General features: G+C 42.8%; 6 protein-coding genes and 1 long non-coding RNA gene across 11 annotated transcripts; 4 read left to right on the top strand and 3 right to left on the bottom strand.

Moving 5' to 3' along the window:
- Window positions 1-87,278: 87,278 nt before the first annotated feature.
- Window positions 87,279-125,551, top strand: AGR3 (anterior gradient 3, protein disulphide isomerase family member). 2 transcript variants are annotated; one of them, XM_081833989.1, is made up of 8 exons: window positions 87,279-87,434; window positions 115,928-116,063; window positions 116,819-116,882; window positions 119,335-119,387; window positions 120,308-120,384; window positions 120,495-120,558; window positions 122,064-122,147; window positions 123,985-125,551. In XM_081833989.1, exons 2-8 carry the CDS (start codon window positions 115,961-115,963, stop codon window positions 124,032-124,034), a joined length of 495 nt encoding a protein of 164 aa, XP_081690115.1. In that variant the 5' UTR covers window positions 87,279-87,434; window positions 115,928-115,960; the 3' UTR covers window positions 124,035-125,551. The 2 variants fall into 2 exon arrangements, with proteins under 2 accessions (XP_081690115.1, XP_081690116.1); XM_081833990.1 differs by lacking the exon at window positions 87,279-87,434 and adding an exon at window positions 113,736-113,834.
- A 21,979-nt stretch (window positions 125,552-147,530) lies between these two features.
- AGR2 (anterior gradient 2, protein disulphide isomerase family member) lies at window positions 147,531-158,175 on the top strand. The gene is made up of 8 exons (XM_081834700.1): window positions 147,531-147,604; window positions 151,090-151,233; window positions 152,875-152,938; window positions 153,140-153,192; window positions 154,041-154,114; window positions 154,919-154,982; window positions 157,021-157,104; window positions 157,864-158,175. Exons 2-8 carry the CDS (start codon window positions 151,098-151,100, stop codon window positions 157,911-157,913), a joined length of 525 nt encoding a protein of 174 aa, XP_081690826.1. The 5' UTR covers window positions 147,531-147,604; window positions 151,090-151,097; the 3' UTR covers window positions 157,914-158,175.
- Window positions 158,176-164,297: 6,122 nt separating this feature from the next.
- TSPAN13 (tetraspanin 13) lies at window positions 164,298-182,109 on the bottom strand. Its single transcript, XM_081833946.1, has 6 exons — window positions 181,838-182,109; window positions 172,378-172,545; window positions 169,967-170,047; window positions 166,865-166,978; window positions 166,383-166,493; window positions 164,298-165,691 (listed from the first exon to the last, which is right to left on the bottom strand). The coding sequence occupies exons 1-6, from the start codon at window positions 181,898-181,900 to the stop codon at window positions 165,617-165,619; spliced, it is 612 nt and encodes a 203-aa protein (XP_081690072.1). The 5' UTR covers window positions 181,901-182,109; the 3' UTR covers window positions 164,298-165,616.
- Window position 182,110: 1 nt separating this feature from the next.
- LOC309325730 lies at window positions 182,111-198,954 on the top strand. Its single transcript, XR_014149927.1, has 4 exons — window positions 182,111-182,212; window positions 186,842-186,968; window positions 193,460-193,519; window positions 197,692-198,954. It is a non-coding gene; the product is annotated as an uncharacterized lncRNA (long non-coding RNA).
- Window positions 197,112-249,462, bottom strand: BZW2 (basic leucine zipper and W2 domains 2). Of its 2 annotated transcripts, none has more exons than XM_081882269.1 (12): window positions 249,314-249,462; window positions 228,030-228,094; window positions 226,844-227,020; window positions 225,289-225,392; window positions 224,770-224,835; window positions 217,417-217,552; window positions 213,792-213,901; window positions 211,393-211,563; window positions 209,661-209,807; window positions 209,030-209,168; window positions 202,901-203,023; window positions 197,112-197,555 (listed from the first exon to the last, which is right to left on the bottom strand). In XM_081882269.1, exons 1-12 carry the CDS (start codon window positions 249,433-249,435, stop codon window positions 197,518-197,520), a joined length of 1,398 nt encoding a protein of 465 aa, XP_081738395.1. In that variant the 5' UTR covers window positions 249,436-249,462; the 3' UTR covers window positions 197,112-197,517. The 2 variants fall into 2 exon arrangements, with proteins under 2 accessions (XP_081738395.1, XP_081738396.1); XM_081882270.1 differs by lacking the exon at window positions 249,314-249,462 and adding an exon at window positions 230,132-230,207.
- A 346-nt stretch (window positions 249,463-249,808) lies between these two features.
- On the top strand, window positions 249,809-267,093 carry ANKMY2 (ankyrin repeat and MYND domain containing 2). Its single transcript, XM_081882261.1, has 10 exons — window positions 249,809-250,035; window positions 252,959-253,023; window positions 257,090-257,228; window positions 259,174-259,272; window positions 260,749-260,909; window positions 262,105-262,319; window positions 264,137-264,272; window positions 265,064-265,192; window positions 265,526-265,667; window positions 266,419-267,093. The coding sequence occupies exons 1-10, from the start codon at window positions 249,918-249,920 to the stop codon at window positions 266,640-266,642; spliced, it is 1,428 nt and encodes a 475-aa protein (XP_081738387.1). The 5' UTR covers window positions 249,809-249,917; the 3' UTR covers window positions 266,643-267,093.
- Window positions 267,094-268,622: 1,529 nt separating this feature from the next.
- Window positions 268,623-286,972, bottom strand: LRRC72 (leucine rich repeat containing 72). Of its 3 annotated transcripts, none has more exons than XM_081833877.1 (9): window positions 286,801-286,971; window positions 285,185-285,258; window positions 281,931-282,000; window positions 279,164-279,245; window positions 277,813-277,926; window positions 272,962-273,051; window positions 271,590-271,673; window positions 270,551-270,578; window positions 268,623-268,803 (listed from the first exon to the last, which is right to left on the bottom strand). In XM_081833877.1, the coding sequence occupies exons 1-9, from the start codon at window positions 286,879-286,881 to the stop codon at window positions 268,638-268,640; spliced, it is 789 nt and encodes a 262-aa protein (XP_081690003.1). In that variant the 5' UTR covers window positions 286,882-286,971; the 3' UTR covers window positions 268,623-268,637. The 3 variants fall into 3 exon arrangements, with proteins under 3 accessions (XP_081690003.1, XP_081690002.1, XP_081690004.1); XM_081833876.1 differs by having other exon boundaries at window positions 271,590-271,748; window positions 286,801-286,968; XM_081833878.1 differs by lacking the exon at window positions 271,590-271,673 and having other exon boundaries at window positions 286,801-286,972.
- Between the last annotated feature and the right edge of the window lie 1,386 nt (window positions 286,973-288,358).

The raw sequence follows: 288,358 nt of genomic DNA, 5'->3' as shown, positions 1-288,358 counted from the left end.
ACTGCTGCCAGCAGCATAATGAGATCCTCTTTTCCCTTCTCCATTCTGGGTTACTGGAAAGGGGGATTTCTTCCTTCCTCCGGTCCCTCCCACTCCTCCAAGTTCACATAGGGACAAGGCATCTATCTTTCCAGCCTTTATAATCAGCACTTGATTTGCTCAAAGCATATGGGCTTCAGAAAAGGCCCTTGCTGCAAATCAGAAGCAGGCCTTCCATGTGGGCACAGTATTAGCAACATTCCCATGACACCTCATCAAACAAACTCAAGTCCTCTGGAGGAAAAGTTTAGATTAACGTTTCAAAAGCGGCAGTACAGTAATGTGCTCTTGGAAAGTAGCGTTTCATGCGAGTCCTCTTCCCTCCCTCTCAAGTTAAAAAAAAAACAGAGGCAACATCCCCGCAAAACTGTGGTCCGCACAACAGACAGAGTTTCATATCTTTCATCTCTTATTCTTTTCTTTCACTTTCATGCAGTCAGGTTATTGTGTTGTGGTTGTTGCTTTTTTGCACATTATTGTTTTATTTCCAGAGCACTTTTTACTTTTCTCACTGCAAGCCACTGTTTCAGAGACAATCTGTTTTCTGAGCAAAGGGGTTTGGTTTTGTGCCTGGGGGTGTGTGTGTGTGTGTGTGTGTGTGTGTGTGTGTAAAATGCTGTCCCCCCCCCCTAGATGGCACATGAATTGCTAATGTCATTGCAGTGTGCATTAAATCTTTCAGAGGGCAAACAGATGCTTTATTTATTTCATCAGTTGATATGTAATTGGCTTAATTACAGTCATCTCTAAAGGTTGTGCAATAAGCTTAGCAAGCAGCATAGAGATATAATCAATTAAATACTAACTATAAAAGTAGAAATGGCTTATGTCTGCTGAAATAAAAGGGCCGCTAGATGCTGGAAGTTCAACAGCTTCTAAGCGAAGAAAACAAGACCAGCAGATCTGATCATGGATGTCTCACGCCATTTCTTGTTTGGTCCTCTATCGTTTGTAATGTAATTAGCAATCAGTAGAACAACCCTCTGCCTACTCAGTCCAGGCAGAACCACTAAAACTGGCATTGCTATGTCAAATTCTTTCTTTCTTCTCTAATGCTTATAGCATCACTAACTCCAGCTTCTATCAATCTGGTGTCTAGCTAGGGTGCATGAGAGTTGTAGTCCAAAATACCCAGAGGGCACTAAGTTGGTGAGGGTTGGCTTTCTCCATGTTACGGCATCATCACATTGGGTGTTTCTCAGTTCTACTTCATTAGCTGTCACCGGCAGGGAAAAAGAAACATGCAGAATGATAGCCACTTTTATGCATGTGCCATGCATCGGAGGGGGTAGGACTACATTCTGCCAGGCCCATCCCCCAAATTAACCCTCACCCTGCCAAATGCTGAGGTCTTAATGAAAATTGTCTCCCTGTAGCTTCTGGTGCCAATGGAAAATTCTCTCCCACTGTGAACAGAAGCTTCTGGTACAGTTTTCATGGGACCCACGGAGAGGGCGAAGGCAGGAGTCTATCACCACCACTGCAGTGCACCAAGACGTAATTGCCTCCCCACTCCTCCATGCCTGCTATTTAAATTAAAGAATTGGGCACATTGACTGCAATCACACAATGAATGTCACATCTAGTTTGGCTCTAAGCAAACCCTATGGAAGGCTCTATCTGGAGACGGGCATTAGTGGATAATACCGTGTTATATAAATTGCTGTGCAGAACCACACTATTAATTTTGCTTCCCACTGATTATGCATTTGAATTGCCACAGCAGCTGTAAAGGACCCTAGGGGGGGAATCAGGCTAAGAACAGCTGGATCAGAATGTCAGTTCATTTCCCTAACTTCTTGGAGATGAAACATAAAGTCTATTGAATAAGCCAAACAGAAGACAGGGGTCTTTTGCATGGCCATTTGCCAGCGCATCGACATCCTTTTGCTCTCCTCAACAATCCAGTTGCTGGGAGCCAAGATGCAATGGCCAAAGTTTGCACTTTGCTGATCTGCATTCATGCAAATATCCTTATTAGCGTTTGGTACCTGCAAGAGACATCATAATCATCACAATCATCATCATCATCATCATGTGGCCCAACCTGTTAAGCCTGTTCCTGCATCAATATTGCAGGAAGTGGCTGTAATAACAGGAGGAATGTGCGAAAGAACAGGAGACTCCACTAAACATTCTTCATAACATTGTGACTCTGGTTGCTTGACTTCTGGGACCATTTCCAGGAAACTACAGCCTGAAGAAATAGTACAAATGGTGACTATGAAGCCCACGAAATTAGGAATGAATCTGGCACAGAAGTTAGTCATTTTAAGGGAAAAGGCCAACTGGGAACTGCTCTGTAGACCTGGCAGCTGATGAATAGCCCCTATGTGTGGGGAGGAATGATACCTTTGGCAAAGAGATGAAACAAACTGCATTAGAAACTTCTAAATTAAATGTTTTCAGGGCAGAGCATGATCATGCAGCGGGTAACAGAAATGGATCTATGGAAAATGTATAACATGTGATAGTCAAGACTAGGCTGATGTAGCCGAGTGGATCATGGTATGTCCCACAAAGGCGGCTGAAGAAAAGAAACCAGGAATGCCAGTTAGCAGGGCCATTAAAAATGCCCAAAGACAACTCTGCAAAATCAACGCAGCTGCGAGGACAAAGAATGGGCTTAAACACAGACAGGTCTCATTTTATTTTGTGGATGGAGGCATTTTGCACAGCACATGGGACACTGACCCTGCACCACAGCTGGTCTTCCAACTCAGAGGTAGCCAATGTGGGGCCCAGATGCATATCCAGTCGTCAGGGATGATGGGAGTTGTAATCCAACAACATATGGAGGGCACAATATAGGCTAAATCTTTCCCTGCCCTTGATCTCAAGCAAGAGATTCAGGCAGTACACTATATTGGAAGACAGAGTAATCTGTGTGTTTATTGTACAGAACACATACCATATTTTTCTGTGTATAAGACGCCCCCATGTATAAGACAACCCCAATTTTTTTGAACCCCAAATTAAGAAATCAACTTGTTGAGCTTTTGGGGGAGGTCACCATCACCAGTTGCTCACCCAGCCAGTCACCACCACTGCCAATCACCCACCCCCCTCTGCGTTCACAATCCATGTATAACACAACCCCCAATTTCTGCCTTAAATGTTGGCAAGAAACATCGTCTTATACACGGAAAAATACGGTAGGTTTTGAATGTATATTATAGGCGCTGGAATACTTCATGAATTGTACCCACTTGTTTTGCACACAAAGAGGAACAAAGGCTTAATATATCATTATAACAGTCAAATATGAATTCATGTAGCACAGTTATTTTCATCAAAACAGCACATACGGACATTTTACTACAAGACCCACCTTTCAAGATGTGGACATTATCATTATTTGACATATATACAGTGGTACCTTGTGTTACAGACGCTTCAGGTTACATGTTTTCGGGTTGCGCACCGTGCCGAACCCGGAAGTACCGGAACAGGTTATTTCCGGGTTTTGGTGCTCGTGCATGTGCAGAAGCACTAAATCTCGCTTTGCGCATGCACACAAGTGCTGAACCGCAACCCACGGGTTGCGAACTCTGCGGGTTGCGAACGTGCCTCCCGCACGGATCACATTCGCAACCCAAGTTTCCACTGTACCACTGTCCTGACAATAAGTTGCTCTATTTGTCAATCTGATTAGGAAAGTGATAGAAATGTACCAAGAAAAGAAACACTTCCCCCTCTTTGTATGTCTCTTCAATATGGCTGTCAGGTGCATGGCAGAATGGTCCTGCTGCCTTTCAAAGGGGCAAAATCTGCTTGAAGTTCATTTTCCTACACATCACTTGATCTTAGCCAAAAGGCTGGGAAACGAAGTTCATTTTCCTGTGTTACTGTGGCCTATGAATTCCTGCACTATTTAAATCCCGAAGCTCCCCTATTCACACCTTGCTTGCTATTGGTTCTGCTCTGGAAGGCCGTAACCTTCATTTTTAACATTTCCTCAGCCCCCATGCTCAACAGTTCTTGTGGGGCTCGGGGCTGGCTGCTAGTCTAAGGGTCAAACTAGGTGAAATGTCATTTGTGCAATTAGCCACTCTGCGAATGACTTCTAAAAGCTCAATGGCCAGTGGAGGGATGCAGTCTGTATTGGCACCCTGGTGCCAAGTATGCAGCCTTAAGCCTTGGCTCTCCAGTGCAAATAGCAGGTACTTGATGTGGATTGGGGCAAAAGGTTAAACCCAGGGTCCCAAACCCTCCAACATTTCACTGATGGAAATAGGGATGTCCTATTAAATAATAATAATAATAATAATAATAATAATAATAATAATAATAATAAATTATTTATACCCCACAAATCTGACTGAGTTGCCCTAGCCACTCTGGGCAGCTTCCAACATATACTGTATAAAACATAATAAAACATTAAACATTAAAAAAACCTTCCCTGTGCAGGGCTGCCTTCAGACGTTTTCTAAAGGTTGTAGAGTTATTTATCTTCTTGCTTCGGGGGTATCATAAGTCCATACCGTCCAACATTTTGTCCGAAGATAACAGGGGAGTCCTAAGGAAAAGTGGGACATTCTGGGATCAAATCAGAAACCGGGACAGCTTCTGCAAATCTGGAGGGCTGTCCCTGGACACTTAGGGGTCCTGGGGTCCTGATCCAGTTTTGTACCCACACCTACAATGCACTTGAAATAGCCACCACTCATTGTATAAATGGTGTCTCATCAATTTTGGCCCTAAGACTGGACCAAAAGCGACAGTGCCTGTGAGCATCAGCAGTTTCTAAACAGTGACTCAGGGAAGATGATACATGCATATGTGGCAATGTGGAACTCCAGGCAGAAGTAGAACCATCACCCCAAGTATTTAGCATGGCATAGTGGTTAGTGTGTCGAGTTAGGGAGAAGTGGGGAGAACCAGGTTCAAGGCTCCACTCAGCTATGAAGCTCGGTAGCTGACCTTTTACGAAAGGACAAGAGGCAGTACTGCAGCCCTCAGCCAATACTGCAAATTCTTCCTCCATCCTTAGCCAACTTAGCTGAGGACAAATCAAAGGTGACATGCATCCCCAACTGCAGCTCCTGCAAAGGGATGAACTTCCTAAGCCATTTGCCTCGCAAGAAAACTACCATGAATGCACTACCAGCCAGCAAGGGGAGGGAGTGTGTGGGTGTAGGAGGAAGTTCTGGTCTTGTTGCCAGCCACAGCTGGGCAGGCACTGAGTCTGTGCTATCCATTAATCATTATTAGGAACTGAGTGAAATGTGCTATTATTTTCAAATCTCTTTTCAAGCTAAACCCTCAAGATTGCATCATTTGTTTAATTTCTAATTAATGTTTAAGAAATAAAACAACACTATTTTTTCAATACAGTTTTATAAATGCCATGTGTATAGTATGCCATGTGGTCAAACTACACATCATTTTAAAACTTGTGGACCCATTCCACCCCCCCCCCTTTTGAAACTAGTAGCTGGGAGTGGGGATCAGAATTGCAGCATGCAGTCAGTGGGTTAACTCTTCCCAGTGTGGTGTAGTGGTTAAGAGCGGTAGACTCATAATCTGGGGAACTGGGTTCACGTCTTTGCTCCTCCACATACAGCTGCTGGGTGACCTTGGGCCGGTCACACTTCTCTGAAGTCTCTCAGCCTCACTCACCTCACAGAGTGTTTGTTGTGGGGGAGGAAGGGAAAGGAGAATGTTAGCCACTTTGAGACTCCTTCAGGTAGTGATAAAGCGGGATATCAAATCCAAACTCCTCCTCCTCCTCCTCCTCCTCCTCCTCCTCCTCCTCCTCCTCCTCCTCTTCTTCTTCTTCTTCTTCTTCTTCCCTCCTGCACTTTGATCCCAACAAAATTTCTCCCCCGCCCTGCTTCCATTTGCAAGTGTAGGGAAGGTGCTATTGGCGAACGTTACACACTTACTGTTAAGTGTAGATTGACCCACAGTATTTGATGTTGATGACGATCCTTAATGGTTTCATGTATATAGCCTTGTTTAGGCACAGCAATAAAACATAAAGCACCATAAAAAAATACAAATAATCATGAAAGTGTCTGGATAATAAACAGTTTCAAAGCCACAAAATGGTCTTCAAGGGATGCCTGAAAGTCAGTACTGATGATGCCTGCCAAATCTCTGCTGGAAGAGCACAGCATGGAACTAGTAACCCTAAATGCACAGCATCTAGTGGAAGCTACTTGGGTCTCTGTAACACAGGGGATAACTAACAGTGGTCCTCTGGACGATCTCATGGTAAACACATTGGGGGCAGAAGTGGAATAGCACACACTAGCCCCATGCCAACATCCTCATCTCCATTAGCTGCAACCCCAATACTTTGGGCATTGAATGGACCTAGCTAAATGCAGTTAGAATGTTCTATGATCACTCATGGTTCCTGGTGATGGGAGGATTCAAAGTACACAGTCATCCAAATACACAAAGATTACTCCTTCAGACATGTACGTAGGTCAGGGTAGAGGCAGCAGGACTGGGCATATTGGAGGTAGGGCTACCCACTCCTCCCATCGCCTGAACTGGGTTTATGCAGCCGAGTGGTCAAGCCAATAAAATGGTCATGATTTTTCATAACGGGACATGGTGGACTACTAACATTTGCCAGAATTTTGCCTTTCCTGGTATTATTAAGCATTCTAAAATCAGCAATCTAAAACCAGTTTTCTCAAGAAGATGGTGTTGCAGCCGAATGTAAAGCAGACTGGGGTGTAGGTGTGCTTATGTCATAATTATGAAGCACATAGAATGAGACAATCATACAGACAGGAGATTGATGAATGGAGAGATTTTGTGATAAGAGCCAGCCTGCGTGGTTAGGTTGACTAATATTGTAAGTGTGAGAGAGAGTGCAAGCAACCAGAGAATTTATTCATCGAACAATGGAGCAATTTCATCATGCCCTGGCGCAATGAGATGTGGGATGATGTTCAACCACACAGCCTGTTGGAAACAATATAGTAATGCTCACTCAAATGAAATACTGATGTATTTTATTCTTTCTCATATATATGTGTGTATACATAAACACACACATACATGTACATAAGTGCGTAAAATGTATTTGTTTAAGTTTATGTGTCTGAAATATCTAAGATCAATTCTTGCATGCCTGTTATAATCCATATAAAGCTTTTAAAGAGGAATAAGTGAATGCAGAGAGGAAGTGGTTGTCTTCTGTCAGGGACCGTGCTGAGGAAGGCTGTACTGAGGAGGAATGGTGGGAGCCTCCCCCTCCCCTCCCCCTCCCCCTCCCCCTGATCCAGATCCTGAATCTTCCCAGGAGCAGGGAAGTAGTATAGATTTGGAACAGTGGTTTGCAGTGGGACATAGTTCAGAAGACAGAAGCTGGGGGAAAATGGATGGGGAACACCTAGGAGAAGAAACACTGGGAGGGTTAACAGATTCACTGTCTCTGGAAAGCATTCATCCACTCTCCCCAAGGTCAAGAAGAGCTGAGAAAGTGGCAGAACAGAAAGCACACAAAGCACAAAGGTGACAAGCTCATATTACAAGATGGAGCAGTGATGTGGATTAATAGGGACGTAAGGGGGTGGGATTCTTAATTGGGAGCACCGCCATTTCTAGGAGATGTGTTCTTTGTTCTCTCGCTGTGATTATTAAAGTTTGAAACTGGTAAGAAGACCCCTTTTCCTTTGTTCTGCTTATCTACTACCACAGAGGGAGGAAGCTGATTCCCTGAAGCCTGACATCTTCTAATTTATAGAATTAAAGGTAAAGGGGCCCCTGACCATTAGGTCCAGTCGTGGCCGACTCTGGGGTTGCGGTGCTCATCTCGCTTTATTGGCCAAGGGAGCCGGCATACAGCTTCTGGGTCATGTGGCTAACATGACTAAGCTGCTTCTGGCGAACCAGAGCAGCGCACAGAAACGCCGTTTACCTTCCCGCCGGAGCAGTACCTATTTATCTACTTGCACTTTGACGTGCTTTCAAACTGCTAGGTTGGCAGGAGCAGGGACCGAGCAACGGGAGGTCACCCCGTCGCGGGGATTCAAACCACCAACCTTCTGATCGGCAAGTCTTAGACTCTGTGGTTTAACCCACAGCGCCACCTGAGTCCCAAATTTATAGAATTAGAATAATATAAATTCCTCTTGGGAAAAGGTTCTAAATATTTTTTTAGAGGGCATGGACATCTTCTAATAATAGAATACATTGTTCTAGAGTAGGCCTGTCTAACAGGTCGATCACGATCTACTGGTCAATTGCAGGGTGTCCCTGGTCAATCCTGGTTGCTCTTGTGATCCTGATAGATTTAGCGAAAAGAAAAGAAAAGCTTCCCCAAAAAAGCTCAACAACTTTGGGTAGATCACTACCTTTTTTTTATAGTGGGAGTAGATCACAGTCTTGGACACCCCTGTTCTAGAGCATGGCAGTCTGGACCCAGTGCAGACCAAAAGGCACTTAAAGAGTGGGCAGGACTGAGAAGACAAAGGTATAGAGGGCATGGACTGGAAAGCACTTTGGAACTCAAAGTGGTACAAATCAGCACCTGCACATGTGAGGGAATGTTCCTAAAAAAAACGACACTGATGACATCATCTCTCTCATATTACTTCCAATACATCACCAAACTGTTGGAGAGGTTGTGGGAAGGAAGGGACTTTTGGTGGTGATGTCCACAGATTTATTCTATAATGAAATTTATCAGGAGTTGGCGAAGGTGTTTAAAATATATTCTAATTTCTCCTGAGTTAGCCCTACAAAATATGTGGACAGAAATACACCAAAAGGACACCAAAAGGATTTTAAAAATAAATAAATTTCATGGATGTTGCCAACTGTCAGGATTTCTATAGCACAACAGTGGAAAGGGTTTTCAAAAATCTGCCTATATCCTTATGGTATAAAAAAAATCTGGAATTGCAGAGAAAGATAACACATAAGTTACAGATCTCTAAGGGACATTTCTGTTCAGTATGGTGGAATTTTATGTCATATACAGTCGTTTATTTTCAGATTTACAGGTCTATCTCCCCAAATCCCCTAGAGAAAAACAGAGAAAATATCTTAAAAGAATCCAGCTAGTGAACCTTCAAACTGTGTGGTCTTGGATTCCTATCTGGCCCATATCAGAACTGACTAAATTATTTCCTATGTATCACATGTCTTTGCATTAGTTTGCAGCTGTGCTTGATCTCTTTTTTTATCACACCTCTAGTTTGTTGGGATTTATTTCCCTTTTTGCACCACTTGCATGAGCACAGAATTAAGGATCTGGGAGAAATTAGGTTTGGTTCACATTGCCCTGCAAATTTGCGCTTCTGGAAACAATAGATGAACTGAAAAGCAGCTATCCTTCAAACACCACACTTCTCCTGAATATGATGCAGTTCTTAATCGAAATATATGTGTGCCAACATGCATATTAAAGGAAAGTGTGCACAATATCACATCTTTTAGAGAACATGTGGCAAGCAAAATTTCAGAATGGAAAAATGAGAAACTGAGATTGACAGATTGGTCCATCGCTACATAGCACACAAAGGACAACAAAGTATAATGTTCAGACAAGCTGGCAGTAGGTCCCCCATCGTCACCTTTTCCCATTATTTATTTACTTACTCAATTTATATGCTGCCCTGACTTCTGAAGGAGCCCAGTCCTTTCATTAAAACTACTGTCCAAGTCCTCTACTTCTCACTCAGCTTATTTCTCACACAAAAATCTAGCAGTCTGGTAGAAAATGAGGACAGGAAGCTGCCAGATCAAGTTACGTAGCTCAGCATTGTCTGTTTCAAACCAACCGTACCTCTCTGACATCTCAGACCGGGGCCTTTTTGGACCCACCTGGAGATGTCAGGGAATGCAAACCAAGTGTTTTCGCACTGTGCTATAGACTGGAGAAGAGAGAATACTTTGTTCAAATGTCTGGTATGCAGTGATCATTTAGCTGCAGGATGTATTGATTTTGTAATCAAGCCAAGGGACCGAATGCCTCCAAAATTATGTTTGCATACATTCTTTTGTTAAATTGATCCCCTTTATGCCATAATGGGTGGGACGTGGGTGGCGCTGTGGGTTAAAACACAGAGCCTAGGACTTGCCGATCAGAAGGTCGGCAGTTCGAATCCCCACGACGGGTGAGCTCCTGTTGCTCGGTCCCTGCTCCTGCCAACCTAGCAGTTTGAAAGCACGTCAAAGTGCAAGTAGATAAATAGGTACTGCTCCGGCGGGAAGGTAAACGGCATTTCTGTGCGTTGCTCTGGTTCGCCAGAAGCGGCTTAGTCATGCTGGCCACATGACCCGGAAGCTGTATGCCGACTCCCTCGGCCAATAAAGCGAGATGAGCGCCGCAACCCCAGAGTCGGCCACGACTGGGCCTAATGGTCAGGGGTCCCTTTACCTTTACCTATGCCATAAAGGGCATATGGGGCTTTCATAGCTTCAATGTACAAAGTGTGCAAGCCCTGACTGCTAACCGTTGGGGCTCACAAAGCTCTGTGTGTGATGTTTTGCAAGCCCCAATGATCAGCGGATCAAAGGTGTGGACAAAACTCAGGTCCCCTCATCTCATTGTGATGTCAGGTGGTACCACCAGACTGTCAAACTGTCAAACTCAGCCCCTGGGGGTGGAGGAGATCAGGATTTTGCCCACCCTTGCCTTACAGACAAAGACATAGGCATAAACAAGTGGTCCAAGTGTGGTGGAAGTGGTATAAAATTTTGCTGCATTCTAAGACATTCCTTCTTAGGGCTAAAGATGTGTGTTCAAATGACTTTCACCTCACTGTAGAATGCCAGTCTCTTTTCATCCTGTATTCAGGAAACAGGGAAAGAAAAGGAGAATGCACAGGCAAGGATTTCTATAGTAAAAAGCATTGCCTTCATTTTTTCCCTCCTTATCTGATATTTATCCCCTTCATTGCTTTTACATACTGCAGGGCAGAAACCAAAGGAAACAAATAAGAATGATTACAGCCGACTTTTGCTAGTAGCTAAAATCAGGATTGTTGATGCATGCAGACAGGTCAAATACTGTTGTGATTTCGAATCAGCTTCTCCTGCTTTATTTCCATATTTTGAAAGCTCCCTTTAGGTTATGGCTGAAAACAAGAGGGAATCTATCTTCACTCTGGAACACGGGGAGGGCTCTCCTCACGAAACAAGAGCAGCATTCTGCCGGTGGGCTTGCCAGAGGGTACAACGTGACTGAGAGGATGAACTGCCCTCGCTTGCCCTCACTATCAAGACAAAATACCTTTGTTTTGATGTACCCTTCATGAGACACAGAGGGATTGCACATCTTGAACGACCAGTTATTCCCATTCTCCTGCTCCTACTTATGATAATGTTAGCTAAGATATAGAGCGGCATCAGCCCACCAAAATTGCTGGTCATTCCTTTGCTGCGTCATCCCAGTATCGAGAGAGGACAAGCCACCATCACACAGCCTTCCCCTCTGACTGTTGCCCATGGTAAAAACACAAGCAGATACCTGATGGATGTGTCTATCTTCTTCAGGATCCTATTGTTCTGGACCAATCAGACTGCTGCCTTTTGGATCCTATTCTACTCAGTACATAACATACAGTTACTGCCTAGTGAACGTGAGCACGTTCTTAATCACGGACATAGTTGATTTCATTACAACTGAAGACCAACATATCATGCAAATGGGATGATTTTACTACATCATCACCATTATGCAAAACTGTGCAAGGAGGATTCCCCATGCCAACTTGGCCTCTTGTTTCTGTCATTCACACTTCCCATCATGAAGATTTCTGTTTAGAACCGCCAATATATTTGTTAACTTTATTTAGCAGAATTTGTACACCACATAGGGGTAACGACACGTAGACATGGCCAATGAGCACGTACGTTTATCCAGTACATACTATTTCTACAGACAAAAGTTTCTCGGTATGCATTGTCTTATGCAGTGTGCGCTGGATAAAACAGGATTATCTTATGCATGATTCTATCAGCATGTGAAACGAAAGATAGCGAGATCAAGAAGGCTCACAATACAATGTGCAGTTCCAGGAATACATCAGACTTTGTGTGAGTTTATCTTCAGGAAATGGAATCGTATTAATCTACTTTGGTTAAGAGGTTGAGGGCTCTCTTTATCTTTTTTAATAAACCAATTACATATTAACTTCATTTGATTTAGCAGAAAAAGGGAAACAGTCTCTATATTATTGATAAAACAGAAAAAAATGAGCAAGCTATTCTGAGCAAATTAACCCTGTTTTTAAGATGACACTTACTTTGACACACGAGAACGCAACCCTGCTTCATTTTGGTGTCCTCCTGATTGTTCTGCTGCACAGAGCCTTGGATGTCTGCCCCCAAGCCTTGAGGCCCACAGTTCTATGGCACAGATGTGGAAGGGCACCAGACATGTGTTAATCTGGTGATCCAATCAACACCAGTGCACCATGCCCAATCCTGGCCAGGGCACTAAAATCCATTGGATTTCAGTCAAGGTTCCATTTTCCTCAGTAGCAACCCAGAAGAGTACACGATAAAAACCACAGAATCCTGGCTGTAATTGAAACAAATGGCTCTGTTTAATAACACACAAAGCTTAATAGTATTATTAAATGATATAGAATGGAATTATGAATGATATGAAACTTGAATGGATCACCAGGTTAACAACAAAAGGATGTCAGGTGTCATATGTGGCTAGAACAAGTCACTTGAAAGATCTCCCACTGCTTTGGATGTCCTTGGACCCAACTGCAAATTGACCTAAAAAAGAACAGCAAGGCAACAGCAGGCTTATCCACATTTATCTTTTCCCCTGCTCTGTCCATGCACAGATCTGCAGTGCACTTTAATAATAATAAATAATAATGTTATTATTTATACCCCGCCCATCTGGCTGGGTTTCCCCAGTCACTCGAAAGCCACTTTAAAGTGAGAGCATGTTTGTTTGTTTGTTTGTTTGTTTTGCCCCAGAGTTTCCCCCTCGGAAACCCCCTCGAAAATCAGAGCAAATGTCTATTTGGGTTTCCGCAGATTGACGTTTGCTCTGATGGAGCACTGAAGAACGAGTTTTGCAGGGAAAGCTCCAGGGTGAAAGAAACGGTGCTCGGATACTGAGTTTTAAAGTGTGCTGTGTGCCTGGAAAGAGAAGAGGAAAGATAGGTGTAGATAAGCCCTGAATTGTCCCCAGAGGGGACAAAAGTCTCCCAGGTCTATTTCATCAACAGAGAACCTTGCTAAAACAGAAGGTTTCCTTCTAATACAGAATCTTCTTCTAGCTTACCCCAAATAATCATAATAAACTCCAGTGTTCTATATTTATATACTGAATCTTCATTTTTAATTTGCCATAAAAGTACTTTAAACATCAATGTAGATCCCAAATTGGTAGCACAGAGACATGGTGCTAGAGTTATACACCATTCATCTTAAAGTAATAAATTGGAATGAGTTACTTTTGAACTTTTTGCTGATTTTTTTTGTTATTGCTTGACATTGTTCATTGTAGATTGTATTATAAATGGAAATAAAATATTAAAAAACAGAGCTGTAAAAATATGAGTTGTAATAGCACTGGTGACATACAGGAAGCTTCTAGATCTGTTTTTAACCACAGAAATGCTGCCATTCTGTTAACTCTTTTGCCTCTGAACCACTTAACAGGTGTGTCTAGGAAATCCACTTGTCGACTATGTGCAGAGTGCCTTGCCAGATTCCTGACCTTCTGCACCTTGAAGAAGGATCGGTTGAGCCCACCACATTCTAAATACAGCTGCGGAAGTAAAAAAAAGAAAGAAAATGGAACTGCCAGGTCCTGATTTAGATGCCCTAGACAAACAGGGAATAACTGTCAACAGTCCTTTCTGCCCCCACCCCCAGGTCAAGCTCAAATACTTGTTTAATCAAATAATTGTAAGACATCTTCTTCTTCTGAATTATCCTATCTTCCAGTTTGGATGATACGTGTTTAATAATAACATTAAGCTGGTGACTACAGGAGCACACATTCTATAAATAATAGCTCCTCCCAAACACCCTATTTTTAGACGTCATTACATCTAAGACTGGTGGCATTCAGGCTGCTTTGGAATACAATTCTGCTTCAGCATCAGATATCATGCCATCCTAACAGCCACTTGGCATTCATGCAAAAATAACGGCAGCAAGATCGCTCCTTTGATTCATTTGGGTGTGCGAAGTGCAGAGGAATTCCTCTGCAGCTTGCATTTCTTGCTTCACACCCCAAATAACAATAATAAAAAATAATTATTTATTGAATTTATATACCGCCCTATACCCGGAGGTCTCAGAGCGGTTCACAGAAAAAAAATAAAAATATAAAACCACAAAATACATAATCAAAATATAAACAACAACCCAATAACACCCCCCAAGCCACATTTTAAAAGGGCATAGGATGTCAATCAAATCAATCAAAGGCCTGGTTAAAGAGGAACGTTTTTGCCTGGTGCCTAAAGGTATATAATGAAGGTTCCCTGGGGATAGCATTCCACAGGGAGCCACTGCAGAGAAGGCCTGTTCTCATGTTGCCACCCTCTGGACTTCTTGAGGAGGAGGTACATGAAGAAGGGTCTCAGAAGATGATCTCAGGGTCCAGGTAGGTTCATATGGAAAGAGGCAGTCCTTGGGGTATTGTGGTCCTGAGTCGTTTAAGGCTTTATAGCACTTTGAATTGGGTCCAGAAGCTCATTGGTAGCCAGTGCAGTTGGGCTAGGAACGGTATAATATGCTCAAACCATCCTGCTCTGGTGAGCAACCTGGCTGCTGAATTCTGCGCTAGCTAAAGTTTCCAAACCATATTCAGAGGTAGCCCTACATATAATGCATTGTAGTAATCAAACCTTGAGGTTACCAGAGCATAGACAACAGTAGTTAGGCTATCCCTGTCCAGATAGAGGCATAGCTGGGCCACCAGCCGAAGCTGATGGAAGGCACTCTGGGCCGCTGAGGCCACCTGAGCCTCGAGCGACAGCAAAGGATCCAGGAGTACCCCCAAGCTATGAACCTGCTCCTTCAGAGGAAGTGTAACCCCATAAAGAGCAGCTGATCTCCCACCCATCCGGTCCAGGGAACCACCCACTAACAGTGCCTCAGTCTTAATCTGGATTGAGTTTCAGTTTGTTGGCTCTCATCCAGCCCATTACCAAGGCCAGACACGGTCCAGCACTTCCACTGCTTCATCTGCAGATGTAAAGGAGAAACAGAGCTGAGTGTCATCAGCATACTGCTGACAATATACTCCAAACCTCCGGATAACTCCACCCAGTGGTTTCATGTATATGTTAAACAACATAGGGGATTGAGTCCTGCAGAACCCCACATTGAAGGTTCCATGGGGCTGAAAATCATTCCCCAAGCAACACTATCTGGAAACGACCATCCAAGTAGGACTGGAAACACCCCAAAGCGGTGCCACCCACCCCTAGTTCGGACATTCGCTGCAGAAGGATACCATGGTCGATGGTATCAAAAGCCACTAAGAGATTGAGGAAAATTAACAGGGACATGTTTCCCTTGTCTTTCTCTTGACAGAGGTAATCATACAGGGTGACCAAAGCAGTTTCTGTGCCAAAACTGGGCCTAAATCCCAACTGAAATGGATCCACAAAATCAGTTTTTTCCAAAAGAGTCTGGATCTGGTCTGTGACCACTCACTCCAGAACCTTGCTCAGGAAAGGGAGATTAATTTCTAGGGTTTTAGAGTGTACCACCCCCACCCAAACTTATAAGAGAGGATTAGGACAACAGTCAGGGACAGAAACTTAGTGACACAGAGAGATGGCACAGGTTAAGGGAACGGCTACCAGGAAGTAATTCAGCACTGAAAGTTTAGAGCACAGGAGCCAACTCCTAGGGGCCCAAGTCCCTTGGCCTCCCCCCCCCCAAATTGAGGGGGTTGGACCACCCCAGAGTTAATGGGCATTGCCATTCAAATGGTGTGCGTGTGTGTGTGTGCGCGCGCATGTGCACAGTGTGTCATGTGATCAATCTTGCATGGCGGGCCTTACCTCTCCCCAATATTTTATTCATGTTGGCACCCCTGGTATAAAGAGAGCACAGGAGGGTCAGAGAGAGTTAGAAGCTAAAAAAGGTTGCTTAAAGGAAGTTCCTTGTTTTATAGTATTTCTGTCTGATCCCTAATGAAAGCCAGTGTAGTGTAGTAGTTAAGAGCGGTGTACTCGTAATCTGGGGAACTGGGTTCGCGTCTCCGCTCCTCCACATGCAGCTGCTGGGTGACCTTGGGCTAGTCACACTTCTCTGAAGTCTCTCAGCCCTACTCACCTCATAGAGTGTTTGTTGTGGGGGAGGAAGGGAAAGGAGAATGCTAGCCACTTTGAGACTCCTTCGGGTAGTGATAAAGCGGGATATCAAATCCAAACTCCTCTTCTTCTCTTCTTCTAATGATAATTAACAGCACATGAAACAGTGCATGTGTCCCAAATGCACAGAGCTCCTACGTATGAACAGAGGTTTGTGCAATGGATATGGAGCCACATTTAGCTGCCAAAATGGATATGCTATACATACAAGTTACACATGGATAGGTCTACAGTAATTCCCACCTAAACTTAATAAAACTGAGCCCATAGCATTTACTGGTTTAGAACCTGCATATCTGTAAATAACAGAGCATGCATTTCAACATGGCTCTCATCGTAACAGAACTGCTGTTTCATTTCTAGTGAATCTAAATTTCCGTTTGCGGAGAAAATATTGGCTTTTCTGTTATCTCTCATTTGCAAACAAAGTTAACTTTTTTTCTGAAATCACAGCACATGATCACCATCCGTAACGACCAATGATAACTGAAGGCAAGAGCGTGCCAAGAAAAAAAGTGAAGGCCAGGGTAAAGCTGCTGGCTGAAAAGCAAAAATGTTTCCAGAATAAGAAGAGTTCTGCAGGCTTAAACATTTTTATTTGGAAGGAAGAACAGGAGTGGAGGTGATGCCAAATGTGAGTTTGCCAAAAACTGCAGCCTTTCATCCAGGTTCCCCCTCTCCTTCCCACAACATTTAGTTCCTGAAAATCATGTTGTGATGATGTTTCTCCTTATCTTCCTAGAACAGCCCATAATGTCTAGCGGGATGAGGGAAGCAAAGGCCAACATTGTGCATCCCAGGGGCTAACTTTTACAGGAAGAGAGGGAACTGGATGGTGGGTTGTCACTTGTGCTGGGACCACATCTAGTTTTTCCCTCCCGCCTTGTACTTTTTAGTGGAACTTACTTCCAAGTCAAACTGCTTAGGACTGCATTTCTTAACCTACATGACAATGTACAAAAGGAAATCCTTCAACTTTTTACAAGCAACAAAAAGCTTCCCACTAAACAACTGTTGGCAGGATTGATGCCACTATTAGGCAGGACCAGTCCAAGCAATTTTGCTGCCTGAGGCAAGGGCAAGATGGTATCCCCATTTAAGATCAGAAGCTGACTAGATTTATTTTGAGTTTGAGTTTTATTTTGACACTGGTGATAGAGTAAGTGTCAACTACCAGTCTTGCTGGCTTTATACATGGAATGAGAGAAGGTGCCATCTTGTCCTTCACCACAGGCAGAAAAATGCCTTGCGCTGGCCTTGACTGCTTCCAATAGTGCACAATGATGCAGACGGCTAAATAAAAGCATGATGTCTTCCATCTGCTGCTGACATCTGTGAGAAAGAAGAAGTGTCTGTTCTTGAAGAAGTTTCTTTTCCCTATATAATTCCAAATCCCCAGTCCAAAAAAAAAAAAAAATAGCATTGCTTTTCTTCTTGCTCCATAGCAAAATAAGCAGAAGCACTGAAATATGTTGTGAAATACCAGGAAGGAACTTGTATGAGATAGTATTTCACAAGTTGATGGAAACAGCAAAAGGGGAACTTGGTATTGGTTAAATTAAAATGCAGTGGTACCTCGGGTTAAGAACTTAATTCGTTCCAGAGGTCCATTCTTAACCTGAAATGGTTCTTAACCTGAGGCGTGCTTTTGCTAATGGGGGCTTCTGCTGCCGCTGCGCCACTGGCACGCGATTTACGTTCTTATCCTGGGGCAATGTTCTTAACCTGGAGCAACCACTTCCTGGTTAGCGGAGTTTGTAACCCGAAGCGTCTGTAACCCGAGGTACCACTGTACATTAGATCATTCTACTATAGGGAGCTAGGCGAGTGTGGTGGCCAAGTGAAGATTTTCTCTGTAGAAAAATCAGATTTAAATCACCATTGAGCCAAAAAGCTCATTGGCTGATTTTGGACAATCACTATGTATCAGTCCAGAGTACAGTGGTACCTCGGGTTACATACGCTTCAGGTTACAGACTCCGCTAACCCAGAAATAGTACCTCGGGTTAAGAACTTTGCTTCAGGATGAGAACAGAAATTGCGTGGCGGTGCTGCGGCAGCGGGAGGCCCCATTAGCTAAAGTGGTGCTTCAGGTTAAGTACAGTTTCAGGTTAAGAACGGACCTCCAGAATGAATTAAGTACTTAACCCGAGGTACCACTGTACCTCCGAGGGTTGCTGTGAGGAATGTCCCACATGACTTTTTGTCATTTTGTTTCTTCCTATTATTCCCCTTCATATCCAGCCTTTCGGTTTGGTGCTTCAGCACACCATATAATGTCAGAAATTAGTCACAGACCCCTAAAGCAATTGCTTCTCATGAGTAAGCAGACTCTACTAACTAGGTAATGTCTGACACAATATCTCGTACCTAAACCATTGTGACAAGATCCAGCCGTTTCTTGAAAAAACAAAGGAGGATGTTCCATCCCGGGGGGGGGGGGGAACTGTGACCGTAATTGTGTTATATTAAAACAAAGGTCTCAGAGAACCTGTGGGCTTTACCTGCTAAGTACACTCAGATTTCACACTACTGTACTTCTAACTGTTATATGAAAGCAGCAATTGATATGAAGAGGCAAAAACTGGTTTGGAGATGAAATAGCAAAACACTGTCTCTGTTGATGATTCAGAGCTAAGGTTTGCAACATGCACCACATGATGCTCTAAACAAAACCCTTGGCACACACTAAGGCTCCAGCCGCTCCCATTTTTTACAAGGTATTTTTGGTTTTGTGCTACCTGCTTCTTCTTTTCTTTTTTTCTTCTGGTCTGTGTTTCATTCGGCTTGGAGTTTCTGCGTTTTCACTATTGTTTGTGGCAGTGCTGGTCTGAGGGCAATCACTATTTTCCTGTGAAATCTGTATTATTTTGTACCCCTCCCCCACAAAAAAGTTTCCTAAATTTCCAAATATGCTCCTGGGCCCCCAACAGTTGTTTGGCTTAAAGCCTTAAAAACGCAAATGACTACAAACAAACCTGGAGAACTCAGAGTAGAACTCTCTTAATGACTCATGACTGATTCATACAGTGTGTCACTTCCCCTTAGCTTGTTGCCAAAAGAATGTTTCCTACCGCATCTTTACTATTATATGGCCACCCTGTTATTGACTTCATAACTCCATTCCAGCTGGAGAGACCAGAGCAGGAGAAAGGAAAAAAAGTCAGATAGCACTACACATTTGTTTAGGAAAATGTGGATGTCAGAAGCTGCTTTATACTGAGCCAGATCATTGATCTATCTAGCCCAACTTTGTCTACATTGGCTAGCAGTGACTTTCCAGGGTTTCAAACAGGGGCCTTTCCTCATCCTCCCTGGAGATGCTGAGCAACATGCAGAGCACATGCCCTACCACTGAGCTATGAACCTCATCCCCATCCCATGTTTTAAGTTTGGACATCTCTTTGCAGCCATGACAATGCTATCATCTGGGCTGGGAGAAAGGGGGTCGACCGTGAATTCTGCTTTTTCCTTGCCACATCTTTGGTTCATTGAGTTTTTGCTCCTCGCACTGGTGGGATTTCCCCAGCCACAACTTCCCACTGGTAAAGGCTTTTGCTATGCTGGCATAGATATTTTTCTGATTGTAACAAAGGAAGACTGAGAAGCAAGCTAATCAGGATAGGCTTGCTGTGTTGCGCACTTCTAAGAGAGCGAGTTAAGCAGATGCTTAGACTTCTCTCTTTGAAATCAGCTGGACTTCAAAGTGCTCAGCTTCATCTGGACTGTGACCAGTGACTCTCTTCATCAGATGGGGCTTAACTTTGGAATGTTTGCTGTCTCCATTCCATGGATTAGAGCACAGAGTATTTTTGATATTTGTGTAACTGGGTAGAAAGGCAGACGGACAGATATTACCTAGTATTAGTAAAGTTGTTGCATCCATGAAGCAAACTCAGGGATAGGGAACCAGTGGCTTTCCAGGGGTTGTTGGACTCCTGCTCCTGTCAGCTGTAGCCTTCATGGCTGAGGGGAGTTCTTGTCCAACAACATATGCCAGGTCACAGTTTCACCACCCCTGGAAGAAACTATGTACATTAGCACAATCAAAATCAGAGATATGTGAAAGGTTCAGAAGGATGTTTCCTTATTTTAGGAAAATCTCAGGCCTTGAAGTCTAATGAGAGAAATTGTATATATTTTTCATATTCCAGTGTCTATATCTGCAGTTCTATATCCTTGAACCCCCTAGTTATTTAGGAAATATACCGGTAATTCATTTTTTTAAACTTTAAAAGCCTGAATAAAGTAATTCTTTTCCTTTTAAAAAAGCCCTTGACTCATAAGCAAATGAAGTTTTTACTCAGCACCAAATGCTTCCTAAATTGTCAGATTGTATAGACCAGGGGTCGCCAATCTTTAGGGGACAGTAGGCACATTTGGAAGTTTGAGTACCTGTCACAAAATGGCTGCTTTGAGGGTGACATAGCACAAAATGGCAGCCACATTTATGAGCATGAAAACAGAGGGGACCACAAAAAGTACCGATATGCCCTCGTTCACATGCACATGCATTTTTATGTAGATTGGAGCCCTTTTTGGTCCACCTTTCTTTAGTAATGCATTTTCTCTGTGTGTTCTCCCTCTCTCTGTGTGTGTGTGTATGATGTACAGTTGGCACCCTCATATGTTTACCAAATCCAACCTAGTTCTCTAACCATGATTTATTTGGGATTGGCAAACCATAATCTATCACACCACCATCCCCAGCTGGTTTGTGCACCCCGAAACTTGAAAACATAGCAAATTAAAGGTTGCCTGAAAAATATCTCAATTTCGACCTTTTACAAAAGTCTGCCCTTGATTCCTAAACAAATCACAACCCAAAATTAAAAGTGTGCCTGCTTATTTTTAAAGGCTAACCCATCAGCAAAACTATTTTCTTTCTACGTAGCCTGCATTATCACAGTCCAGATACAGGCCAAAGAGTATTTTCTTCTCAACAGCTGTTGCTGGCTGCTATGTTGCCTTGTATCTTGACATTCAGTGTCTCCACTTCCCACATGATTTGCCAGGGTTTCACATCAACACATAAGCCTCCATGCACATTTATCATGCAACACTGAATATCAATCAGTAGTACCATTCAGCTGTGAGAGATTCTATTACTATCACTCTCTGAAATATGCATTAATGCTAACTGCCATTCTGAATAGCTCGGGTAGACTTTCCACTAGGAGAGGGAGTGGGGAGTGGGAAGCCACTTTGTAAAAGGGTGACATACTGCATAAATATCTTGCATATGTTTTGCATTGCTGCACCACTTTCAGCCTTTACACAAAATAAGGCAACTGAGGGGAGCGTCATTCATACACACAGCATGATCTCCCCAATATTAACTATGATTCATATAGGGAACCTTTTCAGAATAACTGGTCAAAGTTAAGTATATTGGGTTGGATGCCGACAAAGCCAGTTGCACTCAGTGCCTATTGAAATCAACAGAATGGCACCTCATTGTGGTGTCCCAAGAGCATGGTCTGAAGGCACATAAATCCCCCACCTTGCTGAGGCTAAGCAGATCTGGATCTAATCAGTGCCTGAATAGGAACCCTGTGAGCACTGCGTCAATTGCGGGGGGAGGGGGCGGTATTCTTTTACCAGGATCAATCCTAATGGAGTTATCAGCCAGCAAATGGGTTGGCTGATTCAGGCTACATACCCAAGGCCCATGCCAAATCTGACTTACATCTGTAATCAATAGAGTTGTGGCCATTTCTATCCCAAGTTGGGTGTCATGTTTTTCCTACTGCATACACATGGTTAAGCCCCTCCCTCAGTAACCACTCGCCTCCTGTGCTTTGGCCCATTTCGCCCATGTTCATTTCTCATGGCCTTCGGTCATTTCACATTAGTTCCTTTTAGTTTTCCTGCAGAACTTAGTTGATTTCAAGATAGGTTCTTGAGGAAGTTTTCTTTCATTTTCCCAGGGCAATGAAACCCTCCAGCAAGCAGACATTACTGTAGGATTTAGGGAAGATTAAACTTTTACTAGCCTGCCAAAAAGGAATAATTAAAGTAACCAGGGTCTGCTTATGTAAACAGCTGTCACTTCACTTTAACTGGGGCTTTTGCCTTTTACCAGTGTCAAACAGAATAAGCTTTCACAAGACTCGGCTTTCAAGAGGCTCTCCTAAGCAACATTATCTCTTAAGAAACATTATCTTTTCTGAAGTGTTAATAGAACATGCTGAGCTACTGCAGAGTGGACATCATCCAGGATGTGATTCTAAAAGGGTTGGGATTGTTATAGTACACGTACACACACACACACACACACACACACACACACACAGAGCACAGAAAATGTAGTAGCTCTGTTGCCAAAAGGTTCTAACCTCAGCAAATGTCTTTGCTTCCTTCCTGCATGGATAAGTTGGGTTTCAACTTTCATAAACACACATCAAGCTGCTTTATAATGAATCAGATCATGGATGCATCTAGCCCAGAACTTCCTACTCTTACTGCCAATGGGTCTCCAGCGTCTCAGGTGAGGTGCTCTTGCACAGCTCTGGTACCTGAGATGCTTTTAACTGGAGATTCCTGTGAACCTGGGACCTTCTGTATGCAAATCAGGTGCTCCTCAGGAGAAGAAAAGGCTAAGGAGCAAACCTGACATACCTATGGAGTGGAGTCCCTATTACAGTTGGCTGGCATCTTGTACGCTTCCTTCCGGCAACTCCTGCAGCCAAGCTGGTCCCAAATGTATTGCTCTGATTTCCTTTGGACCACATCAGGGATGCTGAGAGGGAGGGTCTTGTTGTCCGCCCAAGACCTCTATATACACTGCCCAGTCTTGTACCCCAGAGAGGTCATTTCGGTGCTGCTAATGGAGCAAAACAACACAGTTTGACTTCGTCCCCAGAGGCGCACTCCATTGTCTTTTGAGAATGACCGCTCCCCACTTAAAACGGGGGGCGCCTTTTGCGTGGACGTGTGCAGCCCTGGATCTGGAGTGGCCCCATCAGCATAGGCTTTGCCTTCCCTCAGGTGGGATACCTGGAGGTCCCCGCCTACCCCAGTGAGTTGTCCAATCCCACCTGGGCGAAGCGTTGCCAGGGAAACCAGGCCAGGTAAGGGGAGGGATTACCTGCCCACACAATAGAGGGTGGATCTTAATTGGTAATCCTCACTTGGCTCCAGAGCTTCTCCCACCCTACCCACCCTCAGTTAATGTCTTCTTTTGCAGGTTAACCTGTCTCCACAGGTATGCGGGCGCTGCTACGATAAGGTCGCTGTTAAAGGGCCGGAAAGGAATTTCCCTGCATTGGCAGGTTTCGCCTTTCCCGTAGCAAAACGTCACAACTTTGGCGGTATCAGGCCTTGGGCGGAATCCTTTAGTCCATCTTCCTCTTTGCGGCGGCGATACCAGGGTTCCCCGTTAAAGGGGTTTTTGAAGGGAGGCTTTGGCCGTACGCCGAAAGGTCGTCATTGCTCTCCCCTGCGGCGGCGTAACGGGGGCGGCTATCTCTGCTTGAACATATGTTCTCCAGAGCCGGCCCATCCCCCCCCCACACTGGACAACCCTGATGCTCCCTAGGTCCCCGGCTGGGGACTAGGGAGGGAGAACGCCCAATGCCTGAGCCAAGGTCTACCCACATTTGAAATTTAATAAAGTTGTGGCCAATTTAATCCCATAGCACGTTGTCTAGAGTCGTTATTCCACATGACGGGGGGGACCACTCGGGATCTGGGGATTCCGCCTGTCCACGCAATGATAGATGCCAGCACACAGCACACACAATACTGCAAAATTGTGCTCAAGCATTTGTGCTTAAGCCGCCTTCCTAAGAATTCTTGCAGACAAGCATCTAGGAAGATGAAGCTTGCCATTTTGTAACAAGCAACTGGCTTATCCAGTTCATCACCCCATCTGCAAATGGAATTGGTAGCAAATAGCCTAGAGGAAGCTTGATGAGTGGTTTTGAGAAAGCCAGAACTTTCTAATCTATACAGAACTAGAGGAAGGGTTTTTAATTTATCTAGTTCCCAGTTCTTGCTTTCTCTCAATGCTTGCAGGTAGCTAGATGAACAGCAGAAGAGAAAGCAATTCTGCCACACATTTCAAAACATGTTGAGAATCAGTAGAGATGCAAAGTCTATCCCAATGGCTGGAGATGGCGACAGCACTAAAATAATAATAATGGTTGCTGATCCAGAGAGAGAGAGAGAGAGAGAGAGAGAGGAAAGGAAAGGAAAACCATTTTCTCAGCATTAATTTGCCTTTCCCCTAGAATTACTTGGGAATTGTTTGTCTAAACCTTGTGGGTGACATTGAGTAGAACCTAAGGAGATTTTTATTTTTGCTCCAGGGCAAGGTCAGATGGTGGAGGAGTGTTAGCTTTTTCCTTTTCAGTTCTGCTCACAAAGTGTGTTCTGTCACTCCAGATGCTGCTCAGAGCAAATTGTGCAGACATGTCTATTGGGCTCATTCTGAGGTTACGTCCTGTTGTGTCGTTGCTTTTTAAATGCTCAGACAGCTGAGCTCAAAACAATAGTGTTACCTTATGACCCAGTGCTATAAGAGGCTGCAAAAGCCAGTAAGTCTATATAGGACCTGCCTGCAAACACTCTTGAGGCATTGCACTGGGAGTGCCAGCTAGCCAGTTGCATCAGCGCTGCTTTAGCTTTGCCAGTAGCCTCACAGCTGCTATGCATCATGGTTTTATAAGAATGAATATCATGCTTAATGGATATATGTGACTGGATTGTTCCAGGAGCGCAGGGCAGAATGGTTCTGGTATTCTGGAGGCAGCCATTGTGGTGCCTTCCATAAACTCCAGTCAGCTTAGCTAATGGCCAGGGATGATGAGAGTTGTAGTATTTTGACTCCCATGAAGCTAACTGTAACCGGATTTTAAACAGACAGCAGCAGCAGAAAATCACATTTCCTTACTTGTGTGGCATCAGCTATTTTATCAGAAGCCGTTTTATTTGTTCCCCTATGAAAAATTTCACTGCATGCCACTGCTTCTGATAAGGGTGCTTGGTACCAAAATGACATCACGAATGTAATGCTTGGTTGTTTATATGACCCTCGTTTGCAGGCATTTGATGAATTGCCAAAATATACTGTAGTCCTTCATTGAGCACCAAACCTGGCTCCTGCGTGGCGCAGAAGGGCAAAGACGAGTCTGGAGATCAGGTCTCTTGATTGCTCAGATCAGTGAAGAATTTTGACGCAGAAGCTTTTATAAGGCTCAAATGCTATTAGATGACCAACTGATATGGGTTACCTCCTTGAAGCTCTACTTTGACCAGAGTAAGGTGGTGGGACAAATGTTAAATCCCCAGTTGCCACCTCTCAGATCATGGCAGTTTTGGGATCCTATCATTCTATGACCTGGGTTTTGCAACCCAGCTCCCAGAGATGATCCCCCCTTTCTTTTTAAAGAGAAATGCCAAAGTTTATACCTGCCTGGAACTTATGCTTTCCAACATGGAAGTCTTCTTTCCTAATGTCAGATGTAAGGAATTGGCTATGGTTATTCAGCGTGAGATAAACTTCTGCATATGGTTGGAGGGCTTCCATGCTTCCCTTTGTTGTTACTTCGTATGTCTCAAGGCTAAGGGAGGTGCACTATACCAAGTTAGATCTTAAGTCCATTTAGCTCAATATTGTCTTTACTGGCTAATGGTAGATCTCTGGGTTTTCAGATGGGGCTCATTTTCAACCGTAATGGAGGATGTAATGGGCTCATTTGCATACAAAGTGTATGCTCAACTGCTGCATCTGTTCCCCAGTAATAAAGATTTCCCAGTAATTGAGGTTATTGTATATCCCACCTTTCCAACCAAATGTTCAAAGCAACTCACAGCAAAGCAATAAAAATAACCCCAAAAAGTGAAAATCTGCCAATTCCAATATTCAAATGGTTTTCCAATGGGAGGACTTCCAAATACCTGCGACTTCACTGAGGTTTCTTGCAGGTTACCGCTTTCTGCAATGTATTTCAGAGAGAAGACTGGTTCTTGGGGAGGGAATTAGCAAAACAGCTAATTGGTCAATGACATAATAGTAGTGGTTAGCTGAAAAACAAGAATGTCCTCTTCAGTCATGATCAGTGGGGATTTTTTAAAAATTGTTTTTTATTAAAGATTTTCTGGGGTTACAAAAGTACATACACCATCTCTAAAGCAACTCAGTGTTGAATGCACTGGAGGGCTGGTGGTTGACTAGTGACGGTCTGCCAATGACTCATTCTGGAGGAACAAGTAGAGAAAGCATCAATGAAAAGCAAGACTGGAGAACCTTCTTCAGCCCCAGGATCATATTCATTCATGTCTAACCTTCTGGGGGCCACTTACAGGTTATGGGTGGGGCTAAAGCCAAAAAGCTGGTGGGACCAAAACAGAAGTGGGAAGGGCACTCCATACACCCACTCTCACATGAACATATCCATTCATACATATCCACCCATCCCGCTGGTGTAAATGGAAAGATTTTCCCCAAAACCTAACAGCTGAAGGGGTTGGCATCAGACAAGGGAAGACCGGGAGGAAAATGTGTGGGGCAGAGAAGGCCCTTTGGAATACATGAAGACCTCTGGAGGTTCCCTATACAGTGGTACCTCAGTTTTTGAACATAATCTGTTCCGGAAGATCGTTTGAGTTCCGAAACATTCAAAAACCGAAAACTCAATACGGAAGCCTCAAAACGTATGGAAAACTCAAACAGGAAGCCTCCTTGGAAGTTTGACTTCTGAGGCATGTTCAAAAATGGAAGCATTTATTTCTTGGTTTATGGCATTAAGTTCCAAAATGTTTGTCAACGGAGATGTTCGAAAACCGATGTACCACTGTATCTGATGTAAAGAAATGTATATAAATTCTGGGTGCGATTCATTTCTCAGAAAATGATGGTATATGTCAAGCACATTTATTTGGGTAGCCATCACTGTGAAAAACAAACACATTCAATTTACTAAGAACAGGAACTGTTGGAGGAAAGCAGTTACGGTATATTTAAAGAACAATCTACCAAGATGTTCCCCTGCACATTCTCCATTGAACTGATTGGAAGCTCTACAAGAGCACTGCCCCATGCCCTCCAATATTTTCATCCCCCCAATTGGCACTCTGAGACATGTCAGAAGAATCTGGAAGGTGTTTTGGTACAAACCTAATGATTATTGACAGAATGAGTGTCTTTTGGTTCGGTGATCTGGCGCGAGGATTTTCGCCAGAGCACCAGTCCAGAAAATTCCAGGATGTAAACAGAAGCCAGGAATGGCTTCTGTGATTCTGGGATTTCCCACTTAAAATGGGTCAGTTGTGGGGTTTGCTGTCCTGGTATATACTGCCATGATCTAATGTGAAAATGATGCTCTCACCAGGGATTTTTTTTTCCAGCCGGAGCTCAGTTCCAGCACCTCTCAGGTGGGCACTATTGCCATTCGAAGAGAACAAGGGCAAAGTTCATTGAGAATGGCACCTCTTTTTCCGGAAGAATAGCACTGGGAGAACACCATCCTAAAAGGGGCATTCCATGCTCTCACAAGGGATGGAAGACTTCTCCTAAAATGATGTCTCCCAATTCGCACACGTGCATCATCTAAGGACAAAGGAAGGGTGTTCCTTTTGTTTCAGAGCTATCATTTTATTCACATGCAGATTTAATAAATTGCCTGATTGTAGGGATTTACACCCCATCCTTCAATCCGACTGGCAGGGTGACTTACAAAATGCAAAACTCAATTAAATAAGTTTAAAACATAACACACACACAGCCCTCCAACCCCCATGAGCCTCAGTCAGCATGGGCAATGGTCAGGGATGATGGGAGTTGTAGTTCAGTGACATCTGGAGGCCACCATGTTGGCTGCCCATGGTTTACATCTGAAATTACAAATAGCACATTGATGAGAACTTCATTTTCACTCGTTTTGGAAAACCAATATTATGTATTATGACTTAACATATTTCACAAGGATTGCTGTTAACAGTCAAGGAAATACCATACCCCGCCCCCCTCCCGACCAGAACCTGCTGATTCTACCATTAAAGTGAGTAATTTACCCTTAAAAAATATAAATGACATATTTATTCAACATCCTCAAAGTGGTTAAGGAAGAAGAGTTTGAAGAAGAGTTTGGATTTGATATCCCGCTTTATCACTACCCGAAGGAGTCTCAAAGCGGCCAATATTCTCCTTTCCCTTCCTCCCCCACAACAAACACTCTGTGAGGTGAGTGAGGCTGAGAGACTTCAGAGAAGTGTGACTAGCCCAAGATCACACAGCAGCTGCATGTGGAGGAGCGGAGATGCGAACCCGGTTCACCAGATTTCGAGTCTATCGCTCTTAACCACTACACCACACTGGCTCTCAAGGACAGGACTCTGCTAAATGGTTCCAATTAGAAACCAGCCAAATAAGCATAACTGTGAAAAATATATATGGGGGTGGGGGGGTATTTACATTGACTGGATGAGTCACAGTGAATTAGAAAAAAAGACTGGCAGCTGGTTGTATATGAAAGTCTACTTTGAAACTCTTTCCTATTTCGCTCAACCAGAATCCAACCAGAGGTCAAATCGGCAAGTGTGCTTTCCCATTAAACTGAAGTGCAGTCAAGTTAAGAGCTTAGAAGGTTGGATTTTAAATGTTTGCTGTGGTTAGAAAAAAAGCAATCCTTTGAATGTCAGATGAATAAGAAATAAGTGTGTGTGTGTACAAGGGGCAAAAGAATTTAGCAAACTCAATAACAGGATTTGGAAATAATATTTAATAAGGGGCTATGAATAAGGTTTGAGTCTGCAAGACAGAAGAGGGAATCAGACATTTAAACATGAAAACCTCAAGGCAATTTGAAGATGACCAGTACTGCATCTATGATGGGTGTGGTTTTGGTTTTTTAATCCATTTCTTTTTCAGAGATCTGTTTAAATTCTTACACTGAACTGATTGATCCACAACACATTTCAAGATGCAGATGCCCACTGAGAGAGAGCATCTCAGCTCTACACATTTATATAATTTGTGGAAGCAAATGAAAATATCTGGAAAGGCATCAACACTATAGGAAAACACTTGAGGCCTGGTTCTGCTATCATTTACACACATGTATTCCATTGACTTCCAGTTCCATTACATATGTATAAATGGAGAGCAGATGCTAAAGAAAGTATCATAATTTTGACAGTCATGGTATCTGGTCAACACTGGGGTACGTCTAGAGGCTTTTTGTGGGGAAGGGGGTTGTTGCTGTTACCGATATTAGTTTTGTGCATCTTTATTTTAGATCTTACTAAGATTTATGCAGAACATGATTAATTTGGTTGTGCGCTTTTTGACGTTTCATTTATAGTTTATTATGAATACTTTTATTGTTTGTAATTATGTAATTGTTTTTCGTGTTGTAAGCTGCATTGAGCATGGTTTTAACTATGGAAAGGCGGCATGCAAAGAAAATGATGTATTCAAGACAACAAAAGATTGTCCCAGTCAGCTACTTCAGACTCATTTTCCATGTAAATTTTTTGCTCAGTTTTTGAGGCAGGAGTGGAGCTATTGAGCAGTCAGCTATTGGCTGTTGTAATACCTCAATGATGCATTGCAGGGGGGTTGACAAGTTGATCCTCGGGGTCCCTTCTAACTGTGCTAACTATGATTCTATTACTGTTATATGATTGTTAGCATGAGTAAGGCAGATTTTATGCTATATCACAATATGAGGGTTGTACAGAAGAATGTTCTGGGGCAGGACGTTCTGTAATTGTCCATGAATGTCCACTTTTGGGAGAGATATTGGGACTTCTCTGGGGTGACACAAGTTTTTGCACACTTCCTAGAAAGAAGTGACCTAGAGCTCTGTTGGAAAAGAATAGAGACAAAGGGGATAAAGTTTGAGAGAAGAGAGAGTTGAGCCGGGATCTGCTAGCTAACAATATCTGGAGGTACTGGTGTGATTTGGGACAGTGGATTTCTTCCTTTGTAGGACCACTTGTGTGCTGTCTGTTTCCATTAATGCTCAACTTGTTGCCAATATTACATAAGAATACAAGAAGAGCTCCAGGCTGATGGCTCATCTAGTCCAACATCCTGTTCTTACAGTGGCCAACCTCATGACTGTGAGGTGCCTACAAACAGGACCTGCCTGTGAGGGCTGGAGGGTGTGGAAGAAGAACATAGTGTGGTTAATTGGATAATCTTAATAGATGGTCCTGGTTGCGGGCAGGCTCTCCACCTGGTTCCCCCCACCCTGGCGTGGGTGGAGCTATCGCCCTCACGCTGGGGTGGCACCACAAAAATCCAGGGCTATTGCCCAATCAAGTCAAGGGTGATAGTGGGGGAAAGTATAAAAGCAGCAGCGCGACGTGTGCCAGGCTCCTGCTTCGCGCTGTCAAACACCCGCCCACCCTCCCTTTACTTTAGATCCTTTGGCCTTGCTTTGGACTTTGGTTGGTTGCCCGGCTTGAGTCAGGGGCCGGGTAGAAATTTTTTCCATTTGGCAAATTGGCACAGGCCCCTTGGTTTTTGCCTACCTCTTAGCAATCGTCACAACTTTGTAAGGTTAGGCGGTTAGGCATTGGCTTATGGTGAATGGGGGAGGGGAGGTCGGCCATCACCTGCCCCTCCAGTTTCAAGGGTATTCCATTAAAGGAAGCCGGGGCCTGGATCCTGTCCAAAGTCTGCTTGAAGGGTGAGGGCCATGCCAGGCCTCTGGGAACACCAGGGGAGATGCAGCCGGGTTCCCCCGAAGCAATTTCCCTTTGGGTGGTTTACCCTTACAGACTTCCCGCAAAGGGGGCAGGAGTCAGATATAGTCTTGCCAATGCCTAAGCCAATACCGCTCTCATTCCTGTAATCAATAAAGTTGTGGCCAAATTTTTGCCTAAGAACTTTAAAGAAAATATCCGTGTCTGTGTCAATTTATTTATCCTACCATGCAAGTAGCCATTGATAGCCTTACCCTCCAAAGTGCCATTCCATCAGCCAAAAGCCAGCCCAGGTAAGCACTGCCCTTGAAAATTCTCAGTGCTCAGGAAATTGCAGAGCATGTAAAAGCACACAGAATGGAAATAAGAGGCTTGCTTTCTGAGACTTTTCTGAAATGAATATCTCAGAAGTCAGTGCCATAATAATATTCATTTTCAGGGTGGCTTACTTATATTAAAAAAAACCCCACCCCCACACAATTTATTTCCTGATTTGACTTTCATCCTGACGGAAACTCCCTTTGTCAGCCACATTGCAGCCATTTCTTTGATTATCAGTTTTGATAAAGATGAACACAGATGTTAACTGAAATGCTCTTGGTTGGGTGTCATTTTGTGCTGGAGAGCTTACAAAATGGGAAAACATCTTATTAAGAAAACATGGTGGTGGTATTTTTACATTTCACAAGTATACTGGGAGGGTAAAACATATCAAACTCTATGAAACAAGAAAGACTACAGAGTATGGTGTGGTTTGGAGTGAAAATTATAAGCAACTTCATTTCGTTCAACAGAAGAAAGAATCTTGGCTTCCAAGCTCATAGCCTCATTTTCTAAATTTAAATTCCCTTTAGTTTATGGTAAATGTTAAATACTTACATTTATAGTGGGAAGGAACAGGGCAAGGAACTCATTCTTGCTATTGCTAATAATTTACTATTTATTCTTACAAAGTTTCATCCCACTAGAAATCCCATTGTTTCCAATGGGCTTTCTCTCAGGTAAATGTTTCCTGGAGAGCAAAGTTCTGATATCGTTATGGCCAGTGCTTTTCCCCCCTAAAAAAAATATTTAGCGGTACTCTCATTTTGACTCAAGAAAATCACCATTTTATAGTTCAAATCAGGGAAAATAAATACAGTAAATGGACAAAAGTACAAAGATTCACAAAATGTTTAGGGGTATGCGTACCCCTGCATACCCCCAGAAAAAAGCACTGATTATGGCTCCATCTGCACTATTCATTTAAACCTGAATCACACTACTTTTAACAGCCCTGGCTTCTCCTGAGGACTCCCAGATACAGTGATACCTCAGGTTACAAACACCTTGGGTTACAGACGCCACTAACCCGGTAGTACCACCTCGGGTTAAGAACATTACCTCAGGATGAGAACAGAAATCACATGGTGGCAGAGGGAGGCCCCATTAGCTAAAGCGGTACCTCAGGTTAAGAACGGACCTCCGGAACGAATTAAGTTCGTAACCAGAGGTACCACTGTAGTGTAGTTTGTTAAGGAGAAAGTTGTTAAGAGACTTGTATTCCCCACATGGAGCTACAGTTCTCAGAGTGGCTGAACAGTCAGTCCCTCTGTCCAGGGAACCCCCTTTTCTTTTTAAATTATGTCTTGTGGTGAATCATCCCCTACTCAGAAGCAAAAAGCTAGCAACTCCACCACACCTCCTCCTTTCCCCTATCTCTAGTTACATGCCACTGCCAGAGGGTGATGCTTGGCGAATGTTATTCAACCCCATGAAGTCCTCAGTGTGGGGTTCCTCAGGGTTCACCTGCAAGTCTTGCAAAGCAACATAAGACTCAATGCATTCAAGCAAACACCTGCATATCCCATTTAAATCAGTGTTAAAAGTCAGTCATGACCTAAGTGCCATTAATTTTCAATGGGAACTAATTGCAATCAGCTTGGCCTGGCCCTCACCCACCATGACCTACGCTGAACTGCATAGATTGATGTAGAATTTCAAGATGTCAAAAATCCAGTCTTCAAGAGGTATCATTGAAACGATGCTTTCTCCCCTGAAAAAAGAGAGAGATCCATATGGCTGCATGGAAAACATCTAATTTCAGAGAACATAGAACAGAGCACATCTCTAGGGCGAGCCAGCTATAGGAAATAGGAAACAAACAAATAACACAAGAGATGAGTGATTCAGAGTCACTGACTCTTTTGTTTAAAAAAAAGAAAAAGAAAAAGCTTCATTGATCTCCCTGACATAAACCATCATCTCATGCCAAGGGGAAGTGCCAAAAACAATAACAAAATTGAGCAGGCATTTAGCGAGAAAACATAAAAGCATTTTCCAAGGGAATGTCATACAAATGTACACATTCGCATCGCTGTTCTGCCTAAGCCTCAGCGACCTTTGGAAAGTCACTTTAGGATCTTCTGAAGGGAGAGCCTTTGCCAAAGTTACGTTACTTGGGGTTATACAGTATGTTGCTAATGTTTGCCCCCTGAAGAGGAAAGCGATGTCTCCAGCAAGATGTCTCTTTGATGTGAGCATTGCTGTTCCAAGCTGAGCTTGCCAGCTTTTGGTGCAGAAAGATGACATCTAACACTTGCTTGTCAATATGACAACCTCAGCACAATGAAGGAACTGAGAGGTCGTGCCCCCAATGGGTCTGGGACCGAGCTGAACTTTAGAGAATGACTGAATCAATGCCGTAAGACGAAACAGAAGTGCAAGTGTGTGAAAGATAAAAAAAGATTTTTTTTAATGTGGCCATGTGCCTTACCACATGACTTGAGATGAAGAAGTTCGCAGAATCAGTTTCTTGAACAAAGGCCATTTCTATTCCTTCCTTTTTGAAAGCACTTTACATTATTTAATTAGCCAGCTTTTCATCTCATGCTTCTTTTTGTGTGCGTATTGTAATATATGTAAATGAAAAAGTAACCACAACTGAGCCAATGGGAAATTACATGCTAGTTTTGATCAGGATGGGAGTTGGGTGCCTATTTGACCACATTCTATTTCCATTCACAGTCATCAAAAACAGAAAGAGTCTGGCAATGGCTAGCCTTGCTCTGGTAAGCCTCCCGCTAGACTACTGCAGTGCATTGTACATAGGGCTGCCTTTGATGACTGTTCAAAAAAGATAGTTAATCCAAAATGCAGCTCTTAGGTTTGTAACTGGCCAATGGGGGAATAGAACATATTACTCCAGTGCTGAAAGAATTGCACTGTTGCTGGTTCAGGTTCAAGCACAATTCAAAGTGCCCCAAGCTTACCATTGAAGTTTTAAAGCATGACTTGAAACCAGGTCCCACCAGCAACATACCAGCAGGATCTTGTGTTGTGCTGTGCTCTGGAGGCATTCTTTACAGTGACCCTACAGAATATTATAGGACCTTGATAAAGAGAGACCAGCTATTCTCTGTGGCAGGCACACCAAGGACAGAGTTTCTTTATAATGGCCAGATTGTTCTGTTGCTCCAAGTCCTTCAGACGCTGTCCAGTTAGCCTTTTTGCTTTAATAAAGCCCATTGTGAGAAGCTGATGTGTTGCTATGGCCGTTGGCTAATGCGAATAAAGTCTATCTACCTACCTACCTACCTATCTCTATCATCTATCTATCTATCTATCTATCTATCTATCTATCTATCTATCATCTATCTATCATCTATCTATCTATCTATCTATCTATCTATCTATCTATCTATCTATATCTATCTATCATCTATCATCTATATCTATCTATCATCTCTGTGGTAGGCACCCGACATCTATGGAACTCTCTTTCCTCAGATGTTTGTCTTTTCTGCACCAGGCATAGACTTAATCTTTTGTAACATGGCGCCATGTGCAAGGCCAAAATTTGGTGCCCCTCCCCCAATGGATCTTCTCAGATATGTATCTTCTCAATTTTGTGCCCCCTCGGCTTGGCACCCTGTGTGGTGGAACCGCTGCTCGTGACCCTAAATCCAGAGCTGATTTATTTATCTTCCCCAGACTTTTTAACATCCAGTATGATCTAAGCACCAGCTTGGCATTGCATTTTGAGGCCCCCCCCCCCCCGTGCTTCTCAAATTAGCTTCTCTTCGGCTTTCTGGTTTAAGAGATTAAAGTTGATATGCTGTGGATTTTGCTGTGCACTTCTCCTGTGGAAAAATGAAACAACTTACACTCTGATTAAAGGAAATAACAGGAACCCTAGATCAGCTCGTGTGTTCTTTTTTCCTCCTTTATTTTTTAGACAATAAAAACTTGTTCACTTTTGGTTTGCATTAACTACTGGTCATTTTCCACTCACAAATTATTTTTCAGCACAGGTCTGATTCAGAGCAAGTAGAATGTGACATTTCTGCCCATAGCTTAATTTTTTGATACTTTAATAGAATAAGAAAGCTCCGGATAGGATTTATTTGTGGTTCCCAAAGTGGAAGGCTGGTTGGCAAACTGAATATCCTCAAATTGACTTTTGGCAAACCGAAGATCTTCAGTTCACATCAAAATGGCAGACTTCCTTGGGTTACGAACATTCAAATAGCAGATAAATGGAGCAGAACCTCCATGATATACACTTCATTTATGCTCAGGACCTTGAGCATTGTTCTAGTGTTAGCCTAGTTCTCACAAACCACAGATAAGGTGTTAATGCTGTGTGTGGATTGTACCATTTTAGACTATGGCCCCATCTTCTCACTATATTTAAATTAGAATCATGCCACCTTAAACAGTCATGGTTTCCCCCAAAGAATCCTGGGAACTTTAGATTATTAAATTTTCTGAGAGTTGTTAGGACACCCCTATTCCCTTCAGAGTTCCCTGGTAAGAGGGATTGGCGGTTAAATCTGCTTCTGCCTGGGGTAGATCTTGAACTCATAGGTTCCCTTCTCCAGGTCACCAGAGACCCTTCCTCTAATAGCAGGAGGTCTGAATCTTGGGCCATGACACCAGTGGAGGAATGGCTCTTGCTAATGAAGAGAATATACTCTATCTATCTATCTATCTATCTATCATCGTCTATCATCTATCTATCATCTATCTATATACCCCACTTTTCTTTTCTTTTTAAAGACACCAGAGTGGCTCAGAGTAAGAACAACACTTCCATTTTTCTTTCTTTCAACAAGGCAAGTTCATCTCCATTTCACAATATATAATGGGAAGAATAGAGGAAGTGGACATACTAGACAGCAGAGCAGCAACATTGTCTGTCCAGGAATCTTCCCCTTCTCAAGTGATCAGAAGGCGTGATTAAAAAGAAGAAAGATTTTATCCACTATTGATGATTATGTTAGAAATTCCTAGAGGTAAACAGTAAAAGTCATGTATGAAATATTATAATAACAACAACAATATCTTCAAAGAAAGACAGTGGTTAGAATTTAGAGTATTCTTGTTAATATTGAAAGGAATGATATCTAATGCAAGAGAAGAGGCCTTATTTCATATGTGAGTTCTGGAAGACCTGTTCCCTGCCTTGCAGACCTTTTCCCACCTGGCCTTGACTGACTCCAGCTACAAAAACTGAGGATTATGGTTTTCTGTTGGTGGTGGGGTTGTTGCTGCTATCAATATTAATTTTTTGTATCTTACTTTAGATCTCATGCATATACTGAGGTACCGTGTGTAAATAAAATGAATGCATTATGTAAGGGCGGACTTGCTTTACAAAAAAACTGTGCACATTAGGCAAAGTTTCACACAAAAGTGCCAATCCACCAATGTGGAATTGATGTGGAGAACAGAAGTTAAGACTGGAAAAATGAGAAACTGTGGGAAACAGAAATGGTCAGTTATGTGTCGGAATTCAAGCCTATATCAGTAGTAACTGGCAACTCTCCAGGCACCCGGCTTGATCTCCTGTTGACCTCCCTGTCTGCATTCCCCAGCAAGATCCAGGCAAGGTCGCGATAGGCAATTCTTCTCAGCGTGAGAAGAACACCCCCCCTCTTTCTTGCCCGCCCCCCGACAGGGGAAAGAGATAGACAGAAACGTATTTACATGCCTTTATTTCTGTCTTTGCAGCGTTACAAAAAACATGACTGCTCTCTTCAAGCTCCAGCAGTCGAGTGACAAACACTTCCTGTACTTCCTGTACAGGAACAAAAGGAAGAGCTCATATTACACTCTGAGCTAATTCCGGTGCTTCGCACTGTGAATTGACTGTCCCTCTGTTTCCCATGGACAGTCCCAACATTCCCATCATGTTTTGTTTTCAAGCTAGCAGTTGGCAGCTGCATTGCATCCATATCATAACATATGCCCATCCCCAGTTTAGATGAGTGGTGATATGGGGAGGAGGACAAACCCTGGTATATATATATATATTTGAATGCCCTGTTCCTTCCATCTTAAGCTTTGCTTTCAGGGCAGCCAGACCCACTGCAATGAACAATACCAATGAGGTCCACTTCCCCACCATCTTAATCTCCACCCCCTCCCTGAGACAAATTAAGGAAGGGTTAAGGAATGCTTTTGATAACGTAGATAACGTAGACACATGATGTCCCACCTTTTATGCTCATAATGAATTACCTTGTCTTTTTTATCGCTTAATTTTTAATCATTTTATGCCACTATATTGGTGAAACACTGCTCATTTGTCCCTATGTAACATTCTACCTTTTTTCCCTGCCTTCAAACTCCGCCTCCCCTCCAATGGTATTGGAGGGGCAGTGTTCACGGAGGGAGGAAGAATTAAAATGTGACACCAGAGGGCGGAGCAAAGCAACCAGCCACCAGCAGCAGGGAAAGAAACAGCATTTTGGAAAATGGTGTGGCTGGACATTACTTACATTTGACGGGAAAAGTCCTAGATAAAAACGGTTTTAATTCACAAGTATGCCCTGTGACATTTTAGAACGACATATCTAATATTGTTCTGACAGGGCGAAATAACATTCGACAGGTCAGTGTAGATCCTGCCCAAGAGCCAAAGGGTTTTATTTTCTCTTCTGGAAGTCCGTCAAAAGCTGCATATCTATATATAAATTAGCCTTGGCATATTGTATGCAAATCTGTGTCCCCCAAGCCTTTTAAGTTCTTTCCAGTGCACATTTAGAGATGCTGATGATCAAGACAGGTCTGCTTTTGTAAATGATCCATCCATTAGAAGTAAATCAAACTTTTTCTCATGCGCTGAGGCTGTGAACTCTGCATATCTTGTGCTTGTTGTCGGTTTGGCGTGGGGCTTTCTGTACATGATCGACTGAAGTGGTTCTTTCCCTTTCCACAACTCCCAATTGTGTCTTAAAGTTAACTGGGTAACATTACACTTGCAGTGACTCAGAGCGTAAGCAAAGGTCTATTTGCTTTTCGAGAAAATGTGCAGCAGGGAAAAAAAGACAATTATTTCAGACCACACACAGCCTCAGCATCTCTCTGTTATGTATACCTGGCATTGAAATCAACTCAAATCGTGGCTGAATCCATTTGCTGCACTGCATTTGAAGGTTGTTTAAAATACGTAATTGAAACAGTCATGCTGAGAAACATGGTTTTTATCTCTTGTAAAATAAAATAAAAAAATCATACCCAAAGACATCTGGCTGCAATGTCATGTGTATCTGTTTAATTCTGATACACAACTCTCTGCTCCTCGTTGGCTAGTGGAAAAGAGTGGAATTCACCTTCAACACAGAGCAAAGCATAGCTAGAAAGGGTCTTTCAGAGGGAGGGCTTCTTGATTGCATAACTACAGCTTGAACAACAAGTAACTCTAGGAAGCTCTCGTGGACAGGGTGGGGTTTTCCCCTCTGACCTCAGAGTTAGAGAACTGCAGGTTAGTCAAGGTCATTGATCAGAAACACAGCATTTGCTCTGCACACAGAAGGCAGCAGGTTCAATCTTCAGCATCACTCACCAGGGAGGGTTGGAAATGTTCCCTGCTGGAAATCCTAGATTTCCCTGGGTCAGCAACCTTTTTCAGCCGTGGGCCAGTCCACTATCCCTCAGACCATGTGGTGGGCTGAACTATATTTTTTGGGGGGAAATGAACGAATTCCTATGCCCCACAAATCACCAAGAGATGCATTTTAAATAAAAGCACACATTCTACTCACGTAAAAACACCAGGCACGCCCCACAAATAACCCAGAGATGCATTTTAAATAAAAGGACACATTCTACTCATGTAAAACACGCTGATTCCCGGACCATCTGCGGGCCGGATTGAGAAGGCGATTGGGCTGCATCCGGCCCCCGGGCCTTCGGTTGCCTACCCCTGTCCTAGATAGCCACCGCTGCCAGTCATTGCAGACAATATTGAGTTAGCCGAACCAATGGTCTGACATGGTATAAGGCAGCTACATTCCTGTGTTCCATCATAATTCTGCCCCCCTCTGCCAGCTGTTTGCTCCAAGGCAAGAAGATGGATGATGTCCTCCTTTGCCTCCATCAACCCTTCAGAGCAGATGGGGGCGGGGAGTAGAAATTGCAAATTCCTGTTGCAATACCTTTGTTGGATTCCATCCTACATTTATAGGGTCTCTAATATGGTGCCTGAGGTCACCATGCTGCAGCTTTTTGATAATTCCCAAGACCCTTTGCCTCTCCCTAGATTTCTTTTAAATTAGATATTTTCCATTGATTCTGGAGCAGATTGTTTTCTTCTTTTTGTCTGTGTTTTATTTGTATTTTGGGGGGTCTGCAGCCGCTTTGCCAGTTTTGGGGATGTTCTGAGCTTCGCCAGTTTTTCTTCTGTGAAAGGGTTCTTTTGTAGTACCCACAACAGTTTCTTAGATAGAAAGGTTGGGAACCCCTGCTTTATTTTATTTCCCCAAAATTTCATAGCACTCAACATATAAATACCAAAATGGTGCACAATTTGAAAACCTAAAACCCAGTATAGCACATACAAAATAAAATGCAAGATAAACAGTGAACGGTAATCATCAGTGTAGACACATGCAGAGGGACTAACTAGGCTGTGTAGTGAGATTAGAAGAAGAAGAAGAAGAAGAAGAGTTTGGATTTGATATCCCGCCTTTCACTCCCTTTAAGGAGTCTCAAAGCGGCTAACATTCTCCTTTCCCTTCCTCCCCCACAACAAACACTCTGTGAGGTGAGTGGGGCTGAGAGACTTCACATAAGTGTGACTAGTCCAAGGTCACCCAGTAGCTGCATGTGGAGGAGCGGAGACGCGAACCCGGTTCCCCAGATTACAAGACTACTGCTCTTAACCACTACACCACACTGGCTCTCTTTTAGATTAGTCTTGATCAAGCACCTAAAACATAATACAGTAGGCATTTCCCAAATGTCCAAAGGCAGAGATTTTCATAGAGTTGGTACAGCATGCTGAAGGCCCAGTGATTATGGAGGAGACCTCGGGAACAATGCCATAGTAAAAAATGCAACTCTTGAAGACCACAGTGACTGGAGAAGTGGGAAGGAAGAAGGAAGAAGGAAGAAGATGGTCCCTCAAGTAGGCTAGTCCTAAGTAGCAGCAACGTTATTTGCCCATGAAAAATGCATCTTTTTAAAAATTGTATTTTGATGTAGTAATAATCATAAATAAATCAGAATAAAAATGTGCACCTCACCACCGAGACCATTCCATTGTAACTACCCAACCTCCCAAAATGTCAACACCTCTTGTGATGGTTTGACCCCTTTCCATTTTAACAGTATGAATTCTACAAACACCCTCCACATCTCCTCAAAATCATTTCTCCTGCATATTCCCCATCTTACCTTAATGGCACATATTAATTTATCATTAATAGCTATATCCCACACCTCTTTATACCATTCTTCCATTTTATATTCTGCTTGCCCCTTCCACTTCCTAGTTATAATATTGCGTGCAGCTGTCAATGAATTTGTGAGCAAGTCCTTCGTAGCCTGTGAACCTTCCACCCCATCGTAAATTGATAACAATGATACCTCTGAAAAATGTATCTTGATAAGGTCACCTGAGGTGAAGCATATGGAACTTATAGTTGCTGGGGTTTTTTATATAAAAAAAAATCACGTGCAGTATATAAAGTATACAGAATGTTTTACACCACCAGTGGCTTTGAAATTGGTTTTCCCTTTAAAAAACCAACCCCCCCCCACAACGGTAGAAATTAACTTTGTTGTAGCAGTGAATGTACATAATGTTAAACAGCATTCATCTATATAGCATTTTTAAACACACATAGACATATAAAACCTGGGTTTTGCCCTTCAAGTTGTGCCTTTGAGGATACAAATTGAATTTCCTGATTGCAAATGGCAAACTCTGCTATTACATACTTTGTGATTTCAGAAAGCATCTGTCATCACACAAAGACAAATACATTTCTCAAAGAAACATCTGGTGCTTTTTAAAACAAGCCTCAGGCCAGGTCTGTGCAATGAATGAAGTATGTACTATAGATAGAGTGTTATTTAGTGCTGCCTTTCATTTAATCAACTGTGCGTGGAATTTTTGCATTGAGTTAACTATCTCTGAAATATTGGCTCTCAAGAGATTCTTGATAATATAGATATAAATATATTAAGATGATGCCTTTAGGATGACAACCCTTTCAGCAAAAGGCAAGGCAAGTATTTTTACTTTAGGAATTAGAAGACCATTCAGCCAAGCATTCAAACCCCAGCTAATGCAATATTCTCAGTATCAAATCTGAAACACAAAACCATTAGCCCCAGCTGGCATAAGAGATGTTCCCACCCTGTACATACAGCTGTCCTCTTACCCTGTTACCAAAAGAATGGAATTTGATATAACATGCCTGTCATTTTCTAACCTGTCACTGGTGTGGGATCTTTACTACTGGGCCACCTGCTCTCTTTCAGACCATCTCTGTGATGTTCTCATCCCCCCCCCCGCCCCACAATATTCCCATTTTAGGAAGAGTTGGTGGCCTCCATAAATGGTGCAGCTGAGCTGCGGGAAGGAATAGACTTCCAAAAGGCTTGTGCACGATTCACAAAATGTATAAGGGAACTGGATAAGATCCAAGTGAAATAAGCAATGCAGAGTGATGAGAGAAATGCAATGCCATGCTTAAATAGGAGCCAAATGAACATAGTACAACATCTTTCCAAATGTCATCAGGTGGTTTGGCTTAACTCCATATTGGCTTACAGAGTCTCAGGCTACCCAGTGTTTCAAATGTGAACCTTAACATTTGGGTTTTGGCTTCGAAATATGCTGGAAATATTTGTTTCACCCTATAAAGTGGTACCTCGGTTTTTGAACAGCTTAGTTTACGAACAACTTGGAACCCAAACGCTGCAAAACCGGAAGTAGGTGTTCCAGTTTTCAAACTTTTTTCAGAAGCAGAACATGCTCCGTTTTGAGTTCCCTTGTGTTTCCTGTTGCGCTGCTAATTTGTGTCTCCCCCCCCCAATTGTAATTCAAGCCTTCCATTTCTGACTGCAGTTCTAAGGTGATATTTGGAGCTTATATCTGGTGCTTTCTTTTTGCTATTTATATTGCGTTTTTTGTTTTGAGGCTTTTTCAGTTAGTTTGTTTTTGTGACTGTGTTGATCCCAGTTCAGCTACTGATTGATTGATTGATTGATTGTGTGACTGCAGAAATGGATAAAAGCCCCCCATCCAAACAATGACTATCATCAGTGCAGGTAAGATTTTTTTTTAAATTTTAATTTTTATAATCTACAATACTGTTTTATTTATTTTATTTTATAGTACAGTACATTGATTATTGCTTTCATTTTATGGATCAGTGGTCTCATTAAATAGTAAAATTCATATTAAATTGCTGTTTTAGGGGTTGTTTTTTAAAAGTCTGGAACAGATTAATCCATTTTGCATTACTTTCTATGGGAAAGTGCACCTTGGTTTTGGAACACTTTGGTTTTGGAACAAACTTCCAGAACAGATTAAGTTTGAGAACTAAGGTACCACTGTAACTGCAATCTGCATGTTAAATAAGATGATAAAAAGAATGTAGAGTTAGTTGGTACTCAAGAGTGCTTAGGAATATTTGACATTAATAAGAAATGGCTTTGGGCTTGAAAACTTGGTTGGCTGGCTGACCAAACAGCATGCAAGGAGTAGAAGAAGGAGCAGGCCTGTTCACTTTCCTCTTGCCAAAGTTATTTTCCTGTTCTGTGTGTGGAAAAGAAAGTGTGGCATAAATTGTTAATTGTTTGACATGTGGGGAAGGGCAGAAGCTCATCAGCAGAGCATCTGCTTTGCATACAGAAGTTTCCAGGTAAAATCCAGGTGCTGGTAGGCTGTGAACCTATACACATGTACCTGGGAGTAAGTCCCATTGATTTCAATGTGGGCATTCAATGCAAGATAAGGGCAAGGTTTTAAAAAGCTTAAAGAATAGCTGAGGTTCTTTAAAAGAGAGAGAGTTGAGCAGGTAAGTGTAGGTAGGACTGCAGCCTCATTTAAGCCTGGTGATTTCAATGACTCTACTCTGAGTATGAATTAGTCAGATAAAATCCATCGCCATCTTCCACACAGAGGATAGAAGGTACAAACAGATGGTGGGAGGAAGATATTATATGTCCAAGTGACACTGAAGCCACTTTCCTCTCCTTGTTTCTCTCCCACAGGTCTCATTCAACGTCATTGTGGCCACCATGTGACAATGATCAAAGCTGGTTGGTTTCTATAACTCCCTTCTCACCTAGGGTTGCCATATTTCAAAAAGCAAAAATCCGGACACAAAAGCTGTTGAGCTTATTTGGACAAAGTTGCTGAACTTTTTTTTTGCAAAATCTCAAGAAATAAAATGGATTTTTAAAAAGCTATTTTAATGAAATTCCCTAACATCTACACTTCTGACATGGACTGCCACATGTCAGGCTTTTCCTGGATATTTCAGCAATTTCTGCCACAACACTGCTTTTTGTTGTTGTTTAGTCGTTTAGCCATGTATGACTCTTCGTGACCCCATGGACCAGAGCACACCAGGCACTCCTGTCTTCCACTGCCCCCCACAGTTTGGTCAAACTCATGTGGGTAGCTTCGAGAACACTGTTCAACCATCTCGTCCTCTGTTGTCCCCTTCTCCTTGTGCCCTCCATCTTTCCCAACATCAGGGTCTTCTCCAGGGAGTCTTCTCTTCTCATGAGGTGGCCAAAGTATTGGAGCCTCAGCTTCAGGACCTGTCCTTCCAGTGACCACTTAGGGCTGATTTCCTTCAGAATAGATACGTTTGATCTTCTTGCTGTCCATGGGACTCTCAAGAGTCTCCTCCAGGACCATAATTCAAAAGCATCCATTCTTCTGCGATCAGCCTTTTTTATGATCCAGCTCTCACTTCTATACATCACTACTGGGAAAACCATAGCTTTAACTATATGCACCTTTGTCGGCAAGTTATGTCTCTGCTTTCCAAGATGGGCCTAATACTGGCTATGTCCGGGAAATTTTAACCAGTGGTGGCTGGTACCCATTGGGCAGAAGGCAGGGAGCCCAGCAGTAGGTGGCGCCAGAGCCACTGGCAGGCAGGGCCAATTAATTCTCCATTGTCTTTCCTGCTGAGTTCTGCAAGGGCAACACTGAAACTAAGGAGGAGGAAGCTGAGAGGCAGTGCCACCCTGCAGACTGGGTAAGAAGGCAGGCAGATGGGGGTTGGTTAAGAATAGACTGAAGTTTGTGGGGCAGTGCCCCATTTGCCATAATGAACTAGACTCCACTGCTCCTAACAACTGAGGATACAGCAGACCACTTATTGAATTAGATCTACTAATCTCCCTTGCAACAAACAACAACTCATGCGTGTCAAACAGGCACTTTAACAGCTTTTTGTATTACGTTGTCTAGCATGTGAGTTAAGGTTTTCATCTGTGATAAGAAGACATGCAGATATGCACTTTGATCTGCTCCTAACTATTTCTGAGTGTATACGTGCTATAGATAAGTCATTACATAAGAGATTGCAGCTGCCGCTGACATGCTAGCTATAACCATATGATACATATTTACATTTAAAGCAAAGGGTACCAAATTCAGACTTGCTAAAGGCAAGGCAAATTCCATTTCCATCACTGAGAGCAGACCCCAGCAGTCCATCACTTGTCCTAATGTGACCTGGCAATGATTTTTTTTTCTCAGTTTTGCCAGTTTTTATAGAACCTTCTGATCTATGCATTCAACACCTCCTTGCACTCTCTACATATCAAACTATTACTTTAAAAATACATTTCAGTTTTTTTGTATAAAAATGTAGGGGAAAACTGCGCCTAAATAATTCCAGCATGCAAATCAGGAAGACCACTTTGCCTAGTGGTTAGTGTGTTCGACTAGGATCTGGGAGACCAGGATGCAAAACTCCACTCAGTCATGAAACTCACTGGGTAATATTTGTGTGGACAGGCAGAGACCCCCCCCCCCCCAAGCCCAGGCGACTCACTAGTGGAATAATGACTCATGACAACGTGTTATGGGATTAAAACTGGCCACACCGTGAATAAAGATTAAGATGTAGGGAGATCTTGGCCTAGGCATTGTGCGTTTATCCCTCCCAGTCCCCAGCTGGGGATCTGAGGAACATCAGGGTTATCCAAAATGTGTGGAGATTGGGCTGACTCTGGAAAACGTATGTTTAAGCTGAGAGCCCATCCTCCATTTCGCCGCAATGCAGGGGAGACCACTGACAACCTATCGGCATATGGCCAATGACTCCCTTCAAAACAACCCCTTTAACGGGGAACCCTGGAATTGCCGTAGCAGGGGGGCGTGGGTCACTGCTTCACCCTCCCCCCCATTTAGGGAAGATAGATGAAAGAATTCCGCCCAAGGCCTGAAACCACCAAAGTTGTGACATTTTGCTACGGGGAAGGCAAAACCACCCAGTCCTTTAACAATGACGTAGCAGCGCCCGCATACCTGTGGAGAAGAAGTTAACCTGCAAAAGAAGGCATAACTGAGGGAGGGCAGGGTGGGAGAAGCTCTGGACCCGACTGAGGACTCCCAGGTAAGTTCACCCTCTATTGTGTGGGCAGGGCAGTCCCACCCTACCTGGCCAACTCCCTGGCAACGCCCCCCCCCGGGATTGGTTAACTGTCTGAGGTTAGGTGGGAACCTCCAGGTAACCAGTGTGGGAGGGGGCAAAGCCAGGTTGCATTTTAAGGAGCCGCAAAAAACGCCCTCCATTTGATGTAGGGAGTGGTCATTGGTTAGTCACTGCCTCCTGACCTACTACACCTTACAGGGTTGTTATGAGGATAACATGGGGAAGAGGAGGAGGCAAAGTTGTATATAAATGTAGTAAATAGTCACCTAGTTCTTTTTTTGGTTCATTTGTTTTCTTACACACATTCTCTCTTTTGCTTAGTCTCAGTGCTAAATAATTTTAAATTTAATTGTAAATCTTAAATAAACTACTGTAGGCCATCGAGCAATTGCCAGAATTTTGTTGTCGGATCTGGGAAAAGGTCTGTTTTGCTGATTTCAGGGGCACATTGGATCTCAGGCTTCTTATGTTTACACTGTCTAATGTTTGGGATTATTATAAAAGAGCAAAGGAGAAAGAAAAAGCTAAGCCGAGGGTATGCAGACAAAGTGCTTGATGTGGTCAAAACAGGAAGCCTGTAAAATTGTTCAGGCTGATGGTGATGCTAGCAAAGATAAGAAACCAGTAAAAGAGGCAACATTTGTAACTTAATGAGAGCAGACTCTCGTAACGCAGACCATTACTAAGAGTTGGACTGGCTTTTAGCATGCACAAGATAAAACAAAATGGTGCTGTGGGTTGCTTCACTAATTTCCAAATGCAACGAGCCAGGCCTGTTGCGTTTGGGGGTCATCTTGCTCATTCTGCAGCCCTGGGCTTCACCCCCAAACTCCTGCTCTGATAGCACCATTGAAAAGCACTGACAGCTCATTGCTGAAGTGCACATTTACCAACTTTGTAATATTTCCATGTAGAAAGAAATGCTTCTAGCTTAATCTTGCACCAAGGGAATTTCTTAGAGTGCCATACAGGCATGGCTGTGACAACACTATGAGGTATAAGCCAGCAGAAGACACAGGAGCCATTCATATCTGCGTCCAAGAATGGGTCCAGAAAGTGACACTGACCGCGAACTATTCAGACACAAGCATTCGGATGCTGGCCATAGGCAGAACAGCAAATACTAGCCCTTCATCTACAGCTTCACTAAATATAGCAAGATATGGTTCTTTCAAAACAATAAACATGGATGTGACAGCATGTCAGACTAATTGGACGACGGTAAGTGAGGAGTGTCCAAAGCATTCCAAAGAACGTATAAGAAAACCTTCATATAATATTAAGTGTCTGATGAATACAAGCTCACACTCCATTCTCTTATTAAGCTCCCCACCCCCACCCCGGTGGGGACACTCACTTCTATCGGCAGAGATGAAGTATACAAAAAATAGAATTTTTTAAAAATGCAAAGAAATGTTTCATTGAAGGCCACTCTATTTATATTTTGCTTAGCTAAAGCCTGGTGACTTAAAAAAGGGAAAGGAAATAAATTTCTAGGGCTATTGTAACCCTAGTGAGCTACAATCCAGCAAATATTGCAAACTTCACACCGACTTGTGCCTTTCAAGTTGAGCATATGCATGTACGAAAAAGCCCTTTTAGAGCAAGGGTAGCTGATATAAGTCCCTCCAGATGTCATCGGATGGGAACACCCATCAGCCAGCGTGGTTAATAATTAGGGTGAAGGAAGCTGTAGTTCAACAACATATGGATGGCACCATATTGGTTACCCTTGCTGTCGAGTCACTTGCCACTCTGATATTATAGCCCTCTTCAAACACCCTCCCTCCATATTTGCACTTGAAAGCAGAACCACATCTGTTGACTTTGCCCACGGCCAGTTGTCCACCCCACCTCTGATATCCGTGTGTTTGGTGCAAGGATGCCTTTATGTTTACACCTCTCCATCCAGCTGGGAATCCCAGTTGTGCAGGGTGGCTCAGGAGGAGGAAAACCTAAACCTGTGCAAATTCCTGTGTCATGTAAGAAGCACTTTCAGAAGTTGTGCTAAATGCACAGACATGTGTGTTGGGGCTGGGGGGCTGGGAGGAACAGGGGCGTTGTTGTCTGGGCTGGTCCCATTCCCACGTTAACACATTGGCTTCTTGCATGGAGGGTTTCTTTGAACACCTCAGCTGTAGCAAATTATTACCAGGATATTAAAAATGACACCCTAAATTATGACATCCCTAATAAAGAAACCCATCATCTGTCAGTGTCTGAAACTGCATGACTTGCCCACCAGCCGTTAGCAGTTTTCACAGGGAGTTTCATAGCTTATGGAGCCCCTTCTTGCAAAAGCATTCCATAGATTCATTCCTTGGAGACAAAAAGGATAATGACTCGCAAAGTGTCATTTCAAACTCGGCTTTATTTATTCTTGTTGTCAATTACATGAGTGGAAATAATCTGTCGTGCCGACAATGATTTTTTCGAGATGTGTCATGTGTTTATGGTTTAAATATGTTGAACGTCACATGAAAGTTGACAAAGTTATGGCTCAAGGGGGGAGCAGTGTCAAACGTCCTCCGATTCAGAGGCGGCTGTTGTCATCAAACTGATTGTTTCTGTTTGATTCCAGCGTGTGGGGCCCTGAGTTTTCATATCATGACTTTTGAGAGACAAGGAGCTGTTTTCGAGAAATGAATCTGGTTGCAGGCAACAGCGCATATGCGCTCACAGCTGCCTCACCTAGAAGAAACTAAACCAGTAGAATTCTCTGGGAGAGATGAAGCCATGCAGACCAATCTCTTCCTCAAGGCAGGATCTGCAATGCAGGGTGCAGCAATGAGACTCCATTCATACAATAAACAGTGTAAGTTTAAAGTGCTTTGCAGGTGTGGATCCAAAATGGTACAAGGACCCCAGACCCTCTAAGTGCCTCTGTTTTCCAGGGACAGTCCTGAATTTACAGAAGCTGTTCAGGTTTCTGATTTGATCCCAGAATGTCCCACTTTTCCTTAGGAAGTTCCTATTTTCTTTGGAGAAATGTTGGAGTGTAAGGAGTTATGCAACGCCCGAGCCAAGTAGATAAGTAACTCTACAACCTTTAGAAGACATCTGAAGGCAGCCATGGATAGCGAAGTTTTTTAATGTTTGATTTTTAAAAAAATATATGTTGGAAGACACACAGAGTGGTTAGGACAACCCTGTCAGATGGGCAGAGTATTAATAAGAATATTGACATCCCTATTTTCATCAGAGAAATGTTGGAGGGTATGCAACAGCAGCTGTAGGCAACACCCTGCCCCAAACCTTCCTATGGAGGTAATCTGCCAGAGGTTGGAAGCCAGTACTGGGTGGCGACAGAGCCCATAAAGGTAAAGGGACCCCTGACCATTAGGTCCAGTCATGGCTGACTCTGGGGTTGCGGTGCTCATCTCAGTTTATTGGCCGAGGGAGCTGGCGAACAGCTTCCAGGTCATGTGGCCAGCATGACTAAGCCGCTTCTGGTGAACTAGAGCAGCGCACGGAAAAGTCGTTTACCTTCCAGCCGGAGCGGTACCCATTTATCTACTTGCACTTTGACGTGCTTTCGAACTGCTAGGTTGGCAAGAGCAGGGACCGAGCAATGGGAGCTCACCCCGTCGTGGGGATTCGAACCGCCGACCTTCTGATCGGCAAGTTCTAGGCTCTGTGGTTTAACCCACAGCACCACCTGCATCCCTGACAGAGCCCATAGTGTTCTGAATTAACTGCCCTGCTTCAGTTTTCACCATGGCTACCACAGATTAGCAGCAGTATCCAGCTAAACAGATCTGTTAGCACCAGGATTTCCACTTGTGCCATGTAAATTCCCTTCACTCTCTTCTCCCTGTGCACTTCCTATGCCCTCGCCAAAGCTGCTCCAGAAGGTTGGGAGGAAACTCCAGAACAAATTTAGGAGGGCATGGAAGGTGCAAGGAGAGAGGAGGAAGGGAAGTTCTTTTGTACAGCCCAACAGTCTTGCCCTAATGGATCTTTTTAGCTGGATACCACTCTCAGATTCTGAATCCTATGTGGGTCTTATCAGACATAAGTCCCACTGTATTTGATGGGGTTACTGTCAAATATGTATACAGATTTCATTTTTCTAGTTGCAACTGATGAATACAGAAACTAGTCTGGAAAGCAAATGACAGCAATTCCTTTTTGTACTTATGTGTGACATGTGCATGCACACACACAAATATGCACACCTATACCCATCATAGCTGTCAAGCGTCCCTTATTTGGCGGGACAGTCCCTTATCCCAGCGCCATGTCCCGCTGCTGTCCCTTATTGATGATGTCCCTTAAGTAAGCTACTGAAGGTAATGGGGTCCTTTCTATGTCCAGCTGTGCTTTGTCAACAAAAAATTGTTGCTGTTTTTTGTGTATTGAATATATGCTATATGGTAATGTATGGACCTAATAGGTATCTAAAGCCATTTGCACGCAACAAAATATGTATTTTATCAAAGTAATTGTTGATCCCTTATTTTGGCTGCTGATCCCTTATTTTAGAGGCTGCTGGTCCCTTATTTTCAAATATGTAAGTTGACAGCTAATGATACCCATGGAAGAAGCTACCAGTTTGTTCTTAGACTGCAGAGGAGCATATTTTGCACAAGCCCCACAACTAGGCAAAACGAGGGGAAATAATAAAAGAAACCATGGTTAAGAAAGGGTGCTGGGTTCACCTGCAATGTTAAGCCGTAACCCAAGGTTCAAAAGCTAACAACAAACCATGACCTTAATGTCACTGTGACCTGGTTCACATGTGACATTAAGTCAAACTATGGCTCAGCACAAATGCACAGGTGGTGGAAATCTGGAGAGCAGAAATATAGGAAACTGAAACTGAGAGAAACCTAAATTTGCCCATTGCTATTCACCACTCATGTGCTCTTTTTGATGTAAAAGTCAGAATTCCTGGCTTGCTTTATGCGTGAACAGAATGGACACATGTATCAACAAACAATCATGACTTCCCTAAACTTAGGCCCTTTAGTTGCTCCATATACTGTATCTAGTTTGCCCTCTGTTTGACTGAACAAATCCTGCTGCTGGTACATTAGGAATAATCCTAGTGAAACCGACACTTTTGCAAAGTGTTTGCTTTTTTTTCATATTTAGTCTCCTGTGGTTTTTAGCAAACTGGCCAACTTCAGTAGCAGTTGACTCAGAGGATTATCGCTGCTGTAAACCATTTTCCATGGTGATTTATAATATTTTAATTATGTTTAATACAGGGATTTCTAACACAGCTGGAGCAGGATTGCAAGCACACCACGAATCAGTATGAGCTGGCAGCTAAGATGTGACTTTCAGCCAGGGAGATTTTTATCAACGGTCCAGTCCCTTCCTCATTAAGAAGGATCATATTATAAATACCTCCTATATTTACATGCACATGCCATTTTAAGCACAGATGATTCACATTTTATGACATCCAGGAGCCAGCATAACATGTGCTACTGTGGACTTTTTAATAATAATAATAATAATAATAAATTTTATTTATATCCCGCCCTCCCCAGCCGAAGCCGGGCTCAGGGCGGCTAACAACACTAAAACAGTACAACATTATAAAACATTATAAAAATGAATTAAAATCAAAATTGATGGCAACCATAAACTAAAGTTTTGTAAAGATTGCCAAAGGAGGGAGTCAGGCTGTGCCCTGACCAAAGGCCAGGTGGAACAGCTCTGTCTTGCAGGCCCTGCGGAAAGATGTCAAGTCCTGCAGGGCCCTTGTCTCTTGTGACAGAGCGTTCCACCAGGTTGGAGCCGCAGCCGAAAAAGCCCTGGCTCTAGTTGAGGCCAGCCTAACCTCTCTGTGGCTTGGGACCTTCAAGGTGTTTTTATTTGAAGATCGTAAGTTCCTCTGTGGGGCATACCAGGAGAGGCGGTCCCGTAGGAAAAAATATTTGCGCTGCCTCTTAAAAATGCAACAAGAAAAGGATAGTGATGCATATTTTCCAGAGAACTGCATGCATGGTACATTTGTAGAATCTGAGCTAATTTGAATGAACCACCTACAGAAGTCTAGATGCCCTAATCGGAGTCACGCTGTCACCTCTTCTCCTGGGGGCTGACGGATCTGCTAACCTGCAGAGCTACAACAGCTGGCATTTGATGCACAAGGTACTGGTACCTAGATACTTTCCAGTCAGAATAATTCAGCATCACTTGAATCATAAAGCTGCCCTATGATGGAAGCAGAAGACTTCAATCTGGAGACGATCCAGCCTCAGTTGAGCATTTGATTTCCCCAAAGGAAGGCAGCCCCTATGTATTATAGGGGTGGAATCCCACTCCTGTTGTCTGTCTCCCCTCTGAGTGCTGAAAGGAAAAAAACACTCTGCTGCAAGGCCCATTTGCATCTGGCCTAGGGGGCGGGGCCCAGACTCACCTTGAACAGCTAAAAGCCTCATGGGAGGCCGGAGGAACATCGCTGGAACAACTCTTGGGTTGGGGCAACTGGCTAAAATGTTTTAAACGGTTCTAATTTTGGTTCCTCTGTTTCCTTTTTGTCGGGTTGGTATTGGTAAAATGTTTAGTTGGGGTTGGCAGTGATTTTAATTTGGGTATAACTGGAAACTGTTTATTGCGTGGACAGGCGGAGTCCCCAGATCCCGAGTGGTCCCCCCCGTCATGTGGAATAACGACTCTAGACAACGTGCTATGGGATTAAATTGGCCACAACTTTATTAAATTTCAAATGTGGGTAGACCTTGGCTCAGGCATTGGGCGTTCTCCCTCCCTAGTCCCCAGCCGGGGACCTAGGGAGCATCAGGGTTATCCAGTGTGTGGGGGGGGGATGGGCCGGCTCTGGAGAACATATGTTCAAGCAGAGATAGCCGCCCCCGTTACGCCGCCGCAGGGGAGAGCAATGACGACCTTTCGGCGTACGGCCAAAGCCTCCCTTCAAAAACCCCTTTAACGGGGAACCCTGGTATCGCCGCCGCAAAGAGGAAGATGGACTAAAGGATTCCGCCCAAGGCCTGATACCGCCAAAGTTGTGACGTTTTGCTACGGGAAAGGCGAAACCTGCCAATGCAGGGAAATTCCTTTCCGGCCCTTTAACAGCAACCTTATCGTAGCAGCGCCCGCATACCTGTGGAGACAGGTTAACCTGCAAAACCTATGAAGAAAAGTTAACCTGCAAAAGAAGACATTAACTGAGGGTGGGTAGGGTGGGAGAAGCTCTGGAGCCAAGTGAGGATTACCAATTAAGATCCACCCTCTATTGTGTGGGCAGGTAATCCCTCCCCTTACCTGGCCTGGTTTCCCTGGCAACTCTTCCCCCAGGTGGGATTGGACAACTCACTGGGGTAGGCGGGGACCTCCAGGTATCCCACCTGAGGGAAGGCAAAGCCTATGCTGATGGGGCCACTCCAGATCCAGGGCTGCACGCGTCCACGCAAAAGGCGCCCCCCGTTTTAAGTGGGGAGCGGTCATTATTGCTATTGACTGTTTGTTGCTTATATAGGATATTTTGCTTTTTAATGTTTGATGTTTTGTTGTGTTTTTATATATGTTGTAAGCTATCCAGAGCGGCTGGGGAAACCCAGCCAGATGGGCAAGATATAAATTTTAAAAAATTATTATTATTATTATTATTATTATTATTATTATTATTATTATTATTAAGCCAGCATGGCTTAAAAGCTGTTAGTCCTCAAGGTTATGATTTTTAAAACAAACCAACAAGAGGATACTTTTTTCACATAACTACTTCCATCACAATACTTGAATTTTCCTTTCTTTCTTTTTTTCATCCACCAAATTATGTGAAACTGTGATACCTCGACACTTACGACTGCTTTGCTAAAATGTGTATTCTGCTCTGAAGTAATCAGATATGGATCAATACCATTGGGATATTTACTAATTATTCTCCTTAGACCTCCTGTCAACTTGGATCATATAACAGACCATGGGGGTGGGGTGGGAATCATTTGATATTCATTGTTTGGTCCATTTTAAAAAGAAAGAAGCTAAAGAATCTAAGTTCCAAGCCATGTGAAAAAGATTTCACACAAGGAGTTATAGCTTGTTCTCACTTTCCTGCTTGTGATAGTTCCTGTCTTAGCTCCTGTGCCATATCCTTGACTACAGCTTTGTTTATGTTGGTTTACTTCTTTTATAGATGTTACACCTGCTCCTACATCTCTTTTTCAGCACAGCTTTGTTCCAGAGACAGTGTCTGGCATATTGTTGCCCTGGAGCAAGAATGGGATATCTGTGACCTTCCACATGTTGTTGAACTCCAGCAACCATCAGCCCCAGCAAGTATAGCCAGTGGTCAGGGATAATGGGAGATGGAGTCCAATAACTCTTGGAGGGCACCAGGTTCCCTAGTCCTGTCCATGAGCTCTCTGTCCACTCATTGTCCCCCTGGTTGGACTTTACATTCCCCAAGAGCAACTTCATGTCTCAAATCTAAACATACACATCAGCAAACTGTCCCTTGTTGGCTGCTTGGATCATTACCTCCACACCTCTCAGTAACTTTTAGGGATGTAAGAAGACTTTTGCACAATTTCCTGTTGAACTCCACTGCTTTGTGTGGGAAATTGCAGACAAACGTAACAATGCACGAAAGCTAGTTGGTGCATGAAGAAGTTAAAACCAGAGAGTTCTGTTCCTAGACTCGGCTAGGTCACATTCCCTTTTTTCTGGGAGAAAATGATGTCAGGTGTGGGACAGGCAAAGGCTGGGCTTGGCTGAAAGGAGTTTTGCAGGCATTGGTGATTTCTGCAAAGCCCCTTGGAAGTGCTTCTTGGGGGCCGACTATCAGCTGTTTGTCACCTCTTGCGAGACGCTCTTGTCTGCTCTTGTGAAATGCTGCACACATTTTTTTTAATTTCATTGTCATGTCGGGCAATTGGCAGGTGGACAGCCACACCCCCTTGGCTCATGGATGTGGGTCAGATCCATTTCCCCACCTGTGTTTTATATTATGGTAGAAGATCTAAACAGCAGATTCTTGTCTGTTCTCCTCTTCCAGTTATAGAATTCCTTTCCTGGATGCCTACATATAGTATTCTCCAAAGAAGACAAATTGCGCAATAGCTGTGCTCGTTCACTAGGTGGCGGTGGGGATGGAGGGGTGGGAAAACCATGCAGGGGTCGTAAAACAAAGATCAAAAGATGTTAGGCTTTATTGTTTGATCTTTTGAGGTTTGTGCCAAAGACTACAAGCTCTAAAAGCTGTTCAATTGCCTCTTTTGGGAGGTTATCTCCAAGTTATCTATTCTTTCCATGTTATTGGATCTTTGAGAATTCAGAATTAATGCATTCAATAGCCGAAACCCAGCTTTGGAGCCCACTCTTAATGCAAACATTTAGGCAAACATTGGATATGGCAGGTTGAATGCTGCGGGTAAAATTCAACCAAGAATGTCTCATATTTCACAACTCCCAGTGGATCATGTTTTATTTTGGAGAGAGGAAATACGCGAGCCCATATAAAACACGTACAGAGAAGCCGTTTATGAACAAACACAAAGGCTTCAGTTCAAGGTTGAATTGCAAGTTGGACTTTTTGTTTCGCATGCTTGCATGGAAGGCCTTTCTGTATGGGGAAACTTATGGAAATTGCTCATAGACTGCAAACTGTGATAAGCAGGTATGTGTGCCTTGATTCATGCACTTGCCTCTTAGCAAAGCAGCCACAGGGAGCCACTAGCTCCCCCATCCATCTCTGTCCTTACCTCCTCTTTAGGCACCCAGAAAGCTGTTGTCCCCATTATGCTTTCCTTCTTCTGGCATAAAATGACAAGATGTAACATGGCTGTGAGCACCAGCAGCACCTTATCTGAATGGCAGGATGAGGAAAGCAATAGGATGAGTGATTTCAAGGCAGAGTTGCCTGTACAGTGGTACCTCGGGTTACATACGCTTCAGGTTACAGACTCCGCTAACCCAGAAATAGTGCTTCAGGTTAAGAACTTTGCTTCAGGATGAGAACAGAAATTGTGCTCCGGCTGCGTGGTGGCAGCAGGAGGCCCCATTAGCTAAAGTGGTGCTTCAGGTTAAGAACAGTTTCAGGTTAAGTATGGACCTCCAGAACGAATTAAGTACTTAACCCGAGGTACCACTGTAGTTGCTTTGAGGACTGGCAACTATTACAGGTATTGAAAGGCTTCATTATGCACAATGCCTCAAATACGTGGATCAGGGCACATGCCAGGAAAATAACTCCAGCTGCAGCGTACACCTACAAAATGGAAATAGAAATATCCTTGCACATATATTTCCAAACTTTAGAAATCTCAGTCAGATAAGCATCCCAGCTAGAAGATCAATGCCCATAAACATAACTGATAAATGAGACGTTTTTTGCTCCTGTTAATGGAGGCTGGATGTAGTTACTTCACGGTGACCACAGACGTGGAAAAACCAATGGCCAAACACATAACAAGTATGCCGCGTAATTGTAAATCCCAGCCAAATGCTGTGATGATAAAGTTGGGTATGGTTGCAATTACTTTCAAAGACAGAAACAGGAGAAGACTTGTCCAAGATGATACAAAGGAGGATAATTAAATGTTAAGGGAAGCAGAGAACAATTTAGGTGATTCCCCCCCCCCCCGATAAAATACTTTGACTGAAAAAAAAGTTTTGGGGGGGCATGTTATTGCTGTCTCAGCATTTTCATCATTTAAAACTAGAATGAGAACACTTGTTACAGGAAACAATTCCTGATGACCTAGAAACAACCAAACATACAATCGAAATTACGAGATCTAAGAACAAATGTCCTTTTCATTCCTACTGCAAAAAATGTGTTGAATTAAAAATATTTCTGTTTTCATCCTGCTGTTAGGCTGGCAGCCCTGAATTCACTGGTTGAAATTATGTTTTTACCTGTTTTCTAATGCTTTTTTATTTATTTTAAGGAAGCTATTATTGGGTCCCCCACTCCACCCTGGGCTTCTTCGGGAAGAAGGCAGAGATATAAACTGAATCAACAACAAAAAAATAAAAAGTAATGCTTTACGTGCAATCATGTACATATCTAGTGATAAATGTTTCACTTATGTATTTATTTATTCAACTTCTAAGTCACCCTTCATTAATTAAGATCCCAGGGCAGTTTACATACAACAGATGAAGTCAGTGGGACTTTCACCCAGGTAAGCATTGATAGGACTGCAGCTTAAATCTGATGGACTTTATTAACAGACAACTGTACTCATTTTGTGGGATCCATACATAGTCATACCTAGAGCAGACACATTTGGAATCAGTGAAAGTCGAGCTAGTTATCTTTGAAGGTTTGGCATCATTATAAGGAAGATTGTTAGACACCTTTGATTAACTTTTAGATAGACAAGTGGGGTGTAAATGCCTTTATTGCATTGTAAATCTCTTTCAGATACCTCATCAGAAGTGATCAATAAATGAAATAAATAATTGTGCAAAAATCTATTTACAAAAAATAGATGCCAAAAATGTTGTAAAGCACATGAGAATGATTGGATTTCAAACAGAACAGAATTTATCTGCACAGAAAAATAGAATTATGTGTGAGCAGAATTTATCTGCAAATTCTACCATCCCTCACTTATAGCTAGACTGGCTGGGACTGATAGGAACAGCTGTACAATGTCTGGAGGAGTGCAAGTTGCCCATCCCTGATCTAAGGGAAACTCCCTACATCAGCTTCATTTTACATTCCCTCTTGATGCTGTCCGAAATTTATTTATTTATTTAGCAAAATTTATATTTCACTTGCAGGTAGGAAAACCTCAAAGCTGTTTACAAGAATCCAAAATGCAATGTTAAAATTCTCAATGAAGAAACAGTTAAAAACAGGTACTTAAAAGCATTCAAAAGATGATAAAAATGAACAGATAAAAAACACACACATGCAGCTTCTACGTGTCTGGATAGGCTTGCATAAACAAAATTGTTTTAAGCAGGAGCTGCTAGGTGCGAACACACCTACCTGATGTCACTAGGCAGGAAGTTCCAAAATGTAGGTGCTGCCACACTAAAAAAAGAAGATTTCTTACAAGTACTATGTGGCACCTTTAACAGTGCAGCTCATAGTGGTTAATTGGGCATATTTGAGGGGAAGTGATCCCACAAGTAAACTGATCCCAGGCTGTTTGGGGCTTTAAAATGGATTAGTTTTAATTTGTGCATGGTACCTAATGTTTTAGGAATGATTATGATCTTTGGTGTGATACCTCTACCACTGAAAAAATAGCTCCAGTATGACTGGTCTAGATTCTAGAGCAGGATTTATGTCCAAGAATACTACACAGATCAGACAGTGGCTTCAGCTTCATATTCTAGATTTGTGTTATGGAAAAGACAAACCCTTGTATGTTACCGTTGACAAGAGAGAGGCTGACATGGTTGACTTTATGAAAATGCGGTTTCTTTTTAAACAGACCTTCCATGGTTGCCCCATCCCAATAGTTTTGGGGTAGTTTTGCCAATGTTTGATTTATGTTTTGGCTAGAATGTCTGTGTTTTCAATGCTGGATTTTATGGTTTCATTGTTACCAATAGCAGTCATTTTCCATGGTTAAGAATATGACCATGGCTGTGGTCTTTTGCACAAATTGTTAGAATTCCTGCTCCATGATTGCAGTCATGGGATTTTTTTCTATCACATGACGGTATATGTTTTGATTCCACAGAGTGGGAAGTGACGAAGACAGGATGTTTGTGTTACTGTGTTCCGTGAAGTGGGACTATTGTCCTTTGTTCTTTTCCTCTTTGCTGTCTGATGCTAGAGAGAGAGGGAGCCATGTTGTAGTGCTCTCTGTGTGTTTATATGTAAATAAAGTAGATTAGCCAAAATGTTGAGTTGCTGAGGTCTGTTACGCTTGATGCGCAAACTCTGCAGGTCCCTAAGTGTGTCAGTGCCGGTTGGCATTGGTCGCTGTGATGTTCAGGCTGAAGAAAGCTTTTGAGGCTCCCAAATGATTGACCAGGAGGGAGAGATCATGCCAGTCGGGCATGTGTCTCTACCAGGGTCCTACTCGAGTGTGGGATTTGCTCCTGACACAAATACCTAGGCAGTGGTGCCAACTCTAGGGGACCAAAGGGACTTCACCTCCCCTCAAAATTTGTTTTAATGGGGCCAGGTCCCCTGAATCTTCAGACGACCCTGCATATGTTGTGCACACGAGATGTCATGTGCACAATGCATGACACAGGTCCAGTGGGCAGTTCCTCCAGAGTTCTTGACCTCCTGCATCATGTGCAGGTTGTGTGTGCAACATTACACATGCATGACAAGCCACAGGCCCTCCAATCTTCGGGGCAACCCAGTGCCTCTGTCCTTAGGAGTAAGGAGAACCTGCTGGATCAGGCCATTGGTTCATCTATTACAGCATTCTGTTCTCACAGTGGCCAAGCAAGCAGGACCTGAGCAGAAGACCACTATGGCCTCCTGCAGTTTCCAGCAACTGGTGTTCAAAAGCACCACTGGCTCTGATTATGGAGGCACAATGTACCCATCTTAGCAAGTAGCCATTGATAGCTTAAAGACAGTGATACAGCCTTCCAAGTAAACATGTGCATGGGACTGGCCTATAAACATTTCATCCACATGCCAGGGTAATTCAGCAAGATTGCACAAGTAATCTTAGAGGATGTGGGGGGAGGAGGAATTCTAATGCAAATACGCAAAGGTAACAGCAAATCAGTTGTGACCCATTCCAGGAGTGTGTTTGAGAGAGCTTTTTCTTCTCCAGGCTTTTGTTGGCTTCTAGTAAGCAAACATTTCATTCGGGATGCATTAAGTCATCTGCGGGTAAAGGCTGCATTGTTATGCCACCCATTTCATGTTTGAACAGTTAAGCTTGAATCCTGGGCCCAGTTTGCTTAGGTAACCATGACTCGAGGAAGAACAGAAATCTCTGGCCCTGGTGCTTAGCTGCTGTCTGTCATGGCACTGCCTCCCTGCTCCTGCTGACTCATGCCGTGTATGTTCAACAAACACTTAGAAACATCTGGCAAGATGGCAAAATGCAGGCAAGGCAGGTTGTGTTTGTTTTGGACTTGAATGGGGTGGATTTCACAGTCCACCCACTCACGTCCTGCATGCCATCTTGCCAGCTTTTCATTTCAATGCAGAACCCCACGGCAGAACTGATTTGACTATGAAGGTAATTTTGATCTGTTTTAGTGTTTTAACTTTGGCATGTTTTAAAGTATGGCTGTAATTTTTCTTGATTTTCTTGTTTCATCTCTTTGTTAACTGCTTTCAATGTGCTTTTTTATTATCACAATCAAGTGGTGCATAAATTTTATTAAGTAAATAAAAATAAATGCATCACCTTCTCCCATTGCTGGTAGCCAGCAGTAAGCTCCCAGCTAGGACATCATGGAGTGGATCCAAAGTCCCAGCAACTCTGCTGATAAAGAAGGGTGGTGAAGAAATTTAATAAATAATAGTAATACAATCCTGTAAGTTAACCCCATCAGGTATAGTTCAGAGGTTGTAACACATGTGCCCACAGATGCCTTTCTTAGCACCCAAAGAATCTTCTCTTCCCCACCATCTATCCACTGAAATTAGGGTCAAAAGAAGCACGCTATTGTAGCAAGCAGACTAGGTTGCAATATGGGCTTGGTTGTTGTGGTTGTGTGTGTGTGTGTGTGTGTGTGTGTGTGTGTATACATGAACTCAAGGACCCAAAAAGATTTGCAATCCCTGTTCTAGGGGAACAGTGAACAAGTTTTTACCCTCTTCTATGTGGCAAGTATCTGCTGTCTTCTATTGTGTTCTTCAAAACCTATAAGTGAAAATCTTTTTTCAGTCAACTCTGTGCTACTTTCCCCCCTTCCACGGGGCATTCAGATGCCCTACTTGAAACTTGCAAAATGAGCCTGTTTCTATAAAGTCTGCTCAGAACAGGCTTCAGAAGCCTTGCAGCACTAAATGCAGGAAATCTCAAGGATAGAGTCACATGACTTTTCTGAACGAAATAGAAAAGTGACGTGGCCTTGTCTTAAGAAGAAAGGAACAAGAACGGTACCATTCTGTTCAGGGCCTGGGGTGAGGGAGATGACAGAATCAGATTGAAACCAGAGTAGCTATTGGAATTGAAGCCAACACAATTAAGAACAATTAGGAGAGAAAAGTGGATTTAAAAGAAAACGATCACATGGATATAATTTGACAATACAATTCAACTAGTAAACAAGGGAATAGCTTAATGAAAAGAGGAAATTGCAAGAGTAGTGAATTTTAAAATGTGAAAGGGCCATACAAGACATGAACACAATTTAATAGCATTTTTTTAAAAAATGCAAATAGCAGATGAAGGGAGATCCAGAGAACAACCTGGGGACAACCAGGTAAGGGGGAGGTGGCAAAGTTGAGTGGCAAAGCTTAAATCTTTCTCTCTTCACTATGATTCCAACAGAAAAAGCTTTTCATACTACTGGCATCAAAACCCTAATTAAACATAAGGTCAAGGGCGGGGGCGAAAGGAGACACATGCCTCCTTCTCGCCCCCAGCATGTTTAATCGGGGTTTAACCTAATTAAACATGTGGCTGGTGGGGAGAAAAGGAGATGCCAATGCGTCTCCTTCTCCTCCGCTCCTGACCACCAGGCCACCAACCTTCTTGACCTCTCCTGATCACTCTGGGTTGACCCAATCCAACCTGGGGATAACTGGGGTTGCCTCTGTCTGATCCAGCTGAATTAGATCCAGCCAGATTGACCCGAATCGGCCTGATTTGCTTTAGGATCCAGGATTCAGCTTGATCCGATGCACAGCCCTAGTATACAAGGGACATACAGTGGTATAGTATACAGTAATGTGTGTTAGTTCACTTATTTCAACATTTAGTAATTTACCTTTGCTGCTTTCCACACACCCACACCTTCTGCTGAATTTGTGCTCCAGTGCCCTGTGCTGATCACACAGCTAGAACCAAAAAGACAATCAAACTTGACGGAGGGATTTGCCAAACAATCTGTCTGACTTTATGAAGCACAATATAATTGCGGTCATTGTCCGTTTCCCCATATTTTTGGCTGTTCTGTCACTAATTAAGGTCAGATTTAGGTTAATTTTGCTGCATGCTTTGACTCCCTGGGTCTTTCTATCCTGTCACCTCTGTTCATTCTATCAAGCAATAGGTGTTTCTAGGGGTAGGTAGATTTCAGGCTTAATTTGTTGGTAATATACAGTTCTTTTTCTAAAAAAAACATGTTTAGGGGTGCTCTCATTTTCCTACTCATATTGAAGTACTGCCCCTCAATGAGGCCAAACTTAGATTCACAAAATGTTTAGGGGTATGCATACCCCCAGAAAAAAAGCACTGGTAATAAATCACAGCATCCATTCAGGTTTCTTTTTTAGTAGATCGAAAAACCCATCTCTCTACATTTCACTGAGGTTTGGTTTTGTTGTTTTACCCCACCTCATTTATTCTTTAAAATGTATGTCTTTTCATGCCGTGACATTCTTATGTTTGCAATCACTTTTGAGTTATTCCATTTTTAATATGATGCATTACGTAATTGCTAATTTATATGGAGATGGAATTTCCCATTAGTTTCATTTCTGCTCTCTCTGTTTGTTGGATTCACAATGTTTGCTAGCGAATATAAAGTTCCAACATCACTTACAAAGGATTACACAAGGCTATTGTATTGCAATGCAATTTTCGGCAAGACTCCACATGCTGTCTTGCCAAGTGTGTGCCTTTGTAATAAAATAGATACATTTGTGACTTTCTGGAAGTGTTTGATACATGCATCTTAAGATGAGAGGCTTAACATTGTCCTTCTTTACTTTTCAGATCCACACACAAAAAGAACTGAATAGGTACTAGGTTACCAGAAAATTAAGGCTCAAATATTCAGGCAACTTACTCTGGACCAGATCTGTTTATTTTTAAAGTTCTAAATGCAAGTAAGGTAAGTTGTTGACTGCAGCCAGTTTAACAATTATCCCCATTAAATGGTAACTTGCAGACTTGGTTATCCTTGGGACAGGGATTTAGGAGATCTGTTTCAGCTCCATGGAAGCCAGTTGGTAGTTTGAGTTCATTCATTAGCAATCATCTTTAGTTCTTGTTGCAGTCTATCTCACATGAAATGTAAAATGTTGAGGAAACCATCTTTACTAATAATACATAGCACATAGAAAATAAGCCCATTTTGGAGTCACAACTTGTAGATAAGACAAGTGGTATATCCCTTATTTTCTGTGCAAAATGATATAAGCATCTACTCAGAAGTAAGCCCCACTGAGTTCAACAAGACTTACTCTCAAGGGAGGAAATATTCCAATGTTACTCATAATTCCAACTCCCACACACCTGAGAGTATTGGTCCATCACTACCTCTGATATGTATAATGACATTGTCTGAATCTAGCAACAACTATTCACATTTATAGCTACAAGAGATCACCAATATTTCTTCACGGGTGGGTGTGCGGTGATGGGTGGGAGGGAAATCAAAAGAATGTTTAAGTAGTTACTATGAGCATTCAAGAAGGGAGCAGAAAAGCTTGTGCTAGGCAAGGTCACGAAATATTTAGAACAGTTCCATTGTTTCTAAAGCATTTCTGGCAAGGAAGAGATATGAATGATTCCCTTTTTATATATAAAACACACACACACAACTTCCCTCTCCAGGCAACTTTTGAGTCAGCATTCAGCAATCATGAAACAAATAATTCAAAACTGACATCAGAGGCAACTTCAGAGTTTAATGTCAGCAGATGACAGTGAAAGGAAAGGCAGACATCAGAGATGGTTCTCATCAAACGAGTTTTTGGATCTATCTTGGGTTGTCTAAATATAGGCCTGCTGAATTAGTCATCTTGCTCTTTGACTTATCTTTTATTCTACTATGGGAAGAATTTATTCTCCTTGATATTTTCCTGTTTTGATTTTAGCAGCAGTTTTGGGGTGACAGGAAAAAGGTGCCATCATTCTGACAGCAGCAAAATCTTTCCTGCCTGGAACATTAAGAAGTTTCAAAACCAGTCAACTGACTCGCACCTAGAAAGTGCTACTTGAAAGTCTACAGGGCCTAGGTGAGACTTGTGTGGTTTAACCAACAGATTTGCATCCCAAGTTCCTTTAGCACTCTGAGCATTGGCACCGCCAGTGGCCATGAGCTAGATGAACCATACCTTCTGCACCAAACAGATCAGCGGTGACATCACAGCAGGCCAGCCATTCATTGCCAGATGACTCACAGCTTGTGGCCTCTGAAGTGCTAATTTTTACCCTGCACCATTCTGAATCGCCAAGGCATGCACTAAAAATGTCAAAGGGAGAGAGACACAGAGAGGGAGGAGAGAGAGAGAGGCAGGGAGATGAACTATGGTGTGCAGTTTTCTTTCAAAAGCACAATTTTAAATCTGACATTGTAATATGTGAAACTTTTAATGGGCCAAAGATAAATGACTAGATAAAAGGTAATGCCTTACAAAAACATTATTTCATTAACCCCCCCCCCCCGATATCCCTGCCAAAATTCACTGCAGCTAGTTTTTCCACAATATGTCAAAAAGTATCAGACAATCAGGCGTCGGTATGATTAATATCACCCCTCTTTCTTTTTTCCCTCCAATTGACCTCTGGGAGCTCTGGCCTGCGATGAATAAGCTTGCCATTCCAGCATGTTAACGGAAATGTTTGTAAACATATGACATCCTTTTCTCCATTAGCTTGTCTCCAGTCAGACATCTTGACCTATTATATCAGAATGATTAGTGTGAGTAATCGCTGAATACTGCTCTCCTGTTTCGATTTAACCCCTTTGCAAACCTAAGTGGGGAAACAAAATTAGCGCTGGGCTGCAGATGGGAGCTAAGAACTTAAGTGATATTTTTGCACATCAAAACTTTGGAGGAACCGCTCAAGATCAATCCACTATGGCAGCTGAGCTCTGGATTGGATCTAGATGTCACAAGGCAAATAAGAAGGAGTCCCTTCTTAAGGGAAATGAAGAGCAGAAGGTAAATCTGCTCGGTAGAATATGTGAGTATGTAGAAAGGGATACTGAACTGTTCTCCTTCCCAATGATTTGTCCCTGAAACTACCTCCTGGTCATTTAAAACATTTTTTTGTTGTATTTTTCCCCATCCAGATTCTTAAACTAGAAGTAAAAATCAGCTGGGGTTGGTGAAGCAGATCAAACAGCCGCTGCAGGTGGAACTAAGTACTGTTCTCTTCCATAACCCTTCCTCCCCACAAATTAACTAATGTGGGGCTGGGATCATGCATTTGGCAAGATAAAGTCTAGTTCTACCTCCGGACTGAGATAACATTGTACAGTCATACCTTGGCTCCCAAACGCCTTGGGAGTCAAACATTCCGGCTCCCAAACGATAAAAAACCAGGAGTATGTGTTCCGGTTTTTGAACGTTCTTTTGGAAGCTGAATGTCCGAGGGGGCTTCCATGGCTTCCTGCAGCCAATCAGAAGCTGTGCTTTGGAAGTCGAGTGTTTCAGAAGTCGAACAGACTCCCAGAACGGATTCTGTTCAACTTCCGAGATATGACTGTATAACAAACCCAACGCTGATCAGTTTTGTTGGGAAATGTTTGTTATTATTAGGGTTCACTTATGATGAACTATTCCAGGCATAGGCAAAATCGGCGCTCCAGATGTTTTGGGACTACAACTCCCATTATCCCTAGCTAACAGGACCGGTGGTCAGGGATGATGGGAGCTGTAGTCCCAAAACATTTGGAGGGCCAGGTTTGCCTATGCCTGAACTATTCTATGCTGCATTGGAAGCTTCAGTTATTCTTCCATTGTCATTGGCCTCAAATTCCCATCAATCCCTTGCAAACATAAGCAGAAAGAGGCTGTAATCAGGGCAATCCTCAGTTCCTCTTTGGAAGAGAGTTTCTGTCTTTTCCCATATCTGTTCTTGGTCCTCTTTGCCTCTCTTCATCCCAAATGGTGTAGATTCCTTACATGTGTTCCAAGGGTAGGCACACAATGGACTGGTATTTTGCATAGGCACAAAGTCAACATGTGTAAAAAAACTCTCACAGAGCTACAGTTTTCAGGGTTGTTTAACAGTCAATCCCTCTTCTTGGGGAACTCTGGAAACTGCTACTCTGTGAGGGAATAGGAATCTCCTAAAAAGCTCACAGAACCTTTAACAAACTACAGCACCCAGGATTCTTTGAGGGCAGCCATGACTGTTAAAGTGTCAGGAAAGTCCTCTAAATGCATGGCATAGATGTGACACTAATGACAAAATCTGAGAAGGCCCCAAGCAACTCAGAATGTATTCAGTTCTCTCATGTTAACATTGCTGCCAGAATCTGGCTCCTAACTCAATTAAATGCAGTTATCATTAGCCTCATTATCCTAACCCACTGTTAAATGTTCCACATGTTTGGTTCAAAAGAAGGTGATATAATAGGAGCAGACAACAATGGGCAAGTTCTCTTTTGCCTCAGGAGGAACGAAAAGTATTTATCTCTCTCTTTTTTTCATTCTTATTTCTGTCCTTACGTGGTCTTATTTCACTTCCTTTGTGGTTGCATTGCAATAGATCTATGACGGCAATCCTTGGTAAGGGATACGTACAATTCAGCTTCAGATTTATCAGTAAAAAGGGAAGAGCAAAATCACATTTACCAGAAAAACAATTTGGGAGGCTTCATGAAACTTCCTCCTTTTGCTTTCTCTCGTTCTCCCCTTTTTAAAGGGTCTAATTAGGGTGAATAATAGTTCCTTGTCTTGTATTTCAGCTGGGAAGATTAAATTAGTTGCCCCGAAGGCAATATGTTCTATTCCAAATGGGGGTGGGGTGGGGTTTGAGCACAAAAAAGTTGAATGGAACCATCTCGCTCCTAATCCTTCCTTCACCAGAAGTCAAAATTCTGTGTTTTATAGTTTCTTCCCACAGAGACAAAAATAAATGCCAGTTTGAAGTGGAGAACATAAGCAAAGTATCAGCCTCCCCAAAAATTATGCCTTAAATCTTTTTTTTAAAAAAAAATAGTTATAGCTGAGTAAATCAAGAAGAATGCATTTCAAACACTCTCCCAAAGATAAGTAAGGGCCAGTGGCTTGAACAAAAGAACATATTGTCATGAAAAAGCCTCACCACCAAGTTCTTTTTCCTCACAAACTTATTAGATATGAAAGAATTTTAAAGGGCATCTATAGTTCAAGCCACAGCACAGTTGGAACCACTTCTAGTAGCGATGACCATTTCATTCATTTATTTAACATTTATATCTCGCCTTCCTATAAAAAAATATACATCCAAGGTGGCTAAGAAAAATATAATTTTTACATCAAATATATCAAATTAATCATTTAAAAGAAATAAAAAAATATTAAAGCAAGGTCACAAAGTAGTCTAAGAGAAGCTGCCGAACAATCTGAAAGTCATCACACATCATGCCCATCAGAGGTAAAGGTAAAGGACCTGTTTGTCCACAGACAGCTTTCCAGGTCATGTGCCCAGCATGACTAAACCGCTTCTGGCACAATGGGACACCCTGATGGAAACCAGAGCGCACGGAAATGCCGTTTACCTTCCCGTTGCATCAGTATCTATTTATTTACTTGCACTGGCATGTTTTCAAACTGCTAGGTTGGCAGGAGCTGGGACAGAGCAATGGGAGCTCACCCCATTGCGGGGATTCGAACCACTGACCTTCTGATTGGCAAGCCCAAGAGGCGCAGTGGTTTAGGCCACAGCACCACCCTCATCAGAGCATATTAATGGCACCAGTTCCAGTTCAATGGGAGGGATGCATAGGATCTCCTTATCCTGTAATAAGCTGGGTCTAGGTCAAGGTAGGAAGCTGAATCTGATTGATAAGCAATATGCTTATCTGCCACTATGGGACTGAGTTTTGCAGGGTTTGATATTTTCCACCCCTTGCTTTCATTGTAAGACTATCCACATCCACTGCAATCCCTCCACAGATTAGCATGTACAATGTATATTTGTTGTGCGCTGCCAAGAGCTGGCAGTAGCAACTAGAGATGGGGGGGGGGCAGGGTGCAATTTGATTCAGTTCACATTTAATTGAGAACCTGCTGAATTTGCATTATTTGAAAGGATAAGCAAACAGCCACCAAATTCGCCCTCCTCCAGATGTTGCCATGCAGTCCTCCAATGAATGTATTAATGAAAGTAATGTACAAAAGGGCATTACATGAGGGGGTGAAATTGCTTGCAAAAGAAGTCAAAGCTGCGTCCAAAAATCCTTCTGTTAGTAGAAAGTCTTACTAAACTGCTTACGAATTTTCAGGAGAAATGTTTTTATTTTAAGTTTCAAATCACTGCAGAAATGTGGAGAACTGCACTGAAGACTGGAAGTATGAGAAATTGATAGAAACTGAAATGGAAAGATTCAGAGTAGCAAGTGATTCAAGTCATGCACCTTTTCTACAGAGACCTCATAAATATTGTGTTGTGCTCTCCCTGGCCCGTTCAGTTGCTATGGCCCTTGATCTTCTTTGCATTTGTCCCCATTTGAATTCAATCCACATGACCCTGGGTGACTCAATTCTCAAATAGAAGCTACAGACTCAAGCTTTTTTCTTTCTTTTCTTTTTTAAAGTGGCCAACATTTTAACTTTGTTAATGTTTGGTGTTCTCACTTTGGGGTTCAAACTTCCAATGGCTGTTTTCATGAGTGTAAATTTCAGCCAACAGATTCACCTAATTTCTTTTGACACCACAGGGATGTCGGTAGGTTTGCAAGCTCTTTATGTAGAAACCGAATGGACAATGGTCTAAACAACCTAAACAAACACATCTGCAAAGCGAACGTTTTGCAATTATTCCTCTTTTTTTCTTAAAAAGAAAAATTGTGAAATGTGTTTGATGTGTTCATGTTACAAAGACCAGACTGCAAACTTTTGCCATCCTCTTTGTAAAAAAAAGAAAAGAATGTAAACTGACCTTTTCTATTGCATTTGTGAAAGCCAGGAGCTTTTACAAAAACAATTAGAAATGCTAAGATGATTTAATGATTTTTATTTGCACTTTTAAAAGAAAATGTGTAGGAGTTGGTGCCCTTTTCCATTATTTTGCAAAGAAGGAGAAAGCTAAGTATCTACAAGGAAATATGTTCCAATAGGTTAATTTAGCTAAAAGAAATATTTGCTGTTTATTTGCAGGCAGTGTTATTGGCCTTGTTGAGCTGCAACATACATGTTGTTGTTGTTGTTTAGTCATTTAGTCGTGTCCGACTCTTCATGACCCCATGGACCAGAGCATGCGAGGCACTTCTGTCTTCCACTGCCTCCCACAGTCTGCTCAAACTCATGCTGATAGCCTCAAGAACACTATCCAACCATCTCGTCCTCGGTCGTCCCCTTCTCCTTGTGCCCTCCATCTTTCCCAACATCAGGGTCTTTTCCAGGGAGTCTTCTCTTCTCATGAGGTGGCCAAAGTATTGGAGCCTCAGCTTTACGATCAGTCCTTCCAGTGAGCACTCAGGGCTGATTTCTTTAAGAATGGAGAGGTTTGATCTTCTTGCAGTCCATGGGACTCTCAAGAGTCTCCTCCAGCACCATAATTCAAAAGCATCAATTCTTCGGTGATCAGCCTTCTTTATGGTCCAGCTTTCACTTCCATACATCACTGCTGGGAAAACCATAGCTTTTACTATACGGACCTTTGTTGGCAAGGTGATGTCTCTACTTTTTAAGATGCTGTCTAAACTTAGACAGCAAACTTAGACAGCAACATACATAAGTTCCTAAAATACTACTTTTTAAACATCCCACTTTTACCTTCCATTAAGTGCTTATATGTAAATGTAATCTTACTCGTTAATGAAAACAGCAACAAGCAAGGCCAAGTCACTAGTCAAATCTACACTGCACATTTAAAACACACGGCTTCCCCCCAAGAATATTGGGAACTGCAGATTACCCCCTCACAGAGCTACAATTCCCAGCACCCTTAACAAAATACAGTTCTAAGGATGTTTTGTGGGAAGCTATATGTGTTAAGTATATGGAATGGATGTGACCGTACATAATTTTACTAATCATAATCTAAACCAATGTAGAGACACTGAAGGTCACAGCAAACCTAAGCAGGGCCAGGAAGAGTGGCGTCTCAGACCTTGCCAGATTATGCAGGTCAAAGTTAAGGCAGAGAAAGATCAGCTAGCACAGGAGGCCATCAAAGACCAGATTCCTTTTAAGTTCCTGGTAATGGTACCAGGCTTGACTTCCTTGGATAGCTCCAGTATCTCCAGGCAATTTGTTTCATACACACTCATAAAGGAGTAGTGATATAGATGTTTCACTCAGTGCCTTTGATCTGTTTCCAGAATCACCTGTGGTTTCAGTTTTCACCAGATGGAGGGAATATGGGTACACACCAGGTGTGAGGAAACTTTGGCTCAGAGGTTGCTGAACTTATCTGAAAAAAATCTCCTCTTATATGTAAATCTTGAGACTGGTTTAGAAAGTGTTTAATAATAATAAAAAAGTAATAGTTAGGGATTTATTTCAGTGGGAACTCGCCAGAACTCAGTTCCGGCACCTCTCAGGTGGACACCATTTCCATTCTAAGAGAACGAAGGAGGTGTTAATGGTGAGTTCCAGCACCACTTTTTCTAGAAAAATAGCACTGGTAATAATAGTAATAGTAATAGTAATAGTAATAGTAATAATAGTAATAACAACTCCCGTTAGCCCCAGCAAACACGTGCAATGGCCAGGGATGATAGGATTGTAGTTCAGCAACATCTGGAGGGGCAAAGGTTCCCCACACCTGGTATACATAAAAGTTCAGGGCATTTGTCATTGAACACTTATCCCCATTGTCAACAAGGAGTTTTTGTGGGTGTGCTGAGATCTGACTCCTTTCATACTCCATTCTCTGCTTTCACTTTTGGACTGCATATTGGACCATTGTATTTTGCCTGTTGTGCTGTCTGGAAGCTCATACCCATCAACTGTCCCAATTTGAGCTGGACATTCAGGAATGACAGAAGCCATCCCAGCTTCTGATTGGATCCTGGGATGTCCCATTTTGGTTCCTGTGAGAGTGTAGCCCCCAAAGACACCCATTTTGGGGGGGACGTGATCTCACAAGAGTCACCCGGCTCCTGCAAGAGCACAACCCAAAAAAAAAGGGTGTCCCAATTTTCCTCTGCGACAGTATGGAGGGTATGGAAATTTCCTAGAGGAAAAGGCTTTGCTCTATAGTTATAACCGATTCCTGTGGGAATGTGTCATGTTCTATTTCACAGTAGAAACAAGGACCCTTAAGGAATGCTTGTTTCCCTTGGAAAATGTAATATGCTGAAATGCTAAACAAATAAAATGTTGCCGTTTTAGCCAGCACGACTAAATATCTCAGTTTTAGCAACACTTTTGATATGGCCTGTAACATGAAACAAAGCAGTCCACGACAAAACAATAGGATTCAGATGGTAGAGCTATCATCCAAGAATGCAGTTGTACACACAATAACTAATCATAGAATCATAGAATAGAATCATAGAATCATAGAATCATAGAGTTGGAAGAGACCACAAGGGCCATCGAGTCCAACCCCCTGCCAAGCAGGAAACACCATCAGAGCACTCCTGACATATGGTTGTCAAGCCTCTGCTTAAAGACCTCCAAAGAAGGAGACTCCACCACACTCCTTGGCAGCAAATTCCACTGTCGAACAGCTCTCACTGTCAGGAAGTTCCTCCTAATGTTTAGGTGGAATCTTTTTTCTTGTAGTTTGGAACCATTGCTCCGTGTCCGCTTCTCTGGAGCAGCAGAAAACAACCTTTCTCCCTCCTCTATGTGACATCCTTTTATATATTTGAACATGGCTATCATATCACCCCTTAACCTCCTCTTCTCCAGGCTAAACATGCCCAGCTCCTTTAGCCGTTCCTCATAAGGCATCGTTTCCAGGCCTTTGACCATTTTGGTTGCCCTCCTCTGGACACGTTCCAGTTTGTCAGTGTCCTTCTTGAACTGTGGTGCCCAGAACTGGACACAGTACTCCAGGTGAGGTCTGACCAGAGCAGAATACAGTGGCACTATTACTTCCCTTGATCTAGATGCTATACTCCTATTGATGCAGCCCAGAATTGCATTGGCTTTTTTAGCTGCCGCGTCACACTGTTGGCTCATGTCAAGTTTGTGGTCAACCAAGACTCCTAGATCCTTTTCACATGTACTGCTCTCAAGCCAGGTGTCACCCATCTTGTATTTGTGCCTCTCATTTTTTTTGCCCAAGTGCAATACTTTACATTTCTCCCTGTTAAAATTCATCTTGTTTGTTTTGGCCCAGTTCTCTAATCTGTCAAGGTCGTTTTGAAGTGTGATCCTGTCCTCTGGGGTGTTAGCCACCCCTCCCAGTTTGGTGTCATCTGCAAATTTGATCAGGATGCCCTTGAGTCCATCATCCAAGTCGTTGATAAAGATGTTGAATAAGACCGGGCCCAAGACAGAACCCTGTGGCACCCCACTAGTCACTCTTCTCCAGGATGAAGAGGAACCATTGATTAGCACCCTTTGGGTTCGGTCAGTCAGCCAGTTACAAATCCACTGAGTCCACTAAACAAATCCACTAAACGATACTTGAGATTCTACTCCTAAGTAACTATGCATGAAACTTTCTTTTTAGGCTGCAGAAAGGCAGACAAGATTTTTAATTCAGGAAAGTCCCAGTCTCATTAATGCACTTCCTTTTTTTCCCCAGATCAAGAGTTTAAAGCATTCTCAGTGCTGAAGTGTGTTGCCATCAGCCATGATGCTGCAGCAAAGGTTCAGGTCCCTACTCAGCAGAGGGGCCTCCAATTGCCAGGGCATCAAAAATGTTCAAGCAAGTGAAATTGACAAAGTAAATAAAGCAGGGCCAGTCCTGTCATTAGGCACACTGAGGTGGGTGTTTTAGACAATTGATTGTTGTATTTTTACTGTCAGGGGCCAGGAAGATATGTTTGTGGGATCTACTACCTCTGGTTGGCCTTGTCTTGCATGTGGGGTTGGGGTGGGGAAGGGGTTGCTAATTTCTTTCCATTTCAGGCACCAAAATGTCTTGGGCCAGCCCTGAAGGGGGCCCTGTGGGGACATTAAATCCAGAGACTAAAATTATTTAACGGCTCCAACTCAGGCCACTTCTGTGTTGTACATTTAGAGTACTCTTTTACCATTTTAACTGCCATGGCTTCCCTCAAAAAAATCATGGGAACTGTCGTTTTATGGATGCTGAGAGTTGTTATGAGACCCCCCTATTCCCCTATATATAGAGCTACAATACCCAGGGAGATTTAACAGTCAATCCTTCTCCCCAGGGAACTCTGCGAATGGTAGCTCTGTGAGGTGGTGCTGTGGTCTAAACCACAGAGCCTAGGCTTGCTAATCAGAAGGTTGGCGGTTCGAATCCATGCGACGGGGTGAGCTCCTGTTGCTCGGTCCCTGCTCCTGCCAACCTAGCAGTTCGAAAGCATGTCAAAGTGCAAGTAGATAAATAGGTACTGCTCCAGCAGGAAGGTAAACAGCGTTTCCGTGCGCTGCTCTGGTTTGCCAGAAGCGGCTTTATCATGCTGGCCACATGACCCGGAAGCTGTATGCCGGCTCCCTCGGCCAATAAAATGAGATGAGTGCCCCAACCCCAGAGTCGTCCACGACTGGACCTAACAGTCAGGGGTCCCTTTACCTTTTAAAAAAAGCTCCCATGATTCTTTGGGGGAAGCCATGGCTGTTAAAGTGGTATAATAGTGCTTTAAATGCATAAAGCAGACATGGCCTGATACTGAATGGATTCTACCTAGATGCTGACATTTCTAAGGAGACGCCAGTGTCTGGGCTTTCCCTTAGAAATGGGATAGTTTGAGAAGTGTAAAACACAGTCTGTGTTTCTCAGTCCATGCCAGACAGCGACATTTACTAAAGGAAAAGGAGACATGTTTGGCGGTGATGCACCTTCATTAGAACAAATGTCTATAAACCTCAGTAGCTAGACTGCAATGAAATGCTCTCATTAGCGCATACTACAGCCTATCATTAAATTGCTTTAATCCTTTCTTACAGCAAAGCAACTAACACCACTTACGTTTAAGGTCTTCTGCTCTCGTGATACATCAGAGGGTAATTTGCGTGCAGTAAATAAACCAGATGGAAATGCTAATTCCAATTACATATTTCCCTGTCAGATACCGAGTTGGCTGCATATTTTTCTAACATAGACAGCTAGCTAAAGGAGGATTTGATTATCTAATGTGCAAGATTTTGAAAACTTCAGACTCTTTATTAGGAGCAGCCAGCTATATGGTTAAAAGGATAGGTAATAAACATAAGCAAGCAATAGTTATGCATGTGAATTATGTTAATTAATGAAATGGGTGGCTTTTAGAGCTCTGCCTACTTCTTCATTTCCTCTTCCCCACTGTTGACCAGCACCAGCATTATATTATGGATCAGGAATGCCTGGCTTTTAATTCAGAACAGTGAGTAATACTGGCAAGCTCATCTTGACAAATCCCTACAGCAAAAGGGCAAAATGGATCCCAGAGGAAAAATGTCAGCATGGGAAATATCTCTTAGGCCCGTGAGTCAGTGTGACAGGGTCACAGGAGCAAGGCCACAATAAAGCAGGAAAGTCAGAAACTGCTTTAGGCTGTAATCCTATACCCTCTTACCTGGGAGTAAGCCCTACTGGACTCAGTAGGATTTACTTCTGATTAGAACCAAATAGGATTGCACAGTGGGGGCAGGGGACAGCTAGAGGGGGAGAGTCCGTGATCAAAGAATGAAGCAAAAAGAGGATGCTAGGCAGTGCAAAGAGAGCATGCTACCTGAGATGCTACACAAAGGAAGGAGGAGTTTAGAGGAGCAATGTTATTTATTTTGTATAAAGCTAGTAAGCTGAGTCCCATGGAAAAGAGAGCTAAATCTCCAAGGGGGTTTAAAAGTGGGTGGAAGCCAAGGTGGCCAATTATGCACTGCCGGAAAAAGATGATACCATGAAAAGTGTTATACTGATTTCCATATGTTAGTATATATGCATCGCTGCCAATTTAGGGGGGGGGGGGAATACTGCAGTTTAAACAGAAATATAATCAAACTCACCATCATGGGGAACAAGAGCATGAATGCTTGCTTAGTCTGCTGTCCAGGTGCTAATATGTTCACAATCACAGTTTGCTCTCCTTTATAGGATTCTTTATTCGTAAACTAGACTTGGAGCAGTCACCCCCAAAATAGAGGGCACCTGCAAATAGAAGACTGTCCTCTATAAAGTAGAACTTTAGTTCTGAACTGACTCAGTGCAGACACAAGGGCACTCATGATTAAAAAGAACTTGGAGGTGGTGGTGGTAGGGAGTAGCCCCCAAAATGGATGCAGCTGCCCAAAGATCATTTTAGTGGTCTGGAAACCCTAAAGTGAAAGGAAACCCAGGTTATCTGTGTTGCAACCATAAACACACACTTGTGAGGGAGCCCAGTTAGGGCTTCCTTCTGAATAAGCATGCGTATTTTGCCTTGTCAGGTGAGTACATTGTTGGACCACCAGTGTGTTGAATAAGATCAAGGCAGCAAAAGTTTGAAAGGAGGTACCCACCCTTAGAGGAGGCTTTGGGACCCGGTGGACCTCCTGATGTTGGACTCCAGCATGGCCCCAGTGGTCTGGGATGAAGGGAACAGTAATCCAGCACATCTGGACAGCCACAGGTTCCTCACCGCTGCCTTAGAAGCAAAGGGGGAGCCACTGGGCCCATTGCTTAAGATGCTAATGATGAATAAAAAAAGGGATTGAGATTGCAATCCTAAGCATTTTCACTTAATAGAAGTCCTGTTGTATTCATTGAGGGCTTGCTCCCTGGGCCCTTGGGTGCCTGATCACCCACAAAATTCCCCATGAAGGTACCCATGGTTGTGGGGCCAAGTTGGCACTCCTGCTCCCTATAGTGTGTTTTAAGATTGCGTGTTAAGTTTTCAGCAACGTTAAGTTTCTGCCTTCAGAAAAGGAGGCCCTTGTGATGACGAGGGGATTAACAGCAGTCGAGAAAAAAGGAAGAAGAAAAGTCACAGCTGAGGATAATGGAGCATATCAAATAATGTTTTTTCCCCCTGCCTGAATGAGCACTGAGGTCTGAGGAAATAAACCCGAGGCATCTTGAAGAAGTTAGTGCATCAAAGAACTGCCCGTCTAACGGTCGTATACTGCCCTGGCAGATGAACAGAGGCCTATCTATAAGAAGAAAAGTAATTTAGGGAATTGCAGGCCTTCTCCCTCTCCACACTCCCCCCCCCCTTGTTGGATGGCATTCCAGCAAATAAGAATAAAACGACTTTTTAAGTTACCCTCATGGGAAATGGAGCATTTACTAGCTACTATTGTCGTTATATAAAGATCAAATCATGCTAGAACAATTCAGTTTCCTTTGACAGAGCAACTGGTTGGGAACACACAATGTGGGTTGAGGTGATGCTATCAGTTCTTGCCTTGCAAGAATTTAGAGGTCTCTTAGCAAGACTAGAGCTACCCAAGGACCAATCCAGCTTTATTTTGGCCTAGCATAGACTCCAGACAGTCTGGAGCCCAGGCCCAAATGAATTTGTGAGAAGGAAAAACAAAAGAAAACCCGGGTTGCTTGAAGACTTCGCGGGTGATACTAGGGCTTGTGCTACAATTGATAAAGGAGGTCATTGATGTTTGGTTGATTCCATAGACACCCAGGAAACAAGAGGCATTTAGTAGAACTGTATGAAGGCAACAATGGATAAATCCTTCATTTATGTGAAGTGGATGAATGACCCAGGAGCTGCAGCGGGTTGTAATAATCGACACCTGTAGAACATCCGGTCTAATCTGTTTGCAGAAGGAGCAGCTTGCCCAGTGGGGTGGAGTCACAGCAGTAGCCCCCTACAATAGTGGCTGGTAGGGTGGAAGACACAGAGACCAACAGTAGGTGGAGCCAGAGCCAATAACAGGCAGAGTCGTCGTAGATGCGGGCTGACTGTGGACAGATTGAGGTTGGTGGGGCAGTGACCCATTTACCCTAACAGATCAGCTCCCACTAGCTTCCTGGCAGTGGCATTGCTGCTGCTGCTGACCTAGAGGGGGAGTAGCAAGGTACAGTGTTTTTTGCTTTAAAAAAATGTTTAGGGGTACTCTCATTTTGACTTAAGAAAATCACCATTTTATAGTTCAAATTGGGAAAAACAAATACAATAAAAAATGGACAGGGCAGAGAAGACTTGTTCCAAAAGGTGACTTTTAATTTTTTTAAAAAAAGAATCCCAGAGGGGAAAACACAACTCCTCAGACCAAAATTTGTGGTTCTGCCAAAAAGAAAAAGAAAAGAAAAAAGGAATGAACTGATTATTGAGGACCACAAAAAATATTTTTTATAAAAATATCCAGAAAAGAAGGGGAATTTAGATCCTTCCAAAAGCCTTCCTGTATCCAAAAATAAAAGGTAAAACAGAGGGGGACAACAACCAGACATTGACAGATACTTCAACGAGACGGAGGTTCTTGCTTAGCTATGGCTCTTAGCTATGGCTCTGCTACTGGTCTGCTGTTCTGCTTATTTCTTCTCCTCTCTGCCAAAGACTAAAGTAAAAAAAACAAAAACAAAAACAAAAAAGACTATTGGAAGACCATAGCCCTAAATCACATTACTTTTGGGAGCAGAATACGGGTGTTCACTTAAACACAATGTACGATTATGTTATGTTGCTAAAGGCATGAGCACATTTCTTGGGAAATGTAAGTACTCGGAGGCAGAGATGCAGTGCGGTATTCCTCAGCCAGGTTGGCAACCTCAAAAACAAAAAACGGTTGAAAAGGAAGGGTTTTGCAAGAACCAGTCTAGAAGCTTCAAAGGTTTGGCAGTCATAGTGATGTTTTACATGCTCCCAGGAAACTGCAACCTTCTAACAGACTGCTAAACGTTGCACAATGAAGCAAAGCAAATAATGAAAACTATTTGTAAATAATTAGTTTATAGTAAGTTTAATCAACGGAATTATAGTTATTTACTTATAAATATATATATTTTAAGTGCATCCCACCTTTCTTTTAAAAACCAGTCTAAGGTGGCTCACAACATTTAGGAAAAGCAATGGGTGAAGTCTAATTAGAATATAATTGCACTCACAGGAGGATTTTGATCCAGTGGACACTTCCACCCATGGAAGAGTGTGTGTGTGTGGGGGGGGTGATTCTTGGTGTTTTGTCCTCCCCCCTGCAATCCCCCTTTCATGGCGACTTCCACCTGGTTCTAGAGGGTCCATCAATTCTCTGGGCCAGTTTCAAAGACTACTGGGGGCTGCATGTGGTAGACAAAAATCGCCCTAATCTTCCATTAATTGAGGGAACTTGTGGATCAAAAAACCACAAACCTTCTCTAAGCGCCAACTGGATTGCACTCAACAGTACAAGTTCAATTAACGCTTTAACAAAATCATTTAGAACAGCAAAACGTGAATGGTGAGGTAATGCCTAGACTATGGTCCACAAGGAAATCTCTATGAGCATTAAGGAAAAGATTGTTTATGTGACTGAGTTGTTTTCATAGTCACTGTTTGAAAGTCCAGACAAGAATATTCAGTCCAAGCCACTCACTTTGTTTCTGTGGATTTGTGGACCTTCAAATAATAACCTAGCAAGAACTGCTAGACTCAACTGTCAAATAAAAACTCAAAAATCTGGACCATTTGTCTCTTCAAGCCTCGTACAGCAATATTTGGACTATTGCAATATTGGAGGAAAATACCCACAGTATACGCCTATTGCAAGGGAAGAAGAAACCACAAACATTTAGTGCCATATGGTGGAACTTTATTTAATGTGCCAATACATCAGATGTGCAGAAATGCATGTCAGTTATGGGCAAGAGACTTGGAATTGCATTAAGCTTTCTCTCCTTAATAATAATAATAATAATAATAATAATAATAATAATAATTTATTATTTATACCCCGCCCATCTGGCTGGGCCTCCCCAGCCACTCTGGACGGCTTCCATAGAAACCAAAAATACACTAAAATAGCACACGTTAAAAACTTCCCTGAACAGGGCTGCCTTAAGATGTCTTCTGAATGTCAGGTAGTTGTTTATTGCTTTGACATCTGCTGGAAGGGCGTTCCACAGGGCGGGCGCCACTACCGAGAAGGCCCTCTGCCTGGTTCCCTGTAGCTTTGCTTCTCGCAATGAGGGAACCGCCAGAAGGCCCTCGGCGCTGGACCTCGGTGTCCGGGCAGAACGATGGGGGTGGAGACGCTCCTTCAGGTATACTGGACTGAGGCTGTTTAGGGCTTTAAAGGTCAGCACCAACACTTTGAATTGTGCTCGGAAACGTACTGGGAGCCAATGTAGGTCTTTCAAGACCGGTGTTATATGGTCTCGGCGGCTGCCCCCAGTCACCAGTCTAGCTGCCGCATTCTGGATTAGTTGTAGTTTCCGAGTCACCTTCAAAGGTAGCCCCACGTAGAGTGCATTGCAGTAGTCCAAGCGGGAGATAACCAGAGCATGCACCGCTCTGGCGAGACAGTCCGCAGGCAGATAGGGTCTCAGCCTACATACCAGATGGAGCTGGTAAACAGCTGCCCTGGACACAGATTTGACCTGTGCCTCCATGGACAGCTGTGAATCCAAAATGACTCCCAGGCTGCGCACCTGGTCCTTCAGGGGCACAGTTACCCCATTCAGGACCAGGGAATCCTCCACACCTGCCCGCCTCCTGTCCCCCCAAAACAGTACTTCTGTCTTGTCAGGATTCAACCTCAATCTGTTAGCCGCCATCCATCCTCCAACCGTCTCCAGACACTCACACAGGACCTTCACCGCCTTCACTGGTTCTGATTTAAAAGAGAGGTAGAGCTGGGTATCATCCGCATACTGATGAACACCCAGCCCAAACCTCCTGATGATCTCTCCCAGCGACTGCATGTAAATGTTGAAAAGCATGGGGGAGAGGACAGAACCCTGAGGCACCCCACAAGTGAGAGCCCAGGGGTCTGAACACTCATCCCCCCCCACTTTCTGAACACGGCCCAGGAGGAAGGAGCGGAACCACTGTATAACAGTGCCCCCAGCTCCCAGCCCCTCAAGACGGTCCAGAAGGATGTTATGGTCGATGGTATCAAACGCCGCTGAGAGATCCAGCAGAACTAGGAAACAGCTCTCACCTTTGTCCCTAGCCCACCGGAGATCATCAACCAGGGCGACCAAGGCAGTTTCAGTCCCATGATGAGGCCTGAATCCTGACTGGAAGGGATCCAAATGGTCCGCTTCTTCCAGGCATGCCTGGAGTTGTTCAATCACCTTGCCCAAGAATGGAAGATTTGAGACTGGGCGATAGTTGGCCATTGTGGCCGCATCTAAAGATGGTTTTTTAAGAAGCGGTTTAATAACCGCCTCTTTCAGCGGGTCTGGGAAGGCTCCCTCACGGAGGGAAGCATTCACCACCCCACGAAGCCCATCGCCCAGTCCTTCCCGGCTAGCTTTTATAAGCCAGGATGGGCAAGGATCTAGGAGACAGGTGGTTGGTTTCACTCGTCCAAGCAGCCTGTCCACATCCTCGGAGGTAACAGATTGGAACTGATCCCACTCAACTTGACTAGACAAAACTCTAGCACTCTCCCGCCCCGGCCCTGCTCCCACCGTGGAGTCTACTTCTTCCCGAATCTGAGCGATTTTATCTGCAAAAAACTTTGCAAAATCCCTATACTCTATACCTTGTCCTTCTTACTTCTCCTCTTTTCTTCTTTTCCCTGAAATGTCTATGTTGTGATCTGACCATGGCAACTTCCACCTGGTTCCTAAAGATCCACCAACTCTGCAATACAATTTTTAGGGACCACTGTGTTGGGAAGGTCTTGAGGTTTGTTTGGGTTTTGTTTTTGTATATGCTGTTCTTTTTTGTTCGTATGTTCTTACATATTTGAAAGCCTAATAAAAAATAATTTTTGGAAGAGTCCATCAGAGCAGCAATAAGTAAACAAAACAACCAGCAACAACATACACAGAGCAGCAAGCAACAGTTGATCTAGATGTCTTTTTAAAAGACCTATCTTCTTCTCAAGGCTTTCCCTGACTCATGAGATCAGATTCTGTTTTTATTTGTATGAATTCCCTGAGTTCCTGTTTTCAATATGCTTTTATATAAGCATTTTGCTGGTTTTATGTTGTATTTTTCTAATAATGATTCTTTTTATGTTGTACACCACTTTTTAAATATTATGTGGCTTATAAATGCTTTTAAATAAATAAGTAGCACTCAGCATTACAGTCAGGCTCAGTCATGCAGCTTACTCAAAGAATGATCTTCAGCATTCAGTGAAAGGCACATAAGCATCTCTCATCTGGTAGTTCCAGGGACCAGGTCTACTGCCACAAAGGCTCTGTCCGTAGTTGTGACAGACAAACAGGATGGATGGAACATGTAAGACTGCCTCCACAGATGACCTAGCAAGTAGATAGGTTTCTACTGGGAAAGGTTGTCCTCAAGATAAAAAAAGGCAAAAGTAAAGGACCCCTGGATGGTTAAGTACAGTAAAGGGTACTTTGGGGCTGTGGTGCTCATCTCACCTTCAGGCCGAGGGAGCCAGTGTTTGTCCACAGACAGCTTTCTGGGTCATGTAGTCAGCATGACTAAACTGCTTCTGGCATAATGGAACACCGTGACAGAAACCAGAGTGCACGGAAATGCCGTTTACCTTCCTGCTGGAGCGGTACCTATTTATCTACTTGCACTGGCGTGCTTTCAAACTGCTAGGTAGGCAGGAACTGGGACAGAGCAATGGGAGTTCACTCCGTTGCAGGGATTTGAACTGCCAACCTTCCGATTGGCAACCCTAAGAGGTTCAGTGGTTTAGACCACAGTGCCACCCACGTGCCTCAAGATAACCTGGTTCCAACCAGGAAGACTTTAAAAGTCATAATCAGTCATTGGAACTAGTCCTGGAAACAAATCATCAGTGGGCTATAGGAAACCCATGCAGAGAGTGTTGCAGATGATATTATTAAACAAACATTCATATTATATGTTGATTTGTGTGGTGATTATCTTAATCAGTGACTCTGATGAAGAAGCACAGTTATCGTTTTTGTGGATAATACAAAACTGGGAGAGATTTGCAACATTTTTGAGGATATAGCCTAAAAATTGTCTTCGTGATCCGGACAGCTAGGCAAATGTCTACAGTTTTGTATTAACCACGCCTAATCTACTGTTTCACTTAGATTATCTGCATTACAAATAAAAATATATAAATAACAAGTAGAACTGAAATGGAACTTTTCCTGCCCTGCTTCTCAGACCTAAATACCATCTTTGGATGGTAGCTTTTGGAACATGCCATCTTGGATGGTTTCAAGAAAAGAATTGATCAAGCATCTGCCAGAGTGCCTATGCATTCCTGATGGCAACATCTTTGATAGGAATGCCAGTTTGGACTACGTGCTGGGCCTGAATGTGCTCCATGTTCTCAGTATTCCTTTTCAGAGTTATGGTTCTTGTTCATATCTCTGTCACCGGCTCTTTGTAATAAACAACAGCTTAGTTTACAGAAAATTCTTCATAAAGCATGCTTTTCCTGCAGAAACCTATTCATGTTAATCCGCCACAAAAAAGCATTTGATATATAACTCTGAACCACTTGGGAGATTAGACCATCATCAGATCATCCCATATATTATATAAAAATCTGCAGTGCATTTTCTAGCTAATTAACAAGGCAAGTCTTCAGTGCTGAAATCACATCTTCCTTTAATAAGCACAGTGAGCACACTTTTTATAAAATAAGATACATAGGTTTTAGGTTGTTCTTAGGTTCTGAAGCCAAATCCGAGAAGCCTTAGGAAAGACTCGATTTTTTTTGTTAGTAAATGCCAAGTATTTTTGGCTTAGTTTGGAAATTTAACAGCTGAATCATCATAATTCAGCAATGGGTTATGATGATATTATCAAGCTTGCATAGAAAATGATAGCCTAATTTATTAAAGAGGTCTTCATTTAAATGTAAATTAAAAGCAGTTTAATATGCTTTGTTATGTGTATTTTGTAGTTCCAAATGCATATGCACCCTTTTATTCTAATTTAGTGAAGAATGTAAAACATTTTTGAGCATGTCTGGCTAGGATTTAGCAAACTGACTTCTAAAAATGTATTCCTGTGCTATGTAATTGTTTTCTGTCCAATAGGGGAAATTTGCTTAGTGCTAATTGAAGAAATTAGCATAAAGCAAATTTTTGATCTGAAGGGCAAATCACCTGATGTTTCGCTTGCCCCTCACTACCTGTATAGCATAACTTGCACTTCTTATTCTCATTCCTTTCCTTTAGGGAAATTTAATTTGTGTGTGTGTGTAGTTTTGCTAACGTTGCTCTCTAAACAATGTGCATATTGATGGTGATATAATATAAGTAGCACAAGGGCAAAGTGACAAAGCACATTACTTTAATATAGCGACTGAAATGATCAAATAAGAATTCGCTGCAGCTGAGTCCAGCGTAGTTTCTCTCTTAGGCAGTTCTCTGGCAAGCCGTCCACTGAGGATATGCAGCTGTGGTCCTTCCATTCCTCAGGGACAGAAGAGTAACCCTTTCCCTGCCTGTTGTCAAAGTGGACATTTTGCACAGCATTACAATGACTCAGTAGGAAAACCACATTGCGCAGGCTGGGAGATGCTAAAAGCCCCAGTCATGTTCAGAAGGGCAGTAAATACCAGGCTTGCTTAAAACGCCATAATTTTGCCTTACATGCAAATGAGTTTCTATGGGCATCTCTACCAGTGCTGTTAATCTGATTGTGTTTTGTGATGCTGTGAAAGTGGGTGTCATTTAGAAAAAGCAAGAGCCAACTTGCCAACAGAAACCCTGGAATTAATAATAATAATAATAATAATAATAATAATAATAATAATAATTTGTTATTTATACCCCATCCATCTGGCTGGGTTTGGCAGCTTCCAACAAAATTTTAAAAATACAATAAAACATCAGACATTAAAAACTTCCCTAAACAGGGCTGCCTTCAGATGTCTTCTAAAAGTCAGATAGTTGTTTATTTCCTTGACATCTGATGGGAGGGCATTCCACAGGGCAGGCGCCATTATCGAGAAGGCCCTCTGCCTGGTTCCTTGTAACTCTTCTTGTAGTGAGGGAACCGCCAGAAGGCCCTCGGAGCTAGACCTCAGTGTCCAGGCTGAAAGACATGATCCACACAAACTGATGTGGAATTATGGAGAACTAGAATTAAGATTTGAAAAATACGAAGCTGAGAGAACCAAAACTGACAGGTCCATCCATTCCTAGTCCTGTGTGACATCACATAAAGGGCAGGTAAAGACATGGCTGTAGAAAGATAGATTGAACTGCCTCTTCCTTCCTCAACTGGTTAAGGTGATGAACTCTGTGCAAGCCAAAATCAGTAGTGTGATTTTTTAATATTTGCAATGAAGAACTGGTCTTAACACTTTTATTGCAGAGCTCTGAATATCAGTGCTACATAGTTTTAGCAGTGCCAGTTTGTTAACTTCCATGGATTCCATTCCTTGTTCAAAACAGGATCTAGCAAGATAACCCATCTGGGCATTGTAAATATTTTGCAAAGTTTATTGCACTGTGTAACAGGGGCAGTTGACTCAAAGTTACATCACATCCTTAGTGCTGGTTTAAAAGCCTATTGTCTTATAGCCTTAAACCTCTCAATAGATGAATAGATAGAGGTGTGCCTCAGATTTGCATTGAAATGTGAATTCTTACAGAGACTTTTCTGCTGTTTGTTAACATAAGCAAGTAAGACAACAGAAATACATTAAAAGAGTTTTCGAATGGAAAGACAATGTTTTTGGAACTCCAGAACCTATACCAGGAAAAGCTCTCCACAATTAGCATTTGTGAGAAGGGGTGATGGAGGAAAATGTTTATGTTCCTTCAAATAAGTATCTGTTTTCATTCAGCAATCCATAGCTTTTTCACAGTGATTCATGAATGTCAACAAATTCAGAGAACATGGAGCTCATGCAAAACGAACAGAGAATTCCTGACAGGAATAGGCCAAAGGGCAGATTTTACAGGAGGGAATTGCAATGGCCGTATTAACAGTAATGGTGGTTTAACAGCTCGAGATGTCTTAGGTAACTCAGAAAATGGCTGTAACCCAACAACTTCTGGCTGACCTGGTATAGCCCATTCACTAACAGCAGTCATAAAGAATGTTAGACTTTCTTTTCAGATTCTAATTTCAGTTGTGCACATGGAACCCTATTCCACTAAAGTCAGCAAAGAATCCCCAGAGCTACACAACAATAAAATGAAATGGAATTAGGCATATCTCTGGTTTGGCATCTTCTGTCTGCTTGAATTGCCAAATAGTTTGTAAGTAGAACTACTGCCAAGGAAAACATGGACACGCGCATCAACAGTAAATGAAATCTAAGCATCATCCATCATTCTGCAAGCCAAATCCTAGTGGCTCTCAAAAGTGAACAGATCCGTTGTTTCCACTGGATATGATAAAGCATAGATGCTGCCTTTCTGAGCATCATGACCGATGTCTGAATCTGAGAGTGATGTCTGGGGAATGGAAACACTAACTATAAATGCCTTTATTTTTGTTTGAAGGAGTTTGGAGGGAAGCAACTGTGCTTGTGGGACAAGGTTTACGTTCTTTGAATAGTTGAAACAATACCAACAAACGAGAAAACGGTATCTACAGGGATATGGTTCTGAGCAGGATTGCCAAGAATGATCCCAATACTCAAATGCAGACACATAGACAGTGCACAATTTTTCAAAGAATCACCTGCATCCTTTTTGTTTGAATCAGTTAACAGGAAACCACTTCTGCATAGTCACTCAGTAAGCTGGTCATCTGAATTGTCTTGCCAAGTGATGTGGAGAATCTTCCCTTGTTTTCTGTGGCAGGATTTTTCCTTACTATACAGGTAAACAACTTACCAAACCTCTTGGCCAGCAGTTATGTTGGTAGAGCATTCCTGGCTGATACATTTCCAATGCTACTTATAGAACTTTTTTTAAAAAACACAATTTTCCGCCAAGTTGGACATTAAGAAAACTATACATTTTGAATCTGATCCTTCCATAATGAAGTCAGTTTCTACTAAGTCCCACTGAATTCATTCAGGCCTGCTCTCACAGAAATATGCATAGAATTTCAGATTTAGGTTGCAAACCTACATCCATTTATTTGGGAGTAAACCCTATGGAACTCAAAAGGACTTATTTCTGAGTAAGTGTGTATAGGAGTGCCCTGCCACACTATAACTCCTCTAGCCATTTGTTTGAAAGGAGGCATGGTTGAAGCCTTCAGGACTCCCAAGTGGACACATATAGGATCAAGCTGCTGAAAAATACCATTAGAGGTTAAAAGAATGTGAGGTAGACCTTTCTTCACTTTATTCGATAGTGTTTTGTTCTTCCCCTGTAATGTCTAGGGTCCAGGACCTCCTTCAACAAGTTTGTTAGATTTGGCATTATGGTTTTGTCCTTGTTTCCCCAAAGTTGTGCAGTGCAGATCTTGGCAGGGCTGAAGAGAAAATAAGGAAGATTTAATGTGGTGACATGTTGGGTTAGGACCTGGGACATCAGGTTTCAAATCCCTGCTCAGCCATGAAAGGCACTAGGTGACCTTGGGTAAGTCACAAGCTTTACTTACCTCACAGAGTTGCTGCGAGAGGAAAATGGGGAGGAAGAGAACCACACAGACCGCCTTGAGCTCCTTGAAGGAAAGGTGAGATATAAATGCAATAAAGAGATACTAAATGAAACCATACAGTAATTTAACAATTAAACTACTTTCTAGCCCAAATGTAGGCCTCACACTTCAGTTACCAGCTATGAGAAGATGCTCAACCCAAATGTGGGTGTCATTTGTGAAAATGGTCTCTGTCAACCCGTTATTTCACTCCTTTTTGTTATTAAAACAAAAACAAACAAAAAAAGAACAGGGTGGTGGTTTCACAGTGCTCCTAATATTTACAATACAGACACAATTGTCTTTATTAGCTATTGAGTTTTCCTTCACAAATTAACATCTGAAAGACGGCATAATTCCCTTCAGAGGGTCTGTTGTGGGGAAAACAACCCCCTACAAACGGCCGAATTCCTCACGCTCACTGCAGTCATAATCGTTTGATGTAAGGTACAGATTGCCTTTGTGTTTCCCTAAATGGAATTAATGTCTGGAGGATTCAGTAGTGCCTCATTAACAGGCAAAATGACTGAGCGCAAATGACTTCCAGCTAATGACTTTGGTAATATTAACAGTGTGCCAGGGAAATATATACCCTAAATGGCTGAGCTATTCCTTTTGGCTTCAGCTTCATATCTGAAAGGCTAATACTGTGTGAGCGAGCATAATTGCAGAGCATTTTCTTATTATCTCTGCCTAAATCTCTGTGTGGGCTAAACAGAGAGGCAAAATTCTAATGCTATTTCCTGTCCCTGGAGAAAGAAGCTGTAAATATACCGTGGAGACTTTTTTTTTTTACAAAGGAGATATAATATGTTTAAGTATGGTAACTGGCCTGTGGCATGAAGCTACCGCTTTCCTATAGAGCAGGGGTGGAGAACATTTTTGTCAGGGGCCACATTCCCTCAGAAGTCATCTGTCAGGGGCCACATGCCAACAGGCAATGGTGAGTAGAGCCAAATATTTGTTTCTTTGTTTCATAAGATTTATCTGTCACTTGTTTGCATCATACAAACATGTTCTCAATTAATTAGTCTGATTAAAGACCACCCTTCTTCAATTTTCATCATGGGCATCACTGATTCACAGTTCAATACAGGTCTACTCAGAAGTAACTCCCACTGGGTTTGATGGTGTTACTCTCAAATAAGTAGGCAGAGGAGTTTAATTTTATTTTTTAGTCCAACAGACCAATACAGATCCTGGTCGGGAAAGCAAGTGAAAGTAATTCCTCTCTGACTTCATTGTGTTAGATACATACACATGACAGTATCTTACTAAGTTGTTTTCAGACAGGTGAGCGTGGATGGGTGAACTTCTTTTCCCCAAGTCATACAACCAGAGAAAAAGTTTTTAAAACTTATTTATTCTTATCAACTATTTTTTTTAGTAAAGGGGCTTCCCTGCAGATAAGCCAGAAACTCAAAAGCAAACCTGACATGGTCCATAAAGACTTTATTCTAAATATAAATTAATGTCGTGGTTTTGTCAATTAAGTGGAAAACAAGGCCTCAAAATGTTTTCATTCTTCATAACTTCCTAAATTCTGCACCCCAACAATGTACATTTTAAATAGAAATCACAGAGGGGTCAGTGTCTACGCATTTCTTAATCCCCAGAAATTTAAAGACTACCCTTGCCCCCATCTTTCTGAAATTCAGTAGGCACCATCCCTATAGAAGGGGCAACAATGCCTGCAAATTTTATCTAATTATGCCAAAATGGTTATACACTCCCTCCACCCCTGGCCATTTCTCCATGTAGTCAATGGGAAAATTTTGGAAACCTCTGATTTTCCAAAGCAAGGTTCTGATTCAGCCCTGAGGCAAAACAAGTTGTGCCTGAAACATTCTGTCAGACTGATCTGCTTTCCAAAATGGGGTCTCAAACTGAATCATCTTTGGTGCACCCCCATTTTGGAGAGGAAAGGACAGGAAAGTCTATGGGTAAATGTATGTTGCAGTACAAACTGAAGGGCGACAGGATAGGAATTTGAACTTCTGCTTACAATCCCTGCTCAAGCTGTTTGTCCTAAGTTTCCTCAGGTTAAAAAAGAAATGAGGATGTGAAAGGAGATAAGCTAACGGTAAGCAATAAAAGTGCCGGGTCTAGAGAGACAGGTTCTGATCTGCAGGTCACAAGGAGATGCTTTGAAATCCTTAGATCACCGATGAATTCTTTCAGTGCTGCTTGATCAACAAGCATGCTATGAGTGGCCTCAGGCCACAAAACAAAAAGAGCAGTAGCCCTTTTTAACTTGTTAAAATGTGGTTGGCAGGGTTTGCAATGTGGGAAACATTCATTTTGAATACGAATTGTGAAAGGAGGAAGTTATAGGGGGGAAAGGGCTAAACACTCCCTCCTCTTGTCTCCTCTTCAAATTGTCCCTCCCAAGAGCTTCAGTATGCTCAGCCACAATATAAAATGGTGCATGTTGCCCTTACCAACATTGTGAGACATCCTAGGAATAGTGCTTACTTGGGCTTGGCTTCCTCTGGAACAGAGAGATCATTAGCCATTTCAGTAATATTTGAGTTTATTTACAAGTTGGGAACAGCCTAGTACTCCCTACCAAGCAGCACATCTGCTGTCCCGGATCAAAACTCCAGAAAGGCATCCAAAATGTTGACTAAAGTCATATCCCTCTTCCTCTCTTTTCCAATATTACTCAAACTCCTTCCATTCTTTTAGCCCTTTTGCACCAGTTTTCCCCAATCTGGTTCCCCTCAGATGTCGAAGGACTCCGTATCCCATCAGTCCCAGACAACTGAAAAGGATGGCCTGCCTGTGGACTTCTCAGTACATCTAACTGGCCTCAGCTGAAGAAAGGCAGGTGGACTAGATCATGGGTAGGCAAAGTAAGGCCTGGGGGCCAGATCTGGCCCAATCGCCTTCTAAATCTGGTCTGTGGGCGGTCCTGTAATCAGTGTGTTTTTACATGAGTAGAATGTGTACTTTTATTTAAAAAGCATCTCTGGGTGATTTGTGGGGCATAGGAATTCATTAATTTCCCCCCTGCAAAATATAGTCGAGCCCCCCACAAGGTCTGAGGGACAGTGAACCTGCCCCCTGCTGAAAAAGTTTGCTGACCCCTAGACTAGGATTAACCCTGAAACTAAATATCAAATGGGTAGTTAAGCTTACCTCTGACAATTTAATTTATAGCTTTCCCTTTTATCAGCGATAGGAACTCTGTTGATGTAGTTGGACTACAGCTCCCATCATCCTCGACCATTGCACAGATGGGATTTGGAGTCCAACATCATCAGGGGAAGCATAAATTCCCCATTCCTGCCTCAACTCTAAAGGATTTATTTCCTGCTAAGTGGCTCAAAGGAATGGCAAGTAGATGGATTGTGAGATATCAATTGCTTTTATTAAGAATATACCAGTATTTGCTCCAATGAACTTGCTTGGATGTTGAGGTCCTCTTCAGGGTCCTCTACCATGGATAGTGACCAGAAATAGGGTGTCACCACTGAAAAGACCCTATATTTTGAATATTCTCCTAAGAGAGGATCTCCTTTATCATTCTGATGCTTGAAGAGCCCACCACAGCTTTCAAAAAGCTGTTTATTCTTGATAACTCTGGTTTATCTGTTTTTTTAACATCTAATTTTGCTATTTTAAAGTTATCATTGTCAATTCTGATTGCACTTGGCTGCTTCAGTGCATTATGAGTGGTTAGCCACACTGGGAAACTTTTGGACTGAAAAGCATAAAAAGAATATATTAAATAAACAAGAAGCAGCAAATTTCTCTCTTGCCAACCACATTTGTGGGGAAACATTGTTAATTTGGGTATTTTAAATTCAGAAGAAACAATGTGATGCCAAATTGGATAAAAAGAAGGATTTAAGAATAATATTCACTTGAAGCTCATTTTGTGGAAGAATTGCAGATCTGAGGCATTAATGTCATTCACAGGGAGATAGATTCACTACAGAATGTGTCAATATCAGTTTCTCTCTAGTTATCATTTTCCCAATCTTAAAAGGCTTCATGCAAATTAAATAGCATCTAAGTGTGAATTTCTCGTAACACACACATTTTTGCATGCTCCTTTTTGATATGCACATTTTTGCAAAGCAATTTCCCTATAATGCATTTTTTAAAGTCATTTCCACAAATATATGCATTTTTCTGCATACTACACTAGCACATGCATTTTCATGCACATTGCTTTGCTGGAGAACTGCATTGCAAAATTCAGAGCGGTGTGAATTTTAAAGGGTGGTTGTGTTTTGGTTCACATCTTGTTTTGAAAATTGCAAATCAGATAAATCTGCCTTTAAATGCTAAATGAATCAGATTTCTTTCTCATCCCTAACTAAAGAAGTTGGTAAGTTACCACCTTCTTTAGTTGCAATAGCGTATCAGAAATCTAACAAAATGTCTCTTGCATGTACTCCTGTTGCCAGTCTTCCAATGGACTCATACAAGTGGTCCACATTCAAAGTATCTTTTAAGTAGTCATGTTGGCCTGCAGTAATCTTAAACTCAGATTGCTCAGTTGTAATAAATTTCTAGAAAATGTTAAATAGAGCATCTGGCCACTAGCCTATGCATGCAAATGAATTCCATCTAGGGCTACCAGAACATCCGCTAATCAACATGCCCTTTTCCTAATGGCTTATTTGTACACACAAAAACTGGTCTTAATGTCTAATGGCCCAAGAAACCAGAAGCTTATTAGCAAAATTAACTAGAGTGCAGAGAGTTTGCTATGTTTGCGTGAGAGATAGTGGCTTCGACGTGATCTCAACAGGAGATGTGTTTTGCTGAACTGCAGATCTGCTCTGAGTTCAGCCTGGGGGGGGGGGAGAACATACAGAATTCCCTGCAATATCCAGATGCTACTTCAGTGATTGAAGCGAGGGAGAATTCATACTGTAGTCCACCATTTGGAAAAGACTGATATCTATCCCAAAACTGGACAAAGAGGCTTTTATCTGCACCGACAAAAGACCTCTTTGAAGCTCTGCCATTCAGTCAGGCAGCATTTTGTGTCTGGTCAACTTTCTGTTTGGAACCATGAAGACTGGATAACTACACAGACATATGGGTGGTCTCAGAACATCTGGATGAGAGCCAAACACATGCCCTAACTTAAAAAGTCAGTCACTCCAATTTTGAAGAATAAAATGGGAGTCCAGGATCATCAATGGAAGCCATTGATTAACCCCCAACTTACGAGATGCCACACGTATATATAATAACTTATACAAACATGCAAACAAGTAAAAAGGCAGATCAGCTTTATTTGTTTAAAACATTTCTACACCACTCTTCACCACTGATTCCAGGGTGCTTCACAGCAGTACATGTGCATTTCTAATTAAAAAAATCAACACATTGAAATATGCACAAATTACTTCAAAACAGCAATAAACAGGCCAATTTCTACTAAAAGCTAACCACAAATGCCTGGACAAACAAACAAGACCATAGCAAACAGTGAAAGCTTATTGATGTCTATGCTTGCCTGATTTCAGAAGGAAAATGATTCTATAAACGGCACCACAACTGAAAAGGCCCTCTCCATAGCTGACACACAAAAAATCTCAGCAGACTGTGACAAAACCAAGAGGAATGCACCTAACAATCTCAACATGCAAGAAATTCTAGCTAGGTGGGATATGTAAAAGGTAATGGAAAATGACCCCTGGATGGTTGAGTCCAGTCAAAGGCAATAATGGGGTGCAGTGCTCATCTCACTTTCAGGCTGAGGGAGCTGGCATTTGTCCACAGACAGCTTTCTGGGTCATGTGGCCACCATGACTAAACCCCTTTTGGCACAACGAAACACCATGATGGAAGCCAGAGTGCAGAGAAACACCGTTTACCTTACCTCTGCAGCTGTACCTATTTATCTACTAGCACTAGTGTCCTTTTGACTAATCATAATAATTTATTATTTATACCCCACCCATTGGCTGGGTTTCCCCAGCCACTCTGGGTGGCTTCCAACAGAATATTAACTGCTAGGTTGGCAGAAGCAACACACACATACACATAAACGGCCTCGGTCCTGTATACCTGAAGGAGTGTCTCCACCCCCACCATTCAGCCCGGCCACCGAGGTCCAGTGCCGAGGGCCTTCTGGTCGTTCCCTCACTGCAAGAAGTGAGGTTACAGGGAACCAGGCAGGTGGCCTTCTCGGTAGACGCGCCCGACATGTGGAATGCCCTCCCAGCAGATGTCAAGGCAATAAGCAACTATTACTTTTAAAAGACATATGAAGGCAGCCCTGTTTAGGGAAATTTTTAATGTTTAATGCTGTATTGTGTTTTTAATATTTAGTTGGGAGCCACCCAGAGTGGCTGGGGAAACCCAGCTAGATGGGCGGGGTATAAATAATAAATTATTGTTATTGCTATTGTTATACATACATACTAGGGTGGACAACTATCTGTGGATGTTATTGCAGATTCATTTCTGGGCCATGAAAGGGCCGCCCAACCACTGAGTGTAGCTCACATAAACAACTTGTTCTGCATGCACCATATTCCCAAGATAGCTGCACCCATCTAAAAGCAAGGCTAGGCAAGGCAGTTGTCAGCCTCCTGAAAGCTTTCTTTTACAGAATTGCAGCTGGAGGGAGAGTGTGATTCATATTTGGTGGAGTGCAACTCATCTCTTTCCCCCCTGCAGGAGGGCAAGCAATTGAGAGCAGACAATTTTGACACACATGAGAGGAGGGAGGGAGAGAGAAAGAGAACCAATGGAAATGTGTTAAGCACTCTTTCCACTCTTAACAGCAGAAACACATTTCTGTATTCTGTGATTGTGACAGCATTTGGGGAACTGCTACTGTCACAGAAACACTGGTGGGAGCCGCCCACCTTTTTTTTTCAACTATCTCCTGGTGAATCCTGAACACCAAATGCCAGTTTGTTATGCCGGCTTTGCCAGAAATCAAAACTTACAGCACTACAACCACCTTCCTCTGCTGGCACTAGACAGAATCGCAAATGCAGATGTTGTCAACTGAATGTAGTTACATTTCTCACGGATGCCTCACACCTGCTTGCAGAGATACCCCAAAAACTTCCCTTAGGCAATATCTCATCTTTACCAGCATCATGAAAATAGAGCCCAACTTCTAGATCTGAGCTGGCTAGATCAAAATGCTAAATCTAAGGTGCCTGTAGAGTTGATAAGAGTGAAAGAGTGTATGCAGCAGCTTAGTGCATGCCACATACAGAGTTTGCATGTTGTGCAGCTTTTGCATTTGGGGCACTTAAGAGCATTCAGTGCATGGAGAACAAGCTACAAACCAGGGGTGGGGCACATGGCAGTGTGAGCTGGGCAAAACCGGGCAGAGCAACAAAAATAAATTTTATCTTTGTGCAGTAGGGTTGTTACTTATGCAGAGTCTCAAGCAGCCTTCTAGCTATGCTCCAGTCAAGGAAGCAAGGGGCATTCTCAGATTTCAAGGACAAATTTCTGCTTGGGAGAAGTGCTCAAGAAGGCTGAAAAGCAGGGTTAGAGAGGGGCATGACTGGAGAGGGTGTGTGGTCTGGGTGGAGTCCCCAAGGCAGTGGCGGAGGAACCCATTCTGTCACCCCCCCCCAAAGTGGCACCCGGGGCGGACCACCCTCTCCGCCCCCCACTTCATATGCCCCTGCCCCAAGGGCCTGGAGGGCCACAATTGAATACTGGGCCTAAGGTCTCTCATGTAGACATGTGGGCATGATAACCCATGTGCTCACTGTACACTGTTGGAAGACTGTGAGATAAGAATCATAGAGTTGGAAGGGACAACGAGGGCCATCTAGTCCAGCTGCCTGGAATGCTGGAAGCTTTTCCCTAATGTGGACCTTGAACCTACAACCCTGAGATTAAGGGTCTCATGCTTTACTGACTGAGCCATCTGATTCAACCAATGTTGCATGCAAACGTCTGTATCAGCAACCTCTTTGGAGAACAAGCTTTGAAAAATATTCTACAGATTATTATTTTTACCCCTTCTAATCAGCTAATTACCCCAGAAAGTTTATGCAATTAATCATGTGTCTGCAGAACAGACAAATAAAAGTTTTTATAGGGGGAACTAGCATTTTATTGCCTATTAAGTTGTTTGCCCTTCTCTAGGAGAGCATCCTTTTTATTGAGGTGTGTGCATATCTGTGTGTTTGCACTGAAATCCACTGGCAATTACACAGACATAAATAACGAATTGCATTGTTTAATGTTGTTTAAGAGTTATTAAACAGATCACATGCTCATAAAGGACTCATTTAGATTTCTTAGTAATTAGTATAATGGTTGCACTTTATGGGAACATTCCCACCCCCTCGCCTGCATAAATTTGAGCTTTATTCCCCCCCCCCCCCCCCGTAATCTTGCTTTTAACCAAAAAGAGAGAGTAAAGAAAAGAGAAGAAACTCAACGAGCAAAACTCTCATTTGGTGCCCTCTATTGATCAAATCATGAACAGCACTATCTGTCCCAAACTAAAAGGCATGATTATGTTGTTTTCAGGTACATAACTGCCTTCTTGCATTTCTATCAGGGAAGGAAAAAGCTGATTCAGAGTGAGCGAGTGCCACTAATATAACAGAAAAATGCAAAAACTGAGGTTTGCAGTGTATAAAGGGTCCTAGCAAGTCTCCAAACTTCATGAAGAAAGCTGTACACTGAGCAAATGTCAACATACATACTGAAATTGGTCTAAATGTTTTAGCTTTGTCCCTGTCCTGCAAGAAACCACAGGCATTATAATTCTTGGGAAGGTGGCATTCTTAAGAAATTATACTCTGCTCCCAAACTTTGTCCTTTTAGCTCCTGAAGAATCATAAGCATTTTGCAGATGTTTAAGGGAAATGTATGTTAGCTTAAAGAATGGAGTCAGCACATGCAGGCTCCCCTCAAAAGTTATCGTCTCTGCCAAACCTGTCTGCATGGAGAAGGGAGGTCTGACCAAGAACTCCTTGCGACCCAGAACCCTGATAAAACAGGGTTTCTGATCATGGGGAAGATCCGAAGTCGGTTTACCTGAATCCAAAAACTACAACTAAGCCAGCCAATCTATTCATTGATGCACACTGCAGCAGATGGGCATTTAAAATGATCTTCCATACAGAGATGCTCATCTCTAATCTGCTAGTCCCAACTGGATTTAGATGCAGAATGTCTATAACCTCCAGACAGTGCTTACCTAGTAATGAGTCCATGGCAAATGAACAGCAACGACAAAGATAAATAAAGTTTCTTGTGAATGAGTTCCCAAAAAACAATCACTTGGCAATCCATTTTGGGGCACCTTATGATACCACATTTCTAGAAGTGTTTGCTTTCAATTACAAATTTGTAGAGGGAAGTTAACCAGTCCAACATACAGTCCAATTATCCTGCAGAACTTTAGATGCATTTAAGTTTCATTTTACATTAAGCATGCTGAAAGCTATGAACGAGTGTTAAACTGCTATGGATTGCTGTATAGTCACTGAATTAACTTCCTTCCTTCTGTGGAAAGCACATTCACCGTACACAACAAACCACTCCCATGAGATCAAATCCACGTGCCCTGACAGCTGCTAGCCATATGTTATGTTAAAACTAGTTTTGTTCTAGGGCAATGCTATTATTCCTTATTCACTAGCGGGGGCTGATGGGAGTTGTAGTCCAATACATCTAGGGGCCGTCCGTTTGTCAAGGGATGGGCTAGACCAATATTGCTGTTGCCAGGTCATTCCTTTCAGCCATTACTCCACTTTGAAAGCTTGATTTTGTGAGAGACTGGTGTTGCTTACAGGAAGGAAAGTGCCAAATGGGAGTGTCAAAGCAAGACAGAACTTGAACCCCTGAGGGAGCCAACAGGTCTGCTGTCACCATGGCAAAGGAAATACCAGTTAGATATGAAGAAAGCAATGCTTTGGGGATGAAGCTTGGATCTTTTATTTATGGTGGACATAAATATTGGATTTGTTCACGAATACTGTTGTGGAATATTGAAATTCATGAATATTCCAGAATGGTGGTAGCTAGAGAATACTAGATTTGCATACGCTTTTCCTAGAGGTATAAGATACTAGAACAATTACTAGCAAACCTAAAGGATAACGATTTGGAATCCAGACTAAGTGAATTGTGATTAGATCACAAATTAATGCAACACAAGCAATGATTATCTTCTCCCACTGGATTTGATGGGAATCAAGTTCAACTACTGGGACACGGGTGGCTACTGGAATGCGGGTGGTGCTGTGGTCTAAACCACTGAGCTTCGTGGGCTTGCTGATCAGAAGGTTGGTGGTTCGAATCCTCGCAACAGGGTGAGCTCCCGTTGCTCGGTCCCTGCTCCTGCCAACCTAGCAGTTCAAAAGCACGCCAAAAAGTGCAAGTAGATAAATAGGTACCACTCCGGTGGGAAGGTAAACGGTGTTTCCGTGCACTGCTCTGGTTTTGCCAGAAGCGGCTTAGTCATGCTGGCCACATGACCTGGAAAAACTGTCTGCAGACAAATGCCGGCTCCCTTGGCCTGTAAAGCGAGATGAGTGCCGCAACCCCAGAGTCGTCTGTGACTGGACTTAACTGTCGGGGTTCTTTACCTTTTTAAGTTCAGCTAACTTAGTCTGGATCCAACCCAATATGTGCAAATTAAGGGTTTGGATTCAGATGTGGTCATGGTAAGAACAGACCCACTGAAATCAATGGGGAAAGTTAGTCATGACTTAGATCCCACAGCAATGAAGTACAATTAAATAGGGCATTTTGGATGCATGGTGACATAGACATCGTACTGACAAGATGCCTCACACCTTACAAGCTACTGCAGTTTCACTAGTGCTCACCCCATGCTGCTGAATGTACATGTAAAAAGCGAGGGGGAGAAGAAGTACATCTTGAAATACGCAGTGGAAAAGCACAAGGAAGCTACTGCTTATTGCAGTTCTCTGGTATGCAGGCATCACAGATATATAACCGTAGAATTGTAGAGTTGGAAGTGTCATCTAGTCCCTGCAACACAGGAATCACAACTAAAGAATCCTTGCCAGATGGTCATCCAAATGCTGTTTAAAAACCGCCAGGGATGGAGAGTCCACCACCCTCCGAGGGATTCCATTCCACTGTCAAACAGCTTTTAGCGTAAGAAAGTCATTTAGTCGACATCTGAATCCACTGGTTCAGGTCCTACCATCTAGGAGACACAGAAAATAGGCTTGCTCCATCATCTATGTGACAGCCCTTCAAGATATCTTGCAGATGGCTATCACATCACCTCTCAATCTTCTCCAAGCTAAACAAACCCAACTCCCTCAACTGTTCCTTATAAGGCTTGGATTCCAGAGCCTTTATATCCATCACTGTATGGAGATAAGCACGTCAAATACTGCATAAACACCAGTGACACTCGTGTGGAGCCGTTCTCTCTTATATGTAAGGACCATTTCATGTGTGCAACTTGACCACTTACTTTTTCCATCCTTCTAGTGGAAAGGGCTTATATGGAGAAATCTTTGCATGCAATGGGCTGCTCCTCTCCAGCAGCTAACAGTCAAGTCGCTGATGGATATACCATTTTCCTGACCATCTGCCTGACCTTCCATGCTAATATGCAAGGCATAAAAAACTAGCCTCAACTGGTAGGAGAGTCTCAGATGCTGAAATATGCACGTGTGCTTTGTTTTGGAGCATTTCGAAAGCTGGTGGCAAACCAACACACTCTCCATCAATGGCATAAATATTCAGCTATCTTCTCCAATCCAGGTCTCCATATGCAGAGCAGCAATTGCTATCAGTATACAGACCCTTTCATAATAGCTACATGTAACTTAAAGCAGGAGTGGGAACCTTTTTTATGTTAAGGTTCACATAAGACGGGGTAGAAATTCATTCTGGATTTCAATGCAAACCTATCTAATTTGCATTTTCTGAAACTGAAACGAAACATAGCAATCCTATGAAATTTGCACTTCTCTGAATATTGTGGTGCAGTTCTTCAATCAAATAATATGTACAAAAATTGTATGTTGGGGAAAGGGTCATAAAAATGCACATATTGCTGCATTATAAAAATGTATTCTATTATTGCCAAATGTGTATATCTGGCAAATGTTAACCCCCCCCCCAAAAAAACCTATTAGAAAAAAATATCATAAAATGTTGATTATTTTTCACAAGGACCTTTTGAAAAAATAATTCACAAACTGATGCAGAAATGTGGAGAACTGAACTTAAAAGTGGAAAAATGAGAAATGGAGAGAAAAACAGAAATCAACATATTTGTCTATTCCTAGGGTCACATACCCCAGAGGAAATATCTTGGGGACTCTGTGTGTGTCCCTCCCTCCCTCTGTTTCCTCATGCTTTCTGCTACAAACCTTTCCACGTGGCAATGAGGCATGGATAGAACTTTTCTCCCTGAAGCCTTACTGACATAGGAGATGGGGGGGGGGACACACAACTGCATTGCAAAATAAGGGTTATTCACTCTCCTCCACAGCTGCAATCCCCCCACCCAAACCTGCCCTCACCACATGGCAATTGGGTTTATAGGAGCCTAATAATCCTGCAGAGGAGTAATCAACAGCCACTAAAAACATACGATAGACACTTAAATATTACATTTCACATATAGTCCCACACCCCAGCTGGAAATTTATGGCAAAAAAAGAGGACTGCACAAAACCAGAATGCTTGCAACCAAACTTTTGATGCTTCTTAAAGAACACATGAAAAGATTGTATCATTTGTGTTAACCATTAATGTAAACCTGCTGCATAAGCATCTCTGGATATGTCATTTGTGACTAATTACCGTTAGCCCCACCCATTTTATGGAGCCAGCTGCGGAGATGTGCTTATATTCTCCAGAAGAAAAGCCAGAACATTTTAATTTTGGCAGATGCTGTACCATCACAAAGGTTCCCCAGGAGGGGAAAATATTTAAAATGGTCCCACAGTTGAGTTCTATGTTCTCTTAAAACTATTATACAGCATTAAACAAAAATAAAAATCTAATAGCAGCTCTTGTTAGAAATTGTTTCATTATGCTGATTATTCTAACCCTTATCTGGAACACGTTTAAAGAAGCTCACTACAAAAATACAGTATCTGACAGTAAATTTAAGTTCTCTTCCTCCTTTCTGAACCGTCAACTACCGTCACTGGGCTGATCATTGGAAAACACCTCTTAACAAAAGAAGAACTGAATCTGAAAAGACTTCAAAAGGAGAGAGGTCCTCTGAAAGCTGAAACCATTCTGAAATGCATTTATATACTTAATTAACTGGCAATGTTTATGTGCCATCTCATGACATAAAGCATTCACTTTAATGCCCCAAGCAACATGTTCAAGGACCATGTCAGCGCAAAAGCCTGAAAATAACCTTCAGATTGCCTAATTTGCACTTACAGCTAAAGGACTGGGTTTTGTCCAGGGATGGGGGGAGAATTTTGATTCAGTTCACATTTAAAGGTGAACCTACCTGACCTGCACTTTCTGAAACTATACCAAAACCACAGTTCTTATTCAACATTCACACATCTCTGAAGTTTGCAAAGGAATGGAATAAGCCAACCAGGGAGCACCCTACAATCAAGTCTACAGCAAAAGTCACATGAACCAGATTAACTGTGTTCTGCCTATTCCTACTGCAACTCTTGCATGAAAAATAAACTTTCATGTCAATGGGTATAGAAACCAGCCTTTCTATTACATATTAGATTTGCTTATTTTATAATATGGGCTTCAGTTGTCAAAGAATTCGTGAGGTTAATCGGTGATCCTTTCCTCACACCAGAAAATTTTTGACTTAGATACTGTATTATAGAAGCATCCTTCCCCAACATAGAGCCTTTCATATGCTGTTGAACTTCAACTCCCATCAGCCTCAGCCAAGTTGGTTGTTGGTCAGGGTCAATGGGAGTGGTAGTCCAAAAACATCAGAAGAGCATCAAGGTGGAAAAAGGGTTAAAAACTGATATTAGCTGTCATTTCTGCCTTATACGCAAGGTGACTAAGTGGGCATTGTATTATCCAGGTTCTTCTCCACAGTAACCTGTTGCAGGCTTAATCCACAAAGTAAAATATGAAAATAATTACAGACAGGAATCCTCTTGTGTGTTTTGGATATAAAATACATTGCTTTGTCTGAATCAGTCATTCTCTCATATCCAAATATTTTAGTTGAATATTTGGCCTGTGCAAGAATAAACATTGTGTTCATAGCTTATAGCCTTTTTATTTTAAATCTCCTTGCATTGTCATACATTTGTCTAGAGTGTTACATTTTGACCCACAAATGCATACAGAAACACCGGTCATTAAACTATCCCATGAACATGTCTACATACCCTCCAACAATTCTCCAATGGCTTGTCCTATTCCATAATAATAATAATAATAATAATAATAATAATAATAATAATAATTTTATTATTTATACCCTGCCCATCTGACTGGGTTGCCCCAGCCACTCTGAGTGGCTTCCAACATATATAAAAACATAATACAAACTTTTTTAAAAAAACTTCCCCATACAGGGCTGCCTTCAGATGTCTTCTAAAGGTTGTACAGTATAGTAACTTATCTCCTCGGCACGGGGGTCGCATAACTCCATACCCTCCAACATTTTCCGGTGAAAATAGGAAAAGCGAGACATTCCAGGGTCAAATCAGAAACCTGGATGGCTTCTGTAAATCCAGGATTGTCCGTGGAAAATAGGGACACTTGGAGGATTTGTGACTATGGGTTCCAAACAGTAAGAATCTGACAATACAACCATTGTTCTCTTTAGGTCAGCTTGGTGTTTTACTTTTTTAAAATAGCATCTTTGCCCTTTAATAAGCTTCTACCATGTTATCATCAGTACCATTCTTAGAAACATTGATCAGAACCAGTGTTTGTCATTTACTCCATTCTGATTACAGAGCAACAGGGGTAAATGGGAACAAGGGCCTTATTAACTTCAGGAGGCTTGATAGAATAAACCACCCAGATCACGATGGGCAGTCTGTAATGACAGACCAGATAGCAAGCAGTTACAGAAGAAAATTTATTAGAAACTTCAAGAGCATCACTCAAAGTACAGGTAGCTCAGCTGTGATTGGCTCAGGGAGGTTTGCTCCTGAGCAGGGTGCAGCTGACTCAGTCAAGAGTTCTTGGGTCTCTGAAGTGGTTTCCTGAAGCTTGGAGAAGCTGGAAGTAGCTGCTGACTATAACAGACCAGGTAAGGCAGGGGGAGACAGCAAATAAGGGCACCTGCCAGACTGGAGACCCCTTAAGATACTTATCTGAGGTTTGCAGTGCAATCTACTCATGTCTACTCAGAAGTAAGACCACTGGGTTCAATGGAGCTCACTCCCAGGTAATATACACTAGTGGCCAAAATTGTGGAAACCTTTTGGGGAAAGTGTATTTCTGAGCTCTGATGGCTCATAACACCTGATTGGTACTCTAAACACTTGTGCTCATTGGCTAGATCCAAAAGAAGGAAAACTACTGCATATCAACCTAAGCAAGTTGTGCTTCCTTTTTCTGGTTATTTGCCTATAACTTTTGATACAATACAGATAATTGAACAAACTTTGTTGCATTACATTCTTCATTAAAGTATCTTTCCATTGATATATAATGTTATGGCATTGCTCCCAAAAACGTGGTTTTATGAGCCATCAAACCTCAGAAATACACTTTTTCCAAAAAGGTTTTCACAATGTTGGCCACTAATATACCTCCCATTCAAGGGAAGATGCCAGAAGGTTCTTTAGATGGTAGTGTTTGAGGCAGCAGTTTGCTAGTGCTGCAAAAGTTGTTAATGAAATCTCTATTCAAACATTAGCTAGGATAGGAAACAAAGAGAAGAAATGAAAGACAACTTCCTAGAGATGTTAGTATCCTATGGAGAATAAAATCTATAGGCAACTGTACTGTAAATACATTTCCCCATCAGAACAGCAACAGAATTCCAGAATCCCTAAAAGCAACTTTCCGAGTATATATATCTCAAGACCATCCTTTGTTCTGCAGAGCGGTTTTTCTTAAGAGCTGGTAGAAATGTTTGGTTTAGCAGATGGAAACCATTAGTTTCAGGCTATGAAATAATGCTGGTTATTTGAACTGCAGCCGAGCAGGTGTATCCTCCTGCTTTGATTCTAAGTAGTGTCATAGGTATAGAGGTTCAATGAAATTAATTTGTTTTCAATAATGGGGATTAATTCAAAAATATCCACAGCATTGGCTAGCCCCGTTGACACACATGAAAAACATTTCCCATTCTTCCAAAACCGTTTCAAGAGGGATCTGGTTTTATTTGACTGCTCTGCATCCCTTGTCAACCTATTGTTTTAGCACTTCCTAAGTATCTCCTGCTAAATCTTGGCTCCCTCCTTGATGCTTTGACATTTAAGCCTTTTGCGATCAGCAGTAATGAAAGAGGATTGTTTGCAATCAACTCTTCTTCTTTCTCTCTCTTTGCTATCATACACTTCCCAAAATGCATACACAGATCTGACTTCCCCAACAGAAACATCTGTGGTATATTTCCTGTAATCGTGTGGTTGAAACCAGTTGCCTTATTAACGTGCAGATATTCTATGGAACAGAAAGATGGCAATTTACCGGAAGAATCTTTCTGTATGTTGTGCTGCCAAGATTAAGACGAAAGAGATCATCTGACAGGGGTGGAATAACCTAACATGTTTGGTGGAACTGATGAAATGGGTTGCCTCAGCTAATTAGATGTGGAAGGTCTGAAGCAAAGACTTAACGCCTTATATTTATTTAAAGACCTTGTGTCTATTATTTGTTTTGTGTATGGCTGAGCACCCCCATAGTATATTATCATGATTGCATTCACAAACAAGATAAACAGGAGATTTAAACTTAATCGCATTAACATCAGGGTTGAAGTGCACAGAGGGGGAGGAGTATGCACAAAATTCCCACCCCCAGTATCTGTGCATGAAAGGCTCACCTCAGATGTTCACACATTGAGTATGAAGATCTGAAGCAGGTTTCTAAGAGCACCCAACTGAACATTGTTAAGAGCATGGGTAGGCAAACTAAGGCCCGGGACCCGGATCCGACCCAATTGCCTTCTAAATTCAGCCCACGGACGGTCTGGTAATCAGTGTTTTTACATGAGTGTCCTTTTATTTAAATGCATCTCTGGGTTATTTGTGGGGCCTGCCTGGTGTTTTTACATGAGTAGAATGTGTGCTTTTACAGAGTAAGTCCTTTAAAAGAGGCCTCATGGATACAGAGTACACATGTTCCAAGGGGCCTCTTTTAAAAGACTCACCCTGTATTTAAAATGCATCTCTGGGTTATTTGTGGGGCATAGGAATTCGTTTATTCCCCCCCCCAAAAAAATATAGTCCATCCCCCACAAGATCTGAGGGACAGTGGACCAGCCCCCTGCTGAAAAAGTTTGCTGACCCCTGGTTAAGAGCCTCGTCACAGTTGGGAATCCTGATAACATACCCTCCAACATTTCTCCAATGAAAATAGGGACATCCTATTCCATAATAATAATAATTTTATTGTTTATACCCCGCCCATCTGACTGGGCTGCCCCAGCCACTCTGGGTGGCTTCCAACATATGTAAAAACATAATAAAACATTAAACATTTCAAAAGCTTCCCTATATGGGGCTGCCTTCAGATGCCTCCTAAAGGTTGTTCAGTTACTAATCTCCTTGGCTCAAGGATCGCATAACTCCATACCCTTCAACATTCCTCTGATGAAAATTGTATATTGTATTTTAAAATGGGGTTTCAGAGTTTTTAGGGGGTTTTGAATGATTTGTGTTGATTTCCAATTTCCTTTTTCTGTATGGGACAATGACAATAAAGATATTGTATATTGTATAGGGATGTCCTAAGGAAAAGTGGGACATTCTAGGATCAAATCAGAAACCGGGACAATTTCTGTCAATCTGAGACTGTCCCTGGAAAGTAGGGACACTTGGAAGGTCTGTGAAATGCAGGATTCCTGATCTCACAGGTGTTTCTAGCTACAGTCAGCTGAACACATGCAGAAGGTGCTTTTCAGCCTTTGTGCTCAGTATGTGATGGTTTAAGAGGACCCCGCACAGGGACCCTGATGGTGGGGAGTTTTATATGCACTCCTGCCCCTCTACATACTTTTATTCCTCACATGTTCAGGCAAGCACCTGAAGAAGACTGTTATGTCACATGAACTACTTCCTCTTAGCATGTTCCCAAAGCTAGTTAAATGAGTAAAGAATCTGGAGTGGGAAGCTTCATTTTGAACGCATGTGCATTTACTGAACGATACCATGAAACTGAGAGATGCTTGTGGTTCCATCACACTGTATAATGGATAAGGCATAGTAGAACCACAGTACTGCTAACTGTTACGAGGTTGAATTTGACTTCATTATTTTTGCTGTCCCCATTTTTTAATGGTGAATATGGCCAATGGCAAGAAGGGTGGGGGGAGACTTTGACTGGAAATATAACAAAACAGGAAATGGTTATTTCAAGTCCAAGGTAGGAATAGATATTCACAGCACATGTGATGTTTCTATCAATACTCTGCCCTTCCGGCTTGAGAAACCTTCAAAAAGGTCAGAATACTAAAAAAAAAATGTGCTTGTCTATGTGTCAGCCATCAGCAATTAATTCAAACAACTGCCGCTTCTTGTTCACAAAGCTATTACATTCTGAGAGATAGTTACTGGGGTGTATTCTTCTTCCTTCCAAGATATGAAATAGCATTTTTAAAGAGCAATGGGCCATGAATGTCTCTTGAAAATATATTTTAAGTATTTTGTTATTATGTTGTTCCTGCCGCTGCTAAAAATACACAACAACATGACCTTTATATTGCAGCAAGCATGCCTTGAAATTTGGCTCTGAATTGTCTTTCTAAACAATATCATGGTTAGTTCAGATGAAATGTTTGGTTTAGGAAGCTGTTGCCTACAGCCCACTGTGAAATTTCTTGTGACCTCTGCATGCCTTATGCAGACCCAGGAAGATAGCGATCTCATTGCTTATTGAATCAGAAAGAATGGCCAGCGATAGAAAGGAGGGGCTCATGAGGTGAAAGTTCTCAGCCAACCTCACAAATTGCCATGACTTAAAAGCAATGGCAAATGGCAACAGAATTGGAGCTCACAAATAAATGACCAGGAAGCATAGGAACCAACTCCTAAGGGCCAAGGTCCCTTTGGGCCTCCCATCAAATATTTGAGGGGGCCGCCCCCCCCCAAGTTGATGGGCATTGCCATTCAAATGTGCCCCCTGGCACCCCTGGCAGGAAGTGATGTAAAGTAGAGCTAGGTCAATATTTTCAACTGGATCCTTTTCAGGGAGCTCTGTTGTGGGGCGAATGGTGAAAAGACAAGCAGTGTAATATGCATTATAGATAATACAATTTTAAAGTAAGTGCAAAGTGTGGTGAAATGGTTAGAGCTTTGAACTAGGACCATGGAGAATGAGGTTCAAATCCCCATTCAACCTAACCAAACTAGTTATAATGATAAAATGCGATTGTGGTGGGGTGATGCATGTATACATTATTGTGGGTAGACCTTGTTCCAAACTGTCATGGAGGCCACAGTGGCACAGAGTGTCTATGCCACTTGACTACAGTGACCCATGCTCTAATATTCAATTTGAACGAAATTGATTTTTAAAAATCCTCATGGTGAGATAAAAAAAAGCACCACATATCAGGGGAAAACACCATGGGCCCAAAAATTTGTTCCCAACAGGAAAATAATGCTACTCTATTAACCATAAAAATACAGTGGTGCCTCGCAAGACGAAAAGAATCCGTTCCGCGAGTCTCTTCGTCTAGCGGTTTTTTCGTCTTGTGAAGCAAGCCCATTGACGGCTTAGCGGATTAGTGCTATTAGCAGTTTAGTGGCTTTTAGCGGCTTAGCGGATAAGTGGATAAGCAGCTTAGCGGCTTAGAAAAAGGGGGGTGAGGGAAAAAACCCACAGGAACTCGCAAGACATTTTTGTCTTGCAAAGCAAGACCATAGGAAATTCGTTTTGCGAAGCGCCTCCAAAACGGAAAACTCTTTCGTCTAGCGAGTTTTCCGTCTTGCAAGGCATTCGTCTTGTGGGGCACCACTGTATAGCTATGGCTATCAAATTGACCAATGTGACTGAAAAGTATATCTGCCATTTGTGAGGACATGAATCCCACTTCAGGGATGAGAACCTCTACATGATGTTGGACTACAGTTGCCCTCATCTTTGACCATTGGCCGTGCTATCTGAGAGTGATGGAAATTGGGAATCCAAAACATCTGGAGCACTGCAGGTTCCTCATCCCTGAAGTGAAGGTACCAGACCCACCTCTGTGGGAGCGAATTCTACAACTTAGGGGCTGTCCCAGAGAAGGCCCTCTCCTGGGCCACCACCCTCTTAACATCTGAGGGTGGTGGGGCTACCAAGAGGCCTTCTTGTGCTTACCTTAATACGTGAGAGGCTCTGTGGGGAAGAATGCAATCTTTCAGACATTTGGAGCCCAAGGGCTTTAAACACTGTTGCTGAGTACTTTAATATAGAACACTGCCAGCACCATATTCCCTTTCTCCCATCAGTTCAAACAACAACACTAGAGATATAAAATAGGCAAACTTTTAAGAAAGAGGTCAAAAATATCCAGAGGAGAGAAAGCCGTCTTACAGATCCTGGCTCTCTACAACTTTTCTGTCTGGTTCTCAGCTTCCATTGTATAATCATTTAAAAGCTTGAGGTACAGTGTTATCAATACAGGAAAACATTGATTTAAAAAGGCAACGAAAGCAAATCTTCCAGCAGATGCCTGGCTGACTCATTTAGCAGCTGCCCCAAAGTTCTCCAATCTGTTTCTGGAAAGCATTCTCATTTCTGAAGTCTTTACTGGGACCTTTAAATGCAGGGGAAATTAAGTGACTTTTCATTTCTCGTGGCATTCTGAATATTTCATTTGTGAACATTCAGCGGCTTCATAGCACAGCCTAATTTCCTGGCTCTTGACCTTAAAAATCTGGTTTGGCTTTTCCTCCGTCACCTGCAAATTATTTTATACATAAATATCATAAAAAACCCACCCATAAAAACTACATTTCCATATTTGAACGAGCCTCAGGTTTTTTTACAAGTTTTTTTTTTTTACTTAAGTTATTTGAGTCAAATTAGTGCCACTCCTTCAATTACAAGAAGCCTTGAGGAGGAAAGCTTTGGAATGCATGGATCATACTGATATCATGAAGATCAATCTGCTGCAAAAACAGACATTTGATTGCTTTTATTCTGAACACGTCTACTGCTCCAGAAATAGATCCGAGTTCCTGACTAATTTTGGTTTTTTTTTTTACTTCCTGGAAAATTACAAGAAAACCAAACACAAAATTGTTTGTGGTTTGCAACCCAGTAAAGGATTCTAAAATTATAATAATGAGTCAAAGATGCATCTGTGTGTGCAAATTCTAGGCAACGATTCACCCTATCGGACACAGTCATCGTCTCTTTGTGTCACTTGTATATCATGGATGGGGACCCCCTGGTCTTCCAAATGTTGGACTCCCCAAATCCTATTAACTCCAGCTAGGAAGGTTAGGGAAGATAGGAGTTGTAGTCCAACAACTGGAGGGTGAAAGGATTTGTATTCTGGCTTATATTAATTCACAAATTATCATAGCTGCAGCTTGGGGCTGGTATTTTTAACTGTGTATCTAATCTTCCCCCTTCATGGATCACTGTCTTGTCGTAGTGAAGGGGCTTGAATGACTCCAAGAAGCTTTGAGTTATGCCGTGCAAGGCCACCCAAGATGGACAGGTCATAGCCGAGAGTTTAGACTAAATGTGGAGAAGGAAATGGCAAACCACTCCAGTATTTTGCCAAGAAAACTCCATGGACATAAAAAGGGAGAAGCTTTGAGAAGTGAGCATTTCCAAGGCATACTGTGGTTCATGGGGTCATGGAGAGTCAAACATGACTAAGATGACTAAACAACACACAACCAATCTTCCCATTACACTTTCCAAGCTTCTTCACTATCTCCATCTCCAATTCCTCCAAGCCCTACATCACAGGACACCTTGCAGACAGGAATGGACCTGGATAGCTCAGTTGGTTAGAGCCTGGTGCTGATAGCACCAAGGTTGCAAGTTCAATCCCTCTATGGGGCAGAAGCATATTCCTGCATTGCAGGCAGTTGTACTAGATGATCTCTTCCAACTCTATGATTCTATGACCTGAGAGAGTGGTGCACTGTTAGGGCTGAGAAGAGCCATGCACATGGAAGCCAGGATTCATGCCTGAGAGCCAAAAGAATTGTCCCAGGAACAAGCGGGAACTAGAAATGAGACTTGGTGGGATGAAGCCACTGGCAAGACCCAAAGATGTACAGAAAATCACTTGCGCTCAAGAAGAGCTTGTAACTGAAGTAAGGCTTAGTTGCAGGTAGGAGGACCATCTATGGTTCTTCCTTTCCAGGAGGCTCCTATTAATGGTCCGCCTGGAGGAGCTGGGCCACTCCTGAACTTGGAGATACTCACAACTGCAATCTGTAGTTCTGCCATTTACCACATGTTGGATTTCATGTTGTGTTAGTATGATGTTCGAATCCCCACAACGGGGTGAGCTCCCGTTGCTCGGTCCCTGCTCCTGCCAACCTAGCAGTTCAAAAGCATGTCAAAGTGCCAGTAGATAAATAGGTACCGCCCCAGTGGGAAGGTAAATGGTGTTTCCGTGTGCTGCTCTGGTTCGCCAGAAGCGGCTTAGTCATGCTGGCCACATGACCAGCTCCCTCGCCCAATAAAGCGAGATGAGCGCCCCAAACCCAGAGTCGGCCACGACTGGACCTAATGGCCCTTTACCTATGCCTGATCTTCCCTCTTTGTGTCATCTGCAAATCAGTGTTATATACTGAGATATGAAAGCTAGGAGCTAAATGGCACCTTAAACCTAGGTTGTGGGCGCAACAGCAGAATGAATGTCTAGGCGTCCTTTTTTATAACAAGAATACAAAGCTGAAAATGAATGAACTGCAGCTAAAATCTTATGTCCATTTCCCCCCATGGTCTAGTCCTCATCTGAAGACTGCAAAAAACAAAGCCATGCTTCCCCTGCCCACCCCTCTAATATTCTTAAGAGGGTCTCTTCTCCAGTCTTCAGAGAGTAGCAGGAAGTGGGGAGGCAGAAAAGGGTCTTCCTTTCCTTCCACTGTGCAGTTTTAATCTGAAAACCAGAGCTCAGAAACTGCTCATGCTAATGGACTTCCTTGTTGCAAAATGCACCACCAACAATGGGAGTTTCAAACACTGCTGCCAATTTAGTAAGAATTTCCTCCACCCCTTGATCTAGCACCAATTTTAAAAAGGTATTAAAGAGTGCAGTGCCAAGGACTGAAGACTGCAGCATTACATTTGAAACCTCCCTTTAGTCTGATAGGGAACCACTGAGGAGCACTCTTGAGTATTTTCCAACCAGCTATGAATCCATGTGATGCTCATCTAGCCCACACTGAATCTGTTCTGCCTACCAAAATATAATGGGGAACTTTGTCAAATCTTTTGCTTGAATCCAACTTTTAAAGCAACATGTATGATCAGCCTTATGGTTCAACCAGAGCATAAATACCAGAATATTTCTTGGACTGGTTTCTGATGTTAATGATATGAGCAAATATAGGAAACGTCAGTGGGCTTCCTTTCTTGTGTTCATGCTAGATGGTTAAAATAATAATAATCAGAAAATACTTCCTTGCAGTCCAGAACTCTCAAACTTGATTTAACTCTTTTGAGTACCCAACAAGTATGATTATTAAAAAAATGAATCAAACAGTGCCATTTTAAAAAATGCACAATAAGAATATTTGCAATCATTTAATTTTGCAGCTCTGCGAAAACACTGTTGGAACGATTTCAATATTTGCATGGCGCTTTTGTTCCAGCAGATGGCGCCTGCAGCATAAATGATTAATTCATCTACTTTCACTGCCCCGCATTGAAGCTAAACAATAAAATAATTTAATCTTGCCGTAGTTGTTCAGGAAAGTTATCTAGTTTAGCAGTGTGGAAGAGACGCTTCATTCTAAATACTCCCAATACTTGCTGTCAGAGATGGAAAGACTAGCACAACAACACTGGCTCTAAAAAGGCTATTTCTTCATTAAAGGGCCTCATAGCAAAATACTGGGATCTCTGCAGTGGTTAACATAGATAAAATGCATTTCAACTTCTTCAGACTGAGAAAGTGGGGCAAGATGGGGTCCTCATGCGTGGGGTTGTCTGGGGCCAGTGCTGCAGGAAATTGCCTCCCCTACGCAATCACCTTCTCACAGTCCATGGTATCATCTCTCAAATATGGACAATCAGCTATTCAGTCTTAAATTCTATGGGTTTTTCTCTAAGAACTGCAAGAGGAAATATTTATGTAGGAGTTCATGCAGTGTTACGATGCTCCAGATTCTATTGTTCATCTTTCTTGTATATCTGCCTGAAAGAACCCTTTTAATGAGCTCTTTTGATCCTGATGTCAAGACTGAGCTGTGGGCTGTCTGAAGGGAGCCAGGAGCAAAGCATCATCAGGAGCTCTGAGGCCAGCAAATACTGGACAGAAGAATGCATCAAGAGGGCAAGCCAGGGGTCAGGATAGAAAAGCAAGTCAGATTCACAAGCACCAGCTGATGCAGAATGTGGCAGCCAGATTGCTGGCCAGCTTTTGTTAAAAGATCTGAACCAGCTGGCCACCCACTGCTAAGCCAAGTTCAAGGTCCTCATACTCATTTTCAAAGCCCTGAACAGTGTGGGTCCAGGGTACCTTAGGATCACCTAAGCCCTTACATCTAAGATCAGCCACTAAAATAATCTGGAGCAGCATCAGTTGTTGTCTCCAGTGTTGGCGCGATCTGTCAACAAGAAACCTTGCTCTTAGCCGCATTGGTCCAGTCCTGTGGAATGCTCTGCTAATACAGATTTAGTGAGTGCCTTCTGTTTCAACCTTTAAACACCTGCTGAAAACTTTCTTATGCCACCAGGTTTATGCAGGCAATTAAGAAATAATGATTAGTTGGTGGTCTTTCATTTTGAATTTTTGTGTGCTTTTAGTATATATAATTTTGGAAACCACTCTGTTTTTTTTAATGATACAGCAGTATATAAATATTTCATAAATAAATAAAATAGATGATGAATCAGGAGGGAGGTGTAAGCCAGAAGTCAGCACCGTAGAATCAGAATTGTAGAGTTCAAAGGGACCCCAAGGGACATCTAGTCCAACCCCTGCAATGCAGGGATCTCAACTAATTCATCCAGGACAGATGGCCATCCAACCGTTGCTTAAAAACCTCCAAGGAAGTAGAGTCCACAGCCTCCTGAGGGAGGCCATTCCATTGTCGAACAGCTCTTACTATCAGAAAGCTTTTCCTGATGTTTAATCAGGATCTCCTTTCTTGTAACTTGAAGCCATTGGTTCGAAATCTCTGTAGCAGGAGAAAACAAGCTGGTTCCCCCTTCCATGTGACAGCCCTTGGCTACAGGGCTACAGCCCATGTGACAGGCCTTCTCTGCAGTGGCTCCCCATCTGTGGAATGCTCTCCCCAGGGAAGTTTGCCTGGCACCTTCATTACACACCTTAGGCGCCAAGCAAAAACGTTCCCTTTTAACCAGGTCTTTGGTTGATCCGATTTACATCCTATACCCTTTTAAAATGTGGTTTTTGTGGGGGGGGGGTATTATTGGGTTGGTGTTTTTATTTTTATTAGGTATTTTGTGGTTTTATATCTTGATTTTATTATGTGAACTGCCCTGAGACCCCCAAGGATAGGGTGGTATAGAAATTTTAATAATAATAATAATAATAATAATAATAATAATAATAATAATAATGGAAGGTGGCTATCATATCATATGGAAGAGAACAGACTTTTGCTCTCCTTCAGCAGTTATCAAACACACATGCTTAATTTTATTATATTTACTGTACTCAATGGAGTCAACCATTACTTTAGGTTGTTCATATTTATGAGTTTGCAAGATGAGAAGGGCTCTATAGGGCAGCCCTGTTTAGGGAAGTTTTTAATGTTTAACAGACTATTGTATTTTAATATTTTGTTGGAAGCCTCCCAGAGTGACTGAGGAAACCCAGCCAGATAGGTAGGGTATAAATAAATAATTATTATTATTATTATTATTATTATTTCAGTCTCCTCTTCCAAGGCTAAACATACCCAGCTCTTTCAACTGCTCCTCACAAGGCTTTGTTACCAGCAATAACTAACTACACATCAGTGCTCAGGAACAGAAAAATTCACAATGGTCAGCTGGAACAGGAAGGCTTCTTATACTCTTTCCTGTCCAGGAAGAGCCAATAGGCAGCCTGGGTAGGCGGACTCAGTCAGTGGCGTAGCGTGGGTGGTGCAGGGGGGGCCGGCCGCACCGGGTGCAACATCTGGGGGTTAGGGTTAGGGGGCGCAAATCCACGGGTTAGGGGGCGCAAATCCATGGGTTAGGGGGCGCAAATTACTTGCCTTGCCCCGGGTGCTGACAAGCCACGCTACGCCACTGGACTCAGTCTACTTCTGTGGCAAAGCTGGCACCTGTAATTCAAAGATTCACCACCTGGGAGAGCTGCCCACATATCCAGGATTTCCTGACACCTTATCGGTGACCCAATTGTCAGTGTATTCCAAGCAACAAAAAGGGGCAAAGATAACATAGGTGTGTAACCAAAGTAAACAACCCTCTGTTGAAAGCACAATGAAGTCAGCAGAACTGCATTAGAAAACACATTTAAAACTCTCGTCCTCCTTACTCATCCATAGCTCAATCATTATTCTGTGAAAGGTGAGGACTTTGGCTCCCCCCCCCCTTCTCGGTTAAACCTTCTTTTTTTTTTTTTACCTTGATTTCTTAATTACATTTTTTCTGCACAAAGGCTAACTGTTGTATCTTTCTATTAGTTTCATCCCTAATCTCAGAGTCCTAGTGAACTCAGCCATTCATTGGAAACAATAGCACCTCCAGTTCCAACTTTCATTGCTGGTTTCTTATTTCACTGAACTGGAGCCAGGCTGTAGCCATTTGGGAGGAAAAGCCACAGATGCACACAAAAACGCTACTTTTCCTCCGTTCCAATGCAATGACACCTGATACAAGCAAAGACGGGGAGAGAAATCTGAGCATTCAATATGCCAGGATGAGAACTTGCAGCAGTGAGAAGTTTAGGGAAAGGAGGGAGGGAAGAGGGAGGGAAGGATGGGCCAGGGCCAGGCATTGCTATCCCTTTTTCAAGGAACTATACTGCTGTAAAATCTGGATGAAGGGACCAGGCAGGTCAGCTGTTCTCAGATCTATAAATCACACCCACTTTAAAACATTTGCTTCCTTGGCAAGGAATTTTCGCCGGCGCAACTGATCAGCTCCGGTGAGCAAAATCCAGAGTTTTTAACATCTTTTAATTGCAAATTTACCTTAAACAAAAGAAGCAAATAAACCGGGGCAGGAAGAAGTTACACACGGTCTACCCATTTTCTGTGAAATATTCACTAAGGGGCATCTCTTGGATGCAATACCTGTATTTGAAGTAGATTTCATAGTTTTGTAAAAACTTGCTGACAATGGGATTGTGTTTATCCAGGGTGGGGTCAAAGGTTTCCAATAGCAGCAGTTATGACTTGTATTAAGGAAGAAGGTGGGAGATTTTCCCAATGAGAAAAATGTATCATTTTAAAAAGAAAATTATATTTTAATGCCAGGGTAAAGTTTAGCGGCTAGTGATTTGTGTGTCTTTGAAGCATCTTGTCTGCCATGGTTGGCGTGAGCTTTGTCTTTGCAAATCGGAAATGGTTTCTCAACAATATCTTATTAATTTCTTTAATTAATAAGATATTAATAAGAAATTTCTTTAATTTCTTATTTAAACAGGTGTGCTTAGTGCTTGCTGTTACTAACCTCTGCATCTGACAGCGATAATATGGATTGTTTAAAGTCTCCTTTTATCCGTAATAATGCAGAGAATTTGGGGCTAACATTTTTGTCCCCAGGAGAGATTTCTTGGCTGAGAACAAATGGAGTAAGGAGCCATCCCATACAACTGGAGTCAATGGCGCAATCCTATGCATGTCTACTCAGACGTATGTCCAATTAAGCTCAATAGAATTTACTCCCACTTAAGAGTGTATAGGATTATAGCTTAATGCTGCAATCCTATACCAATTTGTCTGGGAGTAAACACTTTGGAGAATTGCATCGGTTCTCTTAAATGAAGTATTTTACTGTGAAGGTAACATACTGATACTGAAAATCCTAACTTGTCTGCAAAAGCAAATACTTCTACAATTTCAGAATTTCTGGAGAATGAAGAAGCCACAGCACAATCTTGTGACAACTTCTCAGTAGACGTTTACGACTACGATCTGTTGTGACCCTTTCAAAGTGCATTTGAGAGAATTTGCCAATATTAGCAGAATTCAGGTTGCAATTTTAGGTCCACCTTTCCCTGGGTAAGCCCCACTGAATTCAAGGGAGACCAACTTCTGAGATTACAAGATTGTGCCGCGACCAGCCATGTTTACAAATGGCCCATTTTGTCCAGGTCTTGTTAAAAAAGAAAAGAACGAACAGCGGAGATTAATTGCTCAATGAAATTTGCAATTGTTTCTTTACGGAACCATATATGGAATTTAACATGAAATGGGCTGGTGCAATGAAAGGAAACATTCCTTTGAATATTCAAGAAGAAGGTCAACCAAGTTCCTATGGGTTTATTAATTATATTATATGTTGTTGTTGTTGTTGTTGTTGTTGTTGTTGTTGTTGTTGTTGTTAACACTGCCTAGTATTGGGCAAGCCTAGCATTTGCATTTCTGGTTAGATGTGGGAGAAAAATGAATTCAAATCACAGCTATCGTCAGAAGCTTTGTGGCATTTTTTGTGCCTAGCATCGTAGAACTGTGGAGTTGGAGGGGACCACGAGGATCATCTAGTCCAACCCTCTACAATGCAAGAATCTTTTGGCCCAACATGGGGCTCGAACCCACAACCCTGAGATGAAGAGTCTCACATTCTACTGACTGAGCCAAACTGAGCCATTTCCGTTCCGTTAAACATTTCATGTTCCATAAAACAAGAGTGAGGGGGTTGCATTAAATTACTACTTTTTTAAAATGCAAAATTACCCTTTGAAAATTCAAACCTTTCCCTACAACATGAGATTTTTGAATATCAGACAAGTATACATTTCCTGGTCACCATCTGCTCATAAGAATCAGAGGGATTGTTCTTAGTGATATTGTGTTAATGGGCAAAAAATAAAATGAACCTGAAATCACTATTAATCATTCAGCGTAATCTGCCTCTGTTTTTTCATTAATACGTGGGTTTGGTTTCAGTAGTTTGTTAAAGGAAATTCGTATCTCTTTCTTAGAATAAAAAAAGTATCTTATCAGAACACATACAAGCACAGCTTCTCAGGAAGATACCAGGTTAAAACATTGACTTTCTCTTCCATTTATCAAGGTCTATCTTGAAGAGGGTTGAAAGAAGACAAAGATGCACTCAGCGCTGGGCTTATCTTTCATGCTAATTGCTGTTTCCTCCAATTTTGCAATGGCAATCAAAAAGGAAAAAAGAGTTCCCCAGACACTCTCCAGAGGTACTGTAGTGTCACTCTGTTCTTGGATCCCTGCACAATCTGATTACTTGTTAAAGTTCATTCAAAACAAGTAGGTGTTTAACGAGGTATGGAAATTTTTAAAGATAAAGAAATTATTATTATTTAAATAACCACTGGATCAGGAAGGTGGTTTGAAAGATGAACACCATTGCTTGCTGGTTCTAGCCCGAAAGCATCACTTAATCCAGACTCTAACCTAAATAATGATGATGATGATGATGATGATGATGTATTACTCATACCCCACCCCATCTGGCTGGGTTTCCCCAGCCACTCTGGGCAGCTCCCAACAGAGTATAAAAACATGATAAAACATCAAACATTAAAAACTTCCCAAAACAGGGCTCCCTTCAGATGTTTTCTAAAAGTCAGGTAGTTGTTTATTTCCTTGAATCTGGTGGGAGAGTGTTTCACAGGGCAGGTGCCACCACCGAGAAGGCCCTAGAAGAATGTGGCTTCTCCTTGAATATGGTGGTGGGTTGGTTTTTCAAATGGTGTGAAAACACTGTCCCGCATGCTCTCACCTTAATATATGTGTGCCTGGTATGTGCCAAAAATGTCGTGAGGAAAGTGGTGCCTAATAACAGACAGGATAACGTACAAACTACTGATCAGCCTCTATAAAAAGACGGAAAGGGTGGACATTTGCAATTTTCATTGTTGGCTTAGGTTACTTTGAAAAATATATTGGATGACTGAATGGACAGTGATCTACCTTGAATCTGTTGTTCCAGGATGGGGAGATGATATAACTTGGGTACAAACTTATGAAGAAGGGCTCTACCAGGCAAAACAAAGGTAAGATCCCATCCCTGAAGTTGTTTGGGAGAAGGAAGTTTGCTCTAATAAAACATCCCTTCCAGGCTGACAGTGTAAGAATTATGCATATACAGTGGTACCTCGGGTTAAGTACTTAATTCATTCCGGAGGTCCATACTTAACCTGAAACTGTTCTTACCCTGAAGCACCACTTTAGCTAATGGGGCCTTCCACTGCCGCCACGCCGTCGGAGCACTATTTCTGTTCTCATCCTGAAGCAAAGTTCTTAACCCGCGGTACTATTTCTGGGTTAGCGGAGTCTGTAACCTGAAGCCTCTGTAACCCCATGTACCACTGTATCTCCGACAACTCAAGGATGGGGAAGCAGTTTCCATTCAATGGAAGCTGATTCTCCCTCCCAGTGCTGCACTTTGAAGCAGCCGCATGCTGCTCCTTTCAATTTCCAAAAGCAGCAGCAAGGGAAAACTTGCTCTGTGTGGCTCCTTTCCATTTCCATCCGGGGTGGAAAGGAGCAGCATGGGGAGACTTGCAAAGCTTAGGGCTGGCAACACCCTTGGAGCTGTGCTTCCCAAGCTTGGGAACCCCGCACAAGGGATTTTGGCAGGTGGGCGGGATAATCCACCTGTCAACCGTGCGGCATCATGATGACATCGTGTGAATGACAGGTGGGTTGCCCCGCCCATGTTTCAAAGTTGGCCCATGGGGTGGGGTCACAGTCAAAAAGGCTCCCCACCCTTGCTGTTAGGTGTGGTGCCATGAGTAAAATTCCCCCCAGTGATCTAATGGATCTTACAGGTTGATAGAGGAGTAAGTAATCTTTCACATAATTCATTTCCAAATTGTTATGGGCTTTATGTATGAGGTAGGAATCTTGAGATGAAATATGAAAGAAGGTATTGTTGGCTATTTGCAGATTAGTTGCGCTGCAGAGAGCTTGCTGGGGAGACCACATATTACAAGGAATGCAAAATAACTTTAGCAAGGTTTTAATAACAATAACAATAACTCCTTTACACTAAATAGATCAATAAGCATGACCCATCCAGCAACCCATCCCCCAGGGTACTGAGAGAGCTAGGTGCTGCTCTTTATATACTATACCCAATTGCTGACACAGCTTAATTAACACAACTTAGCAGCACCTGCTATACTGTTTCACAGCTTACAGTTACAGATAGGTAGCCGTGTTGGTCTGCCATGGTCAAAACAAAATAAAAAAATTCCTTCCAGTAGCACCTTAAAGACCAACTGAGTTAGTTCTAGGTATGAGCTTTCGTGTGCATGCACACTTCTTCAGATACACTGAAACAGAAGTCACCGGATCTTTAAACAACTCCTAACCCACAATAATACTATAACCAGACTTAACACGGACACTGGCACCAGAGCCTGCAATAAACCCAGATGCCAACTTTGCTGCCACATACACCCGGACAACACCATTACTGGCCCCAACAACATCACACATACCATCTCGGGACTATTTAATTGCTCATCGTCTAACATTGTGTATGCCATAAAATGCCAACAGTGTCCTTCAGCTCTCTATATTGGACAAACAGGCCAGACCTTACGCCAAAGAATAAATGGACATAAATCCGACATCAGGAACCACAAGACAGAAAAACCAGTAGGAGAACACTTCAATCTCCCAGGACATTCTATACAAGATCTCAAAGTAGCTGTTCTATTACAAAGGAATTTCAGAAATAGACTGGAAAGAGAAGCTGCTGAATTGCAACTTATCACCAAACTTAAAACTATGGAGAGACCTGGTTTGAATAAAGACATTGGATTCTTATCTCATTATACATGACAAAGCCATTTTTCACCTTCTCACCCCTTGCTTTTTCCTGTTAGACCTATTGCAGTCGTTAAGAGTCGTCAACAGGCTCATCGCAGCTATCTGCCAATCACCCATTCCCACCACCCTTCTGAGTAATACCCCTCCCCACCTTCTCACTATATAGAAAGGTCCGGTGACTTCTGTTTCAGTGTATCTGAAGAAGTGTGCATGCACACGAAAGCTCATACCTAGAACTAACTCAGTTGGTCTTTAAGGTGCTACTGGAAGGAATTTTTTTATTTTGTTTCACAGCTGTAAAACTAGGCCATGTTATTTGCTCTGGCCCTTAAAGACATACACATCTTGTGGAACAATAATGAACCTTCAAATTTAAAGAGACCATTCAACAGGTATCAGGCATTCAAATATGGCTCTTATAGTTGCTCTGCAGGTTTAATGTTTCACCCGCGCCTGTCAGGGAGGGGGATTCTACTATGGGACGGCATAAACAAACGTACACTGCTTACTTTTCTTGTCCTTTTGCAGAGGATTTCTCTGAGCCTGTTCAATGTACTTTGTAATCGTTACTTAATTCATTGCCACACCATTTGCCCATCATCCCATTTATGATAGAAAAATGTATCTGCATTTAACCTAATATGTTTTTCTTTCTCCTTGGAAAAGTAATAAGCCACTGATGGTCATTCACCATTTGGAAGATTGTCCGTATTGTCAAGGTAAATCAAGCATGTTTGATTTGAAGCAACAATTTCTTGCATCTCTCTGCACACATAAATGATTCTACTGTGTGCTGCATTTCAGGTGGCTGCTTGCATATTCCCTGCAAAGAGGAAATAGGATACACATTTGACTCTAATTTAAGGTTACCAAATTTTTTTCAATGAATCCGGGGACACTTTTCAACTTCAGTAGGAATGATAGGATTTTGTATAGGGACTGATTTTTAAATCCGGGGACTGTCCCCAGGAAACGGGGACATCTAGTAACCTTACTCTAATTCAAATACAAATACAATGTCCCTTACCTTGGTGGGAAAGACTTTGACTGGGGTGCCTGTTGTGTCTTCTGTTGTGAAGAGGAAGACGGGGTCATGGAAGATATGACCACAATGGATGGTTCTATTTTGTATTGCTCTATGTTGTAGTCTCGTTGTAGAGCAACAACATGCAGAGTTCGGTGGAGCTGGGAGGCTAGCCAACCAGAAGAGTCTCTGAGGTGTACTTGCCTGGAGGTCAGGCAAGCCAGCAACCCAAGTCAGGTCCAGTCCAAGGATTGGGCAAACAGCAATCTATGTGGTCAGATGGTCCAGGGATCAGGGAATCTGATGATCATGGGGTCAAGACAAGCAGGAAGCAGCAAGGTAGGGCCAGGAGCTACAAGAGTTGTTGCCAGCATCTAACTGCTGCTGGAATCTCTGCTTATGAAGGCTGAAGCCAGCTGGTTCTCATCAGTGCCCTCTTCTCCTCTGTGTCCTTGAAGGCTGATCAGCTGCAAGTGGAGTGACTCTGCCTTCTCCCCCTTCAGGCTGCTGTTCAGCAGAGTCCAAGACACACTAATAAAGAGGAATGCTTGCCTACTCTCTTTGCATTTGTTGTATTTTGCACTTGGAATGACGATCTTCCTTTGCTCTCTCCAGCACTGAAGAAGGTTTTCGTGGACAATCAAGAAATTCAAGAGATGTGCCAGAATAACTTCATCATGCTTAATCTGATGGTGCGCACATATAATACACAGATCAAACTTATTGTTTATAGTTACAATGCTTGATTTAGTGCTAAAGGTTAAGATGGTGTGCATTCTTTTCTTTTCCCCCCCCCTGCCAGCATGAAACAACAGACAAGAACATGTCACCTGATGGACAATATGTGCCTCGAATCATGTTTGTAGGTATGTGTTGGATGTGACGATGACCCTAAAATGGAACCTCATCTCAATGAAGCACGAGGCTTTCCAGCAGCTGGTTGACACTGCAGGAGAGTCCAGGGGTGGTGAAGGGAAGGTGAAAGTCGCCTGCTCCTAGCAGTAATGTAAACTTAAAATAAATACATGCCTAACATTGCAGCAGCAGATCTCTACAAAACATTGCAAAGGTGGTCAACTACAGAATGCACATTTAACACAACAAAGTTAACAAAAAAAAAAAAAGATTATCTGAAAGATTTCAAAAGAAAACATAACTAAAGGGATACAAAATACTCATCTAAAAGAGCATAATTAACAAGAGAATACAGTAGTATCATAAGCATAGTACAAAGCTGCTGTTGTTGCTGCCACTCTTGCCAATGTTGGTTTGTTTAATAATAATAATAATAATAATAATAATAATAATAATAATAATAATAATAAATTTATTTATACCCCACCCATCTGACTGGGTTTCCCCCAGCCACTCTGGGCAGCTCCTAATAGACTATTAATAATAATAATTAAAAAATCAATAAAACATCAAACACTAAAAACTTCCCTAAACAGGGCTGCCTTCAGAAATCTTCTAAAAGTCATATAGTTGTTTATTTCCTTGACATCTCATGGGAGGGCCTTCCACAGGGCAGGCACCACCACAGAGAAGGCCCCCTGCAATGAACAGGGTGGTGACTACTGCAATCAACACAAGATAATATCACCAAGGCACCTATCTGTAAACAAACACTAAACATACATAAAAATGGCAAAGGTAGTTTCTTTCCCAAATAAGTTTTATCTTAAACAATAGCAAACACAGTAAATAAAGAGTCCACTTGTGATATACCAGTGGTTCAGTGCTCGGACGTTGTTCTGGTAATCCGATGTTTCATCACTAAAGAGCTTAGTCATCGAGCTTTGTAGTAAATAATATACAAGAGAAGACAGTATGTAAATGACTTGAAGCAGGTAAATCTGTCCCCACCTGCATGTTGCCATTGGGAAGAGCATAGAAAGAGGACGCTGTCCTTCAATTTGTTAAACCTCCTGATGGTTTGTGGCAGGTGGCGGTGGTGGAAGCTCGGGCTCAATGACCTGGGTCTTCAACTAAGAGACAGCCAAGATAGATTCCTACCCACATACCAACCGTCCATCACTGTTGTGCTGTGGGTTAGTTCACACTTAATACTAATCTATTGTTCGGTGCTATAGGAACAAGTTCTTACACACATGCTCTCTCATCCCTCTGCTTCCGTCTCCTTCAAGTGCTGTACTAATTAATTAGTAATGTCCAGGTGTTCAGAAAGCCATAGTTTGCCATTGCATCCAAACCAGCAAACTATGGTTTGTCCTTGCCATATTAAAATTAATTTCATTACAGACTACTGAGTAACAGCCTACAAAAATCTTAATTCCTAGCTCTTAGCATGAAATAAGAGTATGATGCTGTTATATCAGGGATGACTACGATATTTTGTTCGCTTTTCCAGATCCTTCTCTCACGGTAAGGGCTGATATCACTGGAAGATACTCTAATCGACTCTATACTTATGAGCCTCAAGACCTGCCAGTCTGTGAGTTGATCCCTCAAAACAAGCTTATGTTTGTGCTGCCCATACGGGGAGTGCTCAGGTGAACCCCTCCAGGAGATTACAAAATACCCAGAGTGAGAAGCAGGTCTGCACTTTCTGCTTACTGCTGTGCCAAAAATTTACTTCCTGCACTTAAAAAAAACTAAAAAACAACAACCCTCTATTAATTAATGAGAAAAGAAATGGCTTTCAAAAATTATCAAAGTGGGAAGAAAATATTACAGAAACTCTCACAGGTTGGGTGCAGGTTTTTTTGTCTTGCTCGCCTTACTTTTGAAGAAACCAAGGGGTGTTTATGTGTGAAATATACTCGGAGTCGAGAGTGGATTTCATGCTCTTTATTCAGCTCATAGTGGTGAGGAGGAATGGAAGTTCCCCCAGAATGTCTGCTTTATATACATTATTTACACAATGGGCCCCACATGATTGGCTAATTCCAGGATTTTCCTGTAGGCCAATCAGGTTGCGGATTCACTTCCACCTGGAGCTGGATTGGGTGGCTCCTGTGGACCAATCAGACTGCTGCATTCTGAATCCTATTGTTGTAGGACCAACAATGAGGTTCCTTTTTTCATCTTACATATCATCCCAGCAGTGGTCTGCACTCTGCAGCCTTCCTGGACATGTGCATTTCCATTAAAGCAAGAAATTCTAGAATTTTAAGGCAGCTGACAGCACAGCACTAATGTCTGTATGCTTTACTGGCCCCATCCCCTGATGTCTGCATGTGCAGCATCCAAAGGGGAGCTTTCATATACTTAAACGCACAGGTATCCGTTTCAGATGTGCTGAGCATATGGACATTGGCCAGGGGAGCAGTGCACTGCTATCCTTGTGCTGGTGGCATATATATACAGTGGAACCTCTACTTATGACCGCCTCTACTTGGGCCCGATCCAAGCTGCGACCACGGCAAAACTGGAAGTAAATGCTGGGTTTGCAGCGATTCGCACATGCGCAGAAGCGGCTTCTGCCATTTGTGCACGCGCAGAAGAGGCTGACACTGTCTGCACATGCTTGGAAGCGTGCCGCCGCCGAATGCACCTGCGCACAATGGCGCTTCTACCAGCTACCCAGATCAACTTACGGATGGACCTCCGGAACTGATTACGTCCGTAAGTAGAGGTTCCACTGTATATATATTTGAACTGCTAGGTTGGCAGAAGCTGGGACAGAGCAACAGGAGCTCACCCCATCAAGCGGATTCAAAGCGCTGACCTTCCGATCAGAGAGAGAGGGTTTTTTCAAGAAAAATAGGCACCTGTATGCACCATGCCTCCACCTTCCCCTCTGCCTCCATCGCTTGTCCCCTCCACCCACTCAATCCCTCCCCCTGCACCTTTGCCGCCGCCACTTCCCACAGCTACAGGCATGGCCTCCTGGAGCCACACAGTTGCTAAAGCGCCTTCCAAGGAAAGTTCCCGACGATCGTGAAAAGGTAGCGCCACCCTTTCACGGTTGTGGTTCAGACAAGATCCGGATATGGGGAGCCAAGCACATATCTCCCCTTCCCCGCACTGGCCCCTTCTTCTGCCTTTGCACTTATAGAGAGCTGGGAACAGGGAGAACAAACAGAGGTCTGTTGGGCCCAGGCGGAGATTAATTGGTATGTGGCTGTACTGCACCTGCACTTGACTGGATGGAGCTCAAAGCATTTCTGGGCTCTTTTGTTTTGCTCTCCATGTGCAAGAAGATCCCAGCTGTTGCTTCCAAAGGTCAGTGGGGTGGGGAAAACAGCAGGATTTTTGGTAGTTCCTTTTCTCTATTTTTAACCGTGATCATCATTCATGTCACTATCTTTTTCTCTCCTTTTTTTCAGTAATAGAGAACATGAAGAAAGCATTGCGTCTTGTTCAGACTGAACTATAAGTGCAGCGGTGAGATCATCGCACCCCAGGGAGGCAATGTGAATCAAGAAGTGTCTATATGACCCATCTCTCTTTTCGCTCTCTGGAATTTTATTCCCAACCTGCTGTTATCCCATTCCAGGCCTATCTTGCCTCTTCCAAGGGTATTGGTAGTAGTAGTAGTAGGCCCCATCTTCAGTATCATGCCACTTTAAATAGTCATGGCTTCCCCCAAAGAATCCTGGAAAATGTAGTCTGTTAAGGGTGCTGAGAGTTGCTATTCCCCCTACAAAGCTATAGTTCTCAGAGTGGCTTAACAGTCTATCCCCCTTTCCACAGAATTCTAGGAATCTTAGCTCTCTGAGGGGGATAGGTGGCCTCCTAACAACTCCCAGCAAATTTAATCAACTACAGTTCCCAGGATTCTTTGGGGGAAGCCATGACTGTTCAAAGGGGCATGAAGATGCTTTCAAAGTATGGAGCAGTTGTGGCCATGGATGCAGTATCAAACCTCAGTTAGTGAGAATGAAGGCACAGTTTTACCTCAGGATCCTTCCCTTCCTGTAACTTCATATCACAATACTCCCCTCCCACAGAGTCTCATTCCACAGTTTGAGAATCTGCAGTTGGAGGAAAGCATACATAGTAATGCTTATATTTGTGAAAATAAGATACAAAGTATGTTAGGATGGGGGAAACTGCTTTGCAGAAATGTGTATAGTAGGGGAAATTATGCACAAGAATGCATCTGTTTGGATCAATTAGCATGAAAATGCTGGTGAATTTTATATACATGGAAATGTGGAGAACTGAATTTAAGATTACAGAAGATCGGAGAAATGGAAATTGATAGATTCACCCATCCTGAAAGCCACTAGCTGGCAATTTCATACAATGCCCATGCAAACATATTAGCATAAATGTATGGCTATACACTGGAAGCTCCCATAGTTTTCAACCTAGGGTGTAAAATGCTCAGTTTCAGTGCATCCCAACCATACAAGATGCACAGATGAGCATCAGTCCATGCTGGATTAATAGAAACTAGTGCAAACCAGTGCAGGTTCTGCAATCTAAATAGCTAGGAGCTGCTTCTAGCATAGGCGTGCTGGAGATGAAAAGGTATTTCTCTTTTCCAGTGATGCTTCTCGTATTCCTGGTTACCTAGATGAGAATCTACTGCTGCATTTCGTATGTCCATTAATTTACAGTAGGTAGCTCCCAGTCTTTATAACACTGTGTAGAAATAGGCTTTTGTGCAGAGTTATCTTGAAGATTTCATTGCAATCTGCATTTGCTAAGATAGTGTGAATGAGCGGAAGATCAATTTCTTACAACGCAGTCCTAGGAAAGTTTATTCAGAAATCATTTCCACTGAATTCAGTGGGATTGACTTCTTAATAGGTGGCTTAAGAGCACAACCTTAGTTGTTCTGCAAAGGAATTGGTTGTGTTATCTGCACAAATTACTCCAAATTATTTGAATTTTGTATGGAACCCCCCCCCCAAATAAAATAATAAACTGCTAACGAATCCTTCAGACCTCTCCTCGGTGTTGTTGGTTTGTTTAATAATTTCTGCCTCTTGTTTCCAACTATAGTTCAAAGCACCCTTCATCAAATCTGAAACTGCAAAGCTTGGGGGTGTGGCAGGCAAGGGAGAGGGCACTGGGCAGGCTGTGACCCACCTGAAAGTGACCCAAGGCTGTTTGAGAAACACTGGCACAGAGGATGTGCAGTCCCCATCAGTGCCACAGGTGGGCACTGTACTCACATGGAGGTTTCTCCAAGCAGAAATCACTGGGAAAGAAACAACTTCTCTGCTCCAGACCTTTTAAGCACAACTATTCTACTTGTTAAACCACATTCCCACTCCGAAGCCCTTCCATCTACTCTTATTCAGTAACATCTAAATCCTTTTCTCCGCTTCCGCATCACCACCTAGTTGTTATGTGACCAAGTGGCCATTCTAAACCTCTCCGTTCAGCCTCAAGCACCAACAGTGACTGCATCCATCTAAAACAGACGATGGGGCTCTTATGAAGGAATCTTCTCAATTCTGCATTCTGAAGCACACAGTGGGAGCCAGAGAAACAAGAGTAAGGAAAGAAGCAGACATGTCAACAGCAGAGGTCATTGTGATATAATGGGGAAAGGCAACATCTCCTGAAATGTAAACAAGACAGGCAGGGCACCTACTCAGAGGGTGCTTAAGCAGCAGTGTGTTTCTTTGGAGATTCTCATCTTCCTAGAATGGATGCGACAAATCAATGTTTTTCTTCTTTTTCAAACTGCATCCACACAGAGCGGCCGTCTCAGTCACTCATCACTCTGGCTCATTGCACCCACTGCCCCTTTGTCCTGTGATGTGGGAAGAGAGTTCCTATTGTTCTTTGATCACATTTAAAGTTTCTCCCTTGTAGACTGACTTGATGGCACTTCTACCCTCTTGTGGAATTTCTGTAGAATAAGAATTAGAAGTATCAACTGAAGCTTGGAGCAAAAGGTGGGTTGACTATGGCATCCTCCCGTTCTCTTCTGTGCCTCCGTTCTGCCCTGCCCCATAACCATTAGTCAGGATCCCACAGCCACTCACTGGCCTGTTTTATTGGGGGGGGGGGTGGCACACATCTCTTCCATTTATATTTTTTTCTAAAGTGTTTTTGTACTTTTGCGAAACTTCTTCCATGCCTGTTAAACATTGATGGTGCTATTTTGCGTATAATTTTATTAAGTTTTCTGTTTTACTGTTTAAAATGCGCATTTTACAACCTTAAGATATCAGTGACGACTTCCCTTCTTCTCTTTCCATGGTTCATTTTACATATCATAAATCCCTGCATATTTTACAAAAACTATACCATTCAGTATTCCATGATTGCATCCATCAAAACTTGTTTACACTGTTGAATTTACCTTAATACTGCCAGTGTTTTCCTGATGGTGCTGTTTTGGCTTGCGGCCTGAATATCAGGTATGGAGGTAACAAGAGGGACTTGTTGCAACAAAATGCAGCAGCGTGGAACATTCCTAATCCTAGAACCACAGAACTGTAGCGTTGGAAGGGACCACGATGATCATCTAGTCCAATGCAGGAATTTTTTGCCCGATGTGGGGCTCAAACCCACGACCCCGAGATTAAGAATCTCCTGCTCTACCAATTCAGCTGCCCTATTCAGAGTCCCAGCCAACCACCCATGTTCTCTTTCAAGAGCCTCTCTTTCATTCCCCCTTCCTCCTGGTTTCCCATTCACCCACCCAACAATCAGCTGGGCATGCTTACAGCATGCATAGCGCCCTCAACAAACTACAGTTCCCAAGATTCTCCATGACTGTTAAAATGGTGTAAGAGTGCTGTTAATGTGCAGTGCAGTTGTGACCTAAAGGAAACACATAAGAAGAAGAGTTTGGATTTGATATCCCACTTTATCACTATCCTATGGAGTCTCAAAGCGGCTAACATTCTCCTTTCCCTTCCTCCCCCACAACAAACACTCTGTGAGGTGAGTGGGGCTGAGAGACTTCACAGAAGTGTGACTAGCCCAAGGTCACCCAGCAGCTGCATGTGGAGGAGCTGAGACGCGAACCCGGTTCCCCAGATTACGATACTACCGCTCTTAACCACTACACCACACTGGCTCATAGTCATAAAGACTCTTTTTCTGTGCATTCTAAAAATGCACGTGGAGTCTCCAGCAGTACAATAGGCTGCCTGCTTCAGACAGGTTCTTTCCATGAGTTGTAAGGTAGTAGGAATGGCAATGGGGGGGAGGGCAGAGTTCGCACGCTAGTCCCTGTTCCACCCACCGCATGCTTCCTTTACACTTTCTCTGTAACTCCTGCAGAGGGCTGTTGTAAATGCCTACAAAAGGACATGCCCCCTCCACTGTGCCCAGTTTTCCTTCCACGACACAGCTAAGAATTTGTTTCAGACTGAAAATGATGTGTGCAGAACGGGGTGTGGGATAAGCCTTGATACGATTCCCAAGCAAATTTGCGCGCTCTGCGTTCTTTCCTCCTCTTATCGGCAGCCAGTAATCTGAACAGGAAGCAAACAAACTCCTCCAGCTTCAGAACTGCACACGGACGGGGATGCAGAAAGTTGAAAACTGACGGAACAGGTCCTTAGCCTGTATCCGTCTCCTACCAGGTGGGTGGTGGCTCCCCTCAGCAGATGGCAGGTCCATAAATATATGGGGCTGAACATTTCACTCTGTACAAATATTTGCTGTGAGCTGTAACAAAAGAGGGAGAAAATGTTTGCCATGGAGACCAAAGGCTTTGGAACACCTCAGCATTTAGGTGACAGAAAAAGCATGAACTGGATGAATGAACTCTGGGACTGATTTACGTTTCATTGTTTTATGTGTTACACCTCCTTGTAAGCTGCTAAAAAGGGCCTGTGAAGAGGAAAATTCCAAATGCTGATGTGTCTTAACCTCAGGACCAGTCAGATCCAGAAACACAACTCTCCTTTATTTGGTTGTAGCAAGTCGCCGTGTTCCTTCAGACATAAATCCTGAACACTAACTCTGACTGCCTACACACAATACAATACAAGTAAAGCACATTTCTCCCCTCTCCCCAAGAATCCTGAGGAATCTAGTTTACTCCTCAGAGAGCTACAATTCCTAGCACTCTTAAATTCCCAGGATTCTTGAGATGAGGGATTTAACTGTATGGTGTGTAGGTCGTCTCTATTTCAAATCCTTCAAGCCTAATCCTAGCTCTGTTTACTTGATGGGGGTAGTTGGGTTGCCCCCCACCCCCATGTAAATAGGACTTTGGCCTGAGACAATCATCATAACAGAAGACTTACAGCAGATGGGTAACTTAGGGATTTTGAATGCTGCTTTTCTTTCAAGGAGGTTCCGGGGGAGATGAAACTTCTATCCCACATGATTACATAAATATCTGTAATTTCCAAGTAATTCCACTTTAGACATAATGCTATTTATAGGCCAGGGCTCGAAGAGTTATGTTAAGTTTGCCCCTGAGCATTTGGAAATGCCCAACAGGATCTGTTGTTGTTGTTATTATTATTATTATTATTATTATTATTATTATTATGCAGATCAGAGACACATGCACACCCACAGAGTCACATACTGCAAACTGCTTCCATAAAATTCCTTCAAAAGAGGTTTGCCAACAGCATGGAGAGTTCATTTTCAAGAAACACAAGCCCACATTCCCTTTGAGCTAGCCCAGCCAGTTGTACAGCTGTTTGAATCCTGCCATAGGATTATTTGCAAGGGGGCATATATCCTACATTATAGAGGACAGTCCTCTGTTTGAGAGGGCTGTCTGTGATTGGTTGAAAGAAAGGAGAGCAGAGGCCTTGAAGCTGTCCGTCAACCCTTACCACCCAGTAAGCACACAAGTCTCTTGGTCCCTAATATGGTGAGATGCATTGCATTTCTATTTAAATCACAGTAATTATTTCCAAATTTTCACATACCAGATTTATGTAAATCCTCTTTTCTTTTCTTTTTTCTTTTTTTCTTTTTGGAGATACATAAGTGGCCTTCCTAAGTATTACAGCTGTAGGTTCATAAGCCTGTTTAGGAATGGGAAAATCTATGTATTTTACTGCATTTTAAAACTTTGAGGCCCAGTACACTACCAGCTTAAAACAAGCGGCTTTCTTTTAGGAAAACTACAAGTGGAGCCTCACCAGACCTTGCAGGTGAGTACAGACAGGAAGCCTGGTGAGTGATGCCCTTGCTTGCAGTGGTGGTGAGAAGCATAGATGGACTGGAAAAGCTGCTCCTCTTTGTCCATTCTCAGCAGCAAGGCAAGCAAGGCAGGAGGGGAGATGGGGACACAAAGAGAGGTGGTCGACAGGGTCAGCAGACTGGTGAGAGGCTCCAGCCAGGTTCTGCTGCTCTGCTTGACAGCAATATAAGGCAGTAAAGAGACTCTGAATCTCGGCCTATTAGGCCGAATTACTGTTATCAAGATGAATGTATTGCCTAGAATGTTATTCTTATTTCAGACATTGCAGATTTTGGACAAGATGGATTGTTTCAAGAGGTGGCAGAAAGATATATCTAAATTTGTCTGGCAGGGCAAAAAGCCCAGAATAAAATTTAAGATTTTAACTGATGCAAAAGATAGAGGGGGGTTTGCCCTGCCGGACTTAAGACTCTACTATGAATCGGCAGCTTTTTGCTGGTTGAAACATTGGCTGCTTCTTGAAAACACAGACATTTTGGACTTGGAAGGGTATGATAATAACTTCGGTTGGCATGCATATTTATGGTATGACAAGGTAAAAGTCCATAAGGGCTTTAAAAACCATATTGTTAGGAAAGCATTGTACAACGTTTGGATACGGTATAAAGATCTACTGGAAAGTAAAACTCCCAGGTGGTTGTCACCAATGGAAGCTAAGGAGGTGAAAAAACTTAATATGGAGTCTAAATGGCCAAGATATTATGAAATTTTAGAATATGATGGTGAAAAGGTCAAATTACAGAGTTATGAGAAATTAAAGTCCAAAGTACGAGATTGGTTGCATTATCATCAGATAAATGAGAAATTCAAACAGGACAGGAAAATAGGATTTCAGAAGGAGAGGTCAAAGTTAGAAACAGAATTGTTAGAACCCAATACTAAGAATTTGTCAAGAATGTATAATTTGCTGTTGAAATGGAATACACAGGATGAAACGGTGAAATCAGCTATGATTAAATGGGCACAAGATATTGGTCATGATATTATGTTTGCTGACTGGGAACAGTTATGGACCACTGGTGTTAAATTTATGGCATGTAATGCCTTAAAAGAGAACATTATGAAAATGATCTACAGGTGGTACATGACCCCAGTCAAACTTGCAAAAATTTACCATTTGCCCAATAACAAATGTTGGAAATGTAATGAGACTGAAGGTACTTTCTACCACCTTTGGTGGACCTGCCCGAGGATTAAAGCTTTTTGGGAAATGATCTATAATGAAATTAAGAAAGTCCTTAAGTGGACTTTTCCTAAGAAACCTGAAGCTTTTCTCCTGGGCATGGTTGGCCAGCTGGTAGTGAAGAAGGATAGGACGTTTTTTATGTATGCTACTACAGCAGCAAGAATTCTTTTGGCAAAGTATTGGAAGACGCAAGAGCTACCTACTCTGGAAGAATGGCAGACAAAGGTGATTGACTTTATGGGATTGGCAGAGATGACCGGCAGAATCCGTGACCAGGGGAAAGAGACAGTGGAAGAAGATTGGAAGAAATTTAAAATATACCTTAAAAACTGTTGTAAAGTTGAGGAGTGTTAAGATGTCAAGGACTAAGAAACAGAGAATTACAGCTGTAACTAATAAGTTAAAAAGAACTTAATGAAGGGAACTAAAAATTTAATTGACTGGAGGGTTGCTAAAGAAATGTGAAATAAGGATGCAGTGAAAGGGAGGTATGGGGAAGTCCGGGGAAAGAAGGTATAGAAAATAAGAGTATGAATTTATACTTGTTTAAATGTTTGTATGGTTTTTTTTTTTTTGTTTTGTTTTGTTTTTGATTTGTGTGTTGTTTGTGTTTAATTATGTGTTTGGAAAATGAATAAAAAATTATATATATAAAAAAAGAGAGACTCTGAATCTCCTGGACCTTATGCAAAATGTCCAGGCTTGCAAACGTATTCCAGACTTGGAAGCGGATTTTTTCTTCTTCAAGAAGATAACTCCAGAGTGAGCTCTAACTTGTGATTTATTTGGTGGTGGTGGTTGTTACTATTGTTATTATTATTTATGTACCACCCTATACAGGGATGCGGATGGCACTGTGGGTTAAACCACAGAGCCTAGGACTTGCCAATCAGAAGGTCGCGGTTCGAATCCCCGCGACAGAGTGAGCTCCTGTTGCTCAGTCCCTGCTCTCGCCAACCTAGCAGTTCGAAAGCACGTCAAAGTGCAAGTAGATAAATAGGGACAGCTCCAGCGGGAAGGTAAACGGCGTTTCCGTGCGCTGCTCTGGTTCACCAAAAGCGGCTTAGTCATGCTGGGCACGTGACCCGGAAGCTGTATGCCGGCTCCCTCGGCCAATAAAGTGAGATGAGCGCCACAACCCCAGAGTCGGCCACGACTGGACCTAATGGTCAGGGGTCCCTTTACCTTTACCTTTACCACCCTATACCCGGAGGTCTCAGGGCAGTTCACAGAACAAAATCAAAATATAGATTAGATTTCCGGAAGAGACTTTTGCAGTGTGTGAAAGCTCAAATATAAGGCGGAAATTAACTGGAAACACCAGGGAAGTTGAGTAAATGGCAGCCTTACAGTGCTTCCTATTAGAATGAAGAATGAGAACCAATCTTCTCTTGGTCTGAGAATGGTATGTTCTAGGGGCTTCATTTCTCACGCCTCTTCTAGGTAAATCCAATATAATGGTTAATTAAACTCCTTTCTTTTCCAGTAAGGCTTGACTGTAACTGCTGTTTGAGTTTCCTTTCCCTCACTCAAGGCTGCTTTTCTTTTCTTAAGGTATACTGTAGTTTGCGTTGTGGCCCCCCCTTTTTTTTAGTATTTTATTGATATGTGGGCTGTGGTTTTTTTGTGGGGGAAGTTTATTGTTTTACTGGCGCTTATTTTATTTTATTTATAAATGCATCGGCCCTAGTCAATTTCATTTTGGAGGTGAAAATCCGGGGACTAGTGTGCATAAAGCTAATTCAACAAAAGGAAATCTCCAGGATGTGTGCTCCTCTAAGAATGAATCAGCAGGCGGGCTGAGTGCATAAATGACCTCACAGCATACTCTACCAAAGCATGAAAATACAAAGGCATTATCAACACCATTGCAAAATAAAGAATTCACATAGGTGCAAACTGGGGGCAATTGCATGCTACAAAAGTCCTTGAAAGAGTGTTATGAGACAAGTAATGGCCCCCTTATAACTCAATGAAGAAGCCAAGCCTGCTCCAAAGGATGGGGGGGGGGACCCAGAACAGATTTAGGAAGCACATGTGGGGACGAGAGGGGGGGAGTCTCATTGCATAAAGGAAGCCATCCTGTTCATGCAAGATGCCCCTTAAGTACAATCCATGGTTTGCAGGGTTGTGCTGGGGGACTGTGAACCACACTTCGCTTTTCCTGTGCCTATAAAGCACTGGTGCAATAAGTTTTCTACTTTTTGTGTGTGTCAGGCAGCACAGGAACCAACCCCCACGGCAGGATGAGACAAGGAAAAGTTCTTACCGTCTGCTTTTTATTCAACGTTTACAGAGAGAGGCTTGGGAATGCAGCCTCTTGGAATAATGGTGTTGCCCCAAGTGGCGCTTCACCCCATTTTCTCCCACTTCTTCATTCATCACCTTCTCCCATATGGGTGGCACTGAGGGCCCTTTGCTTCTGAGCACTTTGCTCTCCTACTTTCAACGCTCGCCGGGTTCTGGGAGAGGGGGGAATCTGGAAGGCTTTCTAATGACACTGTTTCCATCAGCTGTTGCCCTCCTGTTGCTTCTTCTTCTTCCTCCTCCTCTCCCATTATTTCCCAGCTTTTCCCCTCATCTTCCTCTGAGCTGTGACCTCCCTCAAACCCCTGTTGCAATTTTGAACTGTCTTCCTCTTCTCTGGAAGGGTCAGGCTGGGGATGCAGGTCTCCACCATTGCTCCTCTGCCCAGTCCCTGACACTGTGCTTTCTAAGCAGAGGTCCAAGTGGTTTTCCTCCCTCCCTCTGGCGGTCATTTGAGGAAGGGTATGGAGTGGTGGTGCCCTTGATAACATCCTAGATGCCCAGACTGGCTGCAAACATACGCTATGGCAATTTCCCTCATAAATTTTGCATTCCTGTATTGGCAGCAAAGAGCAGTAGCACATTTGGAGGAACATAGGAATGTGCCTTAAACCATGCCCTCAAATCATTTGCCCATTGAGCTCAATACTGCAGCAGCTCTCCAAGGTTTCAGACAGGACTCCCAGGAATACCTGGAGATGCCGGGGATTAAACCCAGAACCTTCTGCAAGCACAGCAGATGCTCCACACGGAGCTACAGTCCTTTCCAAAAATCTGTTTATCTAATTGTGGTTTCAAACTGTTGAATTTCAAGCTGAATTAAAGTCAGTGGCCTGTCATGCCCTGAGGGTGGGGGGAACGACCTGTGAAAATGGTTAGATTCGATTAGCTTAGTCCTGTCAACTTTCATTTTTAGAATTAAATTACAAATTGATTGTGCTTAAGAATGCACAACACCACACCCTCTGAGATCTTGAGCTCATTTGTCAAACCAGTCTTACTGCAGTTTTAACCTGCATTGCCAGACCATTCTTGATGTTGCCTTTTTAAAAGTTTTTTTTACCTCTTCTGGTACTGCTTGGGAAAAGAGCAAGGCACCATCAAGGTGCACAATAAATGCTTTCTAAATCTCCGTGGGCAACAGATGAAGAATATGGAGACTCTGAGGAGGAATATGGTCAGTTGCTCAACTTGCAGATCCACAATTTAACCCACTAATGCACAAGGCTGGCCCTACCATTGGACAGTTGTCATAGGCGGGTAATAGTCCTGGCTCTCTTTGATGGATGAAGAACTTGAGCTTACAGCACCAGTTCTGCCCAAGTCTTTAATTTTCAGATAAGATCAGTACATAAAGCATATCCCAGGTTACAAGAATGCACAGCTATGTGAGAGGTTAAATGCATGGGTAAGCATAAGCTAATATGTTGATCCAGCGAGCAACACACACTCGCTGCACCTTCCTTTTGAAGAGCGGGGCAGGCACACCTTTAGCATGACAAGTGGCTGAAGTCCTGAGAATGGGTGAGCCATTGAGCAAATCTTCAGGTGGACTGGACTTGTGCTGGTGCTGGCATCTCCATGGTGAGAGATAATATCTGGATCAGCATCACACTTTCTGCTAGCCACCTCCTGGTGGTGATGGGGGAGGGAGAAGGATAAAAGAATTCTCTGTTAACCCACTTGGATCATCACCGGGGTCCAGGTCTCTATTGCTCAAGCCCCTGGACCCTTTTGTTCACGTCTATGACCACATAAAAGAAAGAAAGTGATAGGGTCCTTTCCCACGATCAGAAAACCTCTTGTGTCCCAGAATCAATGACCTGCAACGCGCTGCGACATTTCCTGGAGTTGTCCAGCACCTATCCTCTAAGCTCCTCCCATTCCTCCTCTGACAATGCCCTCCACAGCGCCTCCTAGCGACTCAGGTCAGGAGCAGCAGCAGCCTTCTAGCTGAGCCGCACAGCCATTCCCTTCTGTTCTGTACCTCAAAGGGCAGACAGGTGTCTGCCTGCAGGTTCAGCTGGGGACACTGTCTCATCTACTGTGTTTAAAAGTCAGGTGTCAGTCCAGGTTGCATCCAGACTCTCTCTCTTTTTTTTTAATGAATATTTATTGAAATTTTCCACATAATATAAACAACAAAAACAAAAAGCAAAAATTGAAAAAAAAGAACATAAAAAAAAACAATTAAAAAAACACACATAATATTTTAAAAAGCCTTTTTTTCTTTCACCTTCTTTCCCAGGCCTCCTCCCCGCTCCCCTTCTTGCATTCTAATTTATGTTATCTGCTCAACAAGTTATCTTATTTCTCAACCTTAACTTAATAGTTTATTTAAACATGCTATTGTTTTGCTTTTCTTCTTTCCTCCGTTCCTCAATTTATTTTTAAAAACCTTATTTCTATTTGATTTAAAAAATCAATTTTCTCTTATTCTTAAGCCTTTTTCCCAAAGTCGACCCAAGTTTCCCTTCCATGATTTTCCCACATTCCATAAAAATTACAAAAAAAAAAAATATAAAGAGAAAAAAAAGAAAAGACATAACACATTATATTTTTACACCCTTTGGATTCCCATATCCCACCCTCCCTTTCCTGGTTTTGATCCCCAAACCAATGTCCATCAGTCCATCTATTCTCAGCCTGGATCCCTCATGTCGGAGGCTCTTAAATCTCTCTCCATTTCTCTCTGCCGGTTTTTTTGATAGTCCTTTGTATTCAGCACCAAGTCTCGGAAAAGTTCTGTCCCAAAAGAGTCCTTTTTTCTTCCAGGCAGGCCTCTGTATTTAGGAGTGAAGCTCAAATCTTGTTTCTTAAGCCTTTTAAATCTAAATGTCCCAAGAGCTCCAGCTTCCATCTTGATCAAATTTGTACTAACAGGCCTCTGGCCTGCCTTGATCTTCTGCAGCATTATAGCTTCACTTTCATTTTCCTGCAAGTCCTCATATATCTCTAGTTCCACCTTCTCAGATTTATCAGATTTCTTTTCTTGCTCAGCTGCAACGGCTTCTGTTCCAACTTCAAGGGCTTTTGGTTCAACATCAAAGACTTGAGTCAAGTCTCTTCCAATTCCAGTAAGATTATTTACTGTTTCATTCAATGTTATTACCCTTATAGTCAAAATATCACTCTGTTCCTGGAACTTTCCCAGGAGATAGAAGGTCTTGTTCAACTCAGTGAGTATTTTTCCAATTGCAGCCATTTCTTGCAATGTCCCAAAAATCCCCTCTAGGGGGATTATGTTTACTTAGTATCCTTCCAGTTCCAGTCCAAAAATCCAAAGTACCGTATTTTTCGCTCTATAACACGCACCTGACCATAACACGCACATCGTTTTTAGAGGAGGAAAACAAGGGAAAAAACATTCTGAATGAAACAGTGGATGTATCATTTTTGGGCTTCATGCTGTGGCCACAGACATGTGATCTGATGGTGAATTTGGGGTGACCCAATGCAAAAATCCTGAGAATTCCTGTGGATCCATGCTTTGTAACCACGTTTTTGCACCATTGCAGCCCCAGGCAACAGTGGGTGCGTGATTTTTTTGGTGCAGGCTGTAGCCATGGACATGCTATGTGATTTGATGGTGAATTTGGGGTGACCCAATGCAAAGATCCTGAGAATCCCTGTGGATCCATGCTTTGTAACCACATTTTTGCACCATTGCAGCCCCAGGCAACAGTGGGTGCGTGATTTTTTGGGGGGGGCAGGCTGTAGCCATGGACATGCTATGTGATCTGATGTTGAATTTGGGGTGACCCAATGCAAAGATCCTGAGAATCCCTGTGGATCCATACTTTGTAACCACATTTTTCCACCATTGCAGCCCCAGGCAACAGTGGGTGCGTGATTTTTTTGGTGCAGGCTGTAGCCATGGACATGCTATGTGATCTGATGGTGAATTTGGGGTGACCCAATGCAAAGATCCTGAGGATCCATGTGGATCCATGCTTTTTAACCACGTTTTTGCACCATTGCAGCCCCAGGCAACAGTGGGTGCGTGATTTGGGGGGGCAGGCTGTAGCCATGGACATGCTATGTGATCTGATGGTGAATTTGGGGTGACCCAATGCAAAGATCCTGAGGATCCATGTGGATCTATGCTTTGTAACCACATTTTAAATGGGGAGCGAAGGAAAAACAAATAAGGGACATGAGAGGGGTGTGCAGAGAAGCAGCTGGCTAAGAATGCAGGAGAGGGATTTAACGGGAGGGAGGAAAGAAAGGCAAAAGTTTCCCCCCACCCAAGCCAGCTATCTCTCTCTCTCTCTCTCTCTCTCTCTCTCTCTCTCTCTCTCTCCCTCCCTCCCTCCCTCCCTCCCTCCCTCCCTCTCTCTCCCTCCCTCTCTCCCTCCCCCCTCTCTCTCCCACCCTCCCCCCTCTCTCCCTTCCCCTCTCTCTCTCCCCTCTGCTTGCCTGGAGGAATTCCCCTCTGCTTGCCTGGAGGGGAGGGGCTTTCCCTGCTCTTCGTTCCGTTTCAGCAAACACAGCAACGAAACAGAGAAGGGTGGGCAGTAAGACCCTGAGGCAGAATGCAGGAAAGCAGCCGCTTCCTCTTTTCAGTTTTCCCTTCTCCGTGAAGCGCCACGATTTGATTTTTGCCTGATTTTTCGGCTCCAGGGACCACACATTCGCTCTATAACACGCACAGACATTTCCCCTTCCTTTTTAGGAGAAAAAATCTGCGTGTTATAGAGGGAAAAATACGGTAACTTACTATTTTTTATTCCCAACAATTTGTGTCCAAATTGAGAAAAAATCTAACCGGCAAGGTCACCAGAAACAAAGTTTCCTTTTATTTCCCAACTTTGGCAGCTAGTTTGACAGCTGTCAAAGTCTTCTGTATCTTTTCAACAGGCTCTCTCACGAATCACTCCCGGGTTCCGGGGGGTTGCACTTTAACTTTCCAAACCGACTCTTATCCTCCAGCAAAATTAGTTGTACTGTCCAATCGTAAAATTAATAATTTATATCTGATGAAGACGAAAATATTTCTCTCAACTTTAGTTATCTAATCCTTGCTTTAATTTATCTACAAGGCGGGGGGGTGGACTTCCTTTTTACACCTCCCCCGATCGTACCAAATTCAAAAGAAAAAGTTTCCTTTTTAAGTCCAATTTCCGTATTACTCACGGGTTGTTGCTTTTGGTCCGAATGATCAAAGGAAAAAGTCAGCGCTCTCCGTCCATGGCATGCGGCTTCACTCAGCAGGGGAAGCAGAGAACTCTCAGCACCGCGCCGCTCCCCGATCCCCGTTCCGTAGCCTTTAAAAAGGCTCCTTCGCAGGTCGGGGGGGCGCAAATGGTGCCCACCGAGTCACCAGGTCCACAGGCTTCCGTGCCTGTGGTTTTTAAGGGTCCCCGCGTCGCCGCAGCGGCAGAACCCGGAGCTCGGAGGGAATCCGCCATTAGGCGTTGGCGCTAACCCGGAAGTCTCCGCATCCAGACTCTCAGCTTTTTTGCAGGAGGGAATTACAGCAGGTTGCAGCATATAATGCTGCTTTCTCGTGCTGCAGCGTATCCATGGAGTCGGAACAGGTGCTTTTAGAAACCTCAGCCCCTTGCTGTTTATCACACGGCAGTCTAACCGAGGTCATTGTCTGCAGTCAACAGAGATTCCAAATGTATGAGTATTCAGAGCCACCCTGCACAGGAGGAAATGCTCTCGGTTCCTTCGCCTATGAAAACTGAGTGCAGATACCATGCCAAATGAGATGATGGTGCCCAAGAGTGAAAATGATGAATATTTTCAGACAAATATTCATTTATTTGCAAATGTTACACCCCACCCTTCAATACTGCCATTTAGAGGACGGCAAATATAGACAACTTCAAGGGACGTAATTCAAGTCTTCTAAAACACTATTTGTGGCCTCCAAATCTGGATCAGGCCAATATGCAGCACAGTTCTAAATCTCATTCAGTTTAGCAGGAAGGCTATGATGTTGTTGCGTAACAACAAGTGGCTCAAGTGAGGATTCAGTCTCAATACAGAATTGTAGAGTTGGGAGGGACCACAAGGATCATCAACTCCAACCCCTGCAATGCGGGAATCTTTCACTCAAGGTGGGGCTAGAACTCACAACCCAGAGATTAAGAGTCTTATGCTCTCTGCCAGCTAAACTATCCCAGCTGCCTAATTGATCAGATTGCCTTGGGTGATTTCCCCATAATTTCATGTGAATCACCTAGGTGGTATAAAGAAATAAACAAAAAACAGATTTTTGTTATGGCTCTTCTTACTGGAAGAAAATAACTGGAAGTCAGATTGTCCCACGAGAGCACCCCCACCGCTCCACTGACCAGTGGGGTGTAGTGGTTAAGAGTGGTAGACTCGTAATCTGGTGAACCGGGTTCATGTCTCCGCTCCTCCACTTGCAGCTGCTGGGTGACCTTGGGCCAGTCACACTTCTTTGAAGTCTCTCAGCCCCACTCACCTCACAGAGTGTTTGTTGTGGGGGAGGAAGGGAAAGGAAAATGTTAGCCGCTATGAGACTCCTTCGGGTAGTGATAAAGCGGGATATGAAATCCAAACTCTTCTCTTCTTCTCTTCTTCAGGGTGCACCAAGCACGACTTGCCCAGAAGGAAAGGATTGCAGCTTAAAAGCTCTTTTTGCACTAGGCTTGTTTGGGGCTTCCAGCTTTCTTTCGCCTTCAGTTATTCCCTTTGCTAGTCTTCAGCTGCGTATATTTGAAATAACGTATGTTAAATGTGCATCCTATGCAGGTTTTAAAGGACGCGGGTAGCGCTGTGGTCTAAACCACTGAGCCTATTGGGCTTGCCAATCAGAAGGTTGGCAGTTCGAATCCCCATGATGATGTGAGATCCTGTTGCTCTGTCCCAGCACCTGCCAACCTAGCAGTCCGAAAGCACACCAGTGCAAGTAGATAAATAGGTACCGCTGCTATGGGAAGGTAAATGGCTTTTCCGGGCACTCTGGTTTCCATCACGGTGTCCTGTTGCATCAGAAGTGGTTTATTCATGCTGGCCACATGACCCGGAAAACTGTCTGTGAGGAAACACCGGCTCCCTCAGCCTGAAAGTGAGATAAGTGCCACAACCCCATAGTTGCCTTTGACTGGACTTAACCATCCAGGGGTTCTTTGCCTTTACCTATGCAGGTTTACTGTACATGTATGCATCCATGTGAGAGATTTATGGACTTCTCTTCATCACTTGATCCCAGGATGGTTTACAATAATAAAATAAAATGCATAAAACTGTAAAACCAACAATAAACAGCCATAACTCGCAAATCCCAGAGCAGCAGAACACAGAGCAACTCTTGAGGAATAATCTCATGTGATCTGCAACATGGCAGAAGCATTCTGTTATTTTTGTTCAGGGGCATCCCTGGTCCTTGCTGATTTCATATTAAAAAAGCGGTTTCTGGGTAAATAGAGCAGCAAAGTATTTCTATTCCAAGTTCTTAGATGCAGACTAATCAGCAACCACCCTGCTCTGAGAGGGCTTTGAAACAGTAACGAACTGGTTTGCTATCGCTTAATGAAATATTTGCAAGCTGAACTAAGCATGCTTAGCACTTGTTGTTATCTGACTCCCCTTGTCCAGCTTCCAATACTACACACTAAAGATGGCAAAGATACAACATTGATTTCACCATAGTTGAAACATCAGACGTGCTACAGAAATAAGTACAATTCTGCCAATCATTTTTGTAAGCAAGCAATAAGCAGGAACTGAGTGCAACAAAGTTCCTGGAAACTTGCACCAGGATCTTGTTCATATGCCCGCACCATTGTACAGACATTTTTCAGGGTTATATATTTTTTCCACTAATTTAATAAGTTTTTCTGCCTTGTGGATGTGGAAAAGGAAGTCAAAGTTGTTCTCAGAGATCAGGATACCTAACGAAATGATGTTGCCCAATGAAATGATGGTGTCTATCTTTATAAGCACACCATACATTTAAAGCACAACAATACCATTTGAAACAATCATGGCTTTCCCCAGAGAATCCTGGGAAATGTAGTCTGTTAAGAGTGCTGAGAATTGTTAGGAGACCCTTATTCCCCTCACAGAGCTACAATTCCCAGGGTGGTTTCACAGTCCATCCCTCTTTACAGGGAGCTCTGGTAGCGCTAAACCTTGCCAACATGGTCATCCCCATCTCCATCCCAATCCCTTTGCTCACCAACTCTGCCTACTCACTCACCAAAAAATTCTCACCAAAATCCCAACTACACCTTGGTTACCCCCCATCCACCCTCAGTCTTCACCAACCCCCTCACAGCTTGCAAAAAACCCCACCCCAGATCTTGTAAAACAGACACACAAACAAACACACACTATACTCCACAAACCCCTTAGACCTTCCCATTCTACCCCATGCCACCACTGCAGCCAAGCAAGATGAAGAGTCAACCTGGCAGAAGGAGTTCCACAGGAAGAAGGCCAGAGAAGACCTTGGGTCTGCTGCCATCTTATCCAGGCTGACTATCCCGAGAGGTGTTGGCGACGGCAGTGGATAACCAGGCTGAATAGACACCACTTTAAGCTGCCTTCCTTCTTCCTGAGCTGTCAGACCCTCCAAGTGTCCCTGTTTTCCAGGGACATCCGTTATTTAGAGAAGCCATCCCGGTTTCTGATCTGATCCCAGAATGCCCCACTTTTCCGTAGGATGTCCCTATTTACATTGGAGAAATGTTGGAGGATGTGGTATTATGCGACCCCCCCCAAGCCATCTGAAGGCAATCCTGCATAGGGAAGGGGTTTTTTATTTAAAAAAAAAGTTTAATGTTTTGTTATGTTTTTATATATACTGGAAGCTGCCCAAAGTGGCTGGGGCAACCCAGTAAGATGTGTGGGGTACAGATAGTGAAATTATCAATATGGAATGGGATGCCCTTATTTTCATTGGAGAATTGTTGGAGGGTATGCGCTGTTCTCCCTGCCAGGCCCACTCTTCATCCTAATCAATGCCAGCAGAAGCAGCAGATTCCCAGGCTGACAAGAATGGGAAAAGGCAGCCAGCAGCAGTGCCAGCTGGCCTAGAGATCAGTGGCCTGACACAACAGGGGCTCAGGGCCACTTTCAAAGATCACTAATCCTGAAAAGAAGTACAGGCTAACATATAGACCATGAATTAAAAAAACACTTATGCCTCTCTAAGAGTCAGCAACCACTCTTCACCCTATTCTCTGTGAAGGGAATAGGGGTCTTTTAACAACTCTCAGGACCCTTAAACTACAGTTCCTATTATTCAGGGAGGGGACACTAAGGTAGAACAGTGCTTTAAATGTATGGTGCAGATGAGGCCCAAGCCTCAAAAATCCTCAGGTAGAAATAACATTCTGTCAAGCCTTGGAGTGATGACTAGGCCTTAATACCTTAACAAAGCACTGTGGTTGTTTGTTTTCAGGGATGGGACACTCAGCAAGGCTAGTGCAGCGTCATAGCTCAGCCCAGCAGGATTTGCCCTAGAAGTTAGGTACACATCATCCAATGACATTTCCGGTCTGGGTGAAGCAGACTTGACACATTCTTGCATGTTTCTAGAAACCTGCAGTGAAGTCCAAGTGCTCCCTAGAGCTTTTGCTGTTGTGGCACAAGCCAGTATTTGCATTTACAATGGCGAATGTTGCATTGAAAGGAAGAAGTTGATGCAGTCCTTAGATGACCTCTGATTCCGAACATAAGGAGTAAAGAACAACACAAAAATGTTGCACGGACCCAAGGAATACCTAGTTTCTTCCACACTATAGCACAGAAGCCATTTTCACATTCACTGAATGCATGGAAGGGAGAGGTCAGGATCATACTCATTGACACTGCTCAACTCAATCAAAGACTCAAGCTGATTGTGCTTAAGAATTATTGGGGGGGGGGGGAGTTTAAGTACATAGTGCCCCTAAAGGAGGATTTATATCTAAATGTGTTCACTTCACTAAACATGTATCTGAGCAACTTGGAGGATCCGTCTTTTTCTGCATGTAGTGCCATCCTACTTATCTTTTTCCATCACCCCACCCTTTCTTAAGCTAGCGGGTGCCAGTTCTTAAAGAATGAGCAGCTGTTGCATTTATGAGCCAAGGAAGAAGCAAGGAAAGAAGAATGCATCCAGCAAAGCAAGGTGAACACCCATTTTTACCTGGATAATGATGACTGGACTTTGTAGCCTGTTACAGTCTCCACCTTAGGAAACATATTTGCTATGGCATGAGAGATGGTGAGATCTGCCGCTGGGCCTTAAGTACACGTGTCTTTATAACTTTTTGGTACGGCACACCAACCAGGTAAAGGTTAGGTGGACTTTTCTGATTCTAATCAATCAATGCCTGTAAGGCAATTGCTAACTACAAAGAGTCTTATGCGGTGCATTAAAGACTGGTTAAAGACTGGTTGCGGCATAAGCTTTTGTGAACAAGAGCTGACATACTGCCCTAAGTATGTTCATTTTTAGTATTAATCAATATTCCCTGGAAGCCTTACAAACAAAGGGTAAAATACAATACAGTCGTACCTTGGTTTTCGAACAGCTTAGTTAATGAACAACTTGGAACTTCAACGTCGCAAACCCAGGAGTAGCTGCTGCGATTTGCGAACTTTGCCCGGAAGCCGGACATCTGGTGTGACTTCCGCAGCTTCCGAACATTTTGGAAGTTGAACGGACTTCCGGAATGCATTCTGTTCGGAAACCAAGGTATGACTGTATAGGATGAATAAAATCATCAACAACAAAACAATAAAAGGCAGCAAAAAAGTCTGTCAGTTACAGCAGAGACAGCATGAAACAGCCAAGAAATAGTGGTGGTGGTTGTCGCAGGCCTACTGTGACTGCCCTTTCCATTTTGCAGACTCTGGACCCCACTGTTTACAAAATTTGCTTCTCCACCCATACACTTCTGTAGTCTTCTGTATACATCCACCAAGGATAAATGCTTCATTCATTTCACAAAGTGGGAACACTGGGTGCTGCCTCCCACTGAGTCAGACCATTGGTCCATTTAGCACAGTAATGTCTACACTGGCTGGCAGTACCTCTCCAGGGCTTCGCAGAGGGGATATTCCCAGTCCTGTTTGGCAATGCCAAGAATTCAGTCAGAAAGCATTTGCATTTGAAACAGGTGCTCTATTGCTGTGCAAATGCCCCTTCCCCATAGTTAGCAAAACCACCAATGACTGCATGTTTGTAGCAGGCAGTATGGCTCACTTTAGTCCATGGAAACATATGCTACATTATCATGCTGATCTTGAAGGGGCTACAAAGAGTGTGTGTGTGTGTGTGTGTGTGTGTGTGTGTGTGTGTGTGACAGAAGGTTTACCTGCACTATCAGGCTTTCATTACTGCGATATCAGAACCTGCAGAGATTTTGTTTTTTGTTACATTTTTAAAGTATTTCACAAAGATTATTTCAGACATCAATTAAACATGGTAGTTATATGTGGATCGGGGGAGGGACTGTAAACTATGGAGTCAAATGCCTGTGAAATGTACAGTGGTACCTTGGGTTACATATGCTACAGGTTACACACTCCGCTAACCCAGAAATAGTGCTTCAGGTTAAGAACTTTGCTTCAGGATAAGAACAGAAATCAGGCTCCGGCAGCGCGGCAGCAGCAGGGGGCCCCATTAGCTAAAGTGGTGCTTCAGGTTAAGAACAGTTTCAGGTTAAGAACGGACCTCCGGAATGAATTAAGTACTTAACCTGAGGTACCACTGTATAGAGTACAGTTCTGCAACAATTAAACTTTGGCTGGATTTTCACAGACTATGCTTTTTGCATTTCACAGGCATTTTACCCACTGGAGAAGGAAGAGGAATGCAGGGGGAGCGCACCGCCCCAGCAGCACGATCCCCAGGGTGCCATCGCGGCTCCCCCCCCCCCCCGCCGCCCACACTGGGCGTCCTGCCCCTGCAGGCGACGCGTCCCACCCCCGGGACGTGCACCAGCCCCGTTCCTGCCTGCTCTCCGCCCCCCGGTGCTGGAGCATGAAGCTCCGCCACTGATTTTACCCCACAGTTTACAATGTTTTTCCCTACAGCTGCATCTGCTGATAACACTTCTTGCATCTAGTGAAGTGGCCTCTAATCCACAAAATCTTATGTTATTATATATTCATACATCTTTAAGGTGTCATAAAACTCTGTCATTTTTTACATCAGAAGAACACTGGTAGCTGTTAAGGCTTAATGAGAGCAGCAAATATCTGGAACAATCTGTGCCAAACTTGGTGTTGTGAGGTGATGCTTTAACAGCTCTCGTGGCTTCCTCTTCCCTTTCTAGCACAATTCAAGGTGCTTGGTATTGATCTAGAAAGCTTTAAAATGGCTTGGGCTGTACTATTTTTGAGAGTGCATTACACTCTCTGTTCAATTACAGCCTTGAGAGATGGCAACTCAGAAAGGGGTCACTTGCAGTCCGCGATCTTCCTGCTCTTAGAAGCTTCCCCACAATCAGAAAACCTAGTAATGTAGAAGCCCTGATCCACAGAAGGATGGTCAATTAGTTTATTTGAGCCCACCTTGCTAAGAATCTCCCTTCTATGGGAGAATTCGAATGATTTCTGTATAAATTAGTAACCAAATATATCATAAGAAGGATACAAAAAGATGTTGGAAATTATAAGACAATACTAAAGGTAAAGGTAAAGGGATCCCTGACAATTAAGTCCAGTCGCGAACGACTCTGGGATTGCGGCGCTCATCTCACTTTAAAGGTTGAGGGAGCCGGAGTTTGTCCACTTCCACAGACAGTTTTTCTGGGTCATGTGGCCAGCATGACTGAGCTGCTTCTGGTGAAACCAAAGCAGCACATGGAAACCTTGTTTACATTCCTGCCAGAGCATGCTTTCGAACTGCTAGGTTGGCAGGAGCTGGGACCTAACAATGGGAGCTCACCCCGTACATTATACTAACAGTATAATGTAATAATTATTACTACAACTGGAAAATAGAATCAGCACACACATTGGGGTGTGTGTGTGTGATAGGAAGTCTTATGTAATTGAGTAAGAATGTTTGGTGAAATGAATTGTTTAGGAATGAAGTGAATTTTACTTGTATTTTTTGTTATACCATTCATAAGAATGTTTTGTTATCTACTAAATTCAATAAAACTTTATATATATATATATAAAAGAATCTCCCTTCAGACCTTCCTACTCAGTGCAGTCCCTGGCATGTGTGTTCCTCAGTATTTACACAGAGACTCCTAGAATGCCTGCAAAATTAAGGGTATGCACTTGTGAAATACAATGTTCACCACATCAAATTGCATGCATGGTAGTATTGATAAGCCTCCCTGATATAGAAATTCACTTAGCAATCTGTTTGGTTCAGCATCTATTCCCTTCGTTGCTAGGAAACAGCTACTATTCCAAGAAGAACACCAGGTGGGATTCAACAGTGCACTAATTTGAGTGCTCCATCAATGCAAGCAGTGGCAGATGGGATGACCACCCCTCTCCTTCCTCTGTCTGCTGTCCTGGGGTTCTCCTGACTCTCCAGAGTAGATTTGGGGGGAGATGGGGCGCCCAGGCGAGAGGAGAGGGAGGCAAGCCCATTGAGCTAGCAGGAGTCTCAGCACCGGCTTTCACTAGTGTACTGGCTTAGTTGAATCCAGCCCAATAAAATCATTTCACACTGAAGGCAGAGGGTCTGGGCAGCTCCCTCCTTAAATGATGAGATTCATATTTTCAGCATGGTTTCCAACACTGGAGTGATGTAAAAGGCACTTTAAAGCAATGGTGGGGAACCAGTGACCTTGCTGTTAGGCTACAAGTCCTATAGGCGATGGGAATTGTGGGCCAACACCGCACCCTGCTTTGGAAGATGAACTGTCAGGTTCCATTTTCATTTGGCATTTCCCTTGGGTTCTTTGATCTGGATCAGTGCCCTGTACTCAGTAAAATGACCATCTAATTCACACTTAAATTCATACCCAATTTCATCTTCTCAAAGGAATTGCAGACCTGTGCTTTAGAACGAAGCTTCTGTCCAATCACAAAAAGCCAGATCAGCCTTCAGGCAAATCAGAAGCCTTGATTTATGCTTACCTGGATTTGGCTTATTGCCCACATCAGAAAATATATTTTCCCAAACTCTCATATACACCTATAAATTTTACTTTTCTAAAACTAATGATACACTGTACGCTGATGGTATTTATTTGTTCCAGAAATTACTTGCAAACGTCTTGTCTTTTATTTATTTTCTTTAAAAAAGTAAAATAAAATAGAGGTTTCCCCCTGCATCAGAAGTATTCAAATGCCACAGCTTGTGGGTGGAGATGAGGTGTGCCCAGGTGCATAAATAGGCATACCATACCTTCCTTGTTCACACTGAAACTTGGAACACTTTAGCAGTTTCTCAAAGAGGAGGAGGAGGGCAGAGCAGGTAAGATGATCAGCTCTGGGCTTAGCAAAGCACCTGTTCAGAGTCCTCTGAGCTTGTGAGTCAGGTTACTTATTGATGGGCAGGTAACAAAGAACAGGCTGGGAAGACTGGAGCAGTGAAAGGGCAGTGAAAGGGCTGTGCAGCAGTTCTAAGAAAAGCAGCTAGAGTGTTTTGCTGTTTCTTCCACTAACTATGCTGACGACCACAAGTGTGTGTGTGTGTGTGTGTGTGTGTTAAGCTTTACAAACCTTTGTAACTTTTGTCAGTCATTGCTTTCCCACTGGATCTGCTAACAGCTCTGATCCCCACCCCTTTGTCTGATTTCCTGCTTGGCAAGTGCAAGCACTTTCTAACGCATGGGTAGGCAAACTAAGGCCCATGGGCCAGATCTGGCCCAATCGCCTTCTAAATCCGGCCCATGGACGGTCCAGGAATCAGCATGTTTTTACATTAATAGAATGTGTCCTTTTATTTAAAATGCATCTCTGGGCTATTTGTGGGGGCCTACCTGGTGTTTTTACATGAGTAGAATGTGTCCTTTTATTTAAAATGTATCTCTGGGTTATTTGTGGGGTATAGGAATTCATTCATTTTTTATTATTTTTTTCAAAATATAGTCCGGCCCCCCACAAGGTCTGAGGGACAGTGGACCGGCCCCCTGCTGAAAACGTTTGCTGACCCCTGTTCTAACGCCTTTGTCAAAGTTCTGTTTTCTTCTATGGTGCTATGGTTTCTGTATACTACATTTACCAGTCTTGAATCTTCTCAGCTGTCTATCTTTGGCTGCTTGGAAGGATCGTGCCCCACACCCACTTACCTCTTCCATTTCCTGCCCAGTTGTGTTTCTTCCCGCTTCCCTGATGCTGACACAGTGCCCATTGATAGCAGCTGTGCCATAAAAAGGGACTAGATGCATATTGGCCTACTTAAATGCCCCTGTGGTTTCAAAGGATGACAAGATGTCATTGCAGCCTGTTTTCTTAAAAAGCCAAATACTCCTCCAAAAACTTGCCTATTTTAATTTCCCCCATGAAGACATAAGGATGTCTGTCACATTAATAAAACATGTGTATGCTTATTCCACAAAGTAAGTCCTAACATGCTACACGGCATTTACTGTCATGTAAGTGTGTACAGGATTGCAGTCCCTTTTTTAAAAAAAACCCCACAGATCCAAAACCTGAAAATCAGCCCCATTCGATATCATTCAAACTTCCTTCCAAGTTAATATGCTTAGGATAGAAGCTTCAGAATGCGCATTTTGGCCACCATTGTTTCCTGATTGTTGTAGAAAATCTGAGAAGAAAATACGGAAGATGAGTAACATGCTTGAAAATTGTATTTCCTGGTTTTGAGCATAGTAGACTTAATCCTGACCATATCAGCCACACTTGACCTTCAAAGCAGGGACTTGATTACCTCAAACAGTACCGTTATTTTGAAGCTTCCATCCTCAGCCAAATTTGATGGAGTTAGACCTACTCTCTGCAAGGCTGCCCCAGTGACCTAGGGCCAATCTAGAGAGACAAATGGGGTGTGCAGTTGAGACCCCTCTCTGCTACTTACACACAGCCCGTCATCCCAAAACTTTTTCTCCAAGCCCTGTGTGCATCTCCAGCATCAAAGCACACCTGGGTGGAGAGCATGTGGAGAGGGGCATACTTCTTCTTAAGTTGGACATCTGCCCCCCCTCTCTCTATCTCTGTGTGTGTGTGTGATAGCTGTCAACTTTTCCCTTTTCTTGTGAGGAATCCTATTCGGAATAAGGGAATTTCCCTTAAAAAAGGGGAAAGTTGACAGCTATGGTGTGTGTGTGTGTGTGTGTGTGTGTGTGTGTGTGTAGAGAGAGAGAGAGAGAGTCATGCCTTTAAATAGAACTTCTGCTGTTCCTTGCAGTTGGGGTCTAAACTGAGATACTGATCAAAACTCCAGGGCCGGTCCTGCCATTGGGCAGAGTGAGGTGGATTCCTCAGTTGAAATGGAGGACCCAGCTCTGTGCATCATGCAGCTAAACTAGCCAGTCTTTGTGTAAGATTAAAGAGTAACAGCCCATGCGTCAATATGCCACCACTGCTGAATTGGTCCTGAGACTTACAGAAAACCCTTTGCTTCTCTCAAATTTTCAGTCTGCCACCTTGAGTGAGAATTGTCAGGTCTTAGCATCAACTGTCCATCCCCCGTAGCGATGGATGCTATTTTTAAAAGTCAGGATTTTGAAACCAATAGATCTATAATTGGACTAAAATGAGGTCAATCAGATTCACTCAGAATTATGTTCACCGTCAAGATAGGGAGCACTGGAGATGCTAGCAGAATTAGCATCTTAAGATGCGTTCATTTGGAAACTTACTGCGTGTCTTTTAATTGGCTTAGAAAACTTTAAGGCTTCAGTGCTTGATATATACACTTACAAGAGAGCAAGTCCAACTGAACACAGTGGTGCTTACTTCTGAGTAAACATGGATAAGATCAGGCCGTACATTTGGGGGGTGGGGAATGCATCATATGTGAAGACACACAGCACAATCTTAACACGTAGACTCATAGAATTGTAGAGATGGGAAGGATCCTGAGGGTCATCTAGTTCACCCCCCTGCAATGCTTACTCTAAATTAAGTACCCCTGTGCTCAGTGGGTCTTACACAAGAGTAACTGTGCATAAGACTGCAGCTTTGGGGAGCATTAAGTGGACACTGGCTGTCAGAGCACAGCCACCTTGGCAAACCTAGGGGTTTGAAACTCCTTTGTTTTCATTGTCTCCTAAATATTTCCCTGTTGTCACTGCACTGAGAAAAGTGTTTCACTCCTCACAACCCAAGGCAAGTGCCTTGTAAATACTTTGATTTGCTTTACATGGCTCCATTTCCTTGAAGTCCATGGTAAACACCAAATTAGTGACTGGGAAATAAAGGTGAGTTTGAATTCAAAGTAACAACTTTGAATATGACAGTAGAGTTACATTTAGCTCTGTTTGTCTTCATGATGTAGCCATCAATGGAAGGTTTTGTTATAGGGATGGGGAAGAAATTGGATTCAGTTTGCTTTTTAAGCAAATCTACCTAATTCACACTTTCTAAAACAGTAAGCAAAATGAAACACAGCCATCCTTCAAAATTCACACTTCTCTGAATGTTGCAATGCAATTCACCAGCCAAGGAATGTGCACAAATATGCATATACCAAGGTAAATGGTGCATAAAACTGCATATAGTTTCCCACCCCTGCCTGAGCACAGAAGGACATACTTCTATGCATACTATACACTGAGTCCCAAGCGGAGTTTCTCATGCATGTTGTATGTAGCACTTAACATTCGGTTGCTCCTCTTTTTTTACTGTGACCAAGCTGGAACTAGAGTAATTCCATTCCATTGCTTGTAACTCAGCCAGCAAGATTGATTGCATGCCTCTATTGTTCCATACCCAATAGTCTCCTGTTCTGTAATGCAGCTGAATAAATCCTTGATGCTTTTTTTCTCCCCCTAGCTTCAACCATGGAGAAGAGCCTCATATCGGTGTTGCTTTTGCTAGTTGCCGTCTCATATATTTCGGCGAAAGACACTACTGTGAAAAGTGAAAAGAAGGATGTAAAAGAAACCCGTCCCAAACTGCCCCAGACTCTCTCCAGAGGTAAAGGAACGCTAGCTGAGTGCAGTGGGAAGACAGGGTGTTGTTTTTTAAAACCCTTTCTTAAAATACTAGAACCCAAGACCATCCAATGAAGCAAAATGATGGGACATTCAGAACAGACCCAAGCGGGTTTGTAGCAATTAGAGTGTTGGACTAGGACATGGGAAACCAGGATTCCAATTCCAATTCACTCATGAAGCTGACTGGGTGACCTCTCTTAGCCTAACCTATCTCACAGGGTTGTTCTGATGGATCCTGCCCTTTGAAAACCTACAAAACTGAACAATCCGACATATGACATATGTCTACTTGGAAGTGAGTTTCACTGAGTTCAGTGAGGCTGACCCCTTATAGGTTGTTATAAGACTGTAGTGTGAGAGGGTCTTTTCTCAAGAAGGAGGGGTGCACATTATTTAAATAAGGAAGCCTCAGGGGACATTCCTCCAACAGTTGGTAATTTGTAGCAGGTAATTATCTAAATTTCACATTGAACTTGAAATGAGTGCTAGTTCAGATTAATGCCAGCATTTGAAGAAATCATTGCAATTAATCAATGGGTTTGAAAAAAATAAATTAGCGTATTTACACAAATCCAATGCACCTTCGATTCTAATGCGCACCTCAATTTTCAAAACCTTGAAACCAAAAAATGTATTTGCTGGCGAATGTAAATGCGCCACCAAATCTAAGGTGCACCCTAATTTTTGCAACGTAATTTGGCCGAGAAAGGTGTATATTACATTCGAGTAAAGATAGTAACCCCTAAAAATATGGTGTTGGCAGGAGGTATTTGGGCTAACTGGCATAAGGTTATATAGCTAGAAATTTGTGATTTGTTTTATTTTATTTGCTTTATTATATTTCTATGCCACTTTTCATTTGAATGTATCCCAAAGCATCTTACAAACTATAAATAATAGCAACATGACAGAATACAATAAACATGACAGAACATCACAAACACAGCATAAATCATATAGGATAATTCACAAATCATCAGGGAAACAATTGCAATCTATAAAACACTGTTAACAAAACAACAACTAAAAAACAAGCCAAACATCACAATGTAAGCAAAAGTCATATTATATGATTAACAAATACAGCATCAACGTTAACAAAATAGCATCGAAGACTCATAATCTTTCACTCTGTTCAGCTCATTAAAATACACATACACATCATGTGCATGGCTGCAACTCCCTTCTGAAGGTTCCTCGGACTGGAATTGAGGCAGCACAGATTAGACCAACCAACCCCTGATGTCAAACAGAAAGTCTCTCTCCCCTCACAATTCTTCCTCTGGAAACAGCTACCTTATCATGGCTTCTAGGGCTGGAGGGTAGGGCAAGGCAGGTGGGAAAAGCTATTGCCTGATGACCAGCACTAAGCCTCAGAGTTGCCTTTGTTCAGGACTCAGTTCAGTTGCCATATGTCCTCTTTTTCCAGGACACATCCTCTTTTTCATGGGTATGTAAAATGTGTATTGTCATAGCGATCCATTGTTAAAAGTAGAAGTCAGCAAATGGGCCCTCTTCCTTGCTCTTCAAAATATGGCAACCCTACAAGTGGTTATGGGATTAATGCCTCCTCAGTCACAATATGCTTTAAAACTAAATTCCAATCATCATTTCCTTTCAGGCTGGGGGGATCAGCTTATCTGGACTCAGACTTATGAAGAAGCTCTCCATAAAGCCAGGACAAAGTAAGTCCCCCTATCTCCACACAGTTTTCACTATGGCGTGTGAAGATCTCCTCCTTCCACTCTAAGAAATGAGAAATGTTTCAATACCTTTCTCCAGGACCTTAAATCTTAAGTCATTGAGATTTTTGTCCATCATGAGTTTTGCTCTTTTTATTGCCTGCTTACTGTGAGATTCTAAAATGGACCTTTTCTTCTTTTCAGCAACAAACCTATAATGATCATCCATCACTTAGAAGACTGCCCTCACAGTCAAGGTACCATTCTTTCCAACAGACACATAATATTTTGGTCTATATCCAAGCAAATAAAATTGCTACCAACAACAACAACAACAACAACAACAACAACAACAACAACAACAAACTGACTCTTTTTACACTGAAAGTGTGATCTATATTTTTATCCCGTACTTAATAACTGGGGAGGTTTAGATGAATGGAAGGCATAAATTTCTATTTACATTTTCCCCCCTCTCAGAAATGATCACAGTCAGAAACAGAGATTCACAAATTTGTGCCGAAGAGCTCATAATGATAGCCTGTCCACACACTGTATGAATGCCCAAACTCCATGCATTCATTGACAGTTGTTGATATGTTTTCTGTTCACTTAAGAGACTGGCTTTCAGGCAGGCCTTAGATCCAGCACTTCTCTCCTTAGAAATGAAACATTTATTGTATAATTCAAACTAGAGTGACATAGCATGAGTAAGTCAATAAGTGCAGTTTCCTGTCTTTGTGTCTACTCAGAAGTAAGTCCCACTGAATTCAGTGAGGTTTACTCCCTGGTAAGTAGAATTTGGATTTCAGCCTCAGGCTTCTTGTGAATTCCTTTGCTAAGCAAAAGAATCCAGGTTTCAAAAACCCAAAACATTGATTGCGATAACCTTGACCTCCTTTCGTTCCCAGACCTGTTTCTAAACTTTTGAGTCTTTAGCTTATCTCTTTCATTTTACAGTGATTTGTATTAGGCCTTCAGGCCTTAAGCGTTCATGAATTTTTATTTGATCTGTACTGACAATAGATACATAATGTTCTTTCTATGTTTCAGATTCTTTCTTTTTTTCTAATAGTGAGTCTAATTTCTTCTTCTCCCATTCTAGCACTGAAGAAGGTATTTGCTGAACACAAAGAGATACAGAAATTGGCTGAGAAGTTTGTTCTCCTCAATCTTGTTGTAAGTTTTCTTTGACACTTGACCAAGTGCTCTGTTTTGTAATAAAGCAATTATTCTCTCGGCCAAGTTTCAAGTAGATCTACCGGTATTTAATTCTACCTAGAGCTGGTTCACACAGGGCATCTTTCCAAAATGGAAACAATCTGTATAAGGGTGGTTGCTGTTTTTAGAAAAATAAGCAAGTGTTTAGATTGCCATGATTATTGGGAAAGTAATATATAGATAGGGTTGCCATATTTCGAGAAGTAAAAATCCAGACACAAATAGTTGTTGAGCTTTTGTGGGGGAGAGGGGGATCGCCCAAAAAATTGTTGGCCTATTTTTGGGCAGACACTTCCTGGTTCTGTTTGCAAAAACCTGGACACTTTGTCAATTTTTTAAAATCCCCCGGATGCAAATTTCGCCATTGGAATCCTGAACATGTCAGGGGAAAACTGGACACATGGCAACGCTAGTATAGAGCAGCTTCCCAACAAAATGGATACCTGTGCATTCTTCATGTATAACAGTTTAATATACATTTTTCTTATGTGGATATTATCTCCATATAGGGAAAAATACTGTGTGAAATGTAGTGGGTGGATGTGCGTGCTAAAATAATTATAATGCTCATCAAATCCTCATTGTGGTCCAATTCTGTTATATTATACATTATGGGATGGCTGTCACATCATCATCTATTTCACCTAACCTTTCATTATGTTGAAGTAACTGGCAATGTTTAATACATACTTTGACTCTTCTCTGTGTGATCTAAATGGCTTACATCACAGGTATTTGTATTTTCTTTTTCTTTTCTTTAAGTATGAAACCACAGACAAACATCTTTCACCAGATGGCCAGTATGTTCCCAGAATCCTGTTTGTAGGTGAGTAGTAAAGGGGTCAAAGAGTTCTTTTCTTTGAGGGTGGGGGACCATGCCAGGCTGAATACAGTGGCACCTCTGGTTACACACGCTTCTGGTTACAAGCTCCGCTAACCCAGAAGTAGTTGCTCCTGGTTGCGAACTTTGCCCCAGGATGCAGTGGGAAGTGTCATTAGCGAAAGCATGCCTCAGAATAAAAACGGTTTCAGCTTAAGAACGGACCTCCGGAATGAATTATGTTTGTAACCAGAGGTACAACTGTAGCTGGGATGAGTTAATATTTACTGTGGAACGAAAGTTTGATTTATCTCCAGGTTGCATCTCCAATATGGGGGAAACAGGTTTTTGCAAGCATTCCAACCGGAGAATGTGGCTGTTGCTAGCGAAACCTGAATCTCCTGTACCACTGGTGTTATTGGTGTTTTTGCTCAAAGACCTATAGGATGGGTCCCATAAAACCACTCTTAACATGCAATACACTTGCCACATGTCCACCCAGTTTTTGTAATTTGAAGTAGCTTTCCCCTCTCCTGTTTTTAAAGAGGGGATTGATAAAGGGCCAAAAAAAGTAGTTGTGTAAAATGAAACGTTTCACATTTGCATCTGCAACAATAACCTGCCCAAAATTTCTTTCCAATATACTTGCTTATCTGCAAACAATGGAGTATATGCTCCACTCTTTTTATTAAATTGGCTAAGGGGTGGATTTTTTACACAGGCTCCAAGGAGTTAATGAATGACACTGATCTTAAGAAGATTCCCCCTCTGGCTGATGCTGCTCATTGCTTTAACATCTACAGCTTACATTTTACTTGGTTATTATTTAGGATGGGGGTGGAGAAATCACCAAGTCCCATTTCTGCCCACCAGCTGTTCAGTGGAAGCAGCTGAGAAGAAAAGCTTTCTTGGTGTATAAAGCCTTGCTATGGACTTGTGGGGAATTTAGATTTCCCTAAATGCCTGGGTGCCAGATTCTCTCCATAATTCCTGGATGTAGAATTAAACTTTGCCAGACACAGGAACCCCCTGGATTTAGTTATGCTAACAAGCCAAGCCAGCTCGGCAGAGCGAGCTGAATGGGCCATTAGTGGAGGAGAAAGACTAGGGATGGCCCATCAAGGAAACCATCAAAGAGCAAGAATGCCAGGTAAGGGGGAGTGGAGCCCCTTCTCCGCTGGGTGCTAGTGGGCAAAGGCCAGGTTTTGGGTTTCAACTCAGAACAGAGGCGCTGAGTTCTGCCCAACATTGTGGGGCCCCATTGTGCACATGTGTGAGTGACATCATGCGCATTGTGGCACAGGGCCCTATTAGGGCCACCACAGCTGCCACAAGGCCCTGCAAGGCCTGCTGCCACTGCAAGGCCAGGCTCCTCAAGATGGAGGAGGGATTCAGCCCCATCCCAACAGACTTTGGGTGGTGGGGAAGGGGCTGAAGACATCTCAGCCCTGTGGAGTTGACACCGATGTCACTGAATGATGTAGGCTGGGGGAAGTCCTTGGACTCGGTTAGCAGCATGGAGGAGGAGGAGTAGAGCTGGAGAAGACAGACTGGAACGAAGGGACACCAAGGATGGCTTTTTGCTGTCCTTTGAATCCAATGCTGTGCTCAAGAGGGGAGCCAGACCTTCATAGGATGTGAATGCCCTACAATCCCTCCATCTAGGGGCAGGATGTTTATATGTGTAAATAAAACCATATGTCATAAGGACATCATAGTTTCAGCTGTGTCTTGTTGTCCCAAAAGGGAACACAGACTTTGGTAAGCATGCCATATACCCCAGGAATCTCACGCTAATTGTGGAGATTCGAGTGGACTGTAACAGCACGCAACGACAGCTCCTTCCTACAGAAGCAGGGAAACATTTCTCAGTGTTTCCCCTGCAGATATGCCAAAAAGTGACTATGCATAATTCCATACTGGAGAATTATAGACAACATTCATGTGGTTAAGCATCTTTTGCATGGGAACAGTAGAAGCCATTTTCATTGAGGGTTTTTTGACGGCTGTAGATGGAAAGTTAATGTGATCATTGTTTCTCCAGATCCGTCACTGACAGTTAGAGCAGATATTACTGGAAGATATTCCAACCGCCTCTATGCTTACGAGCCTTCAGACATTGCATTACGTAAGTATTTCCTAGCAGAGCTTTTTGCATAGATTTGGAACAAAGGAAGGTCTGAAATTCTGCTTTGGAGCTCCCTCCAGTTGCACAATAGCACTGCAAAATGTGCATGAAATAGTAATAAAGGCTGGTGAATTTTCATGATAACTTCTTTTTTTAAAAAAATCACAAACTGATGTGGAAATGTAGACAAGTGAATTTAAGACTGGGAAAATGTGGAATTGAGAGAAAACTAAATGGATAGATTTCACCATCCTAAAGTCTGAATAAATATGCATAGCAACACATAGAAAATGACTGATGCCATTTATGTAAATGGTTTAGAGTCTGCCGTTTTCAATATGGATTCCATGTGAATGTCACCTGAAACCAGTAATCCATCCACATGAATGGTCCAACATGGTGTAATTTGTTTTCATGCCACTGCCAAAATATTCCCAGAGCAAGTTCTGCACCCGAGATGACACACATGGTGGGGTCCTATGCACAATAATGGCTCACCGCATTGAAACCTCAGCATGAAAAGCATCATTAAATCCATTTAAATCCATGTTATCCAATTTAACTGAGTTGTCAATGATGTGTGGACCATTAACAGTATGCACTGCTTCTGCTATTGTAAATGCTGGGAAATTAAAGTGAGATTTGGTTTATTGCAATTTGCATAATTTAGAAAGTTCAAACTGATGTGCATTACATGCTAGATTACTTTTTGTACAACTCTCCCCGCCTCCCTGATTTATGATCTGTTTGTTTTTCTAGTGTATGCAAATATGCAGAAAGCTCTGAAGTTGTTGAAGACTGAATTGTAAAAAAAGAAAACAGACACACTCTCAGGTCTTCCACCTCTATCGCAGCGTATGAAAAAATAGTTCTCACCGAAGAGAATGCGTAGGCTGCCCTTGGATATGCATATCAACAACTCACTGTATGCATAACCTCCAGGAGGATAACTGTGTTATAAATACTCATTTGTAACTGTGTGGTATTATGTATTGATTGCTTTTATAAAATAAGACTAAAAACACTGTATGCTCTTTTCTATAAATCAAGATTAAAAAGAAAAACACTTTATGGAGTTTGCACTTTTGTAATCTGTCTTATTTTGCAATCCTGTACAGAAGCATCTATAATATTTCCAATGAGATAGCCAGTGTGGTGTAGTGGTTAAGAGCGGTAGACTCATAATCTGGTGAACCGGGTTTGTGTCTCCACTCCTCCTCCACATGCAGCTGCTGGGTGACTGTGGGCTAGTCATACCTCTCTGAAGTCTCTCAGACCTACTCACCTCACAGAGTGTTTGTTGTGGGGGAGGAAGGGAAAGGAGAATGTTAGCTGCTTTGAGACTCCTTAGGGTAGTGATAAAGCAGGATATCAAATCCAAACTCTTCTTCTTCTTCAATGACACAAACAACACAGCAAACAAATTTTCAAGAACCTAATTCCATGCAGACCATCAGTCCCTGATATCTGCAGACAGGGCTGGAAAAGTCTCCTCTCCATTCCTGGGGAGTTGCTGTCAGTCAGTGCAGACCAGGGCTGAGGAAACTGTGCACCCCCCCCCCAGATGTTGTTTCACTCCAACACCCATCATCCCTAAGCATTGGCAACACTTGCTGGGGCTACTGGAGGTCCAGCGACATACGATGGGCCACTGAGATAGATGCACCAATGGTCTGATTCGATGCAAGGCAGCTTCCAATGTCAGCAAATGGACAGCAGACTTCAAACTGCCCAACAGCAATGTGAATGATTTCCAGTTGTACTTGTGTGACTGGTGTCCATTCCTGACCGCAGAAGAACAAGCAAACTGCCTGGTCTGCTTATTTTCATTTTTGGTCAGAATTCTCTGACATCCCTACCTATGTGGGGACACCTTCTCTACTATTACGTCCGCAACAACTGGCATTCACTGGACCGCGATCTCCGAAACTGGCCTTACTTTCTACTTCATGGTATCTCCATGAGTTTATCTGGGGCTGGGGAGCTGGTAGACCATTAGACATTGATAGCCTTCAACTCCCATGAACCCCAGCCAGCCTGACCAATGGGAGTTGCAGTCCAGCAAATTTTGGAGTGGCCCTATTCAGCATTCCAAAATTTCCTACATGCTGTTTTTTAGAGCTGCTCAAGTCAGCAGCCCTCTTATGTTGTGCAGTAAATTTCATGCAGTGATGACATCTTATGTGAAGAACCGCTTTTCTTTTGCCTGCCCTGAATCTGCTACCAATAAATTTTAGGGTGTGATTAACTAAAACTGTTCTCAACCAGTTTTTTGTGTTTTTTTAAAGAGAGAGAATACACAAAATTGAAAAATCTACATTTTGTGTTTAAGCAAGAATTGCCCTTGAAAAAAGCCAAAATTACCCTTTATGTCAGGGGTGGGACTGATGGGAGTGGGAAGCCCTGAAGTGTCTGCAGGGCCACAGGTTTTCCACCCCTGCTTTACCCAGGTGACCTTGTGCTCAAGCCTAGCTTCTTCACTATTATCATTGGCAAATGAGTCTGACTAGGTAACAAAATATAAATTGATGACAAAGCAGAATTTACCATTTTTCCTTTGGATCCCCAACAAAATATGCTTGACTCCTGAGGATTTAAACAGAAGTGACAGCAGGTAAAATTTATAGGCATTTCACAGTGCAATCCTGTACATATCTATTTAAAAGTAAGACTTACTGACCTGGTTTGTACATGATGCTCAGCCCAGTATACCTGTTGGAGCGTCTCCACACTGAGGTCCAGCACTGAGGGCCTTCTGGCAAGTTCCCTCAAGGCGAGAAGCAAAGTTACAGGGAACCAGGCAGAGGGCTTTCTCAGTAGTGGCACCTGCCCTGTGAAATGCCTTCCCTTCAGATGTCAAAGAAATAAACAACTATCTTGATGCTTAGAAGACATCTGAAAGCAGCCCTGTTTAGGGAAGTTTTTAATGACTGGTGTTTTAATGTATTTTAAATCTTTTGTTGGAAGCTGCCCAGAATGGATGGGGAAACCCAGCCAGATGGGCGGGGTATAAATAATAAATTACTACCACTACTACTACTACTTCTATTATTATTAGCTAAAGTATGGCTTAGCTGTATGTGTGAACCCAGCCCAGTCACTTAGCTATGGATTATTAACCATGGTTAAAGCCACTTGTTGATCAAGGTTTGTTATTTGTTTATGAACATCAGTTAATGTTAGCCATAGCTTACAGGTATGAACCTGGACCTTCTCTATTACCATCACCATCGAAAAGCCATGCGTGGAGAGCAGCTCTTCCAGGCTTTAATGCAGGGAGAGGGGGATACATAATAAACTGAGCTTTGTCTGCCATACGCCTCAGCTGGTGATCATGAATTCAGGCAGGTTTCTGTCTCTTAATAATAGTCAGTGGTGGTGGTGCCCTCTGGTGGACAGGTGAGGGTGCTGCCACCATTGCTGTTCCTCTCTATGCTGCTGGTGGAGGAAGAGAAATCATGGGGTTTGTGAAGCAAAACAGCAGAAAACTTTGAAGGTCAATATTTGATTTGGTGTGTTAGTGAGGATCCTAGCTGGGTGTGTCAGTTACATCCTTATAGGTGTCAGAAAAAAAAAAAGTGGCACAGAAGTTTGGCTCAGTTTTGAAGCAATACCAGGCTCTGGAGATCACAGTTAGCATCCCTCAACTCTAATGGAGAGTGGCTCCCCAGCTGTGTTTTCTCTAGGCCCACACCTCTCTTGCCAGGTGGAACTCTATATACAGGAACACAGTTAGTTGCCTTTTACTAAGTCAGCTCACTGGTTCACCTTGCTCAGTTATCATCTACACCAAGGTTTAAGACAGGGGTCTTTCCTGCCCCTACCTGGATTCAAAATTCAAAATTATTGTTGAAACATCCAAAGGGAAGCTGACTAAATGTTGGATTTGCAGTGAGCCAAACTTATATCCCCTCCTCAGCAAGGGTTCGAGATACAGAGAACCTGTTAATCAATTCCATTTGGAAATGAATAAATGTGTAAAATCTTTCCTAGCATTAATTCAGTGGAAAATTATACAGCTTTTGCAATACCTGAGAAATGAATTATATTTAAGGAAACCTGATGGAGAAACTTTCAATGGCGTCTCACTATTTTCTGCCATTTGTGAAATTTCTCTCCCTGTGAGTTTTCTTTTTCTAATGCTTTATCAAGCCAATATTTGGGTTTTTTGCTTTGTTTTTTTAAAAAAGAGTCAACAAGACCATTGCCCACCACATAAAAATGCTGGCCTCAAGATGCAAATATTGAAAATGGATATTCCTTTTCCCCAAAACTCTGATGATTTGCTAAAGGGTTTTTGCAGTGAGTCAAGGGCTCAGATGAGAGACGCAAAAACAGCCCACACCTTCTGGTTATTCCTTCTGGCATGTTAAAGCAGGACCAGGGAACCTACAAACCTCCGCATGTTGTTGGACTACAACTCCCATCACTCCTGACAATTGGCCATGCCGGCTGGGGCTGATGGGAACTAGTGTCCAACTGCATTTGGAGGATCACAATTTCCCCATCCCTGCACTAAAGTAAATATGGGTCCTTGAATAACAGAGGCCTATCAGTTGAAGGCAACTGCAGTTGTCTATTGGACCAATAAAGACCAAGAGCCCTCAGGCTGAGTCCATGGTTTCATTCTGGCTCAAACCATTCCTGCCAAACATGTTACCATTCCATCAGGAACATATAAACTACTCCTGCTGAATGGAGGAAAACCAGTCAAATAACTAAGTGAGTTGAAAGAGGGCTTCCCACAAGTCAATGTGCCAGAAAAGTCTCCATTACCTCACAGGGAGTCTTAATTTACATAAAAGTGTTGAATAGTTAATGTTTGATTAGCTGGCTCGTTATGTCACACATTCTGCATCGGAGCGTGTAAATAAATAACTTGTAACCAAAGTCTGGTCACCTAATAAATACCAGCATTTAAATATTCATGCTGTACATTGCCTGACCAGGATCACAAAAGGCAGACAGAGCAACCAAACATCACCATCCGTTCCACAGCTGAATCTTCATACTCTGCTTGCTCCTGCCCATTCCAAAACACACACAAATGCCTGAATCTTACTTCAACACACCAGCAAAGGGACAGCATCCTTCACTATACCTCAGTCTAACAGGCTAGCATTATCATCAGCACTTTCTTTCAGCTGGAACTTGCCGGAACTGAATTCCGGCACCTCTCAGGTGGGCACCACTGCCATTCTAAGAGAATGAGGGGGGTGTTCATGGTGAGTTCTGGCACCTCTTTTTCTGGAAAAAGATCACATCATCATTCTCATTATTAAAATGTTTATACCGCCCTTCACCTGAGGAGCACTGGGCAGTTTACAGCATAAAAACACACAAATACATAACATAGAAAAAACAAAAACAATACACCTCCCCCCTCATACACAAAAGTTGTTTAATTAACCAAAGGCCTGTTTAATTAACCAAAGGCGAAGATGAATGACTTTGCCTGGTGACTACAAATATGTAACAAAGGTGCCAGGCGGGCCTCCCTGGGGAGAGCATTCCACAAATGGGAGCCACTGCAGAAAATTTAATAATAATAATAATAATAATAATAATATTTTGTTATTTCTACCCCACCCATCTGGCTGGGTTTCCCCAGCCACTCTGGGCAGCTTTCAACAGAACATTAAAAACAGAATAAAACTTCAAACATTAAAAACTTCCCTAAACAAGGCTGCTTTCAGATGTCTTCTAAAAGTCAGATAGTTGTTTATTTCCCTGACATCTGATGGGAGAGCCTTCCACAGGGTGGGCACCACTACCATGAAGGCCCTCTGCCTGGTTCCTTGTAACCTCATTTCTCTCAGTGAGGGAACCGCCAAAAGGCCCTTGGCTGCTGAACGATGGGGGTGGAGGCACTCCTTCAGGTATACTGGGCCGAGGCTGGGTCCAAAGATGTTTTTTTAAGAAGCAGTTTAATGAAAGTCTCTCTCAGCGGGGCTGGGAAGACTCCCTCACAGAGTGAAGCATTCACTACCCTGCAGAGTCCATTGCCCAGCCCTTCCTGGCTCGCTTTTAATAGCCAAGATGGGCAAGGATTAAGGAGACAGGTGGTTGGTTTCACTCGTCCAAGCAGCCTGTCCACATCCTCGGAGGTAACCGATGGGAATTGATCCCATGCAACTTGACTAGACAGGACTTTAGCACTCTCCCGCCCCGGCCCTGCTCCCACGGTGGAGTCCACCTCTTTCCAAATCTGAGCGACTTTGCAAAATCATTGCAGGAGATCTTGGGGGCCTTGTCAGGCCCCAATGGTGCAGGTGGTTCCGTTAAATTACGAACTGCCTGAAAGAGTCTCCTGCTTACATGTTGCCACCCTCCTTGTGTAGGGGGCACAGGAAGAAGGCTGTCAGATGGCGATGGCAGGGTCCAGAGCCGGTCCTTGAAGCATTGTAGTCCTGAGCCCATGTAAGGCTTTAAAGGTCAAAAGCAGCACTTTGAATTGGGGCTGGAAACTAATGGGCAGCCACTGTGGTAGGGCCAGGATTGGCATAATATGCTCAACCTTTCCTGCCCCACTGGCCACTGAATTCTGCACCCACTGAAGTTTCTGGACCATCTTCAGAGGCAGCCCCACGTATAATGTACTGCAGTAATCTAACCTAGAGGTTACCAGTACCTAGACAAATGATGTTAGGCTATCTCTGTCCAGATGTTCCACCAGCTGAAGCTGATGGAAGGCACTCCACACCACCAAGGCCACCTGAGCCTCAAGCATCAGCAGTGGGTCCAGAAGTAGCCCCCAAGCTGCATGCCCCCTCCCTCAGAGGATTTACCTAAGCTCCTTTTAAAGCTGTTCACGCTGGCGGCCATCATGGTATCTTATGCTAGCTTGTGCCAGAGTTTTAAGCACATGCTTCCATTAAGGCTTTCCACAGTCTGTTCCTTGCAATGAGTTTACCCAGCTGCTCCTGCTTTGCATTTTGTTATTTCCTTGCACCTCGTTTTCGTTCTGGGATTTTGTAAGGCTCCCTACCCCTGAAATAATTCACTCAGATCTTTTACTATTAAAAAAAAAGCACAATGCCTAACTTCAAGGTGTTTTTGTGTGTGTGTGTGATTTTAAGGGATCCACGCACGTCATTTTAGAACGACAGCTTTGACGAGGAAGCACAGTGTTTTCCAGTCCAGTCCTTCACTGGGAGCTCTCAACTACAGTGCATGACACTTGACTCTACCTGTTTGTTTTTTTTAACATACTTCCAAAAAAAGTTTTATTTTTTTATCCATGTGCTACAAAGATACATAACTGTAATGTTCTAGTTCACATTTACGATCAAATATTTTAAATACCGAGTGCGGAAAAAGTATTTTAAATAGCAATGACTGAGCATAATTAGTTAAAGACCAACAGCAGTATCACAATTAACTTACTACACCGATTAAATTTATATGAGAACTCTAGGCATCAAGACTAGTTTTTCTTAGTGTGACAAGCTAACTAAACATTATTCTCTCTTTTAGCCACTTTAAACTACACACAGGTCATTCAAATGCAAGTTATTGGGTAATACAATGAAGTTTCATATCCCTGTCCATCTTCACCTGTCGCATGTTAAAGATAAACTCTATATCAAGGGTAAACAAGCTGGTGCCCTCCTGATCTTGTCAGATTTTACCTTCTACCAGCCCAGTTGGCAGGCCAGGGTGTGAGATGTAAGACAGTACATCTGAAGCACACTACATTGGCCACCCTTATGCCACACTCTAAAGTCAATGGAGAATCTATTATGAATTTTAACCATTCTGAATGGCAAGGAGCCATTGCAATCCAGTGTGTTCATGTGTACGTATACAGAGTTGCAGTGAATTAAGAAGCTCACATACAATCCATTAATGCGGTGAAATGACAAAACAGGGCTCTGGAATGGAATCACTACGTTCCCATGGCAATTCTGAAATAGACGGATAACACTAACTAATGTACACAGGTTTTCACATTACCTATGTAAACAAGGGAAGAAGCAGAACACAGGGTTGGAGATGATTTTCTACATCCTGTGACGTCTATGTTATTGGGTGGTGGTTGTGGGTTTTTTTTAACACCCCATAATACCAAAGTTGGAAACAACAGCATCATAATTTACATCAGGTTTCATAACACAGCTTTGGGTATTCAAAACTGATCTTTCAGAAAGAATTTCTGGCAGACGAAACAGATCAGAAATCTCTCTTCTCCTCTTTGCCCACCGAAGGCAATAGCAAGCAATTGTCAAAGACCAGAATGCAGGGTTGGACAGTGTAACATTAGAAGAGCTCCTACAAAACTCCCCCCACATTCCTAAAGTATCCAGATTCTGATTAGGGGCACAGGTGACATTCCAAGCCAGCTAATCCAAGGGCAATACAAGAAAAACCAAGATGAGAAGCAGCTGTAGGCAGGCCATCTTATCTCAAGTGCACAAGGCCGAGGCTGATGTGGAAAGCAGCCAATTGGTAGAGAATTCATGGTTAAAAACACAGGAAAAGAAATATTCAGTCCCCCGAGAAAGTTTCCAGGTCAAAGAAATGCACTAGGATTTGCCCGAGGATCCTTCTGGTTCCTATATCTGTAGGTGAGCCACACACCCAAGATCTGAAGAAAGGGAGGGGAGGGAGAGAAGAGAAGAGAGGAAATAAATCATTTGTTGGGGATCATAAACTTCTCAAGTTCCATATCCTACCACCACCACATTTTACCTAAGTAGCCAAAACATAGTAAACATAACTGTCCTGGGAGGCCAGGTGGGGGCCATCTGGTTGTGTTGAAACAGTGAGCAAGGGACGCAAAACCCTGAGGTTGGCCTGTCTGCATACTTGGGCTGGTGTGTGAAGGGAGCTCCATCTGACTTGGCCACACTCCTCTTGCATGAAAGAGCTCTATGCACATCTACAGTATAAGTATTCACATAGAGCAGATAATGGTAGATGTCAAGCTTGATGGACCTACTTTGTTTTGTTCTGGTGGTTTGTATTTTGTTTCCACAGGAGTCAAATTCGGGAGTTAAAATGCAGATGGAAGCAGTGAATGAACAATGCCTCAGAAACAGTTCAGATTTTTTTTAATAAAAAAATGCATACCCTTATTATTTCCCAAGTGGTAACTTACTTGACAAACCAATAATCAGTTGAATGATCAACTAAATGACAATTTTGCCACCACAGAAACCCGTAGCAATGATTCAAGAGGAGAGCTTGCAATTATTTTACGTCAGACATTTAGCACTGAAGGCTTCTCCCCAAAAACCTTGTTGCTTTTTACAAAGCAAAAGCTGTGTTTTTCTTACCTCCGTGAAACTAAAGAAGAGTCCAATGCCTCCTACAAATCTCAGCACCATCCCAGAGTATTCTTTGATTATTGGTGCACATGGGTGGCATGACTGTAGCTTAACACAGCTCTGTAATGAAGCAAAGATTAAATACACTTAAGATGTCATATATCCCTATGCATCAAGATCGTTTTCCGTATACAAGGGATACTTCTAATTTATGTCCTTCCCCTCAAAAATAAATAATAATAATAAAAAAATCCCTAGCGGTGCTGCTAATTTAATGGCCAAAATTCACAACTAGTGTCCCAAGGTTATGAAAGTTATAAAAACACTCTAGGTGTGATTAAACTCCAATAAAATGCAGGTACCTCACACGCAAGGTAAACAAATTATTTCTTTCAAAGACAGGCAACTGTGGATACTTGATAAGAGTTAGCTGTCCAGTACTTCTAAAAACAGGCTTTGGAGTGGAAAATGGAACCGAGTTGTTTACTCACAGCCAAGCATGTGTCCGCTTCACTGACATTATTGAATCCGCAACAGTTTAGATTCCTCTCAATATCCTGCTTGGCGTTGTTTGTGTTGTTCCACCCAACTTCTAGAAGCTTGCTCTAGAATACATAAAGAAGTTATTTAGCAGGTGGGTACTCTTTCTTTGTCAACCATTTGACATGACAGTTCTTATTCCCCAGCATTGTTGTATAGTGAGATGTGTTGGCACTATTACCATTGTTCCAGATCGGACATTTTATCTGAACTAACCACACAGAAGAAATTCGTGTTTCCCTGTAGCTTTATGAAGGACACAGCTATTTATCTTCCTTCACTCATATATTTATATGCCTTTGACCGTCTGGGACTTACGTTGTATCCAACGTAGTGCTAAGTTAAAGTCCCTTCATGGTGTACAAGTTGCACTGGTGGAACACTGTGGTGCAAAGCAAATTGAAAACACACTACCAAAGGTTGTCACACAACAGATTGCACAAAAGAGCTGTTGTACAACAAGCTTCCACTAGTGTAACTGTTGCACAGGAATTCCTTTGTTGCACAACCTTTAAACTTCTGCCATGTGCTAGTAAATGGGCTGTTTTCTTTTTGGACGATTATCTGGCAATTCTTTGCATTACTACTTTCCTGGCTACAGCGCACTCATGCTGGTCTTTTCAATGAGCTTTCTATGACAATTGAAAAATCACTTTCCAGAGTCGTTGTGGCAAAAACCAGCAGAATAAACAGCGCTATGTGCAGAAACCACTTCCAACTCTCTATGCAAAACCTCTTAAGCAGAGTTTCATGTCTTCACAGCAGATATTTAGATCTCCCAAGTTGTATACATCCCAAGCTCTGTTTGGGGCAGTTAATCTGCAAGCGGAGACACCCAAAATTTAGACTTGCAGGGACGACAAAAATCAGATCCTTCTTCTTGAAGGAGGGTCAGATTGACATGAAAGAGTCAGATTGGTTAACTTGATGGCTGGTATGATGGGTGTGAGGCTTGGGCCATACCTAAGTGTGTGGCAGCTTTTGAAAATTCCTGGACCCTCTGCAGCTTCCAAGTGGCATGCAGAGCATTCAGACATCAGTGGTAATGGGTGGAGGAATAAGTGTCAGCTGTGACGGTTCATATGTGTTTGAGAGAGGGTGATATTTGACAGTGGCTGTGGAGCTCTATCACACCATGTATCTGCCTGCTGCAAAAGGGGACCATTCTTTTCTTCAGTGACAGATGCAGATGGCCCCTCTCGGGAAGATGGAGGAGGGCTAATGGGCAAGCTTTAAGGCTGGCCTCTTGATGTCCACAACACAAGCACAGGAGGAAGGAAAGACATACAGAGCAAGAGAGCAAGGTACCGTATTTTTCACTCTATAGGACACACTTTTCCCCCTCCAAAAATGAAGGGGAAATGTGTGCGCTCCGGAGGCTTTGCGTTGCTTTTGCTGAAGCCAGGAGACTCTGGTCTTTGAGGCTGGCGGTGGGGGAAAGCAGCGCTCCCCCCCACCAGCTCCACAGGCTCGGGGGGTAGTGGGAAGGTGTGTGACACCTTCGTGCTACTCCCCTACCTGGTTTTGAGGCTGGCAGTGGGGGAAAGCAGTGCTTCCCCCCATCGCCAGCCCCACAGGCTCTGTCGAAAAGCCCGCAGGAGCCGTGCACTCTTTAAAGGGTGCGCGGCTTCTGTGGGCTTTTCTACGAGGTGGGGGAATTCTTGGGAGCTTTTCCCCAAGGAGGGAGAAGGGACTGACCGGCTGAGTCAGTCCCTTCTCCCTCCTGTGGGCTTTTGCAGGAGATGGGGGAATTCCCCCACCTCCCGCAATAGCAGGGAGAAGGTCTGGGAGAAGTGCACAAGCTGCGTGCAGCCTGTCCGCTGGTCCCAGAGCTGGGGGGGGGGAATCATATTTTTTTCCCTTGATTTCCCCCTCTGAAAACTAGGTGCGCCTTATGGTCAGGTGCGCCCTATAGAGCGAAAAATACGGTAGTTAGCTGACCGACCATCATCCCATAACAGCTGTAAGAAACCCAAGTATTAGCTCCTGTCTTGACCCTTGCATGGGGCTGGTAACTGGTTATACTGTTGGTTAATCTGTACTATACTATACTAAAGGGACACGGGTGGCGCTGTGGTCTAAACCACTGAGCCTTGGGCTTGCTGATCAGTAGGTTGGCGGTTCGAATCCCCGCAATGGGGGTAGCTCCCATTGCTCCGTCCCAGCTCCTGCCAACCTCACAGTTTGAAAGCACACCAAAGTGCAAGTAGATAAATAGGTACCACTGTGGCAGGAAGGTAAATGGCATTTCTGTGTGCTGCTCTGGTTTTGCTAGAAGCAATTTAGTCGTGCTGACCACATGACCCAGAAAAACTGCCTGCGGACAAACGCCGGCTCCCTCGGCCAGTAAAACGAGATGAGTGCCACAACCCTAGAGTCGTTCACGACTGGACTTAACTGTCATTGGTCCTTTACCTTTTTATGCTATACTAAACTATAGTATAGTATAAAGGGCATTGGTAAAGGAACCCTGGATGGTTAAGTTCAGTCAAAGGTGACTATGGGGTTTGGCACTCATCTCGCTTTCAGGCCGAGGAACCCAGCTTTTGTCCACAGACAGCATTCCGGGTCATGTGGCCAGCATGACTAAACCACTTCTGGTGCAATGGCACACCGTGACGGAAGCCAGAGCACATGGAAACACCATTTACCTTCCCATCACAGTGGTACCTATTTATCTACTTGCACTGGCGTGCTTTCAAACTGCTAAACGGCAAGCCCAAGAGGCTCAGTGGTTTAGACCACAGCGCCACCCACTGCCCAGTATCTCGGGCTTATATAATTGAAGCTTGATCTAGTCGGTGGACAATGAGTTTTAATGACTGCACTTGCCTACTCTTTAACCAATTTTAAATGCTACTAGAGAAAAACTATTTTGATTGCTCTGTATGTTTTGAATTGAATAGTTACAAGATTATTTCTAGCAATGACGCATATTCCTGCTCTTGCCCTGTTGCAAGACACTCTAGGCTCTTCTATATGGAAAAGCAGCACACAGATTTAGCCACAGCTATGAGCGGTTTTAGGCGAAGAAGTCACGAGCCATCTCTTACCTGCTGTTCCTTGTTCAATGTCAAACAAGCACAGGAGACCGAAAACTGTATAATAAACACTAGCAAGAGAATAATCATATACTGAAGTTACGTAGTTAAGGTCAACAAGATCATGTGTATCATTCATGAAAACACAAAGTTACGGTAACTGTATGCACAAAATGGGGTTCTTTAGCCAAGAAACTAGGCTCTCTTGGCTTGGAAGAAATGGAGTCCAGTCAAGAGGCAAAGTAAGGTAATCAGCACAGACAAGAGGATTTTTTTCTGGTGCCATTAAGGGTGAGAATCAGAAACAAACTACTCTAGACTATTCTCTGTTTTGGTTGACTGACCAGCCTGCTAGTCTGCCTGCCTTGGATCAAGTTGCTCTTTAATCAATCTTGGTTCAATCATTTCTTCATATTACCTCTACTGACAAGTGGCATTCCTAAGCCTCATTACTGGAAGTGCCTTTGCTAAGCCCCCACATGACACAAATGCAATGGAGGGCGGGATTTATTCCCCATCAATCATTTTTAAGCAAGAAAAAAGGTCTTTTGTTTCTTATCAAAGAAAGGGTAGGATGGTGTAGGGGGGAAACTCTCTACTGACAGCATTCTCTCCAAAATGCTGGCAGCAATCAGATGAGCCATTCTATGCATGTCTACTCAGAAGTAAGCCCCACTGAGTGCAACTTCAATGGGACTTACTTCCAAGGAAGTGAATCTGGGATTGTAACCTGAAGTATTTTAGCGAGTAACCACTCTTCTTCCCAGCTACAGAATCATCGGCAGGAGGATCACTGGCTGTTATCCAAACTGGTATAAGCTCATTTCACAATGACAAGAAATAAAGTCCTTCATGTCTTAGACCTGATATTGGGGGGATACTGTGCTAACAGAGATTCATCAGGTGCCTTCTGTTTCAGCTTCTAAACATTTGCTGAAAACTCTTCTATTCCACCAGGCCTATGCATGGAAAGAACACATCTTTCCATAACAGTTAGCTGATTTTTTTATTTTATTTGCACAGTTTTATGTATTATTGTTGTAAACCACTTTGTTTATTAATTTTCCAGCAAGAACATCTAATTAACATATCAAAGCAAATCAAAAACTAAAATAAAAGTCCAATTGTCTTCCAAATTGTAATCTTAATTTGTTTTGTTTTTTTAATGCAATAGTGGAATACAAATATATTTTTACAATTAAAAAATAATAAAAATCATTTTTCCTACATTGGGGTGGAGAATCTATAGCTCGCCAGATGTTGCTGGATAACAGTGCTCATCATCCCTGACCATTGGTCATATTGGCTGGGGCTGGTGGGAGCTATTAATAATAAAAATAATATAATTAATATTAGCTAACATTTGGCATCATATTTCTCATGTGATTTAAAAAAAAACCTCAGACATCGCAACTTACAAAAAGTATAAAACATCCAAAATTTAGAACGAGGCAATAAAAACAAAAAACAATTAATTCATATTACGCACACACAAACTACAAACACATCTTGCCCCATAAAGGTTGGCACAATCAATATCAGCACAATACATAATCAATAACCAAAGAAGCTGGTAATTAATAATGAACAGCCCATCACAGACCATCAAATTTAAGCAGAGGAGAGTCTTAATCTGGTGCTGAAAAGACAGGAATGTTGGCACCAGGTGGGCCTCACTGGGCAAATTATTCCCTAAGTGGAAGGTCACAGCCAAAAAGTCCCTGTCCCTTGTCACTAACTCCGAAACTATCTCAGAGGCGGCTTTAAATGTTAATTTTAGGCATACACTGGACACTTGCAAGTCTAAATGCACTTTCTGTAGGGAGGAAATACATGGATGAAAAGTCTAACAGTGGACAGATCATGTCATAGCCAGTGTATGTACATGATAAATCTATTCCAGCTGGGAAGCAGCTAGGTAAGTAATTCAAGCAGGGCTGTTAGGCAGCTGGGAAAGGGCAACCATGTACAAGAATTCTTCTCACACTGGGCTTCTAAGTATGCACCCTACAATCTTGTGCGTAACATAAGCAGCGCTGCCTTCTAGAAGAAAACAGGATTGCTGCAGGAAGCGTAAGATATATAATTGCTTCAGAAAGCCCAGAAAACAAGCTGGCATTCCTTATCGGTGATCTGTAACTATTTCAAGGAAACCAGTTGTACCACTGTCTTGTGACCCATTTATAGATGGAGAACTGTTTGCTTTACGAAACAGCTTTTTTTGGAAAAAAATAAAAATGTCATAACTGGGTCAGGGGCCAACCATGTGATCAGTGTTCCTTGTGCTTTAGGTGATTCTGCGCATTTAGACTGAGGTGCAATGCAAGGAGTCGTCGAGGCAGATGAAGGGGGGAAATAGGGTTACAAATAGCTCTGTGGAAAATGGGTCGTGTGTTAGAAAAACTGCCCAGGTCAAAGGATACGAAGAAGAGCAACACCTGGTGGTGTTTGATGGCGCCGATCAACCCCACCAGAGCAATCAGGAAGAGAAATATCCCCACAGCAATGACTACTCCGACCACCCGAAAGCTGGAGATGAGGCCAAAACCAATGCCCCATGCTGCGATTCCAATCAGCAGCAGGCTCACCAACTGGAAGGAAAGTGAGAGAAGAAAAAGGATTACTAGGATTTCCTAAAAAGCAAAACAGAGAAAGATATAAAGATGAAATCCATGCACATTGCAATTAGTCCCACGGAGCTTGGTGAAACTTACTACCAAGTTCAAGGTCTTACCTTTAGTATAATTTGGGACCTTAATCTTTTGGGACCAGTTTCCCTGCAAGATCACATTACCCCATATATACCCACTCGACTGCTCCACACTGCAGAACAGTGGCATGTAATACTCACTCCACACCTTTGGAACTCCCTGCCTATTGACAACAGGCAGACCCCTTCACAGCAATTCTTTGTAGTGCCTGCAAAAAAAACCTTCTTTTTCTTTTTTGCAAGCCTATCCAGATACATAGAATGATAACAGGTACTTTAATTTGGATTTTAGCTTACTGTGGAGTTTGCTTGTTCTTGAAGTGTTTTAAATAGCTGCTTTTAACGGTTTTTATTTTATTTTACTGATAATGTCATTGTTTTGTCCTGCTCTGAGGTTTTTTTGTTTTTTTTAAACAATCAATTGGTATATAAATTTTATGAAATAAATAAATAGAATAAAATTATCAAGCCAAGGATTGGGTTGCATAGCTCATGTTGAAAACTTTAAGTGAAAGTTTTCGTGTGTGTGTTTTAAAAAACAGAGGAAGAATGGGGGTGCACATGGAGGAGCGGTGGATGAAAGGAAAATAGCCTTCATGCCCATTTTCCTTTTATACAAATTTTGCTTCCATGGAGCTTCCATTATGAACTGCCATCTACTTGTCCCAAACAACCAGGAAAGGATTGTTACTCCAAGCAAAACGGACTTTTTGCCAACTGGGATGAGTTCTTTCAAGTCACCAGTGCCTACAAACAGCCGAGGGAGAGGGGTAGGGAGTTTTTTCTCATGGGCAGTCCTATAACATTCTTGGAAATATTCTACTAGGAGGTCAGACCAGGCCGTTGTGTAATGACCCAGAAGGATGAATAATATGTTGTTGATTTGTTAGGTGCATTGTTTCGACACCCATGAGCAAGTGAAGAGAAGTGCTTTAAATTCACAACAATTAAGTCGCACAGGAAATTAATTGCGATCCTCGGCTGTTCAAACAGGTTGAGAAATCTCACACCACAGAAGCGTAACTGCAGACTGAGCTGCCAATGTGTTATCTTCAGCATTCTCTATATTGCTAACACAGGAGGCAGCGAGATGAAGACTTGACCTAAGAGACGTCATTTGCTGGGAAGAGTGCATCCAATATTGTTAACAAGAAGACAGCTTTTTACTCTCACCAAGCCCTTCTTGTCTGAATTTGATCAAAGCAAGTTTGAAAACCTTGGGGATACAGCTGTTTTTCCTGTTCTGGATGACATTTTGAAGTGGAAGATTAGGTTCAGCTAGGTCAGCTTGCAAGGTCATGTTTTATATGCAGGAAGCTCCTGCCTTTCCTGTGTTTCCGTAACCCACAGTACGTTTGAGCCACCTAAGTCTCTGCTATAATGTGGGAGAAGTGAAGGCAACATTAGATAGCAGTGAACTGAGAAGGCCAAGAATTTATCTTGCAGAAGTATCTGAAATTTGAAGGTTCACCTAGCAAATGAACAGACTGGACTGCAACATAAGTTGCAAGGTTTCGATTTTCAAAAAAGGTTCTTCCCAAACCAGTAATGATTTCATCCAGTACTCTAAACCGGGAAGTCTGCTAATACAATTCACAAAAACAGGAACCACCATCTTTCGAAAAAAGCCAGAATCCAATAGTTCCCATTGTAATTTTCCACTGATCATCAGGGCCATCTTGTGAAGCAGGCTTGAGTCATCCATGCACCTTCTAAGTTATAGGAGTTATTACAAGAGCCTTTGGTGTAGCTCACACATCTTCTACGAGATATGCCAAGCAGGTTGAGATGTTGGTTGACTGCACAAGTATTGCTAACTACTTCTTGTTTGGCATATCAAAACATCCCATGAAGTCAAAAATATTTTATGAAGGGAGGGGCCTACATTATCATGGTGTTACCAAAGAAAGGAATGAGGGCTTCTTGCTCTATACTCCATTAGGAGCCTAAATATACACACGCGAACAGCAGTCACATTTTTTTACATTCGCCTGTCACATCGCCTTTGAAAGCTCCCAGTGATTTCTGCGCAAGAATTAATTCTTTTAAAGCAAAATTGGTAAAATGGCCCCCAAGCTTCCAAAATAAAAGTCAAGAAGAACCATTCAGTCTCTTGAGTAAAATGCTCACCGCTTGATAACAAAATTGGAGATTGGGTAATTCTTACAGGGCAATACTATGCATATTTGATGATGCAGAAAACCCCACTGAATTCAAGGGTGGCTTACTCTCAAGTAAATGGGTACTGTGTTCAACAACACACTCCCAAGCATAGGACCACAGCCTAAATAAGCAACAAACACTTATTGGAAACATCTTTCTTGCAACATAAGCTAGCAAAATCTGAAATCTGTAACCGTCTGTAGCAGTAGCAGGGAACTGCAGACCCGGAGGCTAAATGGGACCCTCAGAAGTCTCCTCAGGCCACAAATCCCCCCTGCTGCTCTGCTTCACACCCTGTGTGACTGGAATGTGTTCCAAAACACTAATGATTTCTTGCTTTCCTGGACAGAGAGGGATGTGAGAATGTGCGTAGAAACTAGTCTACCATATAAAGGTAACATTTACATTGGTTTCTCGGCACATTTTCGCCTCTGGCATTCACTGACATGTGGTCCTTGAAAGGTTGCCAAGAAGGAAATGTGGCCTTCTGTCTGAAAACCATTCTCCGTCCCCACTCTAAAAAATTGCCTAAACCACTTATTCAGTTGTGCAAGCCAGTCACGAATGTGCCCCTACCCGCTTTGCCTAAAGGAAGGAATGGTTTAGCTCAGTGGTGTCCAAACTTTTTCAAAGAGGGCCAGATTTGATGAAGGATCTTGGGGGCCAACCAAAGTTGTTGACCTTTTAGGATTGAAGTTGTTGAGGTTTTTTTAGGATTTTACTCCAGGAAATAAATTATAAATTGCCCCAAAACGGACTTTGGACATGCCTGGTTTCGCTCAATACATTATTGATGCCAAATGTTCCACCTGTCCATGGGCAGGAGCGGCTATTATGTTACAGCACAACAGAAGCTTCCTCAAGGAAACTAGCAGGTCTATGCCATGTTCCACTCAAACTGAGGCTGCGGGTGCAGCAACTACATCAGAATGGCTTGACCCTGACCCTTATGGAAAAACTTACTTGCCAGCTGAGGGGAAGAATCCAAGGAGAGGAAAAAATGTTTGTGTGTGTTCGTGTACAATGGTCAGTTTAATTTATTATGTTTTGGGAAAAGGGCATGTTTAGGACTTCCTTCATCAACTTATGTGGGGCTTTATGCACTGACATTATAGGAGGACTGAGTTAATTTTCTTCTTTTTACGTTTGGCTGGTTGAGTACTTCTGTGATGGTTCCCCAATTGCTTCACTTAGTGTCTATTTTTGTGTGTGTTGCAGCCTGTACATTTGTGAAACATTTTCTGTCAGCTATATGATTTTCTCTTAAATTTGCTGTAACCAAATAGGTGTATATAAGCTCTGAGTTTTGTTTCTTCATTTGTTTTTCTTTGATATGTAAAGTCATAATAAACGGTTCTTTCTTTTTTAAAGGGCTTGACTCTCAGCAGTAAAGCCAATCCAAGTCGGGTGTTAAGTAACCAGAACTAGAAATTAGGTACAAGCACCCAAAGCAGCTGTCCAGACCATCCATGTTCCAAAGGGCACCAATGAAGCAGGGAGTTCTCCATGAGGTGCATTCTGGGGTGCCTTGAAAAGGATACAACTCATACTCAGCCAATTCAGATACAAAGCTCACAAGATAACCACAGAAATTAGAGAGGTCCCTATTTCAGGTCAGGCTTGTTATCCGTGTAGCCTTGTATTACAGAATCCGAGACCCTGGAGAACATCTGCTAGTGCAGGCACCCCTAAACTCAGCCCTCCAGATGTTTTGGGACTACAACTCCCATCATAACAGGACCAGTGGTCAAGGATGATGGGAACTGTAGTACCAAAACATCTGGAAGGCCAAGTTTGGGGATGCCTGTGCTAGTGATTCCTTCCCATCACCTATTAGCTGATTCCCCCATCCCACTCCAGCCACTCTCAGCATGCAAAGCATGGTCCTCTACCCATTGAACAATGGCTCCTCACATACAGTCCGTATATATGAGCCTAACCTGATGTTGTGAAGGTAAAACACTACTTATATATGATTGTTCTGCCATACAAGCCTGTTTACTCCGTAAGAGCTGTTGAGCAGACTAGTGTGGGCGTTTTTTGAAGCACAACTGCAGGGAGGGGACTGACATTTTTAGGTCAGAGGGCCACAATCCCCCATGAAAACCTTCTGGGGGAGTTGGAGCGGGAGGTGGGGGACATGCCAATGTGGCAGGCAGGGCCAGAAGCAAAAGTAGGCTGGGTGAAAAGTAAACAGGGGCAGAGCAAAGGATGTGACTCACCCTTGTACAGAAAGCTACATTCTGCCCATGCAAAAGTCAGGAGCTTCTAGATACGCATTGCAGTTCAAGGACACATTCCAGCCAGGCAAAAGCACTTGAGGGTTTATGAGGAGCGTGGTCTGGGAGGAGGCAAGGCCTAGAGAGTCCCAAGGGCCAGTTTCAAAGGCCTGGAGGGGTCCTTCGGTCAAAGATTCCCCACCCCTGCACAACTGGACACAGCAGAGGGCTTTCTCTGTGCCCCCTCCAAGATAGCAGGAATCCCTCAGGAGTGTATTCCTGCAGACATTTAACATGCCCTGTTAAGATCTTTTCAAGGGATGGATACCACCCACCCACCCCATCCTGTTTCTAGGCAGACAGGTACAGCAGATAACAAAGTTATTGCTCTTCCGTTGTTTAACTGTAGTGTTGTTTTATTTTCCTCCCAGCATTTCATCACAGAATCCTAGAGTTGGAAGGGACCCTGAGGATCATCGTCCAACCCCCTGCAAAGCAGGAATATGCAGCTGTCCCACACGGGGCTCGAACCTGCAACCTTGGCGTTACCAGCACCACGCTCTAACCAACAGAGCTGCTCCAGCACAACCTGATATTATTATTTACATTATTGCAGCCCACCCTGAGTGCTATAAAGAATGCCGCAATTCTTCTAGTTAATTAATTTCAAAAACTACTCAAGCGTCTGGATTTTTAACCAGTATCAAATTTTAACTTCAAATGGCTGCAGTAATCCCTTGGAAATCCCTAAATAGCTCTCCAGAGTCCAGCATTATTCAAACACCTTGTTTACCAGTCTCCTTGATCTTGTTCCCCTGCCTACTCCAGTTCCCTGCTCCAAGTACATAAAGGCAGGTAATCAAACTGAGCTGACAGGTGTAACTTACACGTCCCGTAATTAAATGCCTAGCAGATGACGAATGGCCAGACCCAGAGATGTTCCACACATTACGGGGCAAGAGATGCACCTTTGCCATGGTTACATCCTTGCCCACAGTGTCCAAATCACACACATGTATCCGTGAGGTTTTCACGTTTGTGTCAGGATGTAGTGTACGGTGTGGCTTTTGACATATTACGAAGAACGTCCTTGGAAGGGATACACCCCTGGCTGACACAGCATGGTCAGCTTTTTCTTTTTCTAATAGCACAGGTGAGATCCTGCTCCATTGTATCCGCCCCAGGCTTTCCTCTACTCCTCCAGTCAGTCAGTCAGTCAGTCAGTCAGCATCTCATACCACTTAACACTCTAAGGCAGCCTTTCTCAACCTTGGGTCCCCAGATGTTGCTGGCCATCATTCCTGACCACTGGGTCTTGCTAGCTAGGGGACATCTGGGGACTCAAGGTTGAGAAAGACTGCTCTAAAGTCTCACTGGCATATTTTTAGTTGACTGTCTCCTCCGTCTTCCATTTTGGCTTCCCCCTACCCTGGGGAAAAACAAGTCCACAGTTACATTAAAATCTTGGATATGTCTGTCAATGTCTATGGCAGTGTTTCCCAACCTTGTGCCTCCAGCTGTTTTTGGACTACAATTCCCATCATCCCTTGCCACTGGTCTTGCTAGTCAGGGATGATGGGAGTTGTAGTTCAAAAACAGCTGGAGGCACAAGGTTGGGAAACACTGGTCTATGGAGAACTCTCTGCTCTGTCCCTGGGGACATTTTTCAGTGTGGACCAAGGAAAGACCTATGCAAATATTCTTTCTACATATCTTTTTTGCCTCCTTTCTTTCCCGCCACTTCATTCTATTCCCCCTCCAACTCAGTTGTCAGTATACTTCCTCTCAGACTCTCAGGATTATGCACTGCCTTAACTTTTCAGATTCCTTTCAGCTTTCCCTTTTTAGTTTGGTTCCTTTTGGATTTTCCTTTTAGTTCTTTTCCTCTAAAGTTTTTCTTTTTTTCTTTTTAAAGCTACAAACATTGGCATTACTCCATGTCTAGGGGTACCTCTCTCTTGACCATGGCTGATGCTGGTAAGTGTACACATGGGAAGACTTGAAGCAGTATTATTCTCTAGGGTAACATTGCTTGAGCTTGGTTTTTTAGGATGCAATTCAGAAAGTGAAGTTACTGCATTGCAGGACTAATATAGTTATAATAACCATCATTATTTACAGGGCTGTCTTTACTCAGGGGTGTAAAGGGTGCGGGGCACCCAGGCGCCGAATTCTGGGGGGGGGCGCCAAATGTATACCTACTGTATACCGGTCCCTCTCGATTGGTGGCAGTGAAAAGCAATGGAACCAAAGTCCCCTCCCCCCTGCTCTGTTACTCCGTAGAGTCCAATATTCCCAACGAGTCAGGTAACAAAAGCATTTTTTCCCAATTTGTTGTTGTTACAGGTGAGCGATTCCCCCCCAAAAAAAGCTTAACAACTTTGAGTTTGCCCCCCCCCTAAAAAAGGTCAACAACTTTGGCTCATTCCAAAAAGCTCAATAAAAGTTAATTTTGGGGCGGCAAAACTAAATTTGGGGGTGCTGGGCGGATCTTTGTGCCCCGGTGGCGCATGTGCTAAAGATGGCCCTGATTATTTTGGGGGGGGGGAGGGAAGCAACTGCTGTAAGAAGTGGGCACAGGGATCCACCCATTCTGTTTGTGGAAGCCTCTGTGGAATGTGAGATTACTCTAAGGTAGCTCATATGAAGTCTATCTACTCCAGGAGAATGTCTTCCACAGTAGTCAACCGATGGACTTCTCTAAGTCCACAAGCAGGTCGTGAGGGCAACTGCCCACTCCCTAGCAACTAGTATGCAGAATCAATCTAATCTCTGAACCTGGAAGTGGGATATATATATTGATCCTGACTTGTGGCCACTAACCGCCTATGGAGAGAATTTGTCCAACTCCATTTTAAAGTCATTTAAGCTACGTATGATCCAGTGTCACATTTTGCAACAGCAATTTCTGTAGGTTAACTGTTTAAACATGTTTCACTTCCACGTGGATATCACGTTGTACAGTATTTTATCCTGTTCTATTTTGATATGGTCTGTGCCCTAATTCCAGTGCTTTTGGGTGGGAGTGGGGGGGCATACTCAGAGGTAAGTAGTACCAGCACCTTTTTCTTCAAATGTTAAAAGTATGGAACTTGCTGTAACAACTTTGCGGTAAGTACCAGCACCATTTTTTCCTAGAAAATAATTATGACTGATTAATTCTGTTCAATCCTAAATTACCGTTGTACTATAGAAGTCCTCAATGTTTTGGGGGTTGGAGACATAGTTGGAAGCTTAAGGAACTTCCACTTGCAGCTCAAAATATCCATTTCACAGAAGAAACAGTGTCTGAGGTGGCGATTGTGCCCATGGGCACTGTCTTGGAGACCCCGGCACTATATGAAGTAACAGCAAAGACTGTAAAGCATTTTGTAAACTAAAGTAATTCTGGCCCACTTAAGTGCCGTAGGTTCCTACTTCTGGCTCAGTTAGCCAGATGTAGCTTCCACTGATTTCAGTGGAGCTCACTTTCAAATAACTTTGCTTAGGGATACATACCAGCAGTTTTGTTTTTAAAAAAACAAACAAAAGTTTTGTCCAACCTACAGTCCCAGTCAAAACACAGAGATACAGGGCATCTTCAACAGATTAAAGAGTTCACTGCTGCCACATCAGGGAAACAAAGAATAAAAGCTGTGATCACATGGCTTATAGGCAAGCTTCCTAAACAAAAGCACAAGACTTAAACTTAGCAGGAAATTACTTCTCTTTATGTGTTTTAAAGTGAAAGGGATTGAATACAAAAAATAGGTTCAAGAGATTAATAAAGCCTGTGGCATTCAAAAAATATATATCAACATCGAAAACATAAGAGACCATTTTCCATAATATTTATATGTTACTATTTTGCAACAACAAAACAAAGGGAAAAAGCAAGGCAGGCAGCATAATCCTAAACATGTCTACTCAGTTCCATCCAGTTCAGTGAAATTTACTCCCAGGTAAGTGCTAGAAAGGATTGCAGCTAACATCCTGCAGTACCTTGGAAACTAGGGAGTTTATAAGGTTCCCGGGGCAGAATTGACTTCATCACCTGACAGGTGTTGTAAATATGGCATGTAAAGGATAAGAGCTAAGGGGGAAAGGTAGATGTCGAGTTTACCTGCTGCCTGGCCCAGTTCTTTTTTTTAAAATATAAGGCTACGTCATGGAAGATTTTCCAGCTCAATATGACCCACAGCAGCCCTTTTGCCATTTTCTCCTGGCAGGTGTCTGCTTGTCCCTGGAAACAGATGCCTAGCAGGCAGAAGCTCAACAAGTGAAGCTTCCCCCACTGTTGGGAGGGGGAGAGACCACGCTGAATTATTACTGCCTGCTCTGCAGTCGTGTTAAAGGCATAGGGGCAAGGTGGGCAACCTCGACGGGGGAAATTTCAGCGCCACACAAAAAAAACCAAGCGAGGAGTTCGCTTCCGGAAAAGGGAACACCCCCCCCCCCAAAAAAAACCCCAGCTTGTGGCCACGCAGCCCTTTACACCGGCGTCAAGGCGCTTCCCGGCCGGAGCGGATTGCAAGCTGCCCCCTTCCTCCGCCAACAGGTGCAGCCGGCGCGCCTAAGGGGCCGGGCGGCTTTTCAGGGGCCGTTGTCTACCCGGTTTCCCAGGCCAACTCGGGAGGCTCCGCTTGGCGACCGCCCAGGCCTCAAAGGTGGCCCTTTCCCGACCCACCGGAGAAAGGGAGAGGTGGGGCCGATTGCCTCCGGGCGGCGAGGGAAAAGAGGCGCGCCAGGCTCCCCGCGTGGGCCAGAGAGGCGCGCCCCGCCCGGCTCCCCCCGACGGGCGCCTCCACTCACCGTATAGAGCAGGTTGAGGGCGCACAGGCAGTTCTTGGAGCAGGAGAAGCCGCCGCAAACCATCGCGCCTCTGCGCTTGTGGCCGCCGCTACTGCGGCGATCGCCTGCCGATCGAGTAGCTCTCAATAGCTTGGGGTGTGGGGTGTGGATCTACTCTACCCCACCCGCTCTTTGGCTGGCTGAGGAGCGGTCCTCAGCTGCCGGAGGATCGCACGCTCCTGGCAGAAAGGATCAGACGCGGCGAGGGCGGCGGAGAAGCCCCTTTTCCCCAGCGAGCTGGAAGAAGCAGCGGCTGCACCAGCTATGGGAAGCTCGAGGGGGCCGGGCCAGGAGCAGCAGCCAGGCGCGCCCATTGGCTGGCCGGAGGAGACAAAGGTAAAAATATGCAAATAGGCGCCCGGCCCGCTGACCCGGCGGGGGCCGAGATCCGGGAAGGGAGGGGCGCCTCGATCGTGGCTGCGCGCGAGGAAATGGGAGAGCCAGAGGCGCCCCGAAAGCCAAACAGACGCACGCCCATTTCTGGTTGCTCCAGGAAAGGAGGGAGCGGCTAAGAGCACCGGCGTCAAAAAGAGCTTTGCGCCATTTTCTGCGGGTTCGTGGGTTTCCAGTGATCGACCACGGTAGAAGGCCAACGTGGTGCCCTCCAGGTGGTGGTGGGCTCCAGGTCCAATAGTCAGTGGGGATGGGAAGTGGAATCCAATAACATCGGAGGGCACCAGGTTGGCTACTCCAATCAGTTGCCTACCATCTGTTCTAATCAATCACCTTTGGTTGTGTGCAGTCTAATCAATCAATCAATCAATCAGCCTTCAGGAAATCGTATGGATCTCTGTGGTCTTTCGGAAGGAATAGGTGCATCCCAATAGTTATCTGGACCATTGTTTAAAGTATGTTGGAGGCTGAATCGTTGTATTTTGAAACTGTTCTTATTTTTTTTTTATATGCCAGGTTCCTTGACACCCTGATACTGAAGGCAGCATCGACATCATCAGAATAAAATTTTGGTTATGGTGCAATGCTATGGGTTTTTGGGGGTGGGGGTGGTAAACCTCTTAGACTTAGAAGTTTGATTACAATCAGGCAGCTTTTAAATGTAGGGGAAATATGTGTGTTTACTCAGAAGTAAGTCCCACTGTGCTCAAAAGTCCCACTGTGCTCAATGCTGTCTACATTCTAGTAATGGTGTTTAGGATTTAAATCTTTGTATCAACCTGTCTCGGGTTATCTTAGCTACAACAGCACCCTTAACACAGTACAGCTCCCAGAATTCTTTGAGGGAAGCCATAATTGTTTGATGTCATAACGCTATAAATGTATATTATGCATATGGCCAAAGTGAGCACTACCGGGCTTTCAGTCTCTATATTAACCAACTCCCAGAGTTCCACTTCTGCCATGTATTTGACAACCTTTATGAACTCTGTACTCCATTATGCAGTTGGTCAATATAACATGAACGGTTATGAGTATCTGCACACTCGAGGCGTTTTATTTCAGTGAATCGCCCAGCTAGCTAGGGTGAAAAGATAAAGGCCTGTGTCAATATTTGGAGTGGCAAGTCCACAGTTTAAAGAGCAAGCTGGCACAGATGCTACGTCATGCACAAGTCACATTTCATTCAGCAAAGTCAAAAGGAGGGAAAATGCACTAGGTAGAAAGATGCAAGTAGGCTGCCCATCTGCAAAGGGTAGAACATATTCGAACTGGTATGAGAAGCATTATGGATGAAACATGTATGTGGGTGAAAGGACAAAAGTCAGGGATACCTGGCTTACTAATATAGTAGATGTGAAAAGGATCTAGGGGTCTTGGTGGACCACAAGCTTCACATGAGTCAACAGTGTGATGCAGCAGCAGCAAAGAAAGAAAGAAAGAAAAAGCTAATGCTATTCTAGGCTACATCAACAAAAGTATAGTGTCCAGATCAAGGGGAGTCATAGTACCACTCTATTCTGTCTTGGTCAGACCACATCTGGATTACTGTTTCCAGTTCTGAGTACCACAATTTAAGAAGGATGTTGACAAGCTGGAGTGTGTGCAGAGCAGGGCAACCAAGGTGATCGAGGGTCTGGAAACCAAGCCTGATGAGGAACAGTTGAAGGAGCTGGGTGTGTTTAGTTTGGAAAAGAGGAGACTGAAGGGAGATATGGTAGCTGCAGTGGACCCACCACTTATTACCACCAATTACAGTGGTGCCTCACAAGACGAAAAAAATCCGTTCCGCGATTCTCTTCGTCTAGCGGTTTTTTCGTCTTGCGAAGCAAGCCCACAGGGAAATTCGTTTTGCGAAGCGCCTCCAAAACAGAAAACCCTTTCGTCTAGCGGGTTTTCCGTCTTGCAAAGCGTTCGTCTTGTGGGGCACCACTGTAATAATGTGGCAGATCCACTCCCACTAGCTGCCCCCAATTAAATATAGTGCACGCACCTTGCGGTACACCAATTAAACACATTTCTACAATTTACCACAAGTGGGGGACTTGTGTGAGGGAAAACTTAATGATTTAGACTCTAAAGAAAAGCTTTATTAAACAAAAAGAAATTTATACTGTAAAATGAAGTGAGTCAAGAAATGCGTTCTTTCACGTAGAAGTTAATTTATTTACTTTAAGTAACTATGAGATGACTCAGTCTTAAACACAATACTATAGGAACAACTCTTCGTAAACTTCAGTTACAAAAAAATCAAGTGTTAACACTTCAGGTGGTAAATATCCAGGTTTCTAGAATAGTTGGTAAAATGCTCGACTCCGTTTCTGTCACTTAGATCTTACAATTAAATACTTTTGACACCATCCCCCTTCCTTTATAGCTTAATACTTTGGTTCACTTCTCCTCAGTTACCCACTCTTTTAACAGTCCTACACCTGAGGTATTCTCAGACCCAGTAGATCACCTCACCCCTTGGGCTAGGAGTCTTCAGTACCTAGAAGAACTCTCCCCTCCTCGCTATACTGACACCCAGGTAGCCTGCATTCCTACAAGATCTACCTTTCCCGGTTCACTCACAGCCTTCCCAGGACACTCCTGTCTCTATACCTTTCCAAGACCCTCAAGCAGGTCTCCCTATCCAAGCTGCAAGACTCTGTCCTCTCACTATGGATAGTCTCCTCAGTGTGTAAGTTGAACTTCACTCAGAACCAGTTCTCCTTATCTCATTCCCTAATTCCCAACTCCAATCAAACCATATTTCTTAACCTGAACCTTTGCCCCTTCTCAAAACTAAACCCCTGTCTAACCTTCTCCCTCAGAAACTGCTCCTTTTATTCTTCCCCCACAAAGTGACTCTGTAGCCAGTCCGTGAGAGGCTCTAGCACACTGGTGGAGTTTCAAAGGAACTGCATCACCAAACTCTGCTGTCCGTCACAAAGCCATCTTCAAATATCTAAAAGGCTGTCACGTTGGAAGATGAAGCAAGCTTGTTTTCTCCTGCTCTGGAGGGTAGGACTCAAACCAAGTTACCAGAGAGGAGATTCTGACTAAACATTGGGAAGAACTTTTCTGACAGTGACAGCTGTTGGGTCAAGAGCTGGTGGACTCTCCTTCCTTGGAGGTTTCTAAGCAGAGGTTAGATCATATATGACCTAGTTGAGATCCCTGCATTGCAGAGGGTTGGACTAGATGACCCACAGCGTCCATTTCAACTCTACAGTTGTATTATTCTATTATTCCTCTTGTTGTGAGCCAGAGTAGGTAGCAGTTGTGCACCTGATCCACATTGGGCTCCTGGCGTGCCTGTTTGATGTGACAATCTGCACTGGTTTACGCATGTGAGATGCTCTCTCTTTTTTTAATTGGTCCATTTTTCTGAGTGCAATAAAACAATGTAGGAATGCATGCAAGGAACTACCATCCTGTAAGCATGAAGCTGTTCTCTGGGATCTGTGCATTTTCTGAAATGGGACTGCAGTGCAAATCTGGAAGGACGTGCAAGTTTGAGTTTTAAGGTGGTTTACAAAAAAAGATCTGCTGTCTAGACATATTGACACAACTTCATAGCCTTTCCTGCAACTCCGATAATTTACACAAGCAGATGATTTGGTGGAGCCAGCAGAAAAGCAGAGATCAAATAACCAGAGTCATGTTCCCTTTGTCATAGCTCTGAATTTTTCAGCATCGCCTTCCACTGTCCTGGTCCCTTTCCATCATGCATTATTAAGAGGGGATCCCCTCCCCCAACTGACTGGCAGTCTTTTTCTCACCTGGAGTGGGGCTGGGGAAGCAAGCAAGAATTGGGGAGAATTAGGAGCAAGCAACCAAAAATAATATTTGCAACTTCACATTTTCACAGGCACAAATAACTTTTTGTGTGTGTGAGGACAGTTTCACTCTACAGACTGCAAAGTTTAGGAAGCGAAGTAATCACAGCTGGAGGTGAACTTTGTACTGTGAGTCCAAATATATTTTACCCAGTTTGTTTAATCTGATAAGGAGAAGTCACATTTCCCCCCAAGACTCAAACAAGTTGCTGGGGAAATGCTATCCCCTTCCTTCGTGAAACCCAGCCGTACGCACTTATTTACCTGGATGTAACTCCCATTGAACTCAGCGGAGCTTAATTCTGAGCAGAAATAGGTAGGATTGCAGTGCAAAATTAGTTATTGTTATCAAAAGCCACATGTGTGTATGTGTGCAAGATTCAGCTTTTGGCACGCAACTGCACATGTTGATGGACAGCAATCAACAGACAAATGGACAAGATAAACCTGGTTCACCCAAACCCACTGAATATACTTGTAGCTGCACATAATATTTTTGCACACCCGCAAAAGTGATGCAAAGCCTATGGTGCAAATATTATAAGACAGGTGGTGCTATGTGTCAGATGCAGCGCATGTGTCTTCTTCCCAAGGCTGATATTTTATGCATAGCACAGTTCTTTTGCACTCGCGTAATATTGCTGCTGCAAGCAGACTTGCAGTGCCTGTATTCTTGCTTGCTTGCTTGCTTTGTTTTGAGTCTCCTTTATCCCTGCTCCGTCTCACGCACAGTCCTTGTTTCTTTCAGGCCCCTTTGTTGTCTTTCAATGGCATCGCTGGCAAGTGGACAATATATCTAAGCAGCGGGAATCATCGCTTCCATGGGAAAGGGCAGCAACTTTCCCCTGGTGACCCCATGCCTTCTCTGGCTATCCGTGAGTGAATTGAGCAGACGATTGATGCTGTTAGGATATTGGGGTTCAGGACTCAATAACCCGTGGGTTCTGCCTGGACAGCCCATGAGATCCAGTTGTCAGTCAAACAGGACATTTTTGCATACCCTCCAACATTTTCCCAATAAAAATAGGGACATTCTAAATAATAATAATAATAATAATAATAATAATAATAATAATAATAATACCCCACCCATCTGACTGGGTTGCCCCAGGGACTCTGGACAACAAACATATATAAAAACATAATAAAACATTTTTAAAAAACTTCCCAATACAGGACTGCCTTCAGATGTGTTTTACAGATTGTATAGTTACTTCTTGGTTTAGGGTTCACATAACTCCATATGCTCCAACATTTCTCCGATGAAAATAGGGACGTATAGTAGAGGGTGAAATACCCAAGAAAGTGCTTATTCTTTTCCTCTATGCAGTAACAGCGGCCAGAATAATTTATGCCCAAAGGTGGAAGGACAAAAATAGTCCCACAAAAGGAGACTGGCAGAATAAGCTGATAGAATGTGCTGAGCTAGCAGTGTTGACTGCAAAGATAAGAAATGGGGATGAGTTGGATATAAAAGAAGAGTGGGAATACTTTGGCAAATACTTAAAGAAACATAACAAATCAGATAAGTGGGGTTAGATATATGAGCAGCAGTTAAAAATAAGCAGAAGAGGGGTGGTAATTAAGGCGATACAGCTCAACAAGGACTACGGTAAATAAGACCCCCACAGCGGGATGTGTGTGGGAGCCAAAGAGTGTAAGATAAACAATGACAATTGTATAATTGATGTACTAAGATATATAAAATGCATAAATGAATGTGTGTGTGTGTGAGAGAGAGAGAGAGAGAGAGAGAGAGAAAATAGGGACATACTAAGGAATTTGGACCTTCTGGGATCAGTTCAGATACCTGACGGCTTCTGTAAATCATGGACTGTCCCTGGAAAATAGGGACACTTGGAAGGTCTGTTTTCTTAAACACAACATAGTAGCCAGCAAGTAGTTGAAGGTTGGCGCAGCAAATATGAGTACAGCACACACTTTTATACACTTCCAAGCAAAGGGGCAGTTAGGTCTTTTATGGCTGTGCTTCCTTCTACTATAATCATGAGGTGTAGCAGCTTTCTTATCTTTCCTTCCTTCTTTTGTCCTTAACAGTTCTAGCAATAGCTCCTGCATACATGTTTTTCCATCCTTCTCTTGCAATGACAACCTTCGCATTCCAACCTTCACTTGCTCAACCTTGCTCACCCACATTTCAACCTTTAATGTTCTCATTTCTGTATATTTTTTCCCTCCATCAACACAAGGCCGTGTTGCAGACTTTCTCTTTTTCTTTCCATGGGCAGGGCAGTTGACCATGATCGAAAGGGATTCATCCATCCTATAACCACTTGGGACCCTGCTATTTCTGGTGGCTTTCAATTGTGTGGATTTCTTGTACAGTTTACCTTACCTTCTCTCGCTAGGCAGCTGTGTAACTCAACAGAAGGCAACTCAATGTGGCCCATGAAATATGTGCTGAGGCCTCTTCAAATCTGGAGCTTCAAACATTTGCTCATTGTCCAATCTGGTGCAGAGCTTTTGTTTGCTGGCTTTATGGTGACTTTTGAAGTGGATCCTAATACCAAAGGTTGACAATACTGCAGCTTTGGAGCTTTTACATATTTAGGGGGTGAAGATTGTGTATATATGAGTATTGCCAGAGTTTTAAGGTCAGTATAGGGATGAACGAATCTGTCAGTTCAGCGTCTCATTTTTCCCATCTTAAATTCATGGCTCCTCATTTCTGTAGCAAGGAGAAATTAAAATTTTACATCACTGTAAAATTTACCAGCATCTTAGTGCAAATTTCTCCCACTTTTGGCACACATTTTGACAAATATACACAATTTTTGGTTAGCATTTCCCCCTAATATAATGCCTTTTTGTGTGTTTGTTTCACTAATATGTGCATTTTTAGGCGTGCTTTCCCCTAATATATCCATTTTTGCATGTGTTATTTGGTTGGAGAACTGCCTCACAACATTCTGAGAAGTGCAGAATTTGAAGCACAATTGTGCTTCAGTCAAGTATCAGTTGCAAACAAAATCAGATTTCAATCCCATCCCTGGCGAGTCTCATTTTCTTATTTTTGTACCTATTATTTTCAACACTAGGCTAAACTGTCAGCTTGTCAATACCAGGGAGCCTACTCAGCTGGAAGCGAACTGTCGCAGCTCGCCTTGCAGGTGACAAATCCCCCAGCACAGCACCAGATAAGGCAGATTGCGACCTGACTTCCCAATCTGAGCCTCTCTGGTTGGTGACAGGCTGACATCACCCAGCAATATGGCAGCAGCTGATGGGAAGGCGGAAAAAACGAGACCCGTTCACTGTTAAATAAAACATCACCAGTTGAAAATGAAGGTCTGCTTAATGAGCTCGAAGGAGCTGGTGAAGCATTTAGCAGCCCAGAAGGCCTCCTGCTGTTCTGCCATATGGTTTCAAAAGGCACATATCCTCTCATATCTCCGCGCCTGCTCCAAGAAACGTAGCTGTCTAAAAGAACCAGAAGAGTGTGAAATAATCCTATTTTAACCCATCAAGCAGCTTGGCATGGCCTACAAAGTTCTCCCCCCCCCCCGCCTGCTTTCTTTTATCTTCACAACGACCCTGTGAGGTAGCGCAGGCTGAGAGAGAATTAACTGCCCAAAGCCACCCAGTGGGCTTCGTAGCTAAACAAAAGATTTGAACTCTGCTCTCTTCGCTTCCATTCCCTCCCATTCTCATCTGTTTCAGCAGTGGTTCCCAGACTTTTTTTTGTGGCACAGTAACCCACAAGTCTGAATTTACTTGAGATGGAGACCTGTTAATTTATTGTCACATTAATTTTGGAAGCACACATAGAATCGTAGCTGGAACCAAGTACCATTTTGGCTTTACCCCTCTCAGAACACCCTTACATCCTGGTCGTTGCGTACCATCGTTATTGAACAGAATTAAAGGATATTCAGGATTATCGGAGTTGCTTTATATTTCTCTCCCCTCTTCCATTTTCTTTTTTGTCTGATGCTGCTTAAAGAGCAACCCTAGGCACAAGTGTAAAGCAAGCAAGTGAAATTAAGCCATGGTAAAGTTATGCCAGATCAAATCTCCATTTGGCTGCAGTGGCATAGCAGGGTCAGGTGGTACCTGGTGTGGAGAATTTCTTTTCACCCCCCCCCCCCACATTGAAATCTGGTTGGACTCCCAAGAGACTGTGATCTACATAGAGTATAAAAATACTGGCTGTGATCTACCCATTGTCATTACCAGGAGTTGTTGAACTTCTTTTAGGGAAGGATTGACCAAAGTTCTTGAGATTTTTATAGGGGAGGGCCAAAATTCGTATAGTATTGTAAAACCTTTATTGTTATCACATACAACATCCAAAACAAATCAATACAGAATTACCACTTCCCCAGTGTCACAAAATATTTGCTAGAAGAAAGGTGGCAGAACAGTCTATCGTCATATCTCTTGGTCTCCAGGGAGATCAGACGTCTGCAGTGTATTTCGATGACAAAAAACCAAATAGAGATATTTAGCCACTAACCTGGTGAGCTCCTGATCATTCCCCAGTAATAGAAAATGTTGGCCAAAGTTGTTGAGCTATTTTTAGGGGAGGGTTGGCCAAAGTTGTTGAGCTTTTTGGGGGGTGACAGGGTTTGGGTCATGACTTGAGGAAGCTTCTGCTTCTTCCCTCCCCTCCACCCTCCCCTTGTTTGCTAGCCAGCCACCTTCCCATCATCTCCCTGTCTGCCTGCATGCCCACTGCAGCAGCCCGGGCGGGGTACTGTCAAAACAAAGAGGGAAGCCTGCCGGCAGAGCAGCACAACTCACCACCTTCCCCTGACGACTCAGGGTAGGTGGGAGTCGCGGGCTGGCAGCGCACCGAATGTCACTCCCCTCCATGATGACACCTGGTGCAGTCTGCCCCTACCCTGCTCCGTCCTTGATTGGCTGTTGCTGCTGCTCCACCTAAGCCGGGGGGGGGGGGTGGGGTGGGGAGAGAGAGAGAGCCTTTACAGGAGTGTTCTGTGCTGGATTGCTGTGTCATGTAACCAAACTAAATGGGTTTAAGAGCCCACCCTGGGACTGTCCCTTCTGAGAGATTCACACTGGCTGTCCTGTTTGTGGGTTTTCCACAAGCATCTGAAAGGCTTGTCTTCTTTATGTCCTTATTCTAAACTTCTCATCCTAGCAGGTCTTGCCATAGGATTACCCCCACAGATTGTTAAGAGCAGGGCTTTTCCCCCAAGGGGAACTCACAGGAACTCAGTTCTGGCACCTCTCAGGTGGGTGCCATTGCCATTCCAAGAGAAAGAAGGAGGTGTTCGTGGTGAGTTCCAGCACCTCTTTTTCCAGAGAAATAGCACTGGTTAAGAGGAAAGTGTTTTAATGAAACACCGACCAAATTGAATGCCTTGGATGAAAAGCAGCATATAAATGTGGTAGATAATTAAGAGGAGAATAAATAAATATCTGACTTCATTTTAGCTTGATAGTGAGAGCCCAACACTGAATGGCAACTGTGATGTGTTTAGGTTCAGATGACTTGAAATATAAATGGAATCTGCATGCAACACCTAGTAAGTCACACTAGAGGGCGCAAAGAGTCTACTGTATGTCTAGAATACTGCCTGACTAGCTTCCAGCAAGGGAAAGACTTTCCCATGCAAATAAGTAAATGAGCAGGTTTCACAAAGTTGCTGTTTCCAACTGCAGGGTTTAGATAATGTGTAGAATCAGTTGCTTTGCAATTAATGACACTTCAAACTAAATAGAACCCAAACTTTTGTTTTTATTTCACCAAAGGCTTCAGTGCAATTTTTATTCTGGCTGGTTTGTATTAGATTAGGAGCAAAGCAAGTCCAAAGAAACCACAAACTTCATTTATCGGCAGATCAGAATCAAGTTGCAGCTAAAAGATCTGGGCTAAGGCTTATGCTTGTGAAGATGTTCATCCAATGCTCATCTACCCTATTTAAATAAATAGTCCATTCTTCCTCCTCAAGATAGATAGCTAAGAAACAGCAAAACTCTAGCGGAGATTATTATGTTAAAATGCAATGCAGCTTAACACACCATGGCATCTTAGTAATCATAGGAGTTGTGTGCCTGCCTCTTCCATTTTCCTCATCCATTATTTTTGTGTGTTGACTGGGGCTGATGGGTCCAACAACATTTAGAAGACCACAGGTTCCCCGCCCCCACTGTAAAGGAAGTCAGTATTCTTATCCCCATCTTGTAGATAGGGGTCAGAGGCTGAGAAACAGGCTCACCTCAGGCAACTCACTCTGTTGATGGCGGACACGAATATTTCATACATACAAAGTGTACACTCTGCTACCCCAGGTCTGCATATGGGAGCTGCATAAGGGCTGATCTTGTGTGGCTCATGTTCATTTCAGTTAAGATTGCACAGATAGTTTGTGCCCAGTAGGTCAGAACTATTGCCAATCTCCATGACACACAAATTCTGCCACCTGAAGCAGCTATCTTATCATGTCTCATGGTAGGGCCAGCCATAAGAGCCCTTTAGATATCTGGTTCAGGCATGCATGCCCCAAACAACCCATGTATCATTCCTAACCATGGTAGAATTCAGTGATGGTATCAGCATAGCTAATTTGTAACCAAACATGATGAATAGAAGCTCCTTTAGTCTGTCTTACACTTTATAAAACCCCATGGCTGTCAGTGTTTTGTGGGAGGGATTCTAGCACACCCTAGGAAATTTAGGTTAAAGTGCCCTAGCACAACAAATTCACTTTAAAAGGAAAGTGGACTGTTTGCAGTTAGGAAAGTGATGGGGAAATGCATTGAAAAGTGTGAAATGAACAAATGATTAATAGGAAGCTATATAAACACCCAACAAGTAAATCAGGATGAATGCTCATTGTCATATAACCTCCCTATAAACAACTCAGAACAAACGCTCAATGAAAACCGGATAGAATCTAAGCGTTTCACGAGCTTTTTGCAAACAGATTTCGACAGTTATTCAATGAACAGGTTGCCTGGTCTGGAGGTGTGGTCTAGTCTCCCATCTTCCAACAAGGAAGCAAATACAGTTCACAAATTGAGACCTTTGTTGAGGAAATGTTAGAAATGTGAGGAAGAAAGCCAACTCTTTGAAGTCATGTCGATTTTGCAAAAAACTTGCATCCGCTTCCTTCTGCAACACCAGCATCCTAAGTCAAGATCTGTGTTTAAGTTAGTACTTTTCATCAAATATAGGCATCAGAACCCTGTTCAAATGATGGGATATGAATAAGAACAACTTGGAGAACAAAGCACCAGATGCTGACACTTTAGGGATTTCCTCTTGGCCCTTAGTAACTTTTCAGGAAATTGCTACAGAAGCAGACATTTAATAACATCCATCCAGCAAAGCAACCCTTCTGCAGGATAATTTTCTATTCCTTCCTTTTTCTTACAGACTGCGCCATGAGTCAACAAAGGAGGCTTTGACAACCTTTGAGTGGAGTCGAACATGCAAGTATCCTTTTATGACTATTAGGAAGATCGGATTCAACCAAATTAAAAAAGAAAGACCCTTTGTTTCCATATAAACATATTTGTTTGAATAACGCTATTGCATGGCTTGGCACCGAGTGTTTGTGCATAAAAGGCTATTTGTCCTTGTCAGGGATGTAAGGATCCTCTGGACCCAGTGATTCCTCAAGAGAAACATCAGGCGAGTTCTCTTTTCTACACTCTGATGATGATGATGATGCTTCCCTGTTTAAGTGCAGAGCAGCCATTGATATTTCACGGTCTGGGAAACAAACGTGAAGACGCAGAGCAGGGTCTTTTGGGGAGGGCTACAATTCAGTGGTAACACCTTGCATGTTTTTACATGCGGCCCACTTCCTGTTGCTCCAATTAAAAGGATCAGATAGCCCTGAGACTATTCCCAGACCTGAGACTCTAGACAAGACTGATCTAAATCACAGGTGAGCAACTTGCACCCCACAGGGACATGTTGAGGCCCTTAGTGCGACCGGAGTTCCTTTCTTTCTGCTCATTTCCTCATTGTTTTTTCTGTTTATGTAGTTTAAGACTACATAAGGGGCATTTTAACACCCACCCACCCACTCCCGTTTTATGGATTGGAGAAAAGAAGCTGCCTGAGAACAAATTGCAATGTAAAAGGTTGTATATAAATGTGAGTAGCACGCTAAAGTCAGGAAGAAGTTACTTTCACTGACTTTCTAGAACAGTATCTGCATTGGTCTGTTCTATCTACATTATTTTAAATCTTCTGCATACTTTTTTGAAAGAATAACCCCACCAAACCCAGCAGGGTTTACTTCTGAAGACAGCTATATAGGATTGGATATTCTAATATGTGGTAGACATGACAAAAATGGAAACAGGTAAATCTTTTTTTCCTGGATCAGTTAATCTAGAACACTTGTCTCTGGCTCCACAAACAAAAGGTTCCCCCCTCCTGGTCTAGCTGGACAATTATTCTGACATAGTATAAAGCAGATTCCTATGCACTACTCTGTGTTTCGCAATTGATTGTTTACATTTCGACATTTCAACGATGGCTTTAAAGGAGCGGGGGAAATGGCTTAGGCAGCAAGGCGGATATTTTGGTTTCCCAAAAATGGGTTTACAGAAGATGCCAGCTGTTCCGCTGATAAGCCGCTTAACAGCTGATCACTAAAAGCCGCTAATAGCGCTAATCCACTAAGCTGTTAATGGGCTTGCTTCGCAAGACGAAAAAACCGCTATACGAAGAGCCTAACGGAACGGATTAATTTCGTCTTGCGAGGCACCACTGTACTTCAGTGGTTTAAAGACAGCACTGTTTGCCCCTAGTGACATCACTGCATAAGGGCACCCTACCGCTCCACACTATTTCCCTGCAGGCATAACTGGATATGGTCACACACTGTTCTATTAGCAATTTCATTATTTAGTTGTCATAGTTACCGTAAGCCCTTTACATTTTGCTTTCAGAAAGCAATACACCTTAAATTATTACTTGGCCGAGAGCTGTCTGCTAGTAGGAATTTGCTTTCTACTTTTGGTGCTGCGACTTCAGTGAAACCATGGCACGCTATTCTATGTTCCGCTTAGATGACAAAGCTTATACAGTCTTACCTTGGAAGCCGAATGCCTTGGGAGTCAAACGTTTTGGCTCCTGAACGCCGCAAACCTGGAAGTGAGTGTTCTGGTTTGCGAACATTCTTTGGAAGCTCCTGCAGCCAATCGGAAGCCACGCCTTGGTTGTCTAACGTTTTCGGAAGTCAAACGGACTTCCAGACTGGATTCCCTTCAACAACCAAGGTACGGCTGTACTTTGAATCAGAAGCAGTGGGCTTTAATGGTTAAAGCCTTCCCCCAACCTGGTGCCCGCCAGATGTTTTAGACTACAACTCCCATCAACGTCAAGGGATGGTGGGAATTGCAGTCCAAAGCATCTGCATGGCACCAGGCTGGGCAAGACTGATTTCTATCCCACCACAGCACCCCCTTTTCAGGGCATACGCTGGCTGAATATCTGCTGGGATCAGCTCAGCTGGCCGGTTCCTGGCTGAGCCAGGATTGAGGAGTTACACTGAGGTCTCTCTCCAGATGAGGTGAAGATGACAGAGCTAAGCCGGCATAGCTTGGCTGCGTTGGGAACCTCCTGGCTCAGCTGAAGATCCACTGGATCCAGCCCAGCAGCACTTGCTGTAGGATTGTTCCCTAACCATAAGTTGTATAACCAATCAATTACATTCGTATTAATTTTCACAAGGGTAAATGCAAGTTTGTTTTTAAATAATGCTCCTGTGTTGTAGCAAGCATTGTCTTAGCAAAAGGCTTTCCCCACCCCTCTCTTGTGAAAAGCGAATTGCCTCTTGAGATGATGCTTGCTACCAATTTACAAGTCCTTGTATTAAAAAATACAGTCATACCTCATGTTACGTCTGCTTCATGTTATGTTCTTTCAGGTCACGTCCCGCAGCAATCCGGAAGTACCGGAAAGGGTTACTTCCGGGTTTCGCCGCTTGTGCACACGTGCAAAATGACGTCACGCACATGTGCAGAAGCGGCAAATCACAAGCTGCGCATGCGCAGACGTGCCACTGTGGGTTGTGTTCTTTTCATGTTGCAAACGGGCCTCTGGAACGGATCCTGTTTGCAACCAGAGGTACCACTGTATTGTAGTTCTTTTTTAAAAAAAAATCCTGCCAACTAATCAATCAATGCTTTAAAATTTGTTTATTTATTTAACATATACAGAAGTCTCTTAAAAGTTGTTTTAATTGATTATTATAACCAATTACAGGTTCAGATTAATAGAAATGGGTTTTAAGCTATATAGAATGAAAAACGGCAATGGATGACTTGTATGAGACAGGGCAGGGAATTCCCAAAGTTGTTATTTCTTATTTAAAAACAAAGCAACCCAAACTCAACTCTAATATAGGTGTTTTAGGGTTGGTAAACATGCTATTAAAGTTTCCATGTGGAAAGTTGTTTTCCCCTTTGCTGTAACACAGGAATAAGGGATCTGTGTTCCATCAGCCCCAACCGACATGGCCAGTGGATACAGATTATGTGAGTTGTAGTCCAGAAACTTTTGGAAGGCCACAGGGTTCTCATCTCTCTTGGAACAGATAACCGCCACACATTTTTCATGGAAACCCTGCAAGGACCCAAAGAGTTTCGAACCCAGCACCACATGTTCCTAGAGCAGTCTGTCACAGGTGTAAAAAGATGGTGCAGAGAGAGTCACATCAAGGAAGAAGCTTGCCACATTCACCAGGTGGAGCATCCTTTGCCTATCTGGTTTCCTACGGATACTTGGACTACAACTCCCATCATTCTCAGCCAGCTTGGTCCTGCTTGCTAGGGTTGATGGGAGTTGTAGTCCAAAATACCCAGAGACCACAAGGTTGGCAAAGCCTGAGGTAAAGTGTAGACTGGACCTTCCAAAACATCTGCCACAGTGGCTGGGGCAACTCAGTCAGATGGGCAGGGTGCAAATAGCAAAATTATTATTAAATCCTTCTGCAGAAGGTTAGCAGTAGTTAGTCACATGCAAGCCCACTTCTGAAGCAAAAGAAAAATGCGCAGAAACATGAAAGTAAGATTTTTAAAAGCCATTTAATTTCCCCAACATGTGATTATGTCAAATCACACACAAGCAAATATTGAGCTACACGCACAGAACATCCCTATGGAGAAACACTGAAGTGCTCATATGTAGTACCTGAAGACTGTTAATAAAAAAGGAGTCCTTAAAGGATATTACTTCAGTTTTCCTATATGTTGTTTCCTTGCTGAATGCCTCTGCCTACAATAGTGTACAGGGCGCCAGAGGAAGAGTCTCAGCATTTAATGTCTCAGGGCTCCAACATTTTATTCTTCTAAACAAAAGGAAAGCCTAGCCTAGAATTTTCGGTATGACACTGGAGTAAGAGTCTTTCTCTTTGAACGGTACAAAATTCCGCAAGAAGCAGCCGGCCACAGCGAATACGTTTTGTGCTTTGTTCAGCCATCTTGGTTTTCTTCCCCTTCAGATTCGGATTCTGAGAGGTGAGAGAGAGAGGGAGGGAGGGAGAGAGAGCAGAGGAAAAGTGAAGATTTTTCTCCAACTATTAAAACAATTCATGAGGCAACATTTATACAGTTATTCCTTTAACAAGCCCCAAATGTTATTTTAAGGCTGGATCTACTACACACAGGGGAAAAACCACTATAAGTCATAAATTAAATCATTATAACAAAAGAAAAAAACACTCTATTAAAGTCGCATAGGCAAAGTTTTGTGCTCTACAGTGCCATCTGGTACCGCATGTTTATAACACAGTTGTAGTGTTGTAACATGGCTAATGTAGCTGAGTCCTCAATCAATGAATCAAATGCAAATGTACTGCAGCAGAGGTGGGAGATCTGTAGACTTTCAGGTGTTAACTGGGCTCTATCTTCCATCAACCAGCAAGTCAGGGATCATGGGAGTTGTAGTCCTGCAGCAGTCCTGCGCTAAGGATACAAGACCCCTCCCATAGCCCTTGGGATGAAAGGCTGTCTCCCCACTCTCATGCCCACTGTCTCTCAGTGGCTCCTCAGCATCCCATATGGAGGTTTGACCCCCAATCGCAGCAGCTTCTCTGGCATGAGAGATGGAACAAGTCAGTCTTACGCTACAAAGGGATAGAGCAGGCATAGGCAAACTCGGCCCTCCAGATGTTTTGGGACTACAACTCCCATCATCCCTAGCTAACAGGACCAGTGGTCAGGGATGATGGGAATTGTAGTCCCAAAACAGCTGGAGGGCCGAGTTTGCCTATGCCTGGGATAGAGCCAAGATTCCCAATGCATCAGGGTGGATCAGCATCTGCTGGTAGATTTCTGGGCAATTTGAAGCAAGGATCAACAAGGATCTCCCACTTCCCGGCTGTATAACAATGGTAACAACCAAATGATTCCTCCCCTAGACTGTGTGGCTGCTGAACTGAAGGAAGCTGGGTGTGTGGTAGTTGGGGATGAGGGAGGGAGAGAAACAGATCAGATCAGTTCAGTTCTGGTATTCAAGGTAAAACCCTGGGCCAGATTTTTTAAATTCTAAGCATATGTCTTTTGCACCTGGCTTTGGCTAGTGACTCTCAGGGTAATAATAATAATAATAATAATCAACAAACACAACAACCTGCAAGCCTTCTCAGCAGTATACTGTATCTGATTCACAGCAACACAAGCACATTGCAAAATGTGTATTAAACCAATTATCTCTCTCTTTCTCTTGTATGTATGTATGTATGTATGTATGTATTGTGACACATTCATTCTGATTTTCCAGAGCCTTCTCTTTATTCTGATTTTAGCTACACTTTCTGAAATTGCTAGAGGCAGATTAAAGACAGAAATATCTGCAGAGGAAAGGGGGAAAAGCAGGGTGCCTGCTGTTTGCTAAAATACAAAAAAAGAAGAAGAAAGCCCCAATATATTTTTAACTAAAAATAATGTTTCAGGGCTCTTTGACATTTCGGGACAGAATGTTTTTTGCTAACATTTCTATTGGAATCATTACAAGATCTTGACACAGGTTGTTACTCTCCACATCAATTCCAACAAGTAAGCCCATTGCCGTAAAAAATAAAATAAAGGGAGGGAACCAGCAACCTTTGATTGTTGATAGAAACGGACTAAAAGCAAATAATAAGCTTGGATTTTGCAGGGGAAGCAGGCGAGTCCTAATAATTATAACCTGCCAATCTCATGTGCAGCTAATATGGGATTAGTCTTCAAGGGGAGCTGCTTAAAGACTTTCTGCAGAAAGCAAAAATAACTCTCCATGGGTGGTCATCAGAAGAAAGGTGGGGGAGAAAGCAGCTCTTGGAACCAGAAAAACGACTGTATTACAGTCCAACTCAGCTTCTACAGTCGAGTTGGCGCCTTAAAAATTATCTTTTTCCATTAGAGTTTTTCCCTCCCAGTCATTCCCCTCCCTTTCTAACAGGACTCGTATGACAAGGCAAGGGGAGTTTTGCCTATGGGTTTGAATCCATATCTAACCTTCACTCCAGTGACTCTGGCAAATGTGTACAGATTTGAATGCAAACTGTGTGTCACAACACCTGTTTGTAGGTGTGTCGCACAAACACTCCCCATGCTCCTCCCGGGGCTGGGAAAAGGTTAGTTTACCCTCTAGTTTGCTAGTAAATGGGACGCGGGTGGCACTGTGGGTTAAACCACAGAGCCTAGGACTTGCCGATCGGAAGGTCGGCGGTTCGAATCCCCGCGATGGGGTGAGCTCCCATTTGGTCCCTGCTCCTGCCAACCTAGCAGTTCGAAAGCACATCAAAGTGCAAGTAGATAAATAGGTACCGCTCCGGCGGAAAGGTAAACGGTTCGCCAGAAGCGGCTTAGTCATGCTGGCCACATGACCCGGAAGCTGTACACCGGCTCCGTCGGCCAATAAAGTGAGATGAGCGCCGCAACCCCAGAGTTGGCCACGACTGGACCTAATGGTCAGGGGTCCCTTTACCTTTACCTTGCTAGTAAAACTAAACTACTGTGTTGCAAAATGATGCACGGCCAAAAAGTGTGTCGCCAACATAAAAAGTGTGGAAAGCTCTGGGACAGTTTTCCCTTTAAGTGTTTGCAAAGGCCTGGCCAGTAGGATTCACACTCACCCACCTTAGCTAGGCAATTGGGCCACATCCGTTTCACAAGTGATTTGCCATAACACACAACGAGGTGCTGATTAAGACAAATTAAGAGTCTGGATCAAATCAAGAGACAAATCAAGATTGGAACGGCTCATGCTGGTGAAGAGCTCTGCACGTATTGGAGCTGCACTGATCGTTTGGTTCAGGAACAGAGTAAAGCTAATGTCCCCATAGCTATCGCTGAGAAGCGTGCTTCGCATCGCAGCTGCAATCGTGCCCAATAAATGAGCTCCTGGCGAAGCCCCCTCACCCCAAATAAATATCTATTTGTGGCATGAAACCCACAAATGTTTTTGAATCACATATCAATCCTGTTTTATATATAAGCTATGCTGTAGTGGGCAAACTTGACTGACATCTTGTTTGTCATCTGAACTTCTTTCAGAGGCTGCTGCAAAATAAACAACTTATTTATAAAGAACCATTCCTTCAGAATTCTTTCCCAACTAGAATGGGGACAAGCTAAAATCCCCAATTGGGGGCGGGATGGGATTCAAGCCATTTAAGCAACATAAAGTGTATTTGGGTTGGTGGGTGTGGCCACATTCACACACATTGGGGGAGGTTCAGTTTTGCACTACTGTGCAAAAATGGCCCAGACACATGACGAACCCACCAGCTGGAGATGACCAGTGCAATCTGAGGGTTGGGAAAAGGCCAGATTGTCAGTTTGCATTTCTTAGTGCAGAAAGTATTGATCTGATGTTTAGAGATCTCTCCTAATTAATTCAAGAGGGTTCTGGAAGCTTCTTTGTGTGAAAGAAACAAGCAGAAGGTTCATGATGTTTGGGTTATTCCTTCAGAGACGTTGAGTACAGCTGGCTTAAACTGGTTCTGTTATCTCTTCCGTCAAGGTCATGCTGACTATAATAAGAAGCAAGAAGGTATGTAGTGTTAAGGTTTAGTCTGACTATAAGTTATTGTAAGTATAAGTTAAGTCTGCTGCAACTGGATTTCTTATGGACAGTGCCAATCCTGAATGTATATTAGATTTGTGACCATTATGTTCATTTGCTTCAGTAGCAGTAAAGCTCTGCTGGATAAAATGTTAATTGCCTCCGGTCTATTTTTTGGGAATCCTGCAACTTGTTTAACTTGTCTGGATCAATATTGAGTAGAATTCCATGACACAGATGTGGCCCTCCAGGCCTCAGGACTCTTCCCAAGACCCTTCCTCCTTTGGCTGAAGCCCTCACTGGTTCTCCTACACACCCTCTCCAGGTCTTTTATCTGGCTGGAACATATCCTGAGCTCTCAATAATGCCTCTTGCTTTCCTGGATAGAAAGTTGCAGGCATAAAATATCTCTGATGTGCGTGGCTGGAATACAAAAATAAGAATTGCATCTGTTGCACCTGCCCACCCCTTGCATGTGGCCCCCAGAAAGTTGTCCATGGGGGGGCACTAGGGGGCACATCAGAAGATGGCTGACAATAACATCTCTCCGACCCACACGAGGTAATTTGGAGGCTGTGATGGGAGTAAATAGCCTCCCTACCTACCCCCCCCCAGGATTGTGGGGTAGGACTGCCCTTGCCTGCTGTGCCCTATACCACCCCCGAATTTGTGGGGATGGGGGCACTAGGCACAATGCCCTCCTGTGGGATTTCGGCGCTCCTGGACGCCGTCTCTGATCTGCGCCACTAGCTGCAAGAACTTCAAAAGAAACAATTTGGACGAAGCGAATGCACATATTTCAAGGAAGAAGGGGGAGTAAAGACTGCTAACAGAAGAGATCTCTGATAAAACAAGAAGAGTCAAAGGAGCAAGTATAAATCACGAGAAGATACGCCAAGACTCGGTATGGCAAAGGGACTGATGGGGGAGGAGGGAAAAACCTTACTTTCTTTCTTATATGTGATTAAACAAGAACCCCCCCCCCCAAGCCAGAAATGTCGTTTTAAGGACTTAAGCTGTGGATTTAAAGCTGTGTGGAGATAAACTTTCGAACCAAAGCATGTTTTGAGAAGAGCGTGGAATGTATAAGGGCTTTGGAATGACTCAGTTAAAAGTGCCGTCGCCATATTGGGAAGTTCTGTCGGAGGACTTAAGTCTGAGAGGAGAAATGGAGAAATAGAGCTGTTTTTATATTGTGGGTGAAACTCCTCAGTGGGACTTAAGAACGACAGTTCTGTAATTAATGATGGAAAGAGCGCTGTTATCTATGAAGGCGATGATATATGGAAACCATCTCGATTTGAGGATTGGAAGAACGGAAAAATTCACACAGGATTATTATTGGTGTTTATCGGCTTAAGGAGACTATCAGAAGAGATCATAAAGAAAAAAGAGAAAATATATGAACAAGAGGTGATGTGGAAACAGCAAGATAAGACTGGATAGAATTATGAACTTTGTTTGGACTGATTTGGACATTAACGCAGTAGCAAGAAGATGATCAGAATCCCCCTTTGGATCTTGAAATATGGGTCCCCTCAACAAAATTTAAAATTCGGCTTTGTAATTCAGAATTTATGTGATGTGATTTGATTTGATTTGATTTGATTTGATTGGCCGGTTAATAATTTTTTATTTTTTTTTAAAGAAAGTTGTCCATGAGGGAATGTGGCCCTTGGGCTGAAAAAAAGTTCCTCATCCCTGATGTAAGTCTTGATCCCATTGCAGAACCAAGTAGATGTTTCCTTAATATCCCAGATATACCAAGAAAAAGGAGGAGGAGGAGGAGGAGGAGGAGAACCTTACCTTCTTCAGCGTTTTGTAGCCACTCAACGAACTTCTTCATCTGGTCAAGGAAGACACTTTTGCCTTTGGCAACATGTGCCTCTTTGTACCACTTCAGGATGGCTTCTTCGCTTAGGACATCAGCTGCAATTCAAAACCAGGGAGTATACAGTTAAGAAGTGTTTCTGGGCAGAGAATTAGCACACACAAACCCTAAAACTGCTGCTTTTTGGTGGTTTTTTTTTTTAAAAAAAAGGGCTTTAATGTGACTACACCACTTCAATCATCAGCAAAGCCTGACAGGAGGGGATGCAGCTGGAAAGTGAGAAACAAGGGAGACTTAACTGCACCGCTAGTATTCAGTGATCAAGCACTTAAAATAATTTCACGTTACATAAAATTGCTTCCTCCATTTCTGGTTAAAACGTTAACGATCTGCAGCACGTCAGCCATGCCACCAAGAGGAAGGCCAGTTGCCCACCTGGTGTTGCCTATTCATTCTACATCAAGGGCAAAGATGGCCATCTCTGTGGGAGCCATCTGGTGTCTATAGTCTAAACATGGATTTTTTGTTTCAGGTTGCCATGGAAAGTAAGCTGCAGCAGAGCATCAGAAAAGCCCTGCTGGGTCTGACCAAGGTTGTATCTAGCCCAGCATTTCTGTTCTCACACAAGCAGAACGGAAGCACAGCAGCACTCTCCCACTCATGAGAATTCAGAGGCAGGCTGCTCCAAAACAAGAGGAAATCATGGAATCGTAGAGTTGGGTGGGACCATGAACATCATCTAGTCCAACCCCCTGCAATGCAGGAATCTTTTGCCCAACATGGGGCTCAAACTCATGACCTTCAGACTAAGAGTCTCACACTCTATTGACTGAACTATCTCTCATACTAAATATAATATTAAATGTACCGTATTTTTCGCCCTATAGGACGCACCTAGATTTTTTTGGGGGGGGAATAAAGGGAAAAAAATATTTCCCCCCCCCAGGCGCGGGGCTGGGGCGGGGGAAGCCCGAGCTTCCCCCTCCCCCAGCCCCCAGAACGGGACCCAGAGCCATGCCGAAGCTGCGTGCAGCTTTGGCATCGCTCTGGGAGCTTGCGGGGCTGGAGGAGGGGGAAGCCCTCCGCCAGCCTTCTAACCAAGTTGGAGGACAGCGGGAGAGGCGCGCTGCGCCTCTCCTGCTGTCCCCCGAGTTTGCGGGGCTGGCAACGGGGAGGAGCAGGCTTCTCCCCCCCACCAGCCTTCTAACCAAGTCGGGGGACAGCAGGAAAGGCGCGCTGCGCCTCCCGCTGTCCCCCGAGTTTGTGGGGCTAGTGGTGGGGCTCTCCTGAAGCCCTAACCTCTCTTGCTCTCCAGGCTTCAGCGAAAGCCTGCATTCGCCCCATAGGACGCACACACATTTCCCCTTCATTTTTGTAGGGGAAAAAGTGCGTCCTATAGGGCGAAAAATACGGTAGGCAACATGACTAGTAACCACTGGCAGCCTCATTAATTTACAACTGTCCTAGGTTGGTGACCATCATGACATCTTGTGGTAGTGAGTCCCAGAGTTTAGACATTAGGAATGTAGGGAATTGTCTAATACCAAGCCACCCTATTGGCTCCATCGAGATCAGTATCGTCTACAACGACTGGCAGCCGTTCTCCACAGTTTCAGGCAGGAAGTTTGCTCTAGCCCTAATTGGAAATGCCAGGGATTGAACACAGAACCTTTTACATGCAAGGCTGAAGCTCTACATCTGAGCTACAGGGACTATTCATCTCCAATGGTTGACCTGGGTCCTAGCATTAGGAGAGGGAGAAAAACTTCTCTCTACCTACTTAGTTTAGGCCATGCATAATTTTATACACCTCTATTGTATCACCCCTTAGTTTTCTTTCTTTTTAAAAAAATTAAAAATCATGCAGTGTTGTAACATATCCTCAAAGTGGAGCTGCCCCAGTCCCTTTACTGTTTTGGTTGCCCTTTCCATGCTCTAAGTCAGGCATCCCCAAACTTGTCCCTCCAGCTGTTTTGCAACTACAACTCCCATCATCCTTAGCTAATAGCACCAGTGGTCTGAGATGATGGGAATTGTAGTCCCAAAACAGCTGGAGGGCCAAGTTTGGGAATGCCTGCAGGGATCTATCTTCCAAAGATTCCCACAACCATTTTAGAAAGCTGGTCAAATTTTCACTGACTGTGGTAAGGAACTCTATAGGTCCAGGGCTGCTTTGGTACACTCTGCCAGAATTCCGTCACAGAAGCAGTTTCCACATGAGGCTTTTCATGAATCTCACATGAAAACTTACACATGTGTCGTTTATTGTTTGCAGAGGCCAATCACTGATGCTTGCAGAGAAAATCCAATGACATCATCATCCTTATATGGGATTTACCAACTTTGACACAGCAGAGACTTCTGTATAACTGAAGTAACTTGAAGACTGGGCCCACCAGATGCTACTGGGCTCCAACTCTGATCATCCTTTGCCATTGGCAGTGCTGGTTGGGACTGATGGGAGTTGGAGTCCAACAGCATCAGGAAGGCCACAAGTTCCCCAGCCCTGCTGTAAGCCAACATCATCTGTTCCCAGAACAAACTAATTAAACAGCCATTTCTTGATTTTATTTTCCTTTTAAGGCTCGCTGCACTTATTCTGTGAATAGCTTCGTCACATTTGTTTTATGTTGTGCTGTAATAATCATATGCATTGGCTTTAAACTGGAATCAACAGTAATCCCAGTTCTTTGCACAGCAGACCCCCACAGCAAAGGCAGCCTCTCCTGCACTCCCATGTCTTATGAGACCCTGTGAGAGTTCCCACTGTCTCATGAGAGCTCTGGAGTGTGTGGAATAGCAATGCATTGAAAAGCACTGGCTACCCAGAGAGCTGCCTTATGGTTTCAAGCAGAAGACAGCGAACCGCAAAAGGGTGTTGTTACCCTAGGATGATTTGGGGGTATTGGGTTGGGATGAGGAACCCATGGCTCTGCAGCTGTTGTCGGACCCCCGCTCCCATCAACCTCAGATGCTCAAAGGTTACAGGAGTTATGGTTCAACATCTGGTGAGGAAGTTCCTGAAACAGGGACAGAAACTCTTCAATGTTGCAGGTCCTGAAGAACGGATTCAGCTTCACTTAATAAGGCCATTTTACACACGTTTTCCTGACTTGGCTAGGAAGCCTCTCAGCTAATCTCACATGCCCACTGGGACATTGTAATTAACTGCAAGACAAATGTCAACCAGTATTCTGTGTTGGGTTCTGTTCAGATCACTTAGTGCTTATTTTATGTACTGCTTGAAGTCCTACTGACTGCAAAAAATTGCAGGCAGGTGCTAAAACTGACTTGGATCCCTCATCTGGTCGCTGCCGGGGACTGGAATCCATTTAGGTAGCTAGAGCTTTCTGAAGGAGACAATAGAACTTGTAAAAGGAAAAAACAGGGATCACATGGAAGTGGGAAAGAACTGTCTTCCTTATGCACAACCTGCTTAAGAGTCAAAAGAGAATGAAGGGACCTTGAACAGGCCTTGAACAAACACAGAAAAATAGACTGAACGAGTCACCAGTGTGAATTAAAAGGTCAAGTGAATTTTCCTTTAATCTCGAGAAAGACAACTTGTAATTTATTCATGCCTTCAGTAGTTCCCAAAAAATATAATACTCTCTTGTCAGAGAGTTGCTCAATTAAGCAATCATGCAGGACAGGGTGCACTTAATCATACCCCTAGGTTGCTTTCTGAAGTACAAGGAACACCAGAGGGGGGGATTTATAGTTAGCTATTTATGATTAAAAATGATTAAGATGACATTTTAAATGCTGCCGCAATTTTAGCTGAGCAGTTGTGGGAAGTGTAGCTCCCCCGTTGCTGCCCCAAGTGATGTCAGTCTGAGCAAAGCCCATGAAGCAATTCGTGGCGACATTCCCGGTGGCTGGAACCAATTCTAACCACCCACTCCTTAGGCCCTAGGGGACTGTTATAGACACAAGGAGCAAAGGCCTGCACACATAATAATAATAATAATAATAATAATAATAATAATAATAATAATAATAATAATAATAATAATTTATTTATATCCCGCCCTCCCCAGCCGAAGCCGGGCTCAGGGCGGCTAACAACAATAAAACAGTACAAAAGTACAGCACAAACCAACACTCTAAAATCATTCATTATAAAATAATGCCTTTAGGGGAATCTGCAAGGCAACAGATAGCTCCTGTTTTGCAAATCTGGGATGTAATCAATTTTTAAAAAATGAACGTAAAATTAATTGATATCATATGTCTGGTGGACAAGAGTCAGGGGCACTGGGTTAGTTGGCAAGATATCTCCAGTTAAATCGAACACATGGCAGTTGACCATGTGATGCAAGGACATCTTTTGGATAGTTGTAGTTCTGCAGGAGTGGCCTTACGGATCAGGGTTTGGTCTGATGATATGCATCAGCCATTGCCAACTTGGTGACTTCCAGATGTTTTGGACTACAACTCCCATCAGCCCCATCCAGCACAGTCACAATAGTAGCAGTTGTAGTCCAAAATGTCCAAGGGACATCAAATTGGCAAAGGCTTGAGGGACATTCATTATATTTACAATATGAGAACAACCTGCTGGATCTGACCAAGGGCCCATCTAGTCTAGCTTCCTACTCTCATAATGGCCAACCAGATGCCTTTGAGAAGACCATAAGCAAAGCCCAAGCACAAGACCACTCTCCAGCAACTGGTATTCAGAAGAATTTGCAAGCTGCGACCATTGCTTTTGAAGTGGCCCGGTGTCTGTCCTCACTAGAGTCTTCATTCCCCCTCCATTTTGTCAAGGGCTGCTTGAGTGTTGTCTTTTTTAGCTACATCAGTGAGTGAGAAGGCGGCTCAACAACTTCCAGCTGCCAGACCCAAATGCCTCGGTCTACTGTTGTCATTATGGCACTACAATCAATGCAAACAAGGAGCATTATGAAACTTCCCTGCTGAAGACTTTTCCACCTCCTTCCACTATTTATAGCAACAATGTCATACTATACTCTTAACACCTTGCAAAAGAAAGACAGATAGTCTCTATGACAACAAGCCACGGACCCATTCCCTTATATAAAAGGAAAATGGAGGGGTGGGGGTGGGGGTGGGGATTTGACAGCTTAGCTAAAGAATTGGAAGTGCCTTCCTGGATCTTCCTGAACAAAGAGATAGAATGAGAGATGTGCTGTTAATTGAAATTTCCAAGGAAAGCTATTTAGAGTCTGTTAAGGTGTAGGATCTGTGTTTAGCAAGCGCTTTCAGTAGAGACACAATTGAAGAGATGCTCAGCCCCCAGTTAAGAGTCGACAGCCCCAAGCTACCGATTACAAACCCTCCCCAAAGCCTGCTTCTGGCCTTCTGCAGCCCTCAAGGCAATGGCTCTCCTTATCTCCAGGAAGCCTATCATGTGAATGGAGCATAGATCATTGAATGAAAATTGCTTCTCAAATCCTGCACTGCTCCTTAAACTGAGCAATAAAGAGGGGGAGAAGCTAACAAGGAAATGCAAAAGAAGGGGGCAAATTAGGGCACACAACTCTCCTTTACTGGAAAGCGGGAATATGTGAAGTTGAAGAGGATGCAGCAAGAAACAGCAGGCTCCTTCTGGATGGGGCAAGGCTGTGGGTCAGATGAAGAGCAACCACCTTGCACGCAGAAGGTCCCATGTTTGATTTCTGACATCTCCGGCTAAGGCTGGGAGAGAAGCCTCTCTGAAACCCTAGAGATGCGCTGCCGGTCCAGCCCAGTATAAGGCAGCTTCTTGTGTTCCTATGTAACAATTCCAGAGGACAAGTTCCAGGTTTAGATGCGCCTGTATTTCATTGCACTGCAAGCTAAAGCAGTATCACCAGACATCTCTTAAATGGGAAGTATTACAGCACAATAACACTGGAGCTGCAGCAATTCACAGGGCAGGAAGATGCAGGCCAGCCCGCAACTTAGCAGCAATCCTGGCACATTCAGCTTTTATAGAACATAAAGAGAAAAACAGGCAGCGGACACATCCTTTCATGTGCCTCATGCTAACCCTATTGGAGTCCTGATGTTTTAACTCGGAACCCTCTTTAAACATTTTATGTAAATTGAATAATGGAAAAAGGAAGGAAGGGAGGAAGGAAAGAGGTATGGTCAAATACCTTTATAAAAGAGCACCACAATCTTCTGAAAGGCTTTCATAAAGTGGATGTTATCATAACAGTACTCCTGAACCTTCTGGAGAAGGATCAGCTCTGATTGGCCCTGGGTGCTGAATACAGCCAGTAAAGGTGCATATTGCTAAAACAACCAGAGAAGAAATTAAGTTATTCTTTCATAGGCTAATACAGAAGAGAGTGTTATGTTTTGCTGCAAAACAACAACCACCACCACTCCCCAGGATATTCTTTTAAGGGTGTGGGCATGCAGAGTATTATCATCTGCAAAACACACCAGTGGGATATTCACTCTGGATAACCTGTCTGTTGCATGCCTGCAGTTATCCAGTAAACTGATTTACAATGAGCTGCTCTCATAGAGCCTTGAGTGAATAAACCTGGGAGCTCTCCATGCTCCTCCTATTTTGAATAGGCCTGCAGGCTTTGAGAGGATGAGATCTATCACTGCGACCAGCGCATAATGCTAGCCTTCCTTGTCAATGCAAAGCAAGCTTTCTATTGGATGCGCATCTCCTGTCTTTGACAGCCATGCACACACATGTGCTGGGACTGCTGCACAAAAAGGGATCCAACCCTCCGTTCTTACTGTACAAGCCAGCCATCACTTGCACACCTTCAGATGTTTCAGTGCTTGCTCCGCGACCAGCTCTTCTTTCTTGTTCCATTCAACAGCGTTCATTATGCAGGTCCACAGGAGTCCAATCACAGCTGGTTCTGGCAGGTCGTTCCTCTTCATTTCTTCTTTTACATAAAGCACCATCTGCAGTGGAAGATTTTATTTTTTTAAAAAAGAAGAATAAACTGAAGCCGTTCTCTTAAGTCACACCTCCTGTCTGCTGCAAAACTCCCTCTCAATGATTTTATTTGCAGGGCTGGATGAGTAATAAAAGAAAACATGTCTTATATTTAATATGAGTTGCTGATTTGGTTCAAATGCCAATGTTTAGCGAGAACACTCAGGCCAGGGATTCATTCAAGAGTATAAATTTTAAAGAGGGTGCACTGCACCTCACCATGCCGCAAGTGAGCATTTGTACTAGGATACTGTCAACACACCATATGGGGAGTAAAAATAATTCTCCTGGCAGCCACTAGAGGACAGCCACCACACTGGAAAAATAACAGCAAGCAGCACTTCTCCCAAAAAACTGTTCCATTTGGCAAGGCTGAGGCGGCTGTACTGCTTTCTGCTCAACCAGAGCAGTGCCAGCCTACAAGGTGGCCTATAATAAAATGTTGCTATTGTTCTTGTCATGAAATTCCTCTGAATACCGTTCCAGAGCAGAACTCCCGATGTTTAGTTAGCAGAGTAAAGACTTAAACACGTTGCAGGATTTCCCCCAAAATAGACCAGAGGCAATTGTACTTCATCCAGCAGAGCTTTACTGCTACTGAAGGCAAATGAGCATAATGGTCACAAATCCAATACATTCAGGATTGGCACTGTCCATAAGAAATTCAGTTGCAGCAGACTTTAAATGTAAACTTACAATACCTTATAATAAGACTAAACCAGGCATAGGCAAACTCCAGCCCTCCAGATGTTTGGGATTATAATTCCCCTCATCCCTAGCTAACAGGACCAATGGTCAGTGATGATGGGAATTGTAGTCCCAAACATCTGGAGGGCCGGAGTTTGCCTATGCCTGGACTAAACCTTAACACTATAAGCATACTATGTACAAAACACCACACCAGAAGGAAAGAGAGACAGAAAGAGAAAGTGTGAAACTCAGGCTCCTTCTGGCCTTACTTTTATAGTCAGCATGACCTTGACAGAAAGAGATAACAGAACCAGTTTAAACCAGCTGTACTCAGCTTCTCTCAAGGAATAACCCAAACGTCATGAACCTTCTGCTTGTTTCTTTCACACAGAGAAGTTTCCAGTACCCTGTCTACACATCAGATCAATACTTTCTGCACTAAGAAATGCAAACTGACAATTCTCATGCCACAGAAAGGAATGATGCTCTCTTGGCAACGGCTCAGCATCAACAGCTGCTTCTATATGTGACAACATACCTTCCCCCAGAGTCAAGCAGCTAAAAGAAGCACCTAAAATGTTTCTAGCCACTTCCAAAGTCTGCATTCTGAATTCAGAAAGTGCGTCTCTCTCTCACACACACAAAGTTTGCCACAGTCTTTGCCAAACTAGTGACCTCCAATTTTTTGAATCACAACTCCCATCAGCCCCTATCTGATGCATGCACTTACAGAATATATTTTTAATAGGCACACCAGGTAGCTATCCCTTTCTTGATAACTCAGTATTGCATCCTCTTTTGCAATCAGCATTCTTTTAATCCCCCCCCTTTGTTTGTTCTAGTTTGAAAAGCTTTCCCCACCTCTTTAATTGGGCATTCCTGAGAAAGGCGCTCCTGAAGCTCTTTCTGTAGTTCTTTCCGAGTCCCCAGCGACTGCTGGACCCGGAGGAAATCTGACAACTCCTTAAGGCCAGCATCAGTGAAATACTTGGCAAAATGTTCCACATTCTGCCGGTTGGGTGGAAACAGTTCCTGGAAGGAGGAGGAAATTCACTTACTTTTTGCAAAACCACGTAAAATAGATGTAGATGTAAGGCAAGGGTATTTATACAAAAGAGAAATGCAGAACCTCTTAGTAACTTGCAAAAAAGCAGAAGCAGTGCAAGGAGGCCATTTACTACAGTCATACCTCGGGTTGCGAACACTGTGGGTTGCGCGTTTTCGGGTTGTGGACCGTGCCCAACCTGGAAGTACCAGAACAGGTTACTTCCAGGTTTTGGTGCTTGTGCATGTGCAGAAGCACAAAATGATGTCACACGCATGCACAGAAGCGCCGAATCGCGTCACGCACATGTGCAGACGCCAGTGGCGTAGCGTGGGGGGTGCCAGGGGTGCCGGCCGCACCGGGCGCAACTTGGGCAGGGGCGCACTCGCACTAGCAGCTCTCTGCCCCTACTAAAATCCACTGGTTAGGGAGCCCGCGCTCGCTCGGCTTGGCGAGGAGGTCGCAGAAGGGGGAGAGCAAAGCCTTCTGCCGCTGGCAAAAAAAGGAGAGGAAGCCGGGCGGGCGGGCGGGCTGGCTGGCTCGCGGGGGTCTGGCTGCGCCTGCTGCTGCCGTTGCCGCTGCTGCCGGGCTTTGACAGCTTGGCGAAGCGGAGGGAGAGGTAATTGCGTGTCTCTTTCCACTGGCCGCCTGGGTAGTGAGCCGAGCGGAGCAGGGAGTCTGGCGAGGGGGCGGGAAGAGACTTTCCCCCCTTTTTCCCACCTCGCCTGGTCAAAAAGGAGAGCGGAGTCTCCTCAGGGTGCCCTCAGGCAGGGCAGGGCAAGGCAAGCAGAGCGAGGAGGAGAGAGAGGGGAAGGGGGGGGAGCAGCCAGGAAACGACGCGGTGTGGAGGGGGAATCAATTAAGGAGAGAAGCCTCGCTGCTGCTGCTGCTTGGGAGAGTAAATTACTGTACTTGCCTTGCCCCGGGTGCTGATAACCCACGCTACGCCGCTGGCAGACGCAGCACTTCAGGCTGCGAACACTGCGGGTTGTGAACGTGCCTCCTGCACAGATCACGTTCGCAACCCGAGATATGACTGTACCTAGTCGGCAAATGGATCTGTGCATGTTTCCTGCTTGGCAGGGGGTTGGACTCGATGGCCCTTGTGGTCTCTTCCAACTCTATGATTCTATGATTCTATGTAAGTGGCAAAGCATTCCTGGTAGCTCCTTGCAAGGCTCCAGAGATTGCACATTTCCTTAAAATCACCCAAAGGAATGAGATTGGTTTAAAAAGAAGAGACTTAGCTAAGTACACAGTCAGAGGTGACAGTGTGCAGTTCTGGCTAGGAGCCCTTTGGACGTGTTGCACTTCCCATCCTCGTGATGAAAAGGCATTCAAAATGACACCATGGAGCATGGTTGCACAAAGGCAAGGTGGCATTTCCTGTGGTTCTCTCCATGCCTTCTCGCATGAGAAAACAGAATCTGCACCAAGCACGGATGCTTCCCATAGTTCTTTTCCTCACCACAGTCAAAAGGCAAGAACTGAATATAGGAAGGTGGGGGTTTCTTTGTTTTTGTTTTTAAAAGTGTAGTCTTTGCAAAGGCAGTTTACAATTTTGAGATATTCCCTTAGTATTAAGAAGTTGGTTATTTGAGTATTTGCCCTAAGGTCACATGACCTAGGCAGTTCCAAAGGCCTAGTTGTCGTTACAGTGGCTTGCATTAGAGGCTCTGGAGAATAAAGCTGTTTTCAAGTCAGTCTTCAACCCTCTTGTCTGTTTGTAGCAGGGATGCCAACTTGGGCCCCAAGTTATGGATGCTCAATGGCACCCATGATGTAACATGATGTTGTGATGTCATGACGTGATGTTACATCAACGTGCTGCAGCAGTGCTTCTGAGACCTGGCAGGGCCTCAGACGTGATCTCTGAGGCCTTCTGTAGCCTTGGAGATCACGTACAAGGCCTCACGAGACTTCTGACATGACTACAGACTTGTACTTGGCCTTGGGGGCCCAACGCGACTTTCGGTAGATACCGGAAGTTGCATTGCGGAGCCCACATTGTGGGTGCTGAGCACCCCAAAAAATCTTTGTAGATGTCCAGGACCCCCCCTATAGCTGGCACCTATGGTTTGTAGGGTATGAATCATTACGGTACTGAAGTCATCAATTGTATTTCTTAAGGCAGGATCCAACCTGTATACACAATTGGAGATCTTACATCCATTTCGCAATGCCCCAGGCAAACATTAGGAAAGGAAATACTTACTAGCAACCTCTTGTCTAAGTTAGCTTTTCTTAAAGCGGAGGTGACTGAATTGGCATCCTTCTCGAGCATCCATGCTTTAAACAATTTGACAGCGAAAGAGGCTGCAATACCTAGAAGAGAAGCGGGGGTACTCAAAAGTACATCTTGCTAATACAGTCATATTTAGAAGGATCTTGCAACAATCATTGAATCTGAAGCAATAATATTAATGATGGGACTGACACAGATTGCAGGCAGAAGTTATACCAATGAGAAGCTGCTTCACAGATTTATGGAACTCTATTACAGCTACCTGCCGCGTGTACCTACTACAGTAAAACCGTAATGTCGGGAATGTAGGCAACACAGGGCTGGAAGGCAAGGCCAGCTGGGCCTCTGCTGTGTTTCCATGGAGATTTTGATGCCTCTCTTGCTGCCTATGTTTAGGAGTGCGGCTAAAACTTTTTAATCAGGTTTCTGAGCCCTCTTGGATATATCTGTCCATATTGTAATTCAAGAGATAGGGCTACATCTTACACCGTCTACAGCAGCAGTAGGGAACCTTTCCAGCTCAGAAGTCCCATTTCAAAGTGCTCCTTTACCCTGTGCTTTTGAGGATCTGACAGTCAGCTGATGGCTAGGACTTCAGAAGCCCTTTTCAAAGCAAAGGGAAAGAGAGCACTCTGAGAGGTGCTTCTGAAGGCATCTTGGAGGTTTAAAGAGTGGTGTAAGGAGGGAGAAGTGGTCTCCATTTTTTTTTAAAAGGAATTATTACCAGAGTTGCATTTCAGAGGAGGGAAACTGAGCAATAAAGATAAGAAAAGCTAGAAAGGAGGTGTAAAATGGGCTAATTAGGGCACATAAACCTCTTTTACTGGAAAGTGGGAGTAGAGAAAATGTAAAAGAGGATGGGGCAAGAAACAGCAGGCTCCTTCCAGATGGGGAAAGAGTGTAGCTCAGGAGAAAGCATCTGCTTTGCATGCAGAGGGACCTAGGTAGATACGACTGGGAGAGACCCATCTGAAACCCTAGAGAGCCATTGCCAGTCATTGTAGATAATACTGAGCTAAGTGGAACAAATGGTCTAACTCAGTTGAAAAGCTGGGTGATTCAGGACAAATGGGGGGCATACCAGGCCTAATTTGGCCTAATTTGGCCTGCAGCCTAGGGGGTTCCATACCTCTATAGTTACACAGGACTACATTACATATGACAAGAATGTAGGTGCACCTCTGTGGAGATGGAGTTCCACAGCTTGAGAGCTGTCATGGAGAATGCCCTCTCCCAGGCCACCACCCCTCAAACTTCTGAGAGTGGTGGAACTACCAAACGGGCACCCTCCATTGATCTTAGTGCCCAAGATGGTCTGAAGTGAAGGGTGTGGTCTTTCAGGTATTTGGAGCCCGAGTCATTTAGGGCTTTAAACACCAAGGTGAGCACCTTGAATTAGGCCAGGAAGTGAACAGGCAAACCAAGCAGGTGTGTTGAACTAGAGGTTATACGAGATCTAAATGCAACCCCAGCCAGCAATCTTGGCTGCTGCATTTTGTACCAAGGTTTGACTAAGTCAGGCCTTTATTGAGCATTTATTTTTATTCTTTGCAGGGAGGTTATACGACAATGAGCATTCACCACAAATTCATCCTGATTTGCTTGTGTGGTGTTATATATGTTCCCATTAATCATTTATTCATCTCTCACTTTGCATTCCCCACTCACGTTCCTAAGCTCTTTTAGAAAAAGAAAATGCCTGTTTCTTTTTCAAAGGTGTTTTCCCCTTCCTCTAGGGCAACAGAGCACTTTAATTGCACAAACCTACATTTCTGGTCTTTGCTTGAATCTCTCCCACAGAATACCGACAGTCTGGAGGCAACCCTAAATATTTGGGTGGCCAAATGTCTCTTATTCCAGAACACAATGAGGAAAAGGAAAGAGAACGGTTTGTCTTATTTGGGCAAATGTCGCTACAAGCAGTTGAGTTACCATGGATATAATCTGTTGAGAATTACTAAAATGAACTTCGCTATTATGGCGTACTTTGAGTCTTTTCTATATACAAAAGTGGCACGAAGCACAACAAAAAGCTATACTGAAAATGCAATGCTTTATTTTGGTTCTTTAAACTGGAAGTGGCTTTTAATTTAGCTGAATACCTCACACTGCAAGCATGCCTGCACACAGTATTAAGTCTAAGGTCCTATGCGCACATGCAGAAATCAATTTCCAAGTCAACCTGCTTAAGAACAGGGTGCAAGACTAATGATACCAGAAGTTTTTAGTTGCAGCCCCATTCCCTCCCACATCCACAATGAAATGAATGCATTCAACCCCAGACACTGGGGAGCAGGAAAGAGGTATAAATTGCTCACAGCAGTCAGTGGAACATATGCAAACCAGTCTCTTCTGCACATGCCCGAGTGATTTTTAGTCTACCGTCAGCTTTGAAATCATAAACACACCGAGCAGAAACTTGTGTCCAAACAGTCATGCTAGGTTTCTATTATGTGCACCAGGAAGCTTCGATTCAGATCAATCCTGTCTTCAAAGCGAGTGGGGACAAATCACTATGCCAGCAGGTTATTTGGGTAGCTCAGTTGTGGCTCCAGTGAGAAAAGGACAGGCTGAAGATCAGAGCTTTCTAGCAATATCCAGCTGATCCCTGCAGGATCATGGTCCTCTGCAGATACTATCTCATCAGGAGGTCTGAGTCATTAGTGTGGCTGCAGCTACCCTTTCAAACTCCCTCCCATTACATATCAGAGGGGCACTTTGGCACATGGGCAGTAGAATTCTACCCTGCATCAATGCTGTCCTTCTGCTTAAAATCACCCCTTTAAAAGATGCTATTTGCCCCTAAAAGTCTTCAGGGAGAAGCATGAATTCTTACTGAACAGTCAGCAAGCAGGGAAAGATTAAACCAGGCATGTTCAAAGTCTGTTTTGGGGGCCTAATCCGGCCTCTGTGGCAGTTTACTTCCTGGGGTAAAATCCTAAAAAAACCTTGGCAACTTCAATCCTCAAAAAATGTCAACAACTTCGGTTGGCCCTTTAGTCGGCCCCCACGGCCCTTCACTTCATCAAATCTGGTCCTCTTTGAAAAAAAGTTTGGACGCCACTGGGTTAAACCCTCTCTTCCCCTGTAGCGCTGATCTGTGTTGCCCCTGTGTCCCCAACCACCTCTGTTTTTTAATAAGAAAGGTGGTAATGTGGCCAGTTCTAAGCATGCTATTAAAATACGCAGATACTGTAATATAGTTTGGGCCTTAGGCTAAGGCATTAAAGGCTGCTCCTTTGAAATATCCATTTCCTTACTTTTCCTCTACTGATGAGACGTCTCTTTTTGCATATACAAAAGGTGCAAAAATGCCATTTGTTTGTTGTGAACAAGGTGATAGTTGGAATACCAAAAAAAAATCCCATGAAGGCAATATTTGCCGATCGCAAAAAAATAGTACAATGAATACCCAAACCATCTTAATTTCTAAATGCATGAAACAATAAGCTTCTCATATCTCAAGACATTTCGAAAATTAGGCCACGGAGGAAGAGCTTTTCGAGCGAGAACATTCTATGGCCTCAGGTCCCTGGTGTTGGAAAACGATGACTCCAACCTAATCCAAGAGAAGGTAAGGAAAAAAGAAAATTACCTTCTTTGACAATGTTGTCAGTGAAAAGGCTTGTTAAAATGGTCGCAGGAAGTGTCCCGTTGGCTAGCAAGATTCCAGTGAGCATTGCCAGCTTTGTCTGCTCTGTTTCAGAAAAGGCTTTAAGGAACAACAGGAGCTGTAAAACAAGAAAGAGATGGAGTTTTTGAAGCAATGAAACTATTATGCCACCCTACTTCAACACACACCAGCATGGAATGCCTTTTTCTGCACAGATCTATTGATGTGACAGGTAATCCTATAAATATCATTTATCAAAACTTTGCCTAAGGTTCTGAAATGCTTACCACTGGGTCAGAACCAGGGGCCTAAAAACAGGCCTGACTTATGATTGATGTCAGTAAAAAGGAAACAACCCTTTTGCTATCAATATGTGCCTTTCATTCAAGTACCCGCACGTAGCCTCTGCATAGCTAGGAATTAGGGCTTCCATGAAGGGTTGCATTTTCATTGGAGAAATGTTGGAAGGTATAGGACGTCCCATTCCATAATGATAATTTTACTATTTATACACCACACATCTCACTGGCTTGCCCCAGCCACTCTGGGCAGCTTCCAACATATATAAAAGCATAATAAAACATTAAACATTTTTTTAAAAAAACTTCTCTATACTGTACAATGGTACCTTGGGTTACAGACACTTCAGGTTACAGACTCTGCTAATCCAGAAATAGTACCTCAGGTTAAGAACTTTACCTCAGGATGAGAACAGAAATCACACGCCAGTAGCGTGGCGGCAACAAGAGGCCCCATTAGCCAAAGTGGTACCTCAGGTTAAGAATAGTTTCAGGTTAAGAAAGGACCTCTGGAACGAATTAAGTTCTTAACCCAAGGTACCACTTTACAGGATTGCCTTCAGGCTGCTCGGGGGTCGGATAACTCCATACCCCCCAACATTTCTCCGATGAAAATAAGGACATCCTAAGGAAAAGCGGGACATTCCAGGATCAAATCAGAAACTGGGATGGCTTCTCTAAATCAGGGATGTCCGTGGAAAACAGAGACACCTTGAGGGTCTGCAAGTTTGAATTTGTAAGTTCTGCTCCCTTTAAATGGTGTTAGTTGTAATTTGTGGTGCTATTATTATTATTATTATTATATGAATTCATATACCGCCCTATACCCAGAGGTCTCAGGGCAGTTCACAGCTTTATGCTTTACAGCTGCTGTTTTATGGTTTTGTTCATTGACATTCATGATTCTGTGATTGCACTTTTAGTTTACGTAACCCACTTTGGGACCTGAGGGTGAATAGCCCGTAAGAGATACCAGAAATAAATAAATAAACAAAATCTAACCCTGAATAGCTTGAGCTGAAAGGAAAATCACTAACGAGCTGCTTTTCCTTTTTTTTTTTTTTTTTTTTTTTGCCAATTGCCTGGAAACCTGAATGTTCAGTTTAAAAAGAAAAATTGAAAGCAAACATCTCGAGTGTCAGCATAGTCTTTGAACAAAATAGGTTTGAAAATAAGATGATTGTGGACAAGAAAAAAAACAAGCTTCTCTGTGAATAAGGGCTTGAAATACACAGTATTGATGGGCACCATTTAGCCCAGGAAAGGGAATGTTGTGAGAAGGACAAAGGGAAAAAGAAAAGGGTCTGGAACCCCTCAGCGATGAACCAAATATTAGCATCTTTGAGTGTATGGAAACCACTCAGAGCGAGAAACCCCTTCTCCATACAGAATGAGATGCAGGTAACTTTTAAAAGGTTCCAGTAAATATGAAGGTGCTTTCCCCCCTCTAGCAGACAATCTTCTTATAAATCAGGAATGGGGAACCTGCAGCCCTCCAGATGTTGTTGAATTTCAACTTCCATCATCACCAGCCAGTGCGGCCAATGATGATGGCCTTGGGTCTCCTGTCTCATCAGTGGACCCAGGCACATCTGGGGACAGGCTGTTTCATCAAGAGGGGTCTGCTGCACAGTCTCTTTCTTCCCCCTTCCTCCCCTTCTGAAACCTCCTTCTCCAGTGCTTCCCATACCTGGTCAGAATCCAAGTGGCTCAGAGGGAATCAACACAATGAACGAAAATGATTTGGAACGGCAAAGTGCATGTGGCAGATTTATCAAACTGTTTAATGTGCCTTTCCATAATTGCTTCCAGGTTGCAAAAAATAAATAAAAATAATGCAGAAGCTGGGAAAACACAGACACACTTGACAAAGAGGCGAGGTAGCATGCCATTCTGCTTGCCACAAAGATGAGCAGCACAGCAGAAACAAGGCCTGTGTTTCTGGCTTCAGACCACCCTGGAGCACATTTGTAATTTCATGGGATATCATTTTCCTTTGTTCAAAAGGTGTTATTTGTCCCTTACTCAACTGTTAAGCATTGCCTGAATTAGCTTATGGGGAAAATTTTCAATTCTAATTAACCCACTTAGAAACCATCAATGATCAGCTTCAAGTTGTTATTACCGCCAGCAACTTGAGGCACTGATTGCATTCAGAACTCTTCCCTGCCTACACTATTACACTTTTGGTTTCCGGCACTGTAGGGGAGGTCAGAGAACACTGGAGAGTTTCAGAATAACACTGACCTGCCACCCACAGGACTCCAATTTGTGAGCCGGTAGAAAATCACTGGTATAACTACGTGTACTACATGAAGGGAGTATGGTTTTAGGGGAAATCAGCATGCCTGATGTGCCCCAGTGCGGCACATAAACTCTTCCTTTTTTGCAGCAGGAGTATTGAGTAGCTGATTAATCAAAGCACTCTTTCTATTGCTAGGATCTCACAGGGTATGATCTGAAGGTTAATGAGGCCACCACCTTGCTAGAGCTAAAGCACGTCTGGGTCTAGCCATCAACGGTGTCTCCAAAAATTTTACACATCACTTGGGAAGACAGGCAAACTAATGTCAGTGTACTGGAGGAAGCAACGATCACCAATGTCATTGTCAAAGCAATGATTCTTCAACATAAACTTTGTTGGACCAGTAATGTGGTGCAGATGCCTGATTATCGTCTTCCAAAGCAACTACTCTATTCTGAACTTAAGAATAGAAAGCGTAATGTTTGTGGTCAACAAAAGAGGCTTAAAGACTCTCTCAAGGCAAATCTTTAAAAATGTAGTATAAACACCAACAATTGGGAAACACTGGCCTGCGAGCGCTCCAATTGGAGAACAGTCTTTACCAAAGGTGTTGTGGACTTTGAAGAAGCACGAACTCAGGGCCATTAGGAGAAACCAGCTAAGAGGAAGGCATGTTTGGCAAACCCTCACCATGATCAACTCCCGTCCAGAAACCTATGTCTCCACTGTGGAAAGACGTGTGGATCCAGAATTGGACTCCACAGTCACTTACAGACTCACTGTTAAAACCATGTTTATGGACGATAATCTTACTCAGCTATGAGGGATCGCCAAAGAAGAAGAAGAAGAGTCAGTGCCTAGATGGGATGCAGCCTTGGAACCACATGTACACCACCTTAAGTTCCATGAAAGAAGAAGGAACTAGAATGCCTGAGTGGAAGCTGATTTGTCTTTTGGAGAAAGGCTGTGGCTGTAGCGTAGGGGTAGGACATGTGTTTTCCATGTAAAAGGTCTAAGGTTCAATCCTCAACATCTCCAGGTACAACTGGGAGTATCTTCTTGCTTCAGATCCTGAAGAGCCGGTCACTGTAGACAATACCAGAAAAGTTGGACCAACGTAATTTCCTATGTTACTGCAATTTCTTTGCCTAGAATAGATTTAGTGGGTGCATGGAGGAAAGAGGGAGACAGTTCCTCTGAGTAAGAAGAAATCCTTGCACTGATGGAACAATCAATGAACTCTACACACTGCCTACAGTGACTGGCAGTGGCTCTCCAGGGTTTCAGGAAGAAGATGGAAATGCTAGTGATTGAACCTTTTGCACACAAAGGATGTGCTCCCCTAGGAAGCTACAGCCCTCTAAAACAAACTGAAAGAAGCCAAACACCCTCTAAAGGTGTTACATGTACGCCTTCCAGAGCATGGCTTAACTAATTTATTATGTTGTGAGCTTCCAGAGGCAATAACCTACTTTACGGAATGTAAATGGAGAGATGTGGAAGTCATACCATGGAGTGAGCTACAGTGAAATAACAGGAGGAGGAGTAAGACATAAACACATGATCAAATGAAGCCGCAGCTTTCTGCTGGCTAAAAGATTGGCTACTTCTCGAAGACACTGACGTACTGGACCTGGAAGGTTTTAACAATGCTTTTGGTTGGCATGCATACTTATGGTATGACAAAGTTAAGATCAATAAGGCCTTTAAGAACCATATTGTCAGGAAAGCAGTGTTTAATGTCTGGACAAAATATAAAGACTTATTGGAAAATAAAACTCCAAGGTGGCTTTCACCTCTGGAGGCTAAGGCCCGAAAAAGACCCAATATGGAGGCCAAATGGCCAAAATATTGGGAAATATTAGAAAAAGATGGAGACAATTGGAAATTGCAGAGTTTGGAGAAAATGAAGGATAAGGTGCGAGACTGGTTACATTATGCTCAGATTAAAGAAGTTTTCAAAAATGACAAAAAGTTAGGGTTCCAGGTGGAGAAATCGAAGTTAGAAACAGAATTGTTAGAACCAAAGACCAAGGTACTATGCTCTGAAGGAAAATGTAATGAAAATGATATATAGATGGTACATGACCCCAGTTAAACTTGCCAAAATATACCATTCGTCTGATAATAAATGTTGGAAATGCAGAGAAAATGAAGGAACATTCTTTCACCTCTGGTGGACATGCCCTAAGGTGAAGGCCTTCTGGGAAATGATATATAATGAGCTGAAAAAGATATTTAAGTATACCTTCACAAAGAAACCAGAGGCCTTCCTTCTGGGTATTGTTGGCCAGAAGGTGTTAAAGAAGGATCGAACATTTTTTATGTATGCAACAACGGCAGCAAGGATTCTTATTGCAAAAAACTGGAAAACTCAAGATCTACCCACACTGGAAGAGTGGCAGATGCAGCTGATGGACTATATGCAACTGGCCGAGATGACCGGCAGAATCCGTGACCTGGGAGAAGAGAAGATGGAGGAAGACTGGGAGAAATTTAAGATGTATCTACAAAAACATTGTAATTTGGTTGAATGTTAAGAAGGATGCTAGATTATAAAAAACTGGCCACCACTAAACTAGATTTAAATTTGATGATAAGTGAGACTAAAGAAAATATAAAAAATTTTTGGAAGAAGTGCTAGATTATATTTGAATGAGTGGACATGAGATTGTAAACAAGCTGATAATTTGTTTGGAAAAAATTTTTAACGATGTAAATGGGAGCGGGAGACGTGAGGGAGTCCAAAGGAGTGATGAAATTGTTGTAAAAGAAGTAAGATTGTTTATTATGTGTGCATTTATATTTAAAAACCTTAATAAATATTTATAAAAAAAAAAAACACATGATCAAAAGGAACACTGTAATCCAGATCATTTAATTAATGTTGGTCAAACTGAACACACGTACGTATATGTTATTAGGATAGCCCATATTTCCTTTCCTTCCATGGATCACATTATGGCATGATCTTGGTTGCCTAGGGCTGGATCTATACATACTCTTTAAACGTTCTTAGAATGATATTTTTGTTATCATCTAAAATGTAATGGCACCTGGTTTCTCCTTCACTTCCTTTTCTACATGGTCCACCCATTATGTTCCATCAGCCATAAGGGTTTTTAATGCAAAATCTGTCTCCCAACTTCTCTATGCTTCAAACGTCTGGTACAACAGCTTTTTTCCTAAGTTAGATGGGTTCCAGGCAAAGTTTCTCCGGTCCTTACTACAGGTCCCAAATTGTGTCCCAAATCCAATCTTATTTCTGGAAACAGGTGAATGCCCACTTTCCACCAAAGCTTGGTGGACTGCCTTGAAATACTGCCTTAAGAACTCTGTATTTGGCCTGCGGAAGGGATAACTTGTACATCTAACCAACGAGGAGTTTATCAGCGCATGGCTGAAAACTATGGCCAGAAAAGCCACCTCAACTGGACTGTTACTATCCTTTTGTATCAACTGGGCTATGATACCGCCCTTATATTCCTGAGGCAAAGACTTTGGGACATCTCAAATAGCAACCTGTGATCCAGATCCAATGTAATCTGAGGCACGATTGCAGCTGGAAACCATACAGGTACGACTTTCAGTTAGCCTCATATCTTAGGAATTTGTCTGTACCCACCTATCGGCATTTATTTACCAAAGCTAGATTAAATGTATTTCCATCGTAAGTGCTAAATGGTAGACTGAGAGGCATCCCCTACCAGAATAGGTTTTGTTTATGTTCTCAGGACATTGACTGCATGAACCATATCCTACTGCCTTGTGGGCAGTATGAGCAAGCAAGGGATCATCTGATCAAACCTTTACTAGCAAATTTGCCATGAAAATCCGATGCCTCCCATATTAAATACCTTCTGGAGGATAGGTCAAATGATATTACACTGACCATGGCAAGAAACAAAGACCATTGTGCTCTAGGCATAGCAAAATGACTACCTCGGACACTTTCACCTGTTGTTTGGTTGTTTTAACGGTATCTTATTCTGAAACTGTTTTGTGGGTCTATGGACCGCAATAAAGATATTTGATTTCTACATGGTCCACCCACTTATTTGACGGGGAGAGCTTTGCAGACCCTCTGGTGTCACATTTAAAAGAACATCATATGGCTATATGATTATCATAACCCCTTTTAAACTCATTTTTAGCATTAAAAACCATGAGTGTAGATGAGTCCTAGGTGTGGTATGCAGTGGGCACCATATGTGCACACCCTTTAATGCAGAACCTTACTTATTACTGCAGTACACAAAGCCTCAAATAAGCTCCCAGCCTGATATGTTAAAATAAACAGAGCACAGTTTGTCACAACTGTGCTAAAACACCATTAACAATCAAGAGTCCCCAGAGGATGGAGGTGGAAAGGAAAAATAGCTGCTTGAACGAGCATAAAGTGCTTTCTATGCCTGAGAGTGTATGAGTCAGTATTACTCATCACAATATTAACAGTAAAGTTAAGGTTAGGAAAGGAGAGCTGCATAACTTAAAGAGAAAATACCTTAAATATACAATTCTCATCCTATCGTGTGCAAGTTCAAGGGCCCACACCACCTAATTCTGCATGAGTGCTGCTTAGAGATTTCCTCAACACATACACAACCCCAAAACACACACAGGCTTTCCATCTTGTCTTACCTAGAAAAAGTGTGTAAATACAAACCCTACCATTAAATATGAATTCACCACCTCACAACTTAGCATCTAGTGATGCCAAAAAACAGCTACTGACTCTGAACATAATACAGGAAGACTTTAACCACTACCACGCCAAGTTGGCAATACTACCTTTTTAATTTCATCTTCAAATGCCTTTTCCAAATATTTATATCTCCTGATGAGTTTGTTGAAGACCTAAAATACAAAGATAAGCAGCCATCTTTAACATGAGAAGTAGAACCTAACTGTTCCTACAGCGTTCATAATTAATCTGTGTTAAAAAAAGGAAAATAACATATAAAAATGCACTTCCTATATTTAGCAAGACAAGAAAGTGTTGTTGAAAGTATGGTACAGGATACTTCCCAATCACGCATAACTTTACTCCAGAACAACAAAATGCTTTTAGGTAAATACTTTCATAATTATGCAATCCTACTGCCTCAAGCAATTTGCTACTCCAATAAAAACCATAATCTGTAGAGATGTTCAATTTTGGCAAAATGCACCAGTGGCAAATACTGCCAGAAGCAACTAATGCTGCAGCCATTTGATATTATGGGTCTGGTAGGGAACAATAGAAACAGCTGCTGTATTATAGTACAAAGTCAACATGAGAGCTTCATCATCAAATCCAATTAGTCAAACCTGAGCATAATGTCGGAGGGCATCATGGTCTTCTTCTGCAGAAAAAACACAGTGATTGGTCATCTTGGTCTTGTCATTGTCATCGATTCTTGTCCCTCCGGGAGCTGAAGAGATAGAAGCAATGTAAACTTATAGCTTGGAAGTTAGAAATAAAGAGCCAGCTTTCATTCTTCATAATGTACATGCTGCACACATGGAGGCACCTAAAAAGTGAAATAAGAGTCAGCATAAAAATTTCTCAAACCTCCAGCGATGGGAATGGCTTGAACATCACATACCATGAGGTGTCAATCTTGCTGTACAACAATACAGATGGGGAACCTTTTTGGCTCTCAGGAGCCAAATTTGACTGGTGAGCTCAGCCACCCACCTGCCCAGCGTCTGAAAGCACAAATGATGTCAAAGTTAGGAGTTCTAACTTTGGGACTTCAAAGCACAGCCAAACTGAAGGGGGTGGTATTAAAACCTGCTCAGTTTGACAATATTCAGTGCAAGCTCCTTCCTGATTCAGAAAGGCATTTGCATTGAAACCACTGCTAAAGCAAAGGGGGAAAGGATAATTTTGGCAGCGGTTTGGGTTTGGGTGTGCTAGAGAGTTCCCTGGAGTGAGCTCTCTTGAGCACCTGAACCCAGCAGGATTGGCCTCCCTTTCTCTCGACAGATGCGAGGGGAAGTCAATTCTGCTTTGTGCAATGCTTCAGTGCACCTAAGTTTTCTGCAAGCAAATCAGGATGAATGCTCAATAAACAGGTCCTCTGGAGGAGTCCAGTGTAGACTTTACAATCCCATATATTGATCAACTTTCTCTAGTCATTAGGCTCCAACCTGTTGCCATTTTGTTTCAGGTAAAAGAGAACAGCATTGCTATTCTAGATATGCTCTACAACAACTTTAACAACACTATTTCAAGCCAGTGTGGTGCAGTGGTTAAAAGCGGTAGACTCGTAATCTGGGGAACTGGGTTCGCATCTCCGCTCCTCCACATGCAGCTTGGGCTAGTCACACTTCTCTGAAGTCTCTCAGCCCCACTCACCTCACAAAGTGTTTGTTGTGGGGGAGGAAGGGAAAGGAGATTGTTAGCCATTTTGAGACTCCTTCGGGTAGTGATAAAGCAGGATATCAAATCCAAACTCTTCTTCTTCTTCATTTTTAGGGTTGCATCCAATGCTAGTTATACTGAGAGTAGACCCATTGTACTGAATGGACTCCATGTAGCCATGTTCATTAATTTCAATGGGTGTACTCTGAATAAAACTAAGTTGAAGACCACCCTTTGAAAAGAATGCACATGGCTAACTTTGGTCCATTAATTTCAGGGCGTCTACTTGAGTTGAACTTAGTTGGGCATAGCCCACAAAGTTTTCCGAATTGTACCAAAAAGGTAAGAGAAACATGAAAACAAAACACAGATAACTGAAAATGAGGAAGAGGAGGATCCAGACCAAGGGGAGAGCCACAGTTGTTGAACATTAGCTGCCAGACAGATAAAACCAAGAGGGCATGTTTCCAGGATCAGCTTTTAAAGCGTTGAAAGTTTTCAGTGTGACATACATACCTAGCATGCTGCCAGCTATCAAGATGTCAAACAGAGTGTCGGCATAGCGGCGATAATCTAGCCTTGAGCCTGTAGCATCCAGAAACTTGGCTACAGCTTCCAGGTCATCACCAGCTTCATTGAGACCTTGGACAATTGTATCCCGGAAGACGGTCGGTTCAAATTTCTCTTTTTCATCTAAAACAGATAGCCAGCGCCAAATCATTTTATGGAAGCTGAATGCCAGTTTCCATTTCTCACTCATATTCAAACATTCTGTTCTACAGGTGCTCAAACAACCTTTGCTGAATTGTTCTCTTCCCACTTTGCATATGCATCGTAACATGCTACTCACTAGGTTGCAGAATTTATACAATATAAAGCTGCACATGAAGTATTTTATTTTCTTGTTGATTTTTCTTCTTCCCAATCACCTTTTCTTAATTGCATTTAAGGTCATCCTCTCAAGAGGAAATTGAGCAATGGGGCATGTATTGCAAACTGAGCAATGGGGCAATATATTACAAACTGAGCAATGGGGCACGTATTGCAAACTGAGCAATGTGGCAATGTATTGCAATGAATGAGCTTGGCATGTTACAGTGTTGGTCCCAGAGAGCAACATACAAAATAGTTAAGCTGGTTATATTTCACTGGATTGGCCTGTTGTGGTAGAAGGGTATATCAGAATCATGTTTCTTCTGTGTAATGGGAGAGTCCTTCATATATAAATAAAGTTATACATCACAATGGTTTGGTTATTGTTATGTACACAAACCACAAGCTGGTTTTCTCCACTGATAGGTCTATGAAGATGAGATCAGAAGGACTTCCATTTTCAACTAACCATAGCTTGCTGTTATCTCCACATCTGGAACTGCGGCTAGCATTAAAGCTGGTTTATTAAAACAAGCCAGGGTTATTAGTCATGGTTTGATGTTGATTTCTTAAAAAGCAAAGTTTTCTATTAAGACAATATAGGTGACATGAATACAGCTAGAGAAAAGTCTCCCAGTATGGTGAATAAGTATTGCACTTTTGTTCACAGGGAGCTCAATATATACCAGCAAGTCAACTGATTCAGTCCATCTACTCTTTAATGTTAAATACTGATTTGCTAAGCAGGGGAAACAAAACACAGCAGGCAGCACTGTGCAAAGTCTTCAATAAACTGCAATAAACAACAAAATGAAGTGATCAAACCTACCCCTCTTCCTAGTTTTGAACCGTTGGCCTGTTAGCACCGGCTTCTGATGCTTATTCATAAAATTTCTGGAATACAAGTGTAGAATGTTACAGGTGTACAGTTTTAATGGAGATATTTTAAATCAAAAGGATATCAAAACCTTAGCATAATATGAACTATACAGGATAGGAACCCCCAGATGTTGCCGAACTCTCACTCCCATCAGTCCCAGCCAGAATGGCCATGGTCAGGGATGATTGGAGTTGTAGTCCAGCAACACCTGAATGGCTGCAGGTTCCCCATCCCAGAGACAAGTGAAGGACAAATTACTGGTGACATTGATAGGTCCTGATTTGGGAACCCATAAAAGCCACACTTGATGCAACTTGCATGCCAAGCGATTAACACTTGATGCTATTAATTTTTGCGGGTGGCCATATAATCTCCATACATTCCATTCAATGTAGCCTAATCTTTTCTGCTATACCACCCCAAATTCCAGTTAGCTCCAGTTTCCCACTGCCTCAATCAACTCCCTGGTCACCTCTTAACTTCCTCCTTCTCTTGTGACTCTTACATCCTGACCTTGCATCCAAACAACTTCTTATCTTCCAAAAGATTTTGCCTCTTATTTACTCATTCCGGTTATTGAATCTATCACATTCCTTGTGTTTCCTGAAGGTCAGAACACCCCCTTCTCAATCCTGGAATCCACCTCTATGTTCCAACATCACCATGTTTCCAAGGTGAATTTTCCAGAACAAGCCACTAGCTCTCAGAGGAGGCCATGACCGTTTATGATACTGGAATGATACTGCTTTGAATGTATACTGCAGATAGGGTCTCAGAAGAAAGAGTCCCAAGCCAGAGATTAGACTTTCCAGACATATTTCAGCCCTCAGTTCAGCAAGAGTTGTCCAGAAGAAAACTTAGTGTGGGGAATAAACAAACCAGAACACATTAGCAAGTGCTGGAGTCCCTCTGACTCTCTCCTGCTTCAATCTGATTCTTAGGATAAACTCCCTGGCTGATATATTTCATGGTGTTAATGGTTTTGGGGGTTAGCAAACAGCAAGAGCAGTTCCACACAAGGTAAAAAATGGCTGCATCAAAAAAAACCCAACAACACACTGAATCACACCCATCTGAGCAAGGGTCAAGTTTTTATTTGCCTGCCCTCTGAAATCATCTCCTCTCTTTCTTGGAAACAGCACTTATTGACACAGCAAACCTTAAAGGGTTCAAACTTTACAAAACAGGCTAATAGATAGCTCAGCTGGTGGAGCATGAGACTCTTAATCCCAGGGCAGTGAGTCTGAGTCTCACATTGGCCGAAAGAGTGCAGAGGTTGAACCAGATTAGGGGTCAGCAACCTTTTTCAGCCGTGGGCTGGTCCACTGTCCCTCAGACCATGTGGTGGGCCAGACTATTTATTTTGAAAATAAAAATAAAAATGAAAGAATTCCTATGCCCCAGAAATAACCCAGAGATGCATTTTAAATAAAAGGACACATTCGACTCATGTAAAAACACGCTGATTCCCAGACCGTCCATGGGCCGGATTGAGAAGGCGACTGGGCGACATCCGGCCCCTGGGTCTTAGGCTGTCTACCCCTGAACTAGATGGTCCTCGTGGCCTTGTCCGACTCCACGAGTCTATGAAATAAATAAATAAAAAATACCCCTGTGCATTAAAGATGGTAGGGCCTCTCAGAATAAACACAAGAAGCTGGCACCAAGAGCAGCCACTGAATAAACACAACAGACACCCGACTCTGCAGCAACAGAGATCTAAAAATATGCAAGGTGGATCTCCCTTCCCCACTGGGACCAAGGGAAGTCTTTTTCAGACTGAGGCAACAAGGCTAATGAAGGCTGCTAGCTTTTTTCCACAGGGCTCAGAGCCTTCTAACTGTTGTGCAGACTTCTGGTCACCATCCTGCTTCTATTAATGCGTGTTTTTCTTTCTGAGTGGATATGGGTGCAACAGGAGCAACTCTCCCCCCCCCCACTCCAGAACCCAGCCGCCAATGCACAAAGAAGCCCTTTAAAAACACTGAGGTAATGGGGGAGGGGCGAGTGCCAAATCTAAGCAAAAACCAAGAGGAGAAAAGCAAACTCACCACTTGTAGCGGATTTGACAAATTGCGTACAGGAGTGTCACTCCAGAGGTTATTAGTACCAGAACAGGATCTTGTTTCTATATTTAGCTTTAAAATGCATCACACTCTAATCTGCTTTGGTCGGGGCTTTATAAGGTAGCTGTTAAAGGACGGGGTCAAGGAATAGGCACGAGAGGGAGAAAGAGCAAAGGAAAGGGCAAAAGGCAGCAACTGCTAGTCAGACACATTTCAGGCGCGTCAGGTCAGACTCTGCAGGTCTGCATGTAAAGAGAGGAATGCAATCCCCTATGCCAGAATGTGGCAAACAATAAAAACAACAGCCAAAATAACAGAACAGAGAGACCCATGTCACTAATTGTGGCAGGATGGCATGAGAAAACCTCTCATTTCTGGTTAGACTAGTCTACCCAGTTAATATTTGGGAGTGCAAAGGAGGAAAAAAGAGCTCCCCTAGCGTAAGGGTGGGAAAATCTTCTCAGCCTGAGGGCCACTTTCTGGGGGCCACACATCAGTAGGGTCGAAGACAAAATTGGGTAGAGCAATAGATTCATTACCTTTGCAGAGTAGGCTGGTTTCTGCGCAAACCATTTTATATCCTTTGTCTAAGGAAGCAAGGAGCATTATCAGTGTCTAATGACATATTCCAGCCAAGCATAAACACTCAGGAATGGTGCAAAGCAGGAGCCAGGAGTAGGTGTGACCTGGGAAAAGTTCTGAGGGCCATATAGAGAGGCACGGAGGCCCACAAAAACCTGCAGTTCCCCACCCCTGCCCTAGAGAAGTGCATTTGTTTATTTCCTTACCCCACCTTTCTTCCATTATGGACCTCAAGGTGGTATAGAAGTGGTTCCTTCCCAGGCAGTTACCCATCCGGGAGATGACCAGGCCTACTTAGCAGCAACTAGATGGTGGCCCTGTGTCTCTTTACAGGCCACATCCTGAGCCCACACACAACTAGACCTCACACAGCCACAGGTACAGGTGAATTTGTGTGTCATGGACTTAAAACTGAGCAGATCCAGATTTTAATCCTCACTCAGCCATGAAACTTGCTGCGTGACCTTGGGTTTGGAACAATAAATCCTTTCCGATTTTGTGGGGATTAAGTGAAGGGGACTGGGGAGATACAACATACCTCAACCTAGCCCAAGCTGCTAGGAGGAAAGGCAGGTTAAAAGCAGGTGTAAATACACCCCTAAGGAAGAGTCTTTAGCCCAGTCTTAAAAAATCGCGGGTAGCACGGTGGTCTAAACCATTAAGCCTAGGGCTTGCTGATCGAAAGGTCAGCGGTTTGAATCCCTGCGACGGGGTGAGCTCCAGTTGCTCGGTCCCTGCTCCTGCCAGCCTAACAGTTCAAAAGCATGTCAAAGTGCAAGTAGAAGGTAAACGGCATTTCTGTGCACTGCTCTGGTTTGCCAGAAGCAGCTCAGTCATGGTGGCCACACGACCCGGAAAAACTGTCTGAGGACAAACGTCGGTTCCCTCGGCCAGTAAAGTGAGATGAGCGCTGCAACCCCAGAGTCGTTCGTGACTGGACGTAATGGTCAGAGGTCCCTTTACCATTCTAAATGAGGTTTGGAGGAGGATGGCAATGAAATCAACAGCATTGCCTTAAGGCTTTGCATACTTCTGATCAACCAACACATGGCTGACAAGGAATCACAATGGCTACTGACCTAGGTGAAAGGGCAGGGGAATGATGCAAAACTATGATTTTCTAACCTTTTACTTTAAGGAGTATTTCCCAGATTCACTTGTCTGCCATGGAGCTCTTCAGCATCTCCTGGGCCCCCTCTGCATGTTGCAAACAATTGCAATACATGCTCCAGGTGTTTACTCAGTTATGGGTGGTACGCACTGATATCATCCCATTGCAGGGGAATGTTGCCCACTACTAAGCTGTTCTTCAGGCAGCTTGTCCACATTTAATAATCTGCTTGGTGAGAAACTCTGATAAGCATACAGTAAATCCCCGAGTTCTCTGAAACACAGTTAGAAAGTCACCTATGTAGGATAATACCTCGGGAGGCAGGAGGTATGTGAGATTCTCAAAATATGGTTGAATTAGGCTGCAAATGCTAATGCCACTCATCTTGAAGAAAGCCCAATTAAGCACAGAAAGACTTCCCTCTGAGGAAACACGCACAGCAAATTCCTACTGCTCTGCGATTTTATATCTACACTGCATCGTACATTGAACTTCCTTCAGATGATGACGTGAGTTTCTGAAAGCGAAAACTGCAATTATGGTAACCCTTATCTGCTTTTTTCAGAAAGCATACATCTTCCAAATGTCAGACCATGCAACCCCAAACAGGTTGTTTTTGTGCAAGAGGCAACATTTTTTGAATGTCAAACAGAAGCACGGTGGCAGTCGTTCAAAAACAAAACAAAACAAGGCATGGACAGAGGGGTAGAGAGAAGGGTAATTCTGTTTACATGCTGGAGTATGACTTAATCAAAGCATAGATGAAGAAGTGAATGTGGTTAAAAAAGTAAAGTACCTAAGGGTAAATATAACAGCAAAAAATCTGAGTCTATTTAAGGATAACTATGAAAAATGTTGGTCAGAAATTAAGAGAGACTTAGACAGTTGGACAAAATTGAAACTTTCTTTGTTAGGCCGAATTGCTGCTATTAAGATGAATGTATTGCCAAAAATGTTGTTTTTGTTTCAAACACTACAGATTGTGGACAAGACGGAGTGCTTCCGGAAGTGGCAGAGAGATATCTCTAAGTTTGTCTGGCAGGGCAAAAAGCCCAGAATTAAGTTTAAGATATTAACTGATGCGAAAGAAAGAGGGGGCTTTGCCCTGCCAGACTTAAAGTTGTACTATGAGGCCGCAGCTTTCTGCTGGCTAAAAGATTGGCTACTTCTTGAAAACACTGATGTACTGGATTTGGAAGGTTTTAATAATGCTTTTGGTTGGCATGCATACCTATGGTACGACAAAGTTAAGATCAACAAGGCCTTTAAGAACCATATTGTCAGAAAAGCAGTGTTTAATGTCTGGACAAAATATAAAGACTTATTGGAAAACAAAACTCCAAGGTGGCTTTCTCCTCTGGAAGCTAAGGCCCGAAAAAGACCCAATATGGAGGCCAAATGGCCAAAATATTGGGAAATATTAGATAAAGATGGAGACAATTGGAAATTGCAGAGTTTGGAGAAAATGAAGGATAAAGTGCGAGGCTGGTTACATTACGCTCAGATTAAAGAAGCTTTTAAAAATGACAAAAAGTTAGGGTTCCAGGTGGAAAAATCGAAGCTAGAAACAGAATTGCTAGAGCCTAAGACTAAGGTACTATCAAGAATGTATAACCTGCTGTTAAAATGGAACACACATGATGAATTGGTCAAATCGGCTATGATAAAGTGGGCACAAGACATTGGGCACAATATTATGTTTGAGGACTGGGAAAGGTTGTGGACCACTGGGCTGAACTTCACTGCATGTAATGCTCTGAAGGAAAATGTAATGAAAATGATATATAGATGGTACATGACCCCAGTTAAACTTGCCAAAATATACCATTTGTCTGATAATAAATGTTGGAAATGTAAAGAAAATGAAGGAACATTCTTTCACCTTTGGTGGACCTGCCCTAAAGTGAAGGCCTTCTGGGAAATGATTTATAATGAGTTGAAAAAGGTATTTAAGTATACCTTCACTAAGAAACCAGAAGCCTTCCTTCTGGGTATGGTCGGCCAGAAGGTGTTAAAGAAGGACCGAACATTTTTAATGTATGCAACAACGGCAGCAAGGATACTCATCGCTAAGAATTGGAAAACTCAAGATCTACCCACACTGGAAGAGTGGCAGATGCAGCTGATGGACTATATGCAATTGGCCGAGATGACTGGCAGAATCCGAGACCTGGGAGAAGAGAGGGTTGAAGAAGACTGGAAGAAATTTAAGATTTATCTACAAAAATATTGTAATTTGGTTGAATGTTAAGAAGGATGCTAGATCATAAATAACTGTCCACCACTGAACTAGATTTGATTTTGATGATAAGTGAGATTAAGGAAAATATAAATTTTTTGGAGAACTGTTAGATTTTATTTAAATGAGCGGATATAAGGTTTTAAACAAGATGATAATTTGCTTGAAAAATTTTATAACGATGTAAGTGGGAGCGGGAGACGTGAGGGAGTCCAAAGAAGTGATGAAACTATGTCATGATATAAGTAATGTTGTTTATTATTTATGTATTGTATTCAAAAGCTATAATAAATATTTATAAAAAACAAAAACAAAGCATAGATGAAGAAGAAAAGTGGATGATTAAAAGAGAGAGAAGGGGGGAGGGGGAAGCAGAAGGCACTGAATCAAAACTGCCTCCAACAAAAGCAGAGTCCAGAAGACTCTTAACTGCCTTACAGAGTTGTGTAACAGAACTGGAGGCTAATAAGAATGGTACTTTGATATCTTGGCTATTTTATTTCATTGCAGTTAACGTTGTCACAGTTCCTTCAAAACAAAATGGCAAAGCTAACCTCCAGCTGTATCCCACTACCCTCCAATAATGTTGATTTCCTATTTATATAAGCTTAAGTTTGACAATTTTTAATGTTAGCCTCATCTAAAATTCCCATGCAAAGAGGTGTTAATATACCATATGAACACAATATATGGTAAGGACATGCAGTGAAAAGAATTGAAAGCCTAACCATCTCAAACGATCAGATTGTTCATGGTAGCTGCTCCATGAGCAGCGGAAGTAGTAAAGCAGAAATGGCAGCAGGATAACAGAGGGCTGTGCAGGGATGACTGACATCTCAGCCTGGACTAGGGATGAAAGATTTCCATTCTGACATACGGTATATTCGTCACAGTCTGTGCCATTTCCATTCTGCCACAGTTTGGCTTCCAACCAATACTACATGAATCATTCTACTGGCCACTATTTAATATAAGTTTCAACACCAATTTACATAACTTACATTCATTTCGATGTAAAGGAAATTTCAGGACAATGTGAAAAGTGTCCATTCATTGCCATTTCTGGACTTAAGAAAAGCAGCAATGATGTAAACAAATACCAATCACATTTGGTTGACTGATCTCCATTCCCATCATCATCATCATCGTTATCGTCATCATCATCATCATCATCATCATCGTCATCATCCACTCATCTGACTGGGTTGCCCCAGCCACTCTGGGCAGCTCCCAACAAAATCTCAAAAACATAATGAAACACCAACCATTAAAAACTTCCCTGAAGATGCAGACTGCAGCAAATTCTCACTTGTTTTTCCATTTTGCCAGAATTCTCCTATATCCCTAGCCTGGACCACATGATGGCAGGGCAGTGGGAAATTATCCTCTCTGCTTTCTGCTGCCATAGAGTCTGCAGTGCAGGCGGGGCCTGTACCAAAAGGCATGGCGTTGATCAATGCTATCTTCTCTCTCATTGTACACTGATTGATTTGTTGCCATCAAAATGCAGAGCCGGCAGTGCTAGAGCCAGTAGCACACGTAAACTTGCTGTCCGCATGCCAGCTGATGGAGCGGAGGATCACCCTGGAGAAGCATCTTCAGAGCAGGGCACAGAAACAAACATTTTGCCATCATGCTTCCTCTTTGAGAGAGAAATGCTCTTACATTATAAAGCAAAAGTGCAAGGCCTTGATTAGTCATTATTCGGCACCCAGCCTCTTACTGTGGAACAAAAGGATTATGTGCATACTGTTATGTGCTGTAAAATCTACATACGAGCAGAGATGAATGTGTGAAGCTCATCCCACATCACCATCACCACCAACTCATGGAAAGCAAAGTTCTGAAGTGGGGAGCCTTCTCTACTCAGTGTGACTCACCCTATAATATAGAATCCTAATTATTAAGCTCTCTGATTCAGAACTTTGCCGACTACAGGTTACTGAAGATGGAGATTGGGCAGCGATCGGTGCAGCACACTCATTCCAGCTCAGATGCAGGTTTTACAACACAAGAGAAAGCCCGCAGACAAGCTTCCGGGTTAGCGCCATCGATTAATGGCGGATTCCCTCCGAGCTCCAGAGGGAATCGGCTCCGCAGGATCGGGTCTTGTCCGCGGTGGCGACGCGGGGACCCTCAAAAATCACAGGCGCGGATGCCTGTGAGTGTGGTGACTCGGCAGGCACCATTTGCGCCCCCCCCCAAGCTGCGAAGGAGCCTTTTTAAAGGCTCCGGAACGGGGACGGGGAGCGGCGCGGTGCTGTGAGTAGACTGCTCCTTCTGCGGAGTGAAGCCGCAAGCCATTGTCGGAGAGCGCTGACTTTTTCCTTGGAACAATTGGACTTTAAAGTAACAACCCGTGAGTAGTACGGAAATTGGAATTTAAATTTTTTTTGTTGAATCAGGAACGAGCGGGGAAGGGTTAAAAAGGAAGTCCGCCCCCCCTCTTTGTAAACAACCTAAAGCAAAGGACTGGCTATTTAAGGTCGAGAGAATCTTTTCTTTCTTTTTTTTAAAAGACTTTAACTTTCACGGTTTGACATTATAAGAAAACTTTACTGGAGGATAAAAGATTAACTTTGGGAGCTGAAAGTTTCAACCCCCCCCCCCCGGACCCGGGAGTGTCCCACGAGAGAGCCTGTTGAGGAAGTATTGAAGAGTTTGACAGCTGTCAAGTTAGCTGTCAGAAGGAAAAAGAGAACTTTGTTTCTGTTGCTTCTGCTGGTTATATCTGTTACAATTTGTTGAAAATAAGGAAGGGTTGATACAAACTAACTTGATTTTTGGACCTGAGCTGAAAGGTACATTAAGGAACCAAAATCCCCCTAGAGGGGGCTTAGGGACATTACAAGAATGGCTGGAGGAGGGAAAATCCAGGCTGAATTGGAAAGAACATTTGTTCTCTTGGGAAAGTTACAAGGCCAAATCGATGTTTTGGCTATAAACGTCACAACTCTGAACTTAGCAGTAAATAACATTGTTGACTCTGATAAGGATTTGAAGCAGGAAGCCTATTCAATTGGACAAATAGAGAAACTTGAGAGCCATGAGAATATGGAGAAGGAGACATATGTTGCCCCTGAAGAAAAGGAAGGAGGAGCTGTTTTGCAGATGTTAAAGGAGAGTTGCAATTTGCGGCCTGACATGATGGCAACAAAGGAAAAAAAAAGCCTGATGTGGAAAGTCTGGCCTGAATTGGAGAGTGGAAAACAGAGATCTCCTTATGTGGAGATCTGAAGACCGAAGGATTATAAATTTGACCAAGGTGGAAGTTGGAGCTTTGGGGACATTTGGATTTGAAAGGAGCATGAAACAAGATTTAGAGTACCCCATAGGCTTTACTTTTAAGTATGGAGGTCTGGCTGGAAGAAACATGGATCCTGTTGGGCCGGAGCCCCTCCGAGATTTGGGGTTTAACATTAAGGACTACCTAAAAGACCGGCAGAGAGGAACTGAAAGAGATTTAAGAGCCTTGGATGTGAGATCCCCAGGCTAAGCAGTATATTGAGACTGACGGACACTTGCTGGGGACTGAAACCGGGAAAGGGGTGGGTGGAGTCTGGGAATCCAAAGGGTATATAATTATAACCTGTTTTGTTTTCATTTTGTTTTGATATTGGTATGGAAACTGGGAAAGTTGTGGAAGGGTAATTTTGGTCGACTTTAGGAAAAATGTTTAAAAATGAGTAATGATGTATAAGTATTGATGTTTAAGCTTGGATAAGTTAAAATTGGTTTTCAAAATGGTTTAAATTAAATGAAAATAAGGTTTGCAAAAATAAAATGAGGAAATAGAAGAAGAAGAAAGGTAAAATAACAATATGTTAAAATAAATCATTAAGTTAAAGTTGAGAAATAAGTATTAAGGATTTGTTGAGTTAATAATTTAAATTGGAATACAAGAAGGGGAGGTGTGAGGAGGTCTGAGAAACAAGTTAAATGAAAATAAGTAACTGAAATCTTATGTTTTTTTTAATTGTTTTTTAAGTTTTGTATTTTTGTATTTTTGTTATTTTTTGTTTATTCTTGTTTTTGTGTGGTTTTTTGAAAATGCCAATAAATATTCATTTAAAAAAAAAAAACAAGAGAAAGCCCACAGAGTCCAACAATTCTGCAGCAAATTGGCTTCTTAAAAGCTTATTCCATGGCCCACTGGGGAGCGACTACAAAAAGTGGGGGCTGTGTACACACCATGCATTTAAATAACATTTTTTTTTACCCCACAGTATCCTGGGAACTGTAGATTATTATTATTTTATAATGCTTTTTATTAATTTTTAATTATAATTCAATGATAGCCTCATTATAACAATGCCCATTTAAAATAAAATTATTATTATCAATCATTCAAATACCAAATTATATAATTTAGTGGGGGCCCATGTGCTATAATTGATGCTTTTCTTTATTTCTGCATTCCAAAATCTCACTGATTTCAATTACATTCCAGTCATAATAATAATCCCTTATACAACAGCTGCAATATTTAAAACTTCTATTCACGTTGACACATTAAATGATTTATAGAACTACAAGCGAGGATCTCAAAGTATATCCTTGTTCTTCCTGTATGTGACATTTATTCTGTCTGTGATGTTTCTTCCCGTCCTTGTAAAGTGTTATGTCTATCTTTTCCCAGTTGTTGCTGTTATCCATCATGCCTTGAGCGGAGATGATATCCCATTGTTTTTCTAGAAATTTCTCCCTCACTCAGTCCCGTGCTTCATTGTTTTTGCAACTTTGACAACAGCTGCAAAAGTCACTCCACCCCAGTAAATTACCCGTTTTCTCCATTTTTCCTCGCAGCCTAGGAAGAAGAGCGGTCTGTCAAACTGTAGGTTGTTAAGCATTCTGGGAATTGCAGCTCTGTTGAGCGGAAACTACAATTCCCAAGATTCTTGAGGGGTGTGTGCTTTAGGTGTATGGTTTGCATGCAGTCAGAGATAGAGAGATGCTTTGCAGGATGCAGACCCAGCCAGGTCTGAAAAGCTGTTACTTCATTCACTGAGAGTCAGTGTGGTGTAGTGGTTAAGAGAGGTAGTCTCGTAATCTGGGGAACCGGGTTCGCGTCTCCGCTCCTCCGCATGCAGCTGCTGGGTGACCTTGGGCCAGTCACACTTCTCTGAAGTCTCTCAGCCCCACTCTCCTCACAGAGTGTTTGTTGTGGGGGAGGAAGGGAAAGGAGAATGTTAGCCGCTTTGAGACTCCTTAAAGGGAGTGAAAGGCGGGATATCAAATCCAAACTCCTCCTCCTCCTCCTCCTCCTCCTCTTCTTCTTCTTCTTCATTGTGCAACAAAGTGAAAGAGCATCCAAAGTTAGACATGAACTAAATTTGTAAGTGGAAAAACAAGTGTACGTGCATCACTCAAGTTTGGAAAAAAGAAAGTGCTGTAAAGTGTTGACAGGATGAAAGGATGCATCTGGAATGAGATGGAAGAGCAGCAGCTTCTTGTGAAATCCCCATCAAATGCTGCCAGGGCATATATGGAATTTGTCTCTCATCCTTGCTGCAGATGGATAGAGAAATAAGTCACCACAGTACAAGAACAGAACACAGGAAGTTACCTATGCTGCCCAAGTATGACTGACAGCTAGCAACAGCTGGAAGGTCCACCCATAAATGCACACAGAGACCGAAATACCTAAAACTGGTGCATAGGGCTGCTCTTCCCATTCAGAAAAAACACACCATGTGGTAATATCCTTCAATGACAGTATCACTTCAGAATGTAGGAGGTGTTAAGGATTGGACATTTCTTATGGACTTTTTGCATGAAAGAGAAAATGATCTTGTCATATCTGGATTTGAAGATTGAAAAAATACTGGTTTATAGACGATAGAATGGTTGGTTCTTGAGGAATGAATAGCATATACAGCTGCAGTGCAGAGAACCAGAAGTTCTTTTCTTTTCTTCATCTTTAGTTTTTTCTTTTTTTCCTCGCTTTCTCTTTTTTAGGCTTCTCCTTTCTGTGCCTTTTCTTCCTTCTGGCTTTGTTCTCTTATGGACTAAGTAGCTGTTTTATCTCAATATATTGTAAAAAGACACATTGCGTGTTTTTGTATCTCTTTGAATTAGTATCAAGAACTATTATTTTTTAAACAGAATATAGGAGGAGCTGTATGACTGAAGCCTGTATAAAGCCAGTATGCCAGACAGTGATGAATTGTAGCCCTGAGGTGAGTAACTCAGTGGCCGAATACATCCCTCCAGGCCTCGCTACTTGGCCCCTGAGACTCTTCTCAGGTCCCAGTGTTTGCGGACTCTGCTTCACAACCCCAAGTGCCTCTGCTGTACTGGAACGCATCCTTGAACAATGATAAAAGTCTCTTTATTTGCCTCAATGGGGGGAGGGTGGAATCTATGTGTAGAGTGTTCTGACCAAAATGTAGCCTATGTGCAAAAGCAAGCTGCAGATCTACTGCCTGCTATTGCCTATGCCTCACTTGTTAGCAGAATGTGGCCCCCAGAATACTGTCTGTGGTGGAATGCGGCACTGTGGTTAGAAAAGGTTCCCCAACCCTGCTCTAACCTATCCTTCCTCAATGTGCCAGTTCTTTAAAACAACAACACCCAAAATAAAGCTCACCCCTAGCTCTCCTTTCAAACAATGAAGCCTGAACCTATATGCTATATTTCCCCACTCGGTGTTTATCTTTCTGCCATAACTTTCTGAACATGTCATACTCCTGACTCCAACCACAAAATTAAACACATGAGAAAATATGAACGCCTGCTGTTGCAACCACCTTTGGCTTTTTGGTGGACAAGTTGCTGCCCAGTCACACTTACAGTAAAATCCCAGATTTCCCAATTATTTTCTCTGGGACTCCATCACTTCTCTGGTCAGGAAAGATGAAAACACAGCTTTAAAATGAAGCCAGATGGTCCCCTCCCCATTCTCCATGTCTAGAGAGAAAATTCTAGGGTGACAAATGAACCAAGGAAGTCCCCCAAACAGCTTGAAAATAAACGAAAAAGTCCCTTCTTCGTTGTTTGGGGAAAGGACTTTGGAGTTATTCTGAAGCTGGTCTTGGATCTTCTCCAAAATGGAGTGGGATTCACAAAGTAATTGCTTTGAATGGTGCCAGCATTTTGCTTCATAATGTTCTAAGAAAGAAAGAAAGAAAGAAAGAAAGAAAGAAAGCTCAGAGTCTGCCCCCCCCCCATGAAGCATGTCAGTTACCTGGACTCAGAAGAAGCAGCAGCCAACCCCACAATTTTCTCGTGTGTGCAATTTATTTGTGTCACGGGGCCTGCTCAAGAGATGTTCACAGCAGATTGTTGCCCAGAGAGCACAAAAAAGCTGTCACTCATTACTGAAGCTTCTTACCCCCCCCCCCACACACATATAGCTATAACTTCATTTTTTCACCATTTTAAAGAAAGGGTAGACATATCACAAATGGAGTATCTGTGAAGTGAGGCATGTTGAGAGCTCTCGGTAATTTCATTGACATGGTTACCCCTAAAACACATAGTCAAAAAATAGTGGATAATTAAAGGCCCAGAGAAACCCGTCTTTTGCGGATATGTCAGCCTGCTGTTCTTCAGGCAGTTATTGATGCCACTCCAACTCAATACACTTTGCTAATAAGCAAGCTATTTTGTGAGCGTTGCTGACAAACTGATGCTCAATCTCCCAGGAACTCCAAAAAACAGATAAGACAGGGAGTGAGGGGAAATAATGGAAGAATTTGGCTGGCTCAGGAACTTGACAACCTGAAATTTTGCAAGTGGATTTTGCAAGTGTGTGTGCGTGCACTGTGGGGTAGTAGACAGCATTAAGGGAAGGGCCATAGCTCAGTGAAACAGCACATGATTTAATGCAAAAGATTATGGGGTTCAGTTCCTAGCATCTCCAGGGAAGAATAGGAAACATTTTTCTCTGAAACCCTGAGAGCCGGTCTGTGTAGACTGGGAATAGGGCATGCTTCTCAACCTGAGGCCACACGCCAGTGTTGTTGGAGGCAAAAGTGAGCTTGGCCAGTGGCATAAGTGGAGGAAAGGGACACAGGTGGCACTGTGGTCTAAACCCCTGAGCCTCTTGGGCTTGATGATCAGAAGGTTGGAGGTTCGAATCCCTGCGTTGGGGTGAGTTCCTGTTGCTCTGTCCCAGCTCTTGCCAACCTAGCAATTCGAAAGCACATCAGTGCAAGCAGATAAATAGGTACTGCTGTGGTGGGAAAGTAAACGGCATTTCCATGCACTCTGGTTTCCGTCACAGTGTTCCATTGCACCAGAAGCGGTTTAGTCATGCTGGCCACATGACCCAGAAAGCTGTGTGACAAATGCCGGCTCCCTTGGCCTGAAAGCAAGATGAGCACTGCAACCCCATGGTTGCCTTTGACTGGACTTAACAGTCCAGGGGTCCTTTACCTTTTACCTTAAGTGAAGGAAGCAAGGGATGTGACTCTTTCAGTCCAATATGGCTACATTCCAGCCACACAAAAGCCAGAGGTTTCTACACAGACACATACATCCCTCCATTCAAGAAATCAAAATTTATGACCACAGAAAGGACAAATTCCAAAAGGGGAATGGAGCCAAAAACACTTAAGAAGTTCATGGTGAGGGGTGCGGCCTGGGAGGAAGAAATGTCACCAACTGAGAAAAGTTTACAATTATGCAAACAATACAGATACAGTATATTTATTGTTTTCCTTTGCCGTGCCTTTGGCTTCTTGAGGTTATTTTATCATGCTCAACCTTGGATTTTTTAAAAATGAAAGTATTTCAAGAAACCTTTTCATGCGCTAAGTTGACAGCATAATGCTCTTATTAGGATCAGACATGTTTAACTTCTGGCTAAAAAGAAAATTTTGAATTCATTCTGTGTTCATGCTGTTTAAAGCTTCTGGGTTGGGTTTTGTTTTGGGTTGTTTTTTGAATTTTTAGGTTTGCTGAAATGTAGTAAAAACATATCCAGCCCTGCACATAATCACCAGGCTTCAAAAATCGTAGATTGATGGCTTTAAAAAAAAAATGCAGCTCCTTTGCACCTCTTGAATTAGGGATCCTTTGACGTGTTCTCCCTGCACCTCTCCAAAATGTCACATTTCATGTTCTTCCCCACCATGTCAACCATTCCTCAGCAATATCTTATCATTATACTATATGTTGCGCAATTCTGGACGGGAAAATGTATCCCAAGTTACTTAGCAGAAGAGCAATTAAGGGCAGACTGAACCAGCTGACAAATCTTAGGACCTAAGAAGAGACCAGTTAGATCAGGCCAAGGGTGTGTCTAATTCAGAATTTTGTCCTCATAACAAAATTCCCATGGGAAGCCCACAAGCAGAACACAAGGGCAACAGTAATTTTCCTACATATGATTTCCAGCAACTGGTATTTAGAGGAATGTAAAACATAAATCATCATGGCTAGTAGCCACTGACAGACTTATTATCCATGAATTTAACTAACCCCCTTTTAAAGCCATCTAAGGTGATGGCCATATTGTGATAGGGAATGTCATAGTTTCCACCTTCTCCCTATTCACTTAAAGTTAAGGTAGCAAAGAACTGGAAGTCCAAGAAGTGTAAAGCATTGCAGTCACTTTACAACTGACATTTTTCCTACATGGGGGTGTTTATGTGTGCATTAGTTACCTAAAGTGTATGTGCAATTTTGAAAGGAATCTGGGGGTGGACAGAAGACTTTCTATACCAATGGACTCCTTTTTTTGATGGGGGATGAACTTTGCCTAAAGAATTACAATACTCTGGCACAAGATAGCTCAGTCAGTAGAGCATGAGGCTCTTAATCTCATGGCCACTTCCAACTCTACAATTCTATGATTCTATAGAAAACTGATGAAATGCCTTAGGCTAGGAGTGCCTGGGAATATACTTCAATTGCCATGGTTTGGATGTTCCATTAAAAACATTTTTAACATCATGACAAAATAAAGAAGAGACTAAAAACACTATGTTCTATCCAGTCCCAGTTACACTACGAGTAGACCCATTGAAATTAATAGGCATGACTAACTTGGGTCCATGAATTCCATCGGATCTTCTTGAGTAAATTTAGGTTTAGTCAGCCTAGTCACTTGTTACTGATTTGGGGGAGATGAGTGTGATTTTGGAAAAGAAGCAAGGTTCAGACTAGAACACCTCTTCAGTGATCAAATAGCTTTCCTTAGGCTGCACAAGAATCTCTCTACCTGTACAGTGTTTATTCTTTCAAACTCATCTAATAAACATGGAGCCAAGTGTTCCTATTTTTTCAAAAAAGCAATCAAAGATATAAATAGTTTCCCCATCTCTCTTTAGAGGCACATAACAGAAGAATAAATGTGGTAGGCACTAATGTACATATTTTTCTTCTTACAGACTGAATTAACATCCTACACAGGTCATGTTGATATTGCCAAAAAAAGACAGCTTAATGTAAATAGAAACCTACAATCTTATCCTTAAATATTCGGTGGCACTCGCTTGTTTTTGCATTTTCAGAAGAAACCACAGGAAGAATTGAAGCAATGTCAAATCAGAGAGTCACACAACAGGAAAAAGGCTGCAACCATAGACAATGATTTATTTTTCTGCAGTGGGGGAGTACATTTCATTTAGTTATATATATAACACAAGGGGAGGAGGTAGGGTGATGGAAAACATTCTCAGGATACAGTGGGGTGAGGGGGAGCTATTGCTTTACAACTTAAGTTGCCTGTTCTAAATCAAACACTTTAGATCAGTCCATAGACTAGTCATCTGCCCTGCACTGCTTAACGTACACTGTAATTACTTGTTCATTAACAAAATGAGGCAAAAACCATAAAGCACTGAAAACTGTCAGAAGAAAAATAAGCGATTCAGATATGCTACATGCACCCAAAAATGGAAGGATGAAGGAATCCCAACGACAGAAGAATGGATACAAAAACTTATGGACTATGCAGAAATGGCAAAACTTGCAGGAAGAATAAGAAATTAGGAGAACAAACTTTTTATAAAAGGAATGGAAATGGTATACTGAATATTTACAAACAAATTGCAAACAGATAAAAACATCAACAGGATTATTGTAATAATCTGCAGTTTTTAAAATATAGATACATGAAAATAGATGAATAAAAGAATTATTTAATATAACTTGGAATATGCAGGGAATGAGGATAAAAAAATTAATGAACCGCATAAAGAGGAAAGAAGTCATTTTGAAATGTTTGATTTACTGTTAAACTACTAGCAAAATGTATATAAATGAAAATCATAAAATTATTTTAATTGTTTTTAAGAAAAAGAATTGCTACATGCATGTAATAACTACAAAATCTATTATTTTGCCAGCCTAAAGATTTTGCTACCTTAAACCACAGCAAACAATATGCACAAGCAAGAGAGATGCCCACAGCTTTGAATGGCCTTTAATATCCGTTACTGGCTGCATTCACATATCCCAGTCAAGCTAATAGTTTTCCATAGATGTGCAGATCACTCCTCCCTGCTAGGGGGCAGAAGTGACAGGCCACAATTTGTGGCGTAGTGTTCTATCCAAACCAGGAATCATGGTTTGCTTCACGCCAAACAAGCCATTATCTGAAGCCACTGTTTATTCTTAGTTTACCAATTGTAGTTTGGCTAGAGTGAGACAAACCAGGATCCTTGTGCAGACATAAACATAATGCCAAGGGTTGTGAATTGTTGCTTTCACTCATTAGTGGGGATTCATAGTGAACCATTAACCATGGCATTTGATGACTGGGTTGATGATCAAATGTCAACATGAAGGAGCACATCTAATTACAAGTATTGCCAGTGTGTGCCATAGACATAATGGAATCAAGAGATATAACGTGCATTTAGCAACCATCTGCAAGTGGGAGAGGCGACCTATCTCTTAAAGGTCAAGCAATAATCACAACAAAAGTTCTAATTAGTTATAATACACCTGACCTACTGTTTCAATTATTTTCCAGTCAAACTACAGTTGCTTAAGTTAGGTTTTATTGTGAACATAGTGATGACATTTTGCTTTTTATAAAGCATCCCAGAGGGTTGTTTCCCCTAGGAAACCAGAAAGCCATAAAGAGGGGGTTTTCCATTTTGCCTCAACAATGTAAATAATTCAGAGTTGTCATCCAGGTACAAGCTGTGCTAAATAATTGCGCCATGGAATCTGATTATTATTATTTTTACCGACTTTGGCACTGAGTTACTACAAAAATGTCAAGCTGCAGTAACTTTACTATATTATTTTTCCTCTTAAAAAAGGTCCTTTATAAATCTTATATAATAAATTAACATTCTGTCTTGTTTATACATAGAAGGAAGACATGCAAACTTACATACACTTCAACAGCTGCATCATGAACAAGCCAGTTTATACATTTTGCACAAAGTTGGCATGACATACTACATCAAAGAGTCTGTAAAGCACAGCAGGGATGCAGGTGGTGCTGTGGTCTAAACCCCGTTGCTCGGTCCCAGCTCCTGCCAACCTCACAGTTCGAAAGCACGCTAGTGCAAGTAGATAAATAGGTACCACTGCGGCAGGAAGGTAAATGGCATTTCCGTGCACTCTGGTTTCCATTGTGCCAGAAGCAGTTTAGTCCTGCTGGCCACATGACCCAGAAAGCTGTCTGTGGACAAACGCCGGCTCCCTTGGCCTGAAAATGAGATGAGCGCCACAACCCCAAAGTTACCTTTGACTGGACTTAACCATCCAGGGGTCCTTTACCTTTTACCTTAAAGCACAGGATATCTAAGGGAGTGGGAAATAAAAATATATGGCCCTGAGTATCTGAAAGTATGATGACAGAATGGGTTGTACTATTTTACAACTCACATTTTCATTAATACTATACATACAAAATTCCCTACTAGTGGAAATTTTACAGAGTAGGAAGGGGGCTGAATTAAAACCTTCCACTCTGCTGCATTATTGGGTTTTTTAAAGAGGGGTGTGTGTGTTTTACTGCCAGTGAGGTTTTACACTGGAGTCATTCAAAGAGAGCACCTCCTGTATTCACTCCTGTGGCCCATCGTCCTATTCTGCTGCATGTGTACTGTAGACTAACCACACTTTCTGGTTCCATGCTCAGAAATCACAAACACTGCCTGATATCACACCCTACCTTTAAGCATTGAAAGAAGAGGGGAAACACCATTGTTCGTCCCATTCTGGCCTCTTGGAAAGTGCACATGATTATTCCAAAACAAAATAAAAAAATTCCTTCCAGTAGGTATCTGAAGAAGTGTGCATGCACATGAAAGCTCATACCAATAACAAACTTAGTTGGTCTCTAAGGTGCTACTGGAAGGAATTTTTTAATTTTGTTTTGACTACGGCAGACCAACATGGCTACCTACCTGTAATAATGATTATTGCAATTGAAGAACTCTTAGCAGGGGCTAAATCCCCATGGAGCACAACTGGACCTCTTGCTCAGTAAGCATGTTTAGGATCAGACTGCATTTAACACAAGTTTTTCTCTAGTTCAAGATCTAAACGTTATTTAAATCACTTTGCCTAGCAAAAATAGTATTATGCAGAAGGTGTATTAATTTACAACTCAAGCATGCCAAGCAGAAATTCCCTTAATCCTCAACTGAAAAAAGAGCAGCAAAAGGCTCTTAACTTATAAATTCAATGTACTGTAGTTCATTTAGGCTGCAAAACTACCCAATCCAAAAAACTAATCTCCAAGAAATCCACGGGGCTAAGCAATACTAGTGACTTGTATCCAGCGGATAAAACAATTATTTAAAATGGTATTTCCTGCTTTTACGCAGCTCCCTTCCCTCCAGTGGCGTAGCGTGGGGGGTGCAGAGGGGGCCGGCCGCACTGGGCGCAACATCTGGGGGTTAGGGTTAGGGGGCGCAAATTACTTGCCTTGCCCCGGCTGCTGACAACCCACGCTACGCCACTGCTTCCCTCCCCCCCTTTTTTAAAGTGGAAGAAGAAAATCTGAACTCCCTCAAAGAACTCAGATCTCCAATTTAATGCGTAAACAGAAAGTAAACAGCTGAGCGATGTCTAGACTTTTCCTTCCTCCAAGAGGCTTACAAACCACTAGGATGACTAAATAATGAATCTCAGCCAACTTTTGAAGCACACCTTTCTTTTAAAAGCCTGAAAATTAAGACATCGCTGTCCAGATTTCATAAGAGTCCCTCTCTCTCTTTTTTAAGGGAAACGTTTCCAGCGCCATCCTATGCACCAAAAGCAAGTCCCATTCAGTTTCATGGAGCTTACTCCCCGGAGAATGGGTATGGGATTGCTGCCTCAACCTGACACCGGGATGGCTCCCCACATGCAGCCAGGCGGGCTGGTGGCACCACGCAGGTTAAGGTCTCTGGAGTGCCAATGGCGCCTCGGTAATAAAACGGCGCACAAGGCAGCACCGTGCCCTCCTCCTTGGCCTTGCACACACAGATTTGTTGCGCGGCTCCGGAGCGAAGCAACCACCACGTCCTCCCCACCGCAACCTGCGCCCAGTGGGTCTGCTGCCGCCGCCCCCCCCCCAAGCCAGAAAGGCTCTATAAGGGATCAAAGGCAACTCCTTCCTTCTGCCGCCTGTTTGCCCCCAGCAGAACGGACTCCCGCCAAGGGTGCAGGCAAGGAGAAGGCGATACGTCTGAACCCTCCCATACCCAACACGTTTCTTCGCATGCAGCAGCCACTGCCGAGCACCGGCCGAAGCAACCAGAAAGCAATTCGCCGCCAGAATGATAGAATCATAGGGACCACGAGGGTCATCTAGCCCAACCGCGGCACCCCCAACTGCAGGAATCTTTTGCCCAACGTGGGATTCGAACCCACAACCCTGAGCTGAAGGGTCTCGTGCTCCACGGACTGAGCTATCCCTCCAGCATCCCCCTCTCCTAGAGGCGCTCAGTCCAACCCGGCTTGCTGTGTTTCTCACCCTACCCCATATAAATGACAGCTTCCCACCCTCCCCGCAACAACAACCCCCGAGTTGTCTCGCGTCACCTTGCGAAAGGAAGACACGCAACCTCGAAGTTCACCGCGGAAAGCGGACCCTCCCAGCCTGCTGAACTCCCTGCTTTTCCGGCGGCGGCATCAGCAGGCAATTGAGGAGCAGCGCCCCTCTCTCCCCCTGCCTTTTGCAGGAGAGGGTCGTGCAGGCGCGCGTCTGCCTCTTTTGTGCATTTCGCGGACACTCCCCAGCTATTGTCTCCCTTCCTGCTGGACCCGCACCCTCTTTCCCACCCCACCCCCGACCTCGGCGCCTGCCCCTCTCCCCGCAACGTCAAGCTGTTACCTCTCTGGGGGAAGTGGCTCTTGTCTAAGGAGAAGAAGCAAAGAGACAACAGCAGCGGCAGCGCCTCCGCCACAAGCAGCAGCCACAGACAATGGAGAAGTGAAGGACGGACACATTAACATACACACAGGCAGAGCGCCGGTCGGGACCCGCCTCCTTCCCCGCCCGGCCGCACCATTTTACCAGTGGGGGGGGGGAATAAAAATAAAGGAAATTGTGCATGTCCAGTTGGGCACTCTCCTGTCTAGACGCCTTCCTCTTTAGGCACCGTCCAAGCCGACTCCTTCGCCCCCCCTCCCAGGCTGAGATGCTAACTGGGAGCGAGCGTCGCTTTGTTTCCTTATTCTAGACACCCCCCTGTCTTTTGAGCGAGTGGTTTAATCCCCCCCCCCCTTGTTTCTCACGCCAGCTCCGGGAGAGAAGTTACAATGCTGCGAGCGGCGGGGATCCTGGCGCGGGCGTAGAGGGGGGATATCCGCGGGCCGGGGGGCGGGGGGAGCGCGCCGAGGTTCCTTCTGCTCTGGCGGAGCAGCGGGGGCTGCCCTCATTTTTCTCCTCCGTGGAAGAAGGAGGAGGAGGGCGGCGGCGGCGGCGGGGAAGGTGCATGCGCGTGGCTGGGGGAGAGAGAGAGGAAGAACTAGGCAGCCGGCGAGCTATGGCGTCTCTGAAGAGAGGGGACTTGAGCGAGGAGGAAAAGGAGTTGCTGGGAGTGATTGGGAAAGGTAAGGCGGGCCAGGGAAGTCTGGCTCCAGGCCGAGCCGAGAGGCGGAGGGACGCGTGTCGGCTGCCTTTTGCCCGCCGCTCCGAGTCTAGGCGACCGGGCCTTGCGCGTCGGGCCCGCGCTGATGCGCAAGGAGGGGGCTTTTCCCTTAGGTTTTTGCTTCCTCGCCTTCTCTCCTGTGCTTTGACTGGGCGCTGCTCCCTGGGACTGTTGCACGCCGGCTGATTTTTTATCAGATCGTGCATATTTTCTTGCAAAATAAGCAATAATAATAATAATAATAATAAGTCTTCTGAAGACTTGCAATGAGCAATTTTCTATCTTTCTATATTTATTTAAATTTTGAGTCATTCTGTAATGAGTGTAATTAGAATTGGGAAACATGTAAATGGCAATGATATAAAGGCTAATTTTGAAAGCCATGAGGCGGGAGGAGAGGAAGTCCATAGGCTCTAAGAGCCAGGGCGGGATAGTGGATAAAGATGATGTGAATGTTGTATAATATTCAATATATATATATATATAATTTATTTATCTATACCCCGCCCATCTGGCTGGGTTTCCCCAGCCACTCTGGGTGGCTTCCAAAAGAACACTGAAAACATGATAAATGATCAAACGTTTAAAAACTTCCCTAAACAGGGCTGCAGTAATGAGACAAGGGACTCTGTTTCTTTTTATCCCATTTACCCCTTCTTCCAAGGAGTTCATATGATTCAACATGTTTCTTTCTCCTGATCTCCTCCTCCCCCCTCCCCACCCTGTTTTATTTTCACAACCAACCTGCAAGGTAGGGCTAGGGAGCCGGACTGGGCCGAGGTGCCAACCTGAATAAAATATTGGAGGGTCCAGGTAAGCTCCACATAATCAGTCACAAGACATGGCATACACACAACATTTGAATGGCAATGCCCATGGGGGGGCAGCCTCCTCAAATATTTTATTGGGGGGGGGCAAAGGGACTTCGGCCCTTAAGAGTTGGCTCCTATGGCCTGGGTCAGGGTCATCCGGTGAGTCTTATGTTTGAGTAAATATTTGAATGAGCTCTACCTACATACCACACATTTCTAGCACACCCACCCACCCAAGTATCTTGTGAACTGGAGTTTACGGGTGTTGGGAATTATAAGTTAGGGGGTTACTTTAAATTCACAGTGTGTACTCAATAGTTGCATTCAAGGAAAGTCTCGCTGTGGAGTGCAGAGAGGAGTAAGGCAGACTGCAGTGACTGGTGTAAAAATCAACACTTTGCTAGTTGTCATACTATTCCAGAGGTATGGCAGACCTTGTCAGCAGCTGCTCCTAATCAGCACTTTTGTTGCAGCAGCAGCAGGACATGGAAAGTTATTTCCCTTCCTTTGCTGGAGTACATGCTTCTTCTATAAAAGTGTTAACTGGCAGATGGAGGAAACATGCCTTTCAGATTACCCCCTTATTTCGGAGGTGGTTGTTTTGTTTACTAATGGGTGAGGTGTTGGCACCAAAACTTCCAAGTTGTTGGCAGGTTGTTGTTTCCTTTGGATGTGATCTTTGTATTGTAAAGGTCACGTGACTTCAGAGCCTGTTATCATAACTAACTTAGTGAGAGAGCCACCACTCATGCCACCTGCAAGTTGCTGGTATTGGGGATGGAGGCAGCCACATGATGCACACAAAACTGCATGTGATAGATTTAGTTGAATGCTACTTTATTCGGTCATAGTGCTTTATCTATTCATGGAAATAATGCCTTGCCTTTTTGCAATGCTTCTTGAATGTCAGCTTCTGGGAATCACTAGCAGGGGAACAATGTAACGTGTTCTTTTCTGCGTACGGAAGTAGCTACTGAGATTCTTTACACATAGCGCTAGACAAACTGTGGCTTAGCACAGAAAAGAGGGTTCCCAGAGCAGAGATTTCAGCCACTGCATTTTGCAAACTGCAGCCATGTTTTGTTTTTGGTTTCATAACTCATGGTTTGTCTGGAGTGGGACAAACCACAAACCCATGGTTGGATGGCATGCTAAACTAAATCACAGCTTAGCTCATGGCAGCAGAGCAGCAGCAGGACCAGAGGACAAGCAAAGTAGCATCATCACCATCATCATCATCATCATTATTACTATAAATTTCCATTCTACTCTTCATCTGAGGCTCACAGGACGGTTTACTATAAACACATAAATACCTAACATAATAAACAAACAAAAACATTGCACCCTAATAACCTCTCTAAGAACCCACACATTTACACTAAGCCGTGCATAGGCAAACACTGCCCTCCAGATGTTTTGGGACTACAATTCCAATCATCACTGACCACTGGTCCTGTTAGCTAGGGATCATGGGAGTTGTAGCCCCAAAACATCGGGAGGTCCGAGTTTGCCTATGCCTGCACTAAGCCATACTTTAGCTTAGCATTGCATGTGAATAGAATGTTTGTTTTTGTTTGTTATTTATTCATTAAATCTCCATACTGCACTTCATCCGAGGATCACAGGGCAGTTTACAATATAAAAACACCAAAAAATCATAACGTAGTAACAAACAAAAACAATAACCCCCATTCTGAAAATAATTTGACGAAAGTGTCGATTTGGGGCAGTAAGCCATACAACGTTGTTACAATATGTGTGGTAGGGCAAATGTTTGACAGGTGCTTCATACTTCATCATGGCAGAATTTTATGATTCCATGATTCGTAGTGAGGAGTTCAGGCTGAAATCCTCATTCAGCCCTGAGATTTACTGGATGGGCTTGGGTCAGTCATGATTTCTCAGCCTAGCTTGTCTCAAAAGGTAATAAGGGGAGGAAGAGATAAGAGCTACATACGTTACCATGGTCTCATTGGAGGAAGCATGGGATACAAATGTAACAAATTATTAGATTCACTGTATTGATTTTCTGTTTAACAGTAGACTTCACAAACTCTTCCTTTCCCTTAGGAAGCCCTGAAGAAGCTGTACGACTGCTTGGCAGCAAGAATGTCCGTGTGAATTGTTTGGATGAGGTAAAAGACTTGACTCAAAATATGTGTCTAGATTGGGTAGAGTCAAATTAAAGAAACTTTGGGAATTCAAAGGCTGGCAGATTTCTATAAGCAAAATAATACTTATCAAGGAAACCTGTTTAACATACTGGAATCAGAAAGTATCCCTTGAGTATACTGGAAAATGATTACGGTCAAGCAAGTATTCAGTATTCCCTGCTAAAAATGAACTAGTGTAATATGCCTGAACAGAGGTATAATATGCGGGTTTTTTGGACCTGAATTATCCTCTTTGATTTTTCAAAGTAAGCTCATGCTTTTTTTAAAAAAAATAAGAAATCCTCTATTTCTGATAGAAAAGCGACCTGAACTTTTGTTAATGTCAGATTTATTTATCATCTTCTGAGATTACATATTTGAAACCTCAACTTTCCCAAGGCCTTATGATGGATTGAGGGGTGAAAGCAACATATTACATAACTGAATATTTCACAAACATAGTGGGCTGTTTTAAAAATGTAGTTGCAAAAGGCTGTTTCTGTTTGACTTTTTTTTTGCAGGAAGGGTCAAAGGTGAGTCTATCAAAAGTGTTTCTGTGGGAAAAAGCGTACAGTGTATTTTCAGATCAACTTCCTCATGGGAATATATACCATAACACATTTTGTGCTTTTGCAACTAACTTCTTGCAAAATGGCCGGAATCCAGTGCAGAGTCAATGGGTTAAGTCTGCCTCATATCATACTGGATTTTGACTGTTGTCCCTGTAGGTTTTTGATTTGATTTGATTTTTTTAGTGAAATAGTTCATCTTGGCAGGAACTGTTCAGCTGTAGAATTTTCCTAGGAAAGTGTTTCCCTTATCATCCATAAAACCTGCTTCATCACCACTCAATGCAGTACCTGGAAAAAAAAGTATTCAGTTTCATAATCAGACAGGTTCCACAGTGAGTCCCTTGTGGAATATCCTTTCTCTAGTTTAGAGGAAAATACTCTGCAAAGCTGCTGGTCTGTTTAATATGCAATGGGAAATGTTGCCCTGTCGGGAGGGGGTGCAGTATATCTAATGTACTGTAAGTGGGGCAGTTGCTGCATTTGATCCCTGTAACGTTGTCATGGGATGGGGCATGTGGATCCATTCTGGACTCAGTATTGAATGTCCTTCAGATGAATCAGAAAAGGGCCATAGGAATGTTTCTAAAGACATAAATGAGGAAAATAAGAGCTGCATTTTAATGCGTGAGGGAGAGCATTATTCAAGAAAGGCCTTTAAAACTTACATTTTCCTATTTATTGCCTTGCCTTAAGTGAATTTTGGTGATCTCATTATACGCCTTGCCTCTATTTGCTTGTATTCACTCAATGCTTCATACTTTCCCTGCAGTTCTGTTGTCATCCCACCCCTACCCCCTATATGTTGCTTTGTGAAGGCTTGCCCCCCCCCCCAAAGCAACTACAGTGGTACCTCGGGTTACAGACGCTTCAGGTTACAGACTCCTCTGACCCAGAAATAGTACCTCGGGTTAAGAACTTAGCCTCAGGATGAGAACGGAAATCGTGCAGCGGCGGTGCGGCGGCAGGGGGAGGCCCCATTAGCTAAAGTTGTACCTCAGGTTAAGAACAGTTTCAGATTAAGAACGGACTTCCAGAATGAATTAAGTACTTAACCCGAGGTACCACTGTATTAAATAACTGCAGTGAATGAATAGAGATGTTGAATGGATCCGGATTCATTTAGTTGTTTCCATATAAATCGGTGGGATTTGTGACTAACTTGTCCCACTGTTTTCAGTGGGATCTTGTAAACCCCATTTATCAGGCCCCTTCCTCCATCAACCACCACTGGGCAGCATCCATTCCATCAGGCTCCAGCAGGGGCAGGGATGGGAAGGAGGCCATTCCCATCAGCTCTGCTGAGAGACCATTTGGTTCTCTCTCTGAACTGTTTCCATTCCTGGTGATCTTTATAAGAACTACTACTATGACACTTTAAGAACTGTTGAACAAGTTAGCTTGTTCTCAACTTCTTTATCCCCCTTTCCTCTTTTGTGCCATGTCATTTTCATAGAACTATAGAGTTGAAAGGGACCCCCAAGGGTCATCTAGTCCAACCCCCTGCTAAATCTCAGCTAAAGCATCCATGACAAATAGCCATCCAACCTCTGCATTAAAACCTCTGAGGAAGGAGAGTCCACAACTCAGGGAGCCTGTTCCACTGTCAAACAGCTCTTATGGTCAGAAAGTCCCCCCCCCCCTAATGTTTAGTCGGGATCTCCTTTCTTATAACTTGAAGCCCTTGGTTCAAATTCTACCCTCTGTAGCAGGAGAAAAAGAGCTTGTTCCCTCTTCCATGTGACTTTTGATTTCAAGTCTGCCGGCAGGGATGGTTTTATTCCTCTTCATCTGAATCCAGCTCACTATATTTACATAACATGATGAGGCACTCACTTTGTGGTTTCTTCATATTGGTTGTCTACATGTTGTTTGTATAGCATCATGTTCCGTCTTCCAGTTACTTGGCTTTTTCCTCCACTTCTGAGATTATTTTTGAAATGTTTTCCAGAAGTGCTGTATAATGTGTGAGTTGGCTCTCCTATATAGCTCTGGGGCCAGGTGGTTATCTTTTTTTTTTAATCCTCATTATCAATTTGTAGGGAGCAGATTAAGGCAGGAAAAAGGGCACCACTCTAGAGTTGGCTTCCTGTACAGGTGGTCTGTACAAATACCTCATTGCTCCTTAATGCGCAAAATTTCATCTCACTATTTGAAATATATTTTCAGCATTCGGAAGACTCATGTGTATAATTTGAACAAGTCTCCCTGAATTTAAGCATTTTAATCTCTTTAAAAAAGAACACAAAGCAAAGGGAGCTGGTGGAAATGAGAAAGAATGGAAGGAGAGGTCCTAAATGCCATTGTTCATTTCTGGCTTAACAAATGTATGATTCATAACATAGAGTGTGTGTGAACTGCTGCTTAAAATGACAGGTTTTTCACCAGTGCCTGCTGCTAAAGAACTTCCCCAAAACTGGTAATGATCCATCTCTCCCACATGGCTTCCCAATTATAAAACTTGCCTATTATATAAATTGCCATACTGCAAACTCAAATATAAAGAGGTCCTTTGCAGGTCTCCCTGCTTGCAGCTGTTACTCTTCTCAGAGAATTGTGTGGTTTCCCACCAAATTAGACATGTTGTGCACTTTTTTTTAAAAAAACCCCCAATACTTTTATTAATACTTCAGATTATTATTAGAATAGTTGTCTAGGAATTAAAAGCTTAAACGCTTCAGTGTTCATTCTACCCCCCCTTTTAAAAATCTAAAGAAATATTTATTATCGATGCTTTGCAATTTAATTGCTCCTATCTCCAGTACAAGGGGGCTCTATTATTCGCTGATACATCAAGTCATATTAGCTACTCCAAAAGCAAAACTGAAAAGCTTTTCATAAATATAGTCATTAGTATAATTTTTATAAGTATTGATGGATGTGTGGAGTGGGGAAGAATTGCAGTTGCCCACATAGAAAGGCATGCAATGGTAGCTGAAGTTTCCTTCTCATTAGCAGCTTACATTGAAGCTGAATGTGTACAAAGGTATCCTCTGCTAAAATGGAGACGTAGTTGGTTTTCTAAAAGCTGGATTTTGTGGAAAGAATATATAGTTAAAGAGTATTCAAATGTAGCAAAGTGAACATCAAAAAGGCTATACCATGGGTAGGCAAACTAAGGCCTGGGGGCCAGATCCGGCCCAATCGCCTTCTAAATCTGGCCCACAGACAGTCCAGGAATCAGCGTGTTTTTACATGAGTAGAATGTGTCCTTTGATTTAAAATGCATCTCTGGGTTATTTATGGAGCATAGGAATTTGTTCTCCCCCCCCCCTTTCAAAATATAGTCCGACCCCCCACAAAGTCTGAGGGACAGTGGACCGGCCCCCTGCCGAAAACGTTTTCTGACCCCTGAGCTATACTGTATTTGGAGTGCTATCTTTTCATTTTAGAAGCGTAGCTTGCTTGTGTTTAAATACTACCGGAGAAGAACAAACAGATATATTTGAAGGTTCTGTATTTATTTCTTCTTTCCATAGCATGGCATGACTCCTCTGATGCATGCGGCATACAAAGGGAAAGTTGAGGTGTGCAAACTGTTGTTGCGGCATGGGGCTGATGTTAACTGCAACGAACACGAACACGGATATACAGCTCTGATGTTTGCTGGGCTCTCAGGTATCTATGAGTTTTCCCCCGTTGTTAATTACATCTCCTTCTTGGTGCAGATAAAGGAATCCTTTGTGTCTTTGTGTAGGCAGAATTTTTATCTTTTGTTAAAGGGTGATGTGTTAGAGGTAAGGTCTACCTCTACTTTATAGGCAAGATTGCTATTCTTTTCTTAACCAAATACTGTTTTTATTGGAAGCCACTGGTAGTCTTTTACTGGAAAATTGGGATAGAATTAATAGCTAATCAGACAACTCTGAGGACCCAGTTTTGCTCTTAGATATCTATTTCACCCTCTGGATCTCTCATGGAGGAGGCACTTGAAGAAGGGCCTCAGATAGTGATTGCAGGGTCCGGGTCAGTTCATATGGAGAGAGGCGGTCCTTGAGCAGTATTTATATTGTGTGTGCATATTAATTGTCAGGGTTTTTCTTTGTTCTTTAAACGAATAAAATTAAACATCAGCCATCCAGCTGTTGTTCTTGAGCTTAGCTGGAATGCGCCCTTAAAGGGTAACATCTTTACAGTGGTGCCCCGCAAGACGAATGCCTCGCACGACAGAAAACCCGCTAGACGAAAGGGTTTTCCATTTTGGAGGCGCTTCGCTAAACGAATTTCTCTATGGGGTTGCTTCGCAAGACGAAAAAATCTTGCGAGTTCCCGCAGTTTTCCCCCGCTTCCCCCCCTTTCCTAAGCCGCTAAGCCGCTTATCAGCTGTTCCGCTGATAAGCCGCTTAACAGCTGATCGCTAAAAGCCGCTAGACCGCTAATAGCGCTAATCCGCTAAGCTGTCAATGGGCTTGCTTCGCAAGGCAAAAAAACCGCTAGACGAAGAGAATCACGGAATGGATTCTTTTCGTCTTGCGAGGCACCACTTTATTTTAAAAAATATGGTTTAGATTTCAGGGTCTATTAAATCTCTCTCTCTCTCTAGCAAAAGGTAGAAACAGGAATAGGAAACAATATTTGTGAATGCATATATCAGATTGTGGGAGTAAGAAGGCCTCTCTCCTCTGAGGGGAAAGAGCCGGTGAAAGCGTTGAAGGAATAAGAACGTGAAAGGAAATGCCAGTAGGAATTATTAAAATAACATGAGGGAAAGGAAGGAAGGAAGGAAGGAAGGAGATAAGAGAGGAAAGTCGTTATGGGAGGAAGAAATGAATGTGAAAGGACCATGGAGGAAAGAAACTGGTGGTTTTCTCTTGGGGTGCGGAATACAGTAAAAGAAATTACAGGATACAGTATGTGCAAAAAGTAGTTTGAGAGGCATCAGTGGGTGGAAAGGGGAAATATAAAATAATGTGCTTTTCACCTAGAGCCTCTGGGTAGAAAATTCTGCCTAAAATCAGGAGGCTGAGTCATAATACTTCCAGGGCACATATATGAAATTAGCTCATGGAAAGCTAAGCTATGGAACTCCTTACTGCAAAAAAATTAGCAATTTCCAAAGATGGATTAGATGACAGCAGAAAGTGATGCCACTGGGGAAGGCTAGTGCAGCCATCAGGCCTTGGTGCAGAATCTATTCATACTGGCAAGACAGAGGGTTGGGTGAAACCTTGAGAAAGCAAATGGCATCTTCATTTCCAGCTAGTGGGGATGAGGAAGACTGTAGCTCTGTGGAAAAGCACCTTCTTCACTTGCAGAAAGACCCAGGCTTAATCCGTGGTGTCTCCAGATGGGGCTGAAAAAGACCTGTGTCTGGAAACTTGGAAGAGCTGCTGCCGGTCTGTGTAGACAGTATTCATCTCAGCCAGATGAAGCACTTGGCTGACTCCGTATAAAGCAGCTCCCCATTTTCTAAATGCCTTAAACTGCAGATTTACGAGGGATTAAATGTTTTAATGTCTGGGGGGGAGGTGAGAGACCCACCAGAAAAACCTTATATGGCTGAAACTTTTATACAGACTCACTATGAGAAATCTAAATGAAAGCTGTTCTCTTCTGTGTTTAGGCAACAAGGAAATTACATGGATGATGTTGGAGGCTGGAGCTGACACAGATGTCGTGAACTCAGTGGGAAGGACAGCAGCACAGATGGCTGCCTTTGTGGGTAAATGGAGCGGCCATTTTGAATTACCCTTCATGAAGTCCAGGGCGGGAAACCTGTGACTTTCCAACTGTTGCTGGATTTTGACTCCATCATCCCTGACTATTGGCTGTGCTGCCTGGGGCAGATGGAAGATACAGCCCAACAACAAGTGGATTGCTGCAGGTTCCCCACCCCTCCATTAAGGCTCTGAGAAGATGGAGATTGATTTGACTTAATGTTTATTGGCAACAGAGTGCTCAGTACCAGGTTCTTAACTAACTCAAGGGGAAGACATTTAAAAAATATTCATTGGGTGATTGCTGCTTTTCTCAAATTGCTCTCTAACATTAGTTGACTGCAGAAGGGGGGAATTTTGAATTCATAATTAGGAAAGAAATCTGCTCTATTTAAAACTCAACCATCTGATTTTCGGTAAAAATCTGAGTCCAGCTCAAAATGGGTTTAGCTCCATTTGTAGCCAGCCTTCCCTGTCATCCCCCTTGCTGACTTCCCCCTTTCTTTGAGAAGGAAGATTTTAACTAGCAGCAGGGAGGAGTTTGCTAGATAGGAGTAGCCTCCGTGAGCTGATAACTGTATGTAAATATATATTTAAATAAATAAAGGGTGGTGCTCTTTGAGCTGTATTTCCTTTTAAGGATAGACTATGAAGAAGAAGAAAATATTTTTGTTTGTTTTTCCTGGCAAAGGGGTTGGAAGGATTGGTGAGGAGAGACCTTTTACCCAATTTTTTTTAAAAAGTGTTCTAAAGTCAAGTCTTTTGATGATTACAGAAAAAAACAAAAACCAGACACAAAGAGGATTGTGAGACAAGGAGACTAGTGGATCCAGTCAAAAGACTTACCACTTTATTGCAGGAATCTGCTTACAATTTAGGGGAAATTACACCCACATATCACATCCACTACATCTGAACAATCAGTACTTAGTCAGAGATTCAGTCACTGCAATTGCCAGTCTCCATTGGAAGCTTTGCAATCATTGTTTCTAAAATTAAAAAACAACAACCTATTAACGAGGCGTAATCACTAAGCATTCTACCGCTGGCTGAAAGGTGAGCCAGCGTCAATCATGCAATCTCATATGAGTTGCTTTGAAATGTCATATCTTCCAGAAGAATTAAATTTTTGACTGGTTAGCAGCACCATTTTTAGATTTAGTTCGTGCAGTGAACTAAAACAAACTTATAAAAGTGGGAATAACTTTAGAACTGTTTCATAATGTGTCTTAAAAGCTGCTTTGCCCATCAGATCCTAAGTTCTCTGAATAGGTGAGTTAGTTTAGTTCTGTAAACTTCATATTACATATAGGCCTTGAGCCTTGAAATATTGCCTCTGTGTGAAGCTATTTCCATTTAGTTCCACAGTGGTTTATTAGTATAGTACTTCCTCTAAATGGTGAACAACCTCTGTGATTTGTGCTTCATGTGTGAAATAATTGTTCTTCATCTTCATAAAAGATGCACCATTCTCTTTTTAGGTCAGCATGACTGTGTCACTGTTATCAACAACTTCTTTCCCCGAGAAAGGTTGGATTACTATACAAAACCACAAGGACTTGACAAAGAACCCAAACTGCCAGTCAAGTTAGCTGGACCTCTGCATAAGATCATTACAACTACTAATTTGCATCCTGTTAAGGTAGAGTGTTCATATTTTGGCTTATCCTTCAGGCATACTTGTCAAATAATTTACAACCTTGTTGAGGTCAGTCCTCTAAGAAAAAATATTTGGCCTATGGAGTTGTGTGGCAAAATTTGGCCAGCAGCTAATTTATGATTCTGAGCTTATTCTTGATATTCCATAGTCCTGGCCTGCTCATAGGGGCTTTAGTACCTCATTCTCAAATGGAGAGAGATATATTGTAAAATAGTCCCCAACATGAAACACTCAAAGGTTAGCACACTGAAGATCATTGTACTCAAGTATATACACCTTAAGATTAGCATAGTAGTCTTCAACTTTTTGAGATCCAGGACATACTTTTAGCCCAAACAGACATTTGGGAGCCCATTTCCTAATCATATATTTGTACAATGGTAATGTTGCTGCTATGACCCACCTTAGACTAGGTCACAACATAGTAGTGTGAATCAACACACTAGTTAAAGACCAGTGATTTAGCAGAAGCAAGACAGCATCTCATAAGGACTTGAATACAAAAGAAATGCTGAAATCTACTTATGTGACACTCATCTCTGTTATCAGTTTCTGTGAAACTCTGTAGTTTCAGAAAGGGCCTGATGCTTGTAGCTGGAAGCTACAAGTGAGACCTTCAACAAAAAATAGCTGTGTGAGTTGCTACAGTTCAGAATTCAAACAACTCCATTCCATTCCCTGTCTGAAACAGTTGTCAGCATTCCAAGGCCTACTTGGCTTGTTTGGTCCTTGTTGGGCTGTTTTGTGGGTTCCTGTGGGTTTTGTGGCTTAGGGGATTTTTTGGTACTTCTCCAAAACTTGGGGGTTCCCCCCACTCTGCTGATACTTCCCTCCCGTACATAGTGTTTTTTGCTACATAAGCAATGTCACTTAACACCCTGAACCTTGGAAATAAGAGACGGTTATGATGTTCAGTTGCTTGATCAAAGATGCATTCATTTTGTATGACTATCACTTCCTGTAATCAGTATTGCATGCATTGTGGACACTAAAATGAGTCAGTCATATTCCCAATGTGATCCACCTATGGCATGGCAGGTTTCTTAGGTAATATAGCTTATTTAAGAAGATAAAAAAGCAAGAAGTCCTGTTAATATGAGCACTTAAAAATTACCTATTGATTCTGTTTTAAATCATCTATCCAGGAAAGATAACTCTTGTTAATCTTTTCCTATAGATTGTGCTGCTAGTGAAAGAAAACCCTCTCCTAGCAGAAGTTGAAGCAATGCAGAAATGCTACAGAGTGCTGGATCTGATTTGCGAGAAGTGTATGAAGCAGAGAGAGATGAATGAAGTACTGGCAATAAAAATGCACTACATTAGCTGTATTTTCCAGAAATGCATCCTCTTCCTTAAGGAGCGAGAGGATAAATTGGATGGATTAATCAAAAGGTATGATCCCCATAATGAATGACATTTAATGCATGCAGAAAAGCATTTGTGTTCATTTCTAGCCAAGTAAAGACAGACTGCTTACCTTGAAAGGTAAAATGAATGGTTTGCTGCTCAGTTTCCTTCAAATCCCCACGCTATCTACAGCTAGATGAATATTCTCCATAGTTATCTACAGGTTAAGCCATTAGTTTGAGGAAAGGAGCAAAAAAAAATGCATCTTTTGAGATACACACACAACCGCCTTCTGATATATATATTAATCCTACCCATGAGGAAGGGATTCTGCTCATCTCTCCTTCATCCTATCTTCTTGATCCTCCTTCCCTGGGCTCTTCTTCTGTGTCTCTTTTATGCTAGGCCAAGATTATTTTTTAATCTTTACTGAGGCCTTTTAATCTGCTATCGTGTTTAAAGATCTGAGGATGCTGCTGATTCTTTTTAGGCTGTTCTGCTGTAACAGCAGTAATTCATTTTTTTATTATTGCAGTAGTTCACACTGATGGACAAGATAATTAAGTAAAAGGTGCTATGACCTGGTTCACATGGCTCAACAAGCCAAGCAAGCTTTGGCTATAGCTTGTGGCTAGTGAGGACACAGTGCAACCATGAGCTCAGGTCTGGACGATATGCTAAGCCAAAGCTTGGTTTAGTTCTATGCAATGTTGTGGGAGCGAAAAGGACTTGAGAGGAGTAAAGTGGCTACAATGTCCTCTCAAGGTACCCACATGTCAGTTGGGAATCTTAGGTGAGATACCCTGCAGTGGAAGTTGCTCTCAGTACCAGTCATTACATGGAAGGAGCTTAAGATCCAGTTGGTTTATTGTTGCAGAAGATAAGGCCTAGTTAAATAGTTCTGGGGATAGGTATATACAGCAGTAGGCTTTTGCAGCCGTTGATACATACAGTGAAAAAGTATATCCGTTGCTCCAAATAAACCAGCAATTCAAGACATGACACTAGATAAGTAACACCAACATACTGAGTAAATGACTGAGGCACTGCTAAGGTGACATGCATTAATCACAGATATGGTCAGGGCACTGGGGAGTTACCATAGCAGCTGGCTTGGCTGCTTTACACCTGCGATTACCTCATCCATGGGGTGATTTACGCTCATGCCCAGTTACTCCAACCATGTTCCTATGTTCCCAATAGCCCATAGCATGTTGCATGAATCAGGTCTATGTTTCAGTTGCCCTCAACTTTTGTTGTAGGGCAAGAGAATCTTTAGCTGCAGAAACGTTATTGTGAAATCTCAAAGCTGAAAGATATAGATATGTATTTTAAGTGTTGCACACAGAAAGTTCATGCATTAGCATCTTTCTCTGTTATGCTGTGGGTATGTAGTTCGAATATTAAAATCTTGGCCTATGTGCTGCTCCACAAATAACAATAAAACAATGAACAGGGTGGTGGTACAATGACCACTGCAACCAACACAATCGACACCAGTGGTTTGAGCACTGAACTACTGTTATATCACAAGTGGACTCTTTATTACTGCATTTTCAATTTTTCAGGATAAAATCTATTTTGGAAAAAGAATAAATGAGCACTGAACCGCTGATATATTACAAGCGAGCTCTTTATTTACTGTGTTTGCTATTGTTTAAGATAAAACATATTTGGGAAAGAAACTACTTTTGCCATTGTTATGTATGTTTATTGTTTGTTTACAGAGAGTTCCCTTGGTGATATTATCTTGTGTTGATTGCACCATAAGGCAGGCATGACAACTACAAATAAAGCAAAGTGATTGTCCAATAGTATTGGCATGAGTTTTTTCCATTCATCTTTTGCTTTAATCTTTCCAGCCTATTAAAAGGCAGAGATGCAGATGGTTTCCCAGTATTTCAAGAGAAGTTCATCCGAGAATGCATTCGAAAATTTCCTTACTGTGAAGCAACCTTGCTCCAGCAGCTTGTGAGAAGCATTGCCCCAGTTGAAATTGTGAGTGTTCTAGTTTAATAGCTTCTCTTTCTTTGGCAGAACATTTGAAACCCCCAAGATACAGCTTAATGGGTACACTTGATATTTGCAGTTATTCTGAAGAACTGTATTTCATACGGAGGATGGAAGATCTTTTTTAATGAGTTTCCTTTATATTCTGATAGTGTCTCTGAATTCCCCAATCCAGGAGCTAGAGTTCCTTCTTAGCTTTATAGGAGAGGAAAGGAGGGGGTATCATGTGCTGCTGAGGATATAGGCAGAAACATAATCTTTCCTTTTCCAAAACCCTGACTGGGGTGGGAGGGAATTTACCTCTTCTGCCACACTGAGCTTCAGAGGAGGCAGAAGCAGCATAAGAGACAATGTGCCTTTGTCCACTCTAAAGTCTAGTGTAATAGGAATCCCCTCTTTCTTCTTCTCTTCTCAAAACACTATGCATGCCAGGAAACTCAGACATAAGTGGCAACAAGCCAAAGCTTATGCATCCCTGAATTAATTTTCATTCCCATTTTGCAAATATTCTCAACAATGTCACCACCAGTATACTTTACGTTGGAACGGTCTGCAAAGTTAAATCTCTGGAGAGTGGAAGGATAATTTCCCTGCTTCCCTTCATATGCCGGGCTAAGATCTTGCATTTAAGAGCAGTGCAAAAGTACTAAAGTGTACATTGAAAATATGCAGATTCCCCCCCCCCCATATCTGCATTAGTGTTGAACCTGCAGGCTTCTCATTGGCTGGGGGAGGGTGTATGCTTGCAATGACTTAACTGTCTTTATCTTTTCCCCCAGGGCTCTGATCCTACAGCTTTCTCTGTACTGACACAAGCAGTTACTGGCCAAGTGGGCTTTGTGGATGCTGAGTTTTGTACGACATGTGGGGGGAAAGGTGCAGCCAAAAGATGTTCCGTATGCAAAATGGTAAGAATCTGCAGGTAAATACCACTGATTGAGATTCCAGCAAGAGATTTCAACTGTTCCTGTATCTGGAGACTGTTCCTTTATAGGAGCAGCATAGATGTTTCAGGTGCTAGATCTTGGAACTCCTAAAGTGAAAGTGAGCAAATAGCTGTTCCTGGTTGCACAAGTCAACAGAAACAAACTATTCGTTGTTCTTAAAATAAGCCAGCTATTGCAAGGTTTAGATTTCCAGTTTTCCATATAGAAATGAATGGGTGCCTTATACAACCTGGATGATTCAAATGCAAGCCCATCCTTTTTTGTGCATTGAGGCATGGCTTGTTTCATTTGCAGGTGATCTACTGTGATCAAGACTGCCAGAAAATGCACTGGTTTACACACAAGAAAGTATGCAAGACATTAAAGGAAGCCCACGAGAAGCAGGAGTTGGAAGCTGCCAAAGCAAAGAAACAGCTAGAAGCAAAGCAAAAGAGAGGTTGGCACACATCATTGTCATTGCAACAGCTTTCATGTTTGTGGCCAAATTAGAGCAGAGATGTTTTCTAAGCAATGCTAATAATCATGCAACACCTAACTACTCAGTGTTTTCTTAAACAATAGGTGGGGGAACAGTGGCAATCCAGATGTTGGGCTTGCAACACTTATCAGATTATTTTGCTTGTCAAGCAGGTTATTAATTTTCTAAACAAAAACAAAGCATTGGCCATGCTGGCTTTGGTTAAAGATAAATGAGGTTCATTCCTCTTCCTCCAGATCTGTTAGGATTGCACTGTCAATAAGGAGCCCCTAACAACATCTTTATAGATGGACATCCTACAGAGTTAAGTGGGGATTTCTCCCCTCTAAATGCGAGTTAGGATTGCAGCCATAGAAATGCACATCACATGCACTCCCTATTCTCATGGATTAGCAGCAACCTGCCCCCTAAACTCAACGTACTGTTTCGGAACAGCTGAGCTGGCCTGTGCTCTGTAACAAGCAGCTGCTTTCTGAAACTGCCCATGGAATCATAGTTCGGTTAATTTTGTTCTCTGAGCCATTTTAACTTCTATTCCTGGTTTGATTAGTTATTACAAAATAGATTCTAGTACTAGCGTTAGTTTCTGGGATGAAGGAGCCAGTGTTGCTTGTGGGAGTAAGTATGTATGTATGTATTTATTTATTTATTTATTTATTGCTGCACATTGCAATATATGTATTTCCCACACCCTGTGTTTCTCCTCTAGAGGCAACACATGCAGCAGAATCTGCTTTAACAAGTGAAGAGCAGTCGGCCTCTGAACCAGGAGACAGTAAAGAAGAGGACCTCAAATGCGTGGGAGACAGAACTGAGGAGATAGTTCCTAAAAAGGAGGTGCCTGCACTGACCCCTCAGGATGACAAGGCCCTTGAAGGAGAGACTAGTCTAGCAGACATCACGGTTGAAAAAGCTCATGAGTCTGAGGAGTAACAAACGCTGGAGAGCCCAAGGCTTTATGGAGGATTTCCTCTAGACCACAACATCGGGATATGCAGGTCAATGGAATGCAGTTATAATGCTCACTCTTGACATATGCTGTGATCCAGCATATGTCAACTTATTTGTCCTGTGTAACTACATCGCATCATCCTAGACTGTGATGACAAGAGCTGAACCATCCGATCAAAACTGTAAGAGCATACCTGCACAAAGCGTAGAAGACTTAAAGCGTAGAAGACTTAAAAGGGGTCTTGAGAAGAGGGCCATCTGCTAGCAAAATTTTAAAAAATATCTTAGACTTCAGTGCAATAAAGCGCTTGGTCATGATACTGTTAGATCATAAGGGGTGCAACCATCTAAAAGTTAAGTTTTTCTGGCTACAGATTTTGAAAGCCAGTACTGCTACCAGTCTGTTTTCATTAAACAAAATCCTGCTCATCTACGTTGGCTTTACTTCCTTGAACTTTCTCTTTCCACTTAAGTGGCTCAATGATTAAGAACACATCATAGCGTAAAAATATTAGTGTTCCCCAGGAAAATAGGCTCCCAGCATTTTGCTACACTTTTATAAGATACATCACGATTTTGTTTGTACTTAGCATCACTAATCTTTAAGTACTAATAGGTAGAGCATGAAGGGTCCGCTCCAGTTGGATTGGGAGTGTGTGCAAATGTAAGGAGGAAGGGTTGTTGACCTGGGTCCAGTTATTCCAAATACTTGCAAGCTTTAGGGGAGAGTAGCGGAAACACTGAATCACATACTGAGGTGTTGCAACCAAGTGTCCATTTCCTACTAGAGAAGCAGGATGAAATTACACAGAATGAGTTGTGTAAAGCATTAGAAATAATAATAATAATAATAATAATAATAATAATAATAATAATAATAATAATAATAATGTATTATTTATACCCCACCCATCTAACTGGGTTGCCCCAGCCACTCTAGGCGGCTTCCAACAAATTATAAAACCACAGTAAAACATCAGACATTAAAAACATCCCTATACAGAGCTGCTGTATATCTGATCTTCTTAAAGTCAGATACTTGATTGTGTCCTTTATATCTGATGGATGTCAAGGAAATCTTAGGCAGTGTATAGAATTTGTATATTCATAACTGTCAGCAAAGTTGGCCTATTCAATGGGTCTGATCTTAAGACTAGGGCTCAACTAATTGGCAAACCTATAGCTGAACTGCAACATTTGAACCTGCAATTGGAAGTGCATATGGCTGAATTCTCTTCAGTTCTATCTTCGTCTCCACCCACCTATCCATTACATGCCACTTTCTTCTTGGAGGAAGGAGCATTCAATCTGTCAGCCCAAATGCACATGCGCATGCCTTTGGGCTCATGGTAGTATTTGGAGATAAAGCTGTGCTATATTATCCTCTGAATTTACAGGGAAAGGACAAATAAAGTCTCCCCATTAAGAGACATCCCTTCCGGTCTGTTAACTATATACTTGGTAAAAATGGCAGAAAGGCTTTTATTCTCCTATATGCACCAACAGAACAGTGGTCAGCTCACTTACTGCCCCCTGAGTCATAATCAAGCTCTCTAAACAGCTACTCTGTTTCTTAGCTTTACAACCCCCAGAGATTGCGACCTTAGGAAATTAAAGCCTCTCCAAACTTGGCAAGTAGGCATTTTTTTAAAAAGGACATGCTGCCAAGTTTATTTTTCATTTGAAAGTGTCTCAACCTAAACCTATATGCAGATCAGGAATCTGGCTTACAGCAGACCATGGTCAACTGCTCAATAACCCAACTTCAAACCATAGGCTGGTTTAACTAACCAATGATTTTTATCGTTTTAAATATCACCCCTTCATACTATGCTAAAATGGTAACGTAACTGGATTATTTTCCTGCTTGAAATGATTTTAATTGATGTTTAAAGCGCAACAATACCAAGAGCAGCAAGAGAAATGTGTTTTTTTTTTGTTGTTTTTTAAGAGACAACTGTCGGAGAAAAGTCACATTTATCGAAACTTAATTGTCAGTCTCTCTGGCCTTTTTTCTGGATTGCTGCCAAGGCGTTTCTCTTCACAGGTGGGCATCTTCTCCCAGTCAACAGTGGCGAACTCCATGACAGATCGCCTCATGGCCCTCACAAGTACAGCATGTTCTGGGTTTTCATACGGAATCCTTCCAAAGAATCAAACAAAAAGCGGGGGGGGGGGGGGGGGAGAGAAAGTAAATGACCATATTTTTTTTCTTTCTTTTGCAGTGAGAAAACTAAAGTTTAAACGTGAATGGATTTGATACTAATATGGCACCCAATGCATAGTAAATATTTTTTATGGTTTACCGTATTTTTCACCCCATAAGATGCCCCTGACCATAAGACACACCTAGTTTTTAAAGGGGGAATGCAAGAAAAAAAAAATTATTTAAAGGGAGTGCTGAGCAGAGCCTGTATGAATCCTAGACTCCCTATCATGAGCCGCGTTGAGCGTGTCTGTGTGGTGCTTGCAGTCTTTTCCCTGAGGAGGGAGAAGGGACTGACGGGCTGCCCTTCTCCTTCCTCGAGGAAAAGCCCCCAAGAGCCACACACACACTCCATGCAGCTCTTTAAAGGGAGCGCTGAGCAGAGCCTCCCGCCTGCATTTGCTCCATAAGATGCAGACACATTTCCCTTTACTTTTTAGGAGGGGGAAAGTGCATCTTATGGAGCGAAAAATACAGTACAAAAATTTTGTACCTCTTAGTCAAGAAGTAAAGCAAAGTCAGGGGAAACAGAATGGGGGTGGTTTCGCTACAAATATTTATCTGCAGCCCACCCCCACTTCCCAGCTGAGCAACAAGACTCTGCTGCTGTGCCCCACACTTTCCACACAGCTCAGCTGTTTCCCTACTGCTCCTCTGTGTGGGTGGAGGAATGGCTTACAGGTGGGGCTGAGGTACGTGTGAGAATCCATTCCTCAAGGGCGGGTACTCTCAAAATGAATGGATGTGGGGTTTTGCGGGGGTGGGGGAGATAACAACCCACATCTGCTTCTTCACACACATAGAAACGTTTATGGATGGAAGGAATCTTGTGTGGAGCCCTATTGTGAATGAGGAGTAAATGTGTATCTACAGCCCCCCCAACTTCTGCTTAGCCGATGACAAGAAGTGGGGAGGGGAGGGAGATGAGACTACAGCAATGCCCCCTTTCCCCTGCTGATCAGCAAGAGGGGATGCCACAATTTGCATAAAATTAGAAAGTGGGCTGCAAGGAACCATTTGTCCGCTTCTGATCCAGAGAGAGAAATAAACAGCGTTTTCTTGGAGAGTGCTGCATATTGACCAGAGAATGTTAAAAAAAAAAAAGCATTTCAGATGTGCTTATTCTACAAGGCCTGTTGGGAAAGGGGTGTTTTTAGTACTGACCATGATCCCCTTTTTCATTAGCAGATTATGTTCACCTTCTCCATGCACAGTAGCCGGTTACTACACACATGGGGGCAATGTGAATGGAGTGGCTGGCTAACCTGTATCTGCCAAGACAAAATAAAAAAATTCCTTCCAGTAGCACCTTAAAGACCAACTAAGTTAGTTCTAGGTATGAGGTTTCATGTGCATGCACACTTCTTCAGATACACCTGAAGATACACAGTGTATCTGAAGAAGTGTGCATGCACACGAAACCTCATACCTAGAACTAACTTAGTTGGTCTTTAAGGTGCTACTGGAAGGAATTTTTTTATTTTGTCTTGACTATGGCAGACCAACACGGCTACCTATCTGTAACTGTATCTGCCAGCCAGGGATATCACTTCATGCATCTGATGAAGTGTGCATGATGTATTAGGGCAAAATAAATCTTTTGTTTTTAAGTTGTTGTTAGACTGGAAGCTTCGTATCTAAATATTAATGGATTAGAAATAAAGGAAAGGCAGATCTTGCTTACTTAACCAGGTGATTTCCAAACTCGCAACCTAAAACAAAGATAGGAAAAAGTTATTCATAGCCCTTGACATGCAGAATACTGAACAGTTTCAGTCAATTCTAAATTCCATTAGATTCAAATGGCAAGTTTTGTTAGTTAGCAATTTGGCTTAAATGGTTCACCAAGTGAGATAGTTTTTTCTAGTTACTTGCTGAAACTTATATACAGCTAACTTGTGATTGATTTCTCCCTGTGGACAAAATCATATTTGTTCCCCATTTGTCACCTGCTTCAACTACACATAACTAAGAAAAAGGCAGCAGCAGGTAGAGGTTTCTAAAGATTTTTGTGCACCAATTAGGAATCTTCAATGGCTGTGGCAGTAGTCACTGGAATACAACTGAAAAGACTTGCCATAAAACTGGAAATCTATGACTTGTGGGCCAAGTTTCGCCTGCCTGCTTGACACCTGACAACACATGCCCATCAAGCTGGTGCTTGGGGAGTTCAGTTCTGCTTGGTTGGGGATTTGCAGGAGAGGTTGCTCACCCACCTAATCCCTGCAGGAAGCAGGATTGAACCTGCCCTCCAGCTGATATATGTAGAGTTCAATTCTGCTTGCTCATTTGCTCCTAGTGTGCCAAACATTGACTGCCAAAGGGGTGGGTGGGGGGAGTATCTGAAAAAGCTGCCCTATAAATGAGAAGGAAAGCAGCTATATGTATGCAGCACATGCCAAGCCCTTCTTATTTTCAAGCTTTAAAATCTTAAAGACCAATATTAGATATCCGGAAAAGGGAAGAATAGCTGAATTATACAGTAAATACCCTGAGTAATTTAACAATGATTTTTTTCTTCTAAAAGATAACAGCTTTTACTGAGAAGCCTAGAATGACAATGAGTGTAAATCACAGCAAGCCCTCAAAGAATCCCAAGTAGACTGCTAAAAAGCAAGGCAATTATATAATTATGAAAGTCATTTAATGTAAGGAGGCAATGGTTGTTCATCTGCATTATTATTATAATTATTATTATTATTTTCTGAATCACTGTTAAATACCTGGAGGCAATCTTATCACTTTGGTTGGTGTTAGGCAAAATGATTGCTTGGGCAAAAACGGTTCATCGATTTTCTTCCCAAATCCTATAGAATGAAGCACGAGGGACCGTTCATGGTCATATATATGAACAGCTGATACTCTTTCTTTTGAGGTTACTTCTGTAACATAGGAATAGATGTCATTATCTGGAGCTCAACCAGCTGCTGACATACTATATTTCTTTATTCTTTAGGTGGGTGACAGCCTAGCACTAAGGGATGTTGCGACTTGTGTGATTTACAGACAGTAGTAGCTTAATGCTTCTAGAGAGGCAGGCTTCTGGTCACAGTCAAGAGAGCTCTTTTAGGTGCACCCTTGTGTTACCTCTGCTCCCTGTGGGGCTTTTTGACACCCCCCCCCCCGAGCTACAGTCTCCCCTGATATATTCCAAACTGCTTTTGAAACTGCCCTATGTCGCTTACAATTGATTTGGCTATGGGAATTGAGAGGACTTCCTACTGCTAGTGTGTGAAAGGTGTTCAATAGGCTCCATAGTCCACCTTGAATAGGCCAGTTTTAATAAGCATTGCATAGGGCTTGTTCCATGAAATTAATGAATTAACTTTGCAAATTAATTTAGCAATGCTGGCTGCTTGTGTTTTCAGCACTGCTTTGTGAATGGCCGCTATGCCTACTTTACAAACATTTAAGTACTTCTGTGATGCTTGGTTTGTACCTTTTGCATTTTGCTGCCTTCTGACCTCACTGTTTACATTCACACACAACTGCATCCATCAACAAAGGATAATAAATCCTTCATGCAACAGATACATGCAATAATAATTGTACCCTACTCATCTGACTGGGTTGCCCTGCCACCCTGGGTGGCTTCCAAATATATAAAAACAAAATAAAACATTAAACATTAAAAACCTTCCCAATACAGGGCTATCTTCAGATGTCTTCTAAAGTTTGTATAGTTACACATCTCCTTGACATCTGATGGGAGAGCAAATAATAATCATGATAAATCTATGTGTCTTTAAGGAGCAATAAAATGTTGTTGCTTGTGTGGGAATAGACAAACAAAGACAACTCCCCTGGAAACTGAAATAAATAAGCTGTTACAATTTCACTTAACCAGGCTATAGATGCACGTTCATTTCCATGAAGGTTTCTTAAAAGTAGGGCCAGATAATTCTATTAAAGATGAACGACGTCCTGCACTGTATCTACCCAATACTAACAAGTATTGTATGTACTCTTACAAAATTGATGACTGCTGAGGAAGGGCAGCCACAAATATATTGCTTCTTGTTCAGATATAAAAGCATTAAGTGATTATCCTTCATGTCTATTAAGCAAAGAAAGCGGGGGAGAAACAGTTTCTACCTTTTCTGTCAAACAATGTTACTGAAGGAATGTGGTATATTACGTACAGATGGTATCTGCGATCATGAGACATGGGGTTATTAAACAGATCTGCAGGAGTTGAAACAAAGAGAACAATGGTCAAAATGACTGAGCAAAGACTTGGCCACCTCCTCCATATTTCAGTAGATACTATACAGACATAATCAACCAGTTTGTATTCACAAAGCACCTCCTTCCTGAACGTTGTGGCCCATTGTGAGGTGCATGAAAAAAGATCTGTAACAAATGCCTTTTTTGCCACTTGTTATGAGTCTTTGAAGTTCTTGTTTGTTCTTTATGATTAACCAGAAAGATTCTGATACTCGGATCAAGTTTCCCATCATGTATTGCACCAATGCATCTCGCCCTCCCAGATAAGCCCCAGCAAATCCCAAACATATCTAGAAGACAGAGATGATAACTGTAAAAGACTTTCAACTTCTCCATTCCTGACTGAGAGGTGTTGTGACTGGTCTGGCCACTCACAAGAATCCTCATCAGACTTCAGTGAACGCAAAAGCATTCAGAAAAATCAAACTGCTCTAATTTTAATCTTCCTTTTTGTGTGTGACAGCTGAGCTTTGACTAAGGCACCATTCCATTTTGTCTGTCTATATCAGCACAACACATTTAATTTAGTTCCTATTTATATATATGAAAAACACAACATGATTCGCTGGCACATCATAGTTGATGGTCGTTCTTTGGTGGGGAAATAGGAACCTTTCTTTTTACAGTGAGCGTACAATGGGAACCAGCATTAGTTGGTTCCAGAATTCTTTGTCTTCAACATGTAAAAAAAGGATTCTGGATGACCCAATCCAAATCCTCTGTATTTACAGAGTTGCACAAAGAGCAGATTACACAAATAACCAGTATCCTGGCCAAAGGGGCAATTCACGTCTTTTTATGCAGATTGCTGGTTATCATTCCATTAGAAAAAGTGACTAGCAGGAATTAGGTGTCTGGGATTTTATCAAAATCATTGGTCTTGCGGCTGAAATGCTTCAGAATTCAATGCAGGTAAATCATCTGTGTGGGACGTGGGTGGCGCTGTGGGTTAAACCACAGAGCCTAGGGCTTGCCAATCAGAAGGTCAGCGGTTTGAATCCCTGCGACGGGGTGAGCTCCCGTTGCTTGGTCCCTGCTCTTGCCAACCTAGCAGTTCAAAAGCCTGTCAAAGTGCAAGTAGATAAATAGGTACCACTCCAGCGGGAAGGTAAATGGCATTTCCTCTGGTTCACCAGAAGCGGCTTAGTCATGCTGGCCAAATGACCCGGAGGCTGTACGCTTGGTCCCTCGACCAATAAAGCAAAATGAGTGCTGCAACCCCAGAGTCATCCGTGACTGGACCTAATGGTCAGGGGTCCCTTTACCTTTAAGTCATCTGCAGTCTCCTCCATATCCTAAACTCATTACATAATTATCTTATGTGATTATCTATTGCTGCATTGCACACCAATGGCTTTCTCAGTATAAAAGAAATGCTGATAAGTGTGTAATACCAGCAGAATACTGCAGGCCGTGACATTTCTCTTGTAGAGTATAGATTTGCTTCAAAGCACATGAAATGACCACCGTCTCTCTCTAAGCACACAATGGTCTTTGCTTTCAGACTACTCAGATTAAAAAGCTTTCCATCTGTTCAATATATGATTTCTACTCCAGTGGGGAGCTTCCCTTTGACAAAGTGTAGGATCATTGCGATTAAACTAATAAATAGAGTTGGGGAGATAACACAACCCTGTTTAACACCTGATCCCACACTGAATGGTGCACTTTGACAGCCATTGCTATCTGCAATTGTTGCTGTCATATTATCATCTAGGAGACAGAGGATGTTCACAAATTTATCTGGGCAGCCGATTTTCAAAAGGACAGTCCATGGGGCATTATGATTTACATTGTCCAAGGCCTTAGTTAGGTCAATAAAGGTCATATACAGGGGTTGGTTTTGCTCTCTGCATTTTTCTTGAAGCTGTCGAGCAGTGAAAATCATGTCCACTGTCCCCCTGGAAGGTCGAAAACCATTTTCGGATTCAGAAAGGGTAGCCTCTGATATTGTTAGGAGACAGTTTGCTAAGATGCTTGCCGTCCCGTCCGCAGTTAATAAAGAGATGCCTTGATAGTTTCTGCAATCCGTTCTATCACCTTTTAAAAAGTTATATACAGATGTATATTTATATATACACCTGTACTCATTAATAATCTCACAGCTCTATTTTGGGCCAGCTGGACTTTCCAGGCTATTTTTAAAGGCAGCATCACATATAACACAGTACAGTTATCTAAGCAGGAGATTATCGAAGCTTAGATAACTGCTGCAAGCTTATCTCTACTCAGATAGTGTCGTAATTGGTATATCCAATGAAACAGAAATAACACACTCTCTGCCTCTGAGGCTAACCTGTGTTGGATCACAGAGCATCCTCAAATTGAAAACTTTCTTCCTTAGAAGAAGTGCAACCCCATTCAAAACAGGTTGAAGATTATTTAATTACACAGAAAAATCACCCACAAAGTAAATGCTAGCAAAGTCCTTCTCCTGGCCACATGGGGAGGACAAGAGGGAAGGAGGAAGGGTGAAAGCACAAGATTTTGCTGAAGCTTGTTTCTACTCACACACATAGCGCTAAACCATGTTTTAATATTAATTGTGATCCAGCTCATTATGCTACTCCATTTTTCTCATGGCAGAGGGGGAAAGCTTTAAAACACTGACAGAGAAGCAACTCAGTAGTGAGGCATATTAGTGCTTTGTGCTTTGAGAAGACACTTTCAGTGTATCAGTGGCTTCTTTTAATAATGACAATATCGGGATAAAAAACATAATCTATCTTTTTTTTCAGGACATATCCTGAAAAATCTTGTTCATCTATTTTTGTGATTTTTTTCCTCACTCAAAAATAAATCGTGGTAATTGATTGCATGCAAAGAACCACTAGATGGCAGTAGTAGAAAGAACACTACTTTTATGGCTATGAAGTAGAGATTTAATCATCTCTGTAGAAATAATCTCATCACTTTGAATAGTGCACAGAGCCTAAAACCTCCGTATGCAAGAATATCAGAAGGCCTTTATACAAATCTATGGAGTAACTGCAGTCGAAATGCTGTCTAAAGTGTTGGTCGCTGCACCTCGAAAAAGGAGGTTATAGAGCTGTTAAAGGGGGACAGTCAAAATGATCAATGGGGCATGTCCTCTTTGAGGAAAGTTTACAACATTGGAGGCTTTTTCATTCAGGAAAAAAGCAAGTAAGAAAGGGACATGGTAGAGGCGTGCATAATACCAGACATGAGGAAATACTTCACTCAGCATATTGTTGAACCATTGATTTTTTTACCAGCGTGTTGGCTGCCATCTTGGTTGCCTTTAAAACATAGGTAGGCAAACTAAGGCCCGGGGGCCGGATCCTGACCAATCGCCTTCCAAATCCAGCCCGCGGACGGTCCAGGAATCAGCGTGTTTTTACATGAGTAGAATGTGCCCTTTTATTTAAAATGCATCTCTGGGTTATTTGTGGGGCATAGGAATTCATTCATTTCTTTTCTTCCAAAATATAGTCCGGCCCCCCACAAGGTCTGAGGGACAGTGGATCAGCCCCCTGCTGAAAAAGTTTGCTGACCCCTGCTTTAAAAAGTATCACAGGCCTCTGGATGCCATTTTCCAAGGACAATGAGAAGGGGGCGCTGTTGTGCTCCTCTCCTGCTAGTGAGCCTCTCAAAGGCATCAAGTTGGCCACTGAGAATAGAAAGCTGGAATAGAAAGGTCTTTGGCATAGGAGCCAACACTGAGGGGCCAAGATCCCTTTGCCACACACCCCCAATAAAATATTTGAGGCCCCCCTCCCCCCCAAAGTTGCCATTGTTGCCATTAAGAACACAAGGAGAAATGTGACTGGGCCATTAAAGAACAATTGACCATGCAGATACTGTCCTTTCCCCCCAGATATGTGTTAGTTAGCAGAAGACAAAAGCAGAGATGAGAGCGGGAGGTTGCCAGGGTAACCGTGGGGTGCGATGTCATCACAGGAAGAGAGGGTGTCCTTTTGCAACAAGTTTTTGGAGCAGGGTTTTCTGGGAAGAAGGAGAAGGAAATGGACAGAACACCATGTGGGACTGAAGGACAGCACCCCCCCCCCTCTTGGGATATAATTGCTGTGAGCTCTCCCTCCATAAAACTCAGGCGTAAACATGTGTCAATAAACTGTATTTCTAAGATATTACAGCAAGGAAACACAAAGCCTGGTTAAGTGCCAAGACCCCTGGAATCCCTTGCTACCACGCGGCAGAGATTAGGGTGGCCTGTAACAATATTAAATACCTCTATTAATTACTTTACCGAGGCATTAAATTAGTTCCTGCTTCTTAAAAGTTCTGAAAGCCCTGGTATGATCTATGAGCACATTCCTTTAGGGAGGGAAAAAAACCTGAGAAAGATTGCTTACACTTTCACTTTCAACAGGTTAACAGTTTATAATCCTACTTCCCTGAAGGCAATTTGAATGCAGCAACGCTTAGTGGCGCCAGCACCGTCTTGTTTATCTTAATATGAAATTTCAGAGTCTCAAGCATTTTCATCTACCCCTTGCTCTGTCAGTAACGTAAAATAAAACAAATGCAGACACTAGTTAAAACTGATACTGGTATGTTTAATTAGAGAATCTTATTTGCTCAGCAAAAAGCATTTCCAAAAAAGGCTCATATATCTTATTCAATCCTTCTCCTCAAAACTATCTGTTTTCTACTAAATGTATGAGGGGTTCCTGTCAATGTTGTGCTGCATGGGGAGGAAAAAGAGAGAGAGAGAGAAAGGTAGTAAATGATTACTTAAGGTCTGCAGATGCTGCATTCCTTGAAGCTCTTTCACAGTTTTCTCCAGGGTTTTCAGGTGATTGTTGTGAAGCATCAGGATTTGCAACACATGAATATGTTTCAGAGCACCTAAAATGGCAACAACAATTAACAATAAAATAATGCCTTACTTGTGCTCATATTTTGTTTCTTCAGTTTGTTACATCTCCTTATCTTGCCCAGTGACTTACAACCAAAAACCAAATGAACAACAAACAAAAAAAAACCCATATGGATACATTTGAACCAAAATACATTCAACATTAAAAAACATCCAACCCACTTCTAAAAGGTCACAGGTAGTTAAAAGGCTGAAAGCCTGGTTAAAGAGGAAAGTGTTTGAAGGGAGCCTAAAGATATCTAAGACAAGCCTCCCTCTGTAGAGCACTCCACCAACAGGGAGCCACCACAGAAAAGGCCTGCTCTCATGTTGCCTGTCTGGACCTGTCATGGAGGAGGCACATGAAGATGGGGTGAATTCATATCGAGTAAATTCATATGGGGAGAGGCAATCCTTGAGGCATTGTGGTCCTGAGCTGTTTAAGACTTTATAGGTCAAAACCAATAATTTGAATTTGGCCTGGAAGCTAACTGGCAGCCAGGGCAGTCAAGCCAGGATTGGCGTTATGTTTCCAAACCATCTTGTCCCAGTGAGAAACCTGGTCACTGAATTCTGCACTAGCTGAAGTTTCTGAACCATCTTCAGAGACAGTCCCACATATAACACATTGAGGTAATCTAACCTAGAGGTTATTAGAGCATAAACAACAGAAGTTCAGCTATCACTGTCCAGATAAAGGCGGAACCGGGCCACCAATTGAATCTGATGGAAGGCACTCCACACCAGAAAAATGCCCAGGCTCTGTACACGCTCCTTCGGTGGGAGTGTAACCCCATCAACCTCCCAGCCATCAGAGCTAGGGAGCCACCAACTAATAGGACCTCAGTTTATCTGAACTGAGCTTCAGTTTATTGACTATCATCTAATTCTTTACTGAGGCAAGACAACCATTTAGCACATCCACTGCCTCAGCTGCAGGTGTAAAGGAGAAGCAGAGCTGTGTGTCATCAGCATATTGCCGACAACATACTCCAAAACTCTGGATGACCGCACTCTGTGATTAAGCAGCATGAGGGATAAAATCGAGCCCTGAGAAAACCCACACTGAAGGCTCCATGGGGCCAAAGAACATTCCCCCATTCTATTTTCATGAAGCACCACTCGTCTTATTTCCAGGACTTCTTGCAGTCTATTTCAACCATATTTAACACGTATATGCTCACAGGAATCACTCCCGGTTCACAAGAGATTATGTTAATGCCATACCTGATATATCTCGGATTTCGTTATTGTTGAGGTACAGTTCTGTCAAGCAGCAGTTATGCTTCAACATAGTTAGATTCTGAATCTGAATTATGAGAATTAGAACAATAGGTTCATGTGATTTTATTGGTGAAGAACTATACCATATAGCATATATTATATGCTATCTTTGTGGGTTTAAATACGCCTGTGAAATTTCCCATATAACAGATTAAAAATATAACAGGCCTCAAAATGCACAGTAGAAATGTTCTTTCCCTCTATATTAAGCACCTCCCTATAACGTGTTTTTGCATGTCATATGATTGCCATACTGTTGAAATTAGTGAACGTAACTAAGTTAGGTCCACTAATTTCAGTAGGTCTGCTCTTAGTAAAACTTCACTGAATGCCACCCAGTGTGCTGAAACCTCAGCCATTTTACCCTCTTCATCCTTTGTCCTGAAGTGGCACAAATCACATATAGCTGGAAAAGGAGAGCTTCAGCAAAGGATATATAGTCTGCTAATATTTAATCTGCTACATATTATAAGTATTAATATTAGTATTAATTAAATTTATATTCTGACCTTCATCAAAAGACTACAGGGTAGTTTACATCACAGAATACAAATGTCAATACATAACCTAATATTTATACAATGTATAATTTATACAATGTAAAAATCAAAACAGTTATGTAAACACAGTAATAGTAGAATACAGATTCTCAGAAAATACGTACAGAGTGTTAGAGCGTTAAACAAGGATCAGGTAGAATGCACATTTTATTTACTAAATTTATATCGTGCCATTCCTCCCAAAGAAGTCTGGGGCACCTTTAACAATGGCTCAGTTCTCACAAACGGTGGAAGTGATAAGCTGGTCCCAGCACATGGGCTGAAGGGACAAGATGCAGCTTGCTGAACTTAGCCATACTCAGTGGCCTGTAAACCACCTTGAACTGCATTGTGGAAGTGGATAGATGTAATAAAATGTTTGCGTGTGTGGGTGAGAGCCCTCATAGACTTTCTGTATTCAATAAATGTGGTGTTCTTACCTTTCTCCCATCCAACAATCTCATTCTTTTGCTTTAAAAATATATATAATATCCCTCTCTTACACTCTTTCTCCACCTCACGTCTTTCTGCATCCTATATTTCATGTTTAGGTTATCTTTCCCCTCCCCTTCCGCACTCCCTGATACTTTATGTCTATTCCTCCACCAGCAACAGCTCACAAGACTTCCACTCTCTCAGCCTTTCAACTTTCCACAGGTATGGGAAACAAGCAACAGGTATTTGGAATCAACCCAGGGGGTGCACAAGCAAGCAAGCATAGAGGTGGCCCTACATTGTAAAGGCCTGAGCTGTACAAAGAAGCTGTCTGCTTGCTAGCATACTGAAAGATGCAAAACATTGTAATAACGGCAGCCTTTCAACATGGTTGACATTATATGGCATGCGATTACTCTTAGCCCAAGGCAATAAACCTGTATGTTCTCCCAAATTATATGGAATTTTACAGTATCTTTTCCTAGTCTTAGATATGTATGTATGTATTTACAGTCATACATGAGCGGCCAGTGACAGAAGCTGTGGCTGTTGTGTGACTTTCAAAAAGCCTTCCATCTGCCTATTTATTCTTCTTGGTTAATTGTTATAACATGTAATTCATGATTCGATAAATGTTTCTGCATTTAAACTTGAATATATTCTGCCCTGAGAGTCCAGGGAGTGCACCTGCCTCATTATAGAGGCTGCCTAAATGCACTCAATGTTCAGTCTCAAACGGGGGCACCAAAAAGCTCTGAACTGGAAAGGATGGTGTTTGTGACTCACCAGGGGTTGGGAGCAAATGGCTCCGGGAAAGTACCCAAGGGCAAATTCTCCCGGCCTCAGCAATACAGAAGCAGAGGAAGCTGCTGAAAGTATCTGACAAATGTCAGATCATTTGTCCCGAGAGTTCAGGATTGTTTGCACTGACCAGCAATTTCACATGGGAGTTTTTCCATCCCTTAGAGCCCTTTCTCCCAACCATATGGTGATACTTGTACAGTGGCACCTTGGTTCTCAAATGCCTTGGTATTCAAACAACTTGGAATTCAAACACTGTAAACCCGGAAGTAAGTGTTCCGGTTTGCAAACTTTTTACGGAAGCCGAATGTGCTCCGTTTTGAGTGTTATGCTTCCGATTTGAGTGCCACGCTTCCGTTTTGAGTGTTATGCTGAGGTCTGTCTGTTTTTGCTATCTCTTTTGCATTTTTGTTTTTGCGGCTCTTTTTGTTTTGTTTTTATGACTGTGTGGAACCCAGTTCAGCTACTGACTGATTGATTGTGTGACTGCAGTACATTGTTTATTGCTTTCATTTTATGGCTCAGTGGTCTCGTTAGATAGTAAAATTCACGTTAAATTGCTGTTTTAGGGGTTGTTTTTAAAAGTCTGGAACGGATTCACCCACTTTGCATTACTTTCTATGGGAAAGCATGCCTTGGTTTTGGAACGCTTTGGTTTTGGAATGGACTTCTGGAACAGATTAAGTTTGAGGACCAAGGTACCACTGTACTAGTACTAAACACACAGCCAAAATTTGATTCTATTGTGGCAGTTAGGCATATGTTTAAATCTCTTTTCTTGAAATGAATGGGGTTGCATTTTAGCTTTGGACCCAGTCTATAAATTCAACAAATTCTAAGCTTTTTTTTTTAATGCTACAAAATCCCCCATTACTTTTTATTGCCAAAAATAAAGTCAAAAGTGTAAAAAATAATGTAAACTTTATATTTATTACCTTATTATTATTTAGCCACAAATGGCTTAATATCCGGAACTGTGATAAATCAGGGATTTCTTTTAATCCTCTGAAACAAAAGTTATATAACTTCAGTTGTTAATACCCACTTTAATATACTATTATACATCAGAAATAAGCACTGAAGCAGTTATGTAATTGCATCAGTAACAGCTGCTTTTTGATTCAATGTGCTCACATACTGTTGGCAGTAAGCAACCCTCTTTTGTCAGAAAAGCATATACAGTACTGTTTATGAAGTAATACAGTGGTGCCTCTAGTTACGAACTTAATTTGTTCTGGAGGTCTGTTCTTAACCTGAAACTACACTTAATTAGAGGCGTGCTTTCGCTAATGGGGCCTCTTGCTGCCGCTACACTGCCAGCACATGATTTCCATTCTCATTCTGGAGCAAAGTTCTCAACTCGAGGTAACTCTTCCAGGTTAGCGGAGTTTGTAACCTGTAGCGTCTGAAACCTGAGGCATTTGTAACTTGAGGTACCACTGTATATGGAAATTCATTCACACCCAGTGGTTGCTGAGCATCTAAAGTAGTAAATAAATGACTTTTGTTAAGTACCAACAGTTCTCAGTCTCCACAATTTTACCTCATATTTGGTGAGGAACGCAAGTATCAGTGGTTGACTTCAGATGATCATGTATCAGCTTGGTTAGCAGCTTTGGAACAAGCCAGGATATAATATCATGGTTTAATATTCTGGCTTCTTCTGAAGCTGATAATCTGGGTTGTTTTGCTTGTTTTGGATGAAACAAAAACCGTAGTTAATTAGAGACTTAATGGTCTGAGTGACCACACTGCAAAGCAACTGAGTGCATGGGGGAAATGTCCATTCATATATTAACATTAGCACTCTTCAGGTGTGAGACGAGCAGCAAGGGTCCTTCTCTTATATGTTGGCATCACAATTACCATCACAGTAAGTTAGAGGGGCCTCTTTTGAAGCGGGGAGCTTCCTGTACTCATAAAAGCCCAGCTTCCTCCACCCATGACTGCTGTTGGTGAAAACAAAAGAAGTTGAGATCTTCCATGTACCTCAGATCTTCCATGACACATTTGGCCCTAAGTGGTTATCTAAAAAGAAAAAAATATCCATATATTGCAGCCATTTCTCAATGCTCTTTCCATTTGTCATGATCAATGTATATTAAAGACGGGGCGGGAGGGAGCTATGAACCATTTGGGGTGAGGAAATACCTGGAGATGTATGGCTTCCCACCTAACAGGAACTAGATGATGTGGTGAATGAACACTTGTCTTCTATTTGGTCTGCTGCCAGGCTTGAAGAGCCTGTCTAACAATGACAGAGGAAGCCTAGTGCGATTGGTTTGATCTCTCTAGGGAAAAAGAAAACCCGGAACAGATACTCTGCATACAATGGTACCTCAGGTTAAGTACTTAATTCGTTCCGGAGGTCCATACTTAACCTGAAACTGTTCTTAACCTGAAGCACCACTTTAGCTAATGGGGCCTTCCGCTGCTGCCACGATTTCTGTTCTCATCCTGAAGCAAAGTTCTTAACCTGAAGCACTATTTCTGGGTTAGCAGAGTCTGTAACCTGAAGCATATGTAACCTGAAGCGTATGCAACCCGAGGTACCATTGTACTGCATTCAGTTATGGCACAGATTCTTGGCAATTTAGCCATGGCTTAAAGGACTCTTGACAAAACGACATACCTGGGCAAAATTCTCAATCCCATGATGTTTTTATTTATAGAATGCTGGAGCTCTGCACAATGCACACACAACAATCACTTTTCCTTATTGACTTCTATCCACATGCAAGTTATCTCCTATTTCTCTCTCCAAAAGTTTAAACTTATTTTTAATTGGCTTCATCCCCCCCCCCCGCCCCATATCTCCAGGCCTACCCTTTTGATGAACAGACTGCAGCCCTCAAACCACTTACTCTAGAGACATTCTACTGAAATAAATAGAACATCTCTGGAGAAACTCATCTGAGGATTGCACCCAAAGGCATTACATTTCTTCCAAGGAGAGTTTAATTCCAATAATTTTTTTAACCTGCCTCTTTATGCAGGTCTTTCTAGTCTTTGCATGCCCTTTGGGCCTCCAGCATTCTTTTCCAATTTACAACTAAACTAATCAATTTCCTCAAGATGACAGCTTTCTCAGAAGCAGAATTTCCTGTGCTTCATTAACAGTACTGGAGGATTTTAATGCACAGACTTAAATATTTATTAGCTTTTTATAGCAGCCCCGCTCCAATCAACACAACACAAGTCAGCCAGTTTAGAAGTAATGTTGCAAACTATGGTTTGGGAGGTGTGGAAACAACCATGCTCTGGTTATTTGGTCCTTTCTTCCCCTTGTATGGGCAGATACAATGAACTGCTTCCTGCTTAGCATATGCCTAAACTGCAAAGCAGAAGCAAATCATGGTGAGCAATTATGATTTGGAGGGAAACTACAAATCAGTTTGCTGGTTTGGATGTGCAAACTCTGGCCTACATTCAACATTCTCTGACGGCTAGAGCAACCCCTACTGTGTTATGGTAAGGAAGATAATAATGATTGTGCATTATGCTGGTTCCTGCGCCTTCTCTTGTGCAAACCATTCTGCTAGCACAATTTGTACATCACTAAGGGAATTCTGATATTTAGCCTTTTCTAAGATGAGCCCTATGGGACGCGGGTGGCGTTGTGGTCTAAACCACTGAACCTCTTGGGCTTGCCAATTGGAAGGTCGGTGGTGAGGTCCAGTTGCTTGGTCCCAGCTCCTGCCCACCTAGCAGTTCGAAAGCACGTCAACATGCAAGTAGATAAATAGGTACCACTCCGGCAGGAAGGTAAACGGCATTTCCGTGTGCTGCTCTGGCTTCGCCAGAAGCGGCTTAGTCATGCTGGCCACATGACCTGGAAAAACTGTCTGCGGACAAACATCGGCTCCCTTGGCCAGTAAAACGAGATGAGTGCCGCAACCCCAGAGTCGTTCATGACTGGACTTTACCTTTACCTTCTTTAAGATGGTCAGGGGTCCTTTACCTTTACCTTTCTTAAGATGAGCGCTGGCCTCACAAAATAAAGATTTAAGAATGAAATGGCAACTTACTGGTCCCGGAAACAAACTATTTTATTTTCACAGAACCAAAAAGAAGTTCTGTTTTATATTGCTTAAAGATTAATCAGTCTAAAAATTGATTCTTTTCAGCTGAGCCTAACAGAACAGTGCCTTAAATCAGCAAAAGAAGAAGAAGAATATACGGTACTTACTTTTCACCAAGATACAAATCGGTAACTTCATTATTTTTCTTATAGCCACATATTTTCAACTGTTTTCCTAAAGCCTGGAAACAAATGGTGTGTCAGAAACAATGCACATAATTAAACAAAATATATTCTTACATATAAAAAGAGAAATTGAATTCACAGGATCTCTTTCTCGCCTATTCTTGAACAGAAGAAAGAAAAAATACCTACAGCTATTACATTCCAGTTTTTATCCTCCTTACTTCATTTCGCTTCAGTACGTGCCTTACCACATATTTGTGGGGAAGACAGCACTGAATGCCTGGGGGCAACACTGGCTCCTGGAAGATAGAGGAAGAAACATAGATATGAGGATTGCTATATAGCTCTCAGCTATTAATTCTTTGTTTTTCGTCATTAGTCAGTCTAGAGTCATGGGAATTTGGAAGGGAAAAAAAGATTCACTCCTACAAATCATATATTCAAAGCATAGCTATAAGAGTATGGGGGTGGGGAGCCTTGTTCTACGGGAGTTAATAAACTCATGGCTGAACATGAGTTTAGGGCCAGTTCATATGATATCATTCTTAATTGGCTGGACGTTTTCTGCCAAAGTTTCTTATCAGACCAGACTGATGCAAGCATGATACTGTTTAAACCAGCTTTAGGATTCCTTGATGTGCTGAACTGCAGCTGGCAGGCAATCTTGCATCAACAGATCAAAACAAAACAAAACCAAGCAACACAGACGTTTAAGACACAGATGTAATCTGCAGTGCTGGCCCACCCATGAGGCAAGGTGCGGTGGCTGCCTTGGGCGGCAGGATCCACAGGGACAGCAGATCTGGCCTCTAAGGATGGCTGTGGCACGCTCCTCAGAGGCCTCAATTGCAGCCTTTTCAGAAGCCCCCACCCCATGCTGCTTCTACAACACAGGAGGCACGGCCAGTCTCTTCCTCACCCCTGCCATGTCATGAAATTCAAGAAGAAGAAGAAGAATGATTTGCTATCCCACTTTATCACTACCCTAAGGAGTCTCTTTTTTTTAATTTTAAGAGATTTATTGAAATAATTCAACATTAATACATTTATACATACATATTACTGATATACAAACAAACATACATTTCATACAATCCTTAAAAATATTCATACATACCCACACACAATCCTGCACATACTTCCTTTTCCCACCACTGTCCCTCACCCCTCACGCCACCCTGTGTTAGACTTCCAGTCTACTCAATTGCAATTTCTTTCCATTTCTATTACTTTCTTTCACACACTATTAAATCAACTTTCTACTTCTTTTTCTGTTACACATTGTTATCCATATTATTTGGTATTTCAGTATTTATAACGGAACTTGTTTATTCTAATAGGAGTTCTACTACCCGAAGGAGTCTCAAAGAGGCTAACATTCTCCTTTCCCTTCCTCCCCCACAACAAACACTCTGTGTTTGAGACTTCAGAGAGAAGTGTGACTAGCCCAAGGTCACCCAGCAGCTGCATGTGGAGGAGCGGGGACGCGAACCCGGTTCACCAGATTATGAGTCCACCGCTCTTAACCACTATACCACACTGGCTCAAGATGCAGGAAGAAGCTACTTTACCCTCAGTTGGACCATCCCTCCGCCTACCTCAGCAGCCTCTGCACTGATGCACCGTGGCTCCCCAGGCTTTCTCAAAGACCTCTCTCTCAGGCTGGACGCAGGGTGCATAATCTCCCCCTTCGCCAGCCAACCAACCTTCCCCTGGATGCTTCATTCACAAAGGAGGAGAAGCAGAATCCAGCTTGGCTGCCTCTAACTGACATTCTAACTCAACCTTCCTTAAAGACATGGTGACAGGCAGCAGCGGCAGCCTTCCACACTAGCCTCATTCAAACTGTCACACCTGAAACTCGCTTCCACCTCTTTTCCTTTCACTTTCCTCTGGTATGTTTGCATCAGGCAGCAGGCGGATGTGCTCTCCTACCTTGCGACCACACCTGCCAGGTAGTCTTATAGTTGCTCACTCAGGGGCCAACTTCTCCACCTGGTTACCCCAGACTGGTGGAGATGAGGAGCAGCCTGACATTTATGGTGAACTCACAAAGCCTTGCCCACGGACATCGTGGTCTGTAGTGGATGAAGGAAAGGAGATACATGCAGAATTAGAAAAAGGGTGCATTTGTAACTGGGGTTATCTTCTCAAGTGGTCTATTGGTGGCATCTCTTCCCACACACCATATGAACACAAAGCTTCTCTGCACAGGGACAGCCGCCATTTTGGAACTGCGCTTCCCAGCCAACTATCACAGCAAAGCCAGCCACTAAGAGGCAGGGAAAAGGGAACAGCAATCATGGAGTGCTTGCAATGGGCTGAGGGAGGGAAGGGTGGTGATGTTTTGTGGCTGGAATATCAATAGCTCTGACTGTCAGGGTGCTGAGCCAAGTTCCAGCTGTCATATTCTTGGTTATGTGTATTTTGTTGTGTCCTCTGCATCAGATTTATTATTCATATCTTGCCTTTCCCCACCAGAGGAGTCCAGGGCAGCGAACAGATGCACAATTAACAACAACTAAAACAAAGAAAAACACTCTAGAATAGTTAAACAGTTCTAAAAACAGTTACAAATAAAAACAATTGTATTTCTACACACCTGCCTCAGTTTTCTATCCAGGCCAGCCAGAAATATTACCAGAGTTCAAGGGCACATTTCAGCCGGGCGAAAACACTCGAACAGGGTATGAGGAAGGGCTGATGAAAAATGTGGCCTGGGGAGAATCCCAAGGGACAAATAAATCTGAGGAAGGTGGCACGGACTGAATTACTTAAGTTCCTGTATCTCCTTGGCCACATTCACACCATACATTTAAAGCACTATGATACCACTTTAAGCAATTATGGCTTTCCCCAAAGAACTCTGGGAGCTGTAGTTTGTTGAGGGTGCTGAGAGTTGTTACTCACCTCAGAGAGTTACAATTCCCAGCGTTCTCTGAGAAGAAGAGCTTATTAGACCACTCTGGGAGTAATAGCTCTGGGAGTGGAATGGGGTCTCCTAACAACTCTCAACACCCTTAACAAACTACAGCTCCCAGAATCCTTTGGTTGCCATGGTTGCCATGGTTGCCTAAAGTGGTATCATGGTACTTTAAATGTATGGTATGAATGCAGCCCTTGTCTGTACCTCTGTAAAATAAATGATAAATGGAT

The sequence above is a fragment of the Podarcis erhardii genome, assembly GCF_964252035.2.
Source record: "Podarcis erhardii genome assembly, chromosome: 12".
Taxonomy (NCBI): Eukaryota; Metazoa; Chordata; class Lepidosauria; order Squamata; family Lacertidae; genus Podarcis; species Podarcis erhardii.
The sequence above is the reverse complement of the archived record's forward strand: the minus strand, read 5'-3'. Positions and strand labels throughout refer to the sequence as shown.

Bases quoted from the DNA above. Each gene is read 5' to 3' on its own strand.
- AGR3 (XM_081833989.1), top strand. From the start codon at position 115,961: ATGCACTCAGCGCTGGGCTTATCTTTCATGCTAATTGCTGTTTCCTCC. The intron at 116,064-116,818 runs GTACTGTAGTGT...CTGTTGTTCCAG, and splicing joins TCCCCAGACACTCTCCAGAG to GATGGGGAGATGATATAACT. The intron at 116,883-119,334 runs GTAAGATCCCAT...TCCTTGGAAAAG, and splicing joins CTCTACCAGGCAAAACAAAG to TAATAAGCCACTGATGGTCA.
- AGR2 (XM_081834700.1), top strand. From the start codon at position 151,098: ATGGAGAAGAGCCTCATATCGGTGTTGCTTTTGCTAGTTGCCGTCTCA. The intron at 151,234-152,874 runs GTAAAGGAACGC...ATTTCCTTTCAG, and splicing joins GCCCCAGACTCTCTCCAGAG to GCTGGGGGGATCAGCTTATC. The intron at 152,939-153,139 runs GTAAGTCCCCCT...TCTTCTTTTCAG, and splicing joins CTCCATAAAGCCAGGACAAA to CAACAAACCTATAATGATCA.
- TSPAN13 (XM_081833946.1), bottom strand. From the start codon at position 181,900: ATGGTTTGCGGCGGCTTCTCCTGCTCCAAGAACTGCCTGTGCGCCCTC. The intron at 172,546-181,837 runs GTGAGTGGAGGC...CTTTCCTTCCAG, and splicing joins CCCTCAACCTGCTCTATACG to TTGGTGAGCCTGCTGCTGAT. The intron at 165,692-166,382 runs GTAAGAAAAACA...CCCTTTCTTCAG, and splicing joins TCTTCTTTAGTTTCACGGAG to ATCTTGGGTGTGTGGCTCAC.
- BZW2 (XM_081882269.1), bottom strand. From the start codon at position 249,435: ATGTTAATGTGTCCGTCCTTCACTTCTCCATTGTCTGTGGCTGCTGCT. The intron at 228,095-249,313 runs GTAACAGCTTGA...CTTGTATTCCAG, and splicing joins GAGCCACTTCCCCCAGAGAG to AAATTTTATGAATAAGCATC. The intron at 224,836-225,288 runs GTTTGACTAATT...TTTGTATTTTAG, and splicing joins CCCTCCGACATTATGCTCAG to GTCTTCAACAAACTCATCAG.
- ANKMY2 (XM_081882261.1), top strand. From the start codon at position 249,918: ATGCGCGTGGCTGGGGGAGAGAGAGAGGAAGAACTAGGCAGCCGGCGA. The intron at 259,273-260,748 runs GTAAATGGAGCG...TTCTCTTTTTAG, and splicing joins ACAGATGGCTGCCTTTGTGG to GTCAGCATGACTGTGTCACT. The intron at 260,910-262,104 runs GTAGAGTGTTCA...CTTTTCCTATAG, and splicing joins CTAATTTGCATCCTGTTAAG to ATTGTGCTGCTAGTGAAAGA.
- LRRC72 (XM_081833876.1), bottom strand. From the start codon at position 286,881: ATGCACCCTGCGTCCAGCCTGAGAGAGAGGTCTTTGAGAAAGCCTGGG. The intron at 270,579-271,589 runs GTATTTAACAGT...TCTTTGTTTTAG, and splicing joins AGTGATAAGATTGCCTCCAG to GTTGCGAGTTTGGAAATCAC. The intron at 268,804-270,550 runs GTAAGCAAGATC...ATTCTTTGGAAG, and splicing joins TTTGGAAATCACCTGGTTAA to GATTCCGTATGAAAACCCAG.